The sequence below is a fragment of the Astatotilapia calliptera genome, chromosome 12 (assembly GCF_900246225.1).
Source record: "Astatotilapia calliptera chromosome 12, fAstCal1.2, whole genome shotgun sequence".
In the NCBI taxonomy this organism is placed as follows: domain Eukaryota; kingdom Metazoa; phylum Chordata; class Actinopteri; order Cichliformes; family Cichlidae; genus Astatotilapia; species Astatotilapia calliptera.
Genome location: NC_039313.1, coordinates 10044036 through 10329227, shown reverse-complemented (window position 1 = coordinate 10329227; position 285192 = coordinate 10044036). Strand labels below are relative to the sequence as shown.

The 285192-nt window shown below is 39.3% G+C and overlaps 19 protein-coding genes across 34 annotated transcripts; 13 read left to right on the top strand and 6 right to left on the bottom strand.

Annotated features, from left to right (window-relative positions):
* Window positions 1–16371: 16371 nt before the first annotated feature.
* Window positions 16372–29522, bottom strand: hic2 (hypermethylated in cancer 2). Of its 3 annotated transcripts, none has more exons than XM_026188279.1 (2): window positions 29203–29522; window positions 16372–19943 (listed from the first exon to the last, which is right to left on the bottom strand). In XM_026188279.1, the coding sequence occupies exon 2, from the start codon at window positions 19879–19881 to the stop codon at window positions 18118–18120; it is 1764 nt and encodes a 587-aa protein (XP_026044064.1). In that variant the 5' UTR covers window positions 19882–19943; window positions 29203–29522; the 3' UTR covers window positions 16372–18117. The 3 variants fall into 3 exon arrangements, with proteins under 3 accessions (XP_026044064.1, XP_026044065.1, XP_026044066.1); XM_026188280.1 differs by having other exon boundaries at window positions 29211–29522; XM_026188281.1 differs by lacking the exon at window positions 29203–29522 and adding an exon at window positions 28796–29187.
* Window positions 29523–36845: 7323 nt separating this feature from the next.
* LOC113033312 (C5a anaphylatoxin chemotactic receptor 1) lies at window positions 36846–37712 on the top strand. Its single transcript, XM_026186995.1, has one exon. It carries the CDS (start codon window positions 36846–36848, stop codon window positions 37710–37712), a length of 867 nt encoding a protein of 288 aa, XP_026042780.1.
* Window positions 37713–54203: 16491 nt separating this feature from the next.
* LOC113034275 (protease-associated domain-containing protein 1) lies at window positions 54204–59878 on the bottom strand. The gene is made up of 5 exons (XM_026188696.1): window positions 59644–59878; window positions 59304–59404; window positions 59081–59190; window positions 54964–55131; window positions 54204–54860 (listed from the first exon to the last, which is right to left on the bottom strand). Exons 1-5 carry the CDS (start codon window positions 59717–59719, stop codon window positions 54740–54742), a joined length of 576 nt encoding a protein of 191 aa, XP_026044481.1. The 5' UTR covers window positions 59720–59878; the 3' UTR covers window positions 54204–54739.
* Window positions 59879–65403: 5525 nt separating this feature from the next.
* On the bottom strand, window positions 65404–67809 carry il12b2 (interleukin 12B 2). Its single transcript, XM_026188081.1, has 7 exons — window positions 67657–67809; window positions 67308–67389; window positions 66949–67191; window positions 66535–66637; window positions 66195–66385; window positions 65765–65913; window positions 65404–65666 (listed from the first exon to the last, which is right to left on the bottom strand). Exons 2-7 carry the CDS (start codon window positions 67387–67389, stop codon window positions 65544–65546), a joined length of 891 nt encoding a protein of 296 aa, XP_026043866.1. The 5' UTR covers window positions 67657–67809; the 3' UTR covers window positions 65404–65543.
* Window positions 67810–70215: 2406 nt separating this feature from the next.
* LOC113034385 (transcription factor BTF3-like) lies at window positions 70216–72737 on the bottom strand. The gene is made up of 6 exons (XM_026188902.1): window positions 72656–72737; window positions 71715–71783; window positions 71519–71632; window positions 70968–71169; window positions 70812–70865; window positions 70216–70579 (listed from the first exon to the last, which is right to left on the bottom strand). The coding sequence occupies exons 2-6, from the start codon at window positions 71781–71783 to the stop codon at window positions 70533–70535; spliced, it is 486 nt and encodes a 161-aa protein (XP_026044687.1). The 5' UTR covers window positions 72656–72737; the 3' UTR covers window positions 70216–70532.
* Window positions 72738–73013: 276 nt separating this feature from the next.
* utp15 (UTP15 small subunit processome component) lies at window positions 73014–79985 on the top strand. The gene is made up of 12 exons (XM_026188901.1): window positions 73014–73215; window positions 73780–73891; window positions 74394–74486; window positions 74650–74834; window positions 75656–75834; window positions 76196–76321; window positions 77173–77308; window positions 77503–77587; window positions 77781–77936; window positions 78085–78186; window positions 78367–78500; window positions 79286–79985. Exons 2-12 carry the CDS (start codon window positions 73802–73804, stop codon window positions 79584–79586), a joined length of 1587 nt encoding a protein of 528 aa, XP_026044686.1. The 5' UTR covers window positions 73014–73215; window positions 73780–73801; the 3' UTR covers window positions 79587–79985.
* Window positions 79986–80119: 134 nt separating this feature from the next.
* Window positions 80120–125067, top strand: LOC113034381 (rho guanine nucleotide exchange factor 28-like). 9 transcript variants are annotated; one of them, XM_026188891.1, is made up of 41 exons: window positions 80120–80393; window positions 81037–81123; window positions 81226–81258; window positions 84434–84575; window positions 85661–85770; window positions 85996–86182; window positions 89444–89627; window positions 90607–90808; window positions 91102–91177; window positions 92424–92470; window positions 93025–93118; window positions 100888–101009; window positions 101197–101579; window positions 103310–103484; window positions 103893–104004; window positions 104210–104290; window positions 105086–105128; window positions 107541–107630; window positions 108216–108339; window positions 109206–109350; window positions 109612–109667; window positions 110926–110983; window positions 111508–111646; window positions 112263–112393; window positions 112482–112622; window positions 112989–113239; window positions 113314–113439; window positions 113539–113656; window positions 113990–114244; window positions 114335–114411; window positions 114525–114703; window positions 114802–114899; window positions 115031–115228; window positions 115514–115645; window positions 115798–115925; window positions 116023–116070; window positions 117176–117280; window positions 120380–120544; window positions 121204–121455; window positions 121643–122021; window positions 124040–125067. In XM_026188891.1, the coding sequence occupies exons 3-41, from the start codon at window positions 81226–81228 to the stop codon at window positions 124228–124230; spliced, it is 5577 nt and encodes a 1858-aa protein (XP_026044676.1). In that variant the 5' UTR covers window positions 80120–80393; window positions 81037–81123; the 3' UTR covers window positions 124231–125067. The 9 variants fall into 9 exon arrangements, with proteins under 9 accessions (XP_026044676.1, XP_026044675.1, XP_026044677.1 ...); XM_026188890.1 differs by having other exon boundaries at window positions 115798–115931; XM_026188892.1 differs by lacking the exon at window positions 104210–104290 and having other exon boundaries at window positions 80121–80393; window positions 115798–115931.
* A 151-nt stretch (window positions 125068–125218) lies between these two features.
* On the top strand, window positions 125219–137842 carry osmr (oncostatin M receptor). The gene is made up of 17 exons (XM_026188900.1): window positions 125219–125382; window positions 125568–125719; window positions 125947–126097; window positions 127654–127926; window positions 128021–128150; window positions 128662–128810; window positions 130645–130778; window positions 130876–131017; window positions 131779–131864; window positions 131992–132199; window positions 133398–133580; window positions 133667–133768; window positions 134969–135124; window positions 135335–135487; window positions 135624–135705; window positions 135808–135892; window positions 136733–137842. The coding sequence occupies exons 1-17, from the start codon at window positions 125301–125303 to the stop codon at window positions 137138–137140; spliced, it is 2676 nt and encodes an 891-aa protein (XP_026044685.1). The 5' UTR covers window positions 125219–125300; the 3' UTR covers window positions 137141–137842.
* A 1370-nt stretch (window positions 137843–139212) lies between these two features.
* ykt6 (YKT6 v-SNARE homolog (S. cerevisiae)) lies at window positions 139213–149884 on the bottom strand. Of its 2 annotated transcripts, none has more exons than XM_026187907.1 (12): window positions 149638–149884; window positions 149158–149294; window positions 148940–149022; window positions 148087–148187; window positions 147884–147988; window positions 147616–147681; window positions 146969–147070; window positions 143910–146858; window positions 143435–143489; window positions 142569–142637; window positions 140064–140148; window positions 139213–139814 (listed from the first exon to the last, which is right to left on the bottom strand). In XM_026187907.1, the coding sequence occupies exons 2-8, from the start codon at window positions 149259–149261 to the stop codon at window positions 146823–146825; spliced, it is 597 nt and encodes a 198-aa protein (XP_026043692.1). In that variant the 5' UTR covers window positions 149262–149294; window positions 149638–149884; the 3' UTR covers window positions 139213–139814; window positions 140064–140148; window positions 142569–142637; window positions 143435–143489; window positions 143910–146822. The 2 variants fall into 2 exon arrangements, with proteins under 2 accessions (XP_026043692.1, XP_026043693.1); XM_026187908.1 differs by having other exon boundaries at window positions 149809–149884.
* Window positions 149885–151044: 1160 nt separating this feature from the next.
* On the top strand, window positions 151045–159108 carry gck (glucokinase (hexokinase 4)). 2 transcript variants are annotated; one of them, XM_026187401.1, is made up of 10 exons: window positions 151045–151321; window positions 155093–155255; window positions 155371–155525; window positions 155607–155726; window positions 156261–156356; window positions 156455–156554; window positions 156664–156847; window positions 157474–157629; window positions 157969–158202; window positions 158512–159108. In XM_026187401.1, the coding sequence occupies exons 1-10, from the start codon at window positions 151313–151315 to the stop codon at window positions 158657–158659; spliced, it is 1365 nt and encodes a 454-aa protein (XP_026043186.1). In that variant the 5' UTR covers window positions 151045–151312; the 3' UTR covers window positions 158660–159108. The 2 variants fall into 2 exon arrangements, with proteins under 2 accessions (XP_026043186.1, XP_026043187.1); XM_026187402.1 differs by lacking the exon at window positions 151045–151321 and adding an exon at window positions 154676–154968.
* Window positions 159109–160363: 1255 nt separating this feature from the next.
* LOC113034219 (myosin regulatory light chain 2, atrial isoform-like) lies at window positions 160364–162233 on the top strand. Its single transcript, XM_026188616.1, has 7 exons — window positions 160364–160471; window positions 160614–160715; window positions 160951–161026; window positions 161201–161305; window positions 161395–161473; window positions 161782–161830; window positions 161927–162233. Exons 1-7 carry the CDS (start codon window positions 160364–160366, stop codon window positions 162029–162031), a joined length of 624 nt encoding a protein of 207 aa, XP_026044401.1. The 3' UTR covers window positions 162032–162233.
* A 2797-nt stretch (window positions 162234–165030) lies between these two features.
* Window positions 165031–167465, top strand: LOC113034220 (myosin regulatory light chain 2, atrial isoform-like). 2 transcript variants are annotated; one of them, XM_026188618.1, is made up of 7 exons: window positions 165031–165138; window positions 165290–165391; window positions 165769–165844; window positions 166020–166124; window positions 166214–166292; window positions 166392–166440; window positions 166520–167465. In XM_026188618.1, exons 1-7 carry the CDS (start codon window positions 165031–165033, stop codon window positions 166622–166624), a joined length of 624 nt encoding a protein of 207 aa, XP_026044403.1. In that variant the 3' UTR covers window positions 166625–167465. The 2 variants fall into 2 exon arrangements, with proteins under 2 accessions (XP_026044403.1, XP_026044402.1); XM_026188617.1 differs by having other exon boundaries at window positions 165080–165130.
* A 1873-nt stretch (window positions 167466–169338) lies between these two features.
* Window positions 169339–177072, bottom strand: agpat9l (1-acylglycerol-3-phosphate O-acyltransferase 9, like). 2 transcript variants are annotated; one of them, XM_026186670.1, is made up of 14 exons: window positions 176954–177072; window positions 176458–176647; window positions 176286–176352; window positions 174880–175028; window positions 174637–174782; window positions 174263–174337; window positions 174061–174150; window positions 173876–173969; window positions 173660–173775; window positions 173360–173415; window positions 173065–173150; window positions 172818–172946; window positions 172531–172610; window positions 169339–172333 (listed from the first exon to the last, which is right to left on the bottom strand). In XM_026186670.1, the coding sequence occupies exons 2-14, from the start codon at window positions 176599–176601 to the stop codon at window positions 172225–172227; spliced, it is 1341 nt and encodes a 446-aa protein (XP_026042455.1). In that variant the 5' UTR covers window positions 176602–176647; window positions 176954–177072; the 3' UTR covers window positions 169339–172224. The 2 variants fall into 2 exon arrangements, with proteins under 2 accessions (XP_026042455.1, XP_026042456.1); XM_026186671.1 differs by having other exon boundaries at window positions 176458–176615.
* Window positions 177073–179724: 2652 nt separating this feature from the next.
* On the top strand, window positions 179725–198602 carry LOC113033193 (A disintegrin and metalloproteinase with thrombospondin motifs 12-like). The gene is made up of 24 exons (XM_026186669.1): window positions 179725–180215; window positions 180358–180716; window positions 185307–185484; window positions 185638–185846; window positions 185928–186011; window positions 186805–186929; window positions 187032–187181; window positions 187968–188111; window positions 189728–189872; window positions 189960–190052; window positions 190205–190350; window positions 190526–190695; window positions 191275–191408; window positions 191576–191696; window positions 192624–192868; window positions 193070–193211; window positions 193330–193456; window positions 194105–194315; window positions 194447–195601; window positions 195697–195849; window positions 196046–196222; window positions 196685–196831; window positions 196960–197113; window positions 197304–198602. Exons 1-24 carry the CDS (start codon window positions 180098–180100, stop codon window positions 197420–197422), a joined length of 4806 nt encoding a protein of 1601 aa, XP_026042454.1. The 5' UTR covers window positions 179725–180097; the 3' UTR covers window positions 197423–198602.
* A 6823-nt stretch (window positions 198603–205425) lies between these two features.
* Window positions 205426–212493, top strand: fgf10b (fibroblast growth factor 10b). Its single transcript, XM_026187844.1, has 4 exons — window positions 205426–205546; window positions 205910–206684; window positions 211336–211439; window positions 211783–212493. Exons 2-4 carry the CDS (start codon window positions 206225–206227, stop codon window positions 211972–211974), a joined length of 756 nt encoding a protein of 251 aa, XP_026043629.1. The 5' UTR covers window positions 205426–205546; window positions 205910–206224; the 3' UTR covers window positions 211975–212493.
* A 4299-nt stretch (window positions 212494–216792) lies between these two features.
* paip1 (poly(A) binding protein interacting protein 1) lies at window positions 216793–225109 on the top strand. The gene is made up of 11 exons (XM_026188251.1): window positions 216793–217256; window positions 219558–219709; window positions 219827–220024; window positions 220159–220271; window positions 220694–220805; window positions 221532–221657; window positions 221772–221878; window positions 222161–222278; window positions 222396–222450; window positions 222880–222958; window positions 224030–225109. Exons 1-11 carry the CDS (start codon window positions 217058–217060, stop codon window positions 224115–224117), a joined length of 1347 nt encoding a protein of 448 aa, XP_026044036.1. The 5' UTR covers window positions 216793–217057; the 3' UTR covers window positions 224118–225109.
* Window positions 225110–233032: 7923 nt separating this feature from the next.
* itga2.2 (integrin, alpha 2 (CD49B, alpha 2 subunit of VLA-2 receptor), tandem duplicate 2) lies at window positions 233033–256039 on the top strand. Its single transcript, XM_026188026.1, has 30 exons — window positions 233033–233430; window positions 234427–234550; window positions 236153–236262; window positions 236500–236591; window positions 237493–237607; window positions 238137–238264; window positions 239283–239431; window positions 239521–239671; window positions 240094–240259; window positions 241606–241682; window positions 241915–242053; window positions 244074–244219; window positions 244302–244445; window positions 244632–244835; window positions 244919–245049; window positions 245167–245330; window positions 245767–245918; window positions 246021–246131; window positions 246475–246560; window positions 249455–249596; window positions 249832–249912; window positions 250046–250122; window positions 250211–250294; window positions 250403–250502; window positions 250594–250704; window positions 252507–252614; window positions 252934–253047; window positions 253172–253261; window positions 253564–253680; window positions 253992–256039. The coding sequence occupies exons 1-30, from the start codon at window positions 233385–233387 to the stop codon at window positions 254070–254072; spliced, it is 3540 nt and encodes a 1179-aa protein (XP_026043811.1). The 5' UTR covers window positions 233033–233384; the 3' UTR covers window positions 254073–256039.
* Window positions 256040–258737: 2698 nt separating this feature from the next.
* fsta (follistatin a) lies at window positions 258738–264343 on the top strand. Of its 2 annotated transcripts, none has more exons than XM_026188371.1 (6): window positions 258738–258956; window positions 260111–260308; window positions 260482–260700; window positions 260828–261052; window positions 261656–261886; window positions 263666–264343. In XM_026188371.1, exons 1-6 carry the CDS (start codon window positions 258866–258868, stop codon window positions 263752–263754), a joined length of 1053 nt encoding a protein of 350 aa, XP_026044156.1. In that variant the 5' UTR covers window positions 258738–258865; the 3' UTR covers window positions 263755–264343. The 2 variants fall into 2 exon arrangements, with proteins under 2 accessions (XP_026044156.1, XP_026044157.1); XM_026188372.1 differs by having other exon boundaries at window positions 258739–258956; window positions 260111–260302.
* A 1191-nt stretch (window positions 264344–265534) lies between these two features.
* ndufs4 (NADH:ubiquinone oxidoreductase subunit S4) lies at window positions 265535–283908 on the top strand. The gene is made up of 5 exons (XM_026187551.1): window positions 265535–265675; window positions 268258–268336; window positions 281942–282114; window positions 282223–282296; window positions 283715–283908. The coding sequence occupies exons 1-5, from the start codon at window positions 265593–265595 to the stop codon at window positions 283816–283818; spliced, it is 513 nt and encodes a 170-aa protein (XP_026043336.1). The 5' UTR covers window positions 265535–265592; the 3' UTR covers window positions 283819–283908.
* Window positions 283909–285192: the final 1284 nt, after the last annotated feature.

Genomic DNA, 285192 nt, shown 5'->3' with positions numbered 1-285192 from the left:
CAAGCAGTTCCTTGAGCGGTCACCTAAAGACTAGCAGACTAAAACACCCCCATGGTAATATGCAAAACCTCAACAATAAAAATATCATATTTAAAGAAAACAATTGGTAAACTTGGACTCTGTAGCTGTATGGGGGAGTTCTTTCATAACTTCATTCATTTCGATACTGGTAAGGTGTTAAAAGTAAGGATGTGACTAATTTAATTTACATGCATTCTGGCACTTCCAGCTAATTCAGACCTCTCAACAGTATTGTACTGTATGCTTTTTCTTCCTTTTGGAACATATTAATAGAATCATGCAACAAATAAAGTGACTTGCTTCATGGTAAACTGTACTGAAAGTCTTTGCTTCACTTTTGGTGATTAAAATTCAAGGATTTAATTCGTCTGTTACTTTGCTCCAATTATCAGGTATTTGTATGTAGATGATAAATTATGAGAACACGATCTGGTCACATTCACCTTTTATGTCAACAACATAAAGCAAAGTCCTGAAACCAGCAAGTTTTTCATAAAGTCAGTCATGTTAATGCACTTTAGAGAGGTGTGCCAGCCAACTTACAAAAGAAATATTGTGCTGCCTACCTTTTCTTTTTTCTTTTTACATCCCAGTTGACAGAAATAAATAATAAAACCAAAAGGACCAATATTATCAAAACATCAACAACAACAATACACTTGCAGAATTACTGCTGTCAACCATTTTTCTGTGTTTTTCATTGGTACAAAGATTTTTTTCAAATCAAACTTTTAACAAAAAGCGAAGTCTGTGTGTTCACTAAAGAAACTGTGACATAATTCTGAAAGAATCCAACTGACGTTTTTGTCTTCTGAGAACATAAATCTAATTAAGTTACCTGCACTGTTATCAGTTTGCTCTGCTGTATTGTAGTTAATCCCTTGTGTAGTGGAGAGTGGTTTGAAATGTTGCTGACTTCACAGTTATATTGTCACGTTATCAAATCCTTTTGCTTCTAGTAATTGATTCCATTGTTTCAAGAGTTACGAGAGCCTCGTACCTAATTTTTCACAAGCTCCCAAAAACAGCTTCTTTAAAAACTGCAGTTGCAAAGAAATGAGAGGCCAGAGAAGCTGATTTTTCTGAGTCATGTGGCACCATTGAAAGAGAACTGACCAATATCACGACAATGAAGAAGTATGACAGCAGAGCGTCTTATGACCAGCAGATTCCCTCCCACAGTAAATCAATAATCAATAACACTGGGTCTATGTAATGTTAACTCCAAACATGGGGTTATACATTATGGAGAAACTGAAATGTTTGCTCTAATCAATTACATGAAGTCCTTTCTATGACTTATTGTATCATCTGCTCTTTGTGCTCATCTGAGGAAAATTGATATTGCTGCGGAAGCACATATTAGTACAAAATAGATAAGCTCCTCATCTTTCACTCGTGTGAAATCTAAAAACTGCTCACAGGTTGTGAGCCACAGCATATTTACCATCCTGCCACATATATACGCGCTGCCGCCAGGAGGGTGGAATTGCCAGAGATTTGCTTCAACTTGCCCATAGACATTCCCCAGAAACCATGGCAACCTCACAAGGTATAGCAAGAGCGTGTGTGTGGTGTGTTTACTTGCCTTTAAGGGTCTCCAATACCCATCAGCTTCACATAGTCTGACACAGTCCTGCCCTTGCTCGAGCCACTCCACATCTTTCAGCAGTTGAATAGGGTCAAGCCTGCATGGCAACAATCTCTTCTTCCATTGTGGATCTCTGGGCTTCTTAAAAGAAACCAGGAGGGCATAAAACTCATTCACTGTCTCACCCACTCACTCTCTCACACACACACACAAGGACACAGACACACACTCCCTCTCTGTTTCTTGCACACACACAAACACATATGCACAGAAACCAACATGTACAGCCGCAGAATGTGGTGATCTCGTGGGAATAGAAGAAGTAAGTGCAATGCAACCTCAGACTGACCCTTGGTGAATGACGGTGCATGCATTTGTGCGCACCCACGCACATATACACACTAAAATTATCAAGCACCATGTTTCCAATGGGAAATCTAGCAACACCATCTTTTCTATCTTTAACACTTTCCTATAACTACAAGGTATATTCTGTTTTGATTTGTTATGTACATTTGAAGGTGGATTCCTGAGCAGTGCTGGCTGTGGGTGAGGACAGCTAAGGGTCAGTTTACACATATCTCCCCTTCTCTCCTGCTCTCTCCCCCCTCAATTATTCATACACTATAACATCCTTTCCTGCTCCCAGCCAATCATCACACCCCCCTTCGCTTGGGGGAGGGCATGGAGAAACTTGGGAGAGAAGAAAGAGCTGATGAATCCATGGACTCTGCAAGAAGCTGCCACTCACTCACCCACCGTGGACTCCATTATATCCTGTAAAGTACCAGATATGGGAATATCTAATTCCACAAGCACAAACTGTGGATGGTAAGCACACAGATGTGCACATGCACACTTATTCCATGCAGCACCTTTTCTTTCTCCCCACTTCTCTAATGCACTCGCACTCAAGGAATCCTTCGGTGAACAATGCGGCCACAACTGCGGTGTAAGCATTAGCATAGTAATGGTGTCTTGAATACAGGGCTAGGCACTGCTCTTACATTATTAGACTCATTCCAGGTGCCTTCCATCTAAAAATGACCCTATTCAGCTGTGACTTCAGGCTTTATGTGTCAGTGCAGCGTTTTTCCTTTAGGTATTACTGATATTAACGAAGTTCATCTAATTGTGTATAAAGAATGCACAAGAGTGCAGATGTTCTCCAGCGTGAGAGGATTATTTATGATTCTTGCTTGGACAGAAAAAAATGGGAGGCCAACCAAGAGATTTACAGTATTTCTTTATTTGGCAAATGGCTTGAATGCATTGGTAAGTAGAAAATTTAGGCTCCATTTCCTTTAGTATTGTATTCATTCTATCTGCATTAAAGGTGGAGTTTTGGGCAAGAAATACTTTTAGTTACTGGTTGAGTTTTATGAGTGGGTGCAATCCCAACTGCAATCCTTATCATGATTATGAGGAATATTTCAAAAGGACAAAATACATGTCTGCCACACATACAAACCACTTGTCATCTGTATTTTAAAAAGGGCCCAGTGAGTCATATATCATTGCACTAACCACTGACCATGCTCATGCTTTAGCCTGGTTAAATTAGGTCCCTTATTACTGTAAATTAATGGTTTTAATTTAACATTTAATGAGAAGACATTGTAATTATACTGTAATAAATAACAAACATAATAACTACATGATAGTTTCATTGGATAAATACATACTGTTGAGTGGTTGATTGAGAAACTGGACAAACAGTGTAACTGAGGCTACCATTTACCTCCTTCTCACAGTGCACTCTTACTGCTTCAGGGCAAAGGGTGTAGTTCTCTGCAGCCAGAAAGCTTTCCTTCTACCCTATAACACACAGCCCTTAGCTTTATCTTGGTCCTCCTTTCTTCTTTTTTTCCTGCACCTCCTCTGTCTTTGAATGCAAAGTAAAGACACCAAGGGGAGTAGAGGAAAATGTTCAATGAGATCATATGAAAAAAAATGGACAAAGGATTGAGAGGGAAAAAGCAAAAAACTGAATATACCGCATTCTAGAGAAAAAGAGAGAGAAATAAAAATGGGTAAGAAGCAAAAAAAAAAGGGAAAGAAATAAAGAGAAAGTGAAGCCGATCAAATCCTGTCCAATTACAGCAGGAGCTGAGGCGTAAAGTGAAATGGTTTGGCGATGGAGGAGGTATTCTCAGTAACCTAATGTAACCAGATAGAGAGGAGAGGAGGACTGAGGCATTTGGACCTAGAAATGTGAGAAAAGAAAAGGTCATTGAAGGATGGAGATAAAGGGGTGACAAAAGTAACAAGACAGACAAGGGACAAAGACTCCCAGTAATGATGAGAAGCGGTTTGGGTGTATGACATCCTTTTGCTATTCAAAAAAACAGAGTGTTGTGCTGCAAAGGAGAAAATATTTGAAAATTCATAGGAAATAATATGTTTCTGTGATGGTGAGATATAACGATATTTTGACAGGATCGAAGCATGAGAAGAGCGAAGAACAAGAATTAATTGTCGAACTTCTCCAAATGAATGTGCAGTGTGCGATTCCTCTTTTTTAATTTTACAAAGTCTCAAAATTATAACAGCTTCGTATAAAGGATTCCTATACTCAACATCCTGTTCGCCTTTAATTAGGGATAAAAAAAAAGGACAGAAGAAGAATTCCTCAGAAACTGAAGTGTGTGTCTTGACAGTATCGCTGGTAGATCTTCTGAGGCTCTTTCATGGCTTGGCAGGGTTCATCCTTTCAGCATATTCCCTTTTTTCTTTCTCTGTTTGTACTTTGGCATATCCTCAGAAGTGATTAGAAACTAGAGTGAAAGAGAACTGACGTGCAAGAGATTAATACATACAGCTTCTTATGTAAAATCTTTAGTAAATGCAGAGATCCTTTTGTAGTTTCTCTGTGTAGTCGTTTTGAGACACAGAAACAAAAAATGTCTCATGATCTCATTAGTAAATGTACATTTATGTTTAACTGTATATAAGCAGCAGGAGGTAATTTAATTGGGGTGTTTTTCAACACGGACTTATCTGTGTGATTGTGGCTGCGCATGTGTGCGATAAGTGTGTTTATGCACACACTTTGATTAAGAATGAAAGTCGGGCAGTGAATGACAAATTAGGGGCAAGTTTTAATTCACTGGCCACCAAAGGAAATTACAATCAAATACGCACGCACGCACACACGCACACACACGCACACACAGAATGAGAAAAAGGGAGAGATATAAACAAATTATTACAAAGGGGAGGAGATTAGAGAAGAAATGAGTTTACTCACACACCATGACACTGATTACTCTTTGAGACAAATATGTTCGCCCCCTCGTGACAGTTCATGACTTGAATATATTGTACATCATATAGTAGGGGTTAAATCACTGAAATACAGTGGATGGCCTTGTACTTAGGAGGCACTATCATGTGGAGGAGTTTGAGTTGTTTGGAGTTACAATATAGATCTGATGCAGAATCTAATTCACGTGTATTTTAGACTGCTGGTTTCAAAGTTTTTTCCTCTCCAGACTCTGTATGAGGTCAATGACAGTGGAAGGACTTAGATGGTCACATTGGGGACAACTTTTGGCTGTCAGCACAGAAGCCTCACCCACCTACTGTTCGAACTCTCTGTTTGTCATGGGAAGCCAGTCAGACTCAGGTTTGCATAAAGTGAACTGAACTATCTTGGACATTTTCTTTTTCTGTCTATTAGTTTTCAGGAATAGTTTTCAATGCTTCTTGAAGAACATCCGAAACTCGTCTTTGGATGTTGCCACACTGCTTCAGTGATGTTGAGGTCTGGGCTCAGGGGAGGCCAATCCATGACTGATAGTGTTCCACTGTGTGTTTTTCTGTCCAGATATGTTTTTACTGTATTGGCAGTAAATAAGTATTACCAGCTTTCCAGGTGGTCCTGCATGGTGGACCAAAATCTGATATTTTTGTTGTGTTCATAATACCATCACTTCTGACTAGATCTCCAGCACTGCTAGCAACAATGCAGCCCCAACCATGACCAAGCCTCCACCGTGTTTTACAGATGGCTATACACAGTCACTGCTATACTTTTGTCAAGTTGCCTGTTTTGTGTTGACACAACACTGGTTCATTCTTTGAATTAAGTGCTTTTTTTATGTTTCAATGATTAATGGATCGGTATTAAGTGAATGAACAAAAACAAAAAAAGAATATTCCTCTAAAATGGTCAGGTACAAAAGTTGGACAGAAATTGAATGAAAAATAGAACTTTTCCATTCAATTTCAATTCAGTTTAATTTCATAGTTTTGTTTCTATTATCTTTATTCATATGCCATTGCCCACATTTTAGATTAAATTGCAAGTAATGGGGTATCTGTTCTTGCACGAATACAATCAGTTGGCTTTGGTTTTGTTCATGAACTACATTAAATTGAAATTATAATATTTTCGGGGATTATTTAGTCAACACTTGATTGAGTGTGAATGAGGAAATTGAAACGTTTAAGCCTGTTGAGCTACATCCACCGAAGCTACTTTAGAGGACTCTAAAGTATTTTGGGAGGGTTCTATTTTTTGGATAGACTGAGGCTGAGGAAGAGAGATTTGGGTATAAAAGAGTGGACTTGTTTCATCCTATATTTTGAAATTTCCACATTCTAGGGTGTGAAGAAAAATCTACAGAAAGTCTACTAAAAGACTTGCAACAAATAAAGAGACTCAACAACTGCCACTCTGATAGAACAAAACCCCAAACACAGAATGTACCACGAAGCAGGTCAGCCAGCCGCTAATTCTTATTTAGCTCTGAAAATGGGATAATAATGATAATGAGTATGATTACCAAAATGGACGTCTTGGAGCACAATTATCTAAACTGTCCATCACAAAGAGAAAAAAGGGTTCTGAGCATTTTTTGCACGGGTCTGTGTGTTACAGCTTACAGTACTACACTGTAAATGAACTGGCATTAGCATCAACTGAAAGGGGTAGCACTGGGGTTGAAGGGAGCAGGTGAAAATCTCACTTTGAATCATTTCCCCTCCCGGTCCCTGCCATTGTTCCTGTCCTCACACATGGCAGAGGCAGAAAGAAAGGAGCCTATTATTCCGGCCCAAGCCTGTTCTCCTCATTTATCGTTTAAAGAGGGGGAAGAGAGGGGGAATATTCTGATGGAAAGCAGGGCCTCTGTGGCAGCCTAGCAGTTGTGTGCCAGCTGAAAAGACTCCGCGGGCTGAAGCTGCGGCGGTGCCCACCACCTGCCGAGCTCTTTCTCCTTCATCTCTCCCTGGCTCTCTGCTCTCTTTCTCTGCCTTTCACCATCAACCGCTTGGTGACTCAGCAGTCCAGGTTCAATTCTCTTGTGAGGCCTCACAAGAGAAGAAAAAAAAAAAGAGAAGGGCACAAAAACAGAGAGAGAAGATTAATTTCTTGAGTGGGAGAGTGAAAGCGAGAGAAAAGAGGTAGGCAGATACATAGGTACTGTTTTTCTTTTATGCATTAAAAGGGATACCTAAGCTGCACCTGGCTCAGGATTTGGGAGTGATTTTCACAACTGTTAAAAGTGGAAAAGATTTATCTAACTATGCTGCAAAAATATGCACTTTCAAGAGCGTACTAACCCAACATGCTACTTTAAGTTAGTATATCTTATACAGTTCACCTTTTCCACCCCTGCTTTGGCCTTGTGCTCCTGCCACAGCTGCAACACAGACCTTGGATATACTCCCAATGCTATATAAGCAGACACACTGAATTTAAGATCAGGTATTGATGCTCAGAGTGTGCTCAGCTCCCATCAATACTGATGGGTTATTGATGAGGGAGTGAGTGAATCCTTGCACCACACCGTCATGAGACCTGTACTGGCAGGGAGACATCTGTGTGTGTGATGAAATAATGAGACAGAGCTACAGCAAGGTGTTGTCATAAATACGTGTCCACAATCACGCAGCAAAAATCAATGAAATCCCACAAAATGGAGATATAGTATACATTGCCTGGAGCCTTGCACTTTTGTGCCAAGACCCCTGTCTTCCCAGTGGGACGTGATCCTCTACCCAGTTCCCTGAGGAAGAAGGAAGGCATAGTTAACTGCAGGGATGGAGGGAACAGCCCCACAGGCACATGCTGGGAGATGAAAAGATGCAACTATGAAAAAGAGAAGAAGCGATTCAAGCAGAGGATAAACAGGACAGAGCTTTGTATGAGAAAGGAAAGCAGCACTGAATCAACATTTCCCCAGATCTCCCCCCAGCTCTACCAGGAGCATCTTAGAAAGGCTCTTCAGACAACCTGGGGCTGTGCAGCATTAATTCAACATATTATTAATATTTGATGTGCATCAAAACATTGAAGATATATGCACATGTTGAGAATTCATACATTTTACCTGGGGCGGATTCATGCGCTTTCATGGGTGAGTTTTATTGGTCTAGTCTCTAGGTAGCTGGTGTATTTATTCATTCATCACATGAACTTTATAGAAAATGCTTTGCATACAGTTTCATAAATCTCGGCGCCAACACAAAGTTCACCTTTTCTTTAAACTGTACTGCAGAAGTTCACAAAACTGCACAAATCTTAATATATCTTTATACAGGAGATGGATTGATGAGATATGATCTCACTTCCTATGAAGACGATTTCAACTGTTTAATGGACAATTTCAAACACTGAATATCCACTTGACAATATTGTGACATGTCTGTAGATCATCAGTGCCAAATTTAGCAAAAATCTGGACAAATTGTGACCAACGAAAAATGTTTGAAGTGGAAATCCAATGAGTGGAAATTGGTTTCATGGGGGACTTTGACCTTTGCTTGACTGAATACATCCAACTTTTTGTAAAAAATAAATAAATAAATAAAATTAAATTTGAAAAAAAAAGGTGCAGACATGAAACATGGTGAAAGAAATTAGGCAGTGTGTGAAGTTTCTAAACCTTTTACCATTAAGTTCTGGGATCGACCTCAGACTGCAGCAGGAGGTGAATAAAGTAGATGTAGGAGTGGTTATAACTCCTCACAGTTACCTTATACGTACTTTGCAGATACACTGGTGGTAAAAGCAGCAACCTCTGGGTCTGAAAAAAATAAGATAAGGTAAAAGTGCAAAGAACAAACAAACACTGAACTGATCGTTTTAACCTTTTTATAGTTGAACGTATGAGCTACAGTTAGATTTAACTGTTTAGCCTGTTACTTAGCACTGATTAGCAGGTTTCATATCTATGCGCCACACCCACACAGTTTATGGTTACAGCTTGCTAACCAAGCTCACCAGCCTTAAGCTGATAACTGAGCACTGCACCCTCCCATCTTATTATGGTCACTTTTGGCTCCAGAAAGCAAACATGGCAACAGCCAAAGGTCACGTAACAATGGTTATGCCTTTCTTACATATGCAGTCTATGGTGTTCTCATATGACTTTCAGCAAGATCACCAATATATGATTGAATAAGTTCTCAAAAAAGCTAATCTATTCTGGACATTGAACTTTAAACAAAGCTAGGGACTGGGGCAGGACTACAGTCCATTCATCTGCTTAGTATCAGCATTCAGACCAGAAGGTCATCTGGCAGTGGAGATAGAGTTAGGCGTAGGTTTTGTGTGTGGCTTAGTGTGTATACAATTTATAACAGACATTGTCCATTTCCATGGCTCAACATGGGCAAGCCAGTCAACTCTCATCCACATTCCTCAGATTATAGAAAGCCATCCCAGACAAGCAGAGGCAAGTCTGGACCCACCTGGGCAGACCCTGGTAAATTCCACTCATGCTCGCAGACCCACTAGATAAGAAAAACTGGGGAGAAGTGGGGGGCATTTTTGTGAATGTCTCTCTTTGCTGTTCCCCAATAAATAAACCAACTAAAAAAGCATTGTATTCAGCAGAGGTGCCAGACTGTTTTCAAGGAGCCAAAACTGCACTCAACATGAATGACCCCTGGCTGGCAGACAAGCCCTCCATCCAATCTTTTCTGTGGGTAAGGTCCACTCTGTACCCATCAACCCCCCTCTGATATCACTATTGTGTTAGCTTGGCGCTGATGTTAGTGGAGAGAGGGGCTCTGATGGGGGAGGGCTGGGTAGGGCTATCGACACCAGGGCCATTGTTTCTCAGCGACCCCCATTCAGGGTCATTTAGCATGTGACACCTCGAGGGGCACAGTGCAATACTAATGGCACAGAGGATAAATAAATGTGCCAGCTCCCTACTCTGACCTGAGCCCAGATCACAAGAAACACTAAGGCAAAATAGATAAGGGGAAAGTGAGATTGTGGACTTGCTATTGGGAACAAGGGGAAAGAGAACAGAAGGAAGGTAGTGGGAAAAACCACATAGACAAAGCACTTTGAGGAGCTCATCTGCATACCTGAAGAGGGTGGGTCAGTGAGAATGTGTGATCTATCACACTTCCAGTGTAAGTGATGGGCAGGCTAGAAGACCTTTGGTGCCAGGAATGTTCATTGCATGAAAGTAATATGAGAAAGAGACATTGTTAAAGGGGCTGTAAACAGGCTGAACAAGACTCACCCAGTTTATCAAGGCTGGGTGTGTCCTAAATGCAGAAGCTCGACATGATGGGGAAACACCCATGAAAGAATGGAGGGGTAGGGTGCCTACAGGTCACAATGCGGTCCTGGCAGGAAATTAAACCCTAATTCCTCAATACTATGTTTATATATTTTTTGCTTACTGATATTAATATTGCATTGTTAGTGTTGCACAGGCATCATGGTCAGTCTTTTCATGTGAAGTATTGGCAAGAAAGTGAACCCTGACCTGGGGCTTTAGAGAGTACCTGTTAAGTTGTTAACAACTGTTATTTATATCTTTGAGTTGGTGATCAGGAAAGTTTTCCTGTGACCACATGCTGAAACTAGAGTCTTCCTGTGGTTGGCATTTCTCCTCAAGAGACATTTCCTGTTACCACATAACACCCTTCTTTCCTCTCAGTGCTCCACCAGAAACAACTGAGGCAGCAGAAAACTACAAATGCAGATAGCAATGTATCAGCTACACAAGAGGTCTGACAATCTCTGTCACCAAAATGAAAGGTTCACAGATGCAAGAAAATGGTGAGAAAAGGTAGGAATTTCAAGTGAAAAGATGTCCACCAATTAATGTTGTGAGCTGCAATTAATTAATAATTATAGTGGGGCTTTTTTCACTCCGTTCTCTTCTTCACTTTACCGGTTCTGGGTTTCTAACTATAATCTGAGAGGGAAGCTGCCAACAGGTTTTCATTTCGAAGGAATAAGCTAGACCTCACGTCATTCACTGACTTCGACATGTCTGTCGAATATACATAATTTATCTAAGGTAAAGCGAACGGTGTAGGAATACCTGAAGGGAGATGTTAGCCTGGGAGATTATGATCTATGAACAGGATCACTTACGCCAACACGGCAGCAGAAACTTCTTAAGAGAGGAAGCCAAAAAAGATGAAGTATAACTCAAACACAGTCTTGGTTTTCAATCAAGCTTTTAATGAAAAGATCATAAAATAACAGTTTATTTTTCCTCACTGCTGTACATTAAGACTGCAAGGTTATGAGTGCTGAGGTCAGCTGTATTACACTTTATGACACTTTGAGTTTGCGAGCCACGCCGCTGCACACGGTTGTGGCTCTGACCTGAATAAGAGCTCTCTGAGGAGTGGAGATAAAGACAGAGAGAAAGAGAGCCCAGCCTGGGTGCTGCCAAAAGCCACAAAAGGTGAGAGAATCTCACGTTAAACACTAGTGTATGAGCATGTTAGAAGTCCAGACGGTAGAACGTGTGTTTACATTGGTGAAGGTTTATGCACATGCTTGCTGAAGTGTACCTGGGCATATACACTTTTGCATGTGAAGTGTGTTTGCCAAGGGGGAGGCCTTCTTGCCCTTTAATTATTTATGACCAAAGTCCCTACATGTCCAGTCGCGAGCCTCTCAGGCCATGGATCCTGATCCATTATTGAGAGGCTGTTCCCGAAGAAAACCTAAGAGAAAGGGTCAATACGCCCGCTTTATGGGCAACTCCACTAATCGACTCTTCAGTATTTCTTAGCAGCTAATTATGTCTTTCCATTAATGTAGTGCACATGAAGGTGACAATGTGCCTTTAAAAATTAATAAACATAAATTAACAGTTATGGATGAAAATACGCTGCTGGAAACTTTACTTCAAAAACAGGATATTCTTGTTACAGAAGGACGGCAGAAAAACAAGAAGTCTAAAGGTAATGGCAAGAGAGTGCATTTCTGTAAACACAAGCTTTGAGGTAATTTGGTGTGTTCAGTTTATTAGTCACAGAAAGTACAGTAAATACTGAAAAATTCAGCAAGGAGCGAGATAAAGTCCACTGTGTGGTAACCGAAATAACACAGGGTCAACAGGCTAAAGCCAGGGTCTCGTGTGCGTGTGAGATAAAGCAAGGGACAATAAAGCTAATAAACAGGGTTTAATGGCACTGGAGGCCATTTTAAAAGTGGCTTTGGTTAAGTCTGTCAAGGTAAGAAGAAGAATCTCCATAATATCTAGACAGACCAGCCCCTCTACTAGAGAAAATGCCTGGAGAGGATGGCAGAAGTTAATGACGACGAAAAATGAGATGGAAACTTGGAAGTTTAAAGCCAAGTACGGTCTCTCTGGTGAGTTTCCCGCTTTGAATATGTCACTTTAAAGCTTTTTTTTTTTTTTTTTAAACAAAAGCAACTGCATATTGATATGGTAGCTCAACAAACACAGCAACATAGATGAGGTAAGAAGAGAAAGAAAGAATAAACCGTCAGTTAAATCGGAACTGATGGGAGAGCATCTGGGTTTTCCCAAAGACCTTGAAAAACATACAAAGTGCACTTAGTAAAGCTATCGTATTCAACGTTTCTAAAAATCCTCTGATGTTAAACTTACAGATACTAAAAACATTATGTAGTTAGATTTAAAAAAAAAAAAAAAAGGAGTAGCGGCAAGTGGTTTAATAGAAGAAATGTAACAATGGTTGAGAGGAAAACGACGGCTGAGAGGAGAGATCTGTGGGTTACGTGCACATTTCTGCTGTGTGTTTGTTTGTTTGTTTGTTTAAAATATACATAAAATGTCAGCAGGATGGCAACACCCAGGGAAAGCAAGCTCGAAAAGATACAGTAGCCTCTGCGCTGCACAGGCAGGGACAGCGTCCTGTCTGTGTCCACAGAAACACACACACACACACACACACACACACACACACACACACACACGCACACACAGGGTTTACTTCCACTGGTGTGCAGTCATTCAGTGAGACCTCAAGAACAAATGGGCAAAAGAAATGTAATAAAAATAAAATAAAACACCCATAGTGACTTACTTGAACTAAAAACCCTACAGACTGTCAGGTATTACAGAGCAGATAATTAATGCCATAGACCATTTTGTTTTTGAGTTAAAAAAAATAAAAAATAAAAAAAGGAAGCGAAACAAAGAAAAGAAATTCAATTCTCCCACAAATAAGGTCAGCTTCACAGATTGTGGTTAATGGCTATGTCTTGTGTCTTAGTTTTGATTCTCAGCTTGAAATCCTCAAAACAAAAAAACAAAACAAAACAAAAAAAAAAAAAAAGGGGGGGGGGGGGGGGGTCCTGCCTCCACCTCAGTCTCACACACTGAGCAAATTCTTTGAAAAAGGTGAGGGCAGGCCCAGAAATAAATACATTCATCACTGACAATAGACATTTGATTAAAAAAAAAAAAAAAAAAAAAAAAAAAAAAGAACACTGTCAATAAGTGTTTGCACCAACTTTCTTTGAGGCTCAGCCAGCCAGAGTTTTGTGCTGCTTTTACCCACAGAACACAGGCAGCTTTAAAAAAAAGTTTCAAAACAACATCATAAAAGCAGAAAACTGACAATAACATTCACAGTTAAGACTACCAGATAGGCTTGTTTACATGCAGTGAACAAATCAAAGCTACATTCTCCAGATAGGTTTCAAGAACCGCCAGCATAAGAGATGTACCACGTCGGACTACGAAAACAACCCAAAATATTCAAGCATCATTCACCCACACCTACATATTAAGAGACCCAAGCAGCAGAGGTATTCCTCGAGTGTATTTGGGTAAACAAAGAGACAAACATTGAGCTAAAGACCCTGACTAACAATGCCTTTTGATTAATACGTCAAGGATGCACAGCCCCCCCCCCCCCAAACACACTTTCTGTGGTCCCATCTGAAGACAGGCCAGAGGGCAGGAGGATTGGGGCGCAGGGTCATCCCAAAGCCAGCTGGCAGGGAGGGGAGGGGTGGGGAGTGCCCCTAAAACCACACACCCTCCCCTTAATTGAATATGCAGTAGTTCACTCCATGTTTAACGCTATGCTTTTGTTTTGGCAGCAACCTCTGTGGAAAAGCATCTTTCACAAAAAAAAAGAAAAGAAAAAATGATAACGCACACAAAACCATCTCCCTAACTGGCCGAGCCTCGACTGAGGTCTGTAAAACTGTAAAAGTTTATGTAAACAATGAGATAAATACATATGTTTCTTTTTAGAGCCACACATGGTTCCATAATCATTCAAATGTGCTTTGGTTTAAAAAATAGTTTGTGGATTTGGGTATGAGCTTTTTTTTTTCTCTCCTTTTCTTCTTAGTTCTTTGTACAACGTTGCAACTATTTCTGAACATAGTGTGTTACTAACTAAAACGTAGACTTGTTTTGAGCTGCCTCACCTTTGTCAAGGCTTTTTGTGTTAGTTGAAAAAAAGTAGCCCCCTGTTTGTCTTAAATATGAAACTAGTGTTTTGCTTTTCCCATGATCAAAATACAGAGAAATTGATACAATGCTATATTTTACAAATGTAGCTGAGAGTCTGCATTCACAGATGCAGAACAATCCCTGAAGTATTTGAATAGTAGTAGTAATAGTAGTAATAATAGTAGTAATAGTAGCATGGTCACAGTTTGGAGTTCGTAGTATGTTTTTTTTTTCCTTTTTTTTTTTCTTCGTTACGTCGAACAAGCAAGCATTCAAATGCAGCTGCAAAAACCTTTGCAGAGATGGCTAGAGATCGTGTAGTACAAAACACCTTTTGCATTACAGACATTACACTGTACTGCAGTAAGGGCTGCGAGTACAACAACGTTTGAAGGCAATGCATTGTGGACTCCCTCTTCGGCTAGAAGAGGTCACAAGCAACAATGTATCAGGCGATAAATAACACGTTTGTGGATCTAGGAATGGGTGGGTGGGGATCGAGGAGTGTGAAAAATTCAGATGTACCATGCAATCACTAAACAGCAACTGCCTAACAACAAGACACCAACATCCAACATAAGTAACAAGTCTGGGAGCCCAAGACGCAGGTACCTTAAAACGGTAGTGATGTTTGTGTAACTGTAGCTGCATCCCTATAATAATCAAACATTTCACAGACCATAACATGAGGACGAAAAGGAATTACAAAAAAAAATAATCATGAGGACAGGTAAACCAACATAACAGAGGAATGCCTATAAAAAAATTAAAAAAAAACCAAACTTGTAGTGAGGGTTCATACTCTACAGTAACTGTTAAGAGGCGATACACTGGACAGGTTTGAGTGAAACAGAAGAGACAACGGGGGGCCATTCTCAACTTGTCATTGTTTACAATGAGGTAAAGCTTGAAATAGTTTAAAAATAAGTTAAAACTAATTCTGTGATATAATGGAATACAATCAGGAACAAAAGGATGCTGCAAGAGACCAGCGAGTTGTCCAGCTGTCCAGTGCATCTCTGCTTCTCCCTTCTTATTACAAGTTTTCACATGTCTGGCTCACAAAAAAACAAAACCAAAACAATTAAGTTGAACTTCACATTAAAATTCTGATTATATTTTCTCTTTTTTTTTTTCTTTTTTCTTTTTTGGTCTGAACAGAACACATAAAATGTCATCAAGTCCTGTTTTTAAAGTCATGGAATATAAAGTGATAAGGACTCTGGATATAAATGAAAAGGAAACAGGAAACATGTTCAGGGAACATGTTTTTGTTTTGTTTTTTTTAAAATAAACTTTACCAATTTTTTTGGGTGGTAAAGTTTACGTCATACCAGCCCACCAATCAGCACAAGCTTTCCTTGCAATCCACAAGACCCTTTGTCAGTCATTGGCCAAAAACTCCATCAAAAGAGTGGATTTCTTTCTCTGGACTTTGAATATAATTCATAATTTGTTTTATACAGCAAAAAGAAATCAAAAGTGAAATAATTTAGTATGCTATATATCTTAAGTACATCTTTTTAAAAACTTTGGTTATGAACTTGTCTAGCAAAGTTTGTTAGTTAGCTCTGTTCTCCTCAACATTCATAAGATCTTTGGAACTCTATATATCTAAACTAACCAACTAAGCACTAGTTGCTCCAGGCTGGAAGCTACAGTACACTTTGAAGTGGAGCCACAATGAACAGGGCACCCAAAAGCTATATCTGACAAGTACAAACAACAGCTAAAAACAATATTAATGTGTAAAATCTATAAGCATTAAAAACCTGTGTTGAGAGATGGGCAGGTTAAAGCATTAGATAAAAACTTACCATAATCTACACACTTTTTACAATTAATTACATAGGAACTTTCAACTAATCAACATAGAGTTTGTAAGAGTAATCAGAGGTAGAGAGGTCACAAGCCTACATAAATAGACTTTTCTTTTTTCTGAGGGGAGGAAAGCTATACAGACAGAAAAATAAACGTACCCACTGAACATAACGCTCAGTCTAAAAACACCCTCTTCACCTTATCCCCATGAAACCACCCGCCCCGCCCTGCCCTGCCCCAACCCAACCCAGATCCCTCCCCTCCACAAGAAAAGTCCCAAGACCTTCCAGTTTAAACATTCACTGAAACATGACAAGTTGTTTAAGCAAAAAACAAGTACCTCAAGGGTTCATCTGTCCAACCAGGTTTCATTCCTGGGAGCACTAGCAGGCAAATCTGAAAACAATGAAAATCTTCTCTATATTAATGCAAACAGCTGTAGAGAAGACTGAGTGTTTGTCATCTGTGAAACAAAAACTTAAATCAGTGTCCTCCAACGTGAACCTTCTTTCAAGAACTTCCAGTTAAAGCATGGAGATGGTCCCAAACCCAGTTACCCCTCCTCTTAAGCCCCTTTCAGACATGTTTTCTGAGTGCCTCAATGAGCACACCAAGTTACTTCTCTGTAAAAGTAGTGACAGAATTCGCATTAGATACCGTTTATGTGTAGCTTTTAACACAGCAGAAGTCTGAATGCATGCAGACATGAGATTGTGACTGAACACCTGCGTAGATGTGAGTTGCTTAGCCCATAAGAAAAACAATAACATGCACATAACTGCATTTTATCCCACCAGATCTGCTTCTTTGTGGTAGTAAGATGAAAACAATTACTCTCTAATACAGTTTTGCTGTTCCCAATCCTGAGGAGAGATCTTTCTGGGGGAAAGCGGTGGCGTACAGCCCATGCAGCAGCACTATTTAGCAGGCACACTTAGTGTCAGTGGCAAAGAGAACTACAAAAACAAAATTGGCAAAGAAAAAAAAATTACTTTTCTGTGTTTGTTTTTGTTTCTAAGATTTTACATTGTGTTCCTGAGTGCACTGCTTTCCTTTACAGTAGTACAGTTTTGCTCCTTGCCAAAAGTTCGAGCTCTTTATTCCTAATGGCCCACCACCTCAACTCTTTTCAAGCCTTATTATTTTACATTATATTCCGATTTAAATGAAATCCTCTGTAAAAACTGTGTATAGTTTGATTTATTTTACACAATCGTTTGGAAACAACTGTGCAAAATAAATACATTTTTTAATACTGACCAAAATAATCATGATTGGGATTTTTTGCCAAATCTAGCAACTCTCTTCATCACCTTCACATCTATGACGGTATAACTGTGAGAAATATGGATGTAGAAGTCATCATGTCTGTATGCCAGAAGGCCATCACTTTAACAGATTGGGGTAGCGAGCAATGTTACATATCCCATGTCTGAAAAGGGCTTTATATACAGATACCCATCACCAACCAACACAACGAAGCATATAAAGCTGTCAGGGTTAAAATAATCTTTTTGCTGAATTATTGCCAGTATTGTTTGCACGTGGTTTTTTTTGGTCAAAGTAGCACTGGAGTACACAGGGGACTCTTGAGTCATCTGAAAACTTCAGAGACTCAAAGGTAGAAGAGAGAAAAGCTGCTGAAGGGTATGAAGTGAGAGGCTTGACATTATATCAGTACCCACATTCACATTTAACAGACCAGACGTTATGCAACTCCACCATTGCTTTGTGACTTTGGAGAGAGACAGCAGTAAACTGTCCCTTTAGAGCTCCTGAGAGGTGAGCAGACGTTGTTCGATATAAACAACAACTGAATCCTTGCATCAACAAGATCCCACCATCACCAAGAGCACACTGTGGCTAACGGCTACATCATTCACTTAGCCAGGGCATCATAAACTGGATTAATATGTAGAACTATGTGTATGTGTGCATTTCTTTGCTTTTGCGATGGAGAAAAGGTTTGTATTTTCTATTCCCAGAGTTCTTTGGCTTGATGCATTTCTAAGAGGGTGAGGTGTGCATTCTCAGGTGACTGATGAGGTTGCGCTGCTGGGTAAACTTCCCCCCACATAGCTGGCATTCATACGGCTTCTCTCCAGAGTGGACACGCATGTGCTCTGTCAGACGGTACTGGCGTGTAAAGCGCATGCCACACTCTTCACATGCAAATGGCTTCAGGCCGAGGTGGCTACGCATGTGGCGTGTCATGGTTCCCCTCTGGGTGAACATTTTGCCACAGATGTTGCAGGGGAAAGGCCTGGTCAGCCAGTGGCTCTTTTCATGTTGTCTCAGGGTTGCTGGGTCTTTGTAGCTCTTACTGCACACTGTACACTTGAACGGGCGCGTTTCAGAACCAAAGGTAGAAGGACCTACAGTGGCAGAAAGGTCCTCGGCCTCCTCCTCATCTTCCTCTTTCACAAAGGTTCCTCCCTCCTCTTTGATGTAGAGCTCATCCTCAGTATGCGTCTCCACATGAGCATTGAGCTGTTCAGAACTGGGGAAACCCTTACCACAGGGAATACACACATAGAGGTTGTCTCCAAATGCTGGCTCAAAACCTTCCTGCCTGTACACATAGTTGGCGCTGTGGTGCCCCCCTGCTGTTCCCCCTCCACCTCCTGCAGTCTCTCCATCACTCTGACCACTTTCCTCACTGTGATCCTGGCCATTCTCTCCTCCTTCTTCCTCGTCCTTACACTGGAAGGACTGGTCAGATGTGAAGCTGTTCCCACTGCCACCTCCAATCCCAGATGAGCGGCTATCTTTAGGACCAACAATTACCCCATTAACCAGGGGCCTGCTGTGATCTTCAGACTTCAACCCTGAAGCCTCTCTCTTAGGCCATTCATTCTTTCGAGCTCCCTGTCGGGACTTTTTCTGTGGTGGAGGACCCTCTGGCTGGTTTTGGATTTCCTCTGAGGTTTTAGAGGAGGAGTTGAGGTCCATGGTCTCTGAGATGCAGGTGTCTGCACCCGGCAAGGTGGTAGACGAATCATCCAGTGAGGCACTGTTGGTTGTCGATACTGAGGCAGATTGAGGGGATCCTTGGGAGTTGCTGTGTGGGCTGAGGGCATCTGTGGCTGTGCCCGCAGAGGGTGGACTCTTCTTGGAGAGGTCTAGTCCAAGGTCCGGTTCCCCCGCACTTCCTCCGCTGCTGAGGTTACCATTACTGCTTCCATTCCCCCCATTCCCGTTCTTCCCAGAGGTGCCAACAAACATCTCGTCATCTGAGAGCTTGTCCCGAAGGCCTTCATCTGGCTGTGGCTGGTCGGCATCGGAAAGGGTTGGAGGATAGTGGTTATTGTGGCCAGTAGGGGTAGAAGAGGAAAGCCGCTGGTTGTTTAGACGCAAGCGGCTAAGGGGACCTGGAGTGGAGGGTTTACCTGGCAGGGGTTTCCCACCATTGCGCTTAAGCTTCTTTCTGCACAGAGCAGCAAGGTCGTGGAGCTGGAGGTAGCTGGCTGCAGTTAAGAGGGCACTGAAGTTCTGCTCATTGCTCTGGTCTGATGAGGACAGTAGCTTCCCAGTGTAGATGAAGTCAAGAACTTGTCTGAATACTGAGGGGTTAACCATCTCTGTGTCGAGGTTGATGAGGTTGTCATGGAGGACCAAAGATTTAAAGTAGATGCTGCTTGCCGCCAGGATGTTCTTGTGGGCACGGAAGAGAGCATTCTCCACCACAATGATAACATCACACAGGAAGCCCTTGGCTCTCTGTTGGTTGAGTTGCAGCAGCAGTTGTTTGGCATGATTTGGCAGTTCCATTTCCTCCGCCCTTCTTTCCCCTCTCTCTCGTCTCTCTCTTCCTACACGTGCACCACCTCAAGCTGAAAGAAACAAAACAAGGACATGATCAGTATTACATTAAAAAAAATAATTTTATTACACTGAAACCACATAAAAATAATGGGTTATTGAGAAAAGAAATAAAGAGTGGTGTTTCTTAACAGATAACGCAAAAATCAATATTTAGTGGCATTGGCGGTGGATGAGGGGGAAAAAAAGGCTGAATAAGCAATGTGCTGTAAAGGCTTAGCTAACGCTTCTCTAATGGCAAAATTGAGCTCACTGGGAAATTAGCAAACTGTTAGCAGTGCATGCCATATAATCACACAGCTGCTTAGAAACTGGAACCTTCTCTGTGTCCGACTTTTCTTTTTAAACAAACTGTAACCCTACATGGATCAAGTTCTGACTGTACACATTACCACTTATCTGGCACAAAGGTCGTAGGGGTGGAGGACAAGAATGGGTAAAGTAACTTCTTTCCTAAGTTGCCTCATTCCACTATCTCACCAGAGTAACTAGTTTCGATGGGATGCCCTCTCTGGAAACTCAGCTAACTCTAGTCTCCATTAGGTCATGGTAATGTCAGCCCTGCCCTATTGTCTGGGGGTTGGAGATCTGTGGAAGAGCAGGGCTGGGGGGGGGGATTAGGTGACACCTGAGCAAGAAAAACTACACAGGCGCTTGGGCAAGAGAGGAGGGGGAGGGTGTGGCCCCAAGGCAAGGACAGCACCACTCGATCCTCCAGAGGGGCCCTTATTTATGGAAATAGGACGAGTGAATCCAATTCACTGCTAAACAACATACTGATGGCCTAATGGTACACACCACAGTACTTCTATTTCTAGTTTTCTCTACAAACACACATTTTGTGTTAATGCAATAGATGCAAAACTTCTGAGGGCAATATCAGTGGTATGATTTGGTTGAGGCAGCAGTCTGTCCATGTTTAACGTTCCCTCAAAGCCACAGGCAAGCTTAGACAACACAAATTTTCAATAACCACAACAGGGTATGCCATACTACAAGAGATTACAATCTAAGACAAAGAAATGTTTAATTCAAGTCAAACACATGTAGAAATTGCCATTTTAAGTGCCAAGCAAGAGCTTTGAAATCACATTTAAAAACACCCAGCACCAAGGGTTGAAATGGATCTGCATGTTGTTTAGTGATTGCAGTGTGCACATCTCAAACAGTGGATGAATCAACATTTGAATTAAAAAAAAAAAAAATCATTTTTACTGTAAATAAACAATAACATGGTTTAATTTGTGCTCAAAATCCTGACTCTATGGGCAAAAATACCAGCTGATATCAATATTGTGCACAGATCACCAGATTAAAAAAAACATTCTAGAGTTAAAACACCAGTAAAAGAGGAGACAATATTAATATTGATTCAATAATATGAATTGACCAAAACGAACTATATTAATGACATACGTAGTAACTATCGACCGAGGTAGTTACATTAGCTCTATAGTTTAACTTGAACTTATTCTAGGTTAATATATCTTAAGCATGATGCCCTTAGATACCTTTTAGTAAAATTAAAGCACACATTATCAAAAAAAATTCTGAATTTCTCTCCTTGTGTATACCATCTCCTTAACCTAACTTCAACAATCATACAGCTTCTGTATAATGCTGTAGGTATGAGATATGCAGTAGCAGGAAAAACGGCAACGAACAGCTGAAAGCAACAAACTAAATATCAGGTACTGATAACGACACATTACTACTGGCATTTGACCTGGTCTTAGATCAAAGCAAAGCTTTTAAAGAATATTTCAGTTTGTAATAGATGTGAATTATCCTCAATTGTCCTCAAAACGCCATCAGGGCAAAAGCACAAGTTAAAATTCAAGTAACTGTATCTGTTTAAAATAGTTTTAACTGCACAGTAAGTAAGCACAACTAAGGAGTCCATCACAGCGTTAAACAAAGACATACATATCCTGGCTAAGGCCCTCCAGTATCCCTTCAAATACTACAGAGAAAAACAAAGTACCACTAAAGAAGATGGCACACTAGACATAAGAGACTTGTTAAGGATGGTAATGACCACCCATTATTATAGTCAAAATTAAACACCATCAAAGAACAAGAAGGTTAAAATTTTAACCTGGTAAAGAGTGCTGAGTGTATCCGGTATGTAGCCAAGCTGACTCTGTCACAGACTAGCTGATACAATCAGCTGAAGTGATCATTACCCCCAGGTCCAGGCCTGGGCTTGCCTCCTCTGCTTTGACACTTCTACTCACGATCTTCTTCCCCTCCCCCGTTTCTCCTCTGTACCTCTCCTTTCTCTTTATCTTCCAGCCCTCACCAGCCTTTCACCGGGCATGCAGACACATCCCAGGAACAGCTCACTGTCCTGTCCCCAATGTAAATCATAATGAGCTATTCTGAAAAGCACAACCCAGATGTGTTAATCGTACAACAAGCTAGGGGAGTTTACGGCACTCAGCCCTGCAGGCGGTAATGGAGAAGAGGGCTACTAGAGAAAGAAGGGCCTCTACTGTGATGCCAGCCAGGAAGCCATATATCAAGTCTCTCTCTTAACATACACACACACGCACGCACACCTCTGCAGGCTTTATGGGGGGATTCAAGAGGCTTTTCCAGCGGACCAACATAAAAGGGGGCTGGGCTCACAGTAGAGAAGCCAGTTCAGGAGAGAAAAAAAAAAAAAGAAAGAAAGAAAAAAAAAAAGCCCTCCCCCATCACCCTCCACCTCTCATCCCTCGTTGTCTCCCTTTCCTCCCCTCCATCACCCACCCAGCTACCCTCTCCCCCTGGCCCCTCCATTGCTGTGCTGTGCCGGCTGGATTCCAGGGAGCCGCTAATGGATTATGGCTGATCTATATGCAGCTAGGGTAGGACACGTGTAGGCCCGGCTCACCTTCCAACGATGCTGCCCAGGAAAAAGAGGCATGATACCACAGGGGACAGAGAGGCCTGCACCATGAATGTAGCTCCAAGTGTGACTGCATGGCACCCTTTCCACCTAGAAACATTTCAATACTACAAACCACACCATTGTTCCCGTTTAACTCCGCAGTTAGAGTCAGGGATGATGTATCAACTGACAAAAACAGCAAAAAAATAATACTATTTCCAGCATGCCAAAAGACTAGTTTCTATGGATAATATTAGTAAGTTAGAAAGCAGTCTGCAGGGTTCGATCACCATAGTTTTAAGCCCTACACAAAAAGGCTGGTAGCTCATTGGAGAGAAAGCATGATAGCTGGTTTAGAAGGGCTGTAAGAAAGACTTCTCTCTCTGGCTGAACACCCTACAACATACCAACTAAATTCAGCCCAGGGAGGTTGTTGTCTTTGAGCACACACAGTGGATCAGCTTACCATTCCCTGCAGTGTAACCTCTTCAAAAACTATGACATAATGATAGGGGCAAACTCATCTTAAAAAAAAAAGAGAAGAAACAAAGCGCCCTGCTACTTATCCTCAACCTTGACTTGTGTCAGGAGCCTGATGATCAGGAGATGAGAAGAGAGGTTTACACACAACTCACAAACACGGCAAGGCTCATGCACGCGTGTGCAGATTGTAAAGTAGAACGAGTCAAAGAGCCCTGGGCACTGAATTAAAACTGGTTACACCTGAAATTTGGATGATCAGGTTTGACTTTATTTACCACCCCTGTTTCTGCTTACAATTTTCCAGCGCATATAGATCCAACAGCAAGTCGGTGTTCATGTAGCAAAGGTGACAGAGAGCTGTGGCACTAATCTCCTGAACACAGAGTAAAAAAGCCAAGAGAAGGCAGAGGTGAGCCAAAGTCCTGTGGTGCAATAACAAAACACACCCTACTGCTGTGAAAGGTCATCTGCTAACAACCAATAGAAATCAGGATTGACCAGGATTTTACATGCAACTTTTGTTTAATTGGGGCTTCTTTCACAGAGATTCATTTAAGCAAGAGATAGTACTGGGTTTGTAGAACTGCCATCACACAACATCAGAACCTGCATAAAAGGATCAGTGGTAGAGACAGATAGGTAGGAACGATTGAAGTAGACACAGAATGAGAGGCAATCAAGGGCAGGAGCAAAAGGCCTCACTGTGTGTGTGTGTGTGTGTGTGTTAGATGTGTGCATGTGTTGTGTGTGCACACACACAAACAGAGTATGCTGGTGGGCAGAGAGAGTGGGGGAGGGGTTGGGGGGGATGGTACAAAGCCAGTTTGAAATACAAACACCAAGCAACCACCTCTGAGCCATTTCAACATGGCTGACACTGCTGCATGGGTAAGGCTGGTCCATGCAGGACTCATGGGTACAGCAAGGACCAGCTGTGGAAGGACAGCTCATAATAAAATGAGATTAAAGTAAACAGTTAATTTAAAAAAAAAAGAAAAAAGAAAAAAAAAAGCTAACTACTATGTATGCTCTTAACAGACATTACATGTGAGCTACATACGAAACACATTGAAGATTTATCAGGTTGCTCTAAACCATTTCTGACAATGAATTAAATTCTTTTCTTAGCAGAGCTGTGCAGCAGGGCAGCTCACAGTATTTTATTACAGGTGATATGTAATGCTAGTTAGTCATGCAAATTAACATAATCATTTCCATTTTAGTCTCATTTGATTGGTTACAAAGACGCACGTTGTTTTGTTTTTTCATCCTGCTACACGGCCTTTACACTGCATTACTCTATCACGCACACACATTTAAAACTTCATTTAGAACATCTGTTAGGCATATACATGATCCAAAAATCAGGTCTCTCCTGTTTCCATAAAGTTTCAGAAATCACATTACAGCAAAGGCTCCACAAAACTCAACTTGGTTAGATTCAGAAAAAGCTTCAGATTTACACAATAAACAACGAAAAAAAACAAAAAACACAACCTTCAATCTAAAACCTTTTTACAGTTTAATTAAAAAATAAAATAAAATCATTCACTTGTAGTAAGATCAAGTCTTTTAGGCAAGTTGGCAATGCAGGCATAAGACAGAATATAGAAGGTAAAGATGACATATAAAGTCACTAGCTTCAGTCATTTCTTGAAATAGCCTGCCTAAACTTGCAGGCTCAGTGGTAGATTTTTAAGTGCATCTAGTGCTGGATCCATTCTGGATGTAATCTTTTCAGAAAAGCTGCAGAGGACATATCCTGCTATTAGAAAAAGCTCAATAGGTCAAATCGGTTCTGTCCTGTTTTTGGAACATTCCGTTTTTCAGAACTGCTGGACTGCTGGGTGAACAGGTGCATGATTATAGTATGTATGTGAACTACAGTACCCTGACAGTTTGGGTGAACACTTCCAGTGAGGAGTTCAATAGTTAAGCAAGATAAACAAGTCCTGCCCACAGTGCAGTGGAATGACAAGAACCTCATTCTGTTTATCACCGATCAGAAAGCTGTGGCCACATGTGTACATCCTAAAACCTTACACAGCTATGCTGGCATTCAGACCATAGATTGTCGTGTAACACCAGGGAAGAGGAGGAGGAGAAGTTTGCTGATTTTTTGAAAAAAAATGAGATTAAATCCTTTTTTCCTTACCACATACCTTTAAAATGGGAAATGAATCAATTTATTCTGTGGTATGAATGATATCTGGAGGTAATCTTAGCTAATAAAACAACAGCAACCAGTGCCAGATGAATTTTTATTTTATAAATTGTCATCAACTCATTTAATGAGATGATTTAGTAACTCTAGTTTTTCAGCTGTTTTGTAAACGTGGGGTGTAGATGCAAGTGCAAGACTAAAAATACAGCGCTAGAAGAAAAATGTCATGAGTAGATTTTGCATAGTACATTTCTCTTATATTTATAGAGACATTCGTTTGTTATTAAACTTGATGTTTCTCTTGTTAGTACGGGTTAAAACGCAAAAACACAGATTAAAAAGAGAGATTTAAAGTCTACATATAAGTGGTTTATTTCTTTGTAACTGTAAGGGACTGATTTTGACTAAGATGATAGTCTTATAAAAAAAAAAAAATTCAAACTAGCTGATGTATCTATTGGTTATGTCTAAATTTCTTTACATGCAGTATTAACTCATTTCTTTACCAGGAGGTAACACTTACTGTCTGCTAATCAGGTCTGTGAGTCGATCCCCAGTTTTGTGAGTGTGTGTGTCTGTATGCATTGGATCGAGTGCCATATGAATCTGTGTGAATGAGAGGCTATAGCTTATAATGGGAACGCTGCTGTGAGTGGTCAGAAACACCAGAAAAGTACTAGTTCATTTAGTATCTGGCAGTTGGAGGTAATGGAATTTAAGATGAGGCTATATGTAACAGTTTTCATTGCTGAAAAAGGACTTTGTTAAACTCTCATTTGAAACATGAAACCTGAATCTGCTTTATGCACTGAAAGAGTTCCAACTACCATTTTCTCCTGCTGCCATGGATTTAATATGAATAACTTTGCATCTCTGCTGTGTCTTGAGTATCGTGTTCATCTAGAATGTCCTCAGGAAAAAAACTAAATAAACACTGAGACCTTCACCAGCAATCCTGTTTAGTAACTGGTGCCCACATACATCACAGTGCATGCCCTCACTAAAAGCGCAGTAATCAGCCACTTCACCGACAACTGAACATATGATTGGTATGATAAAGTGACCTCTGTCTTGCGAGACAACAACCCCCAACCCACATGACCTGATATCTAATGCTTTGACTGAGGACATCATGTTGGGCGAGTAAGAGATCTTGTATGGTCCAAGGTTTTACAGACCTGCCAGCCCCCCCTCCTCCTTCAGCCGTTAAACACTGCGCAACCTTCTGGCTATCAGCACTACATTCCACATTCTTCTTCTTAAAGAACAACAACAACCCTGTCCCGAGGTGCTTTATCCACTGAACAAACCAAACAGCCTCTGAACAGGCAACCACCAAATAGAACAGACAGCTACACATAGATACAATAGCCCAGAACAATCTATAAGTCCCCATCCAACATGTCAGCACATATAGCCTAAGTAGCCTTCTTACTGTATTGCACTGCCCATACATGCTGCTGTAAGCCTGCATCCAATACACTATGTGTGTGCTGAGAAAGAGAAAGGACAAGACCAACTGGCCGATCATGAGGCACACACACAGACCTCAAATTACCCTCCAGGCCACACTCTGCAGTCCATAGTAATCAATGAAACTAGTCACACTGACCACTTGACTTGGTCATTTTTTATTTGTTTGACCCTTGCTACTTGATCTCTGACCTAAAATGTTCATTTGACAAAAGCATCAAAAAGTACAGCGGTTACTGTACAATATTTTACAGGATTTACTGGAGAGACCAGCTTGCCCACATAATCCATTTTCAGCGTAAAACTTGATCAACTCTATAAAAGTAAAGCGATCAATAGTCTCACTCAGTTTCTTCAAGGTTTATGAGATGGACTGGTTTAAACACAATGGATTAAGCAGTTCGCTCATCAAAGCACTGTGCTTTTACTGTGCTGATATCATCAAGTGCTTCAGGCATAACAGCCAGGAGTCCCATTTCTCCTTTAGAGGCTTTTCCAAATTGGATTATAAAGTGCAATACACATTTGCATGTGTCCCGTTCTTAACAATACAGCTTTTAGGTGTGTTGTTGAAAAACACACCTAAGCTACCCCTCCAGCCAAATTTTGAGGTTGGCAGACAGAGCAGCTGAGCGCTACACCTATATGTTGGGCTGGGTGTAGTCTGCCAAAATAACATCTTGTAATCTTTTTATTACAGGCTGCAGTCCCCTGCAACTCTAACCAGAAAAAGAAGCCATGAAAACAGTTGGATTTTATCTTACCTTTACTCTACTATCAAAGCAAGAGCTTGAAAAAAATGATAACAATGCCAACTTGAAATGAATTCACACCAATGATCGCAGAAACAAACAGTTAATGTGCAGCTGAGCTACTGGAAATGTGTGCAAAATAATTTTATCATGTGTAAAATGAAAGACATTCGTTTCCCTACCAACTGGCAAAATATGAGACAACTGACCATTTTTCTACAGCCGTTTTACAAGGGGGTAAGTACATTTCGTCAACTGTTAATTAAAGTGGAAATGTTTCCACAGAACTACACTTTGGTTAACAGCAGCCAGTCGAGGAAACGCACATTACTGGCATTCTTATGCCTTCTTATCGCCATGCCCCTTGGTACTTTAACAGCAGTAATCATGAGGAGCAGAGCCGCCTTCACACCCGAGTACATGCATTGTTTTATTGGCTTACTTTAAGTTAATGATGAAGTAATTAACGTACTGGTGTGATTTTTTTCCGCAGTTTTAAAAAAAAAAAATGAGGATGCTTATTTACTGACAGAAATCAACGACAGTGTAACAGTGTTTCTATAAAACAGTGCAGTTATAGGTCAGAGTGTAACGTGACACCAACGCTGTAGCTGATTACAAAGATGGTAGCTCTGGTAGCACCAGCGCACCTATAGTGCTTCTAAAACGTACACCCCACTGCATCGCTAGAATCGACGTTTAAAAAGCAACGTTTCAAACCAGGCTCTGCATGCATCCAACATTTTAATGGGTATATTTGCAAGACACTCCAGTTAAATGATTTTAATGTGCCTCACATAAGACCAAAGTGGCTTAACCTACATATAAACAATAAACAAGTGGTACCATACTATCTACAAACATCTCAAAGACTATCAGCTGATTGCGCAAAAAAAAACATGCGCAAAATCCACAGAATCTGCCCCGCTCCATTTACCACACAAAGTGCAATTCAATACCAGCTGAAGAGATCTGCTCTGCTTACGCGAAAGCGATTGGTTTTAAAGAAAGATTCAACTAATCAGCTTGCAATTTTGTAAACAACTCACTGAACACGTTGGACTGCAAAACTGAGAAAATGAGGTGAAGAGTAGAAACGTTTTAGCGTTCATATACCACGTAGCGACGTGCCGTCCGTGGACCCTTTCTGTCCCCCTGATGTGCTTTGCCAACCTGGTAATTCTTTGGTACACACTCGTCCTGTGGGACATCTCTCGTAAGCTCACGACGCCTAATTAAAAATATAAAAGGAGCACATCGTTCGCAAACGGCGCATTGTTACAGGTTTGGGCAGAGACCGCGATATGTTCGAACAAATAATGTGGGAATCCTCGGCTTGCCAAGCAGGCTGGTAGAGCCCCTTTTTGTTGGCACGCCGTGGAAAAAAACACCAGCGTAACAGCGAAAACCTCTGCGATTCTTGCAGTGGGTGGTAGGAAACGATCCGATCAAAAAACGACAGAAATACGGCTCCGACAAACATTTACACGCCGCGGCAAAAGGAAAGAATTCATTTTAAATACCTTCTTACATCGGTATGGTCGTTCTCAAGCGGTCTTTACCATCCTCTTGCTCATCTCACAGCCTTCGGGACGCCATGTTGCAAGCTTATGACGTTAGCTTCCTCACCCCTGACCCACATTTGAATAGAAACCAGCCCCAAAGTGCAGCAGTGAAAACATCCTAATGTGGGAGGGTTTTCACTTTTTTACATCAGGAATCTTACTAACTTTACCTGCAAGATGGCACAGAAGGAAACAAAGAGTGCTATTTTCTTTCATTGTGTTCAAACATCTTAAGGCCTTCTCCTCCGAGCAAACCGACCCAGTTATAGTCCTACCATCCTGCTGTGTGCAGGTAAATGCTCCGTGAGATGCCTGACTTTAAAACTAATTTTGTAATATGTGTAATCTATGAAGGGACTGTGACGGGGAAAGAAATAGAAGAAGGGAGTTAAGTGATGTGCAGTTTTAGAATCGATTTACTAAGACTTGAGGGGTATTTTTATATGTGGCATAAGGGATTGTACACGAAAAGCTGTAGTATGTTTTAAAGCGGACTGTTGAGTGTATCCTCTTTTATCTGCAAAGGCCTTCACTCCTAAAATATGCCAGTTCGGTGCGCAATGCACTGGTGATAATACATACCACAACCACCACAGAAAACAGCATTAGACTTGATAAATCTCTTTATCAGCTGGACTTAAGACGGCTGCATTGCCTTCAAAACCTCAAGCCTCAGTATCTAAATAATGATAAGGGGAACCCATTGACTTTCTGTCTGTTTTTCATATTTTTAAATAAAGACAACGTAGCTTAAATTTGTGTAAATACCCGTTTTTGCAGTTATCTTAATTCATTTATTTATTGTTTTGTTTAATGGGACTGTGATGCCTGGTGACAGAACTGGCTTAATGATTTCAAAATATATATATATGAAAGCAAGTGAAAAGCAGAAAGAGAGGTTCAGAAACTGGACCAGATGTGCGGAAGTGTTGCGATACGCAGGCTCCTCCTCTTAGCAAAGAGAACCAGGCTTCTTATTGCCTCACTGATAGATTTCACTGAAACACGACTTATTCAGAATAGTTGAAGAGTATGCAGATGTTAATAATGAAAATCTTAAAACCGCATTAGCTGCAAGGGGTTGCATCCTCTCGGAATCATTCGCCGTTTCCCAAGTAAAACCTTTTGTGTTTATGTGCTTAAATTGAGCCGGTCACATTCCGTGGAAGTCGGCATTATGGCGGCGTGCCAAAGGCCACTTCTGACACTGTGTGGTTGCCGCGGAAACTGCATACTCAGCGCGAGGGGTTACGTAATCAAGGTGCTCTTACGTGCTCCACGTAAACACAGGTAGAAGATTCCCAGCAAATGTGTGTGTGTGTGTGTGAAAACTGTTTAAAATCTGCTAGAACTCTTCTATCCCAGCCTACGTTCACTGGAAATGTACATAAGAAATCATTTATCAGGCGGACTACAGTTTGTGTTATGCGGTGTTGGATCGTTTGCCCAGCTATGTTTGTAATCTAAGAAATGTAGAAATTACTAATTATTGTTTGAAAATTAAATTAAAACTTTGTTGATAATTTAAATAAACTTACAAGATTCTGCCACACTTTACTTTGTAATTGTTTATTCAGTTGGGCTATTAAAAAACTAGAGTCGAAACACATTACTTGCACTGGAAGACCATTTTCATTGTGAAGTCCATGATAAAACAACATCTTCCAAGAATGTGTCGCATTTTACAGTTGATTTCCTTTCACAGTGGAGAAAATAATACATTTTTAACAGTTTGCCTGCCGTGGCATGTTGACATCCATCCATTTAGAAATGATCCAACTCTTAGGAGGAACTCGGTGTACAGAAGGACTAAATTTTACTTGTTATTAACAGAGGAGGAACTAGAATTTTTTTTCACTCTATAAACATGATGAGGACTTTCAATCAAGAGCCAACAAGAAGAAGAAAAACATGTCTAAAACATAAAATGTCACAGTTCATACATTTATACCAGTAAGCCCCGAAAAGTGATAGATAATTAGAGGAGCATTCAAAGTAACGGCTTACATATTGACAGAAAACAACAATTCAAATAAAACTGGTTTTATGTGCATCCTTTCTGGCCTCAGGTGTGAGCCCTATCGCGAAAAGCATGTTTGAATGGCACTGTATAATTTCTTAATGAGCTGACTCGTGAAACACAACCGGCCTCTCACCTTTTCCCACGGCAGGGTCTCCACACTTTGCCGAGCAGCGTTGCCCTGAGCGCAGAGCACCCTCTAATGTACAGAATGGGGGTCAGGGCAGCATTAACTCGGGGCAAAATGCGAATAGGGTCAGTGCCCTCATTTTTAAAGGTATAACAGGTCGTGCCAATGAAATTACAAATGATAATATGACAAAATATAGGAAGCCAAGTCCCCAAGAAGAACACCACAACCACCAGTATGAGATACACCGACGAACGCTTGCTGTCTCTCTCCTCGGAGGGCTGCTCCCTCTCCAGCTGAAACCTGGCAATGATGAACAATCGGATATTGAGCACTATCATTATGATAACTAGGAATATGTTCGCGACAAAAGTGCCAAAGCCTGTGACCTGTTTGGCAACACCGACAGTGACCAGGTTCTGCACAGCGACGATTAAGAAAGCGTAGGCCCAGTAGGCAACGATGACCATCACGGTCCTGTTTCGGGTCATGCGCTGGGAGTATTTAAAGGGGGACAAGATGGCGTGGTATCTGTCCGCCTGCGCGGCCAGGATAGCCATGAAAGACAGTCCTAGAAATGTGGGAGCAATGTAAAAGGTTCTCGTGGGGGAGTCATAGACATCCCTCACATCGAGAACACCAACATAATAATAAGACACTCCCGTACAAATGTCACTGAGGCAAGTGCTCAGCATGTACATGAAGCGGTTCTCGCTGCGCAAAGCTGTGTTCAGCAGGATGGAGAGAAACACAGACACGTTGAGGAAAATGATGGTTGCAGCCAAGAAAACGCTGAAAAGGAACATCAACACGTTGCCAAAGTTCGTGAGGGGCAGCGCGAGAGTCAAAGGGCGGCTGGTGTTTCTCATCAGGGCGGATGACAAATGCTGGCAGTATTGCAGCTGTGCCCGAACAGCACAGTGGGGTTACTTCAAGCCCGATTTATGTAGCAAGCACAGTCAGTCTAAGAAGAAGACGTCAACCTGAGTGACTTCAACTCCCAAGGAGAGCAAGCCCACAAGGCTTTCATGAAAAATAGATAGATATTATAGGTTATGTAAAAGAGAAATAAATAATCAAATTTAGCAAACCACCCTTTTACAGAACAGTTCATGAACAGCTGATCCTACATTTTATAGATATATAAATACATATTCTATAAATACATAGATGTATATATATATATACAAGTAAGATGTAAGGCCTTTTTGCATTTCCTGAGTGCAACTTTAAGATTAGAGAGGTTTAAAAAAAAAAACTAGTAGTACGTCCACTAAATATTTAGTGATATAATTCTTATTTTTACGTCGTCTTTCTTTACTGGAACTTCAGCTGTAGCTGTAAATTTGTCTGTAAATCTACGTCTGTTTCTTTAGGTTTATATTCCAGGGCACAGAACAGAAACTAGAAAGCAACATAGTGAACTCTTCCAATGTTAAATCTTCTGCTTTGCAACCATGGGTCAACCGGGGGGAAAAAATGATATATATTTTTTAAAATTGTTAGTTGTAATAAAAAGAATCTCTCTTGCTCTTATCTCAGCTACAACTATCCTCTCTAAAGAAAGGCCCTAAAAGCGCATTCCTGCTTACTTATCAGTGCATCTGAAACAAAGACACTGATAAGAACTCAAACTGATGTTTTAAAGATTACCTTACCAGCTGATGGTTTCAAAGAAAAGTGTGGTGGTTCAAAGGTTAATACAGCAACATGTTTATTGCTCCCCCTTGTGGCTAAAAGTCCGATATTACAGGCTGGTGTTTCTTGGTCGGATGATGCAGCCGCAGACGACAGACGTCATAGGCTTATGCCTACAGAAAGACTAAAAGTTAGCAAATAATTAAAAATAAAAACAAATAAAAACAGATTTTATGTAGGGAGACCGGGGATAGTTGTAATGTGGGTCAGTTGTAGCACTTCCAATTTCTGCAATCAGGGCTAAGTTTCAGATGATGTGATTCATCCTGTACATGCCCAATTCAGGTCTTCTATCACATGTGAAAAATGAGCACATTTTGGCAAACAAAGACAATTTAAGAAGAAAGAAAGTAATTTGCATGCCAAAAAGTAAGTTGTTTTTTGTTTTGTTTTTTTACTTTATTTGCAATTTCTAATAGCATTATCTGCATTATGTTATTTGTATGTCTATGGGGATTCATTCCGTGTTGGTCTTTAGTGCTAATGTTTTAGCCGTTGGCTGTAATGTTTGCTAGGTCATGGCTATAGGAGTCTGGGTCAGTTGTAACAGCAACAGTCTGGGTCAGTTGTAACAGCAACAGTCTGGGTTAGTTGTAACAATAATGCAAATGTTACTACTTACCACACTATTACTTTAACTTATTAAACAAGTTGGGGCAACGACATCAGCAGAGAGAGGTTCACTGGTCATTTTGTATATGCGTTTGATGCCATTGGCAACACAATTCTTCCAATGTTTGTGTTCCGACGCATACGTTATGCAGACCACTTTGTCAGAGATGGGCCAGTAGGAAGTATTGGTAGTGGAAATAAATCATGATGGGTGCAAGAAATAGACTTCCTGATTTTTCTGAAGCACTTTGCAAACCACACCAAGGTCAGCCATGAAAAAAAAGTAATTGGACATCATGGACATCGCAGTGGAATTGCGATGCTGGTGCACAACTACATTTTTTCAGCTTCACTGTTATGTTCAAACGTTGGTGCAAGAGTTGTAGGTTACAATGCCCACTGAGCCAATGAGGCCAAACTCAAGAAAGACCAACCAAAATTTATGAGATATTCAGTTTCTGAAAATTCCATAATTAGTCTTTTTTTGGGGGTTGGAATATGTTCAAAAGTTAGATTTCTGCAGTCACACACACACACATAGCTACGTAAATAGTTCTAAGTGCATGATTGTGTTGAATAAAAAAGATTACATGTTAAAATTTTGTCAGTATCCTTATTTCATTGTGTTACATTTCACCCCAGGATATGTTACAACTAACCCAGACTATGGGGTTAGTTGTAACATTTCACTCTTTGTGTTTGAGACCATACCATGCAATGAGTAACTGTGCTGCAGAGAAAATACTGTACTATTTAATAGCAGAGACATGTAAATACTTTGCATTACATTTTAAATCCACTACCTTAAAAGAGCTCCAAGCTACAGACAGAAATGTCAAAAATGTTACAACAATCCCCGGTCTCCCCTAAACTCCAACTTTTAAAAGTTTGGATTAAAAGCAATTACAAAGTTTCTTCCAGTTTTTGCGTCCATGTTGTACTCTATAAACTAGGAGTATTGTTTTGTCGCTAGTCAAAACGTCTGGGTTAATTGCAGTGAAAAGCATGTAACAAATCTCCAGGGGCTCCCAACAGGTGACCGTTGGAGGCCCCTGTAGTGTGCCAGCATGGAGTAGGCAAATAAAAGAATAACATAAAGTATTTCTGACAGATTGAACAAAATTTACCAGGCCACATTTGAACACCAGGTAGTGCTTTTTCTATTGTCGAAGCCACAGACTACAAACTATAAGTCCCTGCTAGTGTGTTATGGCGATAACTGCGGGAGCTATCCAGGTACTCAGGATTTCATTATCATTATAAGCACCAGAGATTTAAATGATTCTTTCGGGAGCTGAGTTTATTGAACACTGGCAGCATGTGGGTGGAAGTCGTGGGCAAGAGAAGTGTGCCCGTTCTTTAACAACTGCATATAATTAGTAGATATCAGAGAGAAGGATGTATATTTTTTGTCGCATAAACTCTTCCTAATCTGAGACTGAATCTGTGAGGCTTCATTTATTCCTTTAAGCCCACACTACTGTGGCGACTCATTCTCCATCTAGAACTTATCTTCTGAGAGTGGAGGCATTATCAGGATATGCATCTATGTAACTGTACTGTACTTAAGTCTACTTTGTATAGTGCTTGAAGATGTTGGCAGGTGGAAATGGGCTCAGTTTGAACTGCGGGGAACCACCACTTTGCGGGGGTTTCCGTTTGCATGCCAAAAAAGTGATGTCTAATGTTTCCTTTTGCTGGTACACAAGCTGTAGTAAACAAGATTGACGAAGGTGTGCAAGATATGACTTGTTTTTAAGTATCTTTATGACGTCGTCGTACCCACTCAGTGTTCTACATTATAATCAGATTAGCCACTTAAAAGATTTTTGCAGAACAGACTGTGTTACATCCCCACGATGAAGGTCTAGGGGTGTGTGTGGGGACTGGTAACAAATGGGTCCAGAACAGAATGAAAGGAGAACAGACAGAGGTGTTTAGTAAATAAAATAGTTTTTATTATAGATAAACTTAACATAAAGAGCCAGCAACGCCGTTTTACCAATAACACTAGAAAAAGAAAAAGGTTGCAACAACAAAGAACACAACAACCAAACAAAAAGCTCCACACCACGAGGAGGCACTTCCAGGGGCCCACAAGCTCACCCTGTCACTAGCAGCAGCTAGCTTTACTGCTGCCGAGGCCCACAAGCCCACACTACTCATATGTAGCAGCTACACTGCACACTTCTTCCACAACTCCACACCACAGGCAGGACAATCACACACCTAGAACACAAAGCGGAGACACCAGAGAAAACCACCCTCCTACATACAGTTCATCCCCAGCTTATATGACCTCAGAGAGGCCATTGCTGACTGGGCCCAGATGGTAAATGAGGCCAATGAGCAGCAGCTGTGTCCTGGGGAGAGGAGCAAGAGAGGAAGAGAAGGAGAGAAAACACCATAACCACACAAGGGCAGTTTCAGGAGGCCCAGCTAGGGCCGTAACAGACTGTGTTGTGTTTGTTGCTGTTTCTGCTGCCCTCTGAGACTGATCTTGAAAAAGACATTTTTAATGTAAACGAGACTTGCTCAAAAGTGCAGCTTCTATACCTTATGACAGGAATGTTCTTTCTGCTTGAAGAGGACTTTATATCATAAGTGTTTGACCAATTAAATGCCAACAAGAAATTTACAACAGCTTAAATACAGGAAGCCACTTTTTGGCATACTTTAGGTTTAAACACAATGAGTACCAACTAAAAAAGTGCTGCAGAATGCTAAAAAGTTCAGGCGAAGTTAATATAAATGATAATAAATACAATTTTTTCAGAAATATTATGAACAAACATAGCTGAGTATTGTGAAATGTTAAGTTGGCCTTTTGAACAAAGGAGATAAAATATTTTATTTATGGATCACCGAGATGAAAGGTTATGGCAGCAAGCCCCAAACAGCAAAAGCTACAAATTTGACCAAAAGCTAAGGATCCATTTCTATTTTTTTTTAACACAAAATATAAAATTATTCTTGTGATTAGGCCTATCTTATCGATTCCACAAAGTAAGTAAGTAAGTTCAAAAACGTCACTTAACCCATGTCAGAGCCACCAAGCCTCCAGAGATCAGAAAGTTTGAGCAGCATCGTTTGTTGGACCTATAAATATAATGAGTGCTCGACTTCTTGTGGAGCTCCAGGATGCTCTACAACGCCACGGTCATCCTGTCAGTGGATTTCAACAGTCCGGAAGACTTCCTCATCTTCACCTTCCACATTGTTTTCGCCACGTGTGCCGTGCTTGTAGCCGGCTCGGTGATCATCGGGATCACCTCCACTCCATATCTTCGAGCCCAGAACCGCTTCGTGTTCATGCTGAACACGAGCATCAGCGACACTCTGACCGGCTTCTCCGTCTACTATCTGGGGCTCTTTGACGTCCAAGAGGGCTATCCCTCGAGGAATGGGACATACTACATTTTGCCATCTTTTTTAGGTGTCAATGTGTTAACCTTCCTCTTTGCTCAGTTTGACCGCTACTTTGCCGTTTGCCATCCGTTCTTTTACAGTCGCTACATAACGAGATCCGTTGTCATTGTAATCTGTGCTTTCTGCTGGATTTACACATACTTTATTCTCACTGTGCAGAACTTGGTGCCCATCTCAAAGGCGGCTCAAATAAACGCGTTTGGTGTGATGACTCTACAGGTTATAGTGCTCGTTAAAGTGCTCATGACAATTAAACTGTACATCATAGCCAGGAGTCACGTTGTGAGAGAGGCGCCTAGTGCCGAGCGAGACAACAAGAAGGAATCACTGCGCATCATTGTGTTTGTGGTTATCTGCTTCTTGGCGCTGTGGTGTCCCTCGTTTGTCAATATCATTGTGAGGCAGTTGACTAGAGAAGGTCTCAGGTTTAGGAATGAAGCCACTAACGTGTTCGCCACGATGGCACGCTTAAACGCGCTGGTAACCCCTGCGGTGTACATCTGGGGCAGCCCTGCGCTTCGGAGGGCCGTGTGGAGAACGGTGTGGTGGATGTTCTGTCCCAGGCGCAGTGCAAGGTAAGACGCGGTCCAAGTGTTACGTAGAATTACCGTATTATGTCAAACAATATGCTGCTTGTGAATAAAAAGACATTTTATCCCTTATCTCCCCTTCTTCGCACCGGCACCCTACCTCTCTCCCGCTTTCTCCCCCCTCTCTCTCTTGCAGGATTGACTTTAACTCTGATGGGATGACAAGCAAAATAAGGCAGCCAACATCAGCATCATCATAAGTTATAATAAGGATAAAATACTAAGAGCCCATCTGATGGGAAACATGTTGCGGTCACTTTTGAGTTTATGCGTTTTCTCAGTCTCAGTGTTTTGATTTTTCAGACAAAACATAACGAAGCTGGGTTCCTGTTCTCTTGTTCTGATTCAACTATGTCATAAAAATGAAACTGCTGTGATTCAACTAGATATCCTAAACTAGACAGACTGCCACAGAGCAGTCTATCAAGTTTAGGATAAAGCGTTTAATTTCTATATTTAAAATCTTTGTATTATTTGTTTGTTTGTTTTTACTTATTACTCGCAGTACGCACATTTATCTTTTTATTGACCGGCATTTGGGATCAGACTGCAAAGGTCTTTGGTCAGTTGTAGGCTACACATCGAATAAACCTTGTCTTGTATCTACAGCCAAAAAGATGGACTCCACTAAAACCTCTGTAGCAAAAAAAAAACTTTCACAATCTAATCGTTTAAACTCGAGGCTATAACAGCAGAAAATGTACAACAAGATCCGAATAATCTTTAGGTTTAGTTCATTGATATTTGGATGGAATTCAGCATTTCCGACTGGATCCAGCTTCCTGTTCACTGGTGCAGCACATTCAGCACCACGTTCAGCGTCTTGGCGCTGACACCCGTAGGTTCAGCACCAAGGATAGCCCCATAGCCTAGTTTTGTTTTTAAGTCATGGCAGTGATCCCGATGCTAAACTTTAACTATATTTAGACACAATAAATTAATATTACAAACGTATATTTCGTGGTCAGTTGACCACGAAAGGAAAGGGAAGTCTTTATCACATATGACAATAAGTTTCATCGGACACGTTTTCGTGGTTGTTTTTTATCAACACATGACAACTTAAATGTGTCAACGCTGGCGGACTGAGAGAAATAGAGTGAAAAAGATTGAATTATTTTATTGTATTGTTTTAAAAATGATAAATATAATGTTCGCATTAAACATCTCAAAAACTGAATTTTAAGTTGTGCACTTTAAATGTGCACTCAATATGAACTTGTAAAAAATAACTGCAGTTTGTACAGTTTGGATACACGTTTTGTATTTGAAATAAATTATTTCAAGGCAGATATTTTAAGTATCTGTGTCCTGCTATTTTCACTTTAATATTATAACATTTATTCCTAGATAATCCTTAAATGCTTGTTAATATCGAAGTGGCACAACGTTCGTGGTGAATATGTTTTTCATTAGTGTAAATGGAAAAAAAAACTGTGATATAGATACAGTTATGGAAGCAACTGGGTTGACTCAGCTCACTTAAACATACAATAAAGCTTTCTTTACATACAGTAGCAGTAATCTTCTCAGGAATAAATAGCAACGGTAAGTTTGTCAGTAAAACTGATACAGTTTATTATATGATAGCGGACATTTTGGAGTCTTTTTCGTTTGTTTATTGATGTTCTTTAAAGAGTATTGAAGGGACACTTGTCCCATATGTCAGGCTTTCTGAATAATACGATAATAATAAGAAGAATTCAATTCATTGACATTTTGTCTTTTTGAATTTCCGCTAGGAGACCTCAGGAAAAGTGTATAGCACCAAATAGCTGTGGATAGTTCAAATTTACCAAGCCCCTCTCATTCATATGCATTTACCAAGTGATTTACTTTACAATATATGAACTGACTTTACTGACTTGATTCTTGATTCTTGACTGTTAGTCTGTAGATGTCCACAAGAGGATGATGTATTGCTGGATTTTTCTATATTTTACTGATTATTTCTGTAACACAAAATGTTTAAAAAAATGTAAACACTTTGCAAGCCAATATTTATGACTTCTTAAAAGCCAAACGAGTGGCATGAATGTCCAATATAAATAAATGATTCACATATTTCTCTGTCCCGTGCTTGCGTTAGAATGTATTTGCATATCTTGGCGACCTTATAGTTCCCTTTTTCTTCCTTTTTCTGATCAATTTTCTTGTGTGCCAACTACTGCTGAGAAATGACCGACTATATGCGTTTTTAAAAATTCAAAGTCTCCTAAATCCATGCTTTCTGCACTCTAAAAAGTAATTAATGTGACCTTTAGTCATTACTTACATATATATGTTGTTGTGAAATGAAAAATCAAGTTCATAAATACTGTTAGACTTCCTAATTAAAATTTTTATTTTATTGAGTTCGGGTGACACATAAATTATGCCTCTTTACTCAATATATAATCGTGATTTGTCTGAATTTAAAATCTTCTTTTAATCAAAAAACAATATAATTTTAAGTTCTGTCGATGTAAAATACAACTTGATGATGTGTAAACAGCTCACAGTTCCCTTCTTCTACTCAAGCGGACATATTCAACAGCACGTGTTCAAGGTTTATCAAGAGCTGTGTTCGTCGCGAACGGTGAGTAATTTTATGCGAAATTACACATATTTGCAGTCGCTCTGGATTTTGTTAGTTTACTTTAAAACAACGACGTAACATACATAACATACATCTTAGCTTGCCCCCGCGTTTGTGTGTTTTAATATACACACAGCAGCTAATTCCACGATAGCATAAATTGTTGGGCTCTTTTTGGAAAATGTAACACTGACGTTACTCTAATGCAGACCACTGTAATTGTCTTATAATTATTAAAGATAGCGGACGTTGTTAGCCCCGGCGCAAACTACTATGCTAACGTAGCTAGCCAAGCTAAGTTGTGTTCACTGTGATTTTATTTTTGAAATGTGAAATTTATTTTTGAAGGGAAGCATTTTATGTTAGTAATTGTTAAGAAACGCTTCTAAATTTTCGTAACGTTACGGGGTGAAGTTCAACCCCATTGGCTTCTGCGCAGGAAGTGCGGTCGCCATTAGTCCGGTGTGTCTGTTGACCGCTAAGAGCGGTTCTTCACCGGCTGCTCGGCCTATTTTCACAGGTAAAAGACCAGACTTAAGTGCACTGTGCCGCATATGGTAGGGTAGTTAGTTTTCCAGCACCCAGTGTATTCAGGTCTATGTAGTTTTGAATGTTTGGTTCTAGCTCACACAGCTTTGACAGGTGAAACTTATTCACTGTATTGAAGACTCACAGGTGAAGTTGAAAATACCATCTTTTGTATTTTTGTGCAGGCACGACTTTCTGGTGTTATACACTGTCCTGGCGTTGCAGATCTAGGGGTTCCAGTTAAGACGTGGTCAGCCTTCTAAAGAAAGTGGGAATCTCACCGAAATATTCAGTTACTTTGCTGTGTTTCTTGCCAGGACAAAGGCTCAAACCATCATCTTTTCCTGGTATCGAATACCAAGGGACCTTCTGAAGTAAGCTTTAACAAGTAAGCTTGAATTGAGTAATTCAGAATCATGAATCATGCTGACTGCAAATGAAAAGTATGAATTGACATGAAGGATTTTCAGGAGCCGATTTAGACTTGGGACTACATTACGACAAAGCACTGCTGTAAGCCTCCACATGGTTATAACACAGCAGTTGAAGCCACTGCCGACCAGTGTCTATAAACCAACATGCTATTTGTGCAATATTTCTTCAACAAATCAAAGACCCATCCATTGTTACTGCAGCTTACTATGCTTGTATAGTAGTGGCTGTGTGTGTTTGTTTATGGAAGCTGGAGGCTTTTTCAACTGTTGCGTTATATCCATGCACCATGCAGTGGATGTTTACAGCGGTGTTTGTCGTAACTGCAATGTAGTCTCAAGTCTAAATCAGCTTCTGCAAATCTTCCGTGTTACTTTTGCACTTTTCATTTGCCGTGAACATGATTACTGAGCTCCCAAGAAATATTTGTTTTCATTACTGAGTCATTTTAATCACTTTTGCACACAACATGCTAGCACCTGCTATTCACTTACATTGTTTATGCTCTGCTAAAGCAAATGGATTGCTTCCGGATCAGGAGAATTAGTGTGCTGTTTACAAAAGGCTTGTTTCTCACTTTCTAACTGTGACAATATGGCAATAGATAAAATTTCACTTAGAAGTGGAATAACCCTTAAAAATGATTTATTAGATTTTCTTTTCAAAGTGGAAAAACAAAACTGTGAAAAACAAGACATTTTTTATTTTAAACGTTGGATTATGGTTTAATTTAGCTTTTAAAAATTACAGAATGACAAAGTAAAATCACTGAAAAACACAAAAGACAACCTGTTTTAGCTTATTTTCCTACCTGTAGTAGTTCATTCCCTTATGCACGTCATCCTGAAGTGCTTGAGCTATGTATTTTATACATCCTAACATTTTATTTCTCCTACAAGGATGAGGAGGAGCTCAACGCAGACCTTGCAATGCAAATCATGAAGATTGCTATCATTGGTGATGGGCCTGCAACCATCATCGTTGAGGGATCCAAGATCCTGGAGAGGATTGATGTTGCCAGATCCTGTGCTTTGATGATGGGAGTAATCTACGCTCTGAACCTTACCTATCCCAAGCAGCTGAAATTTACCTTTGAGGTATTTCAAAAGCTATGCCTTGAGCTTGATGGACAAAAAGCCAGCTCTAAAGTAATGAATCTTAAGTTTGGTATTTTCTAAGGCAGACTTGATAGACCATTCGTGAGTGAGTTTCACAAAAACCTTATTCCTGCATTTCTGGCACTACATCAATGTGTTTTACTAAATTTTAAAGTGCTGTTCTTAAGTCTTCTGAGTTAATGTTTTGCCGTGTCTTAAATGCTGTTATTTGCACATTTTTAAGGAATGCGTTTAATTTCTCCCATGACCTGTGTTCTGAGGGTACTGGTGTGTTTTAAAGTTTGTGTAATGCCCTCTTTAGCTGGCCTTAATCTTGAGGGTGAAAAGTCAAATATAGAAGAGAATCAAGAATACTTTGTAAGAGTGCTGACAAAGTTGAATGAAAGAAGCTTTGCTCATTTTATGTTTAAATTAGTGCATTTAATGTCTGCCTGTCATCTTTTGTTTTGATTCACTGTCACATGTTAAAGTAAAAAAAAAAAGAGGATTCAAGTAGTAGCTTGTATTACAATTTTAATACACAGTTCCTTAAGTTTCAGCGGGCAATTTGTGTTCTAGGAAACGGAAGCCCACAAATCTTGCACTTCACACGCACGTTAAAGAATTGTGATGTTTGTTATTGTAATTAAATGGGTCTAACTCATTTGAATACATCTGTCTGAATTTCTATTCTTTCTGAGCACCAGGTACGAGTCCCTTAGCTGATGTCCAGGTATTTGGCATCACATCTGCCGCATTCAACCAAATACACACAACATCCATTTCTTTTTCTGAAGGTCATGACACAAGAGCACACACAGCGCATGTTAAGGCTGACCTTCGTTTGGGGAAAAAAGTGATCGACAAGTTTCTAAGGTCTTAGAACCTTGACTTCTTTGTGGGCAGGCACCACCATGCATGAGCCTGCCCACGCGGTAGTCATGGTTATAAGACACAGCTTTTGATCAAGGTTGTATTTTGGAGCGACTTAGCCTGCTGGGAAACAGGTAAATGCCCTTATAGAATCTCCTGTAGGACCAAAAAATTACTACACTGTAACCAAAATATCATATTTGACCAACATAAATACTATTTATGCCGACAGTTAAGTTCATTTTAATTATAAATGTGTTTTATTTTGATCAAAAAGTTACTTCACCATACATAAATATAATCTTGGATCAACTTAAATTCCTGTGTATTTGTTGACAATTATTAAGTTCATGTTACTCAGAATGTGTTTTTTTTTGTGGCCAAAAAGTAACTTCACTATACATAAAATTCACGTTGGATCAACTTAAATTTTTGTGTTCTAGTCGAAAATTATTAAGTTAATTTTACTTAAGAATGTTTTTAATTGTGGCCAAAAAAGCTACTTCACCATACTCAAAAATATTGCTTTGAATTAATGCTATTCTGCCAGAAGTTGGCTTAACTCAAAAATTCTAGTGGAAAACGTTAACATGCTTTTTTTATTTGAACCAATGTTTTATTTATTAGAGTGTGTCAACTGTTTTGTCAAAAAACAAATAGCAAAATGCAGTTTATAAAGGGACGTATGTTGGGTGTAATTGAAAAAACTGAACAAGATACGATGTTTGTCGTGTCAGTTAAAATAAACAAATATGATTTAACAGGATTGAAACGTGAGATTAAGCCATGCCTCCTGGGAGATACAGTTTGGCTTTAGCGCAGTGTCTTATTGAGCAGCTCTATAAAAATGTTGTTGTCGGTATGCGTCTCTGACACAATGCTGCTCACCAACATCACTGATTCTCTGACTGCAGGAGTGCCTCTGTCGGTAGACTTCAGCCATCCTGTGGATTATCTCATTTTCATTTTTCAGATTTTATTTGCCACAACTGTTGTTTTCGTAGCAGGACCTATAGTCATTACCATTTTTGCCACCAAAGAGCTCCGCCGACAGAACAGGTTTATTTTCATGCTGAACACCAGCATCTGTGACACGCTCATCGGGTTTTCAGTGTACTATGTCGGTTTGTTTGATGTTCAAGAGGGATATCCATCCAGAAATGGAACTTATAACATGTTAAACTATCTCCTTGGGGTAAATTTAATAACATTTTTGTTCGCGCAATTTGACCGCTATATTGCCGTTTGTCATCCTTTCACTTACTCTCGCTTCATTACGAGGGGCGTGGTGATTTCTGCAAACATCTATTGCTGGCTTTATGTCTATTCTCAGGCGGTTATTTCGATTTTCTTGCCCTTTTCCAAAGCAACACAGCTGTACGTGTTTGGTACCCTAACCTTTCAAATCATAGTGTTCACCAAAGTGGTCATGACTATTAAACTGTATGTTGTTGCCAGGTACCAGCTGGAAAGAGACCCCCCTAGTGCAGAGAAAGAAAGCACCAAGGAATCATTAAGAATAATCGTTTTTGTTGTCATAACCTTCTTATTGTTGTGGTGTCCCTCCTTCATTAACATCGTCCTCAGACTGGTTGTAGGGAGAGGGCTGATATTTAGGAATGATGCTACTAATCTTTTCGCCATCATGGCTCGATTTAATGCCTTGTGCACGCCGGCCGTGTACCTGTGGGGGAGTCCCTCTTTAAGGAAAGCCACGCTGAGGACGGTGTGGAGCAGACTGTGCCCAAAATGCAATAGCAGAAAAATCTTGTTTCAATGAAACAAGTAAAAATACACCTCATCTCATTCATAATGCTTGAGCCAGCCTATTGAATAAAAACAAAATGTTTAAATAAATCGCCACTATTTTTTTTAAATTTTCATTAAGGTTAAAGAATCTATTTTTATGAAGGTCAAATTTTTTTTACTGTAGCGTTTCTTATTTTGCTCAGGTGACACAGTTGACTGAGATGCGAATATTCACATTTTCTTCGTTTATGATCAACTTTCTGTGTTTTCTAACATGTTTCTGTATTTAATACCTTCTCATTATAAACAGTCTTAGAAATTTTGAAATGTATAAACTCTGATTATTTTTGTCTTCTCATTGGAAGCACGGGGACTCCATACCAGTCGTCTGAAATAAATAATTACACTAATGTGAGCTTTTTTTCTGCAGCGGGGTTTGTCTCGTTTGTTTCGAATCCTTAGCTTAGTTTGTTTGGTCAACTCTTGGGCTCCGAGTAGCTACTGCATGAATGAATAATGAAAGGCAATACTGTGATGACTGTCGCCATTTCTTCCTTTCTCTTTCTTTCAGCATTAGATCTGAACTAAAATAAACATGTGAGTCTTTCATGCTGCGGGTGTAGAAACGACATAATATGCAGAGCGGGTAGATTAAATTGTTCATATCATGTTCAAGTGAAGTAAGTCAATAATATAGCAATGTTAAATATAATGTTAAGTAATATGAAGACAACATGTATTTTAGTGACGTATCTAAGTGATTATTTTACTGGGGTAAAAGCTATTGAATAGTGTTGAAAAAAATGACAAAATTGCGAAGGATTAAAATATTCCAAGAGCTCAACTTTCTTCATCTAAACATGTTTCAATCACGTTTTATCAGCACAAAATGCACAGGTTTATTGTGTGTTGATTTAACTCAGTTGTTTAAGTTTCTGCCAAATCAAAATATTTGTGTGCAACCAATGTCCACTATTGAATCAAGTAAATCTAACATGGCCTTTTTTTCAGTGTAGTTGTAGTGACGATTCCATTGTCCAAATAAACATCCAACAACCTAAAATCAACAAGCCACTGCTGTGCTGTGTTAATATTTTTTACTCAGGAAAAAGAAGTCCAATGTCCAAAGCTTGAAGGTTGCGTTGCACGGTTCATTTACCCAGTTTGGCTAAACAAAAGATCATTTTTTGTTGTTTCCTGGTGCTTCTCCTGCTCTGGTAAAAAAAAAAAAAAAAAAAAAACATATGCCCACCCCAGTGCATGCTGGTCCTATACCAGTCCCTTTACTTATAGGGCTTTGGAGCGTGATGTCACGGGGGTGGGCGTGGAAAGGATTTTGGCCCGATCCGCCATTTTGGGGGTCTAGCGCAAGTGAAAAGGGAGCGAAGGCACACACAACAGCCATGGTTCGTATTTGCTGTGTGGTCGGCTGCAATGTTCGATCGCACGACCAGCAAGAAAATAAGCTTGAAAAGGGTTTATCTTTTCATTCTTTCCCAACCTGGAAGCAACATGAGGCAGCTCGTGTATCGATGTTAGCAAACGAAGGCGTCCAGCCTGGATAGCAGCTGTGAGACGAGCTCCAGTTCTCTTCCATCTCCAAATATCTGTTGGTGCTCCAGACAGTTTCATTCCGGTAAGTTCTAAATATGTTCATATCACTCTTTATAGCCTATTAGTTTCATTTTCAATGCACTCTGAGCTCATAGTAGGATGTTTGTTCTAATTTGCTGAGTGATTTTGCAGAACTACCGTCTATTTATAGAGTTGCTAATTATTTGGCATTATTGCAGCAAACCAGCCTATGAAATGGATGAAACATCGTGACTGGGTCCCAGCGCGAGGGACCTGCTTCAAACAAACCACCATGCCAATCAGATTACTTCTTCCATGTGAGGGTGAAGAGGTGACCCTCCTGGATAAGATGGTGAAGGTTTGCTGCGTTTGGTGAACAGTGTGATAATAAAACCAGAGAAGAATGAAACCTGCTCCTGTTAAATGTTCTTAAGTCTTGTGCTGTTATTTTTTCAAAAGATACAGTAAATAAAGTAATGTTAGTAGTGGGTGATATCATGTAAACACTCATGATTTTGTGTAAACATTTTGTCATTTGTAAACTATAAATGACATGGATTCTACACTGTTACTGATGTGATGCTCTATAAGGTGGTTTTAATAAAATAAAATAAAAAGAGGCAAAAATGAGTTTGTTTCTTTATTCAACTTTTGAACAGTGGGACTCAGTCAGTACATATTCAGTAAATGCAAATTATTTACACGGCAGTGCACTACAGGCATACATCTAGACTCCTCCACAGTAGCAGGTGGGATTTTACTTTTTTGAGGACGGCTTCTTTTACTTGTCACTACGGATGGTCTGTTTATGTTTTGATCAAGAGCCTTTTTTTGGGCAGCTGAAGAGGAGAAGTCTATCTTATGGCCAACCTCTGGCTGTATCTTGGTCACATTACCCAGCAAAACCCAGTAAGCAGGTTCATCTGTAACAGTCCTTGTGCCACGACTGTTGCTTCTACTTTAAACAGAAGAGCAGCGACATGGCTGCAGTTCTCTGCGACTCCGGCCATACAGCTGCAGTGGGCGACTTCAACCTTCCCTGTGATGCTCACAGTGACCCATGGCTGCAATGCTGGTTCATTCAGTCTTTGAGAGTGCAGTACCTGAAACACACACAGACAAAGTTCATTTAAAGACAAGAACTAATGAGCCATGGCCGACATAAATGTGTTTTATCTACTTTATCATAAATGTAACAAAGTGTTTAGAAAGTTAGCACATACATGTGATTTTTCATTTCTTTATGTGTCCATCGCTGCATGTTATAGTGTAAATCTGTCTGTTCTCTGTCAGAAACCTGCCTGCAGAGAATGAACCTAAAGTATGTAATGCAAGGATGTCATCACTTTAGAGATGGAGAAAGCATAAAGTGACAATTATGAATCACTTAATATGTTAAGGAGATTCTGCAGGTCATTAATCAATGTATAAAACTAAAATAAAATGTATTTTTAGTGACACAGGATACAAACATGGAAGCAAGATGTATAATTAGGATTATTTATAATAAATATGAATAAATTAGTGCAATTTCTTTAACCATAAAGAATAACTAAATCCTTCAGGACAATGTCACATCAATGCACTGAACTCACTGTTATCCCTCTAACAGCCTCCACATGTTCTCACTGTAATTTCCCCTCATGAATGAATTTATGCTGCACTAATGTGAATGTTTGCAGGGAAATCAAACGCATTTCACACGCAGTACTCGAGCTGACTTACCTTTGTTTGAATGACGACTTGTACGCGCTGACTCCACAGACAAGGTACGAAAATATGTCAGGTTACGTCAGTAGCGCTAGGTGTTCGGGGTTTCTACTCCACGGCTGTATTTCATACGGGTCCACATTTCCAATGCACGCTATTTTCTGCAAGTACCGCTGCTTCGCCTCTGGACGCAATCGGTCTCTATACAGTTCACTCTCTTTTGAGCTGCTTTTAAGCATCTTTCTTGTAGTCGTCGTTCCAACACAGTGTGTTTTTTTGATTCGTAGACCCCGAAAATGGCGCTGCGCTCCCACAATGCATTGCGGCGTGACGTCAACTCCAAAGCCCTATATAAAATGGCCCAACAGTTCTTCCTGACTTAACAAGGTAAACAACAAACAACAAAACAAAAAATGAAGCACGTATTAAACTACAAAAAACCTCTAACCCCAAAATATAAGTAAACCAACAACAAACTTTAACAAATTTGAAAATAGCAAAAATAAAAGTAGCTCCAACGCTAGTAATAAAGTTTACATTAAATTCTGGGCTGACAAAGAAGGTGCAGGGTTGCAAAATGAAAAACATAAAACCTTTTGTTTTTAACAACTTCCCTTCATTTGATCCCAGCGAAACAAATACTCAAGCATATTAAATGCAAAAGAGAAAAGAAAAAGAGAAAAAGAGAAAAACGACAAAGCGAAAAATCTGAAATGAGCAACGCTTTCTGACTTTGCTGCAGCTGATGCTATAAGTGCATATCCCGTCAGTGCTAGTGGCAGCTGGCCCACAGTCACACACGAAAGGACGAAGTAGCCGCCATGATGTCACCGGTAGTGAAGTCCTATTTTTATAACATAACTGTAAAATCAGACTGCAGGCCAGTTCATTAACAACTTGTGACTGACAAGTCATACGCCCTGATTAATCCTGACTCAAGTTTACGAAATTAACTTCATGTCGTCATTATAACCTGATAGTATTTTCGAAATAAAAGCATGAGGCAAGATGTTCTCTTTAACTACTGGATAAAGTCTATTTGCAATCTGGAGATCTGCCCCTGGTGGCGATTTAGAGGAATACATGTTTCAATACTTAGATGAATTAAACAAGAAACGGAGTGAATCTAGAGGCCACAGAGAGAGAACTTCTACTCTTATTCCAGCGTGCAGTGTAATATTTTTAATAAATACACATATAATTTTGAAGTAGACTGCAATAGGTCAAGGCCACAGTCAATATAAAACAGCAGCTAAAGGTTAAGTCATGGTATTGCATTTACATTTATATGCAAAAGTCTGACTACAAAAACGGAAGGATGTCCAGGCATGCAAAAAGCTGTGGGTTATTGTTACCAGAGGTTTATACTGAAACCAGCGTGAGACCTTACCTCACCCTCTCATGCGATCTATTACGGGAGATGTGAGTGGGGGGTGAGGTGCCTGAGAAAAGATCTCAAGGCTGCATTTTAAGTGGGTCACTTTAGATTAGATCTATAGCCTGCGGTGTGCTGGTGTGTAAAAGCACAATATCAAAGAGCCAGTCAGGGCCAACGTAGGCTGCTTTGACTTTTATTCAGGTTCAGACGAATTTGCATCTACACATACCTACAGTGTAGATTTAAGGAGATAATTTAAAGGTCTCTTATATGGGATTTATACTATGCTCAACAACCATAACAGCGGCGTAATGCTTCCCCCTCTTAAACAGATGATGGAGGTCACAAAATGCTCACTGATAAAATTCTGTTACGTTATACGGATTATGAATGCAGGGAGTTGTCCACTATAGCTGGACACACATTCCAAATGCCCATCACTGCACTTAGGCTCATTAAGGAAACCTGCATACATTATCAATTACTTTATCTGCTTGTTTTTTTTACAACAGTTCCATTAGGTTGAGGACCAAAACTCGCCAAATCGCTATAAAACCATTATATTCTTCTGATAAATAATTATTATAATCATCTGATAAATGGTTTAGCTATATAGGGGCCAAAAAAACAAACAAAACACACGAGTAGAGTTCCTTTGTCATCTCATGAGATTAATCCTGTGACTTCATTGCGCACATAAGAGTGTTCTCAAAAGCCACTTGCGCATAAACAATGCGCCTCTCTAACATGACAGAATCTTTGGGCAGGGCTGTGCCTCTGTCGGTGGACTTCAGTAAACCCGAAGATTATTTCATCTTCATTTTCCAGATTTTATTTGCCACAACCACTGTTATGACAGCTGGAACAGTAGTCATCGGCATCTTGTCCACCAGAGCTCTGCGCATTCAAAACAGATTTATTTTCATGTTAAACACTATTGCTGACACGCTTATCGGGTTTTTAGTGTATTATCTCGGTCTGTTCGATGTCGATTTGTCTAGAAACGGAACCTACTCTGTTTTATCTTCCCTTTTAGGCGTTAATGTATTAACGTTTATGTTCGCGCAATTTGACCGCTATTTTGCTGTGTGCCACCCATTTATCTACAGCCGCTTCGTAACGAGACAATGTGTGATATGCATTAATGTTTACAGCTGGGTTTACACTTATGGCCACTTGATCATCAGGAATATGCTACCCCTTTATCAAGCTATACAAATGTATTTAGTCACCATTCTCATGTTTCAAATCATAGTGCTTGTCAAAGTGGCCATGACATTGAAATTGTATCTCATTGCTCATTGCTTGAAAGTGATCCTCCCAGCGCCGAGAAAGAAAGCAAGAAGGAACCTTTGAGAATAATCATTTTTGTTGTCATAAGCTTCTTGGTGTTGTGGTCTCCAGCTTTTGTGAATATTACAATTAAATTAATGACAGGAGGAGGTTTGAATTTTAGAAATGAGGGCACCAATTTGTTCGCCATCATGGCTCGTTTCAATGCCTTGTTCACACCATCTGTGTACATCTGGGGGAGTCCGGCTGTGAGAGAAGCCGCGATAAAGACTGTGTGGGGGAAAGTGTGCCCTAAATGCAGCAGGAGGTAACTGACACAATGCGCAGCTAATTTATCATTTTACCTCTGTTGTTTTTTTAATCCAGATGATGCAGTCAATACTCATTTCAATTCTCTTTCCTTCAGAGTCGCCTCTTTTCCTGTGAAGTCGTGTCAACAGGTGTAGTCCTGCCGGGACCCACTGATGCGACTTTCTGACACTTCTTTTTTTCTCTCCAAATGGAGGAAATAAAATATGCACATTTAGCTTAATCGCTTGAATTTCATTTGACACTTTAATAGTATTGAATGCAATAGCATTAATAAATACAAACTTTTTTCTACAGTTGTTATCGTAATATTAAGGGTCTGATTTAGCAAAGGTCTGCGCCAGCCCCAAACCCTCTTTTGGCATCAAGTAAGCTCCTGTTGGGGTTTAAGAAGAGGAATGGGGTCCGTTTTGAGTTTAGAGTCGCCCTGTGATAGCTGGAATAGGCTGTCAGCCCCCCCGGGTTGTACAAAAAAAATAAAAAAATACGCAAATGACGCAGTTAGGAATAACCTTAATACACAGACGGTAACAAATGTATGTGTTCATCTGCACACTTTGAGGTCAACTAAAACTTCAGCTTTAACTCTGTACATACTTTTAAAAACTGTAACATTTAGAAACAAAAAACAGTTCAAACGTGTATGTTCAGGCGATACGTGCGACCGATATGCTGCGTTAACCAAATAGCGGCAGATTTAACAAAGACAACGCTGACTGAAAGGAAAAAGGGGATTTTGTTGTCCTTTTTTTTTTTGAGGGAAACGTAAAAGAAACTTTATTTGGTCGACAAATAAAATAAAAAAAAGTACCTTCCACATCAAATGTGAGAAGATTTTAGAGAAAAAAAATTCTGGCCAAACCGAGTTCCAGAATCTCAATCAAGTTGTTCTAGAATAATAGTATAAATAACTAGCACAGCAGTCTATGGTCTACACTGAAGGTATATACTACTCCTTTATCAAGCTATACAAATGCACATGAAACACTATGCCGCTCATTTATTAGTGTGCCTTAAAAAATACTGATGCGGTCAATGCTTATTTAAATGGTCTACTATACAGTCTGCTCTTTTCCTGTAAAGGTGAGTACCATTAAGTAATAAATGTAACAAGGCCAGCAAGGACTCCACTCAGGGTGAACGGTCTTGGCGGTGGCTGCACAAGTGAAAATGAACAGGAACATATCAATCATCGGATATACGAACTTTGGGAGGAGAGGATTTCAATTAATCATGGGTCGAACAGTTTGATGCCAAATTTAACACTGGAAAAAGAAAACAGCATGATCTATTTTTTCCGTTGTGGGATTTATGATAGCCAAAGTATTCATTTATTTGAAATAAGACGGGGCGATGTTATCAGAGTGCGTAACTGTGACGCGTGAATGAATCACAGCTGAGTCCAATGCCAAAACCTTTGGCTGAACCGAACTGAAGGGAACGTGAGGAACGAGGGGAATCCTGGCACAAGCCTTCTTGTTTTACATGTAGGCAAGCTGCTGTTTACAGTGAGCCGAGTAGTCTGCAGCGTTTACAGTCTATACAGAGATCAGCGCATAATCGGTAAACGTCTCTGCCTGTATTTACTGAGCAGTGTGCGCACACGCAGGGACACAATCGCTACCATTTCATATACCATTGATACCATACGTCAAGAAAAATGCAGGTAGGGCCTCGTTAGTCATTTAAATTAATGTATGAATGTCTCAACATGTAACACTGACTTTCCTAAGTGCCTACAGTTTCAAACACCCTGCAAAAATAGCACTGCTGATATTTATGCATTTCTTCATAAACACAGCCTGATCTGACGGATTTAAAAAAAAAATTATTTCCATCACCTATTTATAGTAAAGGTCAGGTGTTACACAATTTCTGCTTCATATGGCTGGGATCGTTTATAATACAGCAGCTCTCCTTCAGATAAATGCGCTCGATCTGAGTCACAGTCCATCAGGACTTCACAAAGCCCCCAGCAACTTCTAATAGAGTAGTTTTTGGTAGAATGCTGACTATTATTGAAATGAACCAACTGCGTCTTTGTTTCTAAACTAGCACATTGTTAGTACACCAGCCGCAAAACTGACGCCAGCGTATCCCATTTAATAAATATGGGCCGTCAGTGGCTGATGGAGTGGCGCCTGTGCAGATTCTTTGCGGCCTGTAAACTCATCAGGGCAGGCCAAAACAGGCCTTGGGCCAATCATTAGTGTCAGTCTGAGTCATTATGTGTTCATACATCCAGTCCAATTATGCAGACTTTTTTTTCCACATGGGTGTCAATTGCACAGCTTACACATCCTTACCATCATCTCTGGTTTGACAAAATATCCTTTTCCCCCCTGAGTGCTGAATTTTGGTGCTGATTTTTATTTTTGTCACCATGGCCACTGCCACTTTAGTTGTATGTGGTATTCTGATTTCATTAGATACACAACAATGAAGTATTATTTCTTCACTAACCTGGAGTGCTGCTTTGCTCCATTGTCCAAAGCACTAACTATTTGCTGAACTAGAGCATCTTTACTTTAAGCTGACCAGGCAAAACTTTTCATCCCAAATTAGTGTTGGTATTTATCTTCTGGCCAACAAATAAAGTCTTTACAACCTTAAACATACAACTTTATTTACAAAGACTATTCAAATCAGGACATTCTTAAAAATAAAATACAGGATAATGTAGTGGCAATTATTTTCACTAGGGTGAACTCAGACATGGTGTTTCCAGAGCAGTCAAAGCTCTCTTTAGAGCTTTACAATAGCTGCCTTCCAGTTAACTTTGTGCAGATTAACATGTCTTTGCAATATCATCACAATGTCTATTATTATTTTCAGCAAGGCTATTCGTGGCATCTCATGCTTTTAATTTTCATCAGTCCTGTTTACCGAAACTACAAACAAATGTGTCAGTGAACTAACTAAAATGCACAGACAAAAGGCACTAAAATATCAAACAAGTCAATTTTTCTTTTTTTAAATTGAAGTTTCTACTTATCCATAATGAGAAAATTTTTTTTCCATTCACACAAGAGAACCACACTGTTACAAGCTGATGCACATAAACAGGAATGTAATGGCCTGGTTTTTCCCCCCTGCAGTTTCGACTATTTGATAAAACAGAAGGAAGGTCGTTTCTGTTTCTCAACATTTTTTCACAGTTTCGTAACCAAAACGACATACAAAGCATCTGAACACAAGTTCCTGGAGACTGTTTTCCTGGACACACAAGTTTAGCTAAGCACTAAGAATGAGCATGCAGGTTTCGTTTTTTATTTGATGATTTGTTCCAGGTTCAGTGGCTAAACAAGTTTCTCCCATACTCTACAGGCTCTGAGTGCAATCATTCTATATGTTAGATTTAGTGACTTAGCGCAGGTGCACGTGCCAACCATAATCAGAAATGTCCTTGTGAGGCTTCAGATTTAGTTGCAATTTACATGTTGTGCACCAATGACAGAAACTGTTTATTGGATGAATTTGTGAGTGAGTCATTTCTACCAAAGAGTCCAAGGAGGCTGCTTGAATGGAAACGAGGCCAAAGCAGAAACATTGACAGGAATTGAAATGACAGCCCAAGGCAGTGCTTGTCTCTGAAGAGATCTTCTGATCATCATCCTAAAAATACAGAAAGACGAAATGGTGTCCCTGCTTTTCATAGGATAATTGCTCGAATGCAACAGAATTTATATGTGTGTGTGTGTGTGTCTGCATCTCTCACCCATCCCGTCCTAACAAGAAAAGAGCAGGTATGCTTGGTTTGGCAGTGCTTCCATCAGTGACCATGTCAAGGTACTGACTGTCGTTGTCCTCTGCGTTATCAGCAATAAGAACTGCTTTTCCTCCTGCTTCCTCTACATTTCGGGCTTTTTGTACAAAGGAGCAACCTCTGAAGTTTATAAAAAAAAAATAAAAAAAAAAGCATAACCAGTTTAAGATGTGCTGTCAAAGCTTGTTATAGCACTATGTTATAGCAAAAACTTTCGAAGTGGACAAATCTACAAATTGGCAAACAATTTGCTAAAAAACAGGATTGCACTGGCAAGCTCAGCAATGCCAAAATGCCTGAAAGAATGCAAAAGAAAACTAAAGTAAATTATCACAGATTATTTTATTGGTTAAGAATAAACCCTTCACAACATCTATCCAAGAACAACACCACTCATTGTCAAGGTCTAATCTAATTAACAGAAACATTCATGAACCAAAATACAGAAAGTGTACAACAAGCTGCTAACCACTGGTTAAGAACAAGGAGGCCAGATTAAACTAGTTGACTGATAAAAATGCCTTGATCTGATTTAAAATCTACTGCACTAATGTAGGGAGGAAAGTAGGGCTGTTCGATATAACGATATATATCGGATGACGATATAAAAACGTCTATCGTTTCATTTTACGCTATCGTTTGTTTCGTGGTGTCGCAAAATAAACTGTTTACGGCAATATTTTTTCATCGTTTTGATGGTCACTGTAGTGGCTATATTAATTTCTTAAAGTTCTCTCTTTCTCTTATATTTTATATAACCACACTATGAAGGGACAAGCGCCTGTTTTTATGCGTTGTGGTTAGCAACAACAAGGGTAACAGCATCGCTTGTCCGTTTGTTTATGTTCCACATAAACCTTTCACAATAAAGTTCAAGATCTAGTTGAGACTTTTTCAAAATAAACTGAATCACGTGAAAGAGCAGATAATTTACGGATGTGAATTAAAAAAGAGCCGCCAGGTGCTAAAAAAAATAAACCTTATACTCAAACGTTAGAACAGGCTTTTCCCCGCAGCACGCTGTGTAATAAATACTCACAAAGAAAACGGTGGCCTTTACAAAGGTTAAAACACTCGACTCCAGCTACATGACGCGCAGCTGGAAACACTTCCCGCAAGACGAGCTGCCCGAGATTCACAGAATTTACAGAAAATGTTACATTTTTGTGATTTATATCGTTATCAGACGATAGAATTCTTATATTGGGATATGAGATTTTGGTCATATCGCACAGCCCTAGAGGCAAGATTACAAATAATGTCTTACTGTCCAAAAACTTATGGACCTAACCTAAGTAGAAGTGACAACAGTTCTTGAAATACTATCCTGAAGTTAAGTAGTGGCTATGCTTTCTTTGAAACTCTGCTGACTGTATCATTGTTGGTAATCATGGGTAAATAGCTTTTAGGCACTGTTTTGACCAAAGATTCAACATGATAGAACCAGAATAACAGCTCACTGAAGTTTCACTTGGTATCATGGACTCGATTACAAGACTAAGGAGTTTGAAAGTCAATGTCCCGTGTTTGCCAAGAACTCTCCAGCTATGTATGAATCACTTTGCGATTGCGCAATCATGACTTTTAACTGTGTCAGCATATTAAAAATTTAAAAAATGCTTTCAGTTATGTTCTTTAAGTAAGAAATAGGAGTTCAACAACAGGGCAGGGCTGTCCACTACTCAATGTGAAATTATCAGTCTCAGAAAAGTTACAAAAGGGGTCCCCCCCATAAATGACAAACCCTCACATGAACAGATGAAAACACTGAGAATAATCTTTAATTTATCCTTTATTTGCGCCTCTCTGTGGATTTCTCTGCCTGTTACTGTTACTGTTATTCTTGTGTCTTTTAAGTGCTGTACTGCCAGAGGTTGAAAGGGATTTTTGAGTATTTTCTCACAAGTAATTGTTGCATTTGGCTCCACTATATAATGCAACAGGGCTCGCAAAATCGCTAGCCCGACGTCCCGGGGCTAGCGATTTTTCCAGTCGGGCTACCAAAAATCTATCTCTGCCCTGCCCGTCGGGCTATCGTAGGAAGGAAAAATGTATGTCAATGCTTTTGCATTCTTTCGGAAATGTGGCTGGGTAATTATGTCATTGGCATCAATGAGCCACTGTCAATATGTGACATATTGAAATCGCGTTTGAATTTGCGCTTGTTTTTTGCTTTCACTTTGCAATCGCTGTGTATAGAGAGCGACAGCACTGATTGGTGAGTGACGATCATTTGCGCACCAATTCCTCTGACATCGTCTTATCAATCGTTAGCTTACTATGCAAACATGACAAGTGAAATCTCCCGCAGCAAGCTTAAACATGTGAGAGGTTGATCGCGCAGAGAATCGCTGACCGTTATGTGTGTGTGTGTAAAAGCAGCAGGATATATATTTTAGTTCTGCTGAGCCAAATAAGACAGGTCAGGGTGAAGAAGTGACAGCCAAAGAAAAGCTTACCACAAAATGGAAAAGTTATGACAAATCAGACTATAAGGCAAAAAGAAAGTGCAGCTTTATGGTTTCATGGACAAAAGAATTTCTGTGGCTGCAATATGACGAGCTAAATAATAACCAGGGCTGCACATAAGTGGTCCGCAGGTGCGCATTCGCTGTCAAAATAAAAAGAGTGCACAAGATAAGAAGTTGCAACGCGTGTTTGGGTACATAAGATTTTCTGGAGGAAGACAGACATTTGTTTAGAACTCTTAAAGATGTCGAAGAAGCAAGCTCCTTTAAGCAATTACTTTGGTGTTCCTCCACCTCCAAACAAATGTCAGGAGTCCGAACCACAAAAGAAGCAGGTATTCTCAGAAAAGTGGTTGCAGGAGGTGAGCTGGCTTCAAACAAATGATGAACGCACAGAGATGTGGTGTGGAATGTGCTGTGAAAATCCCACTCTAGCGGACAAAAACAGTGCTTTTTATATGGACGCAAACGCGCGTTGCAACTTCTTATCTGGTGCGCGTCTTTTATTTTGACAGCGAATGCGCACATGCGGACCACTTATGTGGGCGATCGTGGCTCAAGAGTTGGGAGTTCGCCTCGTATTCGGAAGGTTGCCGGTTCGAGCCCCGGCTTGGACAGTCTCGGTCGTTGTGTCCTTGGGCGAGACACTTCACCCGTTGCCTACTGGTGGTGGTCAGAGGGCCCGGTGGCGCCAGTGTCCGGCAGCCTCGCCTCTGTCAGTGCGCCCCAGGGTGGCTGTGGCTACAATGTAGCTTGCCATCACCAGTGTGTGAATGGGTGGATGACTGGATGTGTAAAGCTCTTTGGGGTCCTTAGGGACGAGTAAAAGCGCTATATAAATACAGGCCATTTACCATTTACCATGTGCACCCGTGTAAATAACAATGTTCTGCCGGATGTGTTGTTGGTTTTCCCTCGATTTCTGAGTCGACAAGCGCCTTTGTTACTGGGACCAGTAATTTTAAGAAAGGCCCCCATTAGAACCCATGAGAAATGCAAGAAATGCATTGCTCAGTCTGCAATATCTTTCCCAGAACAAATACCAATTGCAAATAACATACTAAAAATAAACCTGAAAATCTGTTTAAAACAGCGTACTATGTTGCAAAGAGTGAACTACCACTGGCACAATTTAGCAGTCTTTGCAAACTTCAAAAAGCAAATGGCCTCGATCTTGGTTCCACTTGCCTCTTACCCGCGACTTCAGTGGAAATTTCAAATTCAGGATCTGACACAGACTGATTCATGTCCTACACAGTTCTTACAAGTTCATAGAAATTTCTGTTTTCAATTAGAACCAAGTATTTGAGTTGATGATTGTAATTTTTATACAATGTTGTAATTTGTGTTTCAACAATTTTTTGATTAATGTTTTGTTTTTAAGCCAATCAGACGTGGTTGAGCAGAAAATGTTGTAAAATCTTGATGATTTGAGATGGGATAAATTTAGCTAAAGATAAAATTAGCTGCCTTGTAATTAGGCTATCTCCTTCCCTACACTTTTGCTGCTAGATGTCCAAGGTTATATTCTCAGTTCCTAACCCCTGGTTTGTGTTCACATAGTTTACAATTCACAATGGTACAGAGGCATGTATGCGTACCCCCTTTCCACCAGGATCACTTGTCCTTGAAGGATCTCTCTGTCCGTCAACTCTGAGCATCCATCTGCAGGGTCTGCTGGCACGAGAAAAATCTCATCGTAAAATGATGTCTGCGGGTCAAAGGAGAAGGAAAGAGTATGATTAGAGGGAAGGTGAAGTTGTGCACCTGAGACTTTAAAAACATTTGATTATCAAATTATTTAACAGAAGACTGAGGCCTCACGAAAGTGCCTCCAAAGTCTTTAGCAGGTGCAGCACTGAAGAGGTAGCCTATCTCCTCTGGACTGATGACCCGGAAATACAGCAGTTCATTGACCCCAAGAGCTGAAGGAGGTCCGAAAAGAAGCACTTATCATGCGTGACTTGTTTATATCAGAAATATTAATAAACCACAAACACTGCACGGATATGCCAGACAGAAACCATAAATAAATGCCACAATAAGCCCCTTAACTCAAGTCGCTGTTGTGCAAAAAGAAATACTTAAAAAAAACAACTCTTGCAGCTAATACGAACAGTTAGCTGTTAATTTCAAACGTTCCCATTTCTGTTTTTAGTCTCACCTGACAGACGACTGAACTGCATAAAGAGACCCCAGAGGTATAAAGCTATCGCTGCTGTTCGACAAACCTTCCCCATGTTCAAGGCATTAGTAAATCTCCCTCGCGTTACAGAGATGAGACTGTAGTGTGTCTCTTTGTGTCTTAAAACAGTGCAGCGTCCATTGTCGCTGTGCTTCTGTCAGATCGCCAACCATTTCCGCCGTTCTCTTTCCGCGCATGCGCATGTCCCAGTTGTAGCTTCTGCTATGAGGCGACTGGGTAAGAAGTTGTGGTGCTCTTTTAGCACCAGTTTTTCAAACTACTGGTAAATGTGTCTCTGTGTTTTATTGTTATTATTATTAACATGCCTGCAAGATGCATATGAATATGTATGATGTTTATGAAGCTGGCAGTTACTTATTTAATTTATCACAATGACCTAAAAGTCATTAGTTGATCTCCCTATCGTGTACAATCATCAGAGACTTTGTTAGGTGCACTTTGCTTGTACTGTCACCTTTTACTTTAAAAACTCCCTTCATTCTTCATCCTCAGAGATTTAGGTTCATTTTGAACTTATGGCACGATATGGCAGCCTCGCTTCTGTCAGTCTGCCCCAGGGCAGCTGTGGCCACAACTGTAGCTTGCCTCCACCAGTGTGTGAATGTGAGAGTGAATGAATAGTGGTATTGTAAAGCGCTTTGGGTGCCTTGAAAAGCGCTATATAAATCCAATCCATTATTATGTCTGCATGCATAAATGCACTGACTTGCTGTCATGTGACCAAGTGTTTTAATATTTGCATTAACAAGCAATTATGCAAGTGCACCTAATAAAGCAGGTGTTTTTTCTCTCTTTATAACTTCCTGACCCAAAAAACTCTCGTGTCCTTCCTGACAACTTAATTGCTGTAAGAAATTCAATACCAGAAAAAAAATCAGGTAGAGTGTTAAACTAGAAAATAAGTACCTTTAAATCTAGGGGGAAAGACAAGGGAAAAATATAGAACCACACAGCTTGAGGGGACAGCACAACAGAGGGAGATACACAGGAGGAGAAGCGGGCAGACAGAGCACACCTGGGGAACACAGCTGAACCAAAGTCAGACTGATGAGACAGGGGAAGAAAAACTAAACATAATACACACGAGACTATCAAAATGGAAGAGGAAGTAACACACAATGAGACTCAGACTAAGACACATGGGCTTGAAACTGGGACTGGGGATAAACAGACATGGAAACGTGACAGATTGGAGAGACAAAGGAGCAAAACACAGAACAGACAGACACGGGTACATGACTGGAGAGACTGAAGGAATGACAAAACACGGATATGAGACTAGGACAGATATGAACAGAAATCAAGAACTATAAATACAAACTTAGAGGCACTGGAAAGTAGCAGGTTGTCCCATTTTACTGTATTGATTTAAACTATTTGCCAAAATGACAGAAATCAAATCCCAGTTAAATGAAAAAACAAAAAAATGTAATGCCCTAATAAAGGTTAATAAAGCTCATTTACATGTGAACTATCCACAAGCCTGCATGGCAAAACACAAACATTTATATCTATAACAGACAAGTCAAATACCTCATTAAAGTAAAGTTATTTACATAACGTAAAAAAAAAATAAAATAAAATAAAAAACCAACTAAAACCTTTCTATCATGCTGAATTCATCTGACAAAGATGTAAAGTTTGTCAGTGTCTCTTTAAAGCCCATTTCCAAATGCATTTATAAAATCTTTTAACCAAAGTATTCTAAATTTTATTTGACAAAACAAGCACATTAGTATTTATAAATGATTTCAACTGAAGACATACAAAAATCATAAACAGACAATAGAAAAAAGCTAAAATCAGATCAGTCATAAGAACTTATATGTCCCAAATCGTGTATTCAGTAAAGTCTGCTTTGAAATTTCTTCTTATTACAAACTTTAGTGGGAATAAAATTCCTGCATTTTTCATTTATCTACCAATTCACAATCAACCAAAAATATCACATAAACATTTGCAAATTTTGTTATTTATAAAGTTTGCCATTATTTATAAATGTTATAATATCACATATGTACTATTATGATGAAAAAATCATTTCAAAGCTGGACATTTATAATTATAATTATATAAAATAACAATAAGAATAAACTTAAATACAGAAAAGTTTTTTTTTTTAAAAGTGTTAGCAAATCTTTAAGGGTTTAATATCTCCATAACTGGTAAATGAAGGATATATGGTTTGTAAGGGAATTAATTGATGATGTCATGTAATTTATACATTTAAAAAATCAAGTATAAAATCCTTACCATCCACAGTATTGAATCTCGACTCAAAATCAATATAGTTTAATAATTACATTTCATATATAAATCTACTCTCACCAAATGTATACACTAGACCACTATCAATCACTGTCCATGTTTTATTGTGAATAATATTTCCAACTTGAGTTAGCGTGCTTCTTCCTTTTTCTCTTCTCTTCCTTGCAGTCATTGAAAACCTCAGGCGACAACTCTGGGCAACAATATTTTTCAGTTTTTTTGCATCGGCATAGTCGATGTTTTCCAGTTTTCACCTGCAATGAATCAATGACGTATTATTATGTCTGAAATGATAATGTGAACATTTCAAATGCAATGCTTCGTTTACAAATATTAGCAGTCACACCTATTCAAGTAGTAAGTAAGTAAAGTTTATTTATTAAGCGCTTTTCGTAGACAAGCAGTCACAAAGCGCTGTACACAAACGTCAAAATAAACAGAATTTTAGGTACCAAATTAGGCAATATAGACAATACAAAAGTAATACTGCATTCACACTATAGCACAATATTTTTGTGCTATATTTTGAGGGGTTTGTGTGTCCCAGGGATCCCACGGCTATGTTGTCGGGGGCTTTTTGCCCCCTGGTAGGGTCTCCCATGGCAAATTGGTCCTGGGTGAGGGACCACACAAAGAGCGATTCAGAAGACCCCTATGAGAAGACCATCAAGGGAACAGGGTTACCGGGGCCCCGCCCTGGAGCCAGGCCCGGGGAGGGTGCCCAAGGGTGAGCGTCTGTTGGCCGGGACTTAGTCCATGGGGCCCGGCTGGCCACAGCCCGTAAAAGGGGGCATAGGCCCATCTTCCTGCAGGCCCACCACCTGCAGGAGGCACCGTAGGTGTCAGGTGCATCGACCTGGATGGGCGTGACTGGGAGAAACGGCCTGTTATTGGACTTCTGTGCAAACCACAGTTTGGCCATAACGAACACCATGTTCGAACATAAGAGTGTCCATAAGTGCACGTGGCACTAGGACACTCAAGGCCGCAGGTCAATGATCAATTTTGAAATCGTATCATCAGACCTAAGGCCATATGTTCTAGACACTTGGGTAAAGAGAGGGGCTGAGCTGTCAACTGATCACCACCTGGTGGTGAGTCGGATGTGGTGGCGTGTGAGGACACTGGACAGACCTGGTGCACCTAAACATATAGTGAGGGTGTGCTGGGAACACCTAGCAGAGGCCCCAGTCTGTGAGATCTTCAACGCACACTTCTGGCAGAGCTTCAACAGCATTCAAAGGGAGACTGGGGACATTGAGTCTGAATGGACCATGTTCAGCATCTCTATTGCCAAAGCCACTGCACTGAGCATGCTGCTGCAAGTTGCTTGGTGCCTTTCGTGGTGGTAACTCCTGAACCAAATGGTGGACACCAGAGGTGAGGGGAGCCACCAAGCTGAAGAAGGAGTCCTATTGAGCTTGGTTACCCTCTACAATGTTGCGTGGAGATCAGGGGCAGTACACCTGGATTGGCAGACCGGGTTGGTGGTTCCCATCTTTAAGAAAGGGGACCGGGTGATGGCCTCAAGCTCGCTTTGGAACGGTTCGCAGCCAAGTGTGAAGCGGTGGGAATGAGAATCAGCACCTCCAAATCTGAGGCCATGGTCCTTAGCCAGAAAAGGGTGGAGTGTGCACTATGGGTCAGGGATGAGTTCTTTCCCCAAGTGGAAGAGTTTAAGTATCTCGGGGTCTTGTTCACGAGTGATGGGAGAAGGGAGCGGGAGATCAGGAGACGGATTGGTGCTGCGGCTGCCGTGATGCAGGCGCTGTACCAGTCTGTTGTGGTGAAGAGAGAGCTGAGTGTAAAAGCGAAGCTTTCAATTTACCGGTCGATCTACCTCCCTACCCTCACCTGTGGTCACGAGTTGAGGGTAGTGACCAAAAGACAGAGATCACGGATACAACTGGCAGAAATGGGCTTCCTCTGAAGGGTGGCTGGCCACGCTGAAGAGATTATATCTCTTGGCTGGCCTGGGAATGCCTTGGTGTTCCCCCAGACAAGCTGGAGGAGGTAGCATGGGAGAGGGACCTGGCCTCAAATAAGAGGAAGAAGATGGATGGATGGAGTTTTCAGTATGCTAACTACTATGTGAAAATCAGTATGCTCTGGTAAAGCTTTGATAACCTTTCTTGGATTTTACTGTTAAATATTCCTGGCTGAAAAAAAGCTAAAAAAAAAATTCAAATTGTATTGTGTGTTGAATATATGTATAAATTACTTGTGTGTTGTATCTATTACAAGAATTCTTTGTCCTTTACTTTTGAAAGTTGTCATTTTTTAAGCAACCTAATTGCAAAAACTGATTAAACAGTATGTGGTATGAGAAAAATGTAAAACTTGTTACTATTGCTGGAAATAGCAATATGTTTTTGTTTAAATCAATACGGGCATCTGTACTACCATAAGGTCTACATTCACACAAGCTTATCTCTGGGAATGATGTGTTTAAATGAAAATATTAATATTTTCTAAATAATATTCTAAATTTAAAAAAACTTTAAAGCATTTACATTTGTTTCTCAGTATCAATCCTAAGAACTTAACAGTGCATGTAACTTATCAATACAACATAAGGCATGTACTTATAAATAGGCTATAGTTCAGACATGTATATAAACTATATTTTTATATGCATGTATATTCCTCTTCTTTCAGCTGCTCCCTTTGGGGGTCACCAAATTGAAATGTGATGCAGTTAACTATGAAAGGAAAACTCAGTAGACCTACATGCTTCTAGTAACTAAAGTTTCATGACAAAACACATAAGTGTAGGTTTAAGTACCATTGCGTTACAGAGGAATTCTAGAGTTTCTTTTCTGTTTTGGTCAGTCATTGCACGCATGACATGAGCAACACATAAATGAAGTAGGAACGTATAAAAGGAAGGAAGCTCAAAGCTCTTTTAATAGCATGCTGATTTGCACTGTGGCAAACCACCAAATACACAGAAACGCCAACTCACTTGCACAGAAGTAACAAGAACATAAAGAAAAATGTGTGACCATTGCTCAAAGTTCAGCCTATTCAATGGCTCGTTCAAACTTCTGATTCATGTTTGAGATTGTGTGCTACGCAGATTTTCCTTAACCTTGATGTCCTTAAATGAGCAAAACTATAGAAACCCTTGAAACCTCAGCTGACTGCTAAATATAATTTCACAGTGAATCACACACCCGTCTGTGTTTTAAGTTGGGGCTGGAAGGCTAACAGTAGGTTTAAATATATTTAGTGTCTACGTACATATTTAGGTTTCCATTGACTTTCCCACAAAAATTTGGTCTTACTAGCCACCTATTTGGGGAATAATAGTGCATTTTTGGTCTATAATGGTGTTTACTTTACTTACTATATATGTAATTTCAAATAAATAAGTATAAATAAGCATTTAAATAAATAAAAGTTTGTGTCTTAATAAATAAAATCATTATAACAAGTGTGTTGGACAGATCCTTTGAAGTAAAGACAAAACAAAACCAAGTAGAAACAGGAGGAACACATGGCAAAAAACCACAGGGACATGAGAGGACATTGCAGACTTGTAAGAAGAGATAACGAGCAAAAGCTGACAGTGGTGGACTCAGATAATATCAGTAGGTTACATTTTTCCAGGGAGTCCACTGACTCCAGTTGGAGAGCACCAGTGAGTCTCTGGAGCGAACCCTGAGCTTGCTGATTTTCTTTGGTATCAGAGTAGATGATGAATGTCCGGTCTAAAATCAGACAAGAGATAAGAGATCAAAATGCAGTGGCTATAATGACAGACATTTAGATCTCATAAGATTTTGTTTTAGTGTAAGATTGTGCATACTTGGCCATCATCTCTAAGCACATATTCAATTTGGTGCTCCAGACTGAAGAAGCTGTAAGGTGCTGACCAGGTGGATGGTGGAGCAATGGTCACATTCACGTCCTCGTTCACTAACTCACACTTGACAATCTGGGGACTGTCAGGTTGAACTAAGAAGAAGAAGAAACAGTAAATAATATCGTCCATGTGTGTATATAAAACAATAATTTAAACACAAACATATGTGTATATATATTTAACATGAATCCATTTGCCTTTAGATTCAGTTAATGCATTAACGTTACTGTTTCACTTAAAACTTTATCATGCATGGACTGCATACATAGACTTTCTTTTTCATCAGAAAATGTTTTCAAAAGGGAAAAGGTGCTTTGTAGTTGATAGTCTTCTACTGAATGCCATTGATGTAGCTCAGTTTTACTCAGCTTACCAATGTCTCTGAGATAAAATCTCTTCGATGTCCTGAAAACGGACTGTTCACGTATAGCCTCAGCAGTGAGTTCAAGCATGGTGCTTTCCTCTGCGTAGGGTGAGAGGTTGTGAGACATCTCAAACTGCAGTTCCCCCTCTGCGAGCCGCCGACTGCTACTAATCCACTGGCAGGACTCTGAACTTTTACTGCTAATAAAACAAGCAGTAAAAAAAAAAAACAGAAAACAAAATATAACAAAAAAATCAAAAATACACACATCTCAGGTGATTCGTCTAGTTTGGGCATCTTAACTGTAATTTGTCTAGGTTATTATTTCTTTTTAAGTTTTAAAATTTACCAGTTATGACCCAGTCCAAGACGCACTGCTGTGTATCCTTTGCCTGTCCAAGTGCAGTTGAAGTTACAGTCATAAGACTTTGCCCGACAGTTAATGGGAGAATCTGTAATGATAAACAATATCTTTAAATTCTAAAGTAATTTAAATGTTTGGGTGAAAAATGACAGCAAACATCACTACATTTTGTAAAATGATACTTCACAGAATGGTTAACTTAAAGCCCTAATCTCACCTACTAGAGAGAGAGAGAGAGAGAGAGAGTGTTTTACCCAAACTGTCAGGCAGTATAAAAGTGTCTTTATTAGTGCTATATGTTGACTGTGTATTAGCAATATAGGTTCCCCTAGTTGAAAAAGTCCCATCATTTAGAGCATGTGAATGGTAGGATGAATGAAAAATGAAAGAGAAACTCACCAATTGTGTCTTCTTCATCAGCCTTCAGCAGCAGATAGGTTGAGGATAGCATCTCTTCACCTCTCCAGCAACTGTAGTCACCCAAATTTGGTGTACCTATATCTGACACGGTCAGGTTCTGACCATTTAGCTCTACATTTTCTTCATCTTCCAGTGGATCGCCATTCAGCTTCCATGTGACGATGTCGTCAGGTTTTGAATTGCAGGTCAGTGTGTAATTTTCATTCCTGTTTGCCACCGCAACTACACAAAGATAGAGAAGATAGACAGATAGATAGACAGAGAAGAAGTTAGTAGGTGAACATTTTAAACCACAAATGAATATTAGGAAAATGTTTGGATCATAAAAAAAGACATACAGTTTTCTGGAAAGTGGTTGAGTTCGTGAGCTCCCGTGAGGCTGATCATTAGAAGCCCAAATGTCCACACTGGAAAGGTCATCTGAGGAATTGTGTGACAGCAAAAAGCATTTATTGAAAAACAATTCATCACTTGCATTAAAATAAGTATCGTGTGATTTTTAGTGAAACAATATGTAAAGTGACTCATGGAACATTCAATTGGCTCAAAGTTAATTTAGTTGAGAAAATGCATTGAAAATAGGTAATTTGCTTCTTATTCTGTAATATAGATATGAAATTAAACTAACTAGAATTTAATTTATATATATGTATAGATAGATAGATTTATATCTGGAAAAGAACTCACCCTGAAGTGATGTCAAAAGCAAAAGTGCAGATGTTCTGTCACCGCGATCTTGATGATTGTATGGTCTAACTGCCCACAGAGCAACAACTTTATATTGCGATGCATGATACACATCATCGACACCTCCACCTCCAATGTGACACTTTGGGAGAGAGAAACTGACCGATCTAGTAAGTGATAAGAGTATGCACATTTCCTCTATACTGCTTTGCATGTCAAATTTTTTTACACAGTGAAGCTGTGACTTTCGTACAGGGGACTAAAAGATAAGAAATGTGGGTGTTCAGTAGGGTGGGGGGTTGCCCTTAGCCTTTAAGGTGAAATACAACAGTATAATACAATGTTTGATAAGTGCTTATCTGAGAATGGATTTAAAAAATTATTTTTAAAAAAACTATTGCAATCACAAAAACAGGACACACAACACATTTTATGTTCAATATTAATGCGACCAAACATTTTCTTGGTTGGCTCTTTATGTGCTAACACGCACACAGACACACTGGTTCCTGCTTCTCAACTTTCAGTTTTTATGTTGGTTTTTTTATATAACCAGGGCTGTAAATGTGGGGCAATAGCACTCCTTGGTATCAGTCTATGCAACCTGTGAATAGAACAAAGAAGCACTGATCTTTCAGTCATCAAAAGCTAATGTAATACTATAACATAAACAACATTTTTTTTAATTCAAAGTCTTTTGAGAACAGGCTCAACCCTATTGACATTAATAAATACAGCTGGTAGCAAAAAATATATCAGTCACTTATGATTAAAAAAAAATAAAGCAGAATAAATGTGACATTTATGACTAGTAACCACCCTTATCTGATCAGACAAACCTGGGCTAAAGGGTGCATTTTTTCTGTATTGCTCTGAATCACATGCTGACTTTGCTACTGATGTTAAGAAATCCATGATCCACAGTAAATGCCTGTTTTTATAGTGTTTCTCACAAAACAAGCCGCTAAAAAATGTTACAGAGAGGTTACGAGAACAAGCTATTTCCACTATTTCCTCGCTCTTTGCAGTCAGAATGATTGCTCAGCTCATTGCAAAACATATTGTGAGATTAATCCAACAAAATTGCAAAACATAAGTGGAACATTTCTTTTTATTAGCTGCTTATATGTACACTGTCTTTATTGTAATTCCAGACTGAAATACCAAAAAAATGATCTAACATTTCTTTGATCAGATAAGCAAGACAGACCAAAACTGTTCTTTAAGAGGTTTCCCCCCATGATATTATCATTGTCATGCTCCCAAAACCTCAAAAACATGCACACACATTACACCGGAAAGGAAAGACGGACACAAAACAGGACTTTCCCTCTCATTAGTCATGTAGACCAAATGTCAGCTATGACCTAACTAGACCTTTAACTAACACTTTGGTCATGTTTTTTATTCTCGCACATACTATGCACACATCAAATGCTCCCGTCATATCTTTAACTATGTGAAAGGTACTTCCACAAAACTGTAGAGGGCTGTATTATTATTGGGTCTCAAAAATCTTTTCTGCCTTTCTACATGCTGGTTAAGGTTAACAGAACCTATGCCCAATAAATTCAGAGAAAATTGTTAGGCACTTTGAAAAGAAATCGTTTCAGGTTTCAGTTCCTCAAAAACCTAAAAAGCCATATTATTCATTAATCATCTTTCATGCATGACTTCAAAGAGCTGCATAGTCACAGTTGCTCAAATTATTTCATACTTTGTGTTTTTACAGTTTATCATACAATACTTGAACCTAGTTTCTACGACTGAACTTAAAGCTTATTTTGATCAGTTATTCATTTAATGTGTATATATTACATTTCAACTTCAGCTTAAGAAATTTACAACTAAAATGTTTACTTACTAGTAATTGGACTTTAAAGGTCAATCAAAGCTCATAAAATAAGGTAAAGTTTTAAAGTCCCAGTTAATTCAGTGTTACTTCCGCATGAACCCCAAAACTGAAAACATTTGTATCCACTCCACATTCAAAACTGTGCCAAGCTCTGAGATCACGTCAGTCCAGATAAGATTCTGACAAACAGAAAAAAAAAAAACACTATGTCAAGTGTTTTGTCAACATATTAATAGTGATTAAAAAAAATTAAAGAACAGAAGTACACAACACTGAAGAGGAAAGAGATGTTTTTTTGCTGTAAATGAGTGGAATTCTCTAACTTTATAGACCACATGTTCTATTTACATTAGTGATGGATGCCTTTTATTCTGAATAGAAAAAAACAACAAAAAAACACTTAAACACACTGGGGAATCCAGAAGAGGGGCTTAATGTGGTACTTTCCATATTAAGAGGAACAACACTGCCTGTTTATAGAAGCATATACAGGTATTTTTCTACCCTGAATGTGTTTGTTTTTAACCTTTAGGATTATCAAACAACTAGAAAGAGGTAAATATCATTTCTGCCTACACATGCCTCCTAATAGGTTACACACTTAACATTAGACTTTGTGTTTGGCCGCAAGCATTTCAAATGTACTGTGGGGATAGCAAAATACTTTTCTTTTGAAATTTGAAAAAGAACAGCCAAAGCATATGATAAATGAGAAAAGTAATTTTTATTACATGATTCATTCCACCATAACATTTTTCCACGTGTGGACATCACAATGCAGAAGAGGCAGCGTGAGAAATAAAAAGGTTTGCACATTCCACTTAAATAATTTCACTCGTACTGCAGAACAAGTGACACGAAGGGCTTCGTAAAAGCTTCCATAAAAAGCTGATTTTACTTGTTTTATACCAACTGTAACACTTTGTGAACACAAAGCAAAAACAGATGAACAAAGCTGATGAACCTTCTGTGCCAAAGCACGGCGAGCCAGAAGGTTTTCCAAAATGTTTGCTGGTGGTTGTTAGTTTGCTTCATCCTTTGAAGCCTCATCAAAGTTTTCAACGAGATCTGAAAATGGAAAAGGGAGAATAGAGAGGGGTGTATAGCAGATCAAGACAAAAAAACAAAACCGTTGCCCAAGTAAGAATAAGCCCTTAGACTTAGAATTGGTGGCAGAAGCCTGCCTTACACTCATATCCACATATGTTACTAAACATTTTAAACCAAATAAGGGGACATATATCCCATGTGATCAAGTCCAGGATAGACAGACTTGAATGTGATGGTTATATTTTCTTACCTGGAACTTCATCATCTTCCTCTTCAGCAGCAACCATGGGAGCTTTGTTGTCTCCTGGTGTTTAAGAATGCGGGGAAGGAGGAAGACAAAGATGTTGAGAGAAAGAATTCAAATCTACTGCAAACAAACAGGTCAAGAAAAGAGCAGTGTGGGCACCTGGTTTAGGCAGATTCTCTGCTAATCTCCGGAGGCTGGTGAGACTGTCAGCTCCCAGCTGGTTTAGGATTCCCGGGAGCATCTCTGTGATCTGTTTGTTCTCAGCGTGTCCTGTGATTGTAAAAGTGTTGGCAGCCAAGGAGGCCTGAACCTTTGGGTTATTAAAGTGGATCACTGTCCCGTGGTTTGTGAACATATTCACCTGAAGTGGTGGTGGGGTGGGGAGTGGGGGAAGAAAACAGTTTAAGGTAAGTGTAAAAGAAGACAATGCACAGTCCAAACACCCTTTTCCAACCATCTCTCGGGTCCTCATCAGCTGACAACAACTGGTTTCCACTCAGATGGCTTACACCACAGATTCTCTTTTATTTCCTTAAAAAAAAAAGCTTATCTAAAATGTTGTTTTGTTCCTCAGAACCAATGAAGTTTAACATTTAAAAAGTACTTCAGTATCTTAACATTGCTTATTAATAAATTTCAGCACTATAAATCCATTAAATGTGAATGACTGCCTATGCTGTGCTGTACATTACAGAAAGAACCTGCTGTACCTCTTCAATGCCAGAGATATTGTTGACTCCCAGTTTCTTCAGGGAAAACTGCAGCTTCTTATCATCTGCTGTAGCCGTTCTGTGCACCACCTTCTTCTTTCTGCGAGCTGACCCCTAAAGAGCAGAAACGTTAGAGTCGATTTTAACTCACGACTCAAAGATTACACCCAGTCTCTAGCATATGAAACCGACTCACCTTGCCGCCTATGCGGACCTGAGCCTGCAGTTTGGCAAGCTTTTCCTGGTTCATTATCGACTCCTTCATCTAGTGTTAGACACAACAGATATATATAATAAAAGGTAGGTTAGTCTGGCTGTAAACAGTTCTTTTTAGTGTTTCCAGAAATTACTGTAGAATCTTTGTATCTTAGAAAAGTTGCCAAGGAAAGCCACCTGGGATTCAGTGCCAAGTGCCTTACTCACGAATGTCAGTCATTTGGGGGAAAAGAAAAGAAAAATCTCCCTTGACACAATTACTCAGAACTAAATTTGGTTAACTACTCATTTTTCATTTAGAGGCTGAGCAAGATGTGGGACTTGCGAAAATATAAAACATGCAAGTTTGTATGAAGGATCTCTCTGGATACCCTTATGACTAACACAGAAGCAATTTCTAAAACTATACGCCATCAATCGATGACATAAAACATGAAAACGGTAATAACGAAGTGCCAACTTCAAACTTCCCCAACTCCCGACCTGAGCTATGTTGTCTCAAGAAATTAACGAGAATGCACAACTGTCCCGGCCAAAAATAGCTGCACACCGCAAGTCTCGGCTGAAGCCCTTCATGAATCAGAGGTGGTCAGCTGAAGTCAGTGCCCTGAAACGTCATAAACCCTCTTTCCCAATATGTTCTTACGATGCAAACTTCTGCTTTTTGATCAAACTCTGACGGCATGACACTTATTTAGTCTAACAATATTCACAAATTATGTCAAAGGAGCTACCGGCTAGTTAGCAATTCGAGCTAAACAACTAGCCCAGGCCTCTTAAACTGATGTTAGCATTCAGGTACAGCTGATGCCTTCATTGCGTTAAAACCCGTAATACAACTGTGGAGGGGATGTTCAAACGTCAGGAGTCAAACTTTATGAGTCTAAGACATCTAAAAGGAGTAGACGGTAGTGAACTAACCTGAGAGTGTGTAAACACGCGGGTCACACCGTTGATAAGGGACAGGAAAAAGGAGCGAAATCCGGAAGTGACGCCTTTAGATGCCGGATGGCAAAAAAGCTTACAAATATGTCCAGTGATTTAAAAACAGCGTTAATCCCAGTGTTATCGAATAAAAAATAGTTAAAAACTTAGAAAACAGCTACTTTTAATGTAGTTAAAAATATGGGATACTACTGACGATGATCAGATTTCATTAGCAGAAAAATACATATATTTACTTAATATCCAAATATTATCGTTCTATTAGCTTTATTACCAATCACATATATTAACAAAATTACATATAAATATAAAGGCTTTCACTTTAAGTATTCATTTAGTGAACATTTTACGGTATTCCACAACGGAAGTAGTCACGCATGTAGTCATGGCGTCCTCCTGTTCACGAGAGACAACGTGATTACTCGATAACATGAGAAACTTTTTGTTTACTTAGACAGCCAATATCAGTATCATCCAATTTCAGCATATCATAAGAAAAAACTACGTTTGCACTTCTGGACTTTTTCACTTGAAAGGTGAGAACCGTCAGAGCTCAGTTTAAAGAAAATGCTAGCTGGCTAAAGTGCAGTGTGCTAGCTAAGTTGTGCCTTACTGAACACGTTGGGCCACTGTCCGAGTAATTAACTGTGTTTGATTTGAATGTAATAACTTTGTAAAACTTTCAGCTATTCGAGAAAAACTGCATGTCTTCGATTGTTATGTACAACAACGCGTTACAGTGAAGTAAAGTCGTTAGGTCGCCAGTTCCAATCTCGGGAAGGTCTAATATTCGAAGTAAAAGGTGGAGAGCACTCCAATACAGTCCGCGTTGAACAGAAAAAAGGTTTAATTTAAAACTGTTTAAATGTTGTTGAAAAATCACAGTGATACTGTCACATTCTGAATTCTGCTGTACTCCCAAACTGAAGCAAAATCATGTTAATGTTATCTAATCTGTTACAATCGAAATAGAATTTACCGTTTTAGACAGAAATGTACGTTTGGATATTGTTGGTCACAAAAGGAGTTCTTGTTTTTCTACCTGCAGTTTTTAAGAGTAAATATGTATCCCTGTTTTTATCCCTTATTTATCTTCACAGACGTAAAGTGATTAGCACAGAAATGGCTTCATTTAAACCCACAAAAATTCAAGTTTATCCAAAACTTGGAGAGAAAGTCACTCAAGACACACTCTACTGGAAAAACTACAAGGTAAGACTTTTCTCTCCTATGCGGTTTATTATCAACTAAAAATGTCCTTTATGGTATAATCACTATTTTGGTTTGTTTATTGTCCCCTAAAACTTGTTATTTTAAGACCATTCTATCTCAGTAATGCGTCATTGTCAATGTAATAGCTTAATAACAGAGTTACACTTTTCAGAAGACTAACTCTTCAGCATATTCAGACTTTGGAATTGGACTATGAATAAATAACAAAATATGTTGAAAGAAAATGACTAATTTTAATTACTTTGGCACTGTGCTGTAGTTGTTTGCACTTCGCCTCACAGTAATATGTCCAAAAACATGCTTAACTGGTGATTCTAAATTGACCATATTTTTTAATATTAACCTGATTGGTTGTCTCCATGTTAGCCCTGAAACAGATTAGTGATATCAGATAAGACAACGGAAAGAAAATGGATGGATGACATTTACTAATAATTGCTTTAAATCCTTTTCTCGTCTTACTTTGTTTCTCTTCCTACAGGCTCCAGTCCAGATAAAAGAATTTGGCGCAGTCACAAGCATAGACTTCTCCCCGGTGACTCCACATAATTTTGCTGTGACAGCATTCACAAGAGTATGTTAGCTTTGCTTGTATTAATGTAGAATTTTCCACTCAGTTTAATCTGGGTTCACTTTAACAATTCTGGCTTATACTCGCTTCTTAATGAGTAATAAACTTTTAAGTATGCAGGATGTGTTTAAGATGTCTTCTAATTCAAACACTCATTTTGTTACAGATCCACATTTATGGGCCATTTTCCCAGGAGCCTGTCAAGTCATTTACCCGTTTTAAGGATACAGCTTACTGTGGGAGGTTCAGGTCAGATGGTCAGCTCCTTGTGGCAGGATGTGAGGACTCTGTCGTGCGACTATTTGATGTTAGTGGCAAGGTGGCCCTCAGGCTGTTTAAAGGGCACACAAAGTAAGTTTTACGCAAGCCTCTGTCTGACTGTGACAAAGTGTTCTGTCATAGAATTTAAAGGAAGGGTTACAAAATAAGCTTAATTTCAATTTGCTGATGCACTTTGAGGTTACTACTATTCTTGGCACTCTAACTATCATCTAATTGGCTATGATGGCAGTTAGGAGGAAATGCCTGTGTATCACATTTTCTTTGCTCACTTTCAAATCCACATATAGCCTCTATAGCACTAATGTTGAAGGAACCAAAACAAATCATCACTATTTAAAGTTTGTGGTTTACAGCATGTTGCTGTGTGGTGTTTTTATCTTTAATAATAAAATGTGAGTGAATTGTTGAGGATTCTTACTTTCAGCAGCCTAATTTCTTTCCTTATGTCACTTTCACCGGTAGTTACAAAAGTAAAAATCAAAACATGTTACTAATGACCATTGCTGATGATTTATTTTATTGTTTATTCAAACATTTTTGACGATTTCAAACTTAATTTTAGTCTTATTGGTTATTACCTGTTCACCTGCAATACTTTTATGACCCACCAGGTGGATACTCTCCACATTAGAAATCAATGGTCTACCACTAAAACCATAATGCTGATGTCCTGTTAAAATGTCTGATTGACTCTGATGAGCTGGCAGTGTCTTATGAGGTTGTTTTTTTTAGTAAAGGAGTAGTTGAATGATGATTTCTTGAGTGATCCATCGACTGAATTTGATGATGACATCAAGAATTCTGACAGCCTGTATTTCTGTCTTATAAAAGTGCAGTCTCAAACGTGAGCTGATATTAATCATGTCATTTGTTTTTTATTTTTTTCCCAGAGCAGTACATTTAACAGACTTCACCTCAGATCGTTACCAGATCCTCACAGGGTCGGATGACTATACTTGTCGACTTTGGGACATTCCAAATGCCACTGAGCTCACCACCTACACAGAGCACACAGATTATATTCGCTGTGGTGTCACAAGCAAACTCAACAGAGATCTCTTCATAACTGGTGAGATAGAAGCTCATTTTTAATTGTGTGTGGAAATATCGAGAGGAGGACAGGAAGTTAACATTTTGCCCTGTTGGCATCAATCACACTCATTTTATATTTCAATTTCGAGTGCAATTTTTACCAACAGTCATGTAATGAAAGAAAAACATCTCCTGCACCACATAATGGAGGATTCAAGCAACGAACAGTAATCTCATTAATGTAATGTTAAGACAGAAGTACACTAATTCATATTCAAAGTCAGTAACTGCAGAAAAACTACATAATCTCACTCCAAATGCTACCATCTATTGTTGAATCAAGTGACGCTGCAGATGGCCTGATTTTGTGTGACTAACATTTGATGCTCTTTTTCTAGGATCATATGACCACACAGTGAAACTGTTTGATGCCAGAGTGGAAAAGAGTGTGATAACCATGGACCATGGCCAGCCAGTGGAGAGTGTCCTCCTCTATCCCTCTGAGGGACTTCTTGTGTCTGCAGGTAGTCACCAGTATAATTCATATAATTCAAACACTGACTGTCTGCTGAGCTAATTTTAAGCTTCACACCTTTTTTACTTCCTGGAATTAGTTGGCATACTTTTAGTCATCTGCAGTTTAAAATAATCCTTGTTTATCTTGCACTGGGCCTAGGTGCTGCCCCTAGTAATAATCTATTGTCTGGAACTAGACATGGCTACGAATAGCCTACCTTTAAGCCAGTACTCTTCTTAGTAGATGGATGGAGCTGCTGTGCTCACAACCCTTTTATGAAATGACAATTTGAAGGATGACCGACACAAGAGTAGGAGAAAACTGTCTAAAACTGACCACTTAAACCCGGCTGAAACCTGGGTCTGTTTGCCTATACGGATTACCTGTACATATGCTGACTTCATTATTTGAAACCTTGGCCATGTTTAATATGAGCATCCACCATCCTAACACTACATATATTGTAGAAAATAAGGAAAAGCATCATAGACCGCGATTTAATGATTTCATTCTTATGTGCCAGTTCTAAGGCTGAATAAATGGGAAAGTTGTGCCAGGAATGGTATCTGGTGCAAAATCTATGCCAAATTATCCAGCTGCTATGGCAACTACTTGGAATAACTAACTTGTGTTGAGTACTTATTTAGTACTTGTTAAATACTCATTTAGAACGTAATTTTCTTGGACTACAACATAGGGCAACAACAGCAGTCCATTTCATGCTTCACTGTGGCTGCAGTTCAGACAAACGTTACAATAATTTTTATTTTATTACGTGCCCTCATCTACAAACCTTACATTATATTTAATCATGGTTAACCACAGCATTAAAAAACCTTCAATCCCTTTTTTTTTCAGGAGGGCGCCATGTGAAGGTTTGGGATCTGCTAAAAGGAGGCCAGCCTCTGGTGTCACTGAAGAACCATCACAAAACTGTCACAAGTTTGGCTCTCAGCAGCAACGGACAGAGACTGCTGTCAGCTTCTCTTGACAGGTAAATGTCAAACGCATGCACGTCTGTCATAACAAAGAAAGAGGAAATGTTCTAACTGGTGGAATCAAACGTCACAATGCTGAATATTTAGTTAATAGTACATGTGTAAATCATGTGCTTGGTTTTGTTCTGTGTACCTAGGGCGTTCATGAAAGGAAAGTTGATTTAATGCATATCCCGTGTTTGTCTTTCAGGCACGTGAAGGTGTACAACACAACAAACTACAAAGTGGTCCACAACTTTGACTATGCTGCTTCTATCCTCAGTCTGGGTTTGGCTGTAAGTCATGCACTTGAGCCTTTGTTAGTTGCTAAAATATATATTTTATTTACTATTTCAACCTTTCTGTAGATGAAGTGCATTCACTGAATACACCACCAAAGTGAGCTTAGATGGGCGAGATCAGCTATAAGAATTCATTCTGTTTCTTTAATTGATAAAAGTAAAACTCTGAATATCTTTTTCTTTTTAGCCGGATGATGCGTCCATTGTTGTGGGTATGACCAACAGTATTCTGAGTATCAAACACAGGAAAAACCAAGAAGATTCAAAGGAAATAGCTGGCCAACAGAGGCGCCGTCCATCGTATCGTGTCTTTGTGAAAGGGAAAAATTATGTCCCTAAACAGGCAAGTTCACGATTAGTAACACGTAGAAGGTGTGAAAATCATTCTCAGATGTAATGCAAAGTGTTAAGTGTTAACACAAAATCAGATTGACTCATGAGACTGTTTGATTTCTCACCCTTGATTCATTCAATTCTTGGTTCTTCTCTAGGATGATTATCTTGTCAGTAAGCCTGTCAAAGAACATTTGGCCAAATATGACAAGCAACTTCAAAGGTTTAACGTATCCAAGGCTTTGGATACAGCTCTGGGGGTATGCAATTTATTGATTTATAGTGTTATCATTATATCATTGCTGAGGTGCCTTTTAGTCTCCGTGTTGTTCATTTTACAGTGGGCAGTACACAACAGTATGTGCAGTTATTTTGGAAAAATAAAAGTTTAAAGTATTATTGTGTTTAATGTTCAAAGGTATTGTTTTTTTTGTTTATAGACATATATTAGATTCAGAAAGCCTGAGATCACCGTGGCTGTTATAAAGGAGCTGGATAGAAGAGGAACACTGAAGAATGCACTGGCAGGAAGGGATGAACGAGGGCTCTCTCAGTTACTCAACTTCATCATTGGGTGAGATGCCAGAGAAAACTGAGCCATAATGTTAGCATTATGACCCCTCACAAACGAAGTGAATAACAGCCTCAAGGTCTAAAAAAAATTACACTAATTATTTGATCGGTCACTTTTGGACCACAGACACTTTTGTGTAGTTCCTCTAATTCTTGAAAGACGTCTCTCCAATTTTGTGTGTCTGCACTGCAGGAATTAAAGTGAACTTAGGGAGTTTTTTATTTTTATTTTAAGTACCCGTTTCAGGGTAAAGAACCTTTGGCACAAAAAAATCCCCTTTGACTGATGTAAGTGTGATTTACGAATTTGTAGGTCAACACTTGGTTCTAAAATACGCACTATTACTTTACATCTTTTGTCTAGTGTAGAATTTACAAATAGCTGTCTGAATTCTGAAAATGCTTCACAGAAAGTACCATTGCTCCCAGCGTTTTTTGTTCTTTTTCTGTTTCTATCATGGATAGTACCCCATATAAAACATGGGACACAACCACACGGTAATTACCACATAACAACAGTGCAACAACAGTGGCTGCATATTTAGGTTCTGTCGTAGGGGAATCTACAAAGATTCCCCATGGAAGTAGAAATCAGGTCTTAGCTTGCTCTATGTCTGTGCCTCAGCAGGTTAGAGCTGTTTTGGTGGCACAAAAAGTACCAAAAGAGAAGTCATAATGTTTTGGCTCATTGATTTGAATGCTTTGAGTTTTATAGTTTGCAGCTGTACAACAGATCATGCAGAAAAATGTTTCCCACATTCATTCTTTTTTTTCTGTTTCATCCAGGAACTTGGTTGATGCCAGATTTACTCCTGTCCTCGTAACAGCAGCCGAGATGATCCTGGACATCTATCAGTCAGTCATTGGCCAGTCACCCGTGGTGGACCGACAGCTGCTGCGGTTGCAGGACCTTGTGAAGAGAGAGATCGAGTTCCAGAAGGACCTTTTGGAGGTGTTGGGAATGTTGGACACAATGTTTGCTTCCTCCCTCCCAAGAAAGGAGGTGCCATGCTCTGGCATTGGCAGGTCGAATGGTCTGACTCAGGGAGAACCAAGCACCTCAAAACCACAGCTGCAGGTCACCTGAGACTTATAAGCTACTTTAGACTGGGTTTAAGTACCTTTTAAAACATTTCTTAATGGACCATCAGACGCAAAGCTCCTGTCTAGGACATTTCGAAAAAGAAAGGTGCAAGTTTTAAGAGACTGACGAAACCACAGTCTCACTCTGGTGATTTAATTCAGTGTGACTAGCACAATAAGGATCAGAGAGACCATGCATTTACTGTATGAAGAATAGCTGAATGTGTGGATGTAAAGCAAAGCATTTCTTGTATTAGAAAGCTTATAATTGCAAGTTGAATTGTAAATGCGAGTCTGTATGCATGGTAGTGGCTGAGTTCACTGTGAGTGTGTATTTTTATAATGTAAATGTAAATGTTTCATGAGCAAATAAAAAATAAGTCGTTTGCCATTTCCACACTGACTGATTATAATTGTTTAATTGCTTTGAACAACAGGCGCAGTAAATTTCCATTGTTAAAATGAATGTTTTTGTTTATATAGCCTGGCACAGTTTTATCGCCCTCCATTGGGGGGCGCTGTAACCTCAAAGAAACTGAACTTTCACTCGTAAAGGAGGAATTTGCATGTAAGCAGACGGAAGACCGAAGGCTTAAACAGAGACAGGAGAGGATGCTGTGTCAGTGGAGGCTGAGGCTCAGTCTGCAAGCGCATCAGCACCGACTGTCGACCCCTTCCCAACTTGTAGCCTAAATACGGACAGTTGAATTAGCAGTTAGCAAAAGGAGGATGAATCCGAATTAGAGGGATTTTTCTCCCCCACATATAAGCGTGCTGCCAAGGTTCTGTCGGAGTTTGAGCCCCTGTGCAGGTGGGTGCGTCAATATTTTACTTGAGGAATTAGTTCAGTGTGTGTTTTGCATGCAGTCTTACTGACAGTTTGCTAACTCGTTAAGACTCCCAAAACAGCGTAATTTAAAAAGCTTTTAACAATAAGTAAAATGACTTTGAGCCATCAAGAAAAAATACAATTGCACCTTAAGATAGGTGGAGGATATTTTATGAGAAATAGCCACTGACGTCCCAACTGGGATGAGCACTTCTGCTGTGTCATATAGCTAGCATATTTACAAAATAGCGCAAAGTCCCCCTACCCCCTTTAAATTGTTTTTCCTTTGACACTCTGATATTTAGTTAATGTTATTTAAAATATATATACCATTTTAAATGTAAATGCAATGCAGTAATTAAAAAAAAAAAAAAGCAATTTTTTTCTTTAAAAATAGTTGTTTTACAGGGATTGTGTCCAGTTTAGGAAGTGACCACTGATACAGAACCGATCTGAACCCTGCAGGCTGAAATCCAATCGATTTCCTACTAAACACGCAGGCACACACACACACAGCAGATTTGGGAACATTTGGCGTTTCGGTGCTTCAACACACCAAGGCAGAATAGTATCATCATTAAAATCATTATTCTTGGGATCAAAAGATTATCCTGTCTCATCACAGGACCCCTGACTCAGCACGGCACATAAAAGGTTTGGTAATCTCTTCAGGATCAGAGGAAAAAGCAGAATAACCAAAATAACAAAAGAGGTAATGGGTAGTCACATGGCCACTCCAAGTGTGCAGTGTGTTTTCTCTTTTTCATTTTAGTCTCTCAGTTATCTTTTTGTTTTATGTTTGTCTTCCCTGCAGATGGAACTGAGCAGAAGAAAAGTGCCTCTGTATGTAAGTATGCGCCCCAGTTTGCAGCCTAGATCAGCTTCTTAAATTAATCTCAACAGTTAGTTTTCCCTCTGGAAAATCTCTAAAAATTGAGTTTGGAATTCAGTGAGAGATCAGCATCCTTGTTTATAAAATGAAAGTCACTGACAGATTGTGCTGTGTCTGAAAGGGTGTGACTGATATGTCTTCCTATGTCTGTTCATCATGTTAGCTGTAGTTTCTCTGTACGGTTTATTTAAATGTGAACCCAGTGACCCTTTCACTGTGTTGTTGGAAATGGTGTTTTCAGACATATGAATAAATCATTTCTGTGTTGTTGTTTTTTTGTTTGTTTGTTTGTTTTGCTGTTGAACGCTAATTCAAAGTAACTCAGGGAAAAAAATAAACACATCTATCAGCACATAGGTGACAATAAGATCCTGGCATTTGTGTAGCTACCTACCAAATTGGTAACTCCGTGATTCATTCGCAGTGATGTTTTTTATTTGTATTTTACTTGATGAAAGAGAAATTGTAATTGCTGTGTATTTGATATGTGGCGTTTTTGATCATGGTAATCCTTTGAACCCCTGCTGCCTGTGATTAAGCTGTACACAAACAGGGCATGACTTTGGTCAAATATTATTTTTATTGGTTTGGTGGCCAAACAGTGCAAGAAAAATCATGCTCCTTTCGAGATCAAAGGCAGATGTTTTGCTCACATTTAGTTCAGTAATCTATAACTAATGTCATGCTCCTGATAGTTATTACAATTTTTAAAACTCAAAAGCATGTGTCTGAAAGTGTGTGTCTGTTACTATTGTGATCATTGTCCTGTTGCATGACCCAGTTTCAGCCAATCTTTAACTGTTGGGACAGTTTGACTCTAGAATACTTTGGCATACAGATGCTCCACTCAATGACTCCAATGTGCCCAGGTCCTTTGGCTGTTTGTGCTGATATGCTGTGCTTGTTTTTTGCCAAATGGGGCACTGTGCATTATGACCATCTCCACTTTGGTCTCCTCTGTCCAAAAGACGTTGTTCCAGAAGTCTGTTGATTTGTTCAGGTGCAACTTTGCAGACTTTATAGGATAATTTGATCACATACAGAAAAATGCTTTGTTGTATTAGTGCAGATCACTTAGCAACACAACAATGCATTTGACCAAGTGTATGACACTGGATTTCTGCATTTTCTGGATAATATTTTTGAAACATAACATTAACCTAAGTATTATAACAAACCAAGCACACCCCTTTGCGAAAACAAAACAACTTGAGTAACAGTAAATGGAGCAGAATCACTGAACTGGTCGAGTCAAACTTGGAGGCAGCCCACCCAGCAACTGACAGGACCTATAGGATGTGCTGCCAACATCCCTGTCAGGCACCACAAGACAAGCACAGAGCTCTCATGCTCATACCTCAGCAAGTCAGAGCTATTTTGGCAGCATAACTTGGATCTAAACAGTATGAGACAAGTGGTTTTGATATTGTAGCTGATTGGTGTATGTGCTCACATCCACATAATAATATGCTATCCTTCAAGGTGCAAGACAAAGTAAAAAGTAGCATATGGCCACACTGGCACACTTCATATCATTGAAAGCACCAGAAATAGTTTTGTTTGAAAGTCTGCTCCAATCCATTCTTCTTCTGCCTCTGGCATTATCAACAGATATTTCCAGTATTTCATTTAGTGACCACATTACCATTAGTGGTCACGGTCTGGTCAATCATACAGATGTAGAGTCTTAATGAGGGTCCAGGAGAAGCCTGGTTGACGTTTGAGGATTTGTGGTCAAATAGAAATCTTCCAGACATGAAGAAATAAATAAGTGAACGCAAAGGTTAGATTAGGTGAGACAATGAGAAATGGAGGCAGGATTACTCCTCTTATTTTAGTCAATAAGAGGAGTGAAAGCAAAAAGCCTCTGGTTTTATTAACCATGAGAAATCAGGTCAGCTGTTGAGGCCAAAAGAAAGACTACTGAAAATACACTCTTAAGCCAGCTACACTAATCTGTAATGTATATTGCATTTCACGGTAAACCTTACCTTTAGGACCTACATTTTGGCTGCAGCTTTTTTTGCCTCAGGCCTGTTCCTCTACTCCCGCCTCAGTCAGTCTTTTGATAGGTTTCCAAGAATAACCCACACAATATGTCTTGTGGCCTCAATACACTGGTCTATTAAGGCCACTGTAGGTGGACAAATTGATATTGTCTACAATAGATTTCTTCCCCTGTGACTGTTGGATGGTGGTGAAAAAGCAGCAGCTCTGTTAAAAGACAACTAGCCTGGGAAGCTTTTATTTTGTAGCTAGTGAAGCTAGTTCATGTTCAGCCTTTATACTTGAAATCTTTTGGTTGCATTAGTTATAACCACGTATTCAAAGTGGAAGCATCACATGAAGACAACAGCATGGACCCAGAAATGTGCAAAGATGCAGAAATCTGTTGAAAAACTTTGGAGACTGCAAAAAGTAGCAACTAGCCAAAGAACATAGTGGATGTATTTATATGTACTTGTGAGTAAAGAGTGAGTGCTAGACTTTCTCAAGTGGTTACTAAGAAGACTGATTAAATGCTAGTGTTGTTTATATTTACTGAAAGTGTGAATAAGCAGCTGTTTTCTCACAATTGCCATATGAACAGCTTGCCACTTTTTGGCTGACAAGTTAAAAAAATGAATAGCTTGTGCTTTCAATATAACATAAATATTATTTCAATATATAAAACCTCAAGGTCTCAGCAAATCAGATTTCTGGGATCCTTAAAGACTTGTATTGTTTTAATATAATTAACAGAACAGTTATAGGATGTCTTATTTTTAGATGTGTACTAGTCGATTTATTTATTTATTATTATTATTATTTATTATTTTTATTTGTATCATTCTTTCTTTTGCCTTAAATGAGAAATCTAAAGTCTTGTAGCCTGTCTGGATCAGGACAGGTCTTTGAGGAGGCGCTAAGGCATTCCTGTTTTTATTGAGGAGGGATGGTTTATTGTACCCTCGAGAGGAATGCTATCAGGGGATTTGGTGTACTTTACAGAAATCTAGAACATCAGAATCAGAATAAAGTCTTGCTCTAAAATGAGCCTGTATACTTAACAATAGATGTATTTTTTTGATCGGTAGCGTCTTTCTTCTTTGTTTTTCCTCTCGACCTCTTCCACCTTCATTTATCCCAGGGCGAAGCAAAGGTATTTGCATTGCTGGATGGTTTTGACTCTGCGCCAGAAGATGCAGAGGTTTACATTGTTTTGGAAGGATCCACACTGATCCATGTCACCAGGGCTCACAGTGATGTCATGCTCTGCTTTATTGTGCCCGGTATGTTTATGACTTTCTGATGTAAATTACACAGTGATTTAAGACTGTGTAAAAGTCTTAAATCACCCTCTATTTCTTTGTATTTTCCTAGGAAAATTAGAAATACATACAGCGAACATACATGGAAATATAGTTTCCTCACTGTTTCAGTACCTTCGGATGGTTTCTTAGATCAACTGAATAACAAGATGCTTCTCTCGGATCCTGTGTCACAACTTTGCTCAATTTTTTTTCTGCCTATTTCTTAACATGGTTTTCAGATAGTGTTCCTCCATTTTAATGTTTGTTTGTTTTTTAGGCCTTCCACTTCTTTTGACCTTGACTTATTTGGATATCCTGAAGCTATTGCTTAAAGAAAACTCATAAAAATTACATGAAAGTTTGGCTCTTTGGAAGCAAAATGTAAAGAAATGACGGGTGCTTTAGGATTTTTGCACAATATTTTATGTTCTCATGTCTAATGCCGTATTTTGGTATTTTACGAAGCCATCGTCAAACATTAGTATATTCTAGCAATCCCATGTTTTTCCACTTTTTCACTTCCGATTATATATCAGAATACCTAAAAGAAGTATGTATTTGAATTTGGCTTACACATAAACATGTCCCTACAGTGGCTTGAGCTCTGACAGGGTGCAGAATCTTAGCAGCTTCCACATAGGAGTGAAACAGCTCCATGAACAATATGTCATTATTACTGAGCCTCTGTGTAGGTTGACTCAAACAACAGGCAGTCCTGCAGGCTTTGCACTCTCAAACATACTAACTCAATGCAGAAATGCAGAAAACAAAAAGTGCCTTTGTTAGCATCCAAAAAGAAAAGCTGATACTCAAACATATCCAAGGGCTTGGAGGCATTCTTAAAGCCCTGTAACCATAGTGTGTTTTTGTAGTGTTGACTCATTTCTCACAAACCATAAATCCTTTTGATAGATTTCCTTTCACCCTTTTGGGCTTCTATTTCTGTTTATTAAACACAGTTTGAACAAAAAAATCTGTAACTTTTGGAGTTTTTTGTTCCACCATATAAAAAGATATTGTTTATTTAACTGATGTTAAATATAACTTTTGTTGTGCTTGCTTAGGCCATAATCTGGCAGAGATGGTTTCTGTCCAGGCATACCTGTGCTCTGAAACTATACCTCTCACCTGGGTAGGCGAGGCTTCATTAGAGTATGTTCATGATGATGCTCAGGTAAGAAAAGCCAAAAAAAGTGTGCTTGTGGTAAAAATTACATGTTAATACAGTTTTTTCTTGTGCACGTGCTTTTTAGTTCATATATAATTGATAAGAATTCTACAGACATTTTTGTATTGGAATGGGAAACGCTCCAATACAAAGGCAGCAGTGAAAATAATGTTTTGTAGAGCTCTTCAGTTACACCTGATTGTATCTTATTCACAACTGGCACCCTTACAGGACCTCGCAGAGCACCTGGTAATCCATGGACATTGTCTGAACTCCACGGATCACAACGAGCTGAGCAGCCTCTTCAACCTGGGCCAGCAGAGCTCCCATTGGGCTATGGATCACCGAGTGGCCCTGGCTATGGCTAACCTCGATATCCCCCCAAACTGGAATGTACTCGGGAGCCACAGTGGAGACGGTGAGAGCTGCACTGTCTTATCTTGCAGAACAGGGATTCCTACACAGTTATGCTTATCAAAGACACATAAAATGCAGTTTTTATTTCATGAAAAAATGTATTTAAAAATACAAAAAATTGAAAATTCTTAAAATGGTACACTCTGTTTATCCAAACAAAGTTGTAGCTTGGAAAATGTCATGTTAGAGGGAGGGGTTTTAATTAAAGAGTGGATTTACAGACAAGGATAATATATTTAATTATGTACACGTTTATTCATACAAAAAAACAAAAAAGAGGACAGCTATAGATTAGAAATGTAGCTGACGGCCTTTGTCATAATGCATCACTCAGCACTGTCCTGGTAACTATACCAGGAGGTTGAACTCTTCAACTCTGCAACCCCTCTGCCCACCTTCTCCCCAGCCATTATTCCCATTTTCCATGCTCACCAGGCTGAAATCGGAAGTGAACATGGTCCAACGTGTTCCTCTGTTAAATTCATCAAAGCCAATTAAGCAGCATGTAATGTGGTTAATAGAGCCTTTCCATCTGGAAGTAGCCCTAGGCAGAGCTCAATAAATCTGAGCGAGCATGTGTTTGTGTGTTTGCGTGTGGCCTGTGTGTGTGCTGACCACCAAGTTTACTAGATGCCACCATCTGTTTGTATGATCTGAGTGTTTGTGTAGGGCCACCTACATAAATAACAAACTAGATTTAGCTGTAATATAGTTATGGCAGTCTGTTTCATTGCAACGTCTCTCTCTAAATGTCTGCAGTTAATTTGATAACACTGCTTATGACATCATTCTATTGCCGATGCTTAATACAGCTCAATGATCAATCCCCGAATCTCCTAAGTACTCACTGTTTGCATGCAGTGCTTTCAATAAAAATTTAAAAGCACTGGAACATCTTAACAAATCCTTGTTACTGTCACAAAGACAAAAGATGACACTGGAGGTAATCATGTTCTTCCTGAGAACATTTCTTAAACTGAGCATACTAGAAAAATTGTAGCGTTGTATTAACGTGCATTTCAATGCTCCGGACCTGCAAAATGCCAAAACGTCTGTTGTTGTTCACAGTTGCTGATGATCAGTTAATGAAGTGCATTTTATCAGTCACACCTGACTGTTACACACTCTCTTAGTTCTTATGGAAGCAACAAGTGTGGCCTTAGTCTTTCACAGGACTGCATGGAAAGCTGTTTGTTCTTCACATGGCTGTATTCATTATATTAAAAATAGAAGCTGCACAGTAGGAAGTCAGTACAGTCAGTAGTAGTCAGTGCAGCTTTCATGACATTTGCATTTTTATTTTTACAGTATGTCTTCTGTCCACCCTACTTTTCAAATATGCACTAAATCCTGGCATGGATGCCAGTGTTGCACATTTTTGGAGAGAGATTCTGTCATTCTTTTTCAGCTGTTCTTTCTTAGGTTGTTTTGTTCTGCCTTTCTCTTCACATGTTATTATTGGATTTAGGTGGCAACACACTTGAGCAAGTCTTCAAAATCTTTACTGATTCAGTCATTGAACTTTGGATTTTTGTCAGAGGATAAAGCCTAGTACTCCTCTCCTGACAGGTTTCTGGAGATTAGGAGTCATTTTTTCAGGAAGCATTCTGGTTAATTTTCAGACATTAATGGCTCCATCTATAAGTCATCTCCTGACATCTTTTGCACTCGCCACACTGTCACCTCTGTGCCTCATTATTTCAACTTTTCAATTCAAGTCAGTTTTATTTATATATTGTATTTATAGCACCAATTCATAACAACAGTCAGCTCATGGTTCTTCTGTGTGTATTTACTCTGGTAGTCCTGGCCAAGTTCATGCTGCACCCAGTCAGAGCTGTAAAAATGTATCTCACCCAGTATTCGTCAGGCACCTTTTCATGTTCATTAGCAAAGTTTAATCTTGCAGCAATGTGCTGAACAGCAAGCCAGGACATTTTTTTTCTTGGACTCTCTCCACAGAGGTTGTTATGCAATGTTCTTCATACTGAATGAGCTGTCACAAAAACTCAAGATTTCAATTGGTAAGCCTTATGCTAAGTACGAAGCGCTTCCTGTCTGTTTTATGAAGCTAGATTCTTCACATCATGCACCGTCTTTGGCATTATTTCAGGAGGAAGCTCACAGCAGCCTAATTAGTTGTACTGTGACTCATTCTCATTACTTCTACAAGTATATAAAAACTGATATTTTTAGTTATTGTTTTTACTATTTCTTCTTTTAAAAGTATAAAATCTTGAAATAATTATTTTTTGTTTTACTTTCGCTGGTAATTTATTTCAGTGTGAACCCATGTAAATCCATGATGCACTTATGCATCGTGATAGAAACATCAAAGTATAAAAGGAAGAGAAAAACTAAACATGGGACCATTCTGATTCTTTTATAAAAACCTTTTCTTTAGTTAGTATAACTGGAAGTCACAGGTGTATTCTCTTTATTTCTACTTTTGGGACTGAAGTTTCAGTTTAGTTTCTCTAAAGTATGTTTTATCCTCTGTAAAGGGAAATACCCTAGTTGTCAGCTTAGAAATATTGTGATTCTGAAAAGGTGATACAGTCCTGAATTATTTGAAGTTTAAGTGCTCTTGCACAGAGCTTGACTCATTTCTCATCATCCTGCGGGTATTTCTTAATCTTTACACAGCTACCCATTACAGTAAAAAGGGCAAACTGTATGGTATCACAATGTAAAAAAACAAACTACCATTTTTATGATGAGATGACAATTTTAAGTGATACCAAGTGTTGCTTCTGTTATATTTGTATATTTTTCCTGCAATTTATTCTTTTTAGACAGCATTTGTAATTTATATCGGAGTTAACTAACGTACTTTAATGTAAACTTATTCTCTCTTTTAAGGTATAGTAATAAGATAAAAAAAAAACTTGTTAGAGAGTAAAATGTTTTTCGGCTGGAGCAGTTTTATCTGGTACAGATAGAAATCTTGTCGGACTGCATTAAATGGCAGACACAAATCTAAGAAGTCGTCACATTTGTAGACTGTCTGTTGTCACGATCTTGTTAAAAGGCTTCTGTTGCCTTAAAATAGGTCAGTGGACCAGAGGGATCCAGTGCTGTGTAAGAATAGAAATCAGTTAGTGACAGTTCAGATAGTTATCCTAATTAGACGGTTATCCAGATTTCTGACATGCTAGTTTCCTCCTGGTTAAGCAGTTGTCTTGGATCCCGCTGCATTCTTTCATGTCTTCAGAGATGTCATTTTTTAAAATTGTAATATATTTTTCTCCCTATTCTCCAGAGCACTGTCCCAGAGAGTCTCCCCTCCACCTAGCTGTTCGATGGGGTATGTGTCGACTTGCAGAGCTGTTGCTTTGCCAGCCTGGGGGTTTGATGGCTGTCAATCTGCCAAACGAAAATGGAGTCACGCCGCTGCAGCTGGCACAGACAGCAGGCAACACTGAACTGTTGGAGCTGCTCTCCAAGTAAGATTATAAACTTTAACGAGGTGCTTCCAGGAGAGACTCTGACAAATGAATGACTGTTTTGATAAAACATTGTGTATTCAGGGTAGAAGTTTCCTGTGTTCCTGTCAGGGCTCTGTGTGCAGGCGGATGGAGAGGAGGATCCAAATGCGAGACTCTGAGACTGAATTGAAACTGAGAACCTTAGCTTTATTGCTGGTGATAAAATTCTGAGGGCACGACGCGACACAGAGCATGGGAAAACACAGGGCTTATATACACAGGGTAGTAATGAGGAAATGGGCAACAGGAGGGAAACAAAGCTGGGAGAGATCAGGGCTAACGAGACAGGGGGGAACAAAGCTGCACACACTAACCTAAGACAACGACTTCCACAATAAAACAGGAAACACTACTAAAAGACACGGACAGAAAATAATACATGAAACCACAATTCCTAAAACATGGATAACAGAAACATGAAACTCTAATAATAAACATCATCATCATCACAACAAGAGAATGAGAAAACAAAACACCAAGATAACTGAAACACAAAGTACCAGAGAAACATGAAGAATAATCCATGATGCCAAAGTAAACGAAAACATAATGAACTCAATTGCTGGGTCCAACGGACCCAGAACCATGACAGCTCCACACTAAGGGAAAACTTTCCTTCAACTATATACACAACCCAGTTTTATGTTTGCTATTATCCTATCCATCCATTTCTAAATTTCCAAAATACTGTGATTATATTGAAGTGATGAAGTGCATTTTGTTATTATATGTCACCTGTTTGTGTTACCTGAAAACTCCACCTCTAACTGGATCCACACCCTTATAGGTTAATTTATTTTGCCTACAAGACCAGATCATATGCACTTAATGACAGTAAATGTGATATGCAATATGTTAAAGAAGTTTGGGAAAATAGTAAAAACAGTATTCGAAATATCAACCCTAATGCCTAATATTTTTTTCTGTTGTTTTGCAGCCCACCCAATCCACTAGCTACACCTCCCGCTGGTCTTTCCCAGGTGTGGGCAGACAGATCTCGCCTGCTTAGGTTCTGTCATGACATGGGGAACCTGACTCTGACTGTCAGACAAAACCTGAGGTGGAGCTCGGAGGAGAGCCGACATGCTGACATCCTGCTTCTCAGAGAGCGACTGAGAGATGAGGACTTCCTCAGAGGGGTGAGCAGAACAATATTATGATGGTCGTAAAGATTGTAAAGGTGATATTTGTAAACACAAGAATAAATTAGAAAAAGGTAGTTGATTACAATTATATAAAAGCAAAACAAAAAAAATTACAGATTAAGCTTTTGTTGAGGATGTTTTTTTTTTTTTTTGTTCAAGGTTCTTAAAGGTACTATTAAATTAAGGTTAGGTAGCAGGTGTGCAACTAACTAAACAGAAAAATCAAAACCCATAAATACAATACTTTCTCGAATCTTTTGATTTAAATGCTGCTTTTTCTCCTACAGATCAAAGCACTAAGGAGGGAGCGGGTGGAGACGATCTTAGGGAAGGAAGAACTAGTGGATGATCCTGCAGACAGTGGTATCATACACATTCAATCTGTCTGATTTGTGGGATTTGGAGGCCTGATTAAACTAAACCATGCAGTCTTAGCTCTCCTCTTTCATGTTGAGATGATTTGCTATTTTTCACTGTATTGAATCTACACACTGTGGTGTCATGCAGACTTCAGTAGAAATTGACTGCCCTCATCTGGGCTTTGTGGGTACTGCAAAGATATGGCAAAAAACAAGTCAACTGTATGAAGGTGGTGGTTTGTCATTTCTTTGCTGAATAGATGATCAATCGTTAGTCAGTTATCAGGGAAATAATTAAAAACAATAACAACAGTCTACTTCAAAACTTTCTGCTTAAAAGTATTTCTCATCAAACATAATCATTTAAAAAACAAGGTAGTTGAAGATATTTTGTTTATAAAATAAAATGTGGGAAGTTTTGGGCAAGTCTGCTTAATCATTCCTTCCAGTGGTAGATTTGGATAAAGAGTAGAGGATGGATTTACTACTTCATCAAGCAGATATAAAGGAAGCTCAGTAAAATAAAGAGTCCTTCAAATCTGATGTAGGCCTTGTTTTTAAATGTGGATATTTAAGGATATTTAAATAGATGAATAAAAACTTTGACCTGTTCCTGGTGCTACAGGAAAACTCAGCATGGCATAAAAATTCTTATAAAAATTCCCTACATGAGGCCTGTGGACATTAAGTAGGGAATTTTAAAGCAGTTTACCCACTAGTATTTGGCATATTCCACTGAGATCCCAAGCCACATCACTAGTGTGATTGACAGTATCTTTGACAGTATCTGAGCTAGTTTTGTTTTTATTTTTGAAATATTTCATCCTTCTCTTTTTTGTCCCTCTGTCTTTGTCTCTCAAGCTCTGGCACTACTTTTTCTCTTCTCTCTGAAACTCTGTTCCAGCCTATCTATCTTTTATGGGCCACTTCTGCTACATATCCTGCCTTCATTTTTCAACATCACCCAAGGCCACTAATCAAACCACCCAAACACTAATTTCCATGTATTTCTGCCTTGTTACTGGTAAGCCATCATACACCGTGCCCTTTGATCTAGGATGAACATGGTAATTAAATGAAAATGGAGATCAAGGCCACACAGTAAAAATAAATAAATCCCCCAGGTTTATGAAAAGAAAACAAAAACCTGCGTTTACGTGGGATCATTAAAAACTGGCAAGCATCTGTGCTTACTTGTGTTTCTTTTGAAGTTTGATGGCTGTGTCTGAAAATGTTGTCTTTTTTTTCAGCACTGTATCCTGACATAAATGGAGAAAACTCTGCCGTTGAAGAGAATGTAAGTATTTAACGCACGGCAGTAAAACATTTTTATAAGGATTCACATGCGTACAAGTCTATGGATTACAATATGATCTGAATATTCTTGACAAATTCCGTGCAACAAGAGGCGTTCCTTCCAATTTTCCTGAATATGTTATTACAGGTGGCATTTTAAACACACTTATTCACTTTCCATGAACATCTGTACCAGCTAGTGGCAAGCACTGCTACAATAACTGTGGAGCATTGTCTGCTTCTCAATGCTCCACAGTTGTTGTTTGTTTTTTTTCACTCTTATTGTCAAGGTGCTGGATTTGGCACCTTGCACACACCACTGAATAGCTGACTTTGTGAGCGGTCAAGTGTGTGTTTCGTGTTTTGAGAGGTGTGGTGTGTGCACATGATTCTTGTCATCCAGTAGGAACAGTTTAATGTGTTACAGATGGTTAACTAATTGATCTGTCTCACACACCTAGGCACTCGCCAAACACTGGTGTTTTTTTACTTAGTTCTACTCGTTTTTTTCGGTTTTTGTGGTATGCTGGAAATGTGCATGCTGTTTCGTTAAAGGTTCCCAGTTTCTACTCCGAAGTATACGAGGAGCCGCTGATGTTCTGTCTGAATGAGGAGGACGAAGAAGACGAGCCTTCACAGTCTGACTCTGGTAAGATTTTCTTTCAAAGTAATTTTGTTTTTTTAGAAGTCCGTTTTTAGCTGTGGTTTTAATTGTAGAGTTTGTGGTACATCAACTTTTGTGCAGACGGGAATCGATCACTGTTGTTTTAGGTGCTGTTATGTTCATAGGAAGTTATCCAAGTAGCTTCAAATTATTGAGTGAGTTCAAACTGCAGGAAACATTTCCTTTCCTGAACAGAACTTGGAACTCTAACCATCATCTATGGCTGCCGACTGTCCCCGCTGACTATAGGATCACATTTCAGGCCCCTGGCTTGTCTTGCCCCCCTCTCCCTGAAGTTTTTTTAGTCGTGTCACTCTGTGTTTACAGTTATTGTTGAACCGAGCAGGATTTTTTTCTTTTTTCTTTTTTAATGAACACTTCATCCTGAGTCATCCTGCTTCTGCCAGTAGTGACAGGAGACCAGAAACAAACCAAGCCAATTCCTGACTAAATGGCTGAAGGTGGCTTCACTCTGATGTACTCCTGGATTGCAAGAGGAAGGATTTGAGAGTGGGAACATCCTGTGGGTTAATAATTGGCTGGTATTACTGCAGACCAGACTGATGCCTCAGTGTAAGAATGCTGTGGTGACAAGCCGAGGCTTCAGACTTTATAACACTTGGCACTGAACATCTGTAATCTTAGCATCCTGTGGTGAGTGTAGTTTTTCATGCTAAATGGTTAAGCCATTTTGTCCTCTGTGTGCATGTTTCTCTGTGTTTGTTAGCTGAGTGGAAGCTCTTCATCATTTTCGTGTAGCCTGTGATGTCTGCCTCCCTCTGGCCTCTTTTGACCCCTTAAATCACCTTCTGTGGCTCAGATCAAATAATATTGGTCACTTGAATGATGTTTTGCACAAGTTTCCCCTCAGTGGGTTATGTTTGAATGAACACAGCTCAGACTGGAAATGACTCAGGTTTCATACATGCCATTCTTCTGGGATAAAGGTGCTCATTTGACCCTTAAAGAATTTAAATTCTTCAGTAAACATTCCAGGCCTGTCAGGTATCGTGAGTGGCTAGAAGGTTTTTACATTTTTTAGTGAAGTAGTGAAGCTTATATTGTGATTCTGGTCTGTTTGTTAACACTAACAATATGGCTGCATACGTTGAGCGAATGCGTCATCGAGTACACAGACAGAACTTGTGTATCCAGCGCTTCAGCTAGGGATGAGGAATTTCGAATGTAGCTGTCATCTTTCCCCTATCTTCTTGATGTCATCTTTCCTGTCTCCATTTCAGATTACTGTAACTTATTTGACATGACTGTATGTACATAGAAAACTTTTTTTTTTTTTTTAAGGTTTTACTCTTTTCAAGATTCATATGATAATTTGGATTTTTTTGAGAGGGATAAAGGACTGTTTGTCTTCTTCAGTCACACATTCTCCCATCTCTGCCTTCCTAATGCCCCCGATATTTAAATACCCCACCCAAAACACACTCTTGCACCCAAATGCCTACATACAGACAAATACACATACCATTCCCCATCACATCCTTCCAGGTCAGCATTTTAATGTGAGTTTAGCGAACAAATAGCAAAGGCCACTTCATCCCGAGGAGCGCTGCTCTCCTCCACAGTTGAGGAGAGGGAAGAAGTTTCTGTGTGCGTGTGTGTTCACTTGTGTATTTGATTGGAAGAATTCAGTAGGGAAGAGTGCTCTGAGTGGGACAGGGGTATAGGGAAGTAAAAAGGGGGTGTTTGTGGTTGAATGGGGGTTGCCAGGGCTTTGCTGAATGCAGTTTTCCAGCAGCTTGTTGAGATCTCCAGGGAAAGGAGAGCAGAGGAGTGTTAAAGCAGTGTGTGTTTATGTGTGTGTGTGTGTAATAGGGGGGAAACTGTGAGAGAAAGGGATTTATGATATGGATAGTTTGGCAGGGTGTCAACAAACGATAAGTGCAGCACCAGGAGCGCAGAGAAGAGTCTGCGACCCCGACTGTGGGATCTAATTGGAGAATGGAAAAAAGGATTAAACCTCACACAGACCCCACAAAGGCAGCATTAATGTTCACTAGCCCGGTGCCAACACCCTCCATCACCCCTCCCCATGCACATACACAGAAACTTTCTATAGTCACAGTGTACCTCTTTTTCTACTCTTCGCGTATATTCTGCCTGCAAAACCCATCTCATCTCCTTTTTCTCTCTCTGTTTTTCACATTCCTTCATTTATGTGCATTTGTAAACCCATGCTTGACCTCTTTTCACAGTGCCATTGTCCAGTTTGTCTTGTAAATCCTCTTTACCATCCTTTTTGCTGATCTTCACTTGTATCTGTGCTGATGCAATTGGAGCACTGTACTCCTGCAGTTTGGCAAGAGGAGGAAACATGGATGAAGAAAACAGCAGCAGCTCTCTGTGCTGTCTCCATGGAGAAGCTGCTAACCTGGCAGTCCCTCCTCCCCTCTCAGCTGGGCTTTGACATGCTAAAATATAGAGAACGAGAGAATGGAGTGATTGAGAAGGACTCTCTTCAGATGGCATTAGGCATATTTGGGATGAATTGCCAGTGCTTTTAACTGGGTAGTGTTCAGCTATGCAGCCTGGTATCTCTCCGAGACAGTTATGGACTCACAGGGTTAATGATTTCTATCATGTCTGAGACTCACTTTCAATAAGCAGTCTGGCTTCATGTTTCTCTTCGCTGCCGGTTCTAAAGTCATTCCTATATTTGACTGTTTCTCTCCCTTCCTCAGTCCCTCCTTTCAGCTGTCAATACCCTCCTCCCTCTGTTGCTGTCAGCATGTGTATATCTCGCTCCCTCTTTCTCATGACCGTGTGTGGTATATGAGCAAAGAAGGCAGAGACTGACTTAGTTACCTAAAAGTTTGCTCAGATGTAAGAAGAGCAGACAGAGAGGAAACTCAAAAAGAAAGAGTTCAGCCCCGGCTCTGCTGGACAGTTGGTTGAGAGCTGTGGAGGGGGAAGGGGAGTAGTTTAGGGGGAGGGGTGGTTGGGGGAGACAGAGGGGAACATGCTGGCTCACTCCTGAAGTGTCAGAGTGTCTGCAGCAGGGCTCCGGGAAAAAAAAGGAGAGTGAGTGCTACAGCTAGTCCGCAGTCTGTTCAGCCATGTGGGAATAGACGTAACTGCTCATTTATTCATCACACACATCGAACTGTTCGGATGAAGATTTTCTATAAGATCGTAACTCATGGACTCTGATTCCGACTGCCCTTTCAACTACTCCTGGCCTTCTTTTCCCAAGATGAGGATGCGCCGGAAGATGGGGAAAAAAGGTAACGCAGCATTAAAAACCATATTTAAAAGTAGTTTTGCTATTCTGTCGCTTTGACAGGTATAGTTCTGCGAGTGTCCACAAATCTTAATTCACTTTTCACTTCACTGTCATTGACGTCCTTAAAACACATTTCTGACATGTTGATGTCTGCAGTGTTTGACAGACACAAAAAAGATTTGGAAAAACATGTGGAATCATTTTTAAGTGAAAAATGTTAACTTTTTAAACACAGATTAGGCAGCTCTTCTGGCAAACTCAGGACTTAACTTCTAAATGCCCTGTTGGCAGGCATGTTTCACCATTCACTGTGGAACAATAAAGTTAAAATTAGACTTTTCCCATTACACACTCTTACTCACAGACATCCACTGCAGCACCGAGTCTGTCAGAGAGAGCTAACTGCATGTTTACCAGTGATGTAACCTGATACCTGACAGTATGTTGGGGAATGTCAGATGTCCACTCGAGGCTGATTGAGTGGTTTGGGGCTTTCGCCATCTTCAAACTGTTGTGTGCATCTAAACCCTGCTGAGAAGTCGTGGCCTCATGTGACTGCTAGGTTGCAGTGCAAATGGGAGGCCCACTGTTTAATATGTGCGGTCATATCCCTAGCCTCAGGGAACTGCACTTGATAGCTCTAATTGGTTGTTTAGGTGTCAGTGAAAGAGTGACTGTGATTGAATTGAGTATTGGTTTATTATCAGGCACGGAACCAAAATCTGGTTAATACTTCATCCTGGCATAAAAATTTGTTATTTCATTGTTAGTCATGGGAGAGTTAAATTAAATGCTAAAAATAGTGCATGATTAAACCAGAGTGGTTAAACAGTCCGTTGCTTATGTACAAGTGATTCTGTGTTTGTTGGGAGAAGCGAGAAAGAGAGAGGGAGTTAGGATCAGAGAGACAGACACGGGGAAAGATTATGTTACTGCCACGGCTGTGTCATGGCTCAGCTCCAGTTGTCTTTTCCTCATCTTTCACCATAAACCTCTGCAAGATTATCTATGTTATTGCTTTGTAATTGTGATTGACACAGGCTAGCTTTATACACACTGCTGGCCCATGCTCTCTCAATGAGGAACAGAAACGGTGGCACTGCATCAACTTTTTGAACTGAACTGCTTCTACTCGATTTCGACTTTCTTTTTTTTCTGGTCTAACAATACACCTGCAAAGTGAAATGTGATTTCAGGTGCGCACAGACAGACGTTTATTTCTTTGCTCTGAGAGTTGCACGGCTCGTTCTGGCTTCACCTTTTCCTGTAAATACAATGGGCCTGTGATGCTTGGATTGGGATGTTTGACCACAGGTGTCATAACTCAGAGTGGTTTTGTGGATGTTGGTGGACAATTGTTCTAATGATTTAAAAGTCCCGAACACTAAAGTTAAATAAATGCCTCCCCTATTTTTATAAGGTAATAAGACCTCCTGTTGTGATTCTTTGAGACTTGGCTTGTTATTTTACTTTCAGCTCTCATCAAAGTGACAGCTGTTTAGTGTGGTCCTTGTAAAGCAAGTTACATCATAAAAGAAGGAACAGCATGAACAAATAATCCATTTATAATTATAATAAGCAAGCCTAGGTGTTTATACGATTAATCATTGTTATTGTATGTTTATCTTGAATTTTATGTTTTGCCCTACAGCTTCTAAAAGGAGTGAACCTTGAGAAAGAAGCCTTGTGGCTGCGCTGCCTCCCCCTCCTCTTCATCCTGCCTACCTCGGTCTCCCTCTCCCAGGGGTGTGCATGGGTTGAAGGGTCACTCTCTGTGTTTAACTGCCCTGGTCTGGAAACCTGGCACTGACTGCTGTCTTTGTCTGTTTTGCTATAGAGTCTCTCTCGGTCTCTGTTTTTCTCGCTGCTGCTACTTTAGGCATTGCTACTGTATACGGTTGCTTCTCACTAAGGGACATGCTCTGAATATCACATCACTTCAGCTTTACTTTTAGCGAGCAGAAATCCTACATAAATAGATCCGCATACTGCTCTGCTTTTCTTTAAAAAAAAACATCCCCTTTCAAGTCACAGCTGATTGACTGCTTACTCTGCCTCGGGAATAAAGACAGCTTTTCCAGCAGGACGAATTACTTTTTGCTTTTGTAACTTGTTGGCAATATGAACACCCTGCTTCTGTTATTCCCCCAGTTAACTAATGTTAAACACAGATCACACTGCCCGACAGTAATGTTCACTGAGCCAGAATTTATGGGTCAGAGGTGTGTGAATGATTGAGGCCACAGCAGCCAGCTGTGGCTTTGGACCCTGCCCAGAGCCTGAACTATTAGGTCTGTCTGTCAAGTCCCTAAAGTAGGTTTATATGAAATTATATCTGCTTTCAAACAGCAGTTTGACCCACATCCAGAATCTAACCCCATTCTGTGGATTTGATGTTGGACTAAAACGAATCCTTTTCTACATAGCAGAAAGTTTTATGTGACTTTGCGCAGGTACAGTGAATTTGGTTTGAGGTTCATATACAGTATAATCTCTTCAGGTGAAACTAAGAGAATCCAGACATTTTTAACAATGGAGAATCAGGTTGTAAAAATGTAAGAATTTCGCTGAGAGATATAAAAACGTTGGCTGTCCTGGAGTGATGTGCAGTCGTCTCTGTATATGCTGCAGTACTTAAACTTCGGTTAATTCGTTTATGTTTAACATGGATGTAATGGGAATCATCTGGTGTCCTCATCAGTGTTAGCTCAGCTCCCTCTTGCCTCTCATATTTATCTAACTTGCAGCATATAGGAAGCACAGCCAGTTTCTTCTTTGATTTATTCACTGTTACAGTTGCTGAATGCCTTTTTTATTATTATTCTGCAGTGCTGGCAGCTTGGACACAATGGATAAACTATTGATTTACTTTAAAAGAAGAATGTTGAGTCTTGCTTTAATAACTGCTTGATGAGCTGAGATTTAAAACAGCAGTGCCAAAGACACTGTTGGAGGCAAAGCTCGGTCACGGCAAGGTGAGAATGTCATTATTAGCTTAATAATGTAACTGTGCTAATGAGACCTCCTCTTCTGGTTACTACGACCAGAAATGCACCAGCTGCTGGTGTGATTAGATTTTTCTGTTGAATCTTCAGCTTAATGTAAATTCCTCTACAAGTTTTCTTTCTTCAGACTGATGACTTTTTTTCTTTTGTTAACAAGTAATGTAATGTAATGGTGGTAGTTTCGCAGTTCAAGTAATCATAAATTGACTTACTTTGGCGATTAACCAATCATTTTACTGTACGTCCCATTTTCACTTTGATGCTTTGAAATCAAAAAAGGCAATCGCTGAAACATTTGTGCTCTTTTTGTCCTGTTCCTGCTACTTGTGCACATGTGTAGTTCACCTAGCGAGATGGCATAGAAAAGAGAAACCTTCACTTTGAGGAAGTTAACAGAAAGTAAAACAATAATCTTGTAGCTTGTTAAGCATTTTACTTTTAAAAGTAATATTACCTAACACTGGCAGAAACACACATTTTGCTGATGGTTATCTAGTAGCAGTAAAAAAAACTATATTAAAAAAAGTAAAGTCAGTGTACCTGGTTAGTGTTTAATAGAGATTTTTTATGAGCAGTCAGAATTCGCAAGTAAGTTTGAAAATAATTGTTACTGTGGTTATTTTTCACATTAAAAGCAGCAGCTGACTATTCAGTCTCACCTGATTTCTAGCTGTTTTATAGCTTTTGAGCATTTTTATCTGATGCTAACCATTTTATATACATTTTTTTTGTGTGTAAAAAATTATGATTTTATGACCTATGTGTTTATTTTGCTGCCAGTATCATTTTAAGTTGCATTTTAATAGTACTCTATAAATAATGACCATTTTATTGTTGTTGTTATTAGTAAAGAACTAGTTTGTATAGAGCATTTAAACTTTCTTAAAAGATAATATGCCCATTAGTGTCTTACCAAAGGTTTATTGTTATGTGTAGTATTACTGGTAACTTTTACCTTCTTTGTTTATGTGAATCGGTTATTTTCAAACCTGAAATACTTCATAAGAAACTGAGTTGTGGAGAGTGTGTGTGCTTTATACAGAGCAACATCCCAGAGGGAGCTTTGCGTGTTTTGAGAGCAGGAGTGTTTTTCCCCGTTTAACAGTAAAACCAGGCTGCTGCTCACAGTGGCTCTTCTGTGTTGAAAGGATTCCTCTCAATGCTACTGTGTGCTCACCAGGAGTTATTTCCACTCACCCACTGCATCGAAGGCAGGGTGGAGAAGAAACAAGCCTACAGATGTGTACTCTCGACTCCGTGCACGCCCTTTCACGCGTGTGTGCAAAGAGCCATTCAGATAGAGGCACACACATGCACACACACATACATGCACACACTCATACACACACAAACGCATACAGAGACTCTTAGTCCTGAACAATGACAAGCAACTGCCCAGGATGTCTATGTCACTTCCCGTGTTTGTGAGAAGTTATTTGGTGTTGCTGTGGAAACTAAATGTAATATTGAAAAATCCCGGCTCTCTGTGCATTCTTCTCTCTCTGTAGAGAAAAGCCAGTCCATAAGGGAGAGCCAGGCCTCGTCTCCAACACTGGCTGCAGCTGCCAGACTGTCAGCGATGATACACGGCAAAGACCAAGTGTATGCCAACGCCATGCTGGTGGATCAGGTGAGTTGCTCAAGTTTTTCTATACAGTGTCATTAGGTAAAATGCAGTTTACGACAGGGATATAATTTAGAACAGCGCATGAACAACAGATTTTGCTCATAAGATGTGAATCGTTTCACTGGATGAGCTGCAAATCATCTGGTGGAACAGTTTGGGGTCTCATTGCATTCTCACTTTTCTTTTCCAGGTGGACGATGCTGACATTAAATACCGCTCTCCAGGGGAAGAGGAGGTCAGCCCTGCATCTCATGCTGACAGCTCCAGCTGGGATTCGTTCTCTGTGACTCCCCCTAATTCAGGGAACTGCTCCCAGAGCCGGTGCCTATCGTCACCCCACAACAGGCTGAGGGGAATCCAAGGTTCTGGCCTGGAGAACCACAGAGAGCAGTCCCCTCTTGTCTCCCCCCCCTGTCCTTTCGCTTCCTCCCCATCTTTTCCTTCCTCGCCCCTGGCTTCCGCCCTCCGTTTGTTTGAGGAAGCACACAAGCGTCAGCCGCAGACAGGCTTGCCACGCTCTCCTTCTTTGAGTCGTAGAGGATGCAGCTTCACAGAGGCAAGCCGAGGCCTGAGGTAGGACACAATTGCAGTTATTCTTGAAAAGGTTTAGACTATTTCTTCTATTGAGATTATGTTAAAGATCACTCCGACCCACTTCAGAATCAGATCAGAATCAGAATCAGAAAGGGTTTTATTGCCAAATGTTGAGCAGGTTTACAACATTAGGAAATTGCTGCAGTGCTTCAGTGCAGACATACTGTCATAAATTACGCTAAAATAGACATGAAAATAAAGATAAGAATAAGAATTAAAAGTGCTAAGTAGATCGATATATACATGAGTGCAGGTGGTGATCAGTGCCAAACATGGAATGATGCAGTGAACACAGCGTAGGGTCATGTGTTAGTGGTGGGAACAGTCATACGGTTATTGTTCATGTGTCCAACAGCAGAGGGGAAGAAACTGTTCTTATGGCGAGAGGTTCTGGTGCGAATGGACCGGAGCCTCCTACCTGAAGGGAGCAGGTCAAACAGACTGTGTGTTGTGAAGTGTGTTGTGGGGTTTTGTTGACTTGGATGATAAGCAGTCTTCCATTTAATCCATACAAAGACAGCAGACTCCAGTTTGCTTGGAATTTCAGCAAGATAATTTTTTTCCCCTGCATTGTTTTAAGTGAAGGTGTGGAAAGCGGCAGGAAGCATGCTGAAGTTGCTGAACATTGCTTAATTTTTCTTAGCAATGCAGAGTCTGGCAAAAGAACTGTCAACATCAATGTTTGATTTGAACATAATGGACTCCTCCCGCACCCAAATTTTTCTTCACCTACTGCCACCTACCTGTCAGCTGCCTCCGGCATCCCACAAGCTAACTAAGTCTGCGGATGCCATAAACAGCAGCGCCATAAAAGTAAAGGACTCCTTCATTCAGACTCAATATCCCCACTTCCCTCGGAATGCTGGAGGTGGGAATTGAAGGTCTCTTGGAATGGAAGAATGAGAATCCAGATACAGGTTTTCTTGTGTCTGTAATGATTTTTTTGTGAAGAGTGGCTCGAGCCTTAGAGATAGGGTGAGAAGTTCAGTCATTTGGCAGGGAATCAGAGTAGAACCACTAGTCCTCCACGTCTGATTAGGATGAGGTGTTCCAGGCATGTCGTACTGAAATGAAGCCCCAAGGTAGACTCAGGACACGCTGCAGAGATTATGTCTCTTGGCTGGCCTGGGAACACTCCTTGGGTTTCTGTGGATGAGAGCTGTAGGAGATGGTTGGGGAAAGGGAGCGCTGGGCTTCACTGCTTAAGCCGCTGCCCTGCAACCCATCCCTGGATAAGTGGTAGAAAATCAATGGTTGATGGGCTGATTCACAGGTCATGAGGTCCATCTGCAAAATATTACAGCTCATCAGGATCCAGTGTGTTATTTTGTGGAATGCTGCAGTTTAGAATTAAAACTTGCCCTTCCTACTTGAGCTTCTGAGCAGCTGGTGATGTTATGGTCCTTGCACACTTTATTATTAGTATTTCAATGAGAATAGGTGTTGTTATGGTTCTGCACATTTTTCTGGTTTATGATAGGTGTCGGAATACAGTTTGTCTCCAACTATATTCTGCAAATGTGAATGTGTGATGCCAAGAGTTACACTGTCAGTAGGATTTTTAAGTAAATCTTTATAGCCAGTTTTATTTTGTTCTTAACATAATGTGGAGTAAAGTATTAACAGTCAGTCACTTTTAGCGAATGACAGGACCTTAACCTAGACACCTGTGTGTTTAAATCCGTGTGTGTGTGTATGATTGTGCACAGCCCTAGTCTAGAGTGTGACAGTGGAGAGGAGGACATACTGGGACATTCCTACCCATCCTCATCTATAAGGCAACAGTCCACTCTGCGCTCTAGCTCAGGAGAAGAGAGAGACTCTTTTGACGCTTCTCCAGATTTCAGTCGTGCGCAATCCGACATCACGCACAAATCAACCAAGGTATACCCCTTCCCTTCTGGTTCACAAAACATTATCATAAGCTTGTATAAACTATGAATTAAAAATGTGTCTTATTAAGTCACCATAATATCCTCGACACAGTTTTTGTTCCATTTGAATATTTTCCTTGATTGTCTTCTGTTTTTTTTAATTAATCATCAATTTTTCAGTAGGAAAAAATGAAAAACCCATGTCATACAGTGTATGCTAAGCATTACAAAAGAGACAGCTTTGCCTTACAATCTTTAGTAAATAAGCCCAGACTATAAACAGCTCAATAACATGGACGAAAGGGCAGAGTCTATTGGTCTGTTTGTCCTGCAGGTTTCTGATGCACTCTGATTTTGCTGTTCACAGGATTGAATCTGTGAACTTCTAATTACTGTTGTGATTTGTTTTCTCACCTAGAGCCCAGAGGAGGCTGAGGTCCGTCTTCGCTCCTACTCCTACTCCTCCCCTAAAGCAAAGCCGTCACGGCCACTGCTAAACCGCGATGCAACAATCACTGATTTGGAAGAAGGTGAGTGAACTTTGCCCCCTTTGCCCCGATAGTTCCCAAGAGGCAGCTGAATGGACAAATGTGCCACATGTTCAACAGTGGGAAGACCAGACAGGTGTCAGAAATCAGCTGAAGCTCCATGAAGTATATCTGTGTCAGCTTTGCTTCAGAATAGATCTGCTTGTGAGGGTGTTTGTAAGTAAAGGTCATGCTTTATCCTGTGTAGATGGAGCATTCAACAGCAGCGGTCGTTCTCTACTTCAGGCTTTATCTCTTTCTAAATCCCTATCTCGTCTCAACCAAGTTAGTAAGTACAAGAAAGATGTCGAGCAACAGCTTGAATACTACGGGCTGGTCGGAAAAAAGCATTTCAGTCTCGTTCTGGTGAACCATGGGGCAGGGCTGCACAATTAAAATTCATATCTGGTATCTATAAACTTTTTTATGACACACTGTAAAAAGTATATTTATGCAAAGCTGAAAAATCTGCAATAGGAACTCGTGAGAAGCAAAATCATTTTACTACACTTTGTGTTGTAAAAGGATTTTTCCAGATATTTTCACACAAACAAAAAACATGTTTGTCATTGTTGCATAAATTGTGCAGCTCTGCATCTTCTGTGGGATTTAATTTTTGGTACACTTACATGCACAGTTTTCTCTAAAACTAATTAAGATTTTTTTTTGTAATAAAATAGTAGTTCTCCTGCCTTATAGAAAAAATGACTGAGCAAAAGAGGACTGGGGCATTGGAAGAATGAAGATCTCCTTTAGATCATCTAATAGCAGAATTGTTCCTGTCCTGAAGCTTTTGTTATTCTTCCATTTGGGTACATGTTGCGTTTCTCCTCTTTGTTTTTTTCCTTTTTCCATCGTTGCTATCATCTGGTTTTTCGAGGCAAGACTTGCTGCTGTGTTTGTTCTTTCTCTGTAGGGGTTTGCTGGCTCCAGACTCTTTCCATGATCTCTATATTAGTTTCTGACTCAATTTTAAATGGGGAAGATTTTTTTAACCCTCTCTGCTGATTCACTTTGGATCTATGCACCGTATTGACATCTATGTCTGGCATACTGATATGCTTGTCCTTGTTGTCGATTACAGAGCAGAGAACATTCAACTTGACTGAGACGCCCAGAGAAAAGAGGTAAAGCCAGTGTGTCATTTCATGAGCTCAGGCAAGAACCACTCAACTGTGTAGGGTCCTGCTCAGAGGTTCCTCCCTTTTTAGGCAACAGTGCTGACCAGTGATTAGTGATTGGTTTACATGGGGGTCTGTGTGTGTGTGTGTATGTGTTTTCCTAGATTTAAACCTGTGGTTGGTGTCTAAGTGCACAGGATGTGACATGCTTCCTGTTGTGAGGCTGGGGCCAGCATATTCTCTGATTACAACCTCAAAATAACCCTGAGCAAACAGTAAAACTCGGGGCTTTCTTGTATGTCAGACCTCACAAACATTTTGCAAAATTCTAGGCCACATCAGTGATGTTGAAAGGGAAGCATGCACATACTGTAGTATTTATCTTGGATAGAGATTTTAACAGTTACTATGAATTAACATTTGCTTAACATTCCTGCTCTGTAATGCAGGGATTCCCAACCATTGTGTACAAGTGCTTCCCGGGGTAGCTAATCAAAGCTAAACAGCATGCAGAGCCAAAATACATGCAGAACTGATTAAAATAGATTTTAATCATTTATCTCAACAAGAAGTGAAAAGTGGTTAAAGTACAGTCATGTGAAAAAGACTATGCAGTCTTCTGGAAAACGGAGTACATCCCATGTGCATTCTTTAGCAGCAGTAACTTGAAGTGATAATTTTCTCTATGACTTTAGCAGTTTTTCGCATTGTTGCAGAGGAATCTTGACCTATTGAAGTTTGCAGTTATTTGTTTATGCACAGTTTTCTTAAGGTTCCACTTCAGCATTTCTTTGGGGTTGAAGTCTGGACTTTGACAGGGCCGTTGCAACACCTTGATTCTTTTCCTTTTCAGCAATCCTTTTTGTATATTAGCTGCTCTGCTTGGAATCACTGGGTCTCATTTAATAATATTTGTGTGGAAACTGTTACCCTGCACAAATAATTAGTTCCCACGCAAAAGTACTGTCACTTTAAAATGTATAATTTGGGTTTTTAGTTTCTCTGATCATTGCACAGCCTGACTTTGGGGAGAATTTGCTGAAGATTGTGACATTGTGTTGTGAGACACCTGACAAAACTTCTTTTCTAGAGATGGTCACACTTGCTGATGATCAGTCCAACCAGGTCCTGCACTATTTGATCATAAGTAGCTGCACATGGCTGCTGCTTCTTCTTAATTTCTATGGAAGTATTAAGGATATAGTCTAAGGAGTTTGGGGGAAAAAATTAACTGGACTTTTTCACTTCAAATTCTTGCAAGGATGTACTCGCACTCAGTATTCTGCATAGACTTGTTTGGAAACCTTCTTTTTGACATAACTGTAGCTTGATTTTAAAACAGGTAGCTGAAAATATGGCTGTTACAGTTTAAATCAGTAGCTAAAAAGCTCAAAATGATATCTAAACATAACTAGAAAGCAGATGAAAAAGTGAGCTAAAATTATGAATAAAGGGTTGAAAATTATTAGCTAAAAGTGTTGTCAGCTATATAAATTGTTTGCTAACAGTTTAAATAAATAGCCGAGATTATAAGATAGGCTCTTGGATAAATAAACACAATGAATAAACATTTGAAACTGGTCACTAAACATAATGGATAGCAGTTAAATGAAGTAGCTGCTATTTAAAGTAAATAGTTGAAATGGTACGCCGGTAGTTATGGAAAAATGGTTGAGATAGTTTGCTAATCTAGCCTACTAGTCCTCGTGATCCCATGTGATAGAAAATGTCCCTGGCTTATGTATGCCTGAATGGAAGCTGAATGGGGTTAGGGTAATTGATAAGCTAAAAGTAGTCCTGGTCCAGGTTAAACTGAGGTCAAATGAACACATTTATACGTGGTGCTGATGAGGGGCTCTTGTGTCCATCTGACAGGGCAGAAAAAAGGTTGGGGACCACTGTAGTAACATTGCTTGTTTTGATTTCATTTAAGAAATGCTTCTATCCATATCCATTTTATCATCGATTTCATCTCATTGCCTCATAAATTCATCATGTGCTAATATATTTTGTTTTCTAACAACCATTGCTAACAGAGGAAACACTGTAGAAGATCATATTAGGCAATCAAATTATATTACACCGTTAGATTATTGTATTAGGATAAATTACATTTATATAACCACACCAACCTGATTAGACTCACCAACTGTTTTTGTCCTTTACGATATCAGAATCCATCTGATTTAACTACCACTGCCCAAAAAGCGCTGGTTAATATTTAAATGTTCAACTAAAAATAGCAGATAATACAAACACCAGTGTAACTCTTCATTGCAAAACCTGTAATTATCTTAATTTTCCATTCCCACACTGTTCTAGGAATGACTTGTAGACTTTAGAATATTATTGGCATTTTGAGTTACCTGATGAGAAGAGACACAACAACTTGGCCTGAGGTGCTTTATATCCATGCAGGGTTTTGGGTTTCCGTAAGCGGGCCCAGTCAGCAGAGGAGGAGAGCAGCGCACCACTCGAACACCTCACCCTCACAGAGTTCCTCAAAGAGTATGTTATTCACCTAAATGGCCTCACATGTGCATGTGTGGCTTAAGTCATTTTAACCCCGCTGTGCGACCGTTCCCAAGCTCATCCATTAACCATGTAGGTTTTTTCCCAGCTGCATCTGATGATGTAGGAATCTGCAGAAGCAGATTATATTAACACTTCTTATGACGGGTGGCTGCTGTAGGTTTGATGTGATAATGCATGGTTGTTTGTTTTTACGTTCTGTCATTGTTGCCTTTCACCTAGAATGCCCAATGTAACTAGCATAACTCGCTGAAAATAGATGACACGTATTAATTGCATTTTGGCAAGGTCATACTATAAATAGCATGCACTAGAGTCCATAGTGACTTCCAAGCATGCCGAGCATGTTGTGAAGAGTAATAATCCGTAGACTAGGGGTCCTGGAAGACTGTCTGGACATTCTTTCATTCCGGCATGATACCAGTGTACCTTATTATGCTCTCTTTAGTCTATTAAACTACTAAAATTATGATGTCTTTTTGTTAGTGTGTGCATGTTGGATGGTAGTACTGCAGTGAGGAGTTGTAATGACCTCTGACTAAAGCATTTACACTAAAACAGGATCGAGGATGAGGACTGGGATAAATACATAATCCCATCTAAGGTCGAGTCAGAGAAGTACAAAGTCAGCCGGACCTTCAGCTTCCTCAAGAGCAGGATGTCGAGCACTCGCAGCAAGACTAAGGTGAGACAGTGCAGTGGACTTTCTAATTCATGCTGGCTGTGATTTCAGATCTACTCAAATGTCATTAAAAATGCCTACAGTTAAAGGTTACGATTAAAAAAAAAAACACACACACACACACACACACACACACACACACACACACGGCTTAAAGGCTTCTAAAAGCAGTGCAGTAAAAGTTTACCACATCTCAGACATGCCAGGTCGGAATTCTTGTGCTGGGGGGGCCATTGTCTGAGCACAAGTCTTTATTTGGTGAAGCAGAAAATTCTCTCTCTCTTCAGGTCTTAGCAACAAGACACAGTGAAAATATTCTCTTACATAACATGTAGACCCCCGCTCCACACACACACAGCATGGGGAACCAAAACACATTCTGTGCTGCACTCCTAATCTTGTGAACATATGTGCGTGTCTTTAAGGATGTGCATGTTTTTAACGACAGTGTTTCCCTATATTTACGGAAACACAATGCACATGAAGACTCAGAAAACAAACACATTTTCTAGACCTCCTTGCAAAGTTTCAAAAGATAATAAACATTCTTCTATCGCAGCATACACTGAGGACACCCCCCTCCCCTCCATCCCAGTGCCCCCTAATGATAAAGCACCATAACAGCAGCAGTCCCAATGGACCTTAACAAAGTAAACAAAAAGGCTCACTCAGAGGCCCCTTTATCTCAACTAACTTCACTTTAACAGGTGTTTTTCAGCAAGAAGATGGCCGCTTTAAGCCTCTTTTTTGCCTGCTGCAATGAGTCATATTACTTCTACTCTCCTGCTTTGCATGTTATTATGGCATTATCTGCAATAACTGTCAGCTGAATGAGCACATTTAAAAAATATCTATCATTTGCCTCTCAGGTGAAGGGTAAAGAGGTGAAGGAGGGAAAGGAGAAGTCAGTCACTCCTAATGGTCATCAGTTTGTTCCTGTGTCTCCATCTGGTCCTGCTCTTTGTGTGGCCTGTGATAAGTCTGTTTCTGGGAAGGAGCTGTTGCAGTGCTCCAGTAAGTATTACACTGTCAGTGCTGATGTTGTTTTATGTCCTGTGGTGGCTGAACTGTTTTGGATTTGTTTAAATCTCTTTGCACGTGCTGCTGTGATGTTTTGTTCAGTATAAGACATGAAGTCATTTTTTTTTTCTTTCATAAAGTCAACATTTCTAGTGACAAACAACAGTTTGTCTGCCATCTGGATACTGGATTCACATATGTTGTAATAACTCAGTTCATGGAATTAACTGACATTTTATATGTGCTTGTCTGCAGACTGTTTACTGAATGTTCATAAGAACTGTCGGGAGTCTGTTGCAGCCTGTGCAAAGGTAATCATTAACACAATGCACCTCGTTTGCGCTCAGAGCAAATAAGCAAGATTATTGATTTAAAAATAGTTTTACAAAAGAAAAAAGTCAAGCCAGAGAGCTTCACAAATGTAAAAAAAAGAAAAAGAAACAGCTGCTGGTGACAGACTGCTTCATGTTTGATGTGCTGTTTTAACATAGTTAACAATGTTGTTATTTTATATTTGGCAGAATATAAAGTCCTACCTCTTTTTTTTTTTTTTTTAAATGTCGCATGTTTTCATTTGTCAGCTGACTTCTTGGGGACAAAGTCTTTGTCCGTTTCTGTATGGCTTACACAGTCAGCCAGGGATGAGGTCAGTTTTACAAAAATAGGTCAGGCACTTTCAGTTAGCACTAGTCAGCCTGTATAAATAGATGAGAACGAAAAGGTTTGTTATGTTATAGATGGTGTTATGGAAACTGTAGGCTCTGACATTACTAAAGCTTGACCTACACTCTGGATTGTAAGTACAGCTTTTCTTCTGCTGCAGATGTTAACTTGTAAACTATCCATCACTGTAGTGATCCTTTATTACCTGAACAGACCACAATGCTGTAGAAAGAGATTTTATGCCCTATGCATTAAACAACACATTCATTTACTTTTACATCTAGCAAACACGTTTGGTATGTAAAACACGTGTTTATACTGGTTGTTTTGCGTTCATTATTTACATCTGTGTTCAATGTCAGCTAGCAGAATGGTGTCAAACCACTGCCCACATGTGCACACAAACACTCCTAAAAACATTGTTGTGTAGCACTATTTGGACCCAAAATCCACAGATTGCATTTAAGTACATGCTAGCTAAACCAGAAATCTGTCACTCAGTCTGTTACTGTGTTGTAGCTAGTTATCTAGTTTTAATCATTCCCTTTGTGTTTTCCTGTGTCTCTTATCACCCCTGTTTTTGTTGTCTAAAGAGGGCAAAATGCAAGAAAAGAAGGAAAACAAAGAAAAAGTAGTCAGTTACTTTAGTAAAGACGAGCAGAGTGAAAGTGGGTACTTTTTTCCACAGGAAGAGTAAATTCCTGGACATGGTGACAAAGGAACTCCGGGAATGTGTTGATATCACAAATTAGTCATGCATAAGTACAATATCTCCCAGCATGTTTCTCTTTAACTGATTCCAGTTTTGACTAAATTTGTTGTGATTACAACCACATCCTCCTGTTATTCAAAGCAAAAACACTCAGATTTACAACTTTTGGTGGCGATATGATTATATCTTTCCAGAAACTGCAAGACAGGAATGCATTGCTGATGAAGAACAAGGCCTTTTCTCTCCCGCAGAGTGAGTGCCCCCACTGCTCCTCCCTTTGTCTTTGATTCATTTAGTTTTCACCTGTCCTCCCTTGTCCTGTAGTAGATAAGTAAGCCATTGCTCTTCACCCCTCGTCATTCCTCTTCTGTTGTTTTTCTTTCCTGTTTAAAAAAAAGAAAAAGTTAAATTTTAATCTACCTCAGTGGGGGATCTGGTCTGGATTGTGTTTACGTGTGCATGAGAACACTGGTTGAGTGCTCTATTTGCACTAACATGATCATTTTATTTCTTCAGTTTAAGCTTTCTGTCTTCTTTGAGTGCTTGGTATTAGACAGAGGTGTCAACATCTGCAATGTATTGTCACAACTGTAATCAAACTGCAGTTAAACAGTGAAAGATTATAACAGTTTAATGATCCTGTAAATTTTATAGCAGTGACTACATAGATATAAACAAAACATCTGAATACTAAACAAACACGCAATATTTATTTTTAGAGTGGGAAAGCTTCCAGTGTATGACGTATTTCTCCTCCTTTTGATCTTCCTTTTTAGACCCTGTCAAAGAAAACCCACCATCCTCCATTTTCTCTTCTTCTTCCTGCCCGTCCTCTTCGCTTCCAACAATGAACAGAGAAAAAAGAGAAACAGTCGCACCGCTTACTAAAAGCCTCTCTATCTCTGCAGACAGCAGGTAGGCTGGTTATGATCTGGGAAAAGAAAAATATTACCACCGGTATGAAAAAAGCATTAAGAATGAATGAACTGCATTCATTTTGTCTTTTAATTCAATTTGTTTACTTTTAAATGTGACCTATTATGCTTATTTCCAGCTCCATGTTTTTACTCTCATATTCTTTTAGAGATGTTTTCCATGATTTATAGGTTCGTCCATAGTTCATCCACTGTATGAAACAAGCCATCGTAGCTTCCCCTCCCTTTAAGCCAGTTTTCTTCTGATTGGCTGGCCCTGACAAACAGGTCTGAACAACAGGTTGATGGGGTTTCTGTACTCCCAGTCAGAGCTGTCTATCTGAGATGACCACATTGGGGATACTCCCTCATGTTGATGTCACACAGATCCAGGAGAAGAAAAAACATTTGGAAATTAAAAAAAATGTATTCTTCTGTGCCCTACGACAGCTGGGATAGGCTCCAGTGCCCCCCGCGACCCTGAAAAGGATAAACGGAAGCGGATGGATGGACACAATTGAGACTTCCAAAAAGCAGACTCTATTTTAGTATGCCTAAAAATAAATGAAACCTAGATTTTCACACAGGCTCTTCTGACCTGGCTCTCTTTCCCTCAGACGGCTGAGCGACTCAGCAGGTGCGGACTCTGAGTGTGCTGCTCCAACTTGCACTATTAGCTCACTGTCTGATGACGGGACACCAGTCACAACGACTCCCCCAGCCATCGACCTGCCAATCACCACACAAGGTGAGGAAGAACAGAGAGGCTTGGTACATGCGTCAGTTGTAATAGTGATCCAGAAATAAGACGCTATTCATCACTTTCATTCATGTAGATACTGTTGATGCTCCTTTACTGGGCGACCTGTCCGCTGACCTGCTGGGACTTGAAGCAGAGTCATGGAGTCTTGCAGTCACTGCCGAATTTTGTAGGCAACACGACAGACACACAATCAAACGCCAGGATGTTATTTATGGTGAGAAAATCCAGCCGGCCTGGAATTAACAATAAATTAACAATACTGTTTTAATATTTTATATAAAAGCACTGTATACTGTACAACCAGCATCTGTAATCATATAGCTGATTATGTTGGATTCTGTGGGCTGAGTGAAAAGCTAACTTTTTTTGCAGTTTCCAAAGAAATGTGTTTCATTATTACTTGTACCACCAGTGTTGTCAACCTTTGTGTGTTAACATATCAAAATCCTGTGAAGCGCAGATGGTTTATTTTCAGCCTGTGAGAAACCTTTGCCAAACTAAACATTGCATCTACAGTTTGAAACATAAACCCTGCCAGATATTTCAGTATCCCTTACCCAGTTTGGCTGTTCTCTTTCAGAGCTGATGCAGACCGAGCTGCACCATATCCAGACCCTAACGGTCATGTCGGAGGTGTTCAGGAGAGGCATGCTGGAGGAGCTGCAGCTGGATTGGGACTGTGTGGCCCGGATATTCCCCTGTTTGGATCCCCTGCTGGTCTTCCACAGGAACCTCTTCAGAGCTCTGCAGGAACGCAGACAGGCTGAAACCCAAACAGAGAACTCCCAAAATTACATCATCCACAGGATTGGAGATATACTGCTTCAGCAGGTTAGTTGATATTTAGTTATGTAAAATAAATATACTCAGATGGACGTCTGTGCTCAGCATCTAGTCTCTCTCAGTTCTCAGATGAAAATGCTGAGAAGATGAAAAACTTGTATGGAGAGTTCTGCAGTCACCACATCGAAGCTGTCAACGTCTTCAAAGAGCTACAGCAACAGAACAAGAAACTTCAAAACTTTGTCAGGGTAAGCCCCTGAATCCAGATCCACTGTTGTTGTTTTTTTCTCAATTAGTTATATTACAGTTAAATATTTTGAGCAGCTAAAATTCTTTGTCTCTCACAGCAACAGAGCAATAACTCGCTGGTCAGACGAAGAGAGGTCCCAGAATTTATCCTGCTTGTAACTCAGCGCATCACCAAGTACCCAGTGCTGCTGGAGAGGATATTACATTATACCAAGGGTGGGTCTACTCTACTGTGACTTGTGCAAAACTGCAGATATGCAAATGTTAAGTCTGTTGCATATTTGTTGAAAGGAGAAGAACAAATGAAAAGCAAGAGGAAGTTTTAGTGATTGCATAACAAAATGTTGGCCTAAAAGTTTAGCATTTTAAACCACTTCTTAAAAAATTATTGATTTAAAGACCTAAAACGGAAATCTTTTTTAATACATTTTAATGCTGCTTATTTGTCTGTTATCAGTTAAGAGATCGTAACAAAAAGCTGCATTATTGAAAAGCTGTTTTCCAAATTGGATTATTCATATGACCTCTGGCTATTGTTTCTGTTCGTAGAGGGAAGTATAGAACACTCTGACCTGTCAACTGCCCTGGCTCAGATCCGTGATGTTGTTGCAGCAGTGGACCTGACTGTAAATAAATATGAGAAGTTTCAGGAGCTTCAGGAAGTGCTGGCCCGGCTGGAGAACAAAAGCTTTGCCAAGCTTAAGAATGGCAAGGTGTTTCGCAAACAGGACCTGCACAGCAAACATAGGGATCTGCAGCACAAAGGGCTGGTCTACTGGAAAACAGCCACAGGACGTCTGAAAGGTGGATATGAAATCATATCGGGATCTATGATGTGTTGTTTATTTAGGTTTTAGACAATCAAACTATTTGTGTCCACACTTCTCTTTTCAGATACGTTGGCTCTTTTGCTCACTGACATTCTAGTTTTCCTGCAAGAGAAAGATCAGCGCTTCATATTTGCTGCTGTGGTAAATATCAACCCCTCCCCCTGAAAAAAAAGAAATCTTTTAAATCAAAGAAACTAGATTAAACTGTCTGTCCATGTGTCTCTGTCTATTAACCAATCTGGTTCAACCTACAGGACCAGAAGCCTCCAGTAATCCCTCTACAAAAGCTCATCGTCAGAGAAGTTGCCAATGAAGAGAGAGGGATGTTTCTCATCTCTGCATCCTCAGCGGGGCCAGAGATGTATGAAGTTCATACCACCAGCAGAGAGGAGAGGAATGCATGGATGAGACACATTCGACAAGCTGTAGAGAGGTACATGTAAGCACAAGTCAAACCTAGGGTGTTTCTGCAGCTTAGACGCCATGTGTAGGTCCGGTTAATGTGTGTTAACGATTGTCACAAATTACTAGCTGCCCTGAGGAAGAGGAGGAAGATGAGCGAAGTGCTGAGACCGAGGAAGCCAGGCAAGCTGCAGAAATGAGAATTCAGAAGATCACCAAGTTCCAAGGTAAAAAAGGAAAGTGTGTTTGAGACCAGAAGATTACTTTAGAGTTTATTTGTTCATATCACAGAGAGTTTGTGCAGTTATGAAGCATAACAAGACCCATTCCTCGTAATCTTTTCGTTCATTTTGTGTAGAAACGCTGTTGGGTCAAGACCAACGAATCTGCAACAGCCTGGAGGAGAAGTTACAGCTTTATGCTGAGCTTACAGAATTAACCCTCCAGTCACCAGAACCTGTACCACATCGCCACCTGCTGGTAGAATCAGTACCATACACCGACAGTGAGACACCAAGACAGGCCTCTTCACTGCTCACAGCTGCACTCAGAGAAGGTATAAAAGGTCGAGTGTGGCAGCAATTTTTGATTTTGGAGGGGATTCTAAATAAAGAAATGTTCTTGGGAAATAATATTTTACTGTAGCAATATAAGTTTAGTTGATTTCTTATAACGAAAATATTCGTTTTAACAAGTATATTAATTAGTATTACAAACTTGAATAAATTAGCAAATTATAAAAAAGTCTATATATTGCACGCTAATGTAGGAATAAACAAATAAATTGAAATAAAAGTGTTGCAAAACATTAAGTTTTGATCAAAATTTGCCTTTCCTCCAGCTGAAAACCTGATCACCATTCTCCAGGCTCGTGAGGGCATCGCTGTGCAGAGTCAGAGCTCTCCTGTCCGAGGCCCTGAGTGCTGCAGTTATAACAGCCACGGCAGCAGCATTCAGGAGTCTCCGTCTGAGCGTGAGTCACTGGCAGACACTGCAGCATTACATTTTCTGGGATATGTGTCACACTGCAGCTGATGTGTCAGTGTCTACTGTAATGTCTACTGTAATTTCTTGACCACATTGCATATATGCAAGCTGTCACATCTCCTTCCCTTGTCCCTACAGCGGATTATCTGAGCACGCTAAGCATGAGCTCCACCTCTCTTGGATCTGACAGTGAATTAGCCGGGATGGACAATTCGTTGTGGAACTCCGCTGTTGAGCTGAGAAAAGGAGAGAACAAAGGGACACTGGTGAAGGTTCAACCTCTTTAGTCCCCCCATGAACAGTGTTTGTTGATGGATTAATATACATTACTGTTTCACTGTACTGACCCATTGTTTTCTGTAGGTGGCAGAGAGTGTCCAGAGCCTGACCCAACTTCTATACAGTCTACAGGTGAGAAGAACAAATATTTTACCTAACTGATTGAAAGACTATATGTTTTATGTGATATAAGAATAAAACAGTTCAGCTAAAATACTTGTTACATGTTAACTCAGTGAGAAATAAATCTCTTAGGAACTTTTACTGGTTTCTTTTGCTAAATAGTGAATTTGTAATCTGCCATAACTTACATTTTCAGACTCTAAAATAAAGAGGTATTTAAAAGGTTGTAGATAGATATAGATAAGGGATTTCAAAGACTGTGCATCTAATAAAGCCTTAATAGCCTTAATATAGTCCCGATCAAAAGTTTAACACCACTTGAAAAATTGCAGAAATTCATATTTTGCATGGTTGAATCTTAACAAGGTTCCAAGTTGAGCTTGAACGTGCAACAAGAAGAAATGAGAGTGAGACAAAACACTTTTTCGAGCATGCAATTTATTGAAAACGATGCTTAAACTGAAACAGGCTGTTTTACAGCTGATCAAAGTTTTAGGACCACATGACTTTTAAAGGCCAAATTCTGCCAGGTAGTCACACTGTCGTGACGTTTGTTTGCAAAGGCAAAAAAGATTCCCTTTTTGAATGTGGTTGGGTTATTGAACTGCAAAAGCGGGGTCCATTGCTACTGAGGTGGGACGGAGTAAGACAGTCATGTGGAATTTTTTAAATGAGGGTTATGGAACAAAAAAGTCAAGTGGAAGACCCCCCAAAAATTTCACCAGCACTGAGCTGGAGGATCCAATTGGCTGTCCATCAAGACACTGGACAATCCTTGAAATTAAGCCCATTCCTGGTGCCGACTCCAGCCCCATAACCGTGAGACGGCATCTGAGGTAGAGGCGTGGTCCTACCTCTGTAAAGCTGTAAAGCCTGTTTGAGTTTAAGCGTTCTTTTTAATAAATCGCATGCTCATAAAAATGCTTTGTCTCACACCCATCTCTTGTTTTTGCATGTTTAAGCGCTACTTGGAACCTTGTTAAGATCCAACCATGCAAATATGATTTTTTTGCCATTTTTTAAGTGGTCTTAAACTTTTCATCAGGACTGTATGATGATGCTTATGTTACATTTAGTAACTGGAGTGTGATTAGTTGTCTCCTTATGTTTGCAGGCAGCTGTGACCCTCCAGGACAGCTGCTATGAAGTCCACCAGCTCCTTCTTCAGGAGGGAGAAGGACCTCAGCTCCGAACCCTCGCCTCCCTTCAAAGCAGCCTGGTATCAGTCACATCATACCCACTGAAAGCATTTTCTCAATGTAAAACCTTACACGTTTTGAGGAAGCTGAGATTTTAGAGTTACAGTGGGGCAAAAAAGTATTTAGTCAGCCACCGATTGTGCAAGTTCCCCCACCTAAAATGATGACAGAGGTCAGTAATTTGCACTAGAGATGGCACTATACCACTTTTTTATGTCCGATACCGATACCGATATCATAAATTTGGATATCTGCCGATACCGATATGAATCCGATATAGTGTTTTTTAATCAACAAAACTGTTTTTTAAAATATCTTGCTGCATTTTGCAAGTCTGCAAGTTCATACTCAAGTTTAAAACAACAACTACACTAAAGCTATTCTGTTATACCTGTATACAAAAAAAATATTTCATAGTTCAGCAATACTGATCAATCTAATAAACTTAGACCTACACCATCCTCCCTATTCTGGTATTTTAAAGAGTACTTAGCGTAAATATTAAGCAACCTAACTAATAGGGTTCCAACTCCCAGCAACAACAAAAATAAATAAATAAAAAATAGGGAACCACCCCTCACGCTCCACCTCATGATGCTTAATCGACGTAATCAACCTTAATTTGATGCAGTGTGAAAAAAAATGCACAGAAATCAATTATTTTTCAAGAAATATTAAATAGATTCAACATCTTTCTTCAACAAAATTGCAGACTGCACAGATGGTACCTTCCCAAAGTAAAAAGTACTATAGCTTACTAGGGTATATATATTAGACTTAATAGTCACTATATACAGTAATTGACTTCTATTCATTTTACATCAAATTAAAACTTTGGGTGTAAGATTCAGATAATTATTTATTAAAAGCTAGACATTTTAAATGAGAATAAGAAAGAAAAGTATGTCTTTGTGCCCCCTTTTCCCAGTTAATGCCCTATCGGCCCCCCTGGCTAAACTTTGCTAGATCCGCCCCTGCACAGTTACCAGCCGTCAGCTACATAGAAAGTAATATTAAATAAATTCTAACAACAGCTTATCAAGCTTAAACGTGCTGCTGTTGTTCAGCCGCTGGTTTCCTCTTTCTGGTGCAAAGTGGACCAAAAACAAACAAGAGAGACGGACTCGCCACAGAAAAGCCGATCAGCTGATCATTAGCAGTTTCACGATTGAAGTAGCAGCCGGAGAGCGAGAGGCAGTCGCTCGTTAAGCTTAACGTGGGAATGCTTTACAAACATTCAGAGATGGACTTACACACTTGCTTTACTTCTCTCGGGGATAACTTTGTCGGAGATGAAATGCCAGGTTGCTAGCGAAGCTCCACATGCTATCCAGACCACCGACAGGTCCCGCATGCCACAGCCGCTCTATCACGTGATGCATACTGCTCCGACGTGCTAACGTCGTTCTGAGGCGAGTTACGGCGTGTTGCAAGTTTTGTGAGGTGCTTTCGTGATATTTAATGGATCGGATTACATTTTTTATTTTTCTCCGATATCCGATCCAGTAATTTAGGTCAGTATCGGACCGATACCGATACGTAATATCGGATCGGTCCATCTCTAATTTGCACCAGAGGTACACTTCAACTGTGAGAGACAGAATGTGGAAAAAAAATCCATGAATCCACATGGTAGGATTTGTAAAGAATTTATTCGTAAATCAGGGTGGAAAATAAGTATTTGGTCAATAACAAAAATACAACCCAATACTTTGTAACATAACCTTTGTTGGCAATAACAGAGGTCAAACGTTTACTATAGGTCTTTACCAGGTTTGCACACACAGTAGCTGGTATTTTGGCCCATTCCTCCATGCAGATCTTCTCGAGAGCAGTGATGTTTTGGGGCTGTCGCCGAGCAACACGGACTTTCAACTCCCGCCACAGATTTTCTATGGGGTTGAGGTCTGGAGACTGGCTAGGCCACTCCAGGACTTTCAAATGCTTCTTACGGAGCCACTCCTTTGTTGCCCGGGCGGTGTGTTTTGGATCATTGTCATGTTGGAAGACCCAGCCTCGTTTCATCTTCAAAGTTCTCACTGATGGAAGGAGGTTTTGGCTCAAAATCTCACGATACATGGCCCCATTCATTCTGTCCTTAACACGGATCAGTCGTCCTGTCCCCTTGGCAGAAAAACAGCCCCATAGCATGATGTTTCCACCCCCATGCTTCACAGTAGGTATGGTGTTCTTGTGATGCAACTCAGTATTCTTCTTCCTCCAAACACGACGAGTTGAGTTTATACCAAAAAGTTCTACTTTGGTTTCATCTGCCCACATGACATTCTCCCAATCCTCTGCTGTATCATCCATGTGCTCTCTGGCAAACTTCAGACGGGCCTGGACATGCACTGGCTTCAGCAGCGGGACACGTCTGGCACTGCGGGATTTGATTCCCTGCCGTTGTAGTGTGTTACTGATGGTGACCTTTGTTACTTTGGTCCCAGCTCTCTGCAGGTCATTCACCAGGTCCCCCCGTGTGGTTCTGGGATCTTTGCTCACCGTTCTCATGATCATTGTGACCCCACGGGATGAGATCTTGCGTGGAGCCCCAGATCGAGGGAGATTATCAGTGGTCTTGTATGTCTCCCATTTTCTGATGATTGCTCCCACAGTTGATTTTTTCACACCAAGCTGCTTGCCTATTGTAGATTCACTCTTCCCAGTCTGGTGCAGGTCTACAATACTTTTCCTGGTGTCCTTCGAAAGCTCTTTGGTCTTGGCCATGGCGGAGTTTGGAGTCTGACTGTTTGAGGCTGTGGACAGGTGTCTTTTATACAGATGATGAGTTCAAACAGGTGCCATTCATACAGGTAACGAGTGGGGGACAGAAAAGCTTCTTACAGAAGACGTTACAGGTCTGTGAGAGCCAGAGATTTTCCTTGTTTGAGGTGACCAAATACTTATTTTCCACCCTAATTTACGAATAAATTCTTTACAAATCCTACCATGTGGATTCATGGATTTTTTTTTCACATTCTGTCTCTCACAGTTGAAGTGTACCTCTGATGCAAATTACTGACCTCTGTCATCATTTTAAGTGGGGGAACTTGCACAATCGGTGGCTGACTAAATACTTTTTTGCCCCACTGTATGTCAACACATATATTGTTGTCCAGGAGCAGGAGAAGCAGAGGAGTATTGAGAAGAAAAAAGAGGAAGTGGAAAAGAAGGGTTTAGAGAGGAAGAAAGAAGAGGTGGATGAGGTGCAGAAACTCCAGGTGAAGCTGAAACAAGAGCAACAACGTTGGGACAAAGAATGTCTGGCCAGAGAGAAACAACAGGTTAGCTTCATGCTCGTGTTCTTTAAAAGTGATTTTATGTTTCTCAGTCACTTGTCTTTCTGGTCTCTCTGTCTTTGTTTCATAATAGTTTGGTCTGGCACAAAAAAGCTCGGTTTAGTTATGAGTCTACGCCAATGACTGCAGAAAACAGTCATTGGTCTACGCCCATTTCCTTGATCTTTACCAGGTTATAAATAGATCACATTTAATTAAAGCAAACAAAAGCAAACTGCAGTGCTAGATGAGACACTAGACTCTTGATAAATAAAATACATTTTACATTTTCTATAATTACTTCAAATTTCAGTAACAAAAACCGGAAACATGTCATATACGATCAAAATGTGTGACCTGTGAATTTCTTTTTCAAGATAAGATATTTTTAAACATGTGTTGTAACCTCATTTTCATAGCTGCATGTGCATCTGCCATTTTCTATTATCTTATTCAATTTCCTGTGCTGCTGTTGCCATGGTTATATTTTACTAAGTGCTAATATGGAACAGGTCAAAAAGGCTGTTACCTGCTTTCAAAACCTCAACTTAAAACCCAAGTTGTGGTTAAAGTGCTTAAGTTTCAAATATAGTATTAATCTTTAGACCTAAGCAATGTATGAAGTCTGTTACAACAGTAGAATAATAAGCCTTGCATGCTTACAGAGTGAACAGGAGACTTTGCTGGAGCAGCGGGAGCAGCAGTGTCTTCTGGAAGCTGAGCGGCTGCGCTGTGAGCGTGAGGAGCTGGAGGCCCAGCTGCTGGAGTACCAGCAAAATCTGGACAGACTGAGGGAGGGTCAGAGGAGTGTAGAGAGGGAGAAGGAGAAGATCGAAGCGCAACAGAGACTGCTCCAGAGCTGGAGACATAGCCGCCAGAGCAGCCTGCCTGTTATGATTCCACTGGGTGAATACAAGGTAATTCAGGAAGCGGGAGATGATACAAGAAAGTGCATTAATGCAGGGGATAAAAGTACAGAAAGATTCAAGTAACAAAATAGATAAATACATAAATAAATGAAAACAAAACTAGGAACGATAGAAAAAATAAAGCCAAAAGAATTTGTCACCTCTCCTTCTATTTCATGTCATTTTGATGTCCTAGGGGTCTACCCACAGCCGCTCAGGGAGCCTGGATGGCAACTGTTCAGTGTACAAGAATGAGGCAGCTTTGCTCACCTCACTCCAACAGAACCACCTCCACCAGCCCACCAACAACAACCAGCACCAGCATCCTCTCTCCATGCCAAGAAAAAACCACGAAGACCCCCTGCACAGTTCCACCTATTCGACCAACCTCGGCCTCAGTGCCAGCCTCTACAACAGCCTCAACACCCTGCTGAGCCAGACACACAGCAAACAGCCGCTGGATGGCATGACATACCCGAGCTACGGTAACAGTCATGACTGTCCTCAGGCCCTGAATGACTCCATCCACCCCTTTGGCAGCAGGATCACTACACACTCACAGGAGACCAACACTTGTAAGACTACTTACTATATATAAAGCATGGTAGAAAGTGCATGCCTTTTTAAATGAGTATTGTACATATTGTGCTTTTTCCAGCCCTCATAAACAACATCTTTGTCTTGACAGTTGAAAGTGATTCTTTTGACTTCCTGCAGTGGGTGTCTGGACCCACACAGGAACGTGGACACACACTGAACCCTGATCTGTGGCACTGTATGTGTCTCATTTGACATTGCCTTGCTCTGTAGCTCTATTAAACCTCATGTTCCTGCGAGGTGCTGTGATATTATTAACCCATCCACTGCTGTGCATTTCTCTGCTTATTTCAATCAGAACTCTTGAATTCCTAAGTCTGTGTCTTTAGATACAGAGAAGCTCCGCTGCTGGATGATGCTGTGGCCTTATTAAAAAGCAGAGACCCCAAAACTAAATCTGAGCCCTGGCTAAATGAAACAACTCATGCCTGTCAGATGTGAATGCCAAAAAGCTGAAGGAAAGTGGGGGGAAAAGGACATGCCTAAAAGCTGCTTTTGACACAGTGAATTATAGTATTTGAAATATTGATTCTCACATTTCTCAAAGAACGTTTTGTGTTAGAACTTGATTTCAGATCTTCCTCTGCTCCTTTGTCTTGTGGGGTTCCGCAGGGCTCGATACTTTAGAAAGCAGAAAATTGCTTTCAATTGTTATGCAGATGATACTCAGATTTATGTGCCCCTAAAACAAAAGGATGCCTACTCCATACAACATGCGACCGTGGCTCAGGGGATTGGGAAGCTCATCTGTAACCCGAAGGTTGCTGGTTCGATCCCTCTGCTCTCTCTGTCCTGGTCGTTGTGTCCTCGGGCAAGACACTTTACCCTACCGCCTACTGGTGTTGGCCAGAAGGGCAGATGGCGCGATATGGCAGCCTCGCTTCTGTCATTCTGCCTCAGGGCAGCTGTGGCTACAACTGTAGCTGCCTCCACCAGTCTGGAGTGAATGAATAGTGGAATTGTAAAGCGCTTTGGGTGCCTAGAAAAGCGCTATATAAATGCAATCCATTATTGTCATACAAACAGCTAAGTGCTTTGAGGAATCAAATGAGTAGATGGCGCTAAACTTCCTAAATTTTAACGAGAATAAGACAGAAGTTGTGTTTGGGCCTTGTATCACTGGTCGGCCTTTTCCTATCGACATAAGCCCGCTGGCACAGCCTGGGGTTTTAGGATGGACAATCAGATCAGTGCACTGGGATAATCCAGCTTCTTTTAGCTGAAACAGCTGGTTAAAATGAAAAACATTCTGTCAAAAGATCACTTTGAAACAGTAATCCATGGCTTCATTATGTTTGTGTCCTCTCTGTCCCCTCTTAAGCTGGTGCAAAATGCCCCAGCACGACTTTTAACTGAAACACGAAGAGAGAGCATATTACTCCTGCTTTATCCTCACTGCACTGGCTGCAGACCCATTTTAGAGTACATTTTAATATATATATATATTTTTTGTTGTTTTTAAGTGCTTAAATGGCCTTCCCCCAGCTGACCTCTCTGAGCTGCTGCACTTGCACTCCCCTTCCCGGTCACTCAGATCAGCTCACCAACTGCTCTTGGATGTCCGAGGACACGGCAGCTGCTCATGGGGGCAAAGCTTTTGTTGTAGCAGATCCCAACTTGTAGAGTTGGGAGCTGGAGTAGATGGGCCTCCTCAATCTGAATATTTAAATCTGCTCTTAGGTTCCCTGACTAACTTGTTTTGCCAAACAAAGCACCTCTTTTGTTGGGCATTTGACCCAGTTTGAGATTTTTATTTGATTTAATTTTGTTTAAATTTTTATTTTATTTTATTTTATTTCTACTGTTTTTACTGATGTGTCATGTTGATGTCCTTATTTTGTTTAGTAATTTTTATATACATATATATTTTTCCTTTTTTTTGTATTCTTTAAATTGTATAAATAATACAAAACCACTGACCAAAACTTTGGTGTTTCTAAAGGGCTTTATAAATAAAGTTGGCTTGACTTGACACTTTGTGTTGTTCTTCTTTCAGCAAACTTCAGACCAGTGGTGGACAAACAATCCCCGGATCTGTGGAGGTCAGAGGTCACAGGGCATAGACTTTATGAGGACGGCTTCTCTTCCTCTCACTCTCTTAACCCTCTCCTCCCCCCTCAGGCGTACCTCTCTCTCGAGGGGCAGAATAGGGATGAGGGAGTTGAGGAGAACATTGTTTACCTCTAAAGGTCCATGAGAGAAAAATAAACAATATAGGCCACCAGTTGTATACTGAACAAACAGTAATATGTCTGTTGCTTAAATGTGTGTGTGTGCATATATGTCCATGTAAATATGATGGATTTATGTTCATCTTTTAAAATCGGAGTACAGTATGTGCCTTTATCATTGTATGTTGTGAACTTTAACCATTCTCCTCCTGTGTGATCAAACCATTGTGCCTTTTCACAAACAAGCTCTTTGTAAATCAGCTTTTATATTTGTACTTCTCGTGTTTTCACTTCTACCACAAATCTTTTAAGTATCTGTGCACTTGGTTTGATGACAAAGGTACCTTTGTGCTACAAACCTTTTGACTTCAAATACAAGAAAGTCAGGACAGATTAAAATTGATGTAATTTACGTCTTGAGCACTTAAAATGAAATAAGAATATATGAGAAGCCAATCAACCCCTTTTTTAAACTATATATAGATTATTTCTCCAAGTGATCTTTAATGATATTTATAAGGGATTGTGGGCCTCTACGAGAAATAAAAATAGACCTATATTGTGTATAAATATGAAATACATGTATAGTTTTTCGGAGCGGCTACCTATGCACAATATGTTGAATTGTTTTCTCACTTAAGTGCCAAAAATATATTGCTGTCTGATGCTGTAGTGTCTGTGAAGAGAGGGTGTATTTTTTTCCCCCGTTCCTTGAAATTTCAGATAATTTATTGCTTAAAAATTGCTTCATGCACTGTCAACGTTTATAAGATTTTGTTTGAAAATTTGACTTGTAATCTTCATAATCAGAACTGTGTTATCATATTGTGTGTGTGTGTATATATATATGTAATATATATGTATATATATATATATATAAAACTGTTGTGGCAAACATCTGTTTTTGGTGCATTCTTACTTATGTGAAAAACGGCACAGCACCATTGGTTTAACATTTAAACACTCCTCTCTTGACTTCCGATTATACATTACGCAACACTCGCACTTCTACTCATACTAACACTTGCTGCTGACTTATTAGGCTTTCAGTTGGCATGCTCAGTGAAAAACGGTTCACATGAGAGGATGATAAATGTCAGGAAATCCTTTTTCAGCCTTTTCGGGTTGTATCTGATATTTTCGAACACTGAATGTTGCTTTGACGATGGTAAGTTGGGTTCGTTTATGTTCTTTCTGATCATTTTAAAGTTCTCTCAATATGTCATCTTGATGTGTGCTCAATCACAGGTAAAGAAATTCCGGAAAGTTGATTCTGTTCATTGTCTAAACAGGACCAACATTCTGGGACCCTGAATGTGTAACTTTACATCCTTCTGTTCTGTCATACGCCAGGCTGTTATCTGCCAAAACCAAACATCACTCTGAAAGCTATTAATGACAAGCAGACCCTTGTGGTGAGCTGGTTGGTAAAACACAGCAGTTTTGTGGGTGACATTTATGAGATCGAGCTCAGCCGCACTGAACAGCACACCGTTATTTACACTGTGAGTATTGAGAGGTGTGTTTTCTGTTTTTAATGCTGTTTAAAAGTCATAGAATACAGTCAGAATGTTACATATAAAAGATAATTTGTATTTTTTCTGCCAGGTCATCACAGAGAAAGACAGAATCTTTTTTTTTCCATTACCACCACATTTAATTGATTCTGTAATCCTGCTTTTAAGACCTACCAGTGTTATTATGAACAATTATTTCCTGTTTTTTAACCTAGAAAAATGTGAGCGTATCACCTGGAGTTTCGGCCAAATACACATGGACATGGATCTCTGATCTGCCTCTGGAGTGTGTTGATCACTCTGTCAGAATGCGATACTATAATCAGTCTGACCAGAGTCCTTGGAGCAACTGGATAACCAACTCTGGTGAGATGTTATGCTGATCATTAAATGTCAGCCTACGTGTTTTACTGATGAGGTTAAAAAGCAGCAGTTGTCGTTTTCTTAGGAATGAAACGTTTCTCAACATCTGTCTCTTTCAACATATATCTTACGCGTACAATGCAAATATGTACATGGTTGGGAAATAAGGCGTTGTCTGCAACACTTTTTTTTTTTTTAGTTTACTACCTATAAGGGAAGTAAAGTAAAAAAAAAAATGTAATAAAAATTAAACTTTTTAAAAATGTTATAGTTTCTGTGGGTCATCAGTCTGGACTCAAGGCAGGGTTGTTGTTTTTTTGTAATAGCCAAGCGAGTCCAACAGCGAGTCTGTTTGGCATTGTCTTGTTGAAATAAGTGAGGCTTTCACTGAAAAAGACATTTCATAGATGCATTTATTACGTATTTATCTTTTAGAATGTTGGTTATCTACAATTAATCAGGCAAAATGTTTACATTTTGCCTACAGGGTTTACATGAGCTATTATATATATTATTTAAACTGCATTTTGTTGCCTTGTACTTGTGACATGTGCAATGACAATAAAGTTGAATTCTATTCTATTCTACTGTATTATACAGCAATTTTTTAATATAATTTCCCGTTTTCAATGACTCAAAAGGAATCGGGCACATTTACTACTGGACACAATTTTAAATATATAGATTTTTGTTAATTCTTGGATGAAAATTATTTTGAGTCAATGACAGCCTGAAGTTTAGAAACCATCACATCACCAAGTGCTGTATGTTCTCCCTCCCACTGTTTACTGCAGTTTGTTGCTTGTTTTTCTGTCTCTGTGACATCCTGTGTCATAAAACTGCTTCTTCCAGCAATCATATCATGTAACACTTACAGTCGTGTCCATGTCATAACATTGCCTTTACCAGGTGTGACAGAATACTTTACTGCGTAAAAACATATTTTTCCTCTTTTCTTTTGTGTTGCTTATCCTTGTGGTCAGACATGTTTGACAGAATACTTTGAGTCAAAAGGTGTTTATTTCTTCTTCTTGGACTCTTTTCTTGGGGGGAGGGGTTGTTAAGTTATGTAAATTCTAATCGATTTCATCTTTCGTCTAAACAACCATTCTTCCGTTTCTTGGAATCTGTATAGTCCTCAGGTACGACGTCACTCATGAAGTTAAAAGAAATTGCCCATGCCGTATTGCACTAATCCAACCCGATATCATTAAGGATGGTGAATGAACGACACACTAATGACAAATCAGATGGCCTCTCTCCTCAATAAGCTGGAGGATGCAATGTTCATCATTTCCAAAAAAGAAAACAAAAGTCTGAAAGCTTTGATTGGTCAGACTACAGAACAGTTTGCCACGCAGCTTTAATCCACCTTAATGACCTTGGGTGCAAAGAAAGCAGAGGCATTTCTGAATCCCCTTTGTTTTTTGTGTCTCTGTCAGTGCAACAATACAATTTTTGTTCCCCTTTTAAGAACCCTAGAACATACCAAGGGATTATGCATGAAATTCTGAACAGCTCTTCATCAGACTGCACTGTAACTTTACTTTGTCTTGCAGGATTCAAAGCAAACGATAAGATCCACATTTTCCCCTCCAGCCGTGTGCTGAGGCAGGGCAGCAGTGCCATGTTCTGCTGTATTCCCCCAACAGGGGTGAACGTTAAAAGAATGACCTTCAGGAACGAGGAATACCGTCTTTTGAGCATTGGAGGCGGAGTAAAAGCTATCACTGTAAACAACCTCACTATCCCAAAAGGAATAATTAAGCATTTGTTACTGACCTGCGATGATGCAACAGGCAAAAGTTTTCCTGTCTTGAACTATATCAGTTGTAAGTTTGAATCTTTCTTTTTTTGTATTCTTTATTAATTTAATGCAGAACTTGTACATGTATAACTGTATATGTATATGTGTGTATATTGTAGTTCCACCCCAGAAACCCAGAAACCTCAGCTGTGTAACCTTTGACATGGTATCTGTCAGCTGCACCTGGGATTCACCCAGAAAGCGACTCCTGCATGATCGCAACGTGCAAATTTACACTCTCCACATAGAGTAAGCACATGAAGTACACACCTTATATTGTAACACAATGTAAGGCATAGATGGCAGTGATTTTCATAATATTGGACTGATTCAGTGCTGTGGAAAGGTTTTGAGCCACCAGCCATATTTTTATATTTTGTTTCAAAGGAGCGACACTTATTGAGAAATTTTGAGGTTTTCTGAATGTCTTATAAGGTTTTTCTGGCATATATGAGCATGTCGTGCAGTGTGTTCCCAACAAATTTGAGGAAACTGGAAAACTGGAGTACAAAAAAAGAAACAGCAGCCCCCCACCCCCCCCCCCCCAAACCAAAGTATCTACAGCAGATAGCTCAAAGTCACGTCTCCCTGAAAGATGAATCATGGGAAAAGTCATCAGTACAAATTTCATAGGACACAAAAGATTTATTAAGCCTAATATAAAGTAATCAAACCATAAATATTATTTCACAAAAGTGTAAGCTGATGTGCTGGATGTGTTTGACGTCTTTTCCAATTCTATTGTTTATTAAAAACACAGAAACTCAGACAAGGCTCCCTTCACCTGTGAGCAGTCATCATGTACTTTTCCAGCTGTGCCACACCTGCAAAATTATAACATCAGTGTGTGGGTGAAGGACAAGCTAGGAGAGGAGATGGAACGTTATAGCTTCAACATCTCAGACAGAGGTCAGGGGTCATCTTTGTGTATACAACATATTCTCAGTTATGTTTTTGAAGGCATAAAGACATGTACATGTCAATTTAAACTGCTCTGTGGTTGATGCTTTCACAATTTACCTACACTGTGTAGTGAAATCAGCGTCAGTGTTGTTTTTGTACTGTTTGAATGTTCACTGCACAACCAGAAAATACACTGATATAAGATACAGTGGGGCAAAAAAGTATTTAGTCAGCCACCGATTGTGCAAGTTCCCCCACTTAAAATGATGACAGAGGTCAGTAATTTGCACCAGAGGTACACTTCAACTGTGAGAGACAGAATGTGAAAAAAAAATCCATGAATTCACATGGTAGGATTTGTAAAGAAGTTATTCGTAAATTAGGGTGGAAAATAAGTATTTGGTCACCTCAAACAAGGAAAATCTCTGGCTCTCACAGACCTGTAACGTCTTCTGTAAGAAGCTTTTCTGTCCCCACTCGTTACCTGTATGAATGGCACCTGTTTGAACTCATCATCTGTATAAAAGACACCTGTCCACAGCCTCAAACAGTCAGACTCCAAACTCCGCCATGGCCAAGACCAAAGAGCTTTCGAAGGACACCAGGAAAAGTATTGTAGACCTGCACCAGTCTGGGAAGAGTGAATCTACAATAGGCAAGCAGCTTGGTGTGAAAAAATCAACTGTGGGAGCAATCATCAGAAAATGGGAGACATACAAGACCACTGATAATCTCCCTTGATCTGGGGCTCCACGCAAGATCTCATCCCGTGGGGTCAAAATGATCATGAGAACGGTGAGCAAAGATCCCAGAACCACACGGGGGGACCTGGTGAATGACCTGCAGAGAGCTGGGACCAAAGTAACAAAGGTCACCATCAGTAACACACTACAACGGCAGGGAATCAAATCCCGCAGTGCCAGACGTGTTCCGCTGCTGAAGCCAGTGCATGTCCAGGCCCGTCTGAAGTTTGCCAGAGAGCACATGGATGATACAGCAGAGGATTGGGAGAATGTCATGTGGTCAGATGAAACCAAAGTAGAACTTTTTGGTATAAACTCAACTCGTCGTGTTTGGAGGAAGAAGAATACTGAGTTGCATCCCAAGAACACCATACCTACTGTGAAGCATGGGGGTGGAAACATCATGCTATGGGGCTGTTTTTCTGCCAAGGGGACAGGACGACTGATCCGTGTTAAGGACAGAATGAATGGGGCCATGTATCGTGAGATTTTGAGCCAAAACCTCCTTCCATCAGTGAGAACTTTGAAGATGAAACGAGGCTGGGTCTTCCAACATGACAATGATCCAAAACACACCGCCCGGGCAACAAAGGAGTGTCTCCGTAAGAAGCATTTGAAAGTCCTGGAGTGGCCTAGCCAGTCTCCAGACCTCAACCCCATAGAAAATCTGTGGCGGGAGTTGAAAGTCCGTGTTGCTCGGCGACAGCCCCAAAACATCACTGCTCTCGAGAAGATCTGCATGGAGGAATGGGCCAAAATACCAGCTACTGTGTGTGCAAACCTGGTAAAGACCTATAGTAAACGTTTGACCTCTGTTATTGCCAACAAAGGTTATGTTACAAAGTATTGAGTTGTATTTTTGTTATTGACCAAATACTTATTTTCCACCCTGATTTACAAATAAATTCTTTACAAATCCTACCATGTGGATTCATGGATTTTTTTTTTCCACATTCTGTCTCTCACAGTTGAAGTGTACCTCTGGTGCAAATTACTGACCTCTGTCATCATTTTAGGTGGGGGAACTTGCACAATCGGTGGCTGACTAAATACTTTTTTGCCCCACTGTACATGGTTCGTGTGTGTGTTGCCATTAGTGTTTCCTGTTGTGAAGTCGCTGAGAGTGAACCGCGGGGTGACAGACGCCACAGTGTCCTGGAGCATGCAGGAAAGCTTGACTCGTATGAACCTTATCTGTCAGGTTGCTACAGTCCCACTCGGCACCGTGGAGGTGAATTCATTTAAGTTAACAATAATAATCATCAAACTGTTGAGTGTAGATTTGACATTTTAGTGCATGTTTTTTCCCCCATTTACTTCTGTAACAGCTGAGGTGCAACAACATTATGAGCAGTTTCTGCGACACAAAACTGGAGCACCTGGTTCCCAACACGAAGTACAATGTCAGAGTACGCTGCACTGTCAATGGACGACTGTGGGGAGAAGGGGCAGAAGAAACCTTCATAACAGGTAAATATAAATATAATTAGAAAAAATGTTGTTTTACAAATATCATATCGTGTTCAAGTCCAGATTTAATAAAGTGTGAGAAAGACTAAAATTATTGAAGGGCAAAAATTAATTTTCAGTGTTTAGCTTTTATCTGCAAAATGATGCTGCATGAAGGAGCAATTATTGCATACAAACATATTTTTCTTTTCTCTTGTGTTGCTTATCCTTGTGATGGGTTTGTTCATTTGAAAAGAGACTTAAATGCAACATTTGTGTTTGCAGTTGTTTTTCTTAACATGATCTTCACATGAAAAGTCATCAGTGCACAACGATTTATTAAGCCAGTTATAGAGTAATCAAACTACAAGTATTACTTCACAAAAGAGCAAGCTGACACTTTGCTGGATGTGTTTGAGGTCTCTTCCAATTCTCTTGTTTGTTAAAATTACAAATACTTGAAAATATCAGTAAAGTAAAAAGCAAGAGCTTAGCAACAAACTCCCAAAGAACTTTCATTCTTTCATTTTCTTTCATTCCCCATGTACTATCAGGCTTTGATACAACACTTTTCTTTTCTTACTGACCACTCAAAGCCACATTTCACCATATATTTTAATCTACATGCTGTAAGTACTTTATCTACTGTGGCCAATTTAGAATCACCAACTAACCTAACAAGTCTTGGTCTCGGCTTGCTTTGGTACATACAACAAACAAACAAAGTGCTCTAGTTCAATGATCTGCTGCCTGTTATGCTCTAAACAAGTCATTTTCCTCAGATCCACTGGTGTCCTTGGATTTATGGAGAAGAATACAGCCGCTGTCTAACTCGCGCACTCGTCAAGTTACTCTGATGTGGAAGCCAGTAAGTCATTTTTCTGTGCCCTTTAAGCACAAATACTTGGTGGAATAGTACTCTGGTTTTAGAGAATATACAGTATGTCACCGTTACCTTGAACATCCTTCACCCTTAATTACTAATTTATTCTCAGCGTATTGCTGGCACAGCAGCCACAATAAACATACAAGAGTACACGGTTCAGTGGTCACAGGAAGGCCAAACAGAGTCGAAGAACAGCAGCGTGGGCCAGGCAGTGGTGTCCATTGGCCCAGGAAAGTGTGACTTCACTGTCCAGGCTGTCCTCCCCTCTGGCACCTCCATCCCCGCCAACATCACCATCCCACCAGCAGAGCACAAAGGTGAACAGCTTCTCTACACCCAGAGTCTCTTAAATTTAAATGCTTACTTAGACATTTAACTGTTTTTTTTTTCCTTTGATAAAACAAAGGGTTACAAAAGGGTTAAAAGGGACTTTTTAAAAAACGTTTAAGACTGATTATAACAATTTCAAGTAGTCCAGCCTAGAAATGTAAATGTATTAACAACAAATATCTCTGTTGTTTGTTTCCTTGAATTAAAAAACGAAAAAAGTGAAACAACGAGTGTCACTAGAGATTAATAACAAGTATGATTCAATGCAGAGAGGTCTATTAACACATAGTGAGTGAGGAAGAAACACCCAGTGCATCATGGGAATCCCCCAGCAGTGTACGCCTATTGCAGCATAACTAAGGGAGGATTCAGGGTCATCTGGTCCAGCCCTAACTATATGCTTTAGCAAAAAGGAAAGTTTTAAGCCTAATCTTGAAAGTAGAGATAGTGTCTGTCTCCTGAATCCAAACTGGAAGCTGGTTCCACAGAAGAGGGACCTGAAAACTGAAGGCTCTCCCTCCCATTCTACTTTTAAATACTCTAGGAACAACAAGTAGGCCTGCAGTGCGAGAGCGAAGTGCTCTTATAGGGTGATAATGGTACTACAAGGTCATTAAGATAAGATGGGGCCAGATTATTTAAGACCTTGTATGTGAGGAGCAGAAGAATTCAATTCTGGATTTAACAGGGAGCCAATGAAGGGAAGCCAAAACAGGAGAAATATGCTCTCTCTTTCTAGTAACCTGTTAGTACTCTTGCTGCAGCATTTTGGATTAACTTAAGGCTTTTTAGGGAGTTTTTAGGACATCCTGATAATAATGAATTACTGTAGTCCAGCCTAGAAATAATAAGTGCATGAACTAGTTTTTCAGCATCACTCTGAGACAGGATGCTCTAATTTTGGCGCTATTGCACAAATGGAAGAAAGCAGTCATACAGTTGTTTAATGTGCACATTGAAGAACATATCCTGGTCAAAGACAACTCCAAAATTCCTCACAGTGTTACTGCCATCAAGAGTAAGCATCTGGTTAGATACTGCATTTCTAAGATTTTTATGGCAGAGTACAATAACTCAAGTTTTATTAGAATTTAGAAGCAGAAAAACACTTTGCATTTTCAAATCTACTCAGCCAGGGTCTAAAGTCCTGAGTTATTTTGCTTTGTTTTGGACTTTTCCCCCCAGAAAATCTCCCAGTACAGAAGCGTTTAGACAGTACCAGCGAGGGTGGTTTCAATCTGACATGGGAAGATCAGAGCACTGCCACCTGTGGCTATGTTGTGGAGTGGTGCGTGCTGGGAAATGCAGTGCCTTGCACTCTGCAGTGGAAAGTGCCAGAGGGAAATAATGCATTGTTATTACATGCTAGTAAGTTTTATTGTTGTTTTCATTCAGCAATTAATGTAAATACATTTACTCTTGTTTAGCATTCACTGTCATATTTTTATTTTTAGGTGAATTCCAAGCAGGTTACAGGTATACATTTTATATTTATGGATGCACGGACAATGGATATGGACTACTGGAGATACAGACTGGTTACTCACAGGAATTCAGTGAGTTTTGTTATTGCATGTGTGTGTGTGTGTGTGTGTGTTGTATTCATTTATTATGTATAGAAGAGACATTTGAGGCTGAGCGTATTCTAATGTCATAATTCTTCTTACAAAGTGCAGTTAAGATTGACTCTCATGTGATTATACTCTTTGTCTGTTCTGGTAGGTTCCCAAGTTTGTCAGAAATTCCATAATTTTTTTTAAATTAATTTTTGACTCTGCATAGCACCAAAGTAGATTTTAAAATTAAATATATGATTGAAGTGCAGACCTTCAGCTTTAATTAAAGGGGTTTAACAAAAGTATTTAGTATATACCTCAAGTATTCAACCTGAATTATACAATGTTCCCTGTTTTCTGAAACTGAAAAACAAACAGTTCCAGGGCCATGAGGCCTGTTTCCTCATTATTCCACGACAAATTAAGTAGATAAAAGATGTGGAGTTTAAACAGAACCAGTTTTTCTTGACTTGTAGGTTTTCTGACAATCACGGCTGCTTCAATTGCTTATTGTGATCCAAGAATGATACCATGATATTGAGACTGGGACTCTGTAAGCATCATGTCATCTTTAGCTTTTTACCTTGTTCTTCTTTTAAGTCTCTGGTCTCTAGCACAGAATAGGATGGTGAGAAAACTTCTATCATAGTTTGGATCTGGAGTGTGCAGTTGAAAGTAAACGTTTTTATACACTGTAAAAAAAAAAAATTTTTTAAACTGTAAAAAAACAAAACATGAAACTTTTTTTTTTAACAGAGGTTGCTTTTAATGGTAAAATTCAATGTGTTTACAAAACACAGAAAAAAGCAATAATCCTTAAAAAATTAATACAGAGTAGTCCTTTATTTTAAAATGGTACATTGTACTGTACGTTTACCATTTTTACAGAGTAGTAGTTAAAATTTTGACACAGGATATCCTATCTTTGACTAATAGGGGCACCCTGTAAACAAGATAGTCTTTCCTGTTTTGCAGTTCTGATATGCAGAGTGGAGTAATTACTGTGATGCAATCATCTGAAGAGCTACATGTTTAAATAACAAAATACCATATTAGTATAGGTATTTTATAGAAGTTGAGGTTTTGAACTCCGGGGAAACTTTGTTTTGAGAAACTGCATTGTTGCTTTGACACCAGCTAAGCTGCAAATGTTTTAATTAGTTCGGCCTTCCTTCCTCATTACTATCTCCTGTTTCTCAGATTCTGTTCAGCGCCCAAGTCTGGTTGAACCTGTTCAGAGTACTTCCTCTTCTGTGACACTGGAGTGGCATTACAATGAAGATGATCCAGCTCAGCCAGCATTCATCATGGGGTACCTGGTTACAGTGCAGGAAGTAGGATCTGTTTTGCTGCCAGGTCAGGTTGCGAGAGAGTGTGGAGGAATAAACCAGCAATGTTGATCTTCTTCATCTTAATCTCAGTCTGTGGACGTGTTCTAATTATTTACATGATTGAATTTATTTCATATTTCTGGGCAGTGTCAGATAAACCTGATTTGCGTTAAACTTAGTCAGGATGGTGCCCAGCACAATTATTTAATCTGTGTATCATCCTGTGTACATCTAGATGGGTCCAATGTCTCAGTTGCAGAGCCCCACGTGAAGTTTGTGACCATAGAGAGTCTGAAGGAGAACACAGAGTATACTTGCTCTGTGAGTGCTCTTACTAAAGAGGGGCCTGGGCTACCAGCCAGCATTACCTTCAGAACCAAAAGCAACTGTGAGTTTTAAAACACGCAGGGGGATCCCAGAGATACCGCTACTGAACTGTATTCTTTCCTGGGAGAACCTTTGATAGAAGATGTCAACTTCCAGTGCATGAAGTAATTAATTTCAACTTCTTTTTCCTCCTGTAGACTCTTCTCTCATAATCAAGGTACTGACTCCCATCTTTTTACTCATGGGCTTCACTGTTCTCCTGTGGTCCCAAGTGAAAATGTGAGTAAGGTCATCTTTCAATAGAGACCTAAAGATAGAATCCTGAAGATGATGATATAAACCATTTTGAACTCTTTAAAAAAAAGAAACTATCTGTTTCAGTGTGAGGAGCAGGCTGAAGGAGATATTTATTTACCCTGTGGATATGAACATTAAAACTCCAGAGTTCGAAAGCTTCCTGCATGAGGTATGAGCTAATCACTGAGAGAGCAAAAAAAAAAAAAAAAAAAAATGCACAAAGAGGAAATATCCAGCCTAGGAAGGAATGATATCTATTTCTGACACAAGATTCTAGCTGCTCAGCAGTCTTAGGTCTTTGTCATATTTTTGTTTCATCATAAACCAAATGTTTTTCCACTGATGGACTGCAGGCAAGCCAGTTCAGCCAGCTGATTCTCCCACTACAAAGCCATGTTGTTATAATGACTGCAGTATGCAGTTTAGCATTGTCTTGCTGAAATATGTAAGGCCTCCTCTGAGAAAGATGTCTGAATGGGTGACAGTGTTGCACCAAAACGTGTAGATCAATTGCATAGAGACCTATTCCCCCCTAATACCATCAGAGATGCAGGGTTACGAACTGAGTGCAGATAACAAACCGAACGGTCCTTCTCCTCTTTAGGTCCACAGAAGACGACAGCATTTCTGTGTTGTCTTCACGTTTGGCTTGTTCTTTGCATGGTAGAACTGTAACCTGTCAAAGATTTCTGGAAGTCTTCCAGTGCCCTTGCAGTGATTTGCAGGAATGAATCATGCCTGTTTTAAGTCAATTTCACCTGAGGGCCCAAAATTTAAAGCCATCCAATAAGATAATAATCAAAGTTTTCATTAGTTGTCCAAACATTATAAACAGATTGGTGAATCTCTGCCTATCTTTACTTCTGAGAAACACTGCCTCTCTCAGATGCTTTGAGACATGCTGCTACCATCAGTCTAAACCTTTGATTCCCCGCCCCCGCCTAACTAGGTTTGTGTTTATATTTGGATTTGTGCCTGTCACTTAAGTTATCATATCTTCTTTGCACAGACTGATCAGTGGCTGCAGTCTCAGAAGCCAGAGGAGTGCATCAGCTGTGACATCCAGATTTTGAATGGCAGACCCTCTCTAAATGAAATAACCGCACTGAGAGATTCTGAGCTTATGAATGAACCATGCTCTCCTAGTTTGCAGTCCTCGCTTTCATCTTCATCACCTTCTTGCATGCTGCTCGAAGCAAATTACTGTCCACAGTTAGCTACTCTGCCCTGGGACAGACCAGCCTCTCAGCAAGTCACAAGCCTGATGAACAGGAGTTACTTATACACTTTGAAGGAGGGTTACTCTGAACCACCTAACGTTGTATTCAGTGAAACCAAATCAAGCTTTGAAGCTTCTGACTGCCCCCTTGAATCATGCGGTGTCATATATGGTTATATCGCCAATGATTCTTTATAAATACTGAGTCAAGTCTGACTCAGTATTTCTTCCTGTCCCATACCGTAAATACAGAATTAGTTTATTAGACATATTGTGAATCAGCTATCCTGTATTCATGCTAAACTGTAAATTGCAGAAGTGGTTTTGTTTAAAAATGATATTATATGGGTGTTATCATAACAAAGAATTAGTAGTGCACAAAACTCAAATCAGATTGTCTAAAGTTTGATGTGAGAAGAGAAACAAAAACTCAGGATTTTGCTCAACTGTGAAGGAACTGGAGATGTTATCTACAGGATGTAAGTGCTGCAACAGATAAGGTAGATGAGCAGGCTTAGATGTTTGCATATTTTCTGAGCATGACTTTTTAACATAGCTTGTGATGCAGAAGGTGCTGATAGTGGTGTAGTTGTTAATGGGATGTAGGTATAATGCTTGAAGTGCCATGCTATATGAATCCATAGTTAAACACGCGACTCGTGTAGCATTGCTATTAGCTCATTTGGTTCAGCAGGTGACTCATGTGTCCTTTGAAATGAAAACATGAATAAAGTGCTTTTCTATATAAATGTAAGAACATTAGAGGTATTAGTTTAGGAATTTTTAACACTGCCATCTTTTCGCCTTTTCTCCATATCCTTTTAGACATCCCAGCCCTGTCTGATTCTGTGGCATGCATGCTCACATTCACACTAGATTAACTTGGCTCAACTTGTTTTCTTTTCAGAATCCTATTAAATGGCTTTCTTTTTATTTTCAAGCATTATTAAAATATCCGTTTTCTTTCTTTTGTCATGAAGGTTGAATAAAAAAAAAAAAAAAGGAAAATTAGAGGAAATGTTTAGTCATCATTTCTCTGGAATTTCTCGATCAGTGACTCATAATTGGAATTTTACACTTCAGCTCAGGTCTACTTGTTGTAACAGGTTGTTCAGCAAATTCTCACCTAAGTTTACATGCATTGTGTTCTATACAGTTATTATGCAGTTAGCACACCGGGTACAGCTCATAATCTAATTTAATACAAAGTAGATTCAGGTTGTGTTCTATCATCTTGCACATTTACATTTTACAGTTGAAATTAGTGGGGTTTTTTTTTTAGCTCAGTTATTTCTAAGCCTTCTAGGAAACTGAGTGAAGTCTATAGCATTTCAGACTCCAGTTATGATTCTATTTTAAGATCACACCTTTTGATAACATGTTGATTTATAAACTGTTACAATTTGTTTTTGACCAATAGTTGAAAGTACTAAGTATTTGTACTCATTAGTTTTAGTAACTAACAAAGTTGCAAAAATGCCCTTCTGACAGGTTGTTCAAATAATACCTTGTATAAGGCAGAACTCACACATTCACCAAATACTTTTCATAAAAAGTAAAACATGACAATTAGGACATCTTAATTAAATCAAGTCCTATCCTTGTATATTCACTGTTTCTGCTGTTAATCAAACCACACATCTGCCTTTTTTCCATGCCTTTAAATCAAATGCAATCAAGCCATGACTGGTTTGGATAATTCAAATGTGGAGTATCATATATATTCCTATTTAAAATCAAAAGTTTCAGTATCTCTACTGAAATCTATTCAAGCGTCCTCCACCTGACACTTCTCCCCCACATTCGCTCGTTATGAAGAGCCAAGCGTCAAAAATGGTTAAAATGAGTCATATCTGAGTTGATATGACAGAAATAACTGCTCAGACTTAAAAAAATGTGGTTCATCAAAGACATGCAGTATAGCATATGTATATGTATGTGTATAGCATAGAAAAGACCAGAAATACTTTTTCTCCTCCTTTGCTTCTTTCACATAGATTTAAATTGAGTCACACAGGACTACATGACTGGTAAATCAGAATAGATTCCTCATTACAGTCACATGAGCACTTAAGCTGTCGATTGCTTTTTTTCATTAACATTTCTGCATGAATTCTGGAGAAAAAAAGACCAAAAGAAACAAAAACAGGTGCTGTACAGCCTGAGAGATATTGAAACTATTGACTCAGAACTTTACTCAGCCCATATTATAAACACCTAAAATAAACAAAGAAAGTAGTTGATTAGATTCACCAAACAGTCACATCCACTAAATGTAAAAAATACTTTTATTATAGACTCATACAGTAGTTACAAAATCCTGAGGAGCAATTGTGCACATAAGCTTGTCTGAGGCACCACTAGGTGACAGAACAGGATAAAATGGTGAATGCTACTCTGATCTGATAATCAAATCCAAAATATTATAAAGAAATGCTAAAACGAAATAAGGACACATGCTTAAAATATAAAGATCCATTTGGTACAGTTGAGAAATAAAAAGCTTAAATAGCTACATATACTAAAAAAAAGAAAAAAAGAAATACTATATTCTCTCTGTCTTAGAGTCATTTACATGCAGCTCAATAGTCACTGGAGCGAGTTGTAGCCTCCCTCAGTAGTGCATAATTCACAGAAAACAGAAAAAGCAGACTGACCTGCCAAAACAGTGTTTAACGTCACCATGACTCTTTAAGTAAACAGAAGCCACCAGCAGACCGTAAAGCTGAGGAGGCACATGTGGCTCATCCATTTAGTTTAGCCAATGTCCATGAAATTTAAAATCCAAGATAACAGAACAGCTGCCAGATATCGTCCATGTCTTCACATAGAAGCTCTCTGATGTACTCTTACCCTCAACTTGTTGTGTTTTCTGGAGAGAAAAAAAACGAGACAACCAACACAAATGAGTGTGTTTGCATGCAATAAAGCAGTGAAATGGAATAGGTGCTTATCAAGAAATGGGGCACAATTTGTGTTTTTGTGACGAGCTCAGATACAAAGTTCAGACGTGTGACCCCTAAAAGCAGGTGAACAAACTGCTGTTTGCTCGACTACAGTGTCAACAAGATCCAACAGAAGCTTCGGCAAAATCAAGTTTCAACTTGCACCCGTTCCTTACCGTTGTGGCGGTGACACCATACACTTCCACAGAATAGCATACAGTCCAAGCAAAAAGGCGATGAACAATGCGGCTGCAATGGAACCTAAAAAGCACAAAAACATTCATGTTTTACAAATTCATTCATATCATGCATTAGCACTTAAATCTCTAAGGGAAGCGTCGTACGATATGCTGCTTCTGTAATATCTGACAAGCATGCATAATTTGTTTACATGCTTTTATTACTGAATTCATCTGTTCTTAAACAGATAATAAAAACTTATATGGCTCTATATGCTCATATACACACTCCTCATTTCCCTATCTATTTGCTTAATAGTATTAAAAGAAAGATTCACTCTGCAAGAAAAAACAAGACGAATCCTGTTTAGCACTTCGTGCATTTCTTTTGCCACTTCTTAGACCTCTAATCTCTTATGATACAAAGACAATATAAAGTGCAGTTATAAATTCTGGGACTCCACCCACAAAACCTGAACATCGATGCTGTAATTCCTTATCTGACTCACGATCCATCACAATTCACAGGTTACTGCAGTGTGTAAAGTACGCAGAGAACTTGATGAGTTTTCTTGTCATTGGTTGGCTCTACTTCACAATGAGTGTGAATAAGAGAAGGACCCTCGCAAACAATCATATCAATTTAGGAATATTATGATTACAGAGACGCACTTAACACATCAACATGTCGCAGCATTGACCATATGACCAGATCCTAATAGAATGGTGACAGGAAAGTCACCAAAAAAAAAAGAAAAAAAAGGTGTGAAATGACAAATATAAACTTGACCTTGAGGACAGTTTGGGTGAAAACCCTTTAGCTGGTCGGTGTGTGTAGGTTTTACAAAAATCTTAAAAATACTCTAGAAGTGCCGATTCTTGTAAACTGTAAACAGATGGATGAAAATACCTTACCATAGCATGGTGTTAAAAAAATAATATAAAAATCCTTTAGTTAAATTTGCCCCCTCCCCTTCATGAGCATCTTTCTTTTCTGCATCTCAGTGCACAGCTTTTCCTCCAGTGTGTCAAATTGGTAGCGTGTTGACTTGCATTTTTGTTTCAGGGAAGCGGCCTGCCTGCAGACCAGACCTTTTATCACTTTAAAATATTTAGTGCATCATGAAACAAACAGTTTGAAAAGAAGAACCAGAACTGCTGAGCAGCTAGAATCCTACATCAGACAACAGAAGGAAAGTCCTCTCACAAAAGTCCAGCAGCTGGTCTCCTCTGTTCCCAGATGTTTACAGAGCGCTGTTTAAAAAAAAAAAAAAAAACAAACCCAAAAAACCCCCAAAAAAACCAAAGAAACCACATCTCAACTTTTTTGAGATGTGTTGCTACCACCAAAGTCAAAATTCCATTTTGTTTTTACATCGCATCTCAACTTTTTGGATTTGGAGTTGTTGTGTTAATGGATAACACAACAAGAGGATGCTTCAGGTCATGCATTTATCCTGATACGCTAAGAAACCTGAAGTCATCATCTTAAAACTGCTATTTGTCTCTCCGGGCTGTAGCTACAGAATCAGCTCTCATTACCAGGGTTGATCCTTTGCCACATAAGTTGATGTTTGCTCTGTGCACAATGGGCCTTCCAGGCAGCGATGTTTAAAAAACAAACAAACAAACAAACAAACAAACAAAAAACCCCCTCCAGATACACAAGGAAATGACTGAAGGAGAGAGACATCAAATTTACATCAGGTAGGTTTTTTATTTTTATGACCACTGTCCCTAAAATGTATGACTGCACCTAATAATAATGATGGGATTTCATTCGACTTTCAAGTTCTGGGTGTTTGATCCTCTTCACTTACACTTATCTCAAACATCAGATAAAAAGTGTACCACAAACTTTGCTTACAGAAGCGCAGTTTACTTAAGATGTGCTATATGCTCTTTTTTTTTTTAGCCCTCTAAAGTTTTGAACTTTAAAACAACTTTTAAGTTTGAATTCTCTGGTCAAGCATACGCATACTTCAACGGCGAAACACGTCCGGTCACACCGACAGGAGCTCCATGAGCAAACAGCAACATGACAACAAGAGCAATCTAAAGTCACAGGGGTGCAAAGCTTATTTAGCACAAGGGTCCGAAGATAAGAGAAAAATCTGCCTCCGTGTCTCAACAAAACCATGCAGGATATCAAAAAGGTCATATACAAACACAAACTCACACACAGCACAACAGCAAAGCATCATATTTGTGTTTATGGCTCATTCAATAAATATAGCCCTAAACAATTTGACCAAAGTCAGACAGTATTTTGCAGTCACACTCCTAAAATAACTGTAAAGTGTTTCTAAGGTGTTTTCAAGCTTGGCTGACTGTTGGTTGTGTAACTTGATTCGGTTTATTTTCAGTCTCGACTCTCTGGGAGAAACAGGCCTTTTTGTTAGTTGTTGACTGAAGGTGGTCCATTTCACGTTTTCTCTCTCTCTTTGCAACAGGCCCTACATGGTGTAGAAAAACTTAATTTTAGACAAAAATTATGCTCACCTGGGATCATTCCATTAGTAAAAGTAGGAGAGTCCTTTGAGTTGGGATGAGTGGCAGCTGCAGTAGAAACTTTACAAGGAAGAAAACAGAAATACATGAATCCACAGCTAAAAAAAAGTCTATTTAAGATATATACTTGCCTGCGTAACAAATGTAAAAATATGACACAGTATTTTAAATTTTTACTTAAAAGTTCCATGTGAGTGTAAAGGACATAAACAACATTGAATTAACACTGAATAAATAACATAATTGTGAAATACTCTGATCGGGATTCAACAATTTTATTCCCAAGCAGCTTTTGCTGTGATGCTGGTGAAACTGTGTCAGTTAAAGATTCAAATCTACACAGTGCTCACACTGCTGCAATACACATGCTTCCTTCTCAGTGAGCACACTTTTTTTACTACATGAACAGTTCCAGAAGCAGTTGGTTGATCCTCACTGTCTCCATTAAAATCAGAAACACCCCTTTCGTGTAATCCATACCCACAGTTGTTGCATAACACAGTAAATAATTTGCATTTTTGTGCAAGTTATTGCTATGCGTTCGTGTTGAGCAGAGACTATTGGGCGTCACTGAAACTGTGCCATGTTGTTTTTTTGCTCCCTATAAATAGAATGGACTGAATGGAATTCACCTGAAGTGAATTTATTGGATTCTTTCATCGAGTTTCAGGTAGTTAAGGCACTTTTTGGTGGAGTTACTATCCACGCATAATACCGTGCCTAAAATGAAAACACTACAAAATATTGCAGCATCTCTTTCATTCTGTTATCTTGGGACTCTTCTGGTGAACTTACGATTCCAACCCAAGAGGAAGAAGACAGGTATGAGAAAACCTCAAGGAAGAGATAAGACCTACCATTGCTCTGCTGCACCGCATGTGACAACTGCTCCCCGAGATCTCGGTCGACCATCTGAAAGTGCAAGCAAAACATTCGGGTTTGAACACAAGAGTGCTGCCTACACACACACACTTTTAACTCGCCTTCTTTGTTAAAAACGTGTACATCTAACGTGTGTTACAGCAGATGTAGGAACTTGCTGCAGGAAGTTAAGGTGAAAAATCGGAGCGTTTGGGGGGCATCGACAGGCACAAAGGTAAGAGAATGTCCAAGAAAATGTAAAACGTGTGCGCCAGAGCAACGCTTGAGCGTGTGAATCTACTTACAGCCAAACAGAACAGGAACAGGTTACGCTCCCAGTAAAAACAATCAAACAAGCCCGCTTATAAACACGTAAATCAGTACCGTGTAACCGTCGTCAGACAGATCCCGACAGACTTGTTTTTGGTACATTGTCGCTCACAAAACACACAAAAAGCGCTTCCTTCTCACCTTTGAACTATTTCCGTTATTGGTTAGAGCGCTGCTTTTGTTTTTCATCTCCGTCCACATTTTCAGGGCTGTGCGGCCAGACTTCATCAACTCATGCTGTTTTTCTCACCTCAGCGGCGCCCTGAGACGCACCTCTCGTGGTGCGTTCATGTGCTTCTTTTTGAACTCGTACAACAGCGCACACAAGCTTGCTGCTAATTTTCGACGCAGTGTAGAAACGATTAGGCTACATAAGTAAATTGATTCTTATGTGCTCTATAATGCTGTAATATTAAGGAAATGCAACATATACTTGCTTGTTTGTTTATCACTTGGACTAACCTTTGATTAAAAGGGCTCATTGATGCTTAATTTACAATGAAGTGGAACTAATGCCCTCATTATTTTCTGTCATGTATACCGCTACAATGGTTGCTCTTCATATTAAACTTAAGATAATACACTGAGTTTGAATAAGTGTCAGGCTTTTAAATTGCTCCAAAGACTGTTTCAAAAAGTTGCTTCACTGGTCTTGGCTCTGTGTGACGCTGGTGACACACAAAGAGGGAGCCAATTAAAATAAATATAGAAATTAAAATGAAGGAGTTAAAACTGATTGCTTTATTTTTTGGGGCCTACGCCAATGCGTCCTAAAAGATATGAGAATTATTTTAAAATGTAAATCATACAAAGCTGCTCAAGTAGGAGTCCAAGAACGAAATATGAAACTGAGCATAACAACTCCACTTTAAGCCACGCTGCATGGCTACACCATTTTAACATTTCTTTAAAGTTACATTTCCTACAGCAAGTGAAGGAGGCGCCAGATCGGCCCAACTTCCTGCAGGAAGAAAGCAGTCACATATCGCAAAAGTATGCTGATCCAAGATAATTATATTTACAGCAGGACTACTGATTTTCAGTGAGTGTATACAGTGTTTTCCTGCCACCACATTCACCCTGATAAACGCACTTCCACTCGGATAGATAAAACAATAAGGACATGGGACACAGCAAAACACTCGGCTTTTTATCTAAGCAAGATTACATGTTCTGCAAACAGTGTTTGAACAAGTCAGTGTTCCAAAAACAAAACGTTAACACAGACAGAAAATTCATTTATTATCAGAAGTCTCCGTTTTGAATTTGAAGACCACATCTTGACCAAAATATGTTTAATGCAGACCGTTTAATACACTGGTCAGAGTAAGACCTGACCTGCAAATAGCCACAGCATAACTCCACAGATCAGACAGACAATCAAATTTAACTTGTTAATTGGAAAATTGCAGGGGGAAAAAAGAAAGAAAAAAAAAGAAAGAAAGAAATTTGCCAGAAACAACCCTGGACAACCTTCATATGGGAATTAGTCATATGAATAGAATATACACAAAAGTTAATTTATGAGAAATATTTGTTTTTCTCTCCATTAAAGAGAATCACACAAACAGTCTGCAGATATTGCACAAAGGTTTACACTGTAAAAGCAGAAAGAGCAACTCCAGATCACACATACAAACCTCAGCGCGCACACACACACACACACACACACACGCAGGCACACAGCATTAATAGAGCCTGAAGCCGGATGGTATATTTCACAAAAATCACTCACACTCACAGACACACACATACAACAGACAAGAGCATGGAGAAACATCTAAAATGCACAACCAAAGGCATATCTTCCTGAAGAATGAACTTTCTACCCCTACCACCAAAGGAAAAAACAAAGCTCCTCTAGTCAAACCGCGTCGGTCATGGAGTGTCTTAAAGTAAGTGGGGTCTAAAATATTAGTCAACAATTGTTTGTTCTCACTTTAAACTTAATTTAATCAAAACTTGACCAGCACACAAAAACAGGGCAGAGAGTGCATGAGCACCTGAGGTTACCCAGAATCACCATTGTCAAAAAAAAAAAAAAAAAAAAAGGGTGGTAAAATGCCAGTGATCCCAGAGGGATTACAGACAGATGTACAAGTCGTCCAAACACAAAAACCTGATTAAGTGTTGTGTGTGGGATATCAGTATGGAAGCATGGCTACGGTACACATCGTAAATGAGTGCAAACACAGCAGCGGGTTTCATGTTAGTCACACTGTAATAAGGCTGCATCTATGGCAAACATCGTTATACATTTTATATCTAATCTCCGACTTCTCATTAGCTTCAAGCATTTTCATCATCACTTAACAAAGCAGTTATCCAAAGTGGGAATGTTAACGATTTCAACAAGAAAGAAATTATGTAACCGAACCCTGTACAGAAGAGAAGTTTAAAAATCTCTGTCTAAGCAGCTATCACATGTCAAAACAGCAATCTGCTGTCTTGGCTCATTTTAGAGTATTTCTACTGACCTCAGCACTGAGGTTCATGAAACCATAAAGTGAATGAGCAGGGCCACCTTGTGGGCACAGAAGGACTGAACTGCAATGCTGACACGCCGAATGAACAGAGATAAGACTGTAGGATTGTCAGAGTTGCCATGAAGCAGTAGCACAACCATGGTTAATACTACTTCGAATTTTAAGAGTGGAGACCAGACAGTCAAGATCTGATTCAATCAAAATAACATTAAATGGTTTGAAGACATTTTAACGACACATCACCAATACACGACGTCACACTTATGTCTCCGGCTGGTACTGAAAAACTGCACAGATGTTTACCTTTTCAATGGTTAAAAATAATTCATGTTACTTTTCCCCCCTGACCAAACCCCATCACTCCTTCAGCCCCCATCAGTCACAATCCGCAGAGGTCGCATTTCAGACTGGCCATCCTTTCTTGCTCTCTTCTCGGTGTCCCATCTTGGATTTGACGGCCCCTGAACTGTCTTGGTTGAGAGCTGGTGGCAGGTGGATGATGGGAGTTGTAGGAAAAGCAGAAAGGCAGAGATAGAGAGGCATGTCCAAGAAGGACGAGGCAGCGACATCACATGATTTCACAGCAAGAGTTCTGTTTCCGTGCCTGAAGGTTAAACACAAACAAATATGCAAATAATTTGCCCTGCTTAGTAAATTCAGCGCACAGTCTTGAAATTTAGCATAATGTCAATAAGGTCAGTCATTCAAACTTACAGTCTTGTAGAAGGCTTTAGACTGGTTTCCCAGATGCTCCGACTTTGCCACAAGATCATCCAGTTTCTCTCCTCTTTCCAGCAGACTTTCCATGGTGTTGTGCTGCAGACAACAAAATATTTATTTATGAAACAACAGAAACACTACAACTTTGCTTTAGTTAAATAGATTGCCCAATATGGTTAAAAATTGCAGTTAATAAGAGAAAGTTGCCTTTCAATCCATTACATTTTGTCAGATGACAGGATAACATAAAGTCCAAATGCAAACCTTTCCAATCCTTGCCAATCTGAACCCTATGCTATAAAGCGAGTTCAACATACCCAGGGTATGTCTAACTCCAGAGAAGTTAATAAATGTCTAAAGAACATAAAAATGTGAATGTAAAAGGAACAAAAAAAATGCGTTTTTGTGCTTCATTCCTAAGTTTTAGTAAGGTATAAGTTGTGATGGCTTTTCCATCTGCATTCCAGAGGGATAAGGAATAACTATGAACACATCTGATTTCTGAAGTAATTGAAAGCATGTATTAAAAAGTTTTTTTAAGAGTCCATCATCTCTTTCTGTGTTCTCATGCAATGCAAAATTTGAGTATAAATTAATGTGGACACTTCTCTACTTTGATTTATGTATGAATGGTGGTTTACCAAAATGATCTTTGTCTCATCCAGCTCTGCCTGCACTTTGGTCATTGCATCAGCTTCCCTGGGGTTCTGTGGATAAATACAAAAATACAACCAGCTATCAAGTAGATGCATTTCGCACTATACAAGTAAATTCTGCCAAATGATGTGAGAATCTGGTGATTATGGAGTCCTTCTGATATTGTTTTAAAATCACACAAACAGTCTAGTTGCAGTCATACACTATCAGATCTTTCGTTAAAATAAATTCTGAGAAGTAAACCAAACTGACCTGGTATTTAGAGAGGTGAATGTCAAGGGCTTTGTAGTTAATGGTGTCAGGATTACCAGAAGGCCAGTCTATACTGTCCACTTGCCTAGAGAACTCCTCTAATACCTAAAAAACAAAACAAAACAATGTCAATATTGAAATCACAACAACAAGTCTCATAATATATATATATATATTTTTTTAAAAAAAAAAATATAAACCACCTTGTCAAGCAATGTGAAACAGACTCTCTGTGGATATTCAGTATCTGCGATGACTACAGCACCCAAATTGTCATTTCTCACATACACATGGCACAGGTACTCTGAAAAGAAAAAAAAAAAACAAAGGAGCAAGGTGTGTTGTTATCAGAACAATTTTCACCCGATCTTATTGTACAGGAAAACTACTGTGTCTACTGGTGCATTGAAGAAGGGCCAAAGAATAAAAAAACTTATTAAAATACAACTTAGCAAAATGTTCTCCATAAGACTCCCAAAATAAAAACAAACAACACACACTGATTATGAAGCATAATTCTGTAATGACATTTGCTAAAGTCCATGTCACATTATATGATGATTCAGCCTGCATGAAATTGAAGAGAGGAAAAGCAGTCTGTGTACTCTAGGAACAAGGAAATGTTTAGCATCATTGTTTTGAGACAGCTTACATTTTACTTTATTATCTCCAACTGTTTAAACTTGACTTAAAATGTCCATTTTCAGGCCAGAGAACATGTTACAGCCCCATCACAATTTCCCAGTCAAACATCAAATCACTTTTAAGCAGAAATCTCCTTCTGCCCTGCTGTGACACAGGACACTGCAGGAAGTCATTTCTTTATGATATTACAAATCACAACTGTTATATATCAAATTATTTTTCTCGTCCTTTGAGATCTGTGATAGTCTTTAGTTATCCATGTAAGCGGCTAATGTGCAGCCTTTTATACCAATACCACTGTAAGAGGATACTTGGCAAAAGGTTACCCTGAATCTGTAGGGTCCTCTCTGATGCAACAGCACTAATCACTGCATCACAGGGCCACACCTAAAACACTCTAAATCTGTTTACCTTGTTCTTTGACAGAGGCACGGGTTCCTTGAGATGTTCGTTCAACAATCAAGGCACTGGTGAAGGTCATGAACTCCTGAATGCTAAACAAACCAAAGCAATTCTTAGTGTAGAGAAGGAAACACTTAAAAATAGTGAAATAAATACTACCCGTGATGTGTGAGGCACGGGTCAGTAAACTACAGTAAAAACTGTTTCGTTTCGTTAGTGAGACGCACCTGGAGCGCTGAAAGAAACTGAAGGAGGACAGGTCGTAGGCCGCTTTGAGAAGATTGGATTTGGTCGCTCCTTTGTAGAGGATGCTGAGACTGTAGAGCTTCATATTGCCACCGGTTCGTGTGTCAGTTACACAGTCCTGATAACACAAAAACAATCACATGAGAGCATTATCCTTTATCCGGCTCAGCTAACTAGCTTCCCTGCTAACAAAAAAGGGAAACTTCAACGATGTGAAGCTCGCAGCAAAAGCAGTCGCCGCCTAGATAAAAGCTTGTAGGCTAACTGTTTACTCTCAGCCATAGTCATCTTAGATTAACAATTTTCCCTCCTTACAGATGGGATTAACAGGCTGACTGACGGCGAAAAGCAAAGACTGCAAAGAAGTTGATTCAAGTTTTAAACTTGTCAAGAAAATTACAAAATTTAATCAGATTAGCTCTAGGTGCTATCTACTCTAAGGCAGGCCTCGGCTAACTTACCAGCTAAAACTATCGCAAACCGTCTGATTCCAGTAAAAACAGACAGAAAAAGTCAAATTCCGTATTAAAATAAAACTCGTGGGTATGCACGAAACACGTCCACCAAACTAGTCACAGTATAGTTAGCGCTAACTTAACAGTTTTTAACATGAACTTAAAGTGACCAATCACCACGTCACGGTCCCCAAACGGTGCAATCTGACATTCACTCCGCTGTAAACACGCACACCGCTGTGCTAATAGTTCCGGTTGGTTGCCAGATTCAAAGCGATATTATATCTACCTAATATAAACGTATTTACACGGAGGGAAATCTTAGACACACGGATGGATAACAGTCAGTCTTAAACGGATCATATTTATTTTTCATCTAAGGTACTATGTACATTATTGGATGCAGCAAATCTAATTTTTATCGGTTTAGATTAGCAGGATTATGAGATTGTAATAACTGGTTTAAATGGTGATATGTTTCAACATTTCAACCATATTTATTGATATTTAATGTGCTTTTATACTAATTGTAGAATTATTATTATTATTATTATTATTATTATTATTATTATTATTATTATTATTATTATTATGTCCTTAATCTGTAAAAAACAACAACAACAACAACAACAACAACAAAAAAAACCAACAACCCTAAAAGCCCCAAAACTATTTTAACATTCAGCTGTTTTATGGCAACCTCAATTCATGTTTTTTCTGGTAATCTTGCTCCATTTAGCAATTTCCTCCTGGGCATTTAACTCAGTGTAAGTAAGTGTTTTCCATGTCAGATGTGAGCCTGTTATTCATTTCCTTGGTGACACATTGAAATCCTATTGGCATGGAAACCAGTAAGTATTTAGGTGAATCTGATGATCGTCAGCTGCACTGAAGGGAGAAATGAGGTTTCTTTTCCTGGAACTAATTTTGTTTGAGTTGAGATACTGTCAGTGAGAAGTTTGCCTACAAACTGGAGGTTGCTTTCATATTTTTCTCCATTTTTGCTTAAAGATGTAAGGATTTATCAATGCAACAAAGGTTTGGTTGGATAATTTATTGTCTTGTTGTTCTTGTTTAACTGACTCTTGGATGGCATACTCATTGCGTGGATATTAACTGGAAGCGCTAACAAGAATGAAGACGTCCATAGGTTTTTGCCTAGAAACAAATGTTTGAATATTTAAAATATGTAGCATTTATGTGTGTAATAAGTAGATACATACGTAGATAGCAAAAATTAATACTACATTTTTTCCCATACATATTCTTTAGGATGTAATTTAGGCTATTTATCAATGAAGGTTTGAGTTTACTGTGTGTAAGAGTTAAGACAAATTCTTTTTGTTTTTATACTTTCTGCCAAAAGTATCTGCGAGAATGAAGAAATTTCCAAAAGTTATTTAAGATATTTAGGACGCCTGCAGATTTTATTTTTCTGTTTAAAACTTTGAAAGTAGAAAAACTGCAGATATGTAAATGTGGTTTCAAGCTGCTGCTGAGCATTATGTAGACCAAATGCTGGGGACATAATAATGGTTGGGCCTTTCATGCACCTATGCCGAGGCAAAACACCATAGGAGCAACAACTTGGGAATCATCAAAACTCCTAAAGGGAGGGAACCTCCACCTCCAAGACTAATGGTCAGCAGGACACTTGGGATTTAATCATCATTGTAATACGATGGAAAAGGTAAAGAAGTAGTTCTTTGTTTGTTTTTAAATCTAGCTATCTGCAAAATTTTAATGTGATCAAATAAATTTCTGAACAGATGCATTCCAGATAGATTAATATATGCATAATCATGACAGTAAACTAAAGAGGTACACAGGAAAAGTCACAAATTGTGTTTGCCATATTACATGATGCACTGACTTTTAGAAGAAGGGTATAGCTACAGTATAGTTCTCAATTCAATGATATTGATATCAATGATATGATATTATACTATAAATGGACTATTAATGGCAAAAGGTAAATAAATGCATGACTATCTTCTAAGTATCTGTTGTATCATGGCTACAGTTGGATACAGAAAACAGGATAAGACGGAGCTAAAATATTTCCATTTCCTTGCACTAATTTCTTGATGAACATGGTTAAACAAATGAATTGTCCTTGATGTACAGTTTGTAGTAATACACTATAACGCTACAGATCTTTGTGTTTCTTTTTGTGTAATCGAACAACACAGTTGCTTCAGTCTCTGAAGTTTACTTTGCGAGAGACAGCTGGAGATCCATTCAGGCAGGCTTCTGTGCAAACAGGCCACATGTTAAATTAACTGGATAATCATCTATTGACAAGCACTTGGCACACATTCAATTTCTCCCTGTAAATGGACACAAACTAAACAAACTGCGTGCGTGTTACAACATGCTTCTAACAATTTCATCGCCCAGCATTATAACCCCCCCCCCCCCTTTAAAATATCATATTGTTTTATTATTAGAATCAGTCAAACACATACCAGCTGGTGAAAATCAAGTAAAAATCAGACAAATCACAAACACATTAGTGCTTCCTCAGTGGCTTTGGCTCAGTTGAATGACACTTGAAGGCAGCAGAAAGAAGACGCACTAAATTTTTCTTCACAGTTAAAAGTATTACAGTGCAGCAACTTCTTGTGAAAGAGAGGTTGGTGAGAATCTGCGGCCAAGCCAGCTGGAATCCAGTGAGTTCCAGCACAGATTTGTTACTGTAAACATAGTTACGATTTTTAGGTATTAATAGCAATATTTGTGTAACATTTTTAGCTTTTGTTGTAACTGCATTTAGTGTAGTGTGTGACCACTGCAGTAAAATAAATTCGTTTTCCTTCATCCCACAAAGTTTTGTTTTTCTGGACGTAGTGTTTTCAGTGGGAGAAACATTTAATCACATATCCAAGTGACTATTTCAGTCTCAACTGACTGCAGCTTTTTCCAACCATTTTTTATCAGTGGTGCTAGTTTCATTATGCAAATGTACTGTTTATATTGCTGGGAAACCTGCATTCAGCTGAGACTGAAGAAGTCACTTGGATGAGTGACGAAACGTCTCTCCCACTGAAAACGTTACGTCCAGATGAACAGAATCAACTTTCTGGGATTTCCTTACCTGGATGATCGAGCATACATCAAGACATGTTTTCCCTCATGTTACATACAGATGAATGCAAATGTCATTTTGCTTTCAGCATCAGAAGACCATCCACTTTGATTTAAAAAAAGAAGAAGTTATTCTTTGATAAAGAAGTCTGTTAGAGGTTATATTTGGCATCAGGGAAGACGTAACAAGACAAGACTTAAATCAGAGCACTGACAAAACATCTTTTTGACCATTCTGGTTGATCTCATGCCAAAGGAACATGTCATTTTGATAGCAATACTTCACTTGAATTAAGTTGCAGCATTTTGCAGGTTTACTATGGCAAACTACCACATGTATGAACTGTTTTGGTATATGCACATTCAGTGCTGAGAACTTCAAAAGATTTTCAAGAAATGTGTCAGATGTAAGAGACCAAAGTTTAAAAACATATCAGATATCCCACCTGATAGAAACAAGTTGTAATTTTATTTTATTATTTTTATTTTATTCATTTTTAAGCATTGTATAGTTATACCAAAGCAACAAATACATATAACATGCACAGTTAATGACTATTCAAACTTGAAAGTAAGTCATTCGCATTCTTTGGGTTTACTTATCTCACAGTACTGATGCTGATCCTTCAAAAATCAAGGCCATTACTAAAAAAACCCTGAACTCAGGTCCAGCAAACTATTAGAGAAAAAGGTCAGAGCTAAAAAAAGCTCTTACCTCTGGACAGGTAAACTGTTGGAGCTGATAAGCAGAGGAGACCTTCACCTCTGGCGTGCTATTTTAAGTTTTGGAGGTCATTCAACCCTTTTTATTTCTAATTTCGGCATGTTTGCAGTTTCGCAAACATAAGAGTATCTTTCAGGTCTAACATTGAGCAACCCCATAGCTTTGCATGGTGTTCTTCTAAAAGAAAAATCAATTATAAGTTTGGGCCACAGGGTTAGTTGACATGTCATGTTAAAAAAAAAGCATTCTAAAGTAGATTGAGGCTAAAAGTAATTCCGTATATAAAAGTAACAGATAACCTTGAAAACTTAAAACTTAACATTAATGGATAGTGAGTTCCTCAACTTAACAAATCACATAATATTACTGGGAGATCACGTTTATTGTGATGTTATTATGATCTAATTTAACAAAAATGCATTTTTTGAGAGTTTTCAGGCTTTTTTGTGAAGTCTGAAAACCACGGCAGTAAAGGCAAACAACATTAAAACATATTCAGTGCTCAAAATCAGAATCACAGAATCAGAATTAGATTAAAATTATGTGGTAGCCCTAATGTTTATTAAATAAATTTTTTTAATTGTGATTATGTATTTAAATAACCGATTAATAAAATATGAATGTATACTGAGCCAAGATAGAGCCTCTGTAGAAATAGAGTAAAGGCAAAATGTCATATCTGACTATTTCTATCAGCGTAGTCATTATAATAAACTCTAACTAAACTTTAGCTAAACTAAAACACAGCAGTCAAAAGTAAAATTAAAACTAGACTTAGAAATAAAAATTAACAAAAGATTTTGTACTATTATAGCAATTACTACTGCTTACGAAGCCATTTAAATAAATGCAGATGTCTATGTGATTGCCTGCTGGCGTTGTTGTATTGCATCATCTTGCTTTTAAATATAAAAGTTTGCAAAATATCACCAATAGCAATACAACAAAATCAACAAGTAAACACTAAAACAAGCCAAACCACTAAACTAAACTGAATTTAGAGCAAAAACAAAACAAAACAAAACCCAAAACCTTCTAACTAAATAAAAAATATAACACAATAGAAAATATGACACTAAAAATCTTATGCCAATAAAAAAAACAAGTTAAAATTTGTCTTCTTGCAATAAAATGAACACGTCATGAAATATATCTTGAGGAACAAGGTCAAAACATTTTAGAACTTTGCCCAGAGGTTATACCTCTTTGTGTGCATGTGGGCTTTTGTGTATGTTTGCACTTCTTTGGCCAGATGGGGTGAGGTTGGGAAGGGGAGGGCGATAGGATTTGGTGTGTCCAGCCCCCTTCACCTGAGAATAAAAGCAGCGGAGGATTGTTCAGTGGTACTCACACTTCACTCACTCTGCACACACACACTGGGTGGTCTCACACTCACCAAACTCCTAAAAACACACGCAAGCGAATTTTTTGTTAAGCCTGTGAAGATGCCTTGTGTCAGCGTTCAACTCGACCAGATGGTGAAGTTGCCTAGTAGCTACGACTCTGTGGTTGATAAAGTCATCGCGGTAAGATTTGTAGTCAGCAAATTTCCGGTGCTGTGATTCTTTTGTTCCTGTTAAAGTTTCTGTCCGGTGTTTATAATATGGTGTCAAATGGTTCTCACCTACTTCATCTCTCCTCTGAATGCAGGTGGACCAGATCCTGTCCGAGTTCAGGCTGAATAAAGAAGACCTGAAAGAGATCATGAAGAGGATGCAGCGTGAAATGGAGAGAGGATTGCGTTTGGAGACACATGAAGAGGCTAGCGTTAAAATGCTTCCAACTTATGTCTGCTCCACCCCTGAAGGATCAGGTGGGTCATGACTTCTGAAAGAGAGGATTGCCAGTGTTTAGATGAAGTCTTTCCTATGTGAACTTAAGTTTAATGTAGCACTGAAAGACTAATGTATGGTGTTTTCTCCCAATAGAGGTTGGTGATTTCTTGGCTCTGGACCTGGGAGGCACAAACTTCCGTGTGATGCTTGTGAAAGTGGGTGAAGACGAAGAGAGGAGCTTCAAGGTTGAAACAAAGAACCAAATGTACTCCATTCCTGAAGATGCCATGACTGGGACTGCTGAAATGGTTAGTAATACTCCGATTTATCTATAGAAGCAAGCATTTCTTTTTTTACTCTTGTGAAATAACTTTTTAATATCTCTGCAGCTATTCGACTACATAGCAGAGTGTATGTCAGATTTCTTGGACAAACACCACATCAAGCACAAGAAGCTTCCTCTGGGTTTCACGTTCTCCTTTCCAGTACGACATGAGGACATTGACAAGGTGGGTGAATTTACTCTCATACCCTTCTACCTCTAACAATTCCTTTATTTGCTGGACTTGTAGAAGCTTTTCATCTACAGTTCTTTATTTATTAGACCACCTGTCATAAAAACAAGAAAACAAACATTTTATACAAACATTTTACAAATGTTTCAAAATGTCTTTAGAACTAAAAATTAATGAAGAGCAGAGATGATTTCACTTTTTATACCCAAATGGGAGCCAACAAACAGTATAACAGTCTGTTCAGCAATGCAAGTAAATAACCAAAAAAACCACGATAGACAGGAGGTGGCAGAGTTTAAGATGTAAAGATGCGATTAGAAATGAGTATGCTAGAGGGACAGCTCAGGTTGAGTGGTGTGGAGACTAAAACACAAAGGGATAGTGAATATTCTGGACAAAGGAAAGATGAAGATTAGTAATGTTAATTTAAGGTAGGTGATGGTATAATAAATAAACCACTGTATAATAAAGGTCATGCATTTAAAGTTTACTTCTTCTCTTTTTTCTTTTTTTTTTTTACCATAACAGGGAATCCTGCTTAACTGGACCAAAGGCTTCAAGGCCTCCGGTGCAGAAGGGAACAATGTTGTGGGTTTACTCAGAGACGCCATCAAGAGACGAGGGGTGGGTGGACGTATAGGATTCTTTCTTCTTAAAAGTACAGCTGTAGATATAGTGGTTGAATTTAATTCTGTGAATTAAAATTTTGTATCGTCACACAGGACTTTGAGATGGATGTGGTTGCCATGGTGAATGACACAGTTGCCACGATGATTTCCTGCTATTATGAAGATCGCAGCTGTGAAGTCGGGATGATTGTTGGTAAGAAGTTGTAAATGCATACGTGCAACCAGCCTGAAGTCTGACTCATATCTAGACTCTTGCAGAAATGAGCATCCATATAATGTTTGTGGGTCTGTTTTCTTACCAGGTACTGGTTGCAATGCATGTTACATGGAGGAAATGAGGACTGTGGAGCTGGTTGAAGGGGAGGAGGGCCGGATGTGTGTGAACACAGAATGGGGGGCTTTCGGAGACAACGGGGAGCTAGAGGACTTTAGACTGGAGTACGACAGAGTGGTGGACGAAGCCTCAATTAACCCCGGACAGCAGCTGTGAGTAAACGCAGAACATTATATTTAGTTCAAACATATAGCATACATGTCACACAGCTCTTTCATTTTCAAACGTCTACTGAATACACGTGCAGTCAGGGCTGCCACCTGTTTGAAGGGCTTAAAGTGGTGGGCGTGGAGTGTAAATTAAGTCATTTACAACATGTTACATGTTTTTTCTGAACTCATTATCATTGTCTGGTAGTACTCACCTGACCCTCACCTGAGCTTTCTGTGCAGTTGCTTAGTTACCCACTATTTTTCCTCAGGATGGTAGTAAATGGCCAGAGCCCTCATACGTCAGTGATGAGTTCAATGAAGCGGACGTCGGGTTAATCATCTATCTCTGCTGCTGCTTGCCAGTAACTGTTAGCCTAATGGCTGTTTACCTTTTATGCAGAGATTTTGCAGAGAGCTCAACCTCATTCAGCCTCTTTAGCTTCGGCGTCGCCTTCCCAACCCATTGTCATTCTTTCCCCAACCAGTCACAGTTGTTTGCTCATGTGTTTTATGACACACATCATTCCTGTTTAGCCCTCGTTTTCCCTCACATCTCCCATAAAATATTTTCCTGTCATTAAAATTGCCTCTCTCTCTCTCTTCTTTTCCCCCCTTATCTCCTGCAGATATGAGAAGCTTATCAGTGGGAAGTACATGGGTGAACTGGTGAGGCTTGTTATGATGAAGCTAGTAAATGAAGACCTGCTGTTTAATGGTGAAGCCTCAGAGCTGCTGAAGACACGTGGAAGCTTTGAGACACGCTATGTCTCACAGGTGGAGAGGTGAGTATCCTAACCTGGGCTGAGTAAACTTTTTTTTTTAAAGGAATGCTGCCAATTAAAAATATGACAAAAGATCCTATTTGTTATGCCTGAAAGCATTACATCTGTATATGAACAGATGGAAGAAAGTAACAGATCATGACTTGAGTTTATCAATGGAATATTTCATTAGGACAAAATTAAATAGTCTATGTGATGAAAACATGTGGCGTTTATTAAATTTTATATATTTAGTGGAACCAGAAATGAAAGAAAATATATTTTCAACACACTACATTTTCTGCATTGTGCCTCTAGAAGCTGAATTTGTAAATGTTTCTCTCTCTCTTTTTTTTACAGTGACACTGGGGATAGAAAACAAATCTACAACATCCTGTCCTCGCTGGGAGTTCTGCCCTCAGAGCTTGACTGTGACATTGTGCGTCTGGTCTGCGAGAGTGTTTCCACTCGCTCTGCTCACATGTGCGCCACAGGGCTCGCTGGTGTCATCAACCTGATGCGGGAGAGACGCAGCGAGGAAGCCATGAAGATCACAGTGGGCATCGATGGATCTGTCTACAAGTTGCACCCATGGTAAGGAATGCTCTTAGACTTTTGAATAGTGTATACTTTAATTAAACCTTTTAAATATATAAGCAAATTTAATCGTATGAGATTAGATGTACCTGCTCTAAAGAAAAAGTCAATTCTCCAAAAAAAGAAGAAAGAAATAGTCGAATGTGAACAGGAGAAGCAGAAAGTAGAAGATTCAAAACACATTTATGTATAGGGATTTTGTGTCTTAAACTTAAAAATTATTAGATAGCTGTTCTAAAGACACAAGAGGAAGTGAGAGAAATTAGGATGAGAAGATTGTTCTGACCAATTGTTTGTATGTCTCAGTTTCCGTGACAGGTTCCACAAAGTCGTCAGGGACCTAACACCTCACTCTGATATCACCTTCATCCAGTCAGAGGAGGGGAGCGGTCGTGGAGCTGCTCTTATCTCAGCAGTGGCCTGTAAAATGGCTACAAATCTGTTCGCGGATTAAGGGCAATTATGCACTGATCAGTCTCCTGAATGCGCAGTGATGAGGAAAGCTTGAACTCTGATGGGAGGATATTTATGAAATCCACTGATGTGCCCTTACTACAGGCTGTTTGTAAGAAAACTGATTGGTTATTGTTGTAGGGTGTAAAGACAAGAATGGATCAACCTCTTATTAGAGGCTGCACTTGGTAGTATCACACCAGGCTTTAGCAAATCCATAATTTCTGAACTTTCTGAACGTTGATTGTTGCACATAAGACAGACGTTAGTGTGAGAGCTGTTTAAGATTCATACTTCTTGTGTGTCACCTCCGTCTGGTTGTGTGGATGGGAGTATTTCATGAAGGACTTATGTAGTATTGATGACAGTGTATTATAATGCCAGTTTTGTAAATACGGCTGTAAATTATAACTAAATCAAGTTTATTAGTTTGTTGTGTAATTCCTGTTTGTGAGCAATTAAATATATCTTTGGTATTGTATATTTAAATGTTATGTTTACAAATTTTGTTACTGTGTTACCTAGTATAGTGTTGTTCTTTAAATGTGCTTTGGATGTGAATAAACCTAACTGTAAATAAAAGTACTTAATAAACTATAATACTTCAACTGAATCTGTTTTTATTTTCAACACCAAATATCAATTATTTTTGATAGCACAGCAAAAAAAAAATTTTTTCTTCTTCTTCTCTGACATTCCAGCCTTCAAGGACTAAACAACATCAGTGTAATGTATCAAAACTGAAGGTAGTTGTCCTGATGTCATATTAATGAAATAAGAACTACCAAACATCAATATAATATCCTTCCTGTAAATGTAGCATGTATTGTAACAGATTGGCAGGTCTGCTCAAATGTTCTAAGGAATATAATGAATACACTATATGAAGAAAAGATATCCATATCGTGGAAGATATCGGGCCACAATTAACATTTTTTCAGTTCCATTGACACAGATGTATAAAATCAAGCACGTAGCCACAGAGTCTGCCTTTAAAAACATATGTGAAAGAATGGGTTGTTTTAAAGAGCACGCTGAGTTTGAGCACGGTACTGTAATAGGATACTACAGTTGCAATAGATTACTTTGTAAAATTTCTTCACTCCTGGATATTCCTTCCTAGATATGCAAACCTCCTATGGCATTTACATCAGCAGGAAAACTGTGCAGAAGCTTCTTGGCATGTGTATTGCCCAAAACATTTGTCCGTATATTCATATGTATTATTAAATACATCAGTGTTAATTACACAAAGAGAAAGAAGAGACAGATACCTAATGTACCTGTAAGTATTTTAACTTGAAAATATATTGTTTTTTTTAACAATTACATTATTATTATTATTATTATTATTAATAATAATAATAATAATAGTTATTTTTATTTAAACATCATTACCAAAAGAAAAAGAAAATAAAACAGAAAACTTCTGAGAAAACCTTTGCATTGCAGTATAATCCAATATTATTCTCTGTAAAAACCTCCATCATAAATTAAGCTTCAGAGCTTGATTTAATCCGTGAATTATAAGAATTTATTTAAATGACTGTCAAATGTCCAAAGTCACTTTGCTGGTCTCCTTTCCTGTCGTCTCTGTTCTTATCTGTTTTTTCCAGCCCAGGGGAATCCTGTGTGCTTCACACTTATCACGTCCATTCAGCCACACACTGAAACAGCTTTAACCATGTAAGGGCCTCAGCTATCCATGGCAGTCTATTATAGGAGGGTAGGAGATAAGATAACACAGGCTATACATAAAACCCACCTAGCATCATCGCCTGGCTGGGAGCCCACCTTCATTCATTCAGACATGGTAAGGGAGTCACTGTTTTTAGTCTTTATGGTGATTTTAGAAGTCTTTCGCAAAATTGTAGATGCTGTGTATTTAAAAACATTCTTTACGTACTGTGCCCTCTATAGGATTATGTATAAGAGTAACTGTTTCTTTGTCTCAGGCAAGCAAGAAAGCTTCCAACAAGAGACAGAGGGGAGGACAGAAATCCTCCTCAAATGTCTTTTCCATGTTTGAGCAGTCTCAGATACAGGAGTTCAAGGAGGTAAAGTACCAGCTAATGACACCACTTCCTTTAAATTCCTGGGGAAATGATCTTGGAAAAGATGTATTACTGCAAACTTATTTTTGAGTATTTCCTAAAAGTATTGACAGTAAGTCTCTAAACTTGTTATTCGATAAAAGTTAACAAACATTTTTAATTATAAAACGCTTTCAAAATTGAGAAATGGTTCTGTGTCACACTTCATTTGAAATATTCTTTGTTCTTCATCCTACAGGCGTTTGGTTGCATTGACCAAGACAGAGACGGTGTTATCAAAAAACAGGACCTGAAGGAAACTTATGCACAACTGGGTAATTTCTTTACTTCCAACATTTGATCTTTTACATATTTCAAAGGTGGAAAATAGGTATAAACTGATAGCAAATAAACTACAATAAGTGAAAGCTGTAATGATGTTGACCTGCTACTGTTACTGCATTTAGTAAATGTATATTGGCATGTCTCTGTGTGTTTTTGTGTACCAGGGAAGCTAAATGTCAAAGAGGAGGAGTTGGATGAAATGTTGAATGAAGGGAAGGGTCCCATCAACTTTACTGTATTTCTGACACTTTTTGGGGAGAAACTCAATGGTGAGAGATTTACAGATGTTCAAAGAGATCTTTGAAATTCCTGTGAGGTGCTTTCAGGTGATGGAGAATTATATTTGATCTTCCTCCAGGTACTGATCCTGAAGACACCATACTAGCAGCCTTCAAACCTTTTGATCCTAATGGGACAGGCTTTGTTAATAAGGATGAGTAAGAACTCTTATCAATTAGCTTTCACGTTGTTCCGTGTGACCCATAGCATTATAGCAGGGGTCTTCAACTGCAGTCCTCGAGAGCTACTCTCCTGCAGCTTTTAGATGCATGTTGAATTACCTCTTTAGTATGCTATCAGGTGTGGCAAAGCCCTGGTAACAAGCCATTTATTTGATTCATGTGTGTTGGAGCAAGGATGCACCTAAAAGCTGTAGGATAGTACCTCTCAAGGACTGGAGTTGGAGACCACTGCATTAAAGTATCTTATTTTTCCTCTCCTTTAACATTTATTTATTTTTATTTAGATTTAGACGACTACTGATGAATCAGGCTGATAAATTCACAGCAGAGGAGGTTTGTGTTTTCAACTTTGTGTTTTGTTTTTGACAGATTCTCATATAATTTTTAAGATATTTTCAGTGGACAAACTTTCTCTTTATAAACCTACAGGTGGATCAGGCCTTCGCTCTCGCTCCCATAGATCCAACTGGAAACATTGACTACAAGTCTCTCTGCTACATCATCACACATGGAGATGAGAAGGAAGAATCATGAACGGCACAGTTGTGTGAAGGCATGTCGTAAAGTCCAACTAAACCCAGCTTACCTAATATAAAAATGCAAATGACTGCTATTAAAATTATATCTGAAAGTATTACACTCTCTCCACCTCATACCTTTGTAAAACAATTGGAAATTGAGAATTTTCTCATTTGTAAGTTACTAATAACGACCAATAAAGTTTTGGCCTCCTCAATACTCTCCTATTGCTTACAAATGCTCATGTTGTTAGGGAAAACTATATATTGAGTAAGACCAAAAATGCTGTAATTCCAAAAGAAATACATCTCCTGCATATGGAAACGGTCAGTACAGATGGTACTTATTTTCATTCCACAAAATATTTTAAGAGATTTTTTTCTATAAAAGAACATAAAGTAATTCCCAAGATGTCTGTGAAGCTTCTCAGTCATCCAGGTCATCGTAGTCTAAGGAGCTTGGAAAGAAAAGCGTCTGGACTTCTTTGAGTTGCTTGAAGACGTTTCACCTCTCTTCCGAGAAGCTTCTTCAGTTCTAAGGTCAAATGGTGGAAAGTCCCAGATTTAAACCCAGTGGGAGTTTCCCCCCCAAAGAGGGACAAAGTAATTCCCAAGTTTAAAACCTAAGTTTGTCACAAATGCAGGATACTGCAGGCACAATGGTAAACCAAAAGCAAGCCTTTAAATATTAAAATAACTTCCCATAAAATAAATAAATTCTTTAGACAAGAATCCAAAAAAGCAAAAAAAAAAAAGGAACAAGCTGGGCTGCAAGAGAGGGAAATGTGTGATATCTTGGCACAGGACACAGGGAGGATTGAGCACACACGGAGGGCTGATCAGGGATTAAACAGAAAATTATTGATATATGAATGATCAACAACAGGTGAAAACAATCAGGGAATCGGGTAAGGACAAACAGCAAGCAAAGTTAACTTTGAAAGTGAAACAGAAAAGAGACAGACATGAAAACTAACACCAGACAAGTGAACACTGGTAAATGGACTGGTTCTCATATCGTGCTTTTCTACCTGCGCACTCAAAGTGCTTTATACAAATTGCCTCATTCTCCAATTTACACAAGGAGATTTTTTAATGCTTCTCACATAAGTGCTTTCTATCTAACATTGAGACACATTCACACACATTCATACTGCATCGGAGAGCAACTTGGGGTCAGTATCTTGTCCAAGGATATTTATCATGCAGACTGGAACAGCCGGAGATGAAACCCCCAACCTTCCCAATCACTTGATGACCTCTACCTCCTGAGCTAAACATGGAAACGAGACATGTTGGTTACGGCATATAGTTGTAAAAAGGGTTTCTGGCTACGTTGGAAGTTACCATATAGATTTCTCTCGCGCTAGCTTGCATGGTCTGGTTCTATGCTCTCTAAGTGAACACAATTATCATGGCCCTCCTCCATAGGCACCTTTATTCCACAACTTTAAACAGCTGTGCTCCCCTGGATTAGCCCTAATCCATCAGTGAAATGTGCCGATTATGACTGAGGGACATGCACTTGGGGCACAAGTCACACCTTATACTCTTAATGTCACACAGGTTTGCCTAAGAAGCTTTGGATGTTACGCTGTTTCTTTTCTATAACAGGTGGAAATGAACAGCAACTAAGCTCTCCCACAGTGCAGGGTTTTCCCAGTCCCCTAGCTCTGGAAGTCAGACAGAAATTGTCCACACCACACTTTCCCCCTGTCTTTACTCTCTGGCAAGTCTGACATAACTTCCAACAAGGTCAAATTTTGCGTTGGAAAATAAAATTTCAGTTCCATTTTATTTATATAGTGCCAAGTTTTGCACCGGCCTGTGTAGGAGAGACAAAAGCAATCCCTGAGAGGGGTATGGGGACCAGCTCTCTTCTGGCAAGGTAAGGTGACACACGTATGCTAGACTATGTGGAAATCAGGGATTTGAAGAAGCCACGCATGCATAGTGTTTATATAGCTACAATGGCAAGTAGGGCGTGGCCACCACAGGTGATGTGTCTTAGAGTATCCATGTCATCAGTCCTCATACATATGGAATATGTGTAGGGTTTCCAGAGTGTCCACACAATAGAGAACAAAACAGTATCATTGTAATGAATCCACTTTTGACCAATAATGCAAGGCAAAACTGGATGTGGTTTTGATTTCAGGTGTGTTCAGTCACATTACCACAGGTGTATGAAATCAAACAACTCTCGGCTTTTACAAACATTTGTAAAAGAATTGGTCGAACGGTAAATGGATACTACAGTCCCAGCAAGTCAGTGTGTGAAATTTTCTTCTCTGCTAGATATTCCACAATCAGCTGTAAGTGGTTTTACTGCAGAGTGGAAATATTCAGGAAGTGTAGGAAACCAGAGGCTTTGTGATGCATGATCATCACAAAACCCGACAACATGAAGTGTCTGAGAATTATGTAAAGAGACAGAAGAAATTGAAATGGATAGCTTCTGTACCTGCCAGGTATTTTAAAACCATATTTTCTACCAAGAAGGTTTTCACTTTAGTTAAGGAATAGAGCTGGGTTAAATAACTCTAGATTTATACTTATTTTAAGTAGAAAACATACTAGGCTTAAAAAAAATGTATTTTAGCGGTTTCATTTGTTAATAGCTGTATATGTTATTATTATTATTATTATTATTATTATTATTATTATTATTATTATTATCATTATTTTACTAGTTAAATAAAAACAGAAAGTTAAGGCATTAAGAAAAAATATTTAGTTTTTGAGAAAACCTTTGCATTGCATTATAATCCAATATTATTCTAATATTTCTCTGTAAAAACTTTAAGCTTCATTGCCTGATTTAGTTGGTGAATTATAAGAATTTATTTAAATGACTGTCAAATGTCCAAAGTCACTTTGCTGGTCTCCTTTCCTGTCGTCTCTGTTCTTATCTGTTTTTTCCAGCCCAGAGGAATCCTGTGTGCTTCAACACTTATCACGTCCATTCAGCCACACACTGACACAGCTTTAACCATGTAAGGGCCTCAGCTATCCATGGCAGTCTATTATAGGAGGGTAGGAGATAAGATAACACAGGCTATACATAAAACCCTCCATCATCACCTGGATTGGAGTAATCCTACATTCAGACATGGTAAGCCAGTCACTGTTTTTAGTCTTTATGGTGATTTAGGAATCTTGAAGATGCTGTGTATTTAAAAACATTATTTACGTACTGCGAAATCAGTTGTTTTGATCCGTTCAGTGCCCTCTGTAGGATTATATATAATATATACTTTTTTCTTCATCTCAGGCAAGCAAGAAAGCTTCCAACAAGAGGCAGAGGGGAGGACAGAAATCCTCCTCAAATGTCTTTTCCATGTTTGAGCAGTCTCAGATACAGGAGTTCAAGGAGGTAAAGTACCGGCTTATGACACCAATTCCTTAAAAATGAATTCAAATTCATATTTAACTTATTTTTCATTGTTGTTTAAAGCCTACTGCAAGACTAAATAGAAATTTTAAAATGACCTGTTAGTTAAAATGAAATGTTAGTTATTTTAACCAACTTCAAAAGAAACGCAAAGTTCCCAACATCCAAGAAAAAGCATCAGGTTTTCACTTTTTTTATCCTCTGTCTGAAAGAAATGTGTTCAAAGTATTTCTAAACGTATTGACAGTTGGCCTCTAAATGTGTTATTTATTAAAAGTAAAACATCATTTTTCAGTTATAAAACTCTTTCTATGATTCAAAAATAGTTATGTGCCACAGATGTGTTCTTCATCCTACAGGCGTTTGGTTGCATTGACCAAGACAGAGACGGTGTTATCAAAAAACAGGACCTGAAGGAAACTTATGCACAACTGGGTAATTTCTTTACTTCCAACATTTGATCTTTTCCATATTTCAAAGGTGGGAAAATAGGTATAAACTGATAGCAAATAAACTACAATAAGTGAAAGCTGTAATGATGTTGACCTGCTACTGTTACTGCATTTAGTAAATGTATATTGGCATGTCTCTGTGTGTTGTTGTGTACCAGGGAAGCTAAATGTCAAAGAGGAGGAGTTGGATGAAATGTTGAATGAAGGGAAGGGTCCCATCAACTTTACTGTATTTCTGACACTTTTTGGGGAGAAACTTAGTGGTGAGAGATTTACAGATGTTCAAAGAGATCTTTGAAATTCCTGTGAGGTGCTTTCAGGTGATGGATGATGATATTTGATCTTCCTCCAGGTACTGATCCTGAAGACACCATACTAGCAGCCTTCAAACTTTTTGACCCCAATGGAACAGGCTTTGTTAATAAGGATGAGTAAGACAGCAATTAGCTTTCACATTGTTGCAAATGGGCTGTAATGGTATAATATTTTATATTGCTCTCCTTTAATTTTTGTTTTTGATTATTTTTTAGATTTAGACGACTACTGATGAATCAGGCTGATAAATTCACAGCAGAGGAGGTTTGTGTTTTGTTTTTGACAGATTCTCATATAATTTTAAAGATATTTTTTAACAGACAAACTCTTTATAAACCTACAGGTGGATCAGGCCTTCGCTCTCGCTCCCATAGATCCAACTGGAAACATTGACTACAAGTCTCTCTGCTACATCATCACACATGGAGATGAGAAGGAAGAATCATGAACGGCACAGTTGTGTGAAGGCATATCATGAAGTCCAACTAAACCCATTTTACCTTGGCTGTTAATAATTTGACCTGTCTACAGTGCAGTGTTGTCCTTGAGTTAGTGAAAGCAATAAGCCCTATGCCCAGTACATGTGAACTTAACTGAAATCTAAGCCCAATGAGATGTAGGAGGAATAATCAAGCATGATTTTAAGATGGGGAATCCTTTTCTGACACATGGTCACAGGACCGCATGGTGTGAGAAGAAGGTAAGAATTTTTGCTCTAGAAATCATTTTTAAAATGGCATAAATTGTAAATGACAGATACGTGTATGTGCTTTATAGAGGAGTTTTGTCAAGTTTCATGAAGTTTTTTGTATATTGAATGTTCAGGAACTCAGTTTTTCTTTTCGTTGCTTCAAGGCAACGTTATGAAATAACGTCTTCTTGGAGGGAAACTTTGCTAACATTGTGTTGGAATGTAATCATATGTTACTTCATGTATTTGTGCACATATTTGTGCTCATTTTACATGTTGCTGATGTGATGACTCTTGCACATTGGGATGCCATCAAAACAAGTCTCCCTTTCAGAGACAGTTGCCAGGCCACAAGGCATATGGGTGATTATGATAAGCCAAGATTCAGCCTCTTCTGAATCACATGATAATAATAATAATGGATTGCATTTATATAGCGCTTTTCGGGACCCCTCAAAGTGCTTTACAATACCACTATTCATTCATGTCTCCTGTATTTCTGTAATGCTTTAGATATAATTATTGATGTGTGTGGGCAACTGTGTATGGCGCATCTTTTATTTTATTTAACAACTTTCCTTTCAACTTTTTTGTTTCAAATGTGCTTTATATTTGGTAAATGGTAAATGGCCTGTATTTGTATAGCGCTTTTACTATTCTCCCCTAGGGACCCCAAACCGCTTTACACACCCAGCCATCCACCCATTCACACACACATTCACACACTGGTGGAGGCAAGCTACAGTTGTAGCCACAGCTGCCCTGGGGCAGACTGACAGAAGTGAGGCTGCCATATCGCGCCATCGGCCCTTCTGGCCAACACCAGTAGGCAGTAGGTGAAGTGTCTTGCCCAAGGACACAACGACCGAGACTGTCCTCGAACTGGCAACCTTCCGATTACAAGGCGAACTCCCAACTCTTGAACCACAATCGCCCTATTATATTTATATATAAAAATGATTGGATTGGATCAAATAAAACATCAATCAACCATAAATATCATATCAACCATATATCAAACCTCAAATACATCAATTAAGAATACAAAATAGAAAAAAACAACAACAGCAAAAACCCAGACCAAATCCTGATGACCATGAATCCATAAATGGCAATGACATTATCTTATATTCTCTGCTTACAAAAAAGATATGGCATTATATATTCTTATTGTACTATTATTTTTGTTCCTATGTTGAGAGAGCTGCAAGAACACTGATGAATTACTTTCACTTCAACCCTTTCTGACTTTGGTGTCCTATTTAAAGTACAAAAACAAGAATGCATCTGTAATCAAAATACGAAATACATCTCATCTGTTATTTAGAAGTCTGTTGAGTATGATGTCTTTTTTGAGAACATTTCCTTTTTTATAACAGATTTGATGTTAGTTTTTACTAAAATTGAGTCATTTTTAAAAAAATAAATCTAACAACAACAAACAAATATATATATAAAAATACATATATACTTTTTAAGAATTAAAAGTAAAGAAGGTGGCCCTGACTGCATTCATTGCAGCCACAGGCACTGCTGTTTCATTTTTTGGGGGGTACTGTTGCCACGGATACAACAACAAACATCCACATAAACTGCAGAGCCACTTTCTTACCAACATATCAGCCAAGTCCACAAGAGAACAAGGAGTGTGTGAAGTCCGGAAAGGCAAGCTCCTCTTTCAGCTACAAGAGCGACTGTGCATGTTTGCATCCACATGACTGAGAGTTTTGGTTTTGATTTGGTTTTTTTCTGATATTTGTACTTCTGCTATCAAAGATGCCAATTGCATCTGGAGCTGCAGGCAGGGTGGATGTAGGAATAGACACAAGCAAAACATGGACACCACAAGGACTGAAAAGGAAAACAAATTCTACCCACAGAAAAAACGACTCCTATCTGCAAAGGTGAGATTACTACAGATAGTGATCAAATGTAACTGCATCTTTTTAAATATGCTTGATCAACAACATTTATAGCCTCGTCTGAAGACAAATCACTGGACAAAACTGTGACTATTTCATCATTAGATGAAATTGTGTTATTGTTTAACACAAACTGAACAGCAGTACTTTATAATACAGCAACTTAAGATGTTTTTGCTGTGAAACTGCAACTGTATTCGTCATTCGTCTGTCTTACAAATGAATACTCTGCATATACTGCTGGTTTTATTTGTCTGGTTTTATGATGACCAGCTGGCTCATGTTAGAGGCAAGACTGCTCTTAATGGAATAACCATTGCATTAAACTATGTTGTACTGTAGACCTGCTGGCCTTTATTGCTAGGAGATAAAGGCATCCTAATTTAACTCTGTCCATTTGAATCAACAGCAACCTGTTTGTCATCCGAACTGGGCAGAGGAGACACAGATGTTTGACACTAATTCCACTCATAAATATTTCACCATCCCGTTTGTTTTTCCAAACCGGGTTACAAAAAGAAGAGACAAAAAGACTTGAAAGCTGTGACACACAGTTAGATCATTTTTTATTTGGACAGTGAGCGTTTTTGTAGTTTTACCTCTGTACCACACCAAAGGACATTTTAATTCAACCAATCAAAACGAAGATTCTTTTACTCAATAGTTAAGATCAATTTAACATTAGCTATTTAGAAATCACAGCCATATTATACATAGTATCCCATTTTCATAGGTTTAAAATGAGTTTGACAAACAAATATAGTTTTATACATAAAGACTGGTTTTGATACTTGGCTGAAAATCCTTTGCACTCACCGACTGTAAGTCTAGAAACCATGGACATCACCAAATGCTGTATTTCCTCCCTTGAGATGCTCTTTTCTTTTTCTGCAGTCACTTATAGTTGTTCCTTGTTTGTTGGCCTTTCTGCCTTCAGCTTTGCATTTTTTATAACTGAAAAGCTGCTCTACTAGGTTCAGATCAGGTAACTGACTTCTTAGCCTTTCTTTGCTTTGAGAAACTCTTGGTTTGCTTTTGCCGTTTGCTTTAGGTAATTGTCCATTTGCACTGTGAAGCACACTCTGATCAGTTTGCAGCATCGTCACATGCTCACCTAACCTATAAACACCAATAACCCAGTTCCACTGGCACATCTCCATAATTTCTCATTATTTTTGTACAAGTTCATCTTGGTTTCCAAAGATTTTATTTTTTCCAGAATTGTGCATTTAGATGTTTTTTTGGTTTTCTTAGTCTAACCAGTGGCTGTTGATTGTAGACTTTGACAATATCGCACCTACCTCCTCCAGTTTGTTCTTGGCTTGTCTAGATGTTTCAAAGCTGTTTTCATAATAATTCTGTCATTGTGCACTTCAGTTGCCTTCTGTGGTCTTTTAACCCTTTCGGTGTTGCTGAGCTGGCCAGAGGATTTCTTCTTTTTAAGAAACTTTGTACACATTGGCGATTTGGCCATTAAAGGCTTTTTTTCACCAACATTTCTGTTAACCTTATATTGAGAGTTCCAGTGAAACAAATACAAGTTTAGCACATGGAATTAACTCGTGCTATTTTATCTGCTCCAGTTTTCATAAATTATGGCAACAGACCTTGCAAGATCACAAAACTGTGTCTGAGTGTCTGAAAAGGAAGGACCATGTATAAAAATAGCTGTATATTAACTGCGTTAAGGGTCTTGGTTAACCCCTTGAATGAAAACAAGAATATTCTTATCTGAATACTTATGGGCCAAACTATAAAACACAAAGTCATTCATCTGACTGCAGAGTTTCTTAGCTATGATTTCTACTTTGTCATTAATACTTGCAGATATCAGGAACTCAAAGCACAACAGAGAAAAGGGGACTCCTTGCAGGTGAGTACTTCCATCAGTCAAAGGCCGACTGGTTTAAAGGTTTTCAGACAGAATTTCATTGATTCAAACTTGTTTTTAAACAGAGCACTCAGGACAAATCAGAACCCAGCGATCACAAAAATGATGGTGAGATCATTGACAGTTTGACAAACAAACAGAAAATATCAGGACACGCAACATTCAAAAAGTCTCCCTAAAACAAATGCTTCTTCAATCTGCTTTAAGGGTCCAAAGAGGAAGTCCCAGAGAAAAATGGAAGCCATGAGGATGAAATTTCAGAAAAACCATCCAGTGAGAAGCCATCTAAAAAGTCTGTTCTGTGCGTTATACTGTGAAGCAGTTACAGCTCATGTTGTCATTAAATGAACTGGACTGTCACGCACAACAACGTTAACATTCATTATTCAAGTGTCAAACTCGTGGGCTTTTTTTGAAAAGCAGACGAGGTCAAATTTCCCTTTTGAATAACAAATGCTAAGCTGCTGTCAGTTTTGAACTCAAATGTGTTTGTTCGTTCAAGCTGACTGAGAACTAGCACGGTTTGGTAGTTATCGGCGTGAATTCTTTTGCAGTATTACACGGCAACACCTGAATTCATTTGTACAGTACAACATTTGTACCATGGGCTTTTGACATGTAGACAAACAAACAAACCAAAAAACACAACAAGTAGAACACATTTAAGTCGACAAATTACACATTCATCAAGCCAGTTTTTTTAAACCAGTGGCTCATCTGCAATCACACATTTCACATCAGTAAACACTGTGCTCAGTAGTTTGGGGTCACTTAATGCGTCTTTGTTTCTGAGTCAAAAAAAATGCTTGTTTTCATTTAATATGAAATGTTGATGAAAAGGTTGTAGAATCAGGAGAATTTAAAATCATAACTTATGATTGCAGCAATGTTGTTCATGTATTACAAACACACTGCTACCTACCACAAATGTATCAAATTTATCATGTTAGCACAGCTGAAAACTGTTGTACCCTTTAAAGAAGCAGTTTAGTTGGTTTACTGAGTGCATGAAGCTTTGTTGCATTATAGTTTTTAAAATCCTAAAGTTGTTTTACTGGACGTGTTTGAGACTATGATCAAACCGACAGGTGCTGTTGCTCCATACACTTAATGCTTCTGCAATCAGTGGGGGGGAAAAAAATAATCACTTAGCCTTTTCATATGTTGAACTCGCATTATTTAAATCAATGTGCCACTGGAACACTGCAGTAATCATTGCTGAAACAAAATGTCTCTGTATTTTCTAAAAAATAAAAAATATAGAACATGCTGTGTGACCCCAAACTCTTTTTTAAAGCAGCAGTAAACACAGGGAGCTTGCCTTTTTCAGTTCCTCATAATGTTCAATATTGCACTTGTGTTATCTATGAATCACTGAGACTTCCCTCTCTTTAGCTGTACCTAAGTTTTCACAGTTTTTTAAATCTACTGTTGTGCTTTCCCAGTCAGTTACAGCCAGAGAGAAAACACTGGAGGACCACTGCATTTTTTTTTCCAGTAGATATTCTCCAACACAAGACAAGGCCTTTGTTTGACTGAGGATCTCAGTCGCTGTTGCTGCTGCTGTCATCTCTCACCACCATGTTGCTGTACTTCTTCTGCTGCTGCTCTTTGAATGTCTCCTTCACCTTTGCCCTCTTGAGGCCTCCATCCCTGCATGCAGACAGAACTAAACGATTATTCAGTGTCATACGTTTCCCTATGGCCAGGTCATAAAAAAAAAAGAAAAAAAAAAGAGCTGACTGACACTTGATTAGCATTCAGACAAAGGACTACATCTTTCTCTGTTACTCTTGTCTGTGAAATCATTAAATTAGAATCACTTTAAAAGGGATGAGGTAAGAGCTTACCATTGCAGATCTACCAGCCCTCCCTGGTGAGCGATGGCTGACTTCACTCTGTTGGCAAACTGGACAGCATCTTCACCCTCCTGACATTTTTTGGGGGAAATAAAACTGTGTGAATCCGTTTATTGTCACAAATAAAAGCAGTTTTATTATAAAGACTAAAGACCAACAGTCAATTTAAGCAAGTTAGGCAAGTTGAAGTCTCAAGAAAACAAATGTGATCGAGTTAAAGTCCTCCTAAGTCTATACAGATATGTACATAGACTTCATTCATCACATGTTACACACACCTGTTGGTGCATGGCTGGCAGGTACCAGACATTGCATACAAGGGCCCAGCTGGTCATCATCCTCAGCAGGTAACTGACCATGCTGTGCTTGGAACTGTTCCAGAAAGCATCTCCAAACTTTGGGTCATACTAGGAAAAGTTTAAAAAGCACAGAGACAAGCATTAAGTAGCAGAAATGTGTGACCTAAAGGGCTCAAATATATGTGACTGAGAGATGAAGGAGGAATGCTAGACTGGGCTGAAGTACCTTAATGGCGACTGGGTATATTGTTGTTCCAATTTCAAAACTTCCCTTTTTAAACATCATGACAGATGTGTTGTTAATACAAGTTCCTATAGAAACAGGAGATTAAACAGACAGCTGTGTGAGCTTCTTCCAAACCCACATAGAAAATATCTGCTCGTGTGTCACAGCTCAGTGGCCAGACTGCCATCAGACACGGAGCTAAAATAACAGCTCTCACTCAGGCTTTTCTTTGATGATACAAAGATCAAACTGCAGTGGATAAAGTAACTTTATCTGTCTACTTGGTGACGCTTACCCTCTGGAAATATCAATATAGGAAGCTTTTTTTTGTCGTTCACATGGTCTTTCAACCTGGAAACAACAGAACAGGTAATAGAAACCATTTATAAATACACACAATAAAAAATACATTCAACAATTAGAATGAGTGCCTTATTGAGAAGGGATTAAAGTAAAGAGACTGGAATCTAAACTGCAGTGAATCCAGCATCAGCGTTCCAAAACATACTCGTTCTTGTTTTGACGATAATACGTTTCTACTTCCAAGCAAAAGACCTGAAAGAAACGTGTTGAAGTGAGGGAGTGAAATATGAACCTTTTGGTCACTAGATGGCGATCTTTCATCTCTGACCTCTCAAACCAGACATGAGGACAGGATCTCACCATGGCTCTCTGAATAATTCCCATCAGGCCTCCATGGACCTGACCCACCTAGGAAACACATAATGCAAAGAAATAGTTTTACAACAAATCAGTTTCTTTATATGTAAAACTCCAAATAAGTTGATTTGAGGGTGACTTCTTTGCATACCATAGCATAGCAGCCATCTGTGCACAGAATCACAATGTCAATCGGAGAAGTATGATTGGCAACACAGATTCCTCCTTTTTTGGGTTTGTTTTCCCTGCAGAGGAAATGACAACACTGAAATCAAAGACAAAGGGTAAAACCAGTCTTTTTTAAGGATGTGGTACATAACAGGAAAGCATTTGTACCTGTTGTGATAGCGAATCGTGGCAGAGAGTCCTCGAGCACAGATTCTGTAACACATCACGTGGACCAACTCACTGAGCCAGAACTTTATCCTAAAAATAAATATTTACAAGGAAAAAAAATGACACACTGTTGAGAAAAGATTTCCATTATAGTACTTTTTCTAATGTATAAGATAAAACAAAACAAAACATTTTTAGTCACCTCCAGTTTGGAAGCAATCCAACTGCAGATGTTCCTATTACCAACCAGCTAACACCGATGATGGTCAACGTTATTCTGGAGAGAGAGTGACACATTTCACCTTCAAGCAGCAGGTCAGTTGGAGTTTAGAGTTTTTATTGAAACTTAACAGAAATATAAATTACTGCATGTTATGTAAAAAATGAATTTGAATTGCATATTTTTATGGCATTAACTTCTTCCTCTCATACAGCTTGCAATTTTTTCAGTAGGTTTTAACTCAGTTGAGATCATTTTTAACACAACCAGGTGAGTCTTGACTCCGTCTTCCACATTGCTTCTCTGTGGAGGAAAGAGTAAATTTGGGGTGGGTGGACTCTGCAGTATTTTTCTACCTGAGGGGGGCAAGGATGCAGTATCTCACAATGATGCCAAGGCCATAGACCAGCGTCAGCTTCAGACTTATGTACTGGAAATCATTGTTGGTGCGAGTCAGTAAGTTCCAGGACACCAGCTCCTCAGAAGTGAACCGCTGGGTCACCTGATTTTAAAATAGAAAGTTGACAAACATGACTAAAACATTTTCATTTTAAAATTAAAACCAAGGTTTGCAGATGTGTTAATAAAAAAAAATGTACCTCATCATCTACAATACTCTCAATCCCTTGTCGGGTGAAATAGAAACAGTCACTTAGTGTAAAATCACCCCCCACTGGTGGTTTTGGGCGACTTCGTCGAAGTTCCTCGAGCTCCTTCTCCATTGATCCATTTTCCCTTTGGATGAGACCTGACACACATGCAAACACACACACAGACACGCAGACACACACAGTGATGCAATTAAACTAGCTGATATGATTTTTTTATATTAGTAACAATCACATAGATAAGTCAACCTTGGCAAACGTCTTAAGGCAATGTTAGGGTTAGAAGATTAAAGAATGTGTCAGGGAGTTCAATCGGGAATGTTGTTCCTGGAAGAGCATTATGTGCTGCACTTTGACAAAACGCATTAAAAAACAACAACAACAAAACATGAGGACTGAAGCCATTCAGAGCATGAACTCAAGATAAAATTCTTTAAAAAGAACAGAACTGAATCTACATCACCTCAGTGTTATATGGCACAACAGGCAGGCATGTAATACTTTTAGTGATAAGATACTGTATCTGGAGTTCTCATCATAGGAGGGACTTTACAAGAAAGAGCAACTCAATTTATGAAATGTGTCGCCTAAAACATGTCCTTAAACGTTCTTACTTGTTTTTGCTTGCAGTCTTTATTAATAATGGTCATACTGAACAGACTGTAAGGCAAACAGGTCTGAGAACAGTTTAAAAACAGCCTCAGCTTGGATCCACATTACCTCATATCTCAGCAGGCAAAGTCCAGAACCTACACTAACACACGCCGTATTCACTCAAAACATTCAGTACAATGTCTGCCCTGTTTCTGTTCTTCAGGGACTTTTACTTCTTGCACTCATTGCTCATGTTAAAAATGTTCGGCTCACACACTTTGAACTTTGGAGAGAGCAATTTTTGCTGACCAAACTGTCTTTCTGTGCTCCAGCATGGGAAACCATCCTGTGAAGCTTGGAGATTGATAAAGAGTTTATTTATTGCATCTTGTGAGATAAGACAAGGTTCCCAGAGCAACTTTACTTATTACCTATCATAAAGGTTACTGAGCCTCAGCGCCACAGACTTTTTGGTGAAAAATTAGCTGTAGTATGGTAGAAAATATGAACATTTTTCCTTAAGACACAGCAAGTTTTGCTCCGTGAGTATTTTATATGCATGCATTTTTAAAAAAGGCCACTTTAAAGGTAAATCAGTCTATTTTTTATAATGTGGCCATATCATTGCAACATGCCAGCACAGACTTATGATGAAGTATCTGATGAAATCTCATATTGCAGCAGACGCAAAGCTTTCCTTAAACCAAAGTTTCACAATAAGGGATATGACATCAAGTTATCTGTAAAAGAGTGCCCCTGCCTCATTTTCTTTAGATCTATCAATCAAATTTCTTTCTACTTACCATTAGATGAGGAGGGTTTGAGTGTTCCTTCATCTGAATTTGCTTTCTGTATATTCAGAGTGGCCCACTGTGGAGAAAAGACAGCATATATTAATGGCCAAGAATCAAAATCTATCCACCTGCTTAAAGCATATTAACCTATGAGGGACATAAGAATTACGTGTGTTAGTACCTCCAAGGTTTTCACCAGTATGGTCATGTAGATCTCGGAAATGCCCAGTGAGAATCCAAACATGGATGGGATCATGATGAGGATGATTACGAGGTACAGCCAAATCTTCAGTGCCCAAAGGGCTCCCGCCCAGAAATCGTCCATCTCTACTTTATTCCCTGAGTTAAACAAGAGCAGCCCTGTGGCTCAGCTGCATGAGAACAAAGGGGGGAAAGAAAGACTTCACTTTCCTTTCTTTACTTCTTAGACAACGTGGAAACATGTAATCATAACAAGGGGGGGGGGGGGGGGGAAAAAGACAAACGAAACGCTGAAAGACTCCGGGTCACACTACACGGTACAGGTACACACTGATCCCACGTACAAAAACAATGGCGATCAATAGCACATGTAATCCTTCCAATATAAACAAATCCACAAACTCTGACAGAGCTCCTCTATACTTTAACTACACAGCTACATTTATCCTGTTTCAGATTGTACGAGATCAACTTACCTGTCAAACTTTAGTCCATTTCCTTTCCTACAGCGGGTAATTTAAGAGACTGAACACACACAGAGCAAACACGCCCATTTACTTACTAGAACAAAGTTCATGACCTACAGCGCCTTCCTGTGGACATCTTTGGACACTATCAAAAAGACTGAGGTCTACAGGTTTGATTCATAAAAAGTTTTATATTTTAGTCCATAGGAAGACACTTTAGTCAAACGTAGACCAAACTAACTACTATACTATACTATACAAACTAGTTACTATACAAGTTGACCCTGCTAGGATCACATTTGAAAATACTTTTTGGAGACGTGTTATTTTTGGATGAGTCTGAGCCAGAGGAAGCACTCAAAGCAAATGCCACTAAGGTTGAGTTAAAGTATGTAGATGGAAGCTGCTTCTTATAATACTGAACTTGTATTTACTGATCGTATCATAATTTTTTTAATTTTAAGAAGTAAAGCGTTGTTAAAAATGTAAAAAACAAAACAAACAAAAAAAAAACACTGTTTGAAAACCGAAAGTTGCTCTTTCATATTTGCCAAGCCTCCGTATATATCAGGCATCCAGGTTGTTTAAAGCTGACATAATTGACTGAAGCGTGAAGAGAATCAGTAATATTAATAAAATGCCTCAGACAACTCACCAGAACACAGGAAAGCCTTAATGAGGAATGTGGCAACAGTCTCTGTGTGGCAGAGCCTCCCTCTCTGACCTAAAACTAACAAAAGGTCCTGATTATTTTCTAGGTTCAGACATTTCACAGTCTGTTGCTCATTACTGTAACAGGGGACTTAAGGGGGGCGGTTTGGGTAACGTCTCTGGGAATGATAAGAGGTTCACTTCATCCTTCTCTGAATGGCGTTCAGTTCATTATGAGAGCTTTCTGCACTACAGCGTTGAAGCTTCGTAAAGATCAATTTTCAAAAGACAGCTGGCTACAGAGAGACACACAGATATTGTGCCATACAGTCTTTAGATTCATTGCAAAATGTTTGGACCTTTTAAACATTTTAAATCTTTGATTGATTACACTGTTTATTGTTAATGAATCAAACAAACTGCTCAGGCTTGAGACTCCAGATGTGTAGTGAAACTCCTGTCAACAACACATTGTTTGCCCTTTATTGGGTGTGTTAGTTGCAGGAAGGCAGTGCCTGTTAGTATGAACGAGCTCATTTTTATTGTAAGTCTCAACACAGACAGCTCACCTCGTGTTTCAAGGTGGTTTTACTGGGTCCTGTTACTGGACCTCCCCAGTGGTGCCCATTAGTGCTGCTGTTGTTGTTGTTGGTTTTTGGTAGAAGAAGAGGAAGGTTCCATATATTCTGTATGGAACTGTGTGCTATCTATTGTTTGAAAAGTCTTATTTCAAGACCTAAGTTTTCCAAGATTATCTCCTTTCAGTTCTAATATATACTTGATGGAGATGGAAAAAAATCTATGCATTAATTATTTAAAGTCACTCCCCTGTAAACCAGCTAGAAGATAAGTCGGTGGTAGCCCCACAAGCCTTCTCTTGTGCTTTATATAGATAAATAAAAAGGATAACACTGATGAAATCAGATGAGTTCACTTTGTCTCCCTCTGTGTCTCCTATGTACAAAGGCAACCCGGGTGGCAATGTGTCATGTCTCAGTAATCTTTTAGTCACACATAAGTCTCCACCAGGGATAAATAGTAGACACCACACAAGTACGCGGTAAGAACTGTGGCTTTAAGGCTCTCTTCAAGAGGATATATCCAAAGTTCTTAAAGAAACCTCATATCTTTTAAGCGTCAGAAAAGCTAAAGGTTAATTTCCTTGAATTCAGTACATCCTGCACACAGGACATCAATGAATAAAAACTTTGAAAGAATACAGCTGAAAGCCAAGCAGTTCAAAGAACACTGTTGCCATTGCAACTTGATCTAATCACGATGAAGGTTAAAAGTATCCGTCCATCCAGACGCTAGTGTAGATGAATCACTGCAAAGAAATTTCACGTCTAAAAGAGCGTCTGAAGGTGCCTTCCTTCTATAATAAACTTTTGAACAGTGAATGAGATGAGTCGCCCCCTGCTGGCTATGAGAAAAAAGGGCAAGTTTTAGACAATCCGGGATTGCACACTTCTTTTTTTTTTTTTTTTTTTTTTTTTTACATAGGTTAGTCTCTGGATGTTTGAGAGTGGGCGAAATAAAGACCGGAGCATTAAATAATCTAGAATTCATTTGTTCAGTAAAACAAGCGGGCTCATTTAAATATATTTTCCACACAGCTTGACAGTGGATCGATCCCGCTCATAACGCCGATTGGTTAATCGTTCATCTTTCACCACGCCCACTCACGGACACTTATTTTTAATAATTAAGAAACCAACGTTTCACATAACATTATCACGTCATTCAACCTAGTGAGGTGGACAGTTGGTTGATAGGGTCAAGGCCAACACATATGCCTATAAATATAAACTAATACGTAACTATACTGAGCTAATTCATTTTTACAATCTTCAAAGCACAGCACAGTATTCCTCCTTTGTTAGCAGGGCTTTGATTTTTGAATGACAGGTATTTAGTCTTATCATGGAGCCAAAAATCGGGATGATGGACTTCGTGCGTGCACGTTTGCACATCTTTGCAAAGCTGTAGAAAACTCTGCAAACTTTTAACGCCCATGTACTAGTGATTATGCCACTGGTAAAGGCTGACTGTAGCGTAGACAAATGCAAACAACAGTTTTGATTGCAAGAGCTGCTGGATTTAAACTGATGCAAGCAACAGTCCATTAATTTTATTTGCGCGTCGAGTCGCATTAATGATGCGCCATCTGCGGCGCAGGAGACAAGTCTCGACACAGGGCGAACCGGGCTACTCTCTGAAGCTTGTTCTTCTGCGGTAGCTTCTTGTTCTGCTCCCTCTGCTCCCCCTCACTCCTGCAAGGAAAAAAGACACTGATCCAAAGAACACTCCTCCCCTCCTTCCTCCACAGAGACATTGCTTTCTCCCTCTTTAAACCATGATCTGGCTCCCAGCTTTCCTCGGCGCATGTTTCCCCTCTGAGCTTGCTCGTGTCATGACACAGTGCAGCGAAGGGTCGCAGTGGTCCCCTCTAACGCCACGGGAACCCCAAAGACGTGGGGTTTGAGTTTGGTTACATGAAATATGCCATGTTCGCAGGACTGCACGGTTCTTTTTCTGCTGCACTTTGTTTTGAGTTTGGCAGCTGGCCACGAAGGGCTCTCAGTCTCTGGCAGTCTCCTCTCCTTCTTTGCAGAACAAGGTCAGTGTGCTGTGGTGCAATTCTGTGCATGGCCCGACTAAGTGCATGACTAGAAGAATTTGTATCGTTAAGTGCATATCACAGTCAGTATGCACTAAAGGTAAAAGGTCTGTATTACCTGTGTTTAAACTCTGTTTTGTAGGTCAGTTGTCAGAGTCAGAACTGTCCATTGTCCACCCAGTGAAAACCGGCGCAGATGGAGGATTCATCTCCCACTCTTTGTCTCACCACTTTAATGGTGGGAGAATCAGGCGAGACTTACAGTCCCATCCTCAAGAGAAACAGGTTTACTACAAGGTCATCTTCAAGGGAAAAACCTTAATGTTCAATTTGACTGCAAACAATCACCTGGTTTCAAATGACTACATCCTGGAGAGCAGGAATGGCAGTGCCAACAGGACTGAGCATCGTCTTTCTGATGGAAATTCTTGCCACCTTCTTGGCACCGTGGAAGCGTCTGATGTGCGAGGAACTGCTGCCATCAGCACCTGCAGTGGGCTGGTAAGGTGTCACAGTGTTTTATAGCTGTAAAGGTAATTTTATTCTCACTCTCATTCATCAAATTGAGCTGGTGGATGCTTGTGTTTAAATCAACATGCTTTTATCATGATTTTTTTTAAATTACACCAGATAGCAGCTATCACTATGGGTAAACTGGTATGCGGTTTAGGCAACTCCTCCATCTGACAGTGCCCGTCTGTTAGTTTGCTCTTCAGAGACTTCCCGACACTGTTTGCTGAAGGACTGTGCTGCAGACCTTCTGACGACTGCTGCTTCTCAGACTGACATGAGACCCTTTCCGTCTTTCTTGTGGTTCAGATGTTTTTCGTCTTCTTTCACCCTCACTCATTCATAAATTTGCAATCATGGATTATCTGTTCCTTTAGAGACACTTTGCAAACGCAACAGGATGCAAGAAAGTTTCAGTAATAGATCTTGGCACATTCTTGTGCGTGAGTGAAGCAGTAAAGTTTGACAGATGGACAGATTTTTTTTTAACTTGGGCTATAGTGTTTCTGTTCAAATAAGCAGTTTAACTACAAAACAGAGAGGACACCTGGAAAAAAAATCAGAGTGATCCAATATATGAAGAAATATTTTTTTAAATACGACGTGAACAATTTGTGGTTCACTGATTTCCGAGAATTTTTAAGTTGTAATCCATCCATTCAGCACACAATCTTATTTCAAAATGCACTCTGGGGTTTTTGTTTACACAATATTACAACATTTTGAAAAGGCTAAAAAGTACGAGTATGTAGAAGAGGATGAACTTCCTGCCTTTGAAATGATAGGATGTGTCACTTTTAGTCACAAAGAATGTTTCAGTGTTCATGTTTGATTGTGTCACAGCAGGAATTCCACTCCTGCAGGGTCTTGCCTCCTGCCTCTGTGCTATGTGTGTGTGGGTTTCCCTGCATGTTTACACAGTTCATTTGTAACATGTGACTCAGGACGAGACCAGAATGACAGCCAACCTAGCAACATAATTTATATCTGACCCATTTCACAGCCGCTCATATAATCCTAGAAGGAAAAATGTGTTGCGTCACTCAAAAATCCACATATCTGCAGCCTAATGGCGTTCTGGGGATTTTCCTGCAACACAGAATTCCCCAGTTAGTCCCTTCACTCCAACCTATGAGGGAAACTGCTCTGATTTATTACACAGACTTTCTGTTCTGTGAAAGAAGGTTTATAGCTGCTAAACCCAAACAGAGACCACTAAACAGCTAGACTCAGCCAGACAGATGTGGGAGTGAAGCCCTACCAGCTGCTGCAGAGATTATTCACCCTCACGACACAAGTTGAAATGGACTACTTACAAATAGGAATTCAAAATAATTATTTGTTAATGTTGCATGAATAGGAAGCAAAAGGGATGGAGAAAAATGCTTTATATAATTAATAATAACACAGAGTTGGTTCAGTTAAATTGTTCAGCTCCTTCGTGTTTTGTTTTAGTAAAGATAATTTCTCTATAAATCTTCTCTGTAACAGTTAGCATTGTTGTTGTCTTTAAATTCAGAGCTGACTGAAGAAAACAATATAAAATCTTTAACTGTCTTCCATCTTCATTTGGTCGACCAACAACCCCAAAAAAGAAAATTAAGTTATTTATATTGTCAGAATTTTAAAAGTTGGAAACAAAGGCAGTTTTCACTTTTTATAGTCATAATAAATGAGTTACAATTAAAATATTGATCAAACGTGACAAACTCCACCCATTACGCAGCAGACAATAGAGCAGTGTCATGATTCTTCGTTGTTATAAGGCAACAGTGAAGCTGCTATTACATTAATACCTCCAACTGCAATTTTAACATCCTGCTTCTGGTTGCAAAAACAAGGGTACAGTTGCTCAAACAAATACACTTTTGCATTACACTGTGTCTTTACAGCATGCAGGTAACCCTTCACCTTTTCTATTTACTGCAAACATGGAACCATGAAGTGGATAGCAAAAGGGTGGAAAATGCTTTCACTGTTCCTTTTATGTTTTTTATGGTAAAACCATTAATTTAGGTAAACCTAAAGCTTTCTCAGTGGAGACTTTTCTAATCCCTGAGGCCCAACGCGAAACAAGAATTTACAGGTTCAGACCTATTATACTGGTATTTTCCCCACTTAAATGCATGTTTGTTCCACCATGCACATGAAAAAATGGCAATAATCTTTTTGACCTCTCGGGAAGAAATGAGCTCGCACATAGAATCATCTTATGAATTAAAGAGAGAAGAGAAGTAAGTGTAGGGAAACATGCAACTACTGATAAAAAGCTAAGAATAAATGCACCTTTGTTTGCCAGTAAATTGTTGTGATTAATCATATTGCAGTAACAAGCACCGTTTGACCCCACCTTTCCTCGTGTCGCTCTAATCACTGCAGAGTCAACAGGCTATATAACAGAGACTTTATTTCAGACCTAGTTGGCCAGCACTCAGAAACCCACAGAAGCAGGGAACAGAAGAAAAGCAGTTCCATATGGCTGATGTATTTAGAGCACAGACCTGTGTTATGGTAACCTCCCCTGGCTTTGCCACCTCACACCCAAACAACATGCTTCCTCAGAGAAAGGGGATTATTGGTCAAGGGGGGCTAAAGGGGAAAGAGCTGGTCAAAGTGAAGACTGATATCCAGTTTAATGCTGTTGTCACAGAAATTCATAATTTCATTCTTCAACATTCTTCACTTTGTTAAAATGGGAAGCAAAGTCCTTGTTAGTATCCTTGCAAGTTTCCTTTGTTTGTTTAGCAGAGGCATCACAGAAGATCTGTACCTGGTCACAAGTAACATCATAACCATATGTATATGTATAAGCAACTGCAGACTGTGTTCCACAGTAGAACAGCATTTGGTATGCACATCAGGCAGAGAAATGGTCTCAGTGTTTGGAAGGGCCTCCCTGTAGCATTCCTGCTTGGCTGATCTGTACTCCACCACCTGTCTGTTTCTGCTGGGACTGACTTGTGTTTTCCCACAGGAATACGTACAGGAGACTATGATAGAAAACATTACTAACAGAACTGCCCATCACATGCTTGATTTATTTTCATACAGTCTATGTTTTTCTTGCAGGAACACGATACAACTCCAAAAGCAAAGATGTGATGATATATTATTCCACTCACATAGTGTTTGCATGAGATACAGAGAAACAGTGAAATCAGCTGAGTGTTCTCTGCACAGGGCCTTCGGGAAGTCTTCCCAGCTGACTGTAGATATCATCGTGCATGCCTTGCAGATGAGGCCACTGCAGCTCTGGGAGCTCTGGCTGAAGGCCACACTCTGAATAAGTCCTCTTTGACCTTTATCAAAATTGTTTTTCATTTGATATATATATATAGGTAAAGTTTGTTTAGTACTTGCAAGACTGTAGCTTTTGGAATGACTGAAAAAAACAGTCCCGAGCAGCTTGTTTCATAAATTCATTACAGCATATAGGGTAAAGTAATCTTTTCAAAGACTGAACTCCCTGAATCAAGCAATGAGATATTCAGTCAGTGACTTTTTTCTTTTTCTAAGAAACAGATGTGAAACTTGTCAGGATGACCCAGAAAGCTGAAACTACTACTACAGTAAACAGTGGGGTAGATCCCCAGAACCACAATCAGCCAAACCATAAATACTGCATGGCCTAATTTTTCACATCTGCCCTTGGCTGCTGAAACTATCTGAAAAAATCCAAGAATCATGTTCATGTTTTTAAAACTTTATTTATTTTTTTGTTCAGAGAGCCTCTCTCTTTGCTCAGCTGCACTGACACAGACTCTCTTCTTTCCATTCGACTGTTGAAAGACTGTTGGTCGTATGTCTGTCAGTCTGTGTTTTGCCGGTTGGTTTAATGAAGGAGGGACAGGTTCATCCTGGATCAGTCTGGGCATGTTTGGACTTATCTTGATTAAAAAAATAAAAGCCCATACAAACACTCACAGAGTCACTTTAACTTAAACAACATTCCTCATGAATATGTTTATAAGCAGAAAAGTGAACAGAATTGCATTTTATGCCTGATTGCATGCATGTCCTGTATTTTTTCATTTGCATTTATGTGTGTGTTCACCAGTAGACCTCACTGAGCGGCAAGTGAAGAAGCCGCACCAGTAAGAACACGTATTGGCATACTTAGCAAGAAGTTGTTGTATTACTGCAGCAGCATAGAGAATGTGCCTGAGGGAAAGGCTGATATTCAGATCTGTTCACTAATGATAGCTTCCACTCACATGGAAATTACTCTGGAGCGACGTTTTTTAGCAGGTTTAAGGGGACGCCTATGCCTCAGCTTTGTGGTGTGGAAATTGTAGAAGCACTATACTTTTTGGTGATTTGTTGTCAGGCTTTTAAGTGGTTCAACACAATAGTATGCTTGATAGGCTTTTTGTTTCACTCACAGTCTGAGAATGCCTGACGTTAGACTTTAATCCACATTAAGTCTTTGGCATGATTTGGGGATAAAATCTGTGACTGAGTACAATACAATGATGATGATTGAGAGTGTAGATTTGCCCTAAAACCTAAGCTTGCTATACCCACACTTGTTGTGTGTTTTTACTGTACACATTTATTCCATCAATGTATTATTTTCCACAGAGAGGCTTCTTCGCCTTGGCAGAGGGACACTATTTTATAGAGCCTGTCCAGAAATCTTCTGATGATCCTGCTGGGAGTCGAGAGCCCCACATTATCTATCCAAGAGTTTCTACACAAAGTCAAAGAAAAAAACGAAGTCTTGAGTCCAAAAAGACGCCCAATCCCTGTGGAGTTCGAGGTGTGTATGTGAGTCCTGAATTAGTGTATGGCGTGTTTGTGAGTACTCTTCTGCTGGTGTTCAAGGATTTTTTTTTCCTCTGGCTGTGCTTGTGTCAAGAAAGATAAGCCACAAGTGTACTGCAAATAATGTCTTCAATTATTCACGCTTTAGATGCTCCAACTGACTCCATCCAGGTGGAGATGGAGAGGGAGGAATGGGAGAGGGAGCATCGGAGAGGGGAGGACCAGGGTCAATCGCGTTCACAGCGCTCAGTCAGTAGAGAGCGTTGGGTGGAGACCATGGTGGTGGCTGACTCCAAACTTATCCAATACCATGGCAGTGATAATGTGGAGTCCTACATCTTCACTATCATGAATATGGTGAAGGGTTTGAATGAACTTTTTTAGTTGATGTAAAGGTCTTTTAAAGCCTTTTACAATGAATTCTCTCGCTGTTGACAGGTGGCCGGAATCTTTCATGATGCTAGTATTGGGAATGCCATCCACATCATCTTGGTGCGCCTCATTTTGCTACATGGAGAGGAGGTACTCTTCATCTGAATGAAGTCTTTAAGAAACCTCAATGTGCTTTTATAACATTTGCTTTGGCAATTCTTACACTAAATGTGGAACAAGAAAAGCAGAAATGGATTTGTGAAAACTGAGCTCACTTTCCAGGTTAGTCTGAGATAAGGTGGACAAACTTCTACAAATTTGCATAGTTTTCTAATGTGTAATAACGAGCTCTGATGTCTTGTATATAATGTGTATGCCTTGGCTTACGGCCTTACCACACCCCAACACACCAGCAGGACCATGCCTTCTTAGTACTTGAGTGGAATACTAGGTGCTGTAAGTTTAGAGTGGATGAAGCTTAGATGTTAGAGCAGGTCATCTACTAATCGAAAGGTTGGTGGTTTGATCCCAGGCTGCTTGAGTCTGCACACCAAAAGGTCTTTGGGAAAGATACTGAACCCCAGTTGATCTCTGATGTGCGCATCATCGTGTGACTGTTAAACAGAAAGCACTTAGGTCGAAGGAATGTTGTATAAAGCAATTTAACTGTTTGTGAAGAAGAGTGCAGTATAAGAACAAGTCCATTTAATAACCACATTATTTGGAAAATGTGATTGAAAATTAATCAGTTCTGATGTCTCGCCCCTCCTCCTGACAACATCTGAAGCTCTAGGTTACACCTCTTTACACCTTATAGTACACACTGGGATCTGCAAGTATTGAAGAAAAATGTTATCAAGTTATTTGCTAACTGTTCTGTAGCTACAGTTTAAAAAAAAAAGAACAACAAGTATGTGAAATTATTTGTTTGCGCTTGTTGCAGAAAGGGTTGAAAATTGTTCACCATGCAGACACCACCTTGGCTAGTTTCTGTGCTTGGCAGAAAAACCTAAACCCCCAGAGTGACACACACCCGGCTCATCATGATGTGGCTGTGCTGATTACCAGGCAGGTGGCAGATAACCCAGCATACATCGGCAACCTCAAAAGCTTAAATGAAATGTTTATACAGATGACATACAGATGACTTGTATGCGTCTCCCCCTATAGGAAAGACATCTGTGCTGGAATGAACCAGCCGTGCGAGACTCTGGGTCTGTCTCATCTGTCTGGGATGTGTCAACCCCACCGCAGCTGCAACATCAATGAGGATTCGGGTCTACCTGTTGCCTTTACAGTAGCTCATGAAATGGGCCACAGGTCAATATGTGTGTGTGAGAGAGTCTGGATTTGTAATGACTGTGAAATACTAGAATATTGTAACAAAGAAAGAGTCTGTAGTTCCTGTGTTCGGTTACTGTCTTCAATGTAGTGTCATAAAATCCCCTACCATTAGCTCACCAGCCTATTAGTGGACTGCTGGTGTGCAAATAATGACTAAGTTTCTAATAACCTGAAAGAAAAGGAAAGGATACCTGAGAGTCCTGTTGTATTGTGGGTGTAGATCATGTAATAGCACTAAAAGTGAAAGGACAGAGGTGTTGGGTTTCTTTTTAGCTTTAAAGTTTAACTCAAGTTTAGTTGAGTCCAAAGAATCATTTGTTCCATCAGAGGAGGCTTTAACTATAAAATGAGAGCTGTTCCACGTTCCATTTGTGGTTAATTTCTGGTCTTTTGTCATGTTCAACTTTGGTTAAGCACCGTTAATGTCAACAGCTCGACTGATGTCAAACCACACCATATAATGTAGAAGTTATGTGTATTTGTCTTCTCGTTATCTTGTTTGTGCAGTAATTTAAAGTGCTTTTCCACTTTGTACTGTCATGAAACTCTAGAGTAAGAGTTATATGTACACAAACAAAAGTAAGTCAAATATCTGTTGACCTATTTCAAATGTGGAAACAAATGTGTTACAGGACTCAGCACATTCACTCATTGTGATTGCTCCATTATGGCAGTGTGAGCCATACAGACCACTATCCTTGTAAAATACTTCTGTGTAATCACGTTATCATGAATATTAATGCGGCTTGTGTCTGAACACAGCTTTGGAATTCATCATGATGGCCAAGGGAACGACTGCGAGTTGGAGGGGAGACATCCGTTTATCATGTCCAGACAGCTGATGTATGACAGCTCGCCTCTCACTTGGTCTTCCTGCTCCAAAGAATACATCACACGTTTCCTTGAGTAAGCCTGAATCTGTGCTTTTGTCTAAAGTGGGTTAGTTTTACATCTATTTGTCTTTGTTAAAAATGCATGAGATGTGTGTAATCTATGGGAATTTCCATGTACCTTTTCTCTCTCTCTCTCTCTCTCTCTCTCTTTTTTCTTTTCTTGACAGCTGCACGGAGATTTAGCAGATATGCTAGTGCGGATTTGTGTTGAGGTTGTGAAATTGATCCAAAACACACATTGGGTGTGGTGTGTGTTGGGGGGGAAAAAACACAGGCTATTAAAACAAACATGCAGTAAACCATGGCTGCAATGGCAAGTTTAAAGTGAAGCAAAGAACTGAAGCAGGAAATTATGTAAATGACAGAAAAGTAAGAAGAGCCTAAAGCAACATTCAGAGGGTGGCAACCCCTGCACAAGTATCTGCAAAGCTGGTTTCACACGTTAACTCTGGACAGCTTAGGATGATCAGGACATAGCATTGTTGGGAATTGTTCTATTTATACAACACGACTTAAACACATATGTAATCCTGGAAAAACTTACATGATGGTGCTGCTTCAATATAGTCTACACGAGATCAGTGCGATCAGTCACTACAGGGACTTAGTGTTAGGGAGTAAGCGCAGTAAAAATCATTAAATTTCCAGTTTATCTGGGCCAGACATCTACATCCTTACATGAAGATAAACTGGTAAGAAATTTCACATCTACAGAAGTGCAAACATATATGATCAATCGATTAAAAATATATTTGTTCACAACACTTTAAAAGTCCTTTTTTAAATCTAAAATCCTTCTTCTCATAAACAAGGTCCTGAATAATCAAGTCCCATCTTATCTTAAAGACCTCATAGTATGATATCACCCTAATAGAGAAATTGGCACCGAGACTGCTGGCTTACTTTTGGTTCCTAGGATATTTAAGAGTGATGTAGGAGGCAGAGCCTTTAGCTTTCAGGCCCCCTTTCCATCGAACCAGCTCCCAATTTGGATTCAGGAGATAGATTCCCTTCTTTCTTTTAAAATTAAGCTTAAAATATTGTTTTTTGTCCCTGAACCCTCTCTTAGGTGTACTGCAACAGGCCTAGGCTGCTAGGCCTAGGCCTCCCTCATTCACTCCCTTAATCATTAGTTATTATTAGTTATTAATCTCTGCCTCTCTTGCACAATGCTTCTTGTGTCCAATCTCACCCCCTCACGCCAAGCCAGTCATGCCAAATGGCTGCTCCTCCCCAAGCCAGGGTCTGACAGAAGTTTCTTTCTGTTAAAATGGAATTTTTCCTTCCCACAATTCCCAAGTATTTGCTCATGGGGGTTCGTCTAATTTTTTAGGTTTTCTTTGTATTATTGTGGGGTCTTTACTTTACAATATAAAGCGCCTTAGAGCAACTGTTCTTGTGATTTAGCCAGTTACCACAAAGTCGAGGTCAGAGCTCATATATGTGAACTGGATTATTTTTGCTGTTATAATTTTTGCCTTTTTAAGTAGTTTTCCCAGGTTCTAGTCTATTTAAGTGTTAATGTCTAGGTCTCTTTGCTTGAGTTTGAGCATTCAGATTTTCTCCTTTGACTCCCAACCACCATACCCTGTGATAAACAAATATCATATCTTTGTTTATCTGCCTTAGTCGTGGTTGGGGTTTCTGTCTGGATGACCGTCCTTCAAAGAGAGACTTAACCACGCCCCTGGCACGCCTCGGTGTACGCTACACCACACATCACCAGTGCCAGCTCCAGTATGGACCAAATGCTACCTTCTGCACTGAGGTTGATGTGAGTATTGCACAAGCACAGAAAAGTAAATCTTGTAGAAAACACTTTCTTCGCTTTCTTATTGTTTTGGGGTTATGTTTCTTTCAGAATGTTTGCCAGATTCTTTGGTGTTCAGTAAATGGTTCCTGCCGCTCTAAACTGGACTCACCTATAGATGGTACTCGCTGTGGACCAGAAAAGGTGAATTGTGATAGTCTAGGTTTTGTTTCCTTGTGTAAACAGACGGGTACCAGCAGCATCAAGAAGGTGGTACTGTCACAGAGACATCAGCATTGTCTTATTCCAGCTGAAGTGGTATTTAACTTATATCACTATTCTGTATTCTAATCCAGTGGTGTATCTCCGGAGAGTGTGTGATTGTGGGTAAACTCCCAGAGACAGTGAATGGAGGCTGGGGACAGTGGAGTACCTGGTCTTACTGCTCCAGGACCTGTGGTATTGGAGTTCAGTCATCAGAGAGGGAATGTAACAACCCCAAGTAAGAAATGAGTCTAACACCCATTTGAAATAGTTTTCACACTGTATGGCTATAGAATTGTTTTTTTGTTTTTTGTTTTGCAGTTCACAGGTTTAATGTCATCTGCCCCCAAAATACTGACATCATGTTGATTTTTTTTAACTGGTTCGTTCAAGTGTGGTGCTCTTTTCCACAGGCCAGAATTTGGGGGCAAGTACTGTACCGGTGAAAGAAAGCGTTACCGGACCTGTAACACAAAGCCCTGTACAAATAATATACCAACTTTTCGAGAGATGCTGTGCAGTGAGTTTGACACTGTGCCTTACCACAATGAGCTCTACCAGTGGATCCCTGTGGCAAACCCATGTAAGTACTCACAGCCTTAAATATGCAAGAAGCTTTATTTTTCAACATGCCAGTGATCACAAACACTGTCAGTGCATTAAAAGCAAACCTGAATAGCAGATCACACAATAGAACACTGTCAGTCTCACAGTACAGTACTGTATATTTTTACTAAAATTAAACTTCTTTTTTTGTGGGACCACACAACAAAATTGAGACCCACGGATATAAAGTGGAAGATTAGTAGATGTAATTGTATGTGTCAAACAAAAGGGGGCAGCATTTGTATTTAAAAGTCCACACTGATGCAGCTGCCGACTACATTACAGCTCAGCAGGGGCACAAAACTGTAACTCACTTCCTGTCTGATGTATTTTTGTTTTTCTTTTCTTCTTTTGCGTTCATATCGCTTTTATTATTGTCAATCACTATATCTTGAAAATAACAGAACAGAATTATTTTCCCTTTTTAGCTCTTTAAAAATATATAACAAAATACGCTCACGTCTTAAGTGAGAAGCATGACTCATAACTGGCTCAAATAGACATTTTAGCAATTTGACAACATTATCAATTTGTTTCATCTCACCGTTATTCTCAGTAAATCCCTGCGAGCTTCACTGTCGACCAGTCAGCCAGTACTTTTCTGAGAGGATGTTTGACACCGTGACAGACGGAACACCGTGCTTCATGAACAACAAGTCCAGAAACATCTGCATAAACGGCGTGTGCAAGGTAGTGTGGCTGGGTAAGAGACAAATAGAGACTGGGGAGGGCTGTAGTGAAGCAGGCTGATACACTGCAGAGTTACTAAAATGTTAAAAAGGGATACTTTATGGAAAAAAACTTGAATTGTTATGTTTTTGTTTTATTTTAATGTGTTGTGTGTCTTTGGTTTCTAGGAGGTCGGCTGCGACTATGGCATCGACTCAAACGCAGTGGAGGATCGTTGTGGAGTCTGTTTGGGCGACGGCACAAGCTGTGAGACAGTTTATAAGTCATTTGATGAAGAAGGAGGCTTTGGTGAGTGCAACACAAGGAGTATTTTCAACAGCTGGAAACAAATTAAATTATCTCAACATAAGACATCATGCCATTACAAAATTGTGTTGTAACGCAAAACAGACAACCTATTAATGAGGAAAGCTTTGATGTACCAACTAGAAGAGTGTGAAAACACAGAGAATTCAAACATGTCTACAGGCACAAAGTCATTCGAGGACAGTTCATTACCATTACACCATTGTGTTGTTTCTTTGTTGTCATGGCAGCCATCTTGTCCACATGGTGCAGCTGTTTGTCCTGCTGTACTTGGCTGCTGTTATGTTATGGTGTGTGCGTGCATGCATGTGTAGCTACAGGCCCGTGTTTGCATTTGCCTAAAGATTTGCATCTTGTGCTGCTTTTACTGCCCTCGGAAAAGTATAACTCACCTGCCAAATCAACATGCCGCCAAGACAGATTCATAGAAAAGAGGCTTTAAAACAATAAGAATTCTCTCCTTTCTCTCCTCTCGCTCTCTTTCTGTATGTGTTTGCCCTGCAATGCATCCTTTCCAGATAACCAGCCCAGATGTGTGAGACTTCAAAAGACTTAGACCAAGGCCAAACCTCCCCCTCCTTTCACAAACACACACCTTCCCACAAACATCATTAAACTCCAGAGACCCACTCACTGCTGTTTTCGTCCTCCCCCATCCCGCCCCCCCATCTACACAATAAAAAACAGAGACAGGGCAGTGCCCCCCACGCTGAATGCACACACGTACAGTCACAGACATATGCACACACACACACACACACACATGCCAACCACCCCCACAGACGTATCCCACCCTCTATTAAAGATCAGAGAGAAACTGTCTGGTAGTCTGGATGTGAGTGTGGCAGCAGCCATGGTGGGCCATCCATTACTCTGCTGTGACTCTGACTTCCCTCCTGAATCTCCCAGGGTACGTGGATGTGGGTGTAATACCTGAGGGGGCACGGGACATCCTGATAAAGGAAGTGGTGGAGGCAGGAAACTTCCTGGCTCTGAGAAGCGTGGGGTCAGACGAGTACTTTCTCAACGGCAACTATATCATCCAGTGGAATGGGGAGTATGAGGCCGGCGGGACGACGTTCTTCTACGAGCGCAGTGGGAACATGGAGAATCTCACCGCTCCTGGACCCACCAAGCAGCTAGTCATGCTTCAGGTAGGTCGTCATATTACAGAGGTGAAACATTTTTGATATGTGTAGAAGCTATTAGAGAAGTAAATAAAGTTCCCTGCACTTTATTGTACCCCATACAATTAAATATCTCTGGGCACTTAAAAGCATAAGACAAGGAGTACAATATCATATTGATGAGATGGTCTCCTTGGAAAGGTACTCATAGTTCATGTGGTTGTTCAGTTGCTGTTTCAGGAGAAGAATCCAGGTATAAAGTACGAGTACACCATTAAGAAGACCAAAGAGACAGAAAATGAGATCCATGAGCCTATTTACAGATGGAGACACGGAGCGTGGACAGACTGCAGCACCACCTGCGGCTTAGGTCTGAGTCACATTTCAGTAAAACAATTTTCTTTCTTTATTCTCTCATACCTAGTAGGATAATTTAAGGATTTTTGATAGGATCATGATATTCTTTCTGGATTTTTGTCCTTTCTTAGGTGAGCAACACCAGCCTGTGCGCTGTTTTGAAGTGGATGTGGGCGTAGTGGATGAGTCTCTGTGTGACCCAGACAGCCGTCCAGAAGATAGACACAGGAAGTGCAAGAATATGGATTGTCCTGCAAGGTCTTAATATTTTATATTTTTTAGCCTTTTTTTGTTGCGGTCTGTACTATTATGTCCAAAAGAATTGCTTGAAACTTAAATATTTCCATTTATTTTTATTAACTTTCATTTAAAACCTTATCCTTACAGCTTTGGTTTGCAATTAACCTGCCCTGTTGCACTGTGCTTGATTATACTAATTAAAAACAGTGAAAATAAAGGATTTTTATCACAGATAAAAATTCTCTTTGTCGGTTTGAAATCTCAATAATTTGTTTTAATGGCTAAAATGTGTTTGCATCAAAAGAAGTTCAAATTTATAGTTTTGTTTGCTTTAATCGCATCAAAGAGTTCATCAAAAAAAAAGAAAAACGAGTTCCTATAAATCACCAGTTGTGGACAACATTTTATTTAGCCAAGTTTGCTATTTTAAAAGTTTAGCTTATTTGGTTAAATAACAAAGAACTAAATTCAAAAAATGCACTTCTTTGGTTTTGGCACTGAAATGCAGGTATTGAGAATACTATAAAGCATTTTGTAAGCTACAGCTCTGTTCGCTGTGTGAGAAAGATAACAACATTGTCACTTGCCTTGCATTCCCCATTTATTTATTTGTTGCCAGCGGTCTCTTTATTCACCTTCTTTTCCTGTCTAACTCCTTGCCCTCAGGTGGTGGGTTGGGGGTTGGCAGCAGTGTACAGCCACCTGTGGCTCAGATGGACTGAGGAAACGAACGGTTCTCTGTGTCCGCACAGTGTTGGGAGAAGAAAGAGTGCTCCACCCTGTGGAATGCAAGCATCTCCTAAAACCAAAGCCTGTGGTGCCGTGCAACAGAGACGTACCCTGTGGACAGGAGTGGCTAGTTGGCAACTGGGAAGAAGTAAGCCTTTTTCTATGAATTTTATTTGCTTTTGACTTGAATCTTAAAGATCACAGACTTTCATAGCATAAGGTAAAACCTTTCTTTATTTGTAAGGTAATGTCTTCTTTGTGTTCGTTTCTTCTTTGCAGTGCCCTGTCACATGTGGAGGAGGTGTTCGCTCCCGCCTAGTCACCTGTGCACTGGCACCCACAAAGACCTGTGACCCCTTGACTAAACCTAGGGCCAGATCACTGTGTGGCTTGCAAAACTGCCCAAACTCAAGTCTTCGTAGACGATTTGGGCCTGCATCTAAATACCGCCGCATAAACATCACTAAACCTCACTCCACTAAGCATCCTGGTTCTCCTTCATGGAATCCCATGACCACCCCGGCCACTGCTGCACCTACAACTGCTATCACTAGAACCAACAAGCAAATTACAACTACCATTTCTACCACCATCTCCCTTTCAACTCCTGAAATAATAAATCCAGATGATCATGACTTTAACAGCATGATGAGGAAAAATGAGGGTGAGAGAAGGAAAGTTTTCCCAGTTAAATCCAAATCTGCTGAAAAGGATGGGAAAGCAGATGAAAAAAAGGTAGACGAGGTAGAGGAAGAAGAGGAGGGTAGCACTCCAAATGTGCTGCTCTTCACCCCAGGATATGATTATGTTGTTGATCCGATGACCGAGGAGGACAGGATTATTGATCTAGATGTTTTTACCACAGCTTCACCACTGAAAAATCCTGTTAAATCAACCACAACAGTATCACACTCACTCATCACACCCACTCTCCAATTGAGTCCACTCACTGTGCACATAACCAGGGCGCCGACCACATCTGCATACTCCACCCCACACACCAGTACTGAAACGTGGGCAAAAACCACTCACTTTTTATCTGACCCCCACACCACCTCACATGTTAATCCCCCCTGGACACACCGGGTTGCGCTGACCACTCCCATGTACAAGTATCACTCAGTCACATCAAAAACTGGTTATCACGCAAGGAAAGCGCCTTCTACAACAGCAAGCAAACAATCCACTATGACAGCATTACCACAGCCCACATTAAAGACGAATAAAATGAAGAAGCTTGCTGTGACACCCAACAAAACCACCACTGCCACTCGTGCTAAAAAGCCTACATCCAGGGACAAAGGTAGTCGGTCTAAGAGCCAAAAGCAGCGATCCGGACATCATAAGAGCAGCTCAGGAAGTGACCAAAGCAACTTGATGGCCATAGAGCCTGTCGATGTGGATGTATTCTGGGTTGTAGGAAACTGGAGTGAGGTACTTTATCAGGATGCTCTCCTACTCTCTAACTACAGGCTTGACATTAATGGTAACGTCTGAAATGTTTTTAATCAGAAATTTCTCCTCCTCAGTGTTCAACAACATGCGGGATCGGAGCAGTGTGGAGGACAGTCAAGTGCAGCTCCCAGAACGACGAGGACTGTGCCAACGTGAAGAGACCTGAGCCTGCTCGTACCTGTCACCTGCAGCCCTGCGCCACCTGGCAAAGTAGCAGCTGGAGCAAGGTGAGTAACGTTAGATTTCCTCCAGTCACTGAATCTGATAATTGCGCTTCTTACTTATTAAATATGCTTAATACTTAATTGTACTTACACTCATTGTCTATTACTTTTCCAAATGAAGTTGGTTCATTCAGACCCGACTTTTTTTTTTCTTGCCATTTGTTTATGAGTCGGTTATTGTTTATAATTTTCTCCAAAGTGTCCGGATGATTGCGCGGTGGTGGGAAGGAGGTACCGTGATGTCCAATGTGTTGATTCCCAGACTAAACGTCCTCTCAGACCCTTCCACTGTCAAGCAGTGTCCAGCAGACCCCTTAGCACCTTGATTTGCCCCCACAAGCCCTGTATGAGCTGGAGTGCATCACCATGGGGACCGGTAGGAAAAGCATCCACTCACATCTCTATATATGAGACATTTGTAATCATGTTTATTAAAAAAATAATATTTTTTTTGTCTTTTCATCTCCAGTTGTGACTATAGTTTGGACTTTACCTGCCTTGGCTTTTTAGATTTTTCCCCCCTTAAATTCAACAATGTTTTGGAGCCTTGTGAGCGTGATTCTTTAATCTTGAAAATTATCATCGCTGTTTCTAAAGCTGCCCATTTTTATTTATTTAATTATGTATTTTCAGATTTTGGTTCCATTTCTACTATTTTCATCACAAGCCACAGTTATTTCTGTTCTACTGGAAGATGTGGCCTGAACTGTTTGACACTGAGGATTTTTTTTGCCACATGGTGTCTCTTGTGTTACCGTTACAGACACAGTTAGAAGAGACTTTATTACAATCTTAGAAAAAGAAAATTCACCCTTTTGAATGCTTTTGTCTTTCTCAGTGTTCTGCCAGCTGTGATGAAGGTGTCAGAGAGCGCCTGGTGTATTGCCCTGAGCCTCATCGCTGTAGCAACACACTCAGGCCAAACAGTACTGAGCCGTGCAGTTTAAAACAGTGTACTTGGTGGAAGACTGGGGACTGGGAAAAGGTCAGCTATACTTTACACATTTAATGAATCTTTAAATGTTTCTGTGCAATATAAATTTATATTAATTAGGTTTAAAACAGAAGTAAACTAAACTATAATTTTATATATTTTTTGGTGTGAATTTGCAGTGCTCTGTGAGTTGTGGTGGAGGCCAGCAACAGCGTGCTGTCAACTGTGTAAGCAAAAAGGATTTGGCTGTAATGCCAAACAGCCTCTGTGAGAAGATTTCCAAACCAGAAACACTCAGGAAGTGCAATATGCAGGAATGCAAGACAAACAAAGGTTTGTATGCCAAAATAAATTATTTGGATGAAGATTAGCAAAGCAGATTACCTGTTAAAACATGAATGCAGTTTCCATTACGTTTTGTTTCTTGAGTGAGTGAGGGAGGTGTTTTGGTCAAAATCACTTAAATTTGATATCTATATGGCTTTAAAGTGTTTGCTCTAAGGTTGTGTTCCTTGTTATGCAGGTCCACTTTGCAAGAAAGACACCATGTCCTCTCGCTTCTGTGACAAGCTGAAGCGATTGGGTCGCTGCTCTCTCAGGTCGGTCCAGAAACAGTGTTGTATCACCTGTGGTTCTGGCTAACTACAACACTTACTGTATCCTTCTGAAATACTGGTATAAAGCCATGTCATCCACAATCTAGGAGACCAAAGTATTAATGACCACATCAACAAGCTCCTCTTAATCAACACAAACAAACAAGGATTTCTTTTTTCCCACCAATTTGGGGTTTTGTATTTTATTTTATTTTATTTTTTCTTGAAATATCAGAAAGGAAACAAACCAAAGCACTGATGGTACACATTTGGACTGTTGGAGATGTTCAGTGTTAGAAGAAATGCTTGAGCTATACAATTTGAAATATTTTCTTGGTAAATTTAAATGATATTTGAGAAGCACAATTCAAGAGTTATAAAATCTCACCACGTAGTGTCATAAATTAGGTTATAAATTAAGACAAACTATGGACATTTCTTCTTTCTTAGTCCTTCGGAAAATATCTTTTTGTACTAAAGGTGCTTTTATAGGCGATGTGCTGATGATTAACAGCACATGTTACTATTCTTTTATGTCTTTCTGAGATAAATGGTAAATACAGAATGTAAATAAAGATGTTCTAATACTGATAATCTCAGGCCATTTTCACACATGAACTCGGGTGCAGTCATTGTCTGAAGTTATCCGAGACAATGACCTGCAGTACTCATACACGGGCTTAATTGGTAATCGTATGGACTTTGTGCTGTGGAGCTGGTGGAGCAAAGACACTTTAATGTCTTTTAATTTGAATTTGCTGTCACACAACTCCCATGGGTAATTCCTAGAAAAGTTCAGGGCTGCAGTTCAGTTCATGCGTGAAAACGGTTTAAGTCGATTTATACTTTTTATGAATGAATTTCTTTTTTTCTTTAAAAAAAATGCTTGAACATGTGTTTATGTTCTGAGCTGGCACTGGATGTTTACATTATCATTGGTATATGTTCCTGCTTTTAGTCATTGTTGTTACAATTTTAAAGGATAATTAAATCAGCTGCAGAATCTGCACAATCCTGCAGTTAAACCTGTGGTGCTTCTCCTCTGGTGTGAGATTTACCAATGAGAAAGAGGTGTTGCAGGTCATCCCTCTCAGGTCACTCTAAAGTTGGCCACTGTGTTTAATGTGATGTTGTACAGGCATTATCATTGTCACGCCCTGGGTATGTCACCCTGACTGATTTGTCCTTCTCATGGCTCCATCAATAAATGTGACGATAAAAGACAATTGTGCTGAACATCCATTTGTAAATTTACACCTACACTGTTGCTTGAATACCACAAGTATAAATAACAATCCAGCCTTCAATAACCTTCTTTCCATAAGTGACTTCTACTTTGGGACCTTTTGCGTCGACAAGGTCATTCTCACCTGAAAGTGCCGCATGCTTATGAATGTGTAACACCTGAATCAGCAGCACCAAGCTCTGTTTCAGGGATTGGGTTCAGCTGGCCCAGATTTATCAGGCTCCTCTGTGCCGGATAACTTGACACGAATGGACTTTGCCCTGCTACACGCACCCTGCGGCTGTCATTCAAGCCAGAGACCAAAAGTTAGTCAGCAGTAATGGAAGGAGTAACACAATACAGGGTCAGTGTGGAGCCTTGTGTCCTAAAACCCACCAGTGAGTGTGTGTGCGATTTCTCTGCGTGTTTTCATTACAAAGCAAACACCCATCAGTCGTATTACCCAACCACACGTGTTGCTTAATAAGCAGTTGACCTCAAAGTTGGGGAATAACTAAAAATATCTGGTTTGATTTCAGTTTCGTGGTGATTGTAACTTCCTTAGTATGAGATTCTATAAACAATGATTGTGATTAATGACACTGGTTTTCTGATGTCATACGTAGTTTTAATCAATGTCATCTTGGATTTTTCATCCAACAATACAGTGTTTTTACTCATCAATTTATTGCTTAAGTGACTGGCCCGGCACAGCTCATTTTTAGCTGTTTTGAAAGCAACATAAGTGTCTGATTACTGCTTTTTCTTATAAAAGGGCAAATGGTAATAAAATTACTCTCAACAGCTTGTGTTCTAAAGCCAAACAGTTGTGGTTTGGGATTCAAAAGTCAAATGTTTATTTCATTACTGTCTGATTTTCCAGACCTTCTCTGCACAATGCCAACAGTAGCGAACAGATTTTGCATCCAAATCTTTAGGGCATATTACAGATAATGGTTAGAGCATGCATGGCAGGTATGAATTTTATTGATAAATAATATCACCGTGATGTCACGCACTGGTTTGTAGACTTACTGTTAGCATTTTGTCACTGATGATGCTGTTTTGTTTTTGTTTAGTTTTTTTTGTTGTTGTGGAAGCCAGGTGTGCCCAAGGGCGCAACGCAGAGTTGCACATACCTCCTCATTAGGACTTAAAAGTAAAAGACTAGAATTTTACTCATCCAAACCACACCACAATATCTGTATCTCACAGTAGGTCACATTATTTGCCAGAAAAATTATTAAAAAGGTAAAAGACTAACACCACAAAGCCTAAAAGTCCACTCCAATTAGTGTCTAGGACTGTGAGCCCTAGACAGCTTTCAGGTATACCAGTGGATGTATTAAACAACTAAATTACCTACTCCACAGTTCCAGAAAGGCCAAAACAAGTTTCATGTCAGGCTGTAAACGTGGTTTTTAGTGCTGTTAAGTTGGGCGTTTTAACATGGAAGTAAATTCGATTTTCGTATTTTTGGCTAAAGCCTCAAGTGGTCACTCCAGGAACTGCATTTCGGCTTCATTTTTTTTTTTTTTTTTTTTTTTTTAGCCGCTGAGTTTATCTATGACACATTTAGATAGATTTGCAATCATTGCTGTAGCATATTGTTCTCTTTTTCAGAGTCATATGCATCATTGTATTGCGCTATTACTGGGGTGGGCGATATGGTTACAATTTTCTTGTCAAAATACTGAATAAATCACGATGATGTTTTTTGAAAAACCAGAGGTGCAATCCTTATCCTATCAGGAATGTCTTTTTTTTCCTAATCCTGCAAATGCATAACAATACAACTTATCTAAACATTTAAAATCCACAATTAATATACAGTATAATTTATTATTATTCATAAAGCTGACTTGGAATTGTGCGCACAGAATCGTCACTCTAAAAGAAGAGCTTCTAAGGTTTACAGGTTATATATAAGGTTATATATTTATATAACAGTATGGTAATATTGTTTGCCATTATATTCCTCGGTGTGGTGAAAAGTATAGTTAATAAAATGCGCTGTCACCCCATATTACCCTGCAAAAGTCACAAGACATCTCTGTGTGGATCAGTTGATCCAGTGACTGACCTGTAAATAAATTCCTCTGCCCTGCTGAAACTGACACTCAGCACAGGAGGATGATGTAAGTCCTGTTCATGACCGGGGAGATAACACGACAAATATCTATGGATCACTGCAAAGCAGGAAACAGCAACCTCATCTTGTGGGTTACCAGACACCCCCTTCAACACAACAGCCAGGAACACATGAAATATTTACATTTGATGACCAAGGGGAAAACGAGGCCTCCCGTATGAGCCCGGCAAATGTTAGCAAGTTATCTGCTTGGAACGTGAAGTAACACATTTTCCTGTGATCTATCAAAAGTTATCATTAAAAGAGAATGTTTCTCTAATCTAGTTGCTTAGCCCTCAAATCCCAGAGTAAACCAAAGCACAGGCTTGAGGAAGAAGGCAGTTCTATGTAATCCCTACACCAATTGGCTGTTTTTGAAGGAAGAAGTTCAGTGTGGTGACTTTCATCTGGACCCCATCAGGTTGCATGTCCCCAGGCAGTTAGACTGGTATCTCTGTACCAGGCGTGTTCCTTTATTAAAGCCTTGGCCTCCTCTGACCCAGCACACACAGTGCAGGCCCCAGGGAATACAGACACGCGTTTACACACACACACACAGTTCCCACAGGCCAGTGTAGCGGTTTGCGAGTTTAATTCCTTCATGGACCACATATGGACTTGAGTTTAAGTAACTGAGAGTGTGGTGATTTTCTTTGTAAAACATCTGCTTAATGATGGTGTACCAAAGAGGAGGGGTCATTATTCCCACAGTGAGGCCAAGCAGAATCAGGGACATATGATATGAATAAAGTGCATTTCCACAGTGGAACTTGTTAATGTGATACAGAAAAATGGATCGGACCATACTGCCAATCCACCTGCCATAAAGGTCAAAATTATAGCAAAATGGGCCAGAATTGACTTCAACAACTCACCACTGGGGTGGAATTGCTCCACTTGGCATGCAACAAAAAATAAGAACCTCTAACTTATATTGATATACCAACAATATAACTCCTATGTTCAAATAAGTGCTACATTTTTTGACAGGGCTGTCAAAAAATACGATTCAGATTCAGCCGCCAAAGACTCCAAACCGGCCCACAGGAAAATGTAAAGACGTTGGACTTCTCATTGCATTTTCAGTTTTTCTTTCACGGCTTTTCCTCCTGATAAACACATACCCTGTGGTCATTCATACTAGACTATAGTAAGTAATAGATACATATTTAAATGACAGAAACATTCCTGTTTTTTTTTTACTATCAGTCGTAGAAATTTCTAATTTTTTTATAGGGGGTCACTAGTAAAGAAAAAAAGTGAATTTTCCAAAGTTTTGTTATGTCAGGACACTATAGGAAATTAGTTTCCTTAACTTTTTCTTTAATTTAACATGTCTGTTTCTTACAATTTAAAATTCATGCTGACATCTCTTCCATTTACGACAGCAGCATTTCTTTATCATGTAGAAAAAGAGAAATGAACTGTTGATAATAAAGGGCTAATTTATTTTTTTATTAAACTGCTTTACACTGACAGACTGACTGGTTTGGCACACTTAAGGTCAAAGTGAGCTGTTTGTGGCCTGTGGTCCAAAATGAGTTTGACATTGCTGTTTAAAGATGATTACAATATTTAATTAGAAATAAAATCAGAGTAGAAAATTGGCAAAGAAAAACTTTGCTAGACTTATTATGTGTAAAGTGGCCAGACTTTAGGCACGTTTTGCTAAGTGGAAAAAAAGTATTCCAATTTTTTTTTTACTTTCTAGAAGACAGAATTCTATTTAAGTAGTTTAATAGTGTGTAAGCTGTAAAATATAATATAAATATAAAATCTATTCAGTATTTATATTATCTCAAATAAACATACTCAGGATGGAGAATTGTACTTTTCAGAATCATAAACATATTATAGCATAATTATTGATTAACTGATGTGTATTAATTGCATCCCTGTGCTGCTTCTCCTGGAGGTTTCTTCCTGTTAAAAGGGAGCTTTTCTTTCCCACTGTTGCCAAGTGCATGCTCAGAGGAAAACATACGCAAAAAATGTAAACACAGAATGCTAATTTAAATAAAAATGCATTAACCTTTTAAAGTAAAAGGGAAACATTTTGAAATATCAAATAGTGTTTCACCTAGAACACTTCCAAAAGTAAGTCTACTTGTGATACACAAATATTCTGCTTTGAAGCCCATGTTGCTCCAGTTTACTAATATTGCAGCTACAAGTAATACTGTTTCTGTGCTTTCTTTCTAGTACAAATGTTGGTCACTGAATAATCAGCAAGTGTGATTATTGTGTCATCTTGTCCGTTGTATGGCCCGATTTTTAAATGTGAAATCTAAAACAAATCAGAGTAAAGAGCCACCTGATGTGCTTTGTCAGTGCAGAAACAAAAGAGCCGTATCATGTGAAAATGTTACGATTACATGGTAAAAACAATAAAATGAATCTCTTCCATGTGTGTCACCTTGATTCATTTTGCTTTTTGGCAATTGGAGCTGTGTGAAATCAAATCTCCTCTAATGCGTTTAAATTTCCGGTATTTGCTTTTATTGTAATTATGTTTTTACTTTTGAGAATAGTGTAAAAACAGAGCTAGAGCTACAGCCTGTAGGGAAGGATCAGAAGAACATTTGTCTGTTCTATTATTTTTTGTCTTGAACTTTGAAATGCAATTCGGGGAGATAGATCTATAAAGATAAAACTAAATGCTAAAGCTGTAGATCGAGGAGAAGAGATGAGTCTGTCTCCAGGCCCTGCAAATCTCACTTATATTGCATTTAGCTGGAAAAGAAAAAGACAGTTATGGTTGTGTTTACAAAGAATTTGCTCCTTGGCCTCTAAAGAAATCCTCCAAATCTTATGAGTCTGTCAACATCATTTGAAGCCTACATCCCTCTGAGGCATCCACAGATGACAATCATGTTAGACCTGTAGGTATTTCTGCAGCGTTTTAGACTGTTACATCTCTAAAGGTTTAACAGCATCTGAAAATGTAATGCACGCTTTCAATGTGAATTTTGGGGGGGGATTATTAAATGCATAAAGTGTAAAACTGGTCTTAGCTGTAAGTGAAATAATCTACAAGCTTGTATATTACCCCTTGGTAGCATTTAAATTTAGTATGTCATTGTCTAATTAGCAGGACATACAGTATTTATTCATATATTCTGCATCATTTAAGTGCTTCTAAGTTGTTTGAGCCAATCAGTGGAACATTTTCATTCATCATTAAATTTAATACATTGTAGATATATGCAAATGTACATGGAATTATTTGTGCACATGTCCTTGATCCCCTATGTCCACTACGTGGATTCAGGTTATCACAGAAGGAGCGGACGCCACAAAGGAACTGCTGATAACACTGTTTTGTTTGCAACCTCAGATAAAACCAAGACCAGAATTGAAGCCAAACTGCTTCTCTGGCCATGGACCGCTGACAGACATTAAAGCAGGCCCTAAAATTGAGGACTTAAGGGAAAAAAAGCTGGGACCAGGAAATATGCTGACATTAAAAAGAAGAGGATCAGGGAAAATAGATAAGAGTCCCAGCAGCAAATTTTGTTTATCGTGCTGGATTGTTAAAATGCTACTTTATGGTCCTTGATAATGGTTAACCTCATAATAATCTGCAAAAGCTCAGCTAGTTTTGATTTTATGTCCAAAACACACACAACAGACAATCAAACAAAACTCGTAACACTTGATATATTGTGATCTGGAGTTTCAGCATCGATGTGCTTCGTGAGACGACTGACCGTCCCTAATATTTTGCACATTCACTGCACATATTCTACATTGTTGCCTAGTCCACTATGACATTGTCCATTCTGTCCCTGTCTTGCCTTTAGGAGCAAATAATGCTTCGTAAGACAGTCTTGTTGGCTGATGTCCACTATGACACCTGAGTCACAGAGGAATAGAGGTCTGGTGAGTGAAACTGGAGAACTTCATTGCATTACAGCACTGCAGGGGAGATAACACTCTACGATAAAGTGCCTTGAAGGAAGAAGAGAGGCATTAGAAAGATGGTAGTGATAAGGCAGCATCCAGACTTGTAACTTAATATGATTTTAATCTGTAGAGGAGGAAGGACACTTGTCAGGATTATCACCTTAATGAGGAGGAAGTGAATTCATTTTCAGTTTGTAATACTTATCTGCTTCACACTCAATTATACAGCCCTTTGTAGGCCCCCTTTTTACATCTAATACACACAAAAAAACTCCTGACAGATCTTTCATTAACCAATAAACCAATCACCAGTGTAATCTGTAGCTGTAGGGAAAGATCCAACGCCACCAGGCAGCTTCTTCCTGGTTCGTAGCATCTATGAAGGTAAACCCCCTTTATCACCTCTCACCCACTCTCATAAGTTAGACTTGCTTGTACATAAGCACCACATCGACACACATGCAGACCAGTACTTGTTCCCATATGTGAGGAGGGGCGTGGGAGGGTTGAGTAAAGGAAGGAGGGATCAAATAACTAAGAGTCACACACAGCTACACATGACATAAAGTCATTTTTCAGTGATCAATCTTCAGTGAGGAATTCTCAAATGAAGTAGAAGAGGTGAAAAATTCTGACTCAATCCAGCCAAAAAAAAAAAAAAAGAGACCTCCCCAGACCGTTACCTCGATGCTGTGTGAAGGTGGAGTCATGGGGTGGAGAGAGAGAGAGAGAGAGAGAGAGAGAGAGCTAAATGAGGAGAGAGCGAGAGGAGCTGGGCACCCAAAGAGGACAGATATTCGCCTGGACTGACCAACCTTCCTATTTAAGTCTTGAATCCTGTTTTTCGTCCTCAGAGTAAAATCTGGAAATGTTTTCCTGCACATGTGGAGTTTAGCAGCTTGGAACAGGTAAATGGTGTGGTGGCACCATTTTTTCTTTTTTTTTTAATTTCAGTGGAACTAAAGACTTTTACCAGATTTTAGATACCTTTCTACATGGATACTATTACATTTTCTCAACTGGATATTTGTTTTTATTAGTTTTTTCTTATCTTTTTTTTCTTGTTAAGTTGAAAAGCAGTCTGGGACTAAAAGGCTTACACCGGAGCCCCTTTGAGCAAGAGTTAAAAGTTCACAAACAATTTAAGAAGAATTAGTAAAACTGTGGAAAAGTGCAGGGGGAACAAAAACAGGTTTTCACCAGAATGCACACATAGTCTGCCTGCTTTTTTCACTTTCTTTTCTTTTTTTCTTTAATCTTTGTTCATTTAGACTGAGATGTTTTCCGAAACAGACTTGGAAGTTTTGATAACCAGCATAAAACCTTGCAGCAGTAGAGAAGAGAACGGAGTGGAGTACCAGCTTGGAAAATAGAGACTTACTGAAATTACATAATCAAAAAAAAAATCACCCAGAAGGATATCTTGACATTTTTATATCTGCGCTGAATAGTTTGGACACTGTGCAGGGACACCTTCACTCTGGTCTGTGGAGGGCTTCCCTCCCTGCCTTCTCAGGCAATCTTCACCCCCAGCAGCATGTCCCAAGCTCCGAGGCTGCCTCTAGTCCTCCTCACAGCACACTACCATGATCAGATGGACTGCTGGAGGGAGTAAGGCTGCCTCTGCCTCGTCCTGCTCCAGGGCTGGGTTAGGGGCTCGTTCAGGCTCTGGGGCCACCTTCAGACTACGGTCATCAGCACTGCTTATCACCCCGGCTTTTCCTGTACTAGTCACCCTGTTGGTTTTTTTATTATCCCTGCATGAGGCTGCCTGCCATCAGTTCCACCGTGACACAGATAGGGTCTCCAGCCCACGGACTCTCAGAGCTCCAGTGAACATTTCTGAAGCTGAGCTGATCTCTAGAGCCAGAGCCAATGGGGGCCCTGTGGGTCGGACTGGGGGAGCACAGGGGAGGCATGTGCGCAGTTACAATCATCTACTAGGGGACATACGAAGGAGAAAGCTGTTCTCTTTCCAGAGGTTTTTCCTGAGGATCGATAAGAATGGAAAAGTCAATGGAACCAAAATCAAGGACGACCCCTTCAGTAAGTAACCCTTTCAATTAACAAAAGTAGGTAAAGAAGAGTGAATCAGAGCCAAGAAGTGATCTGTGTGACCCTATCCAAGGCTCATTTAGCCTGAAATATTCGAATTAATTTTACCTTTTAAATTGTGAGTGTGATATCAAATTTTTAAGCTCTATAGCCCAAACCTTTGCCTTCGTTTTGTATTAGTATATCAAATGTGACAAAAGCACCTGATGAAGTCTTTAAGTGGGACATTTCTAGTAACAAGAAACCATATTAAATGAGAACTTAGATCCTGACAGTTTATTTAAAACATACATTTACATCTTTCTGTCTATCTGTATCTATATCCTATGTAACACCAAAGTAAATATGTAGATTGTACCTATAGAAATATAACTTGTGCTGCTACCTGTAAATGGTGAGTTTAAAGGAAAAACGTGATCCTTTCATGTTACGCGAATGAACCGGTTGGCAGTTCATTCACTGGTAGTTTGGAGGAAGTAATCCTAATTTGAGTTGTCTTTTTGTTTTAAACCAGACATCCCACTGATATCTCTCCTGTCTAAACACTCAGCACAATGATGGTAGCTCTCAGATGGTCTAAAAAGGAGCAGGAGCAGATAACCCAGCCATTATCAGGCAGTCTTCACAGCCCAGGGTAAACAGCATTGATAACATCCATAGAAAGAACAGGGCTGTGGCAGGGGGAGGATATGAATGTCCAGCTCATTGATGCTTTTAGACCCTTTTTGCTTCTCTTCGGCTGTTTCGCTATGACTCTCCCACTCAGATTGCCTTCTGCCCGCCAGCATCACGCAAATTACACACCCTCAGTCACAGATCAGACATTTGTTTAAAGCAGCTTGACGTCCTCACTCAGAGAAACATGTCTTTAAAGTGATTACATGTTGTATGTTTCAGTGTATAAGTCAGTAAAATAGCATTCTCATTAGTCTCCCAGCATTCCCACTGAGCAACGTGTGTGTGCCTATCAACCAGCAGGCAATCACATGGTCCGGTGGGTGTGATCTTATGGTACCCAACAGCAGCACATGTGCTCAAACAAACACACACACACATATATCCCACTTAGTTGTTGTTATATACCTTTTTTTTCTCTCTGTTTCGCAATTCCATAGTAAGTGTATCCCGAAGTTTTAACGTTCCTCTTGGGAGAGCTAAACCGCACTTTCAATCAAAGTGACTTTGGGGGAAATGGCACAGGAGGCAAAATGTCAGGGGAGATGTTTGTTTTGACAAGGTCATGACAGAAGCAGCTTTATTTCCTGACCATATTACACTGTGATGCCTTTACTGTTGCTTTTGTTAGCAGTTTCCTTTAAGTAGTAAAACTGAAGTGGTGCAAGGAAGTCTGGTGTAAAGTCACTCTAAAGTTTATGTATCTTTCTGAGATAATTTATCCCTCTGTCTTCCTTTTTACTGACCCACAAATCCACTTCCCCCAGTGCATTGCTTTTTTCAAAGGTAAGTCTGAATTAGCAATGAATTGAGGTTCAGGCAGGGAGGTGAAAGTGAGATTCTCTAGAGGTACAAAGTCATGAATGACATGCCTGAATATTATTGTGGCCACATCAAAGCCGTTCATCTTCAGTATATCAATGGTGGTGCCATCACAAAGCTGTGTCCTAAGGGGGTCTGGGGACACTGTATGGATTATGTGCCCACATATCAGGTTCACATGGTAAAGAATACTACACAACAGCAGCTTCAGTCTTCGCTCTAGCCCCTGAGGCTAGACATGATCCCTGGACTGACGTCCTTTGTAGACCCTTGATGATCCCTTGAAGTGACAAAATATCACATTTTCTTTCCAAGTACTGGAAAAAAGTTTTTTAAAATCAGAAATTGAAATGCAAAGGCACCCTACATTTAAATTTGTCAAACTTTAATGAATTAATCTAAATTAATTTATCTGCAAGCTGTTTTGGGGGGCTCCCTGTGGCCCTGCAAGGAGCAGCATGCCTCCCACAGATTTATGGGGATGCCAGTGCAAAACTGTCCCACATGGTTTTCCAACCCACTGTGAGCCTTTGCTGAGGTTACAGAGAAGCAAGGAGAAAAGGAAGGCAGACTGTGTTAAAGTCAGCTAAGTAGCTGCGTGGCCTAAGCACAGCAGAGCCGTCTTAAAATTTAAAGACATCTAGCAGCTCTGAGTAAAACATTGCTAAACAAGACTCAGGGAAAGGCTTTGTGGTAATAAATAAATAAATAAAGTCTGGCTAACTATCCATGGCTGTGATGGTGTGAAAGGTTGAGCATGTAAAGACTGTATGTATACTTGTATTGGGCCAGTGTGTGTGTCTATGTGTGTGTGTCTCTCAAGAAAGAGGAAGGCTAAAGGAACCAGGCCATGTGCACAAGACAGTTCTTGGCATATCCTGTGAATATTGTATAAATAATTTCTTTAAATATAGCAGCGACCTTTTACTTGGAAGAAAAAAAACCCAGATGGTGCTCTTATGGAGGTCTGAGGAGGGAGATGTAGCCAATAGCTTTTCTCAAAGGTAGTAAAAAGGTTCCTTTCCATGTAAATACACTGAGTGTGGTCCTTATCAAGTGTTATTACTATATTTCCTGATTTACGCCTCACTCTGTTCTATTTTTCTGCATGGAAATGATAACAATCAACATTTTAATCCTGACTTATCTGCCCAAATACTGCTTTATTCAAAACCAGAACATCTATTTTGAAAAAAAGAAGTTTAAGAGTGAGAAAGAATAACAATGCTAAGCTGCAAAGCACATATTCTTTTGGCTCCCCGCTGTGGAAAAACCACTGCTAATTCTTACTGGCAACATCTACCTCCATTCCACAAACAACGCACCATTTACTGCTGTAACTCCCACCAGAGCGTATCGAATAAGCCACACATTAGGCGCAAAAAGCTTGCAAGAGAAAAACTGCTGAACCTGGCTGGCTTACTTTAGGCTACATTTTAAAAGGGGTTTGTAAAATAAACCCCATACGAAGCAATACTATCCCATTAACAGCGTAAATAAAGCTAAACGATGAGCACATTTTCCCACATTGGCAGCCATGACCTTATTACTTCCCTATTGTGGGTCTACATAAGCATTTAGCCTTTCAGCACAGAGCAGTGTAGGGAGATTTTGTAGTAGTTTCACAGCCAAGCTGAGTTAGTGTGTTATATGCAAGTGCACATTCACCTGCTTCAAAACAACTGTGCATATGTGTGTGTATGTGTGTGCTTTTCCGTGTGTGTGAGTGAGTTAGTGAGTGAGAGAGTGCATTAGTGCATGTGTGTATATACAACCTGTCTCGCCCCTGCCTCCGGTGGCTTACTTTGATCAGTGATCATTACGGCCTTTCTAATCCTCACTCCACCCCCAGTCTCACTGTCATGGCTCCTCTGTCCTCCTCTGTTCTCCTTCCTTTCATCACTCCCATGTTTACAGAGCAGCCAGAGACTGCCATAGATTGTCTTACATCCTCACTCCATACCCGACATCCGATCCCATACAGAAACCAGCTCTTCTCAGATCTTCAATGACCGTTGTGTCACAGTCCCCAACACCGCCTTGCAGCTTCAGACCCCACTGCCCTGAGGTGCCGCTGTTTGAACTAGAAATTGATACAGTCAAGACCTCACGGACGAGGAGAGAAGCTGCTGTATATTTAACAGAGGGATTGTTCTTTTGGGCACACCTGCATCCTCCGCTGTCCACTCAGGTCCAAGGCTGGCAGCCTCCAATCCCCCCCCCCCCCCACCTCCCCCCAGCCAGTTTGGAGCGAGTCTGACAGTAGAGCAGGGTGCCACACAAACAGTCATCAGACAGAGGAGGGGCCCCTGGTCTGATCAAAGGATGTCGTTGACTTTCTGGAGTTCACGCCCCCACTCTGTGTGTGTGTGTGTGCACATACACATATGGGTGTTAATTGGGGTAAAATGACAACAGCTCACAGGAAGTGGGAAAAGGAAGGTAGGGAGGGCGGCATGAAATCAAACATCCCATGGGAAACAGTGGGGTTCACTAACACACACACACACACACACACACCGGCATGAGATGAGACAAGTGGGTTCTGTGGTCAAAGGACACATTAGGAAGTTATAGCTCTCCGACCTTTGATACTGAGACCACACAAATAACAACAGCTGTCTACAGCAAAAACACATCCATTTTAGCTGAGGTATAAATTAACCTCCCCTAATAGTTTACAATAAACCTGACGTATTTGCACAGGGACCTGGAAAGCTAAATACCAAACTCAACATAAACAACCCGAGAAATCTCCGGGGGGAATCCACCCATTAATCTTCAGACTAAATGACCTGAGCAGCTGGAATCTTTTATACAGGTGTAGGCTGTAAAGGAACTTTAAAATATCAGAAATGAGAAATGTGCCCAAGAATAATTGTAACCTTGCACAGAAATCCCACACATTCCCCATGTAAATGTCACAGAATACAAATGCTGGTACTCATTATACTATTACTGAAAAACCTGTGGATTCCTCCAGGTTTATATCTGCACTTCATGTGGGTGGTTTGTGACCGCTGCCAGAGTGTTAATTCTTCTATACTCTGCTCCACAGCATTTATTCAGTTGTTCATGACATAATAGCATGCCTACTATTAATGTTGACACATATTAATGTCACCTTCTTTTTGCTGATCCCTAGGTATTCTGGAAATCACATCAGTGGACGTGGGAGTGGTGGCCATCAAAGGGCTAAGCAGCAACTTCTATCTGGCTATCAGCAAGAAAGGCGAGCTGTACGGAGCGGTTAGTATCCGAGTCAGAGGTCAATCTGGAAGCTCCAGAGAGAGAGAGCTAGTGTTAGCTTCTTCAGTCCTTATCAAAGGAAGCCTTATCTATAGTTCTACAACTGCTGGGTCAACTCTGAATCACAACCAGACCAGTGCACACATGTGAACCACTGAGAAAACTATGCAGCTTTAAAAACGCGCACAAATCACCCACACAGAAAAGCATGCAATGTAGATTCGGAAGTAGTAAATAGGCACTCAGACAACAATGCATTTTGCACAAGATAATAATCTGCGTTTTGTCTTAACCTCACACGCTAAGTCTATAACACTGCAACATGATACCTGCTTTTTTACAGAGAGAGTTTGGTGTCGACTGCACCCTGAAGGAGCGGATTGAGGAGAACGGCTACAACACGTACGCATCAGCCAAGTGGAAGCATGGGAAGCGACAGATGTTTGTGGGTCTGAACGGCCAGGGGAAGCCGATGAGAGGAAAGAAAACCCGAAGGAAGAACACAGCCACACATTTTCTTCCAACTGTTGTGTGAACCTGTGCACTCGGCTGGAGAGGGACAATATGAAACTCTGAAAATGTGAGGTTTATAACTCTGAAAAGTGAGAAATCTCTCATTTGATTTTAAAAGAAAAAGGCCTAACACTGTCATGCATACAAGTGGTCTCTTCTTTTCTGGGAGATGGTGTTACCTGTGTTTTCACTGGCACAGATGCAATGCTTATTCTTTTTTTTTTTTTTGTCTGTGCCAAACAGTTTGCAGCTGGACTAAGTGTGTGATGTGGACACAACCGAAGCTACTGTTTCACTAAATAAACTGTAGTAGATGCAGAATTATCTCAAGATGTTATTTATATCCATATTCTCCTGTGAGACACATAAACAGAACAGAAAATGTTCAGGATGTGGGAAACAATCAGTGAGTCCGTTTATCACGGCAGCAGGAAATAATAAAGGATAGAACACATTTAAAGCAAATGTTCGATACTTAACCACTGTGTTTTTGCCTGAATTGTAATGATTTATTTATTTTGTGAAATATTTAACTGAAGGGGAACACAAGCATTTCTTTGAATTCTTTTTGTTTTATAAGAACTCTATTATGTGAAAAATAAAAGTACCATTTCTCCCCTGCAATGCAGTGAACGTTCCTCTGTGGTACTCCAAAGACTGGGAGAAGTGCATTAAAAATGGTAAGGTTTACCAGAAGTACTGAGAGACCCTGGTAAACGTTCAAGTCATGGTATTCTTATCTGGGTCTCTGAGGTAGGAAAGAAGGGACAAAAGGCAACCATTAATTCCTAGCCAGATATACCATGTGGCAACCATTGCACTAATGATTAGTGCACAAACAAACTGAAAACACAAGACCAACCACAACAAAATGGGAGGGGGGAAACTCCCCTGGTATGGACTGTAGATGTTGACATCATTTTCTAATATCAGACCATTACTGTGGAAGCTGCAACCTTCTCCAACTGCAAAAAGACTTGCTTGGTAAAGATAGCTGGTTATGAATATAAAAATTGCTGCCCATGGGTTTGTATGGGCTTTGGAAGAGGATCTGAATGTATGCATGTAAGAAAGGAAATACAAAAGAAGTGCATAAAAAATATATGACCTGTGCCTGACCACCCACTTCCTTCAGTAATCATCTACACACTAATCATAAACACACTAATCAATGGCAGCTGCCTCAATCCCAGATCAAAAGAACATAGGAAGAACATTAACACCACAGGCTTCCGGACCTTGTGTTCTCTTATCCTGCCTTTTAAAACAACTATCTCTGGATGGGCATCAGAAATTGGAAGATTATAGGAAGACAGCTGAGAGAAAGGCTTCAGAAGTTTTCCTTTGTCTTCAGTCCTAAATTCATTCAGCTTGGTGTGTGAAAAGAGACCGGAAGGAGTGAAAACAACAAAGGCGGTCTGATCTATAGCCTTAGTATATTGTCCTTTAATGGCTGTTACTGCGCTGAGTGATTTATACTGAGGAATGCTGCGGTGCATTCCACCAGTAAAGACCAACCGAGCACATCTCTGCACCCTGCATGGCCCTGTGTGCTCTCACAGGTTAATTGAGCAATATGGTGTGACTATTGAACCTCTGAAGCCAGACTCACAATAGTGTCTTGAAGATAAACTATAAATGTTACCTAAAAATAAAGATTAAGAAGGTGAAATTAGGGTGCAACTTTTGAACAAATACAAATACATACATACATGTCTTGATCCCCAACTTCATCCAAAGACTTCAAATGTTTTAAAGGTGATTCTGAATTGACTCAAACCATATTTCTTTATAAGAACTAAAGCACGGATATGCACTAGGAGTTTAATGACACCACATACAGTAGCATTTTCTTTCTTGATTTGTCCTTAATTGCTGTGCATGAGGAGATAAACATGCAGTCAAATAAATAACAGAGGATTTGACCTACATAATGTGTACTGCTGACCCCAACCCCCACTGACTTACCCACACACAAACACACACAAATCCAATTCATTTGTCATCTTCTGCATTCCCTTGTGAATGTTTGAACTCTCTCCAAAACACTGGCATGGCGAGGGAAAAAAACGGCAATAACACAAAATAGGCACAGTAATCTTCTATCAAAGCAGGTCTCTGCATTTCTGGCACTGGAATTCTCTGTGGAATAATGTGATCCAGCTTTGAGAAACAAGTGGAAAATGACTGGAGGCTAAAACAACTAATGAATACTTACACCGAGATGTCTGGTAGAACACATGTTTGCAGCGGGCAGCTACTGAGTGAGCTTGGGAGAGGCACTTCTGAGGGGGTTGTTCAAGTTCACAGCCTTTCCTCTTTCCTCTGAGATGGATAAATAATTTTCTAGCATTTTAGATCAACACGAGGCCCTTCAGCACGTGCTTATTGTGTGCAGACAACCACGTTGTGACCTCAGTATTTATTTGGAGATAGTCTTTTTTTTTAAAAACAAACAAACAAACAAACCAAGCATGAGTTTATGTGCAATGAAAATTTTCATACAAAGTTTTGGAAACATTTTTTCTCTAAATGCAACTGATGCCGAAAACAAAACTGCAACTAATTATAGATAATTAATTAATGTCTACGAAATTTCAAACATCATCACCTGAATTCCTGGTAATTATCAGAAAAAGAATTTGTCGTGGAACTTGAAGCCTGATGTGGATTTTTTTTCAGTACATATCAAATCTGATGGAAAAAAGTTAAAAGATATTCATATTTCACACAATCCTTCTTTTAGTATAAAAAGAAAACGTCCAATTTTCGTACAACAAATTGGACACTGTGCACCTCTACATTCAAAAGCATAATCGCTTATGAATGCGAAGATTTCTCCTATAATTTGTTAGCATTTTTGTCATAGTCACATTAATATACTGGTAGTATATTGTGTTCATTTTATTACAAATATAAGCAAATAATATGATTACTCCCTCTACTAACATTTTCACTGTTAACTAGAATTAAATTGAAAACTAAAACAAAGCGTGACAAAACATTTTTGTCATTTGAAATGAAATTTAAAAAAAAAAACCTGTAGTCTAACTAAAACCATATGCAGCTCTTTTTAAGTTTTGTCAGAGTTTTCAATCCATCATACATGAGGAGTGTAACAGGGCAGCCTTTCACAGCTGGATTTACAGTGAGAGGTATTTTTTCACCATATAGCTCTCAGGACATGACAATCACTCATATGTTAAGCCTTCTCACAAAACAATCACCCTGTCTTACGGCAGCTGGCAGCCTTAAATACTCTCAGCTGTCACAGGCTAAACCATTATTCCATTAACAGGTGAGTTCTCAAATCCCAACCTTCCACCACATTATATCATCAGTTTCAATAAATACATATAGACATACATTTTGAATATGTATCGAATATGTAAATGAATAAATATTTTACATTTTACCCTTAAACCTTACCATTATTATAGAAACACCAAAACCCCAAGATCAAAGATTCCCCACACTCCCTTGACCAATGGCCTCTCCTGGTACCGTTAACTGGTATCTGGACACCTGGGGAAACATTTGCCCAAACATCCTGGAGAGCACAGAGGAAGGGAAGGTGAGTCATCACATCTCTGTAAGTCACTTCTTTGTACCGCCTTTACCTCTAGACCTTGCACACATTTGCGTTAGTTCTCCTTACCTTTTGCTTAGTAACAATTCTTTTCTCCTCACAGACAACCGCCACATTTCTTGATGAGGAGCAGCTGTGCAGGACCTGGAACAAAGTCTACTGGCTAATTATTAAAATACTCAATAAATATTCAATAAATAATTAAACTTCTTGTATGCAAATGTTATTGATGTGCTTAAAATGCGACGCTAAATAAAGTGCAAGTTAAGGTGTTTTTAATAAAGTGAAAGGTAGTCCTAAAGTGCTGTACAACTTAATACAAATAATTGTAGGAAGGGGGAGTCTTCCTTACAAGGAGATTATCATATTTAAAATTTTGTATAAATATCTGCATTTAAACGAGTTTGTCTTTGTAACTCCTATTACTACTGCTACTAATGCTAACATTAATATTAATAATCCTTACAAAATTTAACAAAACTTGACAAGTGGAGGATGAAAGAAGGGATAAATAACATATGATAATTCTAGAGCAGATGAAAAGCGTCTGAAAATCAGGTAATTAAGAAACCAGGAAAAATCCAGCAAAGACCTGACACAGGAACAAAGTGATCCATCTGGCCCTTCAGTTGATCCAAATACTGCTCATCGAAGCCTCATCAGCAATGGTCTCGGTGCTTTCTGGAGCACATTCTTAAGAAGGTGAAACTGGGAGAGAAGGTTCAGGCATGTCCAACAGATCTGATGGAGTAATAAATCCAAAAGTTGAAATTTTCTTTTAAATTGTCATCAATATGTAAAGAGGAAGACCAAAAAGGAACATATCAACTGAAAAGCATCTGATTGGCAGCGGCTCCATTTTTAGGATGACGATGACCCCCAAATGCTTCTAGCTTTGAAATTCCATCATGAAGTCTGGAGAAATATTCCTAAAGAACACTTAAAGAAGTCTTGCTTAAGAGCGTTCGTGTTGTGTGAAGAATACAGCTGGTGGTGCCAAATATTAAAATAATAAATAAATATATATTCCAAGCAGAGTTGTGCGAATTTAGTTTTTCTCATATAATGGATTTTCATTTAAATTTGCAGATGTTCCATAAATGTTAAATATACGTTTCAAGGCCTTTGTGCAGTAATCCATTCAAAAAATACATTACTGTTTTTAAGCGTTAAACGATCCCGTGCAAGACGGTATTTATTTCAGCGCCCACTTCCACTCCGTGCCACTAGAGGGAGGCAGATTTTTTTATTCTGGATAATCAGTGACAGCAAGTTTGTTGTTAAAGGAAGTGGCCGAAAAAGTTATGTAGCATTACACACTGATACTATCCGATAGAGAAAAGGCCACCATGAAAGAGAGATAGGACGCGTTTTACAGTAAAAAAAAAAAAAAAACAAAAAACAAAAAAACAAGCACTTGCCGCTACGCACGGAAAACGGCAGCTGGAAGGGCGACCGGAACATCTTCGTTTATATCAGATGCTGTATTAAGAGCCGAGGCTGACACCGAGCAGTCATGAACGAGAATTTCGACCGAGCTCCCGGAGCAGGGAGATCCCGTAATTTTCCAGCAGACCCCGGACTCATGACAGGCGCTGGGGACGCTGACAGCAAGACCCCGCTCTTCAACCAAAGAGAGCCGCTGAGACAGCCGCGAACAACTCCTCCTTTTACCGAGAACAACATTGGCTCTGTCAGCGACATACCTGATGGAGGTACGGAGCTGTCAAGCAGCAGCTCAGCTAATGCAGCTAGCTGCATTCAGATTCGGGTATTTGTCATTTTAACTCAATGGCAAGGAGACCTAAAGCACAGAATGTGTTTGTTTGAGTGTAAATATTATCTGGTTGACATTTTTCCTCTGGGGAGCGCTCGGTTGTGATAAATCTGGAGTTGACATTAGCTAGCTGCTAAGGGAAAGCTAACCTTAGTGCTTTTCGGTTGGGAAATCCACGCGTTTGTTGGATTTCATGTGATCTTAGGCATCATCTAAATAAAGCTCGCACTTAGTCAACTCTGTCTTACTCAGGTTAAACTTGTGCTTGTACTTGTAGAGTTGGTTTAGCTAAAGTTAGCCCACCGTCAGCGCAAAAGGAGGAAGAACTAGCTTGGCACTGGGGAGGGAAGCAACGATTTAAAAAAGCTCACGAGACTCCGTAAACGTCCAGTTTTTGCACGACTAGAAGCCTGGATCTTGTTTCTTAAGGGGTTACTTAGTAAAGAGGCTTTCATGAAATTGTCAGAGGACCACACTTTACAGTAAGAGTAAGTCGGCTATCATGAATGTAAGTAATACTTGATGGAGGAAAACGCAGTATTAGTCATCTAAAACCTCACGAACTATCAGAAATACACGAATGGTGCACAAATGACAGGGAATGAGGTCATGAAGAATCCGTAATTCATATTTGTGGCGCTTCAGATAAAGTGGTGGTTTAGTTCCTATTGAAAAAGAGTGGTTAGCACCTTTTCTATGTTGATATATTTGTTTCCATTGCTAAATAGTCTTTAATCAGTAGGATTATATATTAAATAAAGAAATGACCTTTTTTGCAAGTATCTTCATAAGTCTGCGCTGTACCTAATCTGTAGCCTACATTATAATCAATGCAGTCCTTTTGTGGACAGTTAAATATCTTTATGCAATTATTACATTATACAGGATGTCCCATAATGATGGAGACACTTTAAATTCAAGTATCTTTGAAAATAATAATGATGTTAAGTGCAAATATTACAATTTATTACATATTCTTCATATTATCTAAGATTTATGAATTACCTTCCTTAGATGGTCACCAGGAAGAGAACATTTATGCACTTTATCCCTTTTAATCCAAACACAGCGTCGCTTAGCATATAAACTGGAATGGATGCAGTCTCTCTGGATGCTTTGTTTTACCTCTGCAGCTATGCAGGATTTACCTGAATGCACACTTTCCCTGAGGTAACCACACAGGAAGTAGTTCACTGTGGATCTGGATAACCACTGAATATCACCGAATCTCAAAATTAAGTTTCTGCCGAATTGTTCTGCAAAGAAGATATCAGATACCTGTCAAGAATATATCACATTTAAATTGCCAGTGTGTAAATACACAACATTTCAAAGACAGACAAATGAACGTGCGCTGGTAAATTAACAATAAAATGTGTCCCAACATTATGGAACATTTGCATTCACTGCAGATTCTGCTGCCCTCTTGGCCAAATAGCTCTTGGAAAAAAGGAGAAAAAAAAAAAGAAGACATATTTACTGTCAGTGAGACTGAATAAATAAATACATTAAAATCACTTTGCCAAAAGCTGATTGTAGTGTCTGCCTTCAGGAGGTAATGTTCTTTCTGCATCAAAAGAAGTTGTCATTCGTCAGGGATATTTTTGAGAAATTATATAATACTTTTTTTGTCAGACAATCAGTTTTGGGCACTACACACCAGAATCATTTACATATTTTAAGGTCAGATTTTTCATCATATAAATGAGTTTTGGCATCCCAGTGTTTAAATTGAGGTTGGGCTTCTCCTAAAACACAGTACACCTTTTAATAGTGCAAAGTTAGTTCTGTTGAACTAACAGTAGACAAAGACAGTACCATGTCTTGGTCTTTGCTGTTGTTGTGTTGTTACACACAGCTAACATTCATTTCTCGTGTTAAGTTTTTGGACAGTGCTGCGTCTTATATTACCTGTTTTATTTGGTGGTCTAAATGTCATGTCAAATCTGTGTGCATGCTGCAAGCAACGTCCACCTGTTGTGTCAAAGGTGTTAAGTATTTTTGTTAAGGGAATCAAAAGTCCAAAAAAAGTAAAACAATGACAGAGACCATGTAGTGCTATATATTGTCCACTCGTCCAATGATAAAGCTTGTTCCTCAGTGTTACAGACCTTCTTTGTTGCCCCAAAGATTGTTAAAATAAACCACATTACAGCAGTATTTTTTTAATTTCTCTTTTTTAAAAACACCTTTGTAGTCTCCCATAAAGCAAAGCCTGGAAATATTTTTGTTTTTCCAGATTATAGAAGACAAAGCAGACCTCCGCAGAGTCCAAATTACAACAACACATCTGCTTCAAGAGGTGGTAATGATGTGGATTCCATGATCAAGTCATCAAAGCTTTCAGCTAATGCTCCCGAATTTGTGCCTTTGGGATTTAACCAATATGATGTAAGAGAACAGTTTCGCACTACACATTGATCCTGATGCATTTTATGGTGATAGTTTTTGGAGTTATTGTTGAATTTTTCTCTGAATTTTCATGTTTTTCTTTCAATTTTTGTATAGGACTCCGCTTACTATGATGACAGCGATGCCTATTACGGCGAACCAACTCTGGCTGATACAGTCACAGACTTTCTTGGCCACCTGAGTTCCTCGCCAGGGTCCTTTGAGTCAGATGTTGAAGACATTACTGGTATTCTCAATTCCTGGGTTACCACTGAAGAGTTGTTGAAGGAGCTGGTGGAGCTGATCTACACACAGGTTCAGTCTTTAATTTTAGGCAGTGTATAATATAATTTAAAACCTTTAGACACATATTTACAAAATGCATTTACAATACATGCAATTTTGTAAAGGGGGCCTCACTAATATCTTTGCCTTTCTTTTTATTGCAGTCCACTTCTATTCCAAACTTCGCTTATACTGGTGCCAGGCTTTGTAACTACCTTTCCCATCATCTCATAATCACCCCGGCAAGCGGCAACTTTCGTCAGCTCCTTCTGAAAAGGTCTTTTTTCCCCCTCTCCTTCTGATTTGTATGTATAAAATTTGGACAAGCTCCTATGAAAAGTAAATCAAGATGTATATAACCATTTTTAACCACTGCACTGGGCAGGATCAATATAAAATAATACAAATTTATTAATTGTTATAATACTGGCACTCTCCATCTCTGCTTGTTGTAAGTAATTAGCTGTAATTAAAGATGGGAATTTTATTTTCTTCACTATTTCTGCAAAACTTTTATTTTATTTTTACTTTATTTTTTTTAAACCAACACTCCAAACTATGGGGTCAGACTTTTACCCTGTGACCTGCCTGGCATATAAATGTAAGAGTTAATAAACATATGTAAGGTGTACAGCACCACAGAATGTCACCCATAGATTCAGTTTGTGACTTCAAAAGTAAGAATGTTGTCTGTTGCAGATGTCAAACAGAGTTTCAACAAAGGGATGCAGCTGTTCGTGGAGAGCCAGAGACTCAGAAGAAATTCCACTCGTATGTGCTGTTTCTGGGAGAGCTGTACCTACATTTGGAGGTAAGAACTCAGAGTCGCTGCAGTCTCTCCTTTGGATTCTGCTTGTGTTGATAGCTGGGAGGTGTCTGCTTACCCCAGTGAGTCTTTTTCCTATAGTAAGACTCTATTGTTCAAAAGAGCATCTAGTGTTAGTAGTCCTTGGTCTGTTCTCAGCCTTAGTGAGCCTTGCGCAAGTGTGCATCAATCAGTTCTCCATCTGCTGCGGGTCCTCGTTTAGAGCTACAGATCACAGCAAAGAAAACAGTTGCTAGCTGCAGTCAGAAGAGGTTAGTTTTCAATCTTCCTGATGTCAGGAGAAGAGACTTAAGGCAGCTGATATAGACATGTTAACAAGCAATCTGGGCAACATCTCAGTAGGAAACCACAAGTATGGAAATGCAGGTTAGCAGTGACAGAGCTTTCAAAGTAGACAGAATGAATCGGCCATTAAATTTATAAAACCATCGTGTTTGCTCTCAAACAGATGAAAAAATGCCAAAATTAATCACCAAATATAATTTGAGTGTTTGAAATGCTGCATAGCTTAGTGTCCTAGTGTATGCAAGGTTTTCTTTTAATAAGCAGCCTCACTACTTTCCTGGCAGCTAGTTAGTAATCTTGTCTTTGGAGCTAGGAAGGAGCATCTCACAGTGTAAGTCCCAAACACCAGAATACTGACCAGATTACTGTCATCTTTTAATTGTGTCATTCACTTTTCCACATGTGTGTAAATCTTTTATCTTTTAGATAAAAAGTGGACAGGGACCTCCAGTTCGAGCACGTGTCCTACTAGGTGCTCTGAAAGACCTGTTGATCAGTCTGTTCTCCAGTCCTGTGGATGCAAATCTCATCTGCGCTGTCAAACTGCTTAAGGTGTCAGAGTTCAGTTGAAAATGTTACCAGATTTTTAATTTAATTTAATTTTTTCAAATCTTTTGATGTTTGTCCATCATTAATGGAGGAAATAAGAATGTTTTGAATTTGCAGTTGACAGGTTCTGTCTTGGATGATGCCTGGAAAGAGAGTGGAGAGTCGCACATGGGAGAATTAATCAAAAGAATAGAAGATATTGTTCTGGATGCTGCCTGCAGCAGGTGTGACAACCAGTCTGATCTTTTATGTACCGCTTCTTCTTAAATCGAACTTTGTAGTTAAAAAGAAAGACGCATAGTCGCCTCTGATGGTCACATGTGAACACGTTCATCAGGTCATCAAAAATCTTTTGATTTATTTTCGTGAAATATTCATGAAAATGAACACAATTTTCTAAATTTCTAAACTTAGGATCAAGGGAGCATGTGCCATAATTTAAGATTTAGCCGTAAATTGCCATATCAGCTTGATTAGAAAAGTTTCTTATTAATATTTCTTCTCAGAGATGTGAGACAGATGCTTCTTAAACTAGTGGAGCTGAGGTCCAGTGACTGGGGCAGAGTCCTTGCAGCTGCAGCAGCTAGCAGTGCCACACCAGACAATGACCCCAACTACTTCATGGTCAGTTTTAACTGTGGCATGCTCCTCATATCACTCTTTTTGGCTTTCCTTTAATTCTGCATCTTTCACTCCCTCTTTATTTCTTATTTTTCATGCATTTGTGTTTCAACCTTCCAGAATGAACCTACATTCTACACAGAAGATGGCACTCCTTTCACAGCAGCAGACCCAGGTCAGTCTACAGATATGTCCATGCATACAGAAAATTAAAAAATCAGCCCTTCATGTGGATATGCACACATCTGTAGGCAAGGGACTTTTTAAAATATATGTGCGTTTTTAAACTGGCTCTTTTCAAGTTTCTGTTTCCAGTCCACTTGCAGTCCTTTTAGGGATTGTCTAGTAGCGTTTGAGCAGGCTGTAGGTACATACTATTAAGTTCAAACAGCAGCATGTATTTGCCGAATAGAACAGAATCTTTCTATTAATTGTTCTAAATTTGACCCGTGCACAATTACGTCTGTGTTGTTCAACACATTTTTAAATGTTTTCTTGGCTCTCCTCAGTCAGGTCATTGTCCTGTATGTAATTTACATGCTGCTACTACTTTAAGTTGGCATACGATTATGATGCTGATCTTGTTATCTCTATGGTTTTACAGATTATGCTGAAAAATACCAAGAGATGCTGGACAGGCAGGACTATTTCCATGATGTATATGGTGAAAATGGAAATGAAATGTAAGTACCCACTGTAAATGTAATTGATAAGGATCATAAGGACTTATTTATTTATTTTTGGTTCCCCCCCCCTCTTATCTTATTTACTGAAGCTTCTTGCTTTGTTAACTAGATACACCTGTTAATTCTCTGCTAATGCATATAGAAATAGAGGAATACATATAGGGAAAATAACACAGAAAAAGTAGAAGTAGATAAATTGAAAGAAAAATACACTTAAAATGCAGTGTGACAACATAAATGTGGGCTTTAATACAAACACAGATAAAGTATTTGTTAAAAAGCTTTATTATTTTTGGTGAACCGGATTAATTTACTGGCTAATTTCTTAGTTTGACAGTTTTGCCCTCCATAGTCATTCACCAAATGCTGAATTTGCTGAATACAGCATTAGCATTTTTTTATTTTTCATTTTTGTACATCTGAATGCCCTTCAGGCGCACAATTAATCCACACATGTAATGTGTTGCAGACATCATTGTGGTTCTCTTCTCATCTAATATCAAACTCCTTGTTTACTTTGGCAAGTAAGAGTATGTAAACCTGGAGAATTACAAATGTGAGCCGCTAAGTGCAATAATTTGAGTTTTTCTGTAAAAGTATTACACCTTTCTCATAGTGCGCACACACAGTAACACTGCAGGTGCACTAATTAGCTTAATCTTCGTATCATGTTACCGTGGTGTCATTTAGACCACATTTTGTATGAATTCAACCGTGTCACCATGCTTGCACAACTTTGGTCATGTGATCGGATAGTAGCTTCCCAAGAGAAGTCATGTGACCACCACTGACCTGTGGGCCCCTGAGCTTGGCAGCTGTGTTTGACTGCCCCACAATGCAACAGGGCTGTCCACAGTCTCAGATTCAGTTTAGTCAGCAGCTGGGTGTGAAAGAGGGCTTAACTCACTCCTGCTCCCCCCCCGCCCGCTCTTTCTCTCTTTCTCAGAGCTGTGTGTGTGTCTCTCTGAATATGCTTTGAAATGCCAAATACTTTAATGTACACATTTTACTTTTAAGGATCTTAAAAGTAACATCCATGCCTCTAAATCCCTTGTGTTGCATTCACAGATACGACTTTGAGGACGAGATGGAGCCAGAGATGATAGAAGCTTTTGAGAATTTTTGTTTAGAGTCGGAGAGGAAACGACAACAATGACGTGAGAGCGAAGAATCTGAAAGTCTGAAGCAGGCATATACTGTACTTTTCCCACTCAACGTGCCGGAAGAAAAAGAAAAAACTAGCATTTGATAGGCTCAGATTTTTATTTTACTGCAAGCATTTTAACAAAACGAGCTGTTCATAGTTGCATTAACGACACTGTTTTCAGTCAGTGTTGATTAGAAAAATTGGGACAATCAGTGGGATAACTGTTCAGAAGGTTGAAGAATTTAGACTTATTTTGACATGGAAGCTTTTTCTTTGTTCTTTTGAAGTAGCTTCCAAGATTTTCTTTCCTTTGCCTAAACTAAATGCCAAGAGGGAAGTAGTTTGCTGTGGATTTATTTTTTTTGTTGTTGTTGTTATTTTCTTAAAGGTGGATGTGTTTTAATCTAATGTGTGCATAATTTGTTAACTGCTAATTAATTCCCCCAGTCTATAGGTAGAGGCCAGAAAAACAGCATCACAGAGATGCTTTATTCTGATGTTAAATTCTCTGTAGATGAGTGAGTTGGTTGTTTTACTACGTATTACAGCCTTTATCCCTACTGTTGTGATATTGCATCACACCGTCGATATTAAATACTATATTTTGGGCTGTTCACCTATTCATCTGGCTGCAGCTAACTGAAGTGTTCCAAAGCTCTGTGGAAAGCTGTGCCAATTAAGAAATGTTGTATAAGAAAATATTTAAATTCATTCACAAACTGTGAAGCGAACATTGACACAGACCTTTGTGGAAAATTCAGAGCTTGAAAACTGAAATCTGCATCTAAATCCAATTGATTTCCTGAATGTACTTTCAAATATATACACATCTTGCAGGTCAGGGTTGCATAACTAAACTGCAGAAACTGACTCCTTGTTATCCCGAGACTGAAAGACTGTTTACCAGCAATCTGTGGCTCCCATAAAACGGAATGTTGTTTTATAGTTTGTAAATATTATTTATAGTATTGTTTGCCTGCAATAAATTCTTTATAATGTGAGACTGCATTTGCTTGATTTGTGTTTTTAAGTTTATAGTTGTTGTTTTTTTTTTTTGTTGTTTTTTAAGTGCCTTTATTTTATCCATATTTTTTCCTGTCTCAATAGTAAGTTTTGTGTGGGTGTTTTGTGTGTAAAACACACACAAAAAAACATTGAAACAAACATTACCTCACATCATTGTACCAAGGATGCACTGGAAGGAGACTGACCTAAAACAAGAGAAGCAAGATAAACTTACCAGTAAATGCGGACATCAAGCTGTTGTTAGTGTTAGCTTCCATATTCACTACTGTATTTGTCAACTGGGAGGGACTGTCTGAATTCATGGCTGTATATTTATGACACTTACCTGGACCTGAAAGGACATGAGAATTTTTACTTTGTGTGTATAAATACTAAAAGATATGCCTCCTAGAAACATCTTCTGAACAAACTCTGCCATCAGGTGGTAACTCTGTGTCAGTACAGTACTTGAGTCCACATCAATTTTCCCTAAGGGGACAATAAATCATATCACATCCTATCAAACAACTAGATTTGATCATTGCTGACCTGTACTCATTGGTACGTCATCTGCTGCAACCAAAACAGTGCTCTACCAAACTTCAGAAACATGTTGTGCCATCAAAGTAAAGAGTTAGAGTCATGAGGCTTTGCCAGTCAAGAAGAATATTTTTTCTTTATATTAGTACAATGTAGAAGTTTCAACAGGATTCACAATACAAATACTCCTGTTATATCATTTTTTGGTTATGATGGTGAAACAAACACTCATTGCAGTTGTCATTCTGTCAGTAAGAGGTGATGGCTCATAACAATTAGCTAAAGTTCTAGAAAGGTTTAGCTTTTTTCTTATTTGTATGATTGTTTTTGGTACTATACTATTGCTGCTCCTAATCTCTTGAACAATCTGCCCCTTAGAGAGGCCCCTTCACTGTCCATTTTTAAAACACGCCTTAAAACCCATTTTTACTCCTTGGCATATGACACAGTATGTAATATATAAATAAATTGCTTGCTTGCTTGCTATATACACACTAACATCCGTTTTTAGGTAGACTTGCAAGTACCACGGTTGACTCCCTTTTGCATTTAGAACTGCCTTAAATCTTCATGCCACAGATTCAACAAAGTGGAACATTCCTTGGAAATGTTGGCAATTTTTTTGTGTATCATTGTTTTGCACAGAGTGAGAAAACAGGCATTAAAAATTTCCATTTGCTCCATGTGTGATTGTTCCACCCTTTTAACTGTCTCCCAGTTTACAGATATGAAACTGTACAATTGTGATTGCTACCATTTGGTGAATAAAGTGAATAATGTTTGTAAAGTGAGTAAGTCATTCGTTGTCAGGGAAGTCCATGAACAACACAACACAACATTTAACTTAAATGAAGGAGTGGTGAGGTCTTTTTTTGTCTTGAGATTTTAAGTAATTGTGCAGACTAATTATTTAGTTTCAGTACTGGCCTTATATTATGAAGCTGAGTTACAAGGAGATGGATGTGCAGCAAATTGGTTGAGAATAGATGGTACCGTGTTTTCTACCAAACACAAGCACAAAATGACAGCCTCTCAGTCTCACATCTCTTTCATTTCTACATTTACATTTTTGGAAAACAGGAAAACACTATACTATATCATTAACCTCGATGACACACCAGAGATATTTTTTCTTGATGCAGTTAAACAGCTATTATGTTCTATGGAAGCATTGGAAAGCAAGTTTCATTCAGAATATATTTTGCATTTCTTTCTTGTCTGTATATTTAAAGCACTAGAGCCTATACACCCTGGACAGGTTACCAGTAACACCTATGGGCAATTTAGAGTTTCCAATTAACATATCCCCACTCCCTGCTTTGGACTGTGGTAGGAAGCCAGAGAACCCAGGGGGAACATGAAAACTCCACACAGAAAGACCCCAGCCTGATGGTGGAATTGAACTCAGGACCTTCTTGATGTGGCAGTGCAAACCACCGTGCCACTGTGCTACTGATGTTGTAGTTAAAGCGCTATGGTGGCCCATTTACGGGAAATGCAAGCCAACAATAATAACAACAACAGTTACAGTTTGAACTTTGAATGAAGCCAGTATTAGTACATACTTTTTAAAATATATTTTCAATTACTAATTCACTGCCATACCAAAAAAAGAGAGAGAGACTTTCTGGGTAGTAAACAGTTAGCATCTGCCAGTTGTTACCATTTTGGAACAAAAGAAGGAACATTTGCTTTCTAGTCTGCATAAAATGTAATGCCATCAAACAATTTTCTCACTTATCTCACATTCCGTTTCAAACTGCTCTGCTAAAAATGAACAGCTCATGAGTACAGTTTAAATTTATGTGTCATCCAAATTTATGTGGATGTGTCATCCATAGAGGAAGCACACTGCATATGGCTGATATCTTACAGTTTTTTACAGACGCTAGGACACATTTCTCAATACTTAGGGCACTTTTGCAAAACTCCTCACACAGTTTTTTTTTAAATTATTATTAATCCTTTATTTATCCAGGTAAAAATCTCATTGAGATTAAAAATCTCATTTACAAGGGAGACCTGGCATCATAGCAACAAAAGTCACATACCACATAGGTATATAACATTTAGTGGTATAACAGTGAGCACAACAGAAGTCTATGTGGGCTAAACTGAGGATCAGTTATCATTGTTTTGGCACAAGATGCATTCAATGACTACATCTCTCAAATTTCATGAATTATTTTCTCACTCGGACACAGCAATTGCCAAAAATCTTTGTACGTACAGGACATTTTGCATGTACTTACATACTGTTTTCAAAACTGTTAAACTTATGGCCAAAACAATAACATAATGCAAAACTGAATAAGACCGCAAAATTCAACAGCAATATTTTATTGAAACATATTTTAAATCTAAAAATGCAGTTTAACCAGCCACAGCTGATTCTCATTGTAGATGAACATCTACACAGGTGTTACTCCTTCAATTTTTCAACTCCTTCAATTCTGGCATGCCAGAAGATTACAGTTTTTTCTGAATGCTTAAACCCTAACTGTGATTCCTGTAGCACAATCTCTAAAACTATTCAGACTTATAGCAAAACCACTCACTGAGTTTGCAAAACTAAAAGCACAAAAACTGCTTTGCACTCAGTTTGCAATTTTGTAACACACTTTGCAAAACTGTAGGCACAATTCATTGCACAACACTCAATTACCAAATTTCCAACACACTCCTAGCAAAAGTATACACATGTATGGCTATCATTAACACTAATTTGCCAACTGTCTGGCACACTTTCACATGTGAAAACTTCTTTAGATAATTAGTTCACTTTGCAATCAGCCTAAGCACTATAATACAGGTAAGCTGTGTGTGCGGAGTACAATGGAGGGAGCAGAAAGAGTGAGAAGTAGAGGAGGCCGAGGAAGAGGACGTGGAGGTGAAGAAGTAGGATGAAGAGGACGACAAGGACAAGGAGGAGCAAGAGGAAGACGAGGAGGGGGGAGAGGAAGATGAGGAGGGGGGAGAGGAAGGGTAGGAAGAGTAAGAAATAGAATTGCTGATGACATCAGAGCTACAATAGTGGACCATGTAATCAACCGTGGAATGACCCTGAGGGAAGCTGGCCAACGGGTCCAGCCTAACTCGAGCCGCTACACTGTAGCAAGCACCATAAGGACATCTTGAAATGAGAATATGTTAGTACAGTCACTTCGCACAAAGATTTGTAGCACTGCCATATGCCAATGAGAAACACACCAATACCATTGATGTAAAAATACTGAAATTGTTACTTTACAGAATTGCTAGATGACCAGATGCTGGGGGCAGAGGAAGCATGTTCACTGCAGACCAAGTAACCCATATAGTCATTATGGCGATTGCAAATAATCCTATACTTGGAAATAAACACTTGTGTTTGTTTTGATGTGTTTGAATAAACACCAGTACTTGAAGTTTGGATCCCTCTATGCTTATGGATCTATGACAGAAGTATGAGCTCAAACTGACATAGCCTACCTTGTGCACAGAGAAAGCAAAAGCCAGATGTGTTTTGTATTCATACCATCAGTGTGCAGTTGGCGCATTGTGTGCTTAGTAGATGATGGCTTGTGTGTACTCCCATACGGAAAAGAAATAGTAAAAACTTATATGTGATTACTCATGAAAGTGGCCACTTTCATGAGTAAATCATATAAGGCTTACATGATTTACTCATGAAAGTGGCCACTTTCGCATTACTTTCATACATTGTTTTAGTAAGTATCCAAAACATACAAGTTTCATTATATAATTTTTCAAGGGATCTTATATCTGTTTTCACACTTATATGCTTTTCATACAAGTTTCACACAAGACAGATACAAACTTTATAAGATTTATATATATCTTTTCCATATGGGCTGTTTGATACGGAAACACCATTTTTACGAAGGTGTGAAGAGTTAATCTAGCTGTGTTTGCTTTTGCAAGAGAACTACAATGTTTTGATTATTGGGTGACAGGTTTTCTTATTTGTGTGAAGAGTTTTGCAAAATTAGCCAATAGTTACAAAAAATGTGCTTAAGCAATCAGAAAAAACTGTAAGATGTGATGTGGATGGGAACCTGTGGCCAAATGGAGAAGACCGAGTAGATTAGCATTACTATTGTATGTGTATCAGTGGATGGTGTGTATACAAATTCTTGTATTTTGGGATTACTTAGTGCAAAAAACTAAAAATACATAAACAAATATTGACGAATTCTGCATGATGTCTAATTCATTCCAGTAACATATATTGAAATTATAAACAGAGATGTGTCCTTGTTTTACACAAGAAAACACTGTGTAATGCTACATGTTGCTAGTGTTTTTTAGGTCATTGTTTTGTGGGTGACAAAGTGTGTTTGTCGGCTGTCAACCTTTGCTAGTGTTCTGGAAGAATGAATTTATTTGAGACCTGAATAAAGTGTTTTGGTAGTTGTAGTGCATTTTGAATGTGAAATGAACTGCTTTGCCAAGCTGAAGGTCAGTTAGGAGAATTGTGTGAAGAGTTTTGCAAAAGTGACCTAAGTATTGAGAAATGTGTCCTAGCGGCTGTAAAAAACTGTAATCTACAAACCACTTGCTGCTAACTCATGACTGGCATGAAATAAAGCTGAGAAAAGAATCCCCCTGTTTGCTTAGTGCTGTTTTTTTTAGTTGAAAATATATATGTACAAATCTTGTATATAACTCTACATATCTATTTTTGGTCACATGATAGGATAGTAACTTCATCCAGTCACATTTCCAACAGCAGTCTGTGTGCAGTCATTGACTCGTGAGCCCCCTGTGAGCCTGCTGGATGTGACTGTGTGGCTCAAAATGCAACCGGGCAAGCAGGACCGGAGATTCCCATTGGTCAGCATTTGGGTGTGAAAGAGGGATTAGCTCTGTGCTAAAATCCATTCACCCAGAACTTGCTTTCATTCCTGTATTCATGTCTCTGCCATCCTCTGCATAACATGTTTTAAATTTAATAACTTGTCAAATAAACACAGAAAACTGCAACAAATGTCACATGTCAGAAAATGACACAAAGAGCACTTGCATTTCTGAAATGGCTTTCTTTAACTTGGGAAAAATTAAAGATACTTTAAAAGAGTTTAGGAGTTTGGTCCTCAAATTTCAACAAGTGGTTGATAATGTTATGATCTGTGTGCAAGTGCTATAAGCAGGAAATAAATGAGATGTGTGCTCAGTTTGTAATTTGCAAGTGTGAAGCAATACTGTGGATATTCATGAAGCTTCAGTACATTGTCTAGAGAAACAAACCAGAGAATGACACTACTGACCTGTTTTTAATTGGGAATGTATGTTTCTGGTGGAAAGTTGCTCATTTGACAGAATTTTAGCGACTCATGTAGAAAGAGTTTTTGAGAATATATTATTTTGAAATGTTTTGACTGTAGTCACAGGTGTAGTGGTGCTGGCACAAATATCAACAAATTGTATCTCAAACCCTGGAAAAACACACAATAAAACCAAAACTACCTTTTTATGCCAAGATGTAACAAAGACAAACAAATAAGGAAAGCAAGTTTACGTTTAAAAAAAACACATACGTGTGACGGCGGGCTACCTCATCCTGTGAAACAAAAGGCTTGGCCTGTGATTACAAATCGTCTCCTAACATCCTGACCAACTTGGAATGATTCATGAGTCGCCTTGGAGGGGATTTTCAATGACTCTCCCACACTGCCACATTCTGTATGTGCCTGACAGGAAAATAAACTGCTGGCTCGTCTGTTTCAAGATCCTTCCTTAGATTGTTTAGCATTACTTAACAAATTTAACTCTTTTAAAACCTTCGATACCGCTTTTGTAAAATAATATCTATAAATAAACGAATGTAGTATCCTGTTAAAGGTGGGACCCTTTAACAGATGTGGTTTTCTTTGTATATATGAGACCGATGAGTCAGTTATTAACTTTGGGAAAAGTTGCACTTTCAGTTTCTTATCCCAGAAAAGAAGCCTGCCCCCTTCCAGGAACGTCTTCACATCACTACTACAGAATTTCTTAAACTTGGCAATTTTGAACTCTAAAGGTGCTCCAGCTCAACAGATGTCTTACATTTGTCATGCTGCGCAAACAAAGGAGGTAAGACAAAGGTTTAGCTGTGAATACTGGTATGCATTGTTTCTTCCAGTCTTTGTGAAAATAACTGAGTAAACTGATATAAATAAAGGAGTGGGTGCAGAAGCCTGTTCCCACAGAATATTTGTTTCATTTGCTTTAGGTCATTTACTGCTTTAGTAGTTTAATGAGCTACATAATGACACTGTCTTCACATTCTTACAGTTGGATCACACCTTTGGTTAACAGAAGAGCTGCTATTAACCAAAGGGGTTTAGCCTTATGCCAAAACCTTAACGTCTTATGTCAGTTGACGCCTAACTTTCATTTAATATATGACGCTTGGCGAGGAGGAAACGTTAAATCATGTTCAAATCATATTTTTTTGTGTTCCAGTGAGTTTTGTGACTTTTGAGGATGGCAAAATAGAAGCATCACGATACTTTAATGTTGGAAATGGGACAGGGTTTAGCAAAATTCCTGTTTCATTTCATTATTAAGACAAGCAATTATTCTGCATACTCTTTGGCCTCACGATTTAAGACCAGTCAAATATTCAATATTTATCTCTCTTGACTACTATTTTCTTGACGAAAAAGTCTACATTTCCCAAAAAGTACAATCTAAACCCGTCACTGCCTGGCAAAGATCTTTCACATTCCACAACCCCTGTTCACAATGCAGGCTTTGTTTTAAAAATATCTAACTGACATGAAGTCATTAGGGTCCATTTCAGACCTATAGACCCAAACACTCGGAGTCTGAGTCAGGCTTCCAAGTTAAAGTGAAAAAAAAATAGTTACACAACCCAACTACTATGAGTTACTTGCTCATTAAACATTATGACATCAGAGGGGGTAATCATCTGTCTGGGGTATACTGCGCAGAGAGCTCCGGCCAAAGATGTTTCTAAGTGAGTAATTTGGAAAGGAACCGCTCTTTCAACTCTTTCACCACCCTGACCATTGCTTTATGAAAGGCCTACGTCATTGTTTTCCAGTTAATATAGAAAGGCTTTTGGTTACTCTTCAAACATATCTCATAGAGTTTTCTATTGTTTGGGCATCATTTTATAGCTTCTGGATATTTGACATTTCTTAATATAGTAGCTGCCCTGTCATGAACATAACTCTATGCTCTGCAGTGATTTGTAAATACAAAGAGTATAGCTCGAGCTCAGGGGGATGAGGAGACGTCTCAGACTGTTCTCTGTTAACTGATTGATGATAATTGCTTTTTATTTGGCAGCGGATGATTTAAGTGTTGTTAGTCCACAAATAGCGAAGCCCTAGAATGATGATTAAAGGGGATTAAAATTAAGGGTGACGGGTGTGGGCTTGTTTGGAACACTCATATTTCCTTTCCTTATGTCTCGGAGATTTCATCTTCAAAGTAGTGGACTTTAAACTGGACTTTGAAATCTGCCTGAGGGACTGCTGTCTGCTCTTAACTTGGTTTCGAGTTATACAGAGCTATAGCTTGAGCACACCCCAGACTGTAAGTGGTCCAGTTCCTCTGAGTTTATTGCTCACTGTTTGACGGTACTTTCTGTGTGTACAGGTAAGCGGAAGACAGAGCCATATTTAGACTGTCCGGTGCGTCACCGCTGACTGCGCGCTGCGGACTGTTTTGACAAGTGCGGGACTTTATTTGTTATTAAATGGACTAACGGTGAGGATGGAGCACTTCTGGCGGAATACTGTCTTCACTTTAATTGTCATAAGTAAGTACCAAACTTCTGTTTTGGACTTTAAAGATGTTAACACATTTTTTTCGCCGCAACCCTTTCGAGGGTGATAAACAGCCAATCCTCGCTGGGAAAAGCGGCGATTTCATAGTTTTTCAGAAGATCTTTTTTTCCCCTAAGCTGTATCAGTTATTCGATGTATATTTGACTTCAGCCTCTGAACGGTTTTTGCGCATTTTGAACACATTGCAAAACGTGTGAATTTCACCGGATGATTAGCCAGGAGATTATTTTTAATGAGATTTCCAGCTTTTATTCGTCTCTTGTAGAAATAATATCATAGTCAAGGCTCTACGTTATGTGGATCATAGAGGAAATAACTAATATTTTCACATACTGCTCGCTATCGCTGCCCTCCAATGTGTGGCAGCTGTGGAGCAGAACATGACAGACATTTTTAATCCGGTCCTTATTTCTGTTCCTGTTTCAGTTGTTATTCATGGTTTTTGGGTTGTGCACGGGACGCAGCGAGCTGTTTTTGTGCTGCAGGTACACGGGCGTGGCAAGACACAAGACTGGTGAAGGTTTCGTGAATCCTCTACCTGCTGAGAAGGGAGAGAGGCAGGCTGAAAGCTGAGCTCTGCTCTGCCTGTATGGGCTTGTGGGTCTATTGCTGCACCAAATTATTCTACCTGAGGGGATTCAAATGGATGTGTTTGGGAATACAGCCATCTCTTTAGAAACAGACTGATCCGTTACAGCTTCTACTAACTCAAACTTCAACTCTTCGTGAAATGTATGAACTCTGAGTGTGTGAAGCTTCTTAATGGTCTGCCTTTCTCACTGAGTTAAGGGGATGCTTTTTTTTAACAGAGCATGAGCCACAGATGCCTCAGGTTGTTGTTGAAGATAAAACTGAAGCTGTATTACTTATAACCCTGTTCTGACATCAAATGCAATATGAAATGCAGATAGATATTTGTGTTGTCAGTTGTCACACTGTGATGTTAATTCCTCTTTCCCCTCCACCAGCTGACAGTATCTGGCAGGCACAGTCCTTCAACCTTGGTACTGCAGGTGCCAAGATCTTTAGCGGAACAGCAAAAGAAGAGTTTGGTTACACAGTCCAACAAGTGGAAAACAATCAAGGCAAATGGTATGAATTTCTGTCATCACATAAAAAAAACTTCTTGAATCAAAGAGGTTTCAGTGTCATCGCCATATTTTCTTGTCTTTAATGTTTTATAACAAAAACATTAAGCTGCTATAAGCCTTCAAGCAGTGTGCATATTACTTTGCAGTTTTCCTAGAAACAGCATTAAAAGTCGGGAGATAATGGCATTCACAGAGGACAGGTTTGAGGTCCTCGTTATTAGCCTGCACGCTACAACAGGCTCAATTTGGTGTTGCGCAAAAAGGTCGGACGTGCATCACAGAGTGGTTGGCTCCAAACTGACTTAAAAGCTTCAAACAATTGTACACTTGAGAAAAAAAATCCTGTTGTTGTACACAAACTTTAATATCTTTGAATCAGTGCGCGTGCAGTCACATCATGTTATTTTCAAAAGAATCAAGTTGGAAACAACAGCCTGTAACTGCAAAGAGATGGAAATGGAAATGTTCAAGCCACTTACTGGCGCACAGACAAGTCTCCACATTGCTACGCTACCACCAAGTTGAAGCAAGTTTTCAAAGCAATACATTCCATTGCAAAAAATGTGGCCTAGTCATTATTCTATTGCAGCATCCAACAGTAGTTACAAAAGTCTTAACTATTGAGTCAACAGTTCACACATTTTTAGTTTTTAAGTGATGCGCATGGAAACTGCAGTGGCCTTAGCTGATTTCATTACATGCTTTAAAAAGGTGCACTTTATTGTTGTTAAACAGCTGTTGTTCATCTACAGTTCTCACACCATTCTTATAAGGGTTGTAGTGTGGAAACGCTGCCATTTCATTTCCCGTGGTATCACTACTGAGGTTGAGCATTTTCACAAAAACATGAACATGTAACTAAACATGTGCTGATATTACCTGTCACGTATAACAGCTGATAAATATTGAATAAGGTACAGACTTTTTTTTGTCCCAAAATGTTTAATTTTGCACGTTACTATACTGTTTGAAACCGTCTTCGCCAATTTTTATTATACATGTGTAACAGTAAAGTAGTAATAAAATTCATTACTGTTTAACATTAGTTAAACAGTAATAACAACTAGATGTATGACTGTTGTACACTCTGAGTCACCATTTGTCAGAGTAACTCACCGCCTGAAGGAGTGACCTATTTGCGTAACTTGGAAATACAGAATCTGATAAAGACTACTGATTGCACGGTGCATGGTAGTCCGCAAACTAAACAGGAGATACACACTATTACACATCATACCATATATGACAGAATGATGAGTGCCTCTTCCTGTGCCTTGTTGAACTCTAGATTTTGAGAAATGTCTAAGTAACAGCAAGAAAGAGCTGGATGTTGTGGGAATAAAGTACATGAAGTGGATATTTTCTGTTTTAACTTTGATGTTTGTTTTAAAGAATGAAATAATTGAATTATCCACATATGTTATTAAAAAGAGCAGAAAAACTCAGTGCTGCAAGTTCATAGCCTGATTAAAAGAAAATCAGTTTTCTGTATTTTACGTGAAAATGTTTGTGTTTTTGCGATTACCAAAATTTCCCATACGTAGGTAAAGCTTTAAGGATAACGCCAACAGTGCATGTTTTTTTGGGTTTTTCTTTTTCCTAGGCTCCTGGTTGGTGCTCCTTGGAGTGGTTACAGTCAAAACAGGAAGGGGGATATTTACAAATGTCCCATCACAGGATCCAAAAACAGCTGTGATAAGCTCAATCTTCAAGGTAAGGTTTTTGATGTTTGTTTCACAAATAAGAGGCTACCTTGCAGAGAAACACACAAGAAGTCATTCTGTCCTTTTTATGTTTCCAAATTCGTCAGACGTAACAGTTAAATCCAACAAAGTTGTAATAACTTCATATATTGAGCTTTTAGAAGCTTTTTCTTCAGGTTGTAGAAATTCTTGATGAGAACTGTAATCTGAACAGTAATCTAATGATGTCTTTGCCACTTTTTTACAGATTCTGTCAATGTTCCAGAGGTTAAAAATGTCAATGCCAACATGTCACTGGGTTTGACTCTTACTCGAACGCCTGGTGACAATGGTTTGACGGTATGTTTGTTTGAGTGTGTGCAACTTCACACAAAGGAAATAACACTATATCACTGAGCATAAGGAGAGCTATTTCCAGTCTATATGCTCAGTAATGTATTTTTATAACCACCTCCGTGACTAACACTAACACTAACACAACTCCTTATTCGTTACTTCATACATCACAGCTCTAATAAAGACCTTACCCTACACCATTTCCTTCCTATTTATAAGTTGGCACAAACTGTGTGTGACTCACTCCAGTGACAAAAAATATGGGTGGTCTCTTTAGGGAGCTAGACTAGAAAAGCAGAGCTGGTTGTTTAGATTGGATTGTTATGGAGTTGTTGTAGTATGTAGTATGTAGCCCATGCTAGATGAGCCTGTGATGAGCTGTGTACTGATATTTGAAGGTAAATATGACCCTTAGGAAACTGACAATACAAGTGATAATTAAGAATTTCACCTTGGTCTCTGGGTTGCAGCCAGAGACGGTTTGAGGATCTAAATTCAAGGTTCATGAGGAAGATATAGAGTGTCTATGAAAGTGCTTGAAAGTGGGACTTCCACAGTGATGTAAAAATAGCACCCATGATGAAAATTGTCCAGAAGTTTCTTGAATGAGAAACTGTCCAAAATGATCAAAGCATGATATAATATTTATTGTAGGTTCTTTAAATGGCAATATAAAGTGCCTTGAGCCGACTGTTGTTGTGATTTGGCACTGTTTAAATAAAACAGAATTGAAGTGATATCAACTGAGGGCATTAGTTGATATCACTTCACCTAATGTTGTGTTATATATATTGACAGGAAAAATGTTCATACACAAGATATCACTGGAAACCTTTAAAGATACTCATAACAACAAGCTTTCTTTAAACTTCCTTGTTTCTTCCTCTGTGGTTGGCTGATACAGACATGCGGTCCACTTTGGGGTCAGCAGTGTGGCACTCAAAACTTCTACCCAGGAGTATGTGCCAAATTGGATCCCGTCTTTCGGCCTCAACCTGCCTTTTCTCCAGCTGTCCAGAGTAAGATGTTTTAATATGCTGTGTATAGTTCATTATCTTTCTTGTAGTACTTGCCTTTTCATGCAGTATTCCCTCAATACTAACTAAAGGAAATACAGCCTTTTGTTAATCTATAGCTCTTTAATTACCAGTTTCAGATAGATCCCGGTGCTTCTGGAAAATCTGACAGAGATCTTACAAAACATTTTTAATTAATGACTAAGTTTGAAATATTTTTTTCTCCAGACAATGTTCTTCATTTTTCAAGTTCCTTCGTGTTTCATTGTTAGTCATATCTTTTGGTTACCTTCTGTTTTACTGTGAAGTTGTTGTTTTTTTGTTTTCTTGTGGCCTTGTTGTGGTTTTGATTCCTGATTTTGTTTAAACTGTTGAAAGACACGAAAATATTAACAAATGGTGAAGTGCAACTAGGAGTTAAATATGACATATTATACCAAGCAAGTGTCAGAGCTCAAGGCTGTGGCTGAATGAATGATAAATAAATGCATTGCAAGAGCACAGTTTATTTAATTACTACTGACTTTTTCAGAGTGTGGAGGGCCAATGGACATTGTGATCGTTTTGGATGCCTCCAACAGCATTTTTCCTTGGGAACCCATTGTAGAATTCCTGAAAAATTTATTACCCGCTCTTGACATTGGACCCCAAAGTACACAGGTGACTATGCAACTAAAGCTGTAAGTCAATAGTTTTGACTTACAGCATTGGTAAAAAAGAAATTACATCCACTTTCAATTATAAGGTTTTACATCTCAGGACATAATATCCTTGTAAGAATCTGGTAATGTCCTTACCAGAACGTAAAATTAGATAAATACAACCTCAAATTAACAAGAACAAATTACAGTTTACATGATGTAATAACTGAACAAAAACTAGGCCAAAATGCTGAAGCAGTGTGTGAAAATGTATATACAGACCATGAATCAGTAAGTTGACCACATATGACTTTATCAGTCTCTCACATCATCGTTTGAGGTTTGGCCCATTCTTTTTTACAAGGTCACTTCAGTTTATTGAGGTTTGCAGCTTAGGATCATTGTCCTGTTGCATGATCAAATTTTGGCGAAGCTTTAGCTGTCAGACAGCTCATGTGGCTGCGAAACAAGCCCAAATAATCACCCCTACATCGCGGTGTCTGTGTCTAGTTGTACATAAACTTTAATATTTAGCACACTAACTGAGACCAGAATGTGAGATGGAGCTCTTGGTTTATTTTGCAGTTTTTCTGAGCATGGCAGGTTTGACCTTGGGTTGAATGTCAACTCCCAGATTGGCAGCTGTCTTGAAGGTTTTAGACAAGTGGATAATCTTTTCCTTTGTAGCCTGATGGATTTCAAATTGTTTAGCAATTTTAAACCTCCCCAGATTGGCCAGTAGTAATGTTTGCCTTTTAAAGATCATTCCTAATGTTTCCAAGAAAATTGCCAAAACTTCCTGTTCCTACTTACCCTCTTAATTTATATGGAAGCAGTTAGAGTATACTTTTTCCACACACAGGATTCAAACAGATTATTTTTTATAATGTCCTGATATGTAAATCCCTGTAATTGGAAAAGGGGACGCTTTCGTTTCCACATGACTGTAATTAGTCTTGTTTCTTTCTAGTTTTCCTGTTATCATTATTGCCACAGTCTGTAATTTGATGTAGAATTTTTTAACATTATTATGCCAGGTTGGCGTCATCCAGTATGCTGTGAACCCCAAATTTGAATTCAAACTGAATCAGTATCAGAACAACAAAGACGCTATTTCTGCAGCATCTAACATAAAGCAGATGTATGGGGAAATGACCAATACCTTCCAGGCAATTAAGTTTGCCAGGTTAGTTGATTTTTATCACATCAGAATCATGTATTTGTTTCATTTATCCATAAATAAATCCAATAACCTGCCTTGTCCTCTCCTTTCAGCACTGATGGTTTTAGTGCCCAAAACGGCGGCCGACCAAACGCTGCCAAAGTAATGGTGGTTGTCACTGATGGTGAATCACATGACTCATCTATGACAAAAGCAGTTATTGCCGATTGTGAGAAGAAGGGCATTACCCGCTTCGGTATTGCAGTAAGTGCTCATCTACCATTTACGCTGATTATTCATGAGTAAAAAGTATGATCATAACACTGAATTTCAGGTAACCAAGTCACATATTTAAGATAAATTTCCATGACTTGAATCATACGTATTATGTAATGGTGACATTTCCTCATTTTCTGCATTTAAGCATGCTTTGTTTTAAAGAACTGCTCACTTTATGTGCAAACTCTGACAAGTGTTTGAACTGCTAGCAAGTATAGAACCAGTTTTATAGCTCACCTTTCTAACAGTACTTGCTAACTGCACAGTACTGACCTGCATTAAATTCCTTTTCTGATAGTTTATATTTGCTCATTAATTTGCTGATTTGATTTGTTACTTAAACTTATATTTACTTTGTCCAATCTGGAAATGCTGTTTTGTTTTTTGTTTTTTTTAAATAATAATAGGTCTTGGGTTATTACACAAGAAATAACATCGACACAGAAAAGCTTATAAGTGAAATCAAATCCATCGCCAGTTCACCCACAGAGAAACATTTCTTTAACGTATCTGAAGAGGCAGTCCTCTATACCATCGCTGGAACTCTGGGCGACCGCATCTTCAGCATAGAAGGTACATAGAGGATTATGCCATTTCCCATCCCGTTGTTGTGTTTACTGTAACTATATGCAGAACATATAGTCTATGTGACAGTGGATGTACAGTGCCATGAAAAAGTATTTGCCCCCATCTTGATTGCTTGATTTTTGCATTTTGTCACTTAAAATGTTTCAGATTATTTCCTTTATTAAGAGGAAATGCTGCCCAAACCTGCCTAGCCTTGTCTGAAAGAGTAATTACCCCCTGAACCTAATAAGTAGTTGTCCAACCCTTGGCAGCAAGAACAGCAATGAAGCTTTGTGATACCTGTCAATGACTCACTTAAATCCCAGTGGAGGAATTTTGGCCTCCTCTTCTTAGGAGCATTGTTTTATTTCAGGAATACTGGAGGGTTTTCAAGTCTGAACAGCCTGTTTGAGGTCATTCCAAAACATCTCAATTTGATTTGGAGGTGGACTCACTGGTGTGTTTCAGATCATTGTCCTGTATAATCAGCGCTTGAACTTCAGACCACGACCTAAAGGCCAAATATTCTCCTTTGGGATTTTCTTGTAGAGAGCAGAGTTCGCGGCTCCATCAATTATGGCAAGTCGTCCAGGTGATAAAACAGCAAAGCAGTCCCAGGCCATCATACTGCCACCAGCATGTTTGACTGTTGATATGATGTTCTTTTCATGAAATGCTGTTAGTTTTAGGGCAGATGTAGCTGGACTCTGCTTTTTTTTTTCTTCTAAAAGTCTGGGTGATTACCAAGATGTTTTTTGGCAAATTTGAGATGAGTCCTTGTGTTCTTTTTGGTCTTTTTCACCTTGGAACTGGATGCCATTTTTGCTCAGTTTCTTTCTTAATGTTAAATTGTGGACTCTGACCTTAACTGAGACAAGTGAGGCCTGCAGTTCTTTAGCTGTTATTCTGGGTTCTTTTGTGACCTCCTGGGTGAATCATTGGTGGACTCTTGCTGTGTCCCAAGGTTTTAGCAAACGCTTTGTAACTCTGTCCAGTGACTTTGTTTCTTATCTGTTCTTTAGATTGTGACATGATGAGTTACCATTTGATATCTTTTAGCCTAATAAACCTTTATTTTGTCAGACAGGTTCTGTTTAAGCAGTAATCAAAAAAATCATTTTTCTTTGTCCAGTGTGAAAATTTGTTTGATAATGTGAAACATTTACATGTGAGAAATATGCAGAAAACTAAGAAATCAGGAAGGAAGCAAATTCACTGCACTGTAGATTAATTTCATGACATGTCTTTTCTAACTTAAGATCTTAACATGTGAGTTTTCATTATCTTTATGTTACCGCTTGTTATGTTTGGGTTTTGATTCTGGTGTACACATAATGCTTTGTTCCCACAAGGCACTGGAAAAGGGGCAGACAGCTTCAAAATGGAGATGTCCCAAGTTGGATTCAGTGCTCACTATTCCAGCAAACAGGTACCCACCCAGCCAAAAAATGAATCAGATTAAAAAAGGGTAAAGGTTTGTCAGACATCTTTTTTCTTGCCTGCTAAGCTGTGGAAACATGTGCAAAACCACTTTAAGAATAGCTGGTTAAAGTGGTTAGTATTTGTATCCGATGGATCTGATCTGATTTATGTTATATGTGCATATTGGTCATGCAGTGGTGTAGTGTTTGTTGCCTAGATTTTGATCTTCTCTCTTTAAGGATGTATTGATGCTCGGAGCAGTGGGAGCCTATGCCTGGAGCGGGACTGTCGTACATCAAACAGGGTCACAAGTACATATTCTCCCTCTTTCAGCCTTTGAAGATTCACTGCAAGACAAAAACCATAGTTCACTACTGGGTAGGCATTTAATTCTTTATTTATTGGAGCAAATCTATAATACAGTTTGACTTTGTTAGATAACTGTTTGCATAAAACACTACAGGGATAGGTGTAATGGATGGCTATTAGTATTAATACCAATACGTTTACACTACAACTGCATGGCTTTGAAAGCCACATTGGAGGCCTATGAATTTATTACATATGAAGTTTTTATGTTTCACTCATTTCAGTCCAATCATTGTACTTTTCAGGGTAGAGCCTTTGTTAAGCAGCTTCGCACAAACCTGAATCATTCAAGCATAAAAAGGCATTTAACTCAAGGGATGAACCAGTACATATAGCAGATAACTTAGCAAACACTGAATTTTAAATTCTATCATTGCACACTTGTTACGTTCTAGGTCTAGGCGTGTCCTGAACGCAACAAAACATTGGCCCACCACACTCCACCCAAGCAAGAACACAAACAACAATCTGTTTTAAAATGCTAAGCAGCCATTTATTTGCTTCAGCAGTGAGCAGTGCCAAAAATAACAAACAAAACTCCCTAATGGTCCCTATGCTTTCTTACCCAAACTGAAAACCAAACAAAAGACAATTCCCTTACCTAACTCGCTACATGAAAAACAGGAGAAAACGTAATCAACAAAAATGGCTTCTCACGCCTACTAGGCTGCTGCAGTGAACAATATATACAAGGTGGGGGGGGGGGGGGGGAAATACTCAATTGCTACTTTACAAATCTATTTACAGCTATTTACAAAACTAAGACACCAACACCACAATGATCACAACCCAATGACAAACTGAAACACAGGGCTTAAATACATAGAGGGAGCAATCAGGGAATGGACAACAGGAGGGAAACACAGCTGGGGCAAATCAGAACTGACGAGACAAGGAAGCGTAAACTGAACACACTGAGATAAGACAGACCTTCAAAGTAAAACAGGAAACACATAACAGTCACGCCTAACACAACACACTGACAACATTGGATCGTAACACACTGTTGTTGCTCGCAGCGTATCACAAACAAACACATAATTTGTTCCAATTTCTTCAGTCAAATCCATTAAAGATGCCAAATATAGCACAGCTGGACATTAAATAATGGCAAAATAATACAATATTTTTGCAACAACGAGGTGATTTGCAAAGAGCTCTTAGCCTTTGTAAATCCAAAATTTGATCTCGTGTTTACAACGTCATAGACTGGCCCGGTATGAATTTGCTTTTTCAGTTGTATAACAAAATGAACTGTGAGACAGTGTGTTAAACGTGTGATGGCACCCCTAAGTGATAGCAATGAATATTTTAAAACAAACACCAAGATTCTCAGTTTTGCACTGTGTTTAATTCGGTTTCCGCTCTGAGAAGTGGCACCTGGGCTGAGGTATGCCAAATTACACAAGAACTGGACCAGAAATGAGTGGCAACATGTCTTAAAGAGTGATGATTTAAATATACAGTGGAGATGAGGAGAGGGGTACAACTGTGAGTGTCTACAGCTGTAGAAGAAGGTGGTGGTTGTGTCAAGATTTGGGGATGCAGTTCTGCCAATAGTTTTGGGGCTCTCATCAAAATTGATGGCTTTGTGAACGCAGAAAAGATTTTGATCGAATAAGTCCTTGATTTAAAAAAAATTCCCCAGATGTTTTCCTTTAATTTTGAGCTTCTTGAGACAGCGGGGGCATGTACAAACTGCTCTCGAGTGATATCACCCTTATGAAATTTTATAGTGCTTGCTGAAGCAGGACACCTTTCTGTGCCATTGTTCTTATTCATAAATAGTTTAGTAAAATCATTCACAGCACTGCTACACCCAAAGTGCGCCTGACTAGAGGTCTGAACAGCCAGAATAACTGAGAGCACCATTGTTGTTGAATAAATGTAGAAGAGTAGTTATTAGCAGAATTAATTGAGGACTTGAGTAAATCTGTGTTATTGTTCTACATTCTGCCACTTACCGAGTAAGAATATGTAAAGAGTTTATCTGTCAGTTGGTGAATGTTGTCTTTATGTTACTTTCCAGGTTACTCTGTCACCACAATGCGTGTTGGACCCAACGAGTACTTTGTGGCTGGTGCACCTCGTTCAAACCACTCTGGACAAGTTATCGTCTACACTGTCGATGCTCAGAAGCAATCTCATATCATAGACTCGCAAAGAGGAAAACAGGTACTGATCTGATTCAAGATGAGTGATTCATGTGACGTGAAGTGTAAGGATCAGAGTTAACCGTTGTTAATTGGTTTCCCAGATTGGCTCATACTTTGGAAGCGTCTTGTGCTCTCTGGATGTAGACAAAGATGGGACGACAGACTTCCTGCTGGTTGGTGCGCCCATGTACATGAGTGAGCTAAAGAGAGAGCAAGGCAAAGTCTTCCTATTCTCTGTCACCAAGGTAAAATTAACCACTGACTACTATTTTAGTTCCATTTTGTGGTATGGATTTCCTGCACAACAGTGCAAAAGAGATTGATCGACATATGCAGACAGGAGCAGATATTCTGCTTCTTTTATAGATTTGTTTTTAATTTATATGTTTAGCTTCATCAGCTGCATACAATCTCCATCTTATCTTCTGAAGGGCATACTGAACGAGAAGGGATTCCTTAAGGGTCCACCCCCAACCATGGATGCACGTTTTGGGATGGCCATCTCTGCTATTCCTGACCTGGACCTAGATGGTTTCAACGATGTTGTAGTTGGAGCACCGCTGGAAGAGAAAGAAAAAGGTGTTATTTACATCTACAATGGAAAGAGGGACATGTCAGGTGTAGACTTCTCACAGGTACAGTACATATTACTAACATTTTTAATAACAATACCTTTTTACATAACATATGTGAACATAATGGGGTTTTCTCTTTTCAGAGAATTCTTGGCTTCAGCCTGGATCCTCAGCTGAAGTACTTTGGAAGGTCTCTAGATAGCTATAAAGATCTGAATGGTGATGAACTCCCTGATATCTCAGTGGGGGCCTATGGCAAGGTGGTGCAACTCTGGTGAGTTAAGCAAGTGCAACTCAGGGGAAATATTATGGTTTAATATTATGATTTTTTACACTGTGTCGCTTATATCAGTCCGTGTTTTTAGTCATTTCAAACTGAACTTTTTCTCAGGTCCCGTAAGGTGGCATCTGTGACAGTTAAAGCTTCTTTCAATCCTGATAAAATCAACATTTTCAACAAACCCTGCAACATTAATGGTCGCATGCTTTCATGCTTTGACACCAAACTGTGTTTCACCGCTGCATTTAGACCTGCAACGCCTGCTGGAACAGTCGGTAAATATATAATATGTACACATGTGCACTCCTTTTTAAAGTAATAGGCTTGAAGGATTTTATACCAGACTAACATAGAATTCAGACACTTATGCAGATGTTTATGACAGGGTTTTTTTGGGTTATTTTTAAACAAGCTTAGTCATAAATCATGATTTCAGATACAGACAAATCAAATAACAAAGGCAGAAGTTGTAGGTATTTGGGGACTGGCTCAGTCTGAGTCAGCCTTGTTGTTTCTCTTTTCAAACTGGGTGGTGGCTCTATGCTTACATTAATCAAAAAGACAAGTGCTGTAAGTAACAAGTTTATCATCTGATTCTCAACAGGAAAGCAAATCAGTCCATTTCCAGAAAGTCTGATCAAGATAATCCAAACACAAAAGATTGACTGCAGAGACAAAATGTGCCACACATAATTTTTGCTTTTTTTTCAGATATTACATACAATTTGACTCTGGATGCTGACTTGCTGTCTTCAAGAGTGACATCAAGAGGAATGTTTGTAAAAAATAATGAACGCCTTCTGAAAGATGTGAAACAAGTACCATCTACAGGCCTGTGTCAAGATTACAAAGTTTATGTTCAGGTAGTGGATTGTGGATATATTACACTACATTTTCCCCCAGAATAGGTGTGAATTATTTTGAAAAAGATCCCTTAATTTGTTCATACACTTTTTATTCAACAGGAGACACCAGACTTTGCCAACTCCCTCAGTCTGAAAGTAGAAATTGAACAAGCGGATCCAAATGCGAACCCTGTCCTTGACAAATTTTCTGAAAATGCTTATCAGTTCTTTGTAAGTATTTGACACCCAGCACGTCCCTGATTCTAAGTTTATTATTATTATTTTTCCCCTCATGCTATGCCTACAGGAAACAAATCAAGTGACAGAAGACCTTATGACGAAGCTGTAAAGTTGTTTGTACAGTCATTTTAAATAACATGTTTTACCTGTGAGATGATTACTGGCTGGTTTCAGTAAGTCATGCTATGCTGTTATTTCCCAGCAGCATGATTAAAGCTCACCCAACTTACAGACATGTAATCATTTCCGTTTATGATGTCTGTTCTGCTGGAAATGCGGTTTTAGAAAAACGCTGCATCGTTTGGCTGAATTTGCTGCCGTGTCGTTGTTTTAGATCCCCTTCACCAAAGACTGCGGCTCTGATGAGGTGTGCAACAGTGATCTAGTGCTGAGTGTGAAGACAGATGCAAAGACATCCGGGTAAGAAACACTGAGCTGGACAAGGTAAAATATGCCATGTGCAGGGATCGTGACACCATGTGCTGTGAATATTTTTGTTTTTTGAGTTTTCAGGTAAAGATAGGACCAGTTTTGTTTTGTGAATCTACCTGATGTGTAATGGCAGCCACAAGATTGTGTGTGGCTGTGTTTTGTCTTTTTGTTTTGTTTTTTTACTATTTGTGTGATTGATAATTGTGAAAGGCCCTGAAAACAATACATCAATAAAACAAATTATATGTAATTGTGGGACCAAAATTTACAAACTGTGCATCAATTTTTGTTCAGTAACATTTATAGACATTTGTAGTTCTTTTTCCAAGCAGAGACGTCTCCTCCTACTGGCAATTAGAAAAAGTTCAGGTTTAAGGTACTTTGCATTTGCTCTGCCTTTTAAAACAGGTGGCTACATCCTTCTTTATATATGAAGCATTATTTCGCTATGATAATAATAAATCTTCAATAACTTATACAGCCCAACTAATTTATCAACAAGCCAGTGTTTGCAACCAGTATTAGCTATATGTTGATCTATTGGTATCAGCATTTATGAAGGCTGATAAATGAAAATGATCAAATTAAATAGGCAGTGGGAGAAGCGTCCTGCAAACATGCTTTGAGTCTTGATGTTGCAAAGTTTTTCCATGAGGGGAAAACTTCCCAGTGATAACACGTGTTTGTAATGCCACAAACTCTTAGCACAGTAATGAATAATTAGACATAACAAATGTTAGGCAAATATTTTATGGTTTATGGTGGACACATTGTAAAAAAGCAGAAATGTATTTTTATTATTATTTTTTCATTACTGTGCTATGATGGCTGTGGAGGAGATCAATATACAAGCTTTAAAATGTATGAAATTACAGTTTCAAAATGTATGTGTTTATTCACATTTTCCACATTTTGTCCCGCTGGCCGATTGAAGTCTTTGACAGGCCAGTTCTGGCCCCCAGACTTTATGTTTGACACCCTTACCCTACATGTTATAGTCCAATAATATTGCAATACCAACCAAAAAAAAAAGCACCTTTGTTTTTCTAACAGGGCTGAAATCTTGGCAAGTGTAAAGTAACTATGTGCACCATACAAGAAAGAAATGCTTTTAACTCTTAACAAACGTTACAAATGTTTCTGTTTTCTCTGTTTTACAAGTCTGCCTTCATTGCTTTATTGCACATATTAGAGCCCATAAAATTGCTGGATCAGACTCTGAAAAACATAAAAGATTTTGGCTCCTCAGTGTATTAACTCACATGAATACGTAGGAAGGACTTTATACACTCAACAAAAATATAAACGCAACACCTTTGTTACTGCTCCCATTCCCCATGGGATGGACGTAGAGACCTAAAATTCATTCCAGATACACAATATAACCATCCCTCCCAAACAGTGGTCACAAATCAGTCCAAATGTGTGGTAGTGGGCACATCTGCCATATTGAGATAATCCATCCCACCTCACAGGCGTGCCACATCAGGATGCTGATCTGACATCATGAGTAGTGCACAGGTGTACCTCAGACTGCCCACAACAAAAGGCCACCCTGGAATGTGCAGTTTTTTGCGCTATTGGAGGTCTGGGGACCCAGAACCGGTCAGTATCTGGTGTGACCACCATTTGCCTCATGCAGTGCAACACATCGTCGCATGGAGTCTATCAGATTGTCAATTGTGGCCTGTGGAATGTTGGTCCACTCCACTTCAATGGCTGTGCGAGGTTGTTGGATATTCGTGGGAACTGGTACACGCTGTCGTATACGCCGGTCAAGCACATCCCGAACATGCTCAATGGGTGACATGTCCGGTGAGTATGCTGGCCATGCAAGAACTGGGACATTCTCTGCTGCCATCTGCCCTGAACAATGTGAACCATGATTCATCCGTGAAGCGCACACCTCTCCAACGTGCCAGACGCCATCGAATGTGAGCATTTGCCCACACAAGTCTGTTACGGCGACGAGCTGGAGTCAGGTCAAGACCCCGATGAGGACGACGGGCATGCAGTTGAGCGTCCCTGAGACGGTTTCTGACAGTTTGTGCAGAAATTGTTTGGTTGTGCAAACCAATTGTTCCAGCAGCTGTCTGGGTGGCTGGTCTCAGACGATCTTGGAGGTGAACCTGCTGGATGTGGAGGTCCTGGGCTGGTGTGGTTACACGAGGTCTGCGGTTGTGAGGCCGGTTGGATGTGCTGCCATATTCTCTGAAACGCCTGTGGAGACGGCTTATGGTTGAGAAATGAACATTCAATGCACGGGCGACAGATCTGGTTGACATTCCTGCTGTCAGCATGCCAATTGCACGCTCCCTCATTGCTTGTGGCATCTGTGGCATTTTGCTGTGAGACAAAACTGCACATTCCAGGGTGGCCTTTTGTTGTGGGCAGTCTGAGGTACACCTGTGCACTACTCATGATGTCAGATCAGCATCCTGATGTGGCACACCTGTGAGGTGGGATGGATTATCTCAATATGGCAGATGTGCCCACTACCACACATTTGGACTGATTTGTGACCACTGTTTGGGAGGGATGGTTATATTGTGTATCTGGAATGAATTTTAGGTCTCTACGTCCATCCCATGGGGAATGGGATGCAAAAACAAAAGTGTTGCATTTATATTTTTGTTCAGTGTAGTTTTGCAGCTAGTATTGGTTTCTGTTTTGTGCACTTGACTGATTGTTTCTCTTAATTTTAAGAAAGGCAACACAAAACTGTCTAAGGTGGTAATTAAGATTAGGTAAAAGAAATCACCCTTAATAGCAAGCAACTTTTAGGGAAATAAAGGGGTAAACAACTTTAAACTTTCCTTCTCATTCTGAAAAATACTCTTGCTGTTACATGAAGAAACATAATTTGATCTCTTGTGTTGCAGCTCAGCACCCATTCTGGTAAGCCCTAATAGCCGAGAGCTGTCATTTGAAGTTGTTGTGAAAAACAAAAAGGAGAATGCATACAACACGCAACTCCTGATAACTTTCTCCAAAAATCTCTACTACTCCTCCATCTTTCCTCTGGTAAGCATGCCTAATAAAAACTACTTATGTTTACATGATGCTAATGTGAAAAACAACATGCTCTTTGAGTAAACTTTTTCAAAAGAATTTGTTTCTTATTTTCTCTAAAGTGTATGAACAGCAATAAATAAAAATAAAAAGCAGAAAAAAATGAATATTAAAGCAAGAAAAAAGCCAGTGGAATAAAGCCACAGTCCATAATGTTGTGTACTCTGCTAAATCTATGCCTTTACAGACAGAGGATGTCAAATGCACATCACAAACAGAAAAAGTTATTTGCCATGTAGGATATCCAGTATTAAGAGAAAACCAAGAGGTAAGCACAAAACCCCATAAAGGAAAAAATAATAAATAACAAAATAAAGTTGTAAACGTTCTCTAATCTTTTTGCATATACATGTTTTTGTTTGTGAAATATTTGGAAAAAATATTGTGTTATTTCATTACAGGTGAAATTTCGCATAAATTTTGAATACAGTCTTGAGCAGCTGGAAGATAAAGCCATTCTAAAATTTGTGGCCAAGAGGTACACTGAATTATAAAGAAACTCAGCTCCAGTAATCAGCTTTATTAAAATTATTAGTGATTAATAATGTTGTCTCTTTCCTTTAAAGTGACAGCAAAGAAGAGATAGATACAGACAATGAAGTGGACTTCTCCTTTCCTGTTCAGTATGATACTGGGATTAGTTTATCCAAGTGAGTTTTCCTTACCTTAATATTACTTTTTCTCATTTAGTCTCAAAGCGTAAATCTGAAAGCTGATATTAATGTTAAAACATTCATTTCATGTACTTTTTATTCTAGGCACCCAAATATTAATTTCTTTGTGGCAGATGCAACCACTCCAGTGTTAACAGTGAAAACCTACGATGATATCGGCCCAGAGTATAACTTTAAAGCGGAGGTGCGATAAATAAATCAGTCTCATAAAATATCATCAGAATTCTTACCTTTATTTTAACAAATGTATCGTCTGTAATGCAATTTATTTACAGGTTTCTACAAGTTACCTACCCGTGAGCCTTCTGTATCTGACTATTAATCTGCCAATGACCAGTAAAGGTGGAAATCGGCTCCTGTACATCACCAGCGTGGAGGAACAAACAGTGAGTTCTCAGTTTCCAAAACCCAGGAACGTTCAAGAAGATTAAAAGCTGTTTATGTCATTATCTATTTGTTTTTTAAAAAGGAATGCAAAATTAGAGTGCCAAAAACTAAGTCCACTTGAGTACCGGTAGGTTGTAGAACCACCTTCAACATCTTGAAGTAATCATTTATATCAACATGAGAGACTTTATCAGTCTCTCGTGTTGATGTGGAGGAATTTTGGCCCACTCTTCTTTACAGTGTTGCTTCATTTCATTGAGGCTTGCAGGCATTCAGTTATGCACAGCTCTCTTAAGATCCTGCCACATTACTTGAGTTGTGTTGAGGTCTGGACTTCTTTTGGTTTTCAGCCATTCTGTTGGAATGGGAATCAATGTCCTGTTGCATGACCCAGTGTCAACCAAGCTTTTGCTGACAGATTCACATTAGACTCTGGAATACTTTGGTATACAAAAGAGTTCATCATCTTGTGGTTTCTCCATTTTTGTTTCTTTTTCATACAACATCTGCAACAAAATTGGCTCTTTCTGTTGCTCAGAAGTCAAATTTCTTTGTGAAACCGATGATGGCATTACTCAAGGTTGGCCAGCTTCCTCTTTCCCAGCCACAGATACTTGCAGATTTTATTTTTTCTTTGCGAAATTTCTCACCAATATCACTCAAATCAAGTTCATATATGTCTGCAAGTCTTACAAGCTCATCTTTCGTACAATGATCCAGAAAACCTTCACGTGGTGCTGCAACAAATTCCTGTATCCCTTCCGTGATTCAGCTTAAGGCCCACATAAACACTAATAAAGACAAAAGTCAGTGTTACTCCGGGTCACTTCAGGTCAATGCAACATGTCCCTTAAGTAAAGTAGAAGCACCCCCGTGTTGACCTACTCCAATAACCCTGGCCTTCATGCAGATTAGCTTTGGGCTATTTAAACACTCAACCTTGTTGGAGGCTTGACTGGTTTAGTATACTATACTAAACCAGTCAAGCCTCCAACAAGCTAGTTACTCACAACTAACTGGTGCGGCAGTGGAGCCACACCAGCGCTCCACTGCTGGCAGATGAGACTTGCCAAACACTGTCACAATGTTTGAAATTGATTCACGCGCAGACCAGGTATCCTTGGTAAAGAGAAAATGCGTTTATTTACAGTGAGATACCAGGTGAGAATATACAGTGTGGCAGGGGAAAGGGTCCAGGGGGAAGCAGGGATTAATCCAATACATGCTCTCAGTGGGTTCCAAACACACACACGCTTGCTTGGGTCCAGGGCAGATCTATATACACACAGAGAAAGAAGTCCAGGTTAGGGATAGTTGCAAACTCTCAGGTTCGGGTTCAGAGGGGCTGATGGGTTAACAATCCAGCAAAGGATGACACAGGTCCGCCGTCATAAATAGTGCTCCAAATCAGCTGGGATCGGCTGCAGGTGTGACGGTGAGCACAGGTGCGTGGGCCAGGGGCGGGAGCCCGTAATGAGCACCGCCCCGGCAGAGGAGAGAAAGTGCAAAGGAAAAAAAACAAACAAAACATGTTGCCAAAAACAGATTCAGCCAGCGAGGCACGGGGACCATGACACACATAGGCCGAAAGGATGGAAGTGCAGAGCGAGTGGTCAAAGTTTAGAAATGAAAGAGTGTACGTTGTTTTCTGTTATGAATGTTTGTGTTTCTATTGGTTACCAAAGCTTTACTCCCAAATTTGTTTTTAACTATCAGGCAGCGTACAAATTCTTCAACTTTTACTGGATTCAAGTGTTATATCTGTACAATAAATGATAGAAGGCTTCTCCTCCTTCTGCAGGGAGGTTCAGTCAGCTGTCAACACAATCTAGTCAACCCTCTGAAGATCGGTGAGAACACTCAGACTGTGTCCTTCTCTGCGGAGAGCTTCAGAGGAATGGAGAAGCTGGTCAGTGAGATATTTATACAACTGTTGCTTTTAGCAGGAAGTTATGCACAATTCCAAATATGCACATCTGCACATGTGCACAGAAATCTTTTGACGCATAATATGGAAGAAAATAGTTTGTATGCAAAAGATGATGGTTTTGATGCACTACTTCTGTTTCATATTTCCTACATGAATAATAAAGCTATTCCTTTTTTTCTTTGTTTACATATAACCTTACAGTATATGCAGATTCCACCTTAAATAATATCACATTGCTTTTTTTTTTTTTTTTCTAATATTGAGTGTTGTTTCCTGATGTTTTTTTTTAAACTTACAGGACTGCAAGAGTGCAAACTGTGAATCTATAAAGTGCATCCTCAAAGACACTAAAGTTAAGAGCACCTACTTTGTGAACGTTAAAACGAGGATCTGGAACAGCACTTTTATTTCGGTAAATATCTTCACATCGATTTTAGAAAGATGGTCTGCTTTTATTATCATTACATTTCTTAAGTTATTGATTGTGGAATTAATCAGTTATATTAACACAATTCGTGTAATTTGTTTTATGTTAGGCCACCTATCAGACCGTTGAGCTGACCTCCAGTTTGGAAGTGAAGACCGACAAACCTGATCTGCTCATTATCACAAACAAACAGCTGACTGTAAGATTATATTTCAGTTTTTTACTTTGCTGCTTAAATCTGACTAACATGATGCTGTTTGCTTAAAAGAGCAGCTCAGTTACTCCAGCTGATGAGCATACTCAATTGTCCTGATCATTTTCACAATTTTGTATGCAAAGAGCAGTGTAAAGCACACGAGTGCTCTTATGTAAGAATATTTTATTCATTTATTTTTGTTTATTTTGTTAATCATGCCATTTCTGGTTTCATTTTAAACTATTACGCCTGGATTTGATGGAGACAGACAAGGCAATGATGTCTCCTGTTCTCTTGCACTCTAGCTTGGGTTGAGAGTCAGCAAACCTGGAGAGACGGCCGATGTTCCAGTTGGCGTCATAGCTGGCAGTGTCATAGCTGGACTGTTTCTGTTGGCTCTGGCTGTTGCGCTGCTGTGGAAGGTATGTTTTTGTTTGTTTGCTTGCTTTTTGTTAAGATGTAGAGGAACAACAGTAGGATATGTAAAACTTAGGATGATGTACATTTGTAAAATGAGCATTTCATCTTTGCTGCACCCTGCTGCCATGAACAGATATGGATGATTTTAAAGAAATCTGCAGCTTTAAGTTTACTGATTCCAAGAGTTCCTCACCAATATGCTACATAGCACAGGGATATAAGAAAGAAAACAGTTAAAACTGGTAACTGGTCTTGTAAAAATCTGTGGAAGTATTCTTTTGGTTCACTTTTTCTGTCAAACTTTTCTTTCTAGTTTGGATTTTTCAAAAGAAAGTATCAGCAGCTTCAGATGGAAGATGCACAGCACAATGCGCAGGGCGATGAGGTGCTGTGAAGAGAAAACCCACAGCTTTCTCTTTCTTCTGGTACTTCTCATTAGTTCTTGTAAAGTGTGAATACACTGCAGCTCTGCCACTGGAAGCTAGGCATTTTACTGGAAACTGGAGCCTCAGTGTTACTGGGATTTAATGCTTTGCACACTTTACAGAGAATTATTATCAGTCTTTACTCTTTGTGGAGTATTTGCACTGACTTTGAAATGTATAGGTTAAAAACTGTATTTTTCATTTTTTATTTTTGCTAACATTGGCACCCTTTTGTACTGCAGTGATTTTGAAGCCTTTGCTAAAATCTTTGGTTTGTTTCCCCTTTGGAGTTTTACACTGTAAAAGCATCACTTTTAAGCATTACTGTCTGTTTTGACGAATTTCAGTCAACACTCTTTCAATTAGAATACTTATGAATGTAGCAATTTTGTCAAAACATTTAACTTTTTAAAGAAGGCAGTAACTCTGTAGTACAAATTAGTTTGAGATCTACTGTCATCTCTGCCACTCAGGACTGTTTTTTTGTAATAGGACTAGTGATATCAGGAGCTTATATGCAAAACAGATACAATAATTATCATGCAAAGTGAGTGAAATTTGTAATTACTGTGTTAGTACTGTATATACTATAGAATCAAATCATCGGGTTTCATATTTGCATTTATATATGGAAATGTTGTTGACAACATGGGTCAGTGGGATATATATTTGTGTATTTGTATTGTTATTGATGATATTTGTAAAATCCCAGTAATATCACAGTTATTCAGGTATGACGAGTTTGGTAGAAAATTGCTTAAGGCTGACCATTTATACATAAGTGTGTATTAGTCTATTTATTTTGTTGGTGAATCAAAGAATGGTTTCCATATTTAATTTCAGATAACAAATGTATAGCCAGACCAGGGATGGTACTGTTACAAACTGGATGTCCTTTTTTTCCCAGCACACAGCATCAAAATCCCAAAGAATTAACAACAAAAAGCAAAGAAGGCAGAATATTTCATAATATTTCACACGCAGCCAACACCCATGTTTCCGATTTACAGAAAAGATTGAATGACGAGCCAAACATGTGCTGGCACTACTTTACCACAAGATGGCAGCATGTTTCAAATGACGTGTTGGCAATGTTATAGTCTGGTTTGTTTGTTTTTTCATTACTCAGTTGATGATTTGGATGCCCCACATTCTTATTGAATTGTATTTCACAATTAAGGAGTTATATCAGTTGTATTGCTTTTCTCCTATTTTGTCTTCCATCACCCTGCTCCTCTCCTCTCCTCTGCTCTCCCCTCTTCTGACCCTGCTGGGAACCCTGCTTGGATCGCTCCAGTACAACTGAGTTTCCCCTCAAACTCAATTAATTCCCTCTCACATTTTTGACTGTCAGGTTCTCCCACCGTTAGGTTAGTCTCTCCCTTGACTGTTTAGGAATGTGTTTCTGAATGTTTTCCTTTGCAGCAAGCCAACGCCAGTACCCAGCAGAGTCTTTAGTGTACATTTTGTTGGATCTGACTCAATGGAATATGCTATTTGTCTCTAATAAGCAGCATATTTTTTGTGAGTTTAGGCTCGAGTCTCCTTGTTGGAGAGAATATATAGAATTTGATAAATGACTGAACTACTCTGTTTCACGATTACTCATAGGCTGTGGCGTTGTGAAACAACCTTTGGATTCTGTCTATATGTGTACAGGGAGCAATGTGGAAAGAGTTGATGAAATGAGATACAGTGAAAGTGTTTGTATACCTTTTGTAAATTAATTTCTCTAGCGTCTTCCACATGTGATTGGCGGTTCCAGCCAAATAAATGATTTATATCATAAAGGAATGATTACTCACAGATTCCTGCAGCGTTCTTGTAATTCAGCAGGTCGTAGCAAATGATTTAATAAGTGCTGGTCTTTTTTGCACTTTGTAAACTCTTGAGCACTACCTGCATTTCAACTATAAACTCTGCATTGTGAAACCAAGGTGCTGATTGTTTTGTTTTTTTCCATTTCTCTCTTTAAACAATAGAAAACTTTGTCTTTTCTGCACAAATGCTCGAGGTAGATTATAGATTTCTGTAGATGTTTGTAGATACAGACATGCAGTATTGGAGCCTAATCTTTTGGGATTTTACCACAAAAATGCCTGTTCAAATGAAAATGGATGCCCTCCATGATATCAGAAGTGCATGGAGCTAATCAGGATTTTATTATATTCTATGGCAGTGATTTAGAGTGGCAAAACATTCCAGTCAGTACTAATCATTTGCTTCATGGGCCTGTTTGAACCAAATTCAGCTCAGAGCCTGAGCCCTGCTTGTCCCTTTGCTTATGCCATTAATGGCTTCAGGACCAGAGCCAGCACTTTAAAGTTGATACAACAGGACAGAAGAGGGCTTGCATGTTGAGAAGTGTTTTGGAAACTTCAGATCTTCAAAGACACTGATCTCACAAATCATTCACACCAGACACTGAATGATTCGTCGAACATAATTTAAGATCAAATGAATGTTTTCTTGATTTGTTGAAATGAAGAATTGTCTCACAATGAATTAAAAGTTCTCAAAAAAGTAATATATAATATATACATAACCTTTATTTGGCACATTTGTTCATTTTGTTATCAAAAGCCAATTTTTTGATCACCCACACAAGATTTTATTACCAGATACTTTAGTCTCTTGATAAAATCATAAATCATCTGTGGCATTTATGCATGATTCAGAAAAGTGTCCTTTAAACAGATTATACATATTTGATTATAGGGACCTGCAGTAGTTTTCATTACTTAAAGATGTTTCAGAAAAGCTTGGCTGAAATGTTCAGTCTTTATCCAAATATGCAAAAGTGCATAAAGCTCCGGTGATTACTCTGATAACAGTCAACACAAGCTATAATAGAATAGAATAGAATAGAATAGAATAGAATTCAACTTTATTGTCATTGCACATGCACAGGTACAGGGCAACGAAATGCAGTTAAAATCATTTTGATAACAATTTTCTGCAGAGGGGTTCAAATAAGATTAAAAATATACAAATATTTGCCATCAGAGGATCAAATAGCTGATAAGGATTGCAGAAAATTGTCAAAATATTTGTTCTGGTCTCATATTTGCTGTATCATGATTGTTGACTGAAGGAAATGAAGACGATTGCAAGGTCTTTTATGGGGGGTTTTGTGTTAAAAACTTGTTTTGCACTGAAAATCAAGCAGTCAGAAAAAGCATGTTGTCTTCTTATATGATGTTCATTCGTTTTTGTGAGTCCTGTGTGTGCTATCGTGGAAACCCCCTTTTGAGCGTATTTTTTATTGTTTCTAATCCTAAAAAAATGTAATAACATTAATATTGCTCATTGCTTATAACAGTAATGATCTGTCTGTAATAGGAGTGATCACATAAGTAACGGTTGACGTCTTTTTTTAAGAGAACAACCCCCCCCCCCCCCCCCCCCCCCCCCCACACACACACACACACACACACACACATCCTGGTCTATATTAAAATCTTACATAAATATAGATTTGATACCAGATATTAGTATCATGGAGATAAACTGTACAGTGAGTGGTATTTAACTGGATACAGACAAAGAGATCACAGTGTCTTCTACCTGACCGTCAGTTAATTAATTTCCTGGTGTCTGGTTTGCACAGCAGACACTTTGATTTGAAGAGCTGTAACCAGAATTCCGCTGAAGAGGTCGCGCAAGGACTTCTGAAGGAGTTCAGCGTCTGTGAGCGGAGAGCAGTGTGTGTGTGTGTGTGTGTGTGTGTGTGTGTGTGTGTGTGTGTGTGTGTGTGTGTGTGTGTGTGTGTGTGTGTGTGTGTGTGTGTGTTTCATTCAGTGAAACGCAACACCCTGCTTCTCTGTCTGAAGGCTCTTCGGAAACAGGTTTGATTATATTTAAAAGCTTGACCCGGGAGAGAAACCCAAACAACTGTCTGTTCTAACATTAGCAGTGCGGCTGCGGACTACTACGAATTCTATTATTGTCTGGGCTCGGATGTGTTCCAAAAGGCAACTCACATCAAAAAGATCTGCTCTTTTGTCTGCAGTTGGTGGAAAAAATATATATATATCAGTAACCACCAAATAGTAACCTTAATTTGAAGGACTGATGGTATGCCTGGAAAGGCATGCTGGTAGTGGGCCTGTCTGCACATCACCATCATCATCGTCATCATCATCATCATCATCATCATCATCATCATCATTATTATTATTATTATTATTATTATTATTATTATTATTATTATTATTATTATTATTATTATTATTATTATTAAAGCGCACATGTCCACGCCATGTGTATAGAAGATGCAAAGCCCATGAGTGCTCTTTTTCCACGAGGAATCACGTGAAAGTGAATAAATGATGTGATGAAAGTATCACAGGGGTTAAAATTAAACTTCGGGAACAGTGTTGATTTCAAAACAACAACAACATTTTTATATCAGCTCATACTTTTTTCCATCTTGCGCTTTCTTTCTCTGCAGAGTGCCTGAGCTCCAAGTATGGTGTTTTCTTTCAAGTATTTTCATATCCTTTAATTATTGCGGCAAAGAGAAAGTTGCTAGTAACGATGTCACCTGATTGGGATTGAAAGAACTTTGGTAAGGAAAAAAAAAATTTTCCCCACCCCCATAGAAGAGGAGACCGCCCACCAGAGACAGTCAACCCGAGACCCCTTATAGATTTAAAGAGAGGCTGCATTCTCAGACTGACACTTATTCAACACTGCCACCTTAAGCAGATTACTTTTGCGCTGCCTGTGTCAAATACGTGGTTCACTTTGCCTCTCCATCATGTTTGGGATGCTGAAACACCACCTTCACCCGGGCATTTTTCTCTTGTTCTTATGGCTTTGTCACCTCATGGAACATCAAAAAGTTCAAGGTAAGCTCTCCTTATCAATTTCCTTTTATTCTCTTTCGCTTTTTTTCTTTTTTCTTTTTTAAAACGTGCACTGCTGTCAGTCACAGAACTCGCGGGGTGTCTTCCACTTGCTGCCACCGAAAAACTTTTCAAAGTTTCTTGATAAAAGTCTCTCTACATCAGGCAGTGATTGCGTAAAGCGTATAGAAAACAGGTGCCCTGTGGGACACTTCAAAGTGAGATTATATGGCAAGTTTTGCAGTCGTCACCATGCGCGCGAACTACAGCCGCCACGCCGTGTTGGTGACAGTCTTTCACAATACCTGAACATATTTTTGCAACTGTGTGAGCGTTTAGCATTCCGCGATGTTGTTGTCAATCCTCCAACAAACTTCAGAATATCCACTGTGAGCGTGTTATTTATACATTTCCCGCTAGTAGCCTTTCTGCATTGTATGCAAACACAGTTGCAGTTTTATACCTATGCAGGCTTTTGCACCCATCATTCATGGTTTCGGGGGACATATTTCAATTCAGCATAAGAAACACACCATCTCATGAAGATTTAAAAAAATGTGTTTGTGTCTTTGTCGGTTTAAACATGCTGTTACTGTCTGTGGGAAGTAATATTTTTGGCATGTAACTGGAAAAATTGTTATGTATCACATTTTAATATCTCTGAAATAAACTTTACATTGCTTTTTTTAATAAGTAAGTCATTGTCTGCTTGCTGTCTGGGATAACGTAGTGAGTGAGGCGTTGGAGACGGTGGTGTGTGTAGCCTTGTTACCTAAAAACCGTGGTTTTCTAAAGGAGAAAGATTGGCTGCTATTTAACGCTGTCTAGACGCTCCCGTTTCTGTCCAGTGATAGCAAGCAGACACTGGGAATAAAAGACAACCCCCCTCCGAAGATTCTTCTTACTTTTTTGGTTATGGCTGCATTGTAAGGGCTGTCAGTCACAGTTGGGATAGGCAAGTGTTAACAGTCTCGCAAAAAAAAAAAAAAAAAAAAAAAAAAAAATCAGACAAAATACTGTCGGGAGGGCGAAAAGGGAGGGAGGGAGCGTCTCGGATAATACGGCTGCGTGTGTATATTGAGTCTGGGTCAGCGGGTTTTTAGACGTCCAACATGCGGCATTCGAGCTTTTTTGGTTTTGTTTTTTTTTGTCTACAGCTGGGAACTGTTGGTTGCAGCAGGGGAAAAACGGGAGGTGCCAGGTGCTCTACATGCCCGGGATGAGCAGGGAGGAGTGCTGTCGGAGTGGAAGACTGGGGACGTCCTGGACCGAGGAGGACGTCCCCAACAGCACGCTCTTTAGGTGGATGATCTTCAATGGCGGAGCTCCCAATTGCATACCTTGCAAAGGTGGAGGTGCACTCATTTTCCTTCGTTTTCTCACATTACATGTAATCACTCATTTTGGTTAATGAATTAAACTGGTGCTCTGGTTTGCGTAATTGTCCCATTACTTTACGCGCCAGAATACACACCAGGGGAAAAAGAAATCCTCATTAGCATCACATAACACAGAGCTTTTGTTTTAGAAACCTGCGACAATGTTGACTGTGGGCCCGGAAAGAGGTGCAAGTTGAACCGAAGAAGCAAGCCGCGCTGCGTGTGCGCACCAGACTGCTCCAACATCACCTGGAAAGGACCTGTCTGCGGCTCTGATGGAAAGACCTACAAAGACGAATGCGCACTGCTAAAAGCTAAATGCAAAGGTCATCCCGATCTGGACGTACAGTACCAGGGCAAATGCAAGAGTAAGTAAATGTAACTGTCACCACATTTCTGAAAGCTGAACGAGCTAGAAAGAATCCGTCGCTTTCTTGTATTTCTTGCATTTCGTGTCATTTTCACACAACTCTCCCAATGTCTTTGTTTCGCCAGAAACGTGCCGTGACGTCTTGTGCCCCGGCAGCTCCACATGCGTCGTAGACCAGACCAACAACGCGTATTGTGTGACGTGTAATCGGATTTGCCCCGAGGCGACGTCGCCTGAGCAATACCTCTGTGGAAACGATGGGATCATCTATGCCAGCGCGTGTCACCTGAGAAGAGCTACCTGTCTCCTCGGCAGGTCTATTGGAGTGGCATATGAGGGAAAATGCATCAGTAAGTCTGCAGCTACACGCATGAAAGCGTGAGACTTTACTCCCCGAGAGAGAGAGAGAGAGAGAGAGAGAGAGAGAGGTGCAGCAGTCACCGACACTGAAAACTGTTTGAGTGCATTTTCTTTCTGGCCAGCTCTGCAGTAATTCACTGCTCATTTTTGCCAACATTCCAGTGAGGAGGGGGTCTTAGAGAGAATGTGTGTTTGGTAGTTGCTTGTGTTTGCTCAAGAAATGATAGACATCTTATTATTTCCTGATGTTGGCAGCACTTTCCCATTTGGGAAAGAGGGAATGAGAGGGGGAGGGAGATGGAGGAAAACAGGGGAGTGCTGGGGGCCATGAAGACATGCTTCAAGTTTTGAGTCAGATTGATTCTTACACAGATAGTAGTCAATTTCAGTCTTGTAGTCTTTAAAAGGCTAATTAAAAACAAAGCTTTCTGTTCCACACCACGAGGCCTTATCCCGTAAAGTAGGATTTAGTTTTTATTCTCTCTAATTCTCTAAAAAACTAGGTAGTCATTTGATCCTGCTTGAAAAACATTCATGATAATCCATCTAATCAAAGATTTCCTCTCTCCTTATTTCCTTCTTTCTTCTCCCAGAGGCCAAGTCATGTGAGGATATCCAGTGCAGCACGGGGAAGAAGTGTCTGTGGGATGCTCGGATGGGCCGAGGCCGTTGCTCATTGTGCGATGAGTCCTGTCCGGAGAGTAGGACAGATGAGGCGGTGTGTGCCAGCGACAACACCACATATCCCAGTGAATGTGCCATGAAGCAAGCTGCTTGCTCAATGGGGGTGCTGCTTGAAGTCAAACACTTAGGATCTTGCAACTGTAAGTAAATTACAAAAGCAAAATATAAAAAGAAAAGAAAGAAACAAAATCCTCCCCTCCTTCTCTGAGCAAAAGACAATATTCTATGTTGCTTTCCCAACAAAAGCCTCCTGTGAAATTGCCCCCCACCTTCCACCTACCCTGATTTTCCCTGAGCTCCCACCCCGGCCACATCACCAACCACAGCTTAAGCAAGCAGAAAAGACTTGGGGAATGGAAGAACTTGCATGACATTGTCCTCGTTGCTGGCTTTTGTTCTCGTGTTGTTTTTTTGTTTAATTTTCGTTTTTTTTTTCACGTTTTCCCAATTCTGCAAATCCTGCTAACAGAAAGATGCGCGAAAAACTTATATCAGCAAACTGTTTGCAGTGGATCTATACTTTCTGAGAAAATAGGTGTGTCTATGGTCATGCTAGTGACCTGCGGGAGCAGGTTGCCTTAAATCCCATGCAGTATTTTTTCAGTCATTAATGGTTTAATGTCCAAATCTTTACAGCTTGTAAATTCCATGGTCACATTGTTAATTCCCTGGAAATGGTCTATTTTCTTTATTATTATTATTATTTTTGGCTATAATCAATTTATTCAAAATGCACTGACGCTTGTGACATAAACCACACTGCCAACACGTCAGTTAAAAAAAGAATGTGTTTAAACAGACGTATGACGTGCATAAGGTGATTGTAACATTGGTACCATTGATAACAATGATGGATTTGTACACTAAGATTCATGTGAACTGCCTGTCATAGACCAGTGTGAGCTATTTATTAACCCACAAATCTCCAGACAAAATACTAAATTTAACAACAGCTTTGAGGTAGTTTCAAATTGACATTCCAAATTTCTATTTAGAAGGTTGTTTGTTTGTTTTTCCTAACTGGCTTAATATAATGTGATTAAGGTTTGCAATGAAGTCCAAGGGACCAACTTTATGATCACCTCATGGGCTAAAAGTCATAATTTACAGTGTGCAGATTGAGCATAAGCTTGTTGATCCACGCTCCCTTACTTCCCATCCCATCATCAGAAAAACGTTCATTAGCTAACGCATTCATACCGCTTCCAGTGACTGTATCGTGTATCAAAACTCCTTTTGGATTAATGAGGGACTACCTGTGTTTTCATGTATCGTTACCCTTGTGCTTGCTTGTGTGCTTTTTTATGTGTCCAATGTAAATCTCTTGTGTAAAAAGAAAAAGAATATACCTCAGAACTGTGCTAACGATCTCTGACCTGCTTGCTAAGGTCAGGCTGTGACACAGAGTCCTCCCTCCCTGTTCGTTTGAGCCAGAAGCGAAAATATTAGTAATCAGAGAAAAGAAACTATAGCGAGTCCAAGAACACAAAAGCACTTTTCTGTGTTATGTGTGTCTGCTTTCAGGAATCTGCTCAAAAGAGACCTGAGCCACTGGAACCATCATCCCCAGTGCCCCTAAACCCGCTTCCCATCCTCCCCTTAACCCACCTCGTGACCTTCCCCTAACCTCCAACTTGCCGATCCTTTCCATTGTCGCTCCTTTTTCTCATGTTGCAGCCCTGACTTGCTCGATTATGTAAATGGACATTGTATAATTAATTGGGGATGCCACAGCAACTACTGCTGCCAAGTCACACAGACTGTTCCTCACACAAACATAATCATATACACAAAAGAAAGAAACAGAAAGGAGGCTGTGTGCCAGTGGCTTAATTGTGAGATTTATTTTTTTGACAGTGATATTCTGCGCTGTTGTGGTCCATATTCATACAACAGCTACCATATATTCTCCCATATAGCCATTACAGAAGACCAGGAGGAGGATGAGGAAGATGAGGACTCAGACTACATGGCCTATGTCCATTTATCTTCTATACTGGATGGATAGGCTCACATCACTAGGGGAACAGTCCTAGGGCAAGGAATCATGTCCATACTGTACATTATGTGTATGCTTATTTATTTTTTAAAGAAAAAGGAAGTATACATATAGTTCAGTCTGCTAGATGTTTATTTATACTTTTTGTGTTTTATAAATTATACATTTACATTGTCAGGCTATCACCTACCATGATATATTGTGTTACCACTCATTTCCCTTTTTTGTTGTTTTCCCTTTTACTTTCTTTTTTTATCATGAAGAAATATATTTGTCCAAAGAAAAGCAGTGTTATTTATTTTTCATGGTACCGTGTAAGTATAAGTCCTCTTCAAGCTGTAAATTGCATTCCCTGAGCTGTAAAAAATCTGCTTGTTTCTGTCAAATCTCTATCACAGATGTTTATGTCACACATACATAAATGCATGTTTAGGCTGTGTGTTTATTTATTGGGAAATATATCAATCATTTTATGTACAGAAGTGTGTCTGGTTTGTTTACAACTATAATTACTGACCAAAGGGATTCTCTCAATGGTTTTGCAAAAGAGCACTGTAAATGGTGCAACACAGCAGTGATGGAATAGAAAAGAAAAAAAGAGCCATTTAGTTTTTTCTTTTCTTAGTTTTAAGTTTCCTTCAGTTTTAGCCCTTTAGGTTTGTTTCCACATGGAGACTGTAGACATAATTAAATATAGCTTTTATTTTGTCTCACTACATTAGAGGTAAGTTTGGGCAATACTTGATTACTTTGGAAACAATGTGCCATTAACATTTGTGAGCTGTCTTCTTGCCAATGTACTCCGTACTGCTCTCACAGAGCTACACTAGGACTAACATACTGCAATACTCTACACTATATCTGACTTCTTCACTTTGTTTCTTTTTATTTGTTTTTTTTTTCTCCTCAGAATGCATTTTTTTGTTTTCAAACATCACAAGAGAAATACAAAATTCTGTTATGAATATATAGTTTTGTATTTTTTATGTAAATGTCATATGTACATACAAAGTTTGATGGTATTTGTACAGATATGAAGAGTGAATCAATAAAAGTTTTTTTTCCTTATAATTTTATCTGACTCTGGTGGATTATTTATTAGACATATGTCTAAATCTATCATAGCTTCAATGCAAGCGTTTACTTTAAAGAATAAAAGACTGGACATCAATCAGATCAAATTAAACCATACCTTTTATAGGCTTAGTCTATTTTGATGGCCATCACTTCACATCATTGTCATGAGATATTTTATTCATTTGGACTGGCTAAAACTTGAGCTATAAACAATTTCTAAACTTAAAAAGGATTTGCTAAAAATGTATATTCATACATATCAGTAAAACTACATATACCTTTACCCAGGGGATTTTATCTGCATTTCCTGTTACTGAATGTTCCAAAAACTACGTTGTGAATATACAAATGAATTTACATGGTGTACTACACAATATTGATATTGTGCAATACACAATGTAAAGTATATACATGTATTAAACATATGTTTTAAGAAACAAATTGCTCCGTTTTTTAAGCTGTCATCAGACAAAGCATAAGAAAACGGGCAGAAAAAAGACAAACATATAAACTTCAGTGAGTAGACATGAAGCACAAGCAAATTGAAATTCTTCTCAGCGTGCGGGGTTTCCTTCTATTTACACCAAAATAATTGTTCTTTGTTATATAAGAGAGCACTGGCGTAAGTAGATGTCTGGGCGTCCCTTGGTGTGCTATGTGACACATCCAAAAATTCGGTTGGCAAAGTCCTTCATGTACCAGCTGTCTCCGCCACCCGCGCGTACTGTTTGTTCCTTTGCGGTTACCGTACGTCATCGTTGACAACAATCATGGCGTCCTCAATGTCACTTCTCGGATTGGGACGTTTGTCTGCTTTTAATGCAGCTTCTAAAATGTTCTTGAATCCTATCAGGTAATTTCATATTAATTGTTTATCAGGTTTCTGTTCGCACTTGATACTCTGAGCTGAGTTTGTTTGAATTATTTAACTCCCAAGTCGACTACAGCACAGAAGCCGTGTGTCTGTTAGCTTGTCAGCGGCAGAGCACTTTAATGAAGATTTTTCTTTTTCTCTTTTCAAAATAGAGGTTTCGCACCTAACGTGGAAGACTTTATACACTAAACAACGTCAGCGCCTGCACGCTTTTATCTTGTAGTACACTGGGCTTGTAGATAATGTCATTGTCCTTACAGCACTTGCTTGCCCAGCTAATTGGCTAATGCTAGGGCGAGCTAGAAATCAGTTTAAAAGCTAACACAATTAAATGATGCTCACTGGTCTGCACAGCACGTGCTACATACCAGACCGAGACAACTTTATTAAATAAGTGACTCAGCCGACAGCTAACCTTACAATCAGCTGTAGGGAGCCTGGAAGCTAACAATTAGCATGAAAGTAATTCACTGCTATTGATAGAATACAGTGCTTCTCTCGCAGTAACAAATCTGCAAGTTATAGTTTGAGGTATTCATGTAGCCACCAGACCCCAACGATACTAACACCAAGAAAAGTTACCTGTGTTTGTGGAAGGATTTTAAACAAACTGACCCCCGTGCTGCTCCACTATGTGTTTTTTGCCACTTTTTACCACACAGTTATTTGCCACAGTTAGTGGGTTTTGTGACACTTTAAAAGAGTACCTCCATATCATAAATACTTAAATACAACAATATTTTCCGCATTCATATTTCCGGTTAGTAAGGACAGTTAAATGCGATGGTCGCTAATTGATGGCTTGCCTGGCAGTCATCGGCATTTCTTTTTAATCATTTCCTACAAGTCTTCCTCTAAAATCTTGAATGAGAAAGAGAGGAGGCTGAGCTGGAAGTGGCAGTTGAAGATGTTGACGATCTTTAAATTAAATCCCCCTTTAGCTGAAAGAAGAAGAATATAGACTTTCAGTTGTTCATCACTTTTTTTTTTTAACATTTAGTCAGAGCAGAATTGATGTTGCACAACTGATTAAAAATTCACCATTGTCATTGATAAATGCCATTGGATTTTTCCATCATCAGAAATGATTCTGTAAGCTGTTACAACAGTTGACAGTTGTATTCACAGTTACTGTCTCCTTTGGGAGTTTTTAAAGAGAGAAATAATACGATGCATGCTTTTACAACTTTTATTATTCACACAATGGCATTATGTGCAGTGCATTAGCTGAGGTTATTAATAGATACCAGATTAGAATATGTAGTGTAACCATGTTGAAAATGAAATAAGACATTTATTTTGTTTTATAGAGTCTGGAAAGATGGAGATAATAAGAAATCATTGACTTGCACAGTATTTTCTTGGCAAAATCTGAAGTAATCTAAAAGTCAGATGAGTGATTGGATAAATCACAGTATTTCCTCAGCCATGTTGATGAGGAAGCATCCTATTACCCCAAGAAACTGACAGGGATAACAGTTAAATGAAAGCCAAAGGGCGAAAAGGAAAAAGCAAATGTATACCCAGTCATCTATGCTGTGTTTTTCAGTCATTGATGGGTTTTGCTACTTTTGTCTCCCCTGCTCTCAGGTTCACCTTGATTGTGTGGTTTGTTGTTGTTTTTTTGTTTTGTTTGTTTGTTTGTTGTTGTTGTTTAAATGTGTGATTTCTGTGTGTGGTTTTACACACAGAGCTGAGCTCACAGTTAAACAGATTCAGAGGTGAAGTGGGTGGATGAGGTAAAAAAAAAAAAAAAAAAAAAAAAGAAAGGGAAAAAACTGCCTTTTACCATGCATTAAAAAGTGTTAAATATTTAAAATCTTAAATCTAAAACAATGGGAGAACTACTCTGTTTCATTCTTAAACCAGTTTTGGGTTTTATTTACAGACACATGATATACATTTTTATTTAAATGGTCAGAAATCAAAGGAAAGTGTGCAGATTTTGGTTAAATAAGGTATAAGAATCATTGCTTTATCTGTATGTTGTCATCGCGAATACTCCCATGTGTAGTTACTCCCCAAAGCTCCTTCAATGCCAGGAAAAATGCAGAGTAGGACTTTATTCATGTGATTAAGCTGTGCAATGATTATACCTGAAACTATATTCGTCTTTTCTTTTTTAAAAATCAGTTTTTATTGAAAAAATCAGACCTGAGACTGTAGTGAAATCTTAACATTCATTTGAAATAAATACAAAATTATGAATATATGGAACGTGCCATTCTGTGATGGCACGTTGCCGTTTTGTGATGGGGCACGGCTGCACTTTGACAAAGAGCCTCACAGTCCTCGCCTGACAGTTGACTACAGCCAACATTAAGCACGTCCTGTCATTAGGATGAGAGCGAGAGTCTGCCAGAGATTCACTAGACAGAACTAATAAGTGGCGGGGGGGATTCCCTCCTTGTCGCTTCCTTTTCACTGTACCCCCATCCCACCGCCTCCTCCAAGATCGTCAGCATTTCCAGAGCTTAACTTGTTTGTGTAATTTCTTTGTCACTTGTGTACTTTTGGTGCTTTGTGCTTAGCTTGTAATCACAATTAAATTTTTTTCCCAGGTCTACAAGCACATCAACACTGAGACTGGCAGAGAAACCAGGACAAGATACACAGCTTATTACAGTTGATGAGAAATTGGTAAGAATTCATCCCTGCTCAATCTGAGTTGTACATCGGTGTTTATCTGATCTTCTGTCTTCCAATTATTCTGCTGGGGGAAAAAAACTGTTAAAAAATTTTGTCATCTGCTGCCAAACTGAACTTGTCCTAGACAGTAGGCTTTTGTAACAATATGACAGTGATGACGAATATCATCATTTGTAGTTCAGTTCACAGCTCTGATTATTCCTATCCTCACAGTCCTTCTAGGTTTAAATGCCAGTTCATGAAAGAAGTGGCTACAACTATTTGAATGGCTGAGGAAATTGAATTTTTTCTAACAGGAGAAGTGGAGTAATATTCACGCACTGTAATGCAGTTATCTTCACTCAGTCCATTTACAATGTATAGTTTTGGGGGGGTTTTACATTATGAATGCCCCAATGATATAAATGTGGATACAGTAAATCATAAAAATATCTCACAGAATAGTGCAAAATTATTTTGTTAATGATAACAAAAACTATAGTCTCTGGTGCTTTCAAATACTCAGTCAAAAAATGGGGGCACTATAGTAAAGTATTGCCATACCATGTGCAGTATGTGTTTTATATCAGCTTCCCTGCCAGTACCTCCCTGCTTGAACATTTGCCTGGGTCAGTAGTGACTGATTACTGTGATCATTAACAGTAACACGTGATTTCTTTTGCTCTTTCTGAAGTTTCACAGATTCATCAGTTGTTTGAGGGCTCTTTGTTTGGCATCAGCAGTTATCAGATGCTTTGCATAATAGTTTTATTGCCTGTCGTGACAGAAATATTTCATAATGCTTGGTTTGTGCTACTCTTTCAATGTAAATTTAGACCAGACAGGCCCGAGTCAGCCTGTTTTGTTGGTAGCATATGCCCAACAAAATGATTTTGTCTAGACTTGTCGACTTCATCTACTCTGCCTTCATTCAGTAAAGTACGCAGCTGCATTAGGATAGCTCCTAATGCAGCTGGGTGATAACAGAATTTTCTAAATCGATGCAGCAGAACGGTAAATGTTGTTTTCTGTGTCATACATTGACCTGCAAAGTAGGCAGTGTTATGTGCCTGTAGTGCCCAATGCTGGGCAATGTTTGGCAATGTTTTGCTGAAGTCGCTGCAAACAGTTTATCAGGACTTTTCACAGCGCTTTCTGTAACCACAAAAAGCTTCATGGAGTGGTATTATCCAAATTAGAATTTGATGTTTACACATGCACACACGAAACCAGGTTACAAGTGAGGGAAGTAATGTGTAGAAACAGTTTAGCAGCACATCTGTCTTGCAACCTCTTTGAATTTGGATTGTTAGTCAGGCAAATTAAGAAAATTCATCAGGGTTAGCTTGGGCAAATGGTGAAGTAGGGCTGCTCGATTATGGCAAAAATGATAATCACGATTATTTTCACTGAAATTGAGATCTTGATTATTTGACGATATTTATTTAACAATAACAATGTATTGAATAATGACTTTAAAGATTGTCAAAAAATAATATAAAATAGTGTGCAAATACTGATAACAGTGCAAATGTTTGCAATATAAAAAATAAATGAAAAATGAGTTCTGACTCCGCGAACCCATAATGTTTCCACACCACCGAAGTTTTTTTTTACCTCTCTTTTCAACCAACGGCAGTCACTCTCCTCTCCAAATAACTTCTGCTTAGCTTTCCGAACTTCCCTCAGGTCCTCTTAATCAGCGGTCCCCAACCCCCAGGCCTCGGACCGGTACCGGTCCATGAGTCGTTTGGTATGAGAGAGTTGAGGCTCAGGTGTGAAATGTACAGTTTTCAGGGTTTTTATCGGTTTTCAGCATTATTTTGTTATCGTATTTATCGTTTACTCGGTTTTCCTTGGTCTTTTCACGTAGTTTTATTTTGTTGTATTTATCCGCGACACCTTAAAGGCCGGTCCGTGAAAATATTGTCGGGCATAAACCGGCCCGTGGCGCAAAAAAGGTTGGAGACCGCTGCTCTTAATTGTTGTTACACGTGTTCGAAATGCAGAGAGGTGCGCTCGATTTGCCACACGGAGCAGCGCGAGAGTAAAGCACGAGGGAGGGGCTAATAATCGGCTCAGTCATTTTTAATGATCGTTGAAAGCCCAGATCGTAATCGTGATTAAAATTCGATTAATTAAGCAGCCCTATGGTGAAGTCTGTTTTGGTTTTTTGGGTTTTTTTTGTAGTTTTTAAGAGCAATCAAAATGGATTTCTGGGTCCACAAATACACAAGGGCAAGAAAATGTCATCTGACATTTAGGATTTTTCAAATCTCTTATCATTTCTGTCTACAGTTTCTGGCCTAGTTTCTGACTTGCGTAACCTCTATGAAAGCAATTTCAGAAAGCAACTTTCAATGTGATTACTTAAAGATGCTGAAAGATTAAATCCCTATGAAGCCCTGTTCTTCTTTTTTCTTCTTTTACATGGTGTCTATGACTGGTCTGTTTTGGGTGAATACTGTTGCTCCAAAAGAACTGTTCCTTTTAAATCAAGCCCCAGTCAGAGAGAAGCTAGTTGACCAGGCAACGGTTACTTTACTGAATTACTTTTTCTAGGATGTGGTATAGCTCTGTTTCGCTTTAATCTTTTTTTGTTTTAGCATTAAGTGCTGAACTATAGTCTAAACAGTGATAACCAAGCATTTGAAGTGGTTAACAACGCACCAACTGTACAAAACAAAGACTGATCTTTGACATTACTGCTTTGTCATAGAAAGTTGAATTAGAAGGTTACGGAGAAAGAGTGAGTTTGGGGAGAATGTGGGAGTCTGTTGTGGACTTGTTTTGGGGCGGGGGAGCAGTATGGGCAGCGTCAGTGTGCTTTTGTCCCAGACCAAAGCTGGCCATACTGGCAGACAAACCTTTGGCTGGGCGGAGTGTCTGTCTCTGTCCTCTCAGTAGGGGCCACAGAGAGGCACAGCAGAGGAGAGGAAAAAAAGGGCCTCTAAAAAATGTGTGTGTGTGTGTTGGGGGGGGTGAAAGAAAAGAAACTAGCATGGAAAAAAGTTTGTGAGACACCCTGAGACTCACGAAAAAGACAGTGGCCACTTCAGTGTTGTTGGCCACAGAGGTTCCTTTGTAGCATGCTGTTACTGGCGACGAGGGGAAGTACTCTAATGTTCACCCAGACAGGCCGAAAAGAGAGGCCCTCAGCTGTTTACAGTACAGTGGCCTCCGTCTCACGTGGTAGAGGGCATTGAGAGCACTCTCCCTTTTGGGCATTCAGCATATGTCAGCACGCTAGTCATTCATCAGGCTGTCAATAAGTGTGAATTGCTTTCTGGTTTGACCAATCAAAGAAAGATCTCGATCCACTGAGAGGTTATTCAGGGTTTGCACGCCGTCTCTCTCGACCAGCCTGAGGAGAAAGTGGAGTGCTGCTCGTTGTGCAGTGAACATTTCTGAATAACCTCTTTCAGATGATATTGCATTTTGGCCTGGGCAAATGATATTTTGAATTCACTCCAAAAACTCTGCATGAACATTTGTCTGATACTCATTATCTTGTCCTTAGTTCTCGTGTGTCCAGAAAATGCAGACTTTACAAGAACATGGATCTCTACATTGTGTTTGGCCATCTCCATTACAGACGAATTTAGAATCTCCTGCTGGGTCAAAAATCAGGGAAAAGGACATTTAAAGTGATTTGGACTGCAGACAGAAAAAAGTTTTAAGTACTGATTAGTCACAGAAAGTTTTTATACTGACAGGGATAAGTCCAACTGCTTTTCTGAAACTGCCTTTCTAAGTGTCATTCACTAAAATTGCGTGGGTTTTTTTTTTTTTCCAAGTTAAGAGTAATTGTAAAAAAAAAAGTATGACGATCTGCTTCTGTTGTTCATCTTATATGACAATAAGTAAAGTAGCTGGGTTTTAAACTGCTGACCAAGCAGAACAAACAATTTAATAATGCCATGCCTATTACGGTCATTCACATTTTAGACTTGCGAAAACACAAAATCAAAAGATTTATTGAGTATAAAAAAGTGCATTTTTTTTACACTAGATGTATGGGAGGAAAAAAGAATCAAGCAAAGGCATCATCTTGAAACAGTATTTGCATTTTCTTTTTTCTTTCTTTTTTTGCTTGAATAGTAATTGAAAGCTAAATTTGTAATTGAAATAGCATTTTGATATGTTACAGAGCCTTACTTACAGTAAAGTCTTTGCAGAGGAGATGATTTTGATTTTAGGGTTGACTGTAAACTTCTTTAGGTAGGTTTTGTAGGATTTGAGTGTTTTCACCTTTTTCCCCACATTTAAAGCTCTAAGTTTGACTTTTATGAGCAAAATTTCTGGGCCATTGGCTGATTTTCAGAAATGATGCCAAAGAAAAGGACGTGCGTGATGGTCCACCAGTGCCCGTAGCTGTTCCCCGGCGTGCCCATGCCGACCTGCTTTTGTTTGTAATTACTGTTTGATTAAGCATGCTGGGCAGCTCCCAGTGTCCGACTGGCTGGCCAGTGATACACAGCTTTACACGGAATGTCTACAACCGCAGTCAATTAGAGTCAGGCCTTTTTGCTTTACTCTCTGGTCCTTTGCACAAACAACTGTGGTTATAACCATAACAGCTGCTTCAATATGCAATACAATATCTCTCACTAACGCTTGAGTCTTGCAAACAGAACGTTTACTTCTCTTTCAGCTGTGGCCAAACGCGCTCTCTCTGTCCACATAAAGGCAACACCATAATCTTAAAGCGCTTGTGAAGCCTTGTTATAGAGTTCTCTAAAGGCACTAGGGTTTTATTAGCCAGAGAAGGACAGTTATTAGACCGTGGGGAATTGAGTGAAAAGGCGGAATGACGACGGCAAGAGGAGAGTGTAGGTATGTTCACTCGATGCTTGGCATGTTTACGTTTGATAAGTTTTTGGGTTTCTTTATTTCTTTATATAATTTAGAGAACAGCATTTGCTTGGCAAGATGTGACATCACATCTGGCTAAAAGATGTGGGGTTCTATTGCGGTAAGATAGATGAGTCTAAAAGCCTGTTGTCGGTTGTTTTTAAAGACAGAAATTGAAATCAGATTGAACGATCTTGTAGTTGAAACATTAGAATTTATTTTCACTGTCGGACTCCCTGATACAAAATAATTGTTTTGCAAGTGTCAAAATCCCTTCAATCACCACCATAATCCCCCCCCCCCCCCCCCCCCCCCCCACACACACACACACACACACACACACACACACACACTTGGGAAATGGGGGAGAAACAAAAAACTAAAACCCACAAAAACTGCCATTCTAGCTATGAGGACATTGAGCACCACCACTTTAAGTCTGCAGTACAGGCGTGAATATCCTCTGTCGAGCCTCAGAGACAGAGTGACCTACAGTGGAGCAGACCACATTCACCACCCCATCAACCCGCTTTTCCCTCCCTTCCCTCCTCTTCCAGCCTTCCTCCTTCCTTTGCACATAGACAATTTAAGTATCTGTTTTGTCTGCTTGCCCTCTTACATGGCGCAGTTGTACGAAAAAAAATCTCTGCTCAAGTTTGAAGTAGTGGCTGAGAGGATGTTGGTCTTTGATGAATGGCAGACAAGAGGTTTTATTATGTATCATCAACTAAATAGTATTTCATTCATTAGCACTCTCTTCCATAGACTAACTCTCTGAAGAGGACTCCTCAGCTGGGGAGTTTTAGGAAGTGTCCAACTGCTAAGTGTTGTGTTTGCAGATTGGATGAAAAAGGATTGCTACTTCTGTTTGACAACACTTCAATTTATTCATTACTTGTATGATGCTTAAATAGTGTTGCTCTGTCTTATAGCTTTAAGTAATTGTTTTTCCTCACAAACTTGTACTCCACTAAGATTTTGAAACTTAAAAAGATACTCACAACTCACAGTAAGATTCAGTTGAAACGGGGCAAGTCTTTGCTTGACGCATTTTCATAGTTTGGGTTTATTTATAAATTGTTTTATTATAAAATGACATTTGAGATGCTCAGACAAACAAGTGTGTCTGCATCCAAAATATTCATAAATGACCCCTCCTCTCTCCTCTCTTTACCAGTATGTGTAATGTGAAATACAAGATGACTTTCATATACCAGCTGCTTCTTGTTCTCCAATGTTGAACCACTCCCACACATGAGCAAGCAGCATAATATTTGTTTCTATTAGAGATGCCCCCAGTGTCCAGTCAGTAATTGGCACACTTTTTCCACTTCAAAGACGTCTGAAGGTGGGAACCGGCCGAGGCTGATGAGTGAGGCTCTTGGTCTGGGTGTGGGCTGGACAGTGGGGCGTTAGGGGCGATGTGTTTGGGCTTTCGGCACATGCTGACTCAACATGATTCAGCTTTGGTGACCTTTTGACCCCTCTGGGTGCCAAGTTATAGATTTGGCATACAGGTATACATCCTATGATGAGCTTATTTGTGTGGTGGCAGCCCTGGTGTCTATAAAAATGTGACGGTGACGCTAGAAATGTTCTGCCAGAGCTAGTCATCCTTTGTTTGCTTGTTTGTCTGTTTGCTTGGTTACTGTACTAACTGGAAAACACACTGTGTACTTCAGCTGAGAACTGGAAACCTTAACAAGTCTAAAAAAACAGCACGCCAGTAGTAATGTTTAGGTAATGTGAGCAGGGCTGTTTAGGGAAACAGACATTAACCAGTTAACCACAACATTAAGACCAGGACAGGTGAAGTGAATAACAGCGATTATCTCATTGCACTGCAATGTTCTGCTGGGGAAACTTTGGTCCTGGCATTCTTGTGGTTCCATCCTAGATGCATTAAACATGACAAAAAGCCCAAAGTGCTGACCTGTTCTCCAAACTTCCCAAACTTGCCGGTACGGTTGAGGAGCCACAGGGTAGTGACCAGAGAGCACAGAGTGTAAAAGCTCAACACCATCAAACTTGATCATTTGATACCAGCAGCTCCACGTTATTGTTGGCAGTTAGAAATTTTGGAAACGCTGAGTATGTTGAATGCTCATTTATGGATGATTCATAGGTCAGTGTCCAATGTTAACAAAGACCTGACTGAAATTGATTGAAAAAGGAACCAATCTCTAAAGGAAAACTTATAAAGACTTCAGAAAGTCTGGACAACTTTTGCTCAGGATTACTTTGAAAAATGACTCCTTGGAAGATAAAATTGAAAGAAGAGTGCTGTATATGCCAGCAGAAGAGTGCCAGATAATGTTTATATATGAGCTGAACAGGTAAAAAAGTATCATGGCTCATGCAAAACAACCCAGCTACAACTGCAGCCTTGTGGGGGTCACGTAAGGCCATATATGCTACTGGCCTTATTGTACTCTGGCTGAAACCCTGAAATCAATCATCTGTATCCACCCTGTTCTCCACGTTTTCTCACCTATCTGGTTTATTGGAGAGCTGATCATTCTCATAACTGATAACCAAGTCGTCCTGGATCATTGTAAGAACAGATGTGGCATTCCTTTATTTTATGTTTAAATAAATATTTTTTTAGTACCCAGTGGGAGTATCCAGTGATTAAGTGAAAAGACAGGGGCAATTAGTTCACTGAGTGATTAAACAGAAGGTCTTTATATGCACCTGTTTTTAATTCTTTGCCAAACCTGGGTACTCTGCAGCATAAAGAGCTAGTCTGTGTTCCAAGCAGTAGATATTTTCATCAAAATGGAATTAGATGAATAAAATCATAAAATTTATAATTTATATTGCTTTACTTGGACATTTTCTCAAACATTCTTCACAAACTGATTTCAATATTCTTTCTTTTCTTTTCTTTTTTTCTTTTTTTAAAATCTTTTTGGCAACCACTTTTTAGGGTAAAATACATTTGATCTCTTTCATTACCTTTTCAGAAATGCAATGTATACCACAAAAATCCTTAAACCTTTATTGTGTTTGGATTAGATCTGCAGATAATATCAGGAATAATATGAAAAACACATTTTATATCACAGAGCAGGCAAAGGTGGGTTTTATATCCCTTTGTATAAACTGTGGGAAATGAACTGCAGGAAATGTAGACATTCACCTGCAAATCATCTGAAGCTGACAAGATCGGTTAAACAATATGGGAAGAGTGGAGGCTGGAAGAACACTTGGAGAAACAGACATCCACACCCGGCATCTTGACTTCTTCAGCAATTAAAATAGGCTGTAGTCTTTGTCTTCATTGGCGACTGGTTTCTATATTTGGAAAAATAACTGAGTCTGATTGAAGATGGCTTTGAGAATAGAGCTGTCATCTCAGCGTGCCAGGTTTAAAGACTTTGATGCAGTTATACCAGTCGTTGCAAGTCAGTTTACGCAAAGAAACATCTTTGACTGGTGTACAAGCTTCTTGAATATAGATATTTAATGCATAAACACACATCCCTGTATATTAGTTTTGAAGGTGAACTCTGTATTTCTTGAAGCTAAAATAAAAGAACTAACACCATAATAATTCTCCAAAGTTTTTACGTACTGCTTCTATAAATTATTCACTACTATGCAGGCTGCTGATATATGATAAACCTTCAAACTCAAGTATCTGTTGTCCAAACTGGACTTCCAGGTGCACATTTGGTTCTGGTTCATCTCCTTCAAACATGAACTGATCATCAATGACCAAAGAAGGAGATGAAAATAAATGGAAATTAGACCAGTAGATTCCTTTGTCAGGAAGATAGACATTGCAAGTCTTTGTATTTAAAATATTCAATATTTTGGACCCGAATGAGTAAAGAATCAGGTTTGAGGTTGTTTGAAGGAGTGCTTTTCATATTTTGGGTCAAAGTTGTTCTTCTATCTGCATTTCCTTCTGAGCAACAGCTGTCTGCTCCCCACAGTGTGTGAGTGCTGGGAGAGCCACAAATACAAATGTGTGTTCATCTATATTTGTGAGCATTTTGATTGATAGTTATTCATTCCCAAGTCTCACACATCTTAAATGTCAACCATCACAACTAATGGCCAAACCTGTACCCTAACCTAAACCTAGTTGTGACTTTAACCCGAAAGCCAAGACTTCACCCTCAAACAGGCCTTTAAAAGGAGGTGGGCCAGCCAGAAATGTTGTCACTTTGATCTAAAACTCAAACTGATTTCCACAAAGACAGATGGACATTTATTTATGTGTTATGTTTGGTTTCCTGTGATATATGACTTCATTCTCTCATGTTGTTTGGATGAGCAGTTCCCAAGACTTAACAGACAGGCACGTACACATTTAGCGAATGTAAAGATGGCCTCGTTTCAAGAAATGAATGATTGCCTGCATGTGTTAGAGTGGACATCAGTAAAGTGGAGCTACATAAATAACCTGGGTTATACTTTATTTGAATGGATGCTGCACTAATTAATAAAAACAGTACATTTCACAAATGTTTAATTTGGAGGTATTTGGGCATCCAGCTTCCCTCTATAAAACTATTCTTTATCATTTTCTTTCTTTGGTATCTCACCGCTTCCTACAGTTTTTCCACCAGACTTAAGCAGACTGAGATTTCTGTCTTGTTTACACCAAAAATTTCCATCCCAGTTCTCTGTTGGAGAATTAGGGGTACTAGCTTTCAGCATTCTGGTGGGCCCAGTGGCCCCACAGCGACAAGCCCCTGTGCTCTTTATTTGGCACGTAGCCTGGAGGTGTCAGAAATATCGACACGCTTTCACGTGACGGAGATTTTGCCAGCCATTACCCCCCCTCTTTGTTAAGCCCTGCATTCTGTCTGCCCAGCCAGGTATTGTAGGGTCCCGTTAAGGCCCTGTGAATAGTGTCAAACTTGATAGTTCTCATTTCGCTTCCTGTACATGGCAGAAGAAAAAGTGCCCACCGTGTGGGTTTTCCTTTTGTGACGGTCCTCTCTAGTCTTCCTGGGAACACACTGCATTCCAGCCACAATCGTTCCTTTTGTGAATCTGGGTATTGTGGGTGAGCTTGTTATGCCGATAACCCTCCAAGCTTTCAGAGTAATGCATGCAAATATCAGAAGTCTAGACTTGTATTTTTGCAAACAATGCCAAATAAGCAAGCAGAGGTTTTTCAGTGATTTAGAGCGTTTGTTTTGACACATTCTCCCTTTTTGTGCTCATCCACACCCAACCTTAGGTTGCGCTACATCTGGAGAAATTATTGCAACAATTTACCATATATGTCACGTATTTTCACAATAGTTACATGTAAGTATAGTGTGGCCTGCTGATCCCAAGAGTGTTATTTCTAATGTGTCTCATAGAGGGACGTAATGGGTTCAATCGCCTAGAACAGACCAGAAATTCCACGTTTTATAAAACTCTGCAAGTTTTTCTTAATGCTCTCTTTTAGAATAGAGAAACCTTTGGAGCATAGCCTTTTGGAAATAAAAAGTTACAACTTGCAGGCATTTTAAAGCATTTTTGATCACCTGCTGGAAAAAAAAAAAAGGAGAAACCCTTCATCTTATTTTCTTGCTGTTTAACACTGTCTTGTGTGTTATTGTGTCATGAACCATTACCCCCTCTGGGTGAAGAGAACATGTTTTCTTCCTCTTTGTGACAAGAAGGAATTGTTCGGGTTAAGTAGATAGGGCAGCCGGAAATAATTACCAAGCACTTGTGACGGTTTTTTTCCTCCCCCCTTTTGTTCGTCTTTTCCCTTTCATTTTAACGATCTTTTCAATGTTCAGATCTTGTTTATGATTGCATGGCAAAAGATGTTTCACTGAAACAAGCAGTAGTTTAGCAGTTGGACCTGTAATTTACTAGGCTTAAATACCATTGGAAGCTCCTTTGCCAAGAGGAAGACGGGCTTTTGTGTGGAGCTCATGCAAAATGACCCCTTTCTACAAATCAACTGGCAGATGACAGACAATGATGAAAATTTGATTCTTTGAAGTTGTAATGGCCATTGAAATGTGTAAAATTCTTGTATTGAAAGGAAAGCTCCCTGGAAAGCCCTCAGTCTTGGGTGGCTGCTGCCTGCGTGCTGGGAGGTTCATCTGTGTTTTGTCGCCGACTTCCCATTGCTTGTTTGCTAATTCCCTGAAGAATTGGACCAGATCTTTGATAGGAGCTCCAAGGGGCTCCAGTTGCTCAGGAATATGCATTCAGTGCACCCACAGACCCTTCCTCATCCAATTGTCGTGCTGTCCTACTTCATGAAGGTCTGCAACTAATTGAGGATTAGGAATTAATTTCAGAGATGGCCATTATATTTGTTTTATATTTTACATTTTTTTGTTCTCTAACTTCACGATTGACCTTTTCAAAGTGTGCGTACGCCCAAGAACCAGTACCACTGCAGACAAAGTCCAGACCTACACAGCAACAAGTACATTCATGCACATTTTCTTGGCAATGTATTCATGAAAAAATCAAGCCAAGAGAGATTTGCTATATATACAAGTAATGGTGACTTTTTGTTAATGTCAACATGTGCAAAAAATGTTATTTAAAAAACAAAAAATAAATAGAAAATGCAGAACTACCACAAAAACAAAAACATGGGAAAAAATAGAATAAAACTCCATCCTGTCACAGTTGTAGGAGTACACCTTGATTTCTATTATTCAGAGTAATTAAAAATAAAATTTGAACTATTTAAGGCTCTAATATATACTCTTTACACACATTAAACAACTGTTTGTTGTGGTATTGGTGTAAAAGAGAACGATAGTAAAGGTAATGAAGGCAAATTAATTCGTTATTAATAAAAAAGCATTAAAAATAGTTATTTTGTTTCTATTTTTCTTTTACATGTGAAATACTTGTTTTTAAATCTCTTTTCAAATTAACAATATATGTGATGTAATCACAAATTTTGTTACTATTTAGCATTGAAATGGTACACATGTATATTTGACTTAGTAACATATCCAAACCAATGCAGACAGGTTAAAGCTGAGGAAAGATTCAGGGATAGTTATTCACACCTGTGCTGCCAGTAACAACCCAAACTTTAGCTTGTTTTATGGCACCTATAAAACAAAGTTAAAAAAAAAAAGTATTCAATTCTCAGACTTTTTTGTGTTTTATTGTTCTTTGACATCAAAGATGTACTGAACCCCCTTTTTCCACCTTAATATTTTACAGTGGGAATAAATCTAAGAGATTGATGTGAAGTACAAAAATATAAAACATGAAACATTTGATTACATAAGTAACTTTTATGGCCATCAAACATTTTCCTGACCTCTGTTCTCCTGACATTGAGCTCTTAAAACATGTTGCTAAAGTTGTATTTTTTTTATATCTGCAGGCTGACATCAAGTGTTTTCTTTGAGAAAAGCTTACGTTTCGCATGAACTCCTAATGTTCGCAAGGAGAGAAGAAGTCATGAATAATCTAATCAAAGTAGAACACTTCATGTGGACTGCTGGCAACCAAAAACATGTTGTTGGGTTTTGGGTTGGTTGTTTTTTTTTTTTTTTTTAATAAATGGAAATTATTTATTAATTTCTTGTAAATCTGTAATTGCCAGAGTTTTCAGTCTTAGTCACACAGGCCTAGAGCTCAGTTGGCGACTGCTGGGCAGCAACTGGTAAATAGAGAAAATGTGCATTCCCCAACTGGTTATGAGTCACTGTGAAATCAATTGTTAAAGCCAAAGTCATGAAGGCCTAGAGGCTGGCCATTGACCGAGTGGGATCCAATCGGTGAAATTGTTTGTGAAGCGGTACATGTGATGCACAGATATCTTCCCATTTGCTAAGGTGAAGATTGAAGGGGCTGCAATCTTCACAAAGTAAAAGTTTGACCCTTTAAAACATGGCAGCTGTCCATCTCTCTGTAGCTTTTCATTTACTCTGTGCAACTTGTCTGCTGGAAGTTTCACAGTCTGTCATCTTCTTAAAAAATCAGGCTCTGGTTGTTAAAAGGCACAACTTCTAATATGAAGATGAACGTTTTGCATTTCCAGTTTGGAAAGTTGTAAGTCAGCATTTGGAATATGCAGAACACCATCAGTAACCAGTGTGATTACTACTATTGTGTAGTAATTGTAATTAATTGAATCCCAAGAGAAAGTATTTCATTGCATAGCTTAAACTGTCACACAGTTGCCAGTTAACAGTGAAACATCACAGTTCTCCAAAAGTTGATTCTGTTCATCTGGACGTAACGTTTTGTGGAAGAAACGTTTCGTCACTCATCCAAGTGACTTCTTCAGTCTCAGCTGCCTGCAGGTTTATAAACAGTACATTTGCATAATGACTGAAACTAGCACCACTGAAGGAACAATGGGCTGGGAGTGAGTGACAAAACGTTTCTCCCACAAAACACTGGGAGAACAGAATCAACTTTTGGAGGTTTACTTACCTGGATGATTGAGCATGCATCAAAACATCACAGCTGATAATCAAGAGGAAGACCTGGCTAACCAACAGGATTTGCAGCACATTTGTGTTCAGTCATCTCACATCTCCACCAACCAAAGGCTGTAAACCACGCTTCTGTTGGGAGGGAGTTGTTACACAAGCATACGTGAAAAGGAGCATTTGAGGGGTTGTTTTCACATTGTTTATTACAAGTGACTTGCAGAACACAAGTAGTAATTGGTGCGTGACATCAGTTGTAATGCTGGATAGTCATGAGGTCAAATGAGGCCACACTTTAGAAATTAGAAGCACTCTCCTAGTTTAGATTTTTATCCTGGTGTTTTGTTAGTTTATTGTGTTTAATTTCTGTGTCCTTTAGGACATCACCACTCTGACAGGAGTCCCAGAGGAGCACATCAAAACTCGTAAGGTTCACATCTTTGTGCCAGCCAGGACAGCCATGCAGTCCGGCGTGAACACCACCAAAAAGTGGAAGATGGATTTTGATACTAGAGAGCGCTGGGAGAACCCACTGATGGGCTGGTCCTCAACGTGAGAACCTTCCACCTCCTGATTCCTACAGCACATAAACTGACATTATAGAACCTCTGCACACAGTTGTTGAATTTTGGATTCTAATGCCTTGTGTTTCTATTTTAGAGCTGATCCCTTGTCCAATATGGTGCTGTCATTCTCCTCCAAGGAAGATGCCATTGCTTTTGCAGAGAAAAATGGTAAAGAATTTTTCAGCCTTTGGTTAAACAATATATCTGTTTCATCATTTTAAAAGTGACAAAACACTGTAACAAAGAAGTAGAGAAATAAGTCTCACCACTCAGTAGTCCTCTACAAACAGGCACATCGATTTTATGATACATACAATCTCCATGTATTGACTCACCAACCACGTAAATAGTTTTTATCTGGATTTTGTCATTTGTTTCTGGCTGCAAGACAAATAACTCTCAGCAGTGAAGTGAGCAGACTGTTGGACAGGCAGTGGTTCATTGTTAGATACTGCTGGTGGTGTTTAGAGTTGTGTTGTCAGTAGTTTTGTGGCATTAACCCCATGTATGATGTATCTGGACTTAAAATGGATCAGTGTACACACTCATTTCTTCTGGTCTGAATCAGTTGAGTTTGTATGCTTTTAGCCTTTTCTTGTGATTTTTAGGGTTCTTTTCACATAAAAACCCCCACAAAATTAACCAAAATGCTAAGAATGCGAGTGGAAACTTAACAGAGATTTTACATTGATTTTATGGCTAGTTGCTACAGTTTTGTAATCTGCATGTTTCTGGTATTTCTGACCCAGAAAGCAAAGCATACCTGGGCTATGGGAAGGCTGTTTGGGTTGGATCCAGGGTTGTTCACGTTCTCACCATAAATGAACCACTCTGGAGTTTGTTTGGAAGTGGACCGAGGCCACCTCCTCTGAAGGGTCTCGGTGCCGTTTACTGCACCTGAGTGCGTTTACTGTGTTTACATCTGCACAAACGAATCGCACGGAAACGAACCAGAGTTTGATTAAACTGTGCAGGTGTCAAAACAACCTCAGCTACTGCATCTAACACAACTGACCATCCAGAGCGGTAACATCATTATTTCCACGGTCATGTTTGCATATTTTAACATATAAATCATTTACAGTATATAGTTATTTATATATCAGGGGATATATAAACTGTGAGGGGAGATGTACCTGTGACCAGATTCTTTCAGGTAACTTTGCTTTTAAAAAAATTAATTTGGTGTTCCCAGTTGACCTTTTTAACCAAAAGTGGTGATGGTGGGGATCCAAGCACCTTTCTTATACCAACTAATAAAAGATCAAAGGAATGCTTTTAATGGGCCAACCAGCTCATTAGACAATCGACTACAGCCCTGTTTTAGTAAAACAAAATGAGGTGGTTTTCTGTGGAGCTCTAATCAAGTTCATTTTTGACTCAGAATTGAACCATCTGGGAAAGTTTGTTGAAACCAAGCAAAGGAAACGGGCTTACTCTGTTTATTGCACCGAAGAGATTAGAGCCGTTCTGACTACACACAGGTCGTTGATGTCTACAAAACACCTCATTGCGGTTGGAGCTCGTCCAAAAGGAACATACGTGACGTTATCAGCCCCATCACTTACTCTGATGTTTTCTTTCAGGTTGGAGCTACGACGTAACAGACAAGAGGACCTCAAAGCCACGGGTGAAATCCTACGGAGCAAACTTCTCCTGGGACAAGAGGACCCGGCGGTCCGCCAAGTAAACTGAAGACGCCCACCTGTTAGGTGGCCTGACCTGCAGCAGACCTGTATGATTCTTGTCAATAAATGCATAATTATATGAGTAAACCAAACATTTGTGTCGTAATCGCTTTTTTTCTTCAAACATTCACCTCATTACCGACTACCTAATGTAGTCCATCCAATTAATGAAGTGTTTGCTCTCCAAGTCGAGCTGTGCAACAGCAAAACAAAGGGGACGGTATTATTACAATCTGAACCTGTTTAAAAACAGGGATAAATACGTCTGTAGGCCAAAAGCAGTGACATTTTTCCTGTGTGAGTGTTTGTTTCCATCCGGTTACCCTGATTGTTTCGATGTTTGGAAAGCTGCACAACTGGAATTTAAATAGGACCTTGCAACATCTGTGCAGCAAAGTCATTTCTTTTACAATCCAAATCCAAAAAAATGTTAACTATCATCACCTTTTTAATGAGGCGTGCAACACTAACTTGGATTTTGATTTCACAAGTTTTGGAACAATAATCCACATAAAATTAGAGCTGGAAAATATTCCACTCATAGTTTAGGTTTGTAAAATATCAAAAATGTTGCCTAATTTCTCTTAATAAAAAAAAAAACAAACAAAACAAAAAACAGCATCTTAGAACCTTGCCAAATATTCATTTAACCGAATGGCAAGTAAAAAGCTACAAATCCTGATGAGTTGAAATCAGAAATAAAAGAAAATAAGACTTGTAATGCTGAAAAATAAGATTTAGATCAGATCTGTTTTACATGAATCACACAAACTCTTCTAGTTTCAATGGCCTTGAAATGCTATTTGCCTGAAAGCCAAATAACACAAGCCAATAAAAGTATGCTGGTCTCACTGTGGAGGTCAATTTCAGAACTTTAGTCATAAATTCCCTAAAATTCCAGCTATTTACACTTGGCAGCGCACTAGTTGCCAGCGCTTGTATTTGCTCTTTGTGTTCAGTAAACAGTGGTGTTACTTTGCGCCGAGTCCCCCAACCTGCGTGACTGCACTGATATTCGCACACCAATCATGGGCGCCTAATTGGTATAGACCTTCATTAATTACCGCACTGCATTGCAAATCTTTCACAGCCTTGTGCTCGCTATTTATTTTGTTCTGTCACTCGGCACATCAAAAGTGCCGATCTGATATGAGCGTAATGGTCCATCTGAAGAGCAGGGCATGAATGACAGCATGTGTTGCTTTTCCCCTTTGAAATCCCCTCAGAGACGCAGCGGGGGAAAACGTTCTTGGCACAACTTTGTACCATAAAAGTTGAAAGCATTCCTACAGTCTTTGCCTATAAGCACAAAAAAATTAGGTGAAATGAGAATGGCAGCACAGTGGCATTGTTCGAGACCATCGCCGCAACGCAAA

Coding starts and splice junctions, on each gene's coding strand:
- hic2 (XM_026188279.1), bottom strand. CDS start 19,881: ATGGAACTGCCAAATCATGCCAAACAACTGCTGCTGCAACTCAACCAA.
- LOC113033312 (XM_026186995.1), top strand. CDS start 36,846: ATGCTCTACAACGCCACGGTCATCCTGTCAGTGGATTTCAACAGTCCG.
- LOC113034275 (XM_026188696.1), bottom strand. CDS start 59,719: ATGGGGAAGGTTTGTCGAACAGCAGCGATAGCTTTATACCTCTGGGGT. Junction 59,405..59,643: donor GCAGTTCAGTCGTCTGTCAG/GTGAGACTAAAA, acceptor GACCTCCTTCAG/CTCTTGGGGTCAATGAACTG. Junction 55,132..59,080: donor GTGATCCTGGTGGAAAGGGG/GTACGCATACAT, acceptor TATAAACTTCAG/AGGTTGCTCCTTTGTACAAA.
- il12b2 (XM_026188081.1), bottom strand. CDS start 67,389: ATGACCTTTCCAGTGTGGACATTTGGGCTTCTAATGATCAGCCTCACG. Junction 66,386..66,534: donor CTTGGACTGGGTCATAACTG/GTAAATTTTAAA, acceptor TTGTTTTATTAG/CAGTAAAAGTTCAGAGTCCT. Junction 65,914..66,194: donor ATTTTATCTCAGAGACATTG/GTAAGCTGAGTA, acceptor TCTTCTTCTTAG/TTCAACCTGACAGTCCCCAG.
- LOC113034385 (XM_026188902.1), bottom strand. CDS start 71,783: ATGAAGGAGTCGATAATGAACCAGGAAAAGCTTGCCAAACTGCAGGCT. Junction 71,170..71,518: donor ATATCTCTGGCATTGAAGAG/GTACAGCAGGTT, acceptor CCACCACTTCAG/GTGAATATGTTCACAAACCA. Junction 70,580..70,811: donor GGAAGATGATGAAGTTCCAG/GTAAGAAAATAT, acceptor TTCCATTTTCAG/ATCTCGTTGAAAACTTTGAT.
- utp15 (XM_026188901.1), top strand. CDS start 73,802: ATGGCTTCATTTAAACCCACAAAAATTCAAGTTTATCCAAAACTTGGA. Junction 76,322..77,172: donor GGGACTTCTTGTGTCTGCAG/GTAGTCACCAGT, acceptor TTTTTTTTTCAG/GAGGGCGCCATGTGAAGGTT. Junction 77,588..77,780: donor TCCTCAGTCTGGGTTTGGCT/GTAAGTCATGCA, acceptor TTTTCTTTTTAG/CCGGATGATGCGTCCATTGT.
- LOC113034381 (XM_026188890.1), top strand. CDS start 81,226: ATGGAACTGAGCAGAAGAAAAGTGCCTCTGTAT. Junction 91,178..92,423: donor GGATGATCCTGCAGACAGTG/GTATCATACACA, acceptor CTTTTTTTTCAG/CACTGTATCCTGACATAAAT. Junction 104,291..105,085: donor ATCTCGTCTCAACCAAGTTA/GTAAGTACAAGA, acceptor TGTCGATTACAG/AGCAGAGAACATTCAACTTG.
- osmr (XM_026188900.1), top strand. CDS start 125,301: ATGATAAATGTCAGGAAATCCTTTTTCAGCCTTTTCGGGTTGTATCTG. Junction 128,811..130,644: donor CTTCAACATCTCAGACAGAG/GTCAGGGGTCAT, acceptor TGTTGCCATTAG/TGTTTCCTGTTGTGAAGTCG. Junction 130,779..130,875: donor TCCCACTCGGCACCGTGGAG/GTGAATTCATTT, acceptor CTTCTGTAACAG/CTGAGGTGCAACAACATTAT.
- ykt6 (XM_026187907.1), bottom strand. CDS start 149,261: ATGAAGCTCTACAGTCTCAGCATCCTCTACAAAGGAGCGACCAAATCC. Junction 149,023..149,157: donor AGTTTCTTTCAGCGCTCCAG/GTGCGTCTCACT, acceptor TGGTTTGTTTAG/CATTCAGGAGTTCATGACCT. Junction 146,859..146,968: donor CTAAAGCCTTCTACAAGACT/GTAAGTTTGAAT, acceptor TTTAACCTTCAG/GCACGGAAACAGAACTCTTG.
- gck (XM_026187402.1), top strand. CDS start 154,888: ATGCCTTGTGTCAGCGTTCAACTCGACCAGATGGTGAAGTTGCCTAGT. Junction 154,969..155,092: donor TGGTTGATAAAGTCATCGCG/GTAAGATTTGTA, acceptor CTCTGAATGCAG/GTGGACCAGATCCTGTCCGA. Junction 158,203..158,511: donor GTCTACAAGTTGCACCCATG/GTAAGGAATGCT, acceptor TGTATGTCTCAG/TTTCCGTGACAGGTTCCACA.
- LOC113034219 (XM_026188616.1), top strand. CDS start 160,364: ATGGCAGTCTATTATAGGAGGGTAGGAGATAAGATAACACAGGCTATA. Junction 160,716..160,950: donor AGATACAGGAGTTCAAGGAG/GTAAAGTACCAG, acceptor TTCATCCTACAG/GCGTTTGGTTGCATTGACCA. Junction 161,027..161,200: donor GGAAACTTATGCACAACTGG/GTAATTTCTTTA, acceptor TTTGTGTACCAG/GGAAGCTAAATGTCAAAGAG.
- LOC113034220 (XM_026188618.1), top strand. CDS start 165,031: ATGGCAGTCTATTATAGGAGGGTAGGAGATAAGATAACACAGGCTATA. Junction 165,139..165,289: donor CATTCAGACATGGTAAGCCA/GTCACTGTTTTT, acceptor TCTTCATCTCAG/GCAAGCAAGAAAGCTTCCAA. Junction 165,845..166,019: donor GGAAACTTATGCACAACTGG/GTAATTTCTTTA, acceptor GTTGTGTACCAG/GGAAGCTAAATGTCAAAGAG.
- agpat9l (XM_026186670.1), bottom strand. CDS start 176,601: ATGGACGATTTCTGGGCGGGAGCCCTTTGGGCACTGAAGATTTGGCTG. Junction 174,783..174,879: donor AGAGTATTGTAGATGATGAG/GTACATTTTTTT, acceptor TTTTAAAATCAG/GTGACCCAGCGGTTCACTTC. Junction 173,776..173,875: donor CAGATGGCTGCTATGCTATG/GTATGCAAAGAA, acceptor TGTGTTTCCTAG/GTGGGTCAGGTCCATGGAGG.
- LOC113033193 (XM_026186669.1), top strand. CDS start 180,098: ATGCCATGTTCGCAGGACTGCACGGTTCTTTTTCTGCTGCACTTTGTT. Junction 185,485..185,637: donor CAATCCCTGTGGAGTTCGAG/GTGTGTATGTGA, acceptor TTCACGCTTTAG/ATGCTCCAACTGACTCCATC. Junction 195,602..195,696: donor TTGTAGGAAACTGGAGTGAG/GTACTTTATCAG, acceptor TCTCCTCCTCAG/TGTTCAACAACATGCGGGAT.
- fgf10b (XM_026187844.1), top strand. CDS start 206,225: ATGATCAGATGGACTGCTGGAGGGAGTAAGGCTGCCTCTGCCTCGTCC. Junction 206,685..211,335: donor AATCAAGGACGACCCCTTCA/GTAAGTAACCCT, acceptor GCTGATCCCTAG/GTATTCTGGAAATCACATCA. Junction 211,440..211,782: donor AAGGCGAGCTGTACGGAGCG/GTTAGTATCCGA, acceptor GCTTTTTTACAG/AGAGAGTTTGGTGTCGACTG.
- paip1 (XM_026188251.1), top strand. CDS start 217,058: ATGAACGAGAATTTCGACCGAGCTCCCGGAGCAGGGAGATCCCGTAAT. Junction 219,710..219,826: donor TGGGATTTAACCAATATGAT/GTAAGAGAACAG, acceptor ATTTTTGTATAG/GACTCCGCTTACTATGATGA. Junction 222,451..222,879: donor TTTCACAGCAGCAGACCCAG/GTCAGTCTACAG, acceptor ATGGTTTTACAG/ATTATGCTGAAAAATACCAA.
- itga2.2 (XM_026188026.1), top strand. CDS start 233,385: ATGGAGCACTTCTGGCGGAATACTGTCTTCACTTTAATTGTCATAA. Junction 238,265..239,282: donor TTGGACCCCAAAGTACACAG/GTGACTATGCAA, acceptor TTATTATGCCAG/GTTGGCGTCATCCAGTATGC. Junction 245,050..245,166: donor GGCAAGGTGGTGCAACTCTG/GTGAGTTAAGCA, acceptor ACTTTTTCTCAG/GTCCCGTAAGGTGGCATCTG.
- fsta (XM_026188371.1), top strand. CDS start 258,866: ATGTTTGGGATGCTGAAACACCACCTTCACCCGGGCATTTTTCTCTTG. Junction 260,701..260,827: donor GTACCAGGGCAAATGCAAGA/GTAAGTAAATGT, acceptor TTGTTTCGCCAG/AAACGTGCCGTGACGTCTTG. Junction 261,053..261,655: donor ATATGAGGGAAAATGCATCA/GTAAGTCTGCAG, acceptor TTCTTCTCCCAG/AGGCCAAGTCATGTGAGGAT.
- ndufs4 (XM_026187551.1), top strand. CDS start 265,593: ATGGCGTCCTCAATGTCACTTCTCGGATTGGGACGTTTGTCTGCTTTT. Junction 265,676..268,257: donor ATGTTCTTGAATCCTATCAG/GTAATTTCATAT, acceptor TTTTTTTCCCAG/GTCTACAAGCACATCAACAC. Junction 268,337..281,941: donor TTACAGTTGATGAGAAATTG/GTAAGAATTCAT, acceptor TGTGTCCTTTAG/GACATCACCACTCTGACAGG.